Below are 288,358 nucleotides of genomic sequence, written 5' to 3'. Positions count from 1 at the left end.
AACCATGTGTATGTGACCAATAACATTTGATACGATTTGATTTGATTTGGTATGGAAGCTGTATAATGGTTTTCATGTACAGTATCTGCTGCATTGGCTGTCTAATGAATGTGTAACGTCAAGACTAAATGAGAGTGATTTGATGGAGTCTGGAAGGTCCAGCAGCTTTATAATCAGTGCGCCCGTATGAGATCTATAGTGTAGAGAGCATGTTCTGTGGTTGTACTGGGAAGATAAATGTTGGGGGGGACTTCCTGTGGTCCTTACCTTTTTAATTGAGACAGCTGGTTTAGATCATTCATGAGAAAGACAGACTTCTCCAGTTATGTGTATATTAGAATAGAGACCACCACCACCACCAAATACAGTTCCATTTCCATTATGAGAGAGAGGCCTGTGCTGTACTGTAAGTACGGTACTGGTTTACTTGAACTACATGGCAGCCACAGCATTTCTCCATTAGCTCCAAATGTATTCATGAGAGTGATTCAGGGAGCATCCAGTTCAGATGTTTGTGGTATGGACTACGTTAGCTCTGGGAGAGTGTCGTTCACTATTTATAGAATGAAAAAGCAAATTATCTTTAAAGTCCATGATGTAACCAATATAATGTACTGTAGTCTCTACTCAGTCAGCATTAGACAATGGCCGGGTCATGTCGTTCCCCTGTCCCCCCAGGTTTGGTCTGTTTTTATCCCTGCCATGTTAATGTGGCAATAAGGGGCCAGATTCATGTGAGTTGGCATGGTGGGCCCACAGCTGCTGAGAGGAGTGGCCACCGAGGAGCAATTACTGGGCAGAGAGCCTCAGAAGCAGTTTCCCATCAGGCCATGCAGCGCAGACATCAAACAGTTCCATTAGGGGGCTTGTGGAAGTGAAGATTCATGTGACGTTCAACTCAATGAGTAATTGGTCTGCTTCTTCCACTTTTTCCTTGTCATGTTTCTTTTTCTTCTCTATTTCCCAGGGAGAAACTCCAGAGAATATCCCTTGGACCTGTGCTCCAGAAAGAGCTGGTGATAGCCCTCTTTGAAAAATAAGCAGAGCACAGCAAAGTAAGTTCGAATGACTAATGAGCCAGACATGATGACAATGCAGGTGGTTTGGTTCACCTATTTCCAACCAACCATTTATTCCTTTCATTCAATTCACTCACTGTGCTCTCCATCCACCACCCCCGACATCTCTGTCCAGCATCTTTCCGACCAACATCCTTCCTTCTCCGATGCAGAGCTGACCGCACTGACCGTGCCAGTCATGCAAGAATGCCCTGTGCTTTGGTTATTGTCCCAGCTGGTATTTATTTCCTCTGTCTGGACTCTGCCAGCCTCACATCCCAAAAACCCATTGGCTCTTGGATGAGTGTCATATGGTCTTCAGTCTTTGGCAGTCTAATCCACTTCAGCCACCTACCCTTGTGACGGCAAAGGTCAAGGACAACCAGTATATTTTAATATTCTTTTTAATTCCACCACAGGTTCAGATGAGTTGCCTCAGGCTGGAATTGCAATAAATGAATTAAAGACACATTTAGAGATATTTAAACATGGCCACACAGCCAGGGGATTATATCAAAATATGGTACAACGTCTAGGCTTTATTTGACTGTCTAATGTTACTCCTCACGGGACAGGTTGTCTTTGCTCGTTGTTGTCTTAGCTCTCCTAATCAACACCTGTGATTGCTTTATGCCCCTCTCTAATGTCAATATGCCTTGTATACTGTTGTTTAGGGTAGCTCTCATTGTTTTATTTTACTGCGGAGCTCCTAATGCCTCAGATAGCTCCTTTGTCCCACCCCCCAAACATGCGGAGACCGCACCTAGTTTAACCTGTTAGGGCTAGGGGGCAGTATTTACACGGCCGGATAAAAAACGTACCCGATTTAATCTGGTTACTACTCCTGCCCAGTAACTAGAATATGCATATAATTATTGGCTTTGGATAGAAAACACCCTAAAGTTTCTAAAACTGTTTGAATGGTGTCTGTGAGTATAACAGAACTCATATGGCAGGCAAAAACCTGAGAAGATTTCATGCAGGAAGTGGCCTGTCTGACAAGGTGTTGTTGTTCTTGCCTCTGTTTATTGAAGACTCAGGATCTTAGCTGTAACGTGACACTTCCTACGGCTCCCATAGGCTCTCAGAGCCCGGGAAAAAGCTGAACGATGTCGAGGCAGCCTCTGGCTGAAACACATTATCGTCTTTGCCAAGTGGCCGATCAGAGGACAAAGGGCTTAGGCGCGTGCCCGAGTCGACCCCATGCTGTATTTTCTTTCGTCTGTTTACCTAATTGCAGATTCCCGGTCGGAATATTATCGCTTTTTTTTTTTTTTCTAATCGACCTGGCCCGGGTATCCTGGAAGGATATTGACCTCATCCCATCAGTAGAGGATGCCTGGTTATTCTTTAAAGGTGCTTTCCTCACCATCTTAAATAAGCATGCCCCTTTCAAAAAATGTTGAACTAAGAACAGATATAGCCCTTGGTTAACTCCAGACTTGACTACCCTTGACGAGCACAAAAACATCCTGTGGCGTACTGCACTAGCGTCGAATAGTCCCCGCGATATGCAACTTTTCAGGGAAGTCAGGAACCAATATACAGAGGCAGTTAGGAAAGCAAAGGCTAGCTTTTTCAAACAGAAATTTGCGTCCAGCAGCACTAAGTCCATGGAGAATAAGAGCACCTGCTCCCAGCTGCCCACTGCACCGATGCTAGGAAACACTGTCACCATAATGGATAATCGAGAATTACACGATAATCGAGAATTTCAATAAGCATTTATCTACGGCTGGCCATGCTTTCCACCTGGCTACCCCAACCCCGGCCAACAGCTCTGCACCCCCCACAGCAACTGGCCCAAGCCCACCCCTGTTTCTCCTTCAGCCAAATCCCAACAGCTGATGTTCTGAAAGAGCTGCAAAATTTGGATCCCTACAAATCAGCTGGGCTAGACAAACTGGACCCTCTCTTCCTAAAATGATCCGCCCCATTGTTGCAACCCCTATTACTAGTCTGTTCAACCTCTCTTTCGTATTGTCTGAGATCCCTAAAGATTGGAAAGCGGCTGAGGTCATCCCCCTCAAAGGGGGAGACACTCTAGACCCAAACTTTAACGGACCTATATCCATCCTGCCCTGCCTTTCTAAAGTCTTCAAAGCCAATTGAATAAACAGATCACCGACCATTTCAAATCCCACCGTACCTTCTCCGCTATGCAATCCGGTTTCCAAGCTGGTCATGGGTGCACTTCAGCCACGCTCAAGGTCCTAAACGATATCATATCATAACCGCCATCGATAAAAGACAGTACTGTGCAGCCATCTTCATCGACCTGGAAAAGGCTTTCCACTCTGTCAATCACCGTATTCTTATCGGCAGACTCAACAGCCTTGGTTTCCTAGCCTGGTTCACTAACTACTTCTCAGATAGAGTTCAGTGTGTCAAATCGGAGGGCCTGTTGTCTGGGCCTCTAGCAGTCTCTATGGGGGTGCCACAGGGTTCAATTCTCGGGCCGACTCTTTTCTCTGTGTATATCAATGATGTCGCTCTTGCCGCGGGTGATTCTTTGATCCACATCTACGCAGATGACACCATTCTGTATACATCTGGACCTTCTTTGGACACTGTGTTAACAAACCTCCAAACGAGCTTCAATGCCATACAACACTCCTTCCGTGGCATCCAACTGCCCTTAAAAGCAAGTAAAACGAAATGCATGCTCTTCAACCGGTTCTGACTTAGAATATGTGGACAACTACAAATACTTAGGTGTCTGGCTAGACTGTAAACTCTCCTTTCAAACTCATATTAAGCATCTCCAATCCAAAATTAAATCTAGAATCGGCTTCCTATTTTGCAACAAAGCGTCCTTCACTCATGCTGCCAAACATACCCTCGTAAACTGACTATCCTACCGATCCTCGACTTCGGTGATGTCATTTACAAAATAGCCGCCAACACTCTACTCAGCAAATTGGATGTAGTCTATCACAGTGCCATCCATTTTGTCACCAAAGCCCCATATACTACCCACCACTGTGACCTGTATGCTCTCGTTGGCTGGTCCTCACTACATATTCATCGCCAAACCCACTGGCTCCAGGTCATCTTTAAGTATTTGCTAGGTAAAGCTCCGCCTTATCTCAGCTCACTGGTCACCATAGCAACACCCACCCGTAGCACGCGCTCCAGCAGGTATATTTCACTGGTCATCCCCAAAGCCAACACCTCTTTGGCCGCCTTTCCTTCCAGTTCTCTGCTGCCAATGACTGGAACGAATTGCAAAAATCACTGAAGTTGGAGACTTATATCTCCCTCACTAACTTTCAGCATCAGCTGTCAGAGCAGTTTTCCAATCGCTGCAGCTGTACGCAGCCCATCTGTAAATAGCCCATCCAACCAACTACCTACCTCATCCCACATTTGATTTAGTTTTTTTCTGCTCTTTTGCACACCAGTATTTCTACTTGCACATCCTCAGCTGCACATATTTCAGTCCAGTGTTAATTGCTAAATTGTAATTACTTCGCCACTATGGCCTATTTATTGCCTTACCTCCTTACTTCATTTGCACACACTGTATACAGATTTTCTATTGTGTTATTGACTGTACGTTTGTTTATCCCATGTGTAACTCTGTGTTGTTGTTTTTGTCGCACTGCTTTGCTTTATCTTGGCCAGGTCGCAGTTGTAAATGAGAACTTGTTCTCAACTGGCCTACCTGGTTAAATAAAATAAAAAATAAAAATATATGATACACTAACCACAGAACCCGGGGTGTTGTGGGTGTTGAAAATCTCATGAATCATCTAACCGGTGGAGTCATTGTGTGTCGTACGACGGAGCCTGCGGTGAGGATGGCATTTGGGTGACAAGGAGCGGCCAAGAAGTCAACTGGTGACCCCATGAGAAGGAGAAGAGGGAAGAGAGGCAGAGACAGGTTTAACCCTTTGTGCCCTTGTGGATGTTTTACAGCCGTCGGCTCAGTGTGTATCTGCTGAAACCCAGAACCCAGGGCATGGCAGTATGGGAGAGTCTGCTGTGGGCGGCCATATGGAGACAGATGGTGATGATTCTGTTAACATCTGTGTCAGGCTACCCCTGCTGTAAAATAGATTTCCCTCCCAGCTCTGAGGGATGGCATTGTCTACAGAATCATTATGATGCAACACAATCACACTGTGCCTGGGAATGCCATTAGAAGCGCCTGAGGGAGACCTTTTATAAGGACATAAAGAGTGGAAAGCTGTACTGTACAGGTGTGTGTGGGGCCTTCAGCACTTTTTAGCCACCTCAGGTTTTTAACCTTATAGCAGTACTTTGTATTATCGGGAGCAACCACAGGGCACCCTCAGAGGGGCGACAGAAACCAGAACTTTGCGGTTTTCAGAGATACCGTATTTTCAACCTAGCTTACTTTTCCCCTGAAAACTAGATGTGGGGAGCCACTCAGGCTTTTCTTTTACGCCTGCTACTTTAGGTTAACCACAAGGTGCAAATTCTAAAAAGAGGACCCTAGCCCTTCCTTATGGATGCAGTCCAAAGAGACGACAATATGTATCTCTTTAAAGTAACCTCCACTGAAGTCTTAATCCAAAAAGTTACATACAGTTGAAGTCGGAAGTTTACATACACCTTAGCCAAATACATTTTAACTCAGTTTTTCACAATTCCTGACATTTAATCCTCTGAAAAATTCCCTGTCTTAGGTCAGTTAGGATCAACACTTTATTTTAAGAATGTGAAATGTCAGAATAATAGTAGAGAGAATTATTTATTTCAGCCTTTATTTCTTTCAACACATTCCCAGTGGGTCATAAGTTCACAAACACTCAATTAGTATTTGGTGCATTGCCTTCAAATTGTTTAACTTGGGTCAAATGTTTCAGGTAGCCTTCCACAAGCTTCCCACAATAAGTTGGGTGAATTTTGGCCCATTCCTCCTGACAGAGCTGGTGTAACTGAGTCAGGTTTTTAGGCCTCCTTGCTCGCACAAGCTTTTTCAGTTCTGCCCACACATTTTCTATAGGATTGAGGTTAGGGCTTTGTGATGGCCACTCCAATACCTTGACTCTGTTGTACTTAAGCCATTTTGCCACAACTTTGGAAGTATGCTTGGGGTCATTGTCCGTTTGGAAGACCCATTTGCGACCAAGCTTTAACTTCCTGACTGATGTCATGAGATGTTGCTTCAATATATCTACATAATTTTCCTCCCTCATGATGCCATCTGTTTTGTGAAGTGCACCAGTCCCTCCTGCAGCAAAGCACCCCCACAACATGATGCTGCCATCCCTGTGCTTCACGGTTGGGATGGTGTTCTTCGGCTTGCAAGCCTCCCCCTTTCTCCTCCAAACATAACAATGGTCATTATGACCAAACAGTTCTATTTTTGTTTCATCTGACCAGAGGACATTTCTCCAAAAAGTATGATCTTTGTCCCCATGTGCAGTTGCAAACCGTAGTCTGGATTTTTATGGCGGTTTTGGAGCAGTGGCTTCTTACTTGCTGAGTGGCCTTTCAGGTTATGTCGATATAGGAAAAGCAGGAAAAGCATGCAACACGTCACCCTCAGTTCAGACTTGTTCCTCAAACAACCTCAAACCTTCTCTCCTCATTTACTTGACCTTTACTTCCCTTCTTGCCTGAAATTAACAACAGAGAGGTGAGATGGTGTTTGCGCCCTGTCCTAATCGGATGGTGGAAAGGTATTTTTGCCAGCTGTCCTCTGACACGCCGCACACCACCCACACAGTCCTACTGTAAGCAAAGTGTTATGGGTAACCCAAAACCATATAGCTGCAAGTACATTACTCCTCACACACTTTACTGCCCTTTCTCATCCTTAACGTCCCATGAACATTTGTTGTGGGAGAGGATCTGAGGAATGGTGAGACCTGATTCTTGATTAAGAACCATTTCAGGTACTGCACTGTATGATAAACAAATGACAGCTGACTCACATACCCAGATTAAGCTCTAAAGATGAAGAGATAGACATTCTGTCTTCACAGACAGACCTTCTGTCTTCACAGACCAGTTATAACACACTTTTTGTGTCCACTGGTTTTATCTGATACAATACGTGTGTCACGTCCTGGCCAGTATAAGGTTAATTGTTTTTGTAGTTTGGTCAGGGCGTGGCAGAGGGTATTTGTTTTATGTGGTTCAGGGTGGTGTGTTTTTGTTAAAAGGGTGGTTGATTTAGTAATTCCGGGTTTTGGTTTATGTTTAAGTATTTCTATGTGGAGTCTAGTAAGTGTATGTCTATGTTTGGTTAATTGGGGTTGGGACTCAGTTGAAGGCAGGTGTTGTCTATCTGCCTTTGATTGAGAGTCCCATATAGTAGGGTGTGTTTGTGTTTGGTATTTGTGGGTGATTGTTCTGTGTTGAGCGTTAGGCTTTGCCAGACTGTTTTGTTGTTCGTGGTTTTGTTTGTTTGTTATTTTTTGTACGTTCATTTTTGGAAGTTAATAAATCTCAAAATGAGCATACACGTACCTGCTGCGTTTTGGTCCTCCTTCACCGACGACAACCGTGACAACGTGACTTTGAATAATTTACTTCTGAATTCAGTAGAGGAAGTGAAACCAGGATCTAACCTGAAACACTATCTTGTTGCCCATTTCCTTTATGAATATAGTTGATTTTTGTCATTGTAAAAACATTTTTTTTTAAATGAACAATTACATGTACTGTATTTCCTATGCAGTGTTCTATATTTGGTTTGCACTTCACATGGAAACAAATGTTGTTTGCATTAGGGTGTTTCCCCCTGACCACTTAGTTTATGGTTAATCCTCTGGTTAGTTCCTGAGCCTGATGACATGATGGCTGAAACCTCTGTTCTCCCTGGGACCCTGAGGAAAACCTCATCACAGGATCATAACACAGTAATCATCCTTTCTTTTTGGTTCAGTGTGGTTTAATGTGAAGCCAAAACAGACCCACCAGATTTCCCTACAATAGCCTGAGGATTTAATTGGAGTTGACCTCTGTCTCATCTGCCAATCAAAGAACCACAACTGGAAAAATAAGCGTTGTGTCAAAGGAATATTTTCTCCAAAAAGGACTCTGATCTGAAAGACTGTTAGTCTCTACCCCTGAAATACAAATGAAGTGGTCAATTTTAAGTTAAAAGATGTACCTGGGAAAAAAATATTATAACAGTATATTACCAAGGAAATAGAAACAAGTGTGACTATATTGTTCTATGTCTAAAAAGAGATATGGAATACAGTACATAGTGTATTCCACCAGTTAAAGTCTTGAACATGCAGTGAAGACAGGTTTTAATTATTACGGTCTATTACGGACTACAAAGGGAAACCCAGACGCGAGCTGCCCAGTGACGCGAGACTACCAGACAAGCTAAATGCCTTTTATGCTTGCTTCGAGGCATGAGAGCACCAGCTGTTCTGGATGACTGTGTGATAATGCTCTTGGTAGCCGATGTGAGCAAGAACTTTAAACAGGTCAACATTCACAAAGCCGCAGGGCCAGACGGATTACCAGGACGTGTACTCAAAGCATGCGCAGACCAACTGGCAAGTGTCTTCACTGACATTTTCAACCTCTCCCTGACCGAGTCTGTAATACCTACATGTTTCAAGCAGACCACCATAGTCCATGTGCCCAAGGAAGCGAAGGTAACCTGCCTAAATGATTACAGCCCCGTAGCACTCACGTCGGTAGCTATGAAGTGCTTTGAAAGGCTGGTCATGGCTCACATCAACAGCATCATTCCAGATACCCTAGAGCCACTCCAATTCCCATACCGCCCCAAAAGATCCACAGATGATGAAATCGCAATCGCACTCCACACTGCCCTTTCCCACCTGGACAAAAGGAACACCTAAGTGAGAATGCTGTTCATTGACTACAGCTCAGAGTTCAACACCATAGTGCCCACAATGCTCATCACTAAGCTAAGGGGACTAAACACCTCCCTCTGCAACTGGATCTAGGACTTCCTGATGGGTCGTTCCAAGGTGGTAAGGGTAGGCAACAACACGTCTGCCATGCTGATCCTCAACACTGGGGCTTCTCAGGGATGTGTACTTAGTCCCCTCCTGGCCTCCCAAACATGAATACAACACCATCTTTAAGTTTGCTGACGACACAACACTGACAACGATGAGACAGCCTATAGTGAGGATGTCAGAGAACTTGCAGTGTGGTGCCAGGGCAACAACCTCTCCCTCAATGTGAGCAAGACAAACGAGCTGATTGTGGACTACAGGAAAAGGCGCGCCGAACAGGCCCCCATTAACATCGACGGGGCTGTAGTGGAGTGGGTCGAGAGTTTCAAGTTCTTTGGTTGCCACATCAGCAATGAACTATCATGGTCCAAACACACCAAGACAGTCGTGAAGAGGGCACAACAAAACCTTTTCCCCCTCAGGAGACTGAAAAGATTTGGCATGGGTCCCCGATCCTCAAAAAGTTCTACAGCTGCACCATCAAGAGCATCCTGACTGGTTTCATCACTGCCTGGTATGGCAACTGCTCGGCATCTGACCGTAAGGCGCTACAGTAGGTAGTGCGTAAGGCCCAGTACATCACTGGTGCCAAGCTCCTGCCATCCATGACCTACAGTTGAAGTCGGAAGTTTACATACACATAGATTGGAGTCATTAAAACACGTTTTTCAACCACTCCACAAATGTGTTGTTAACTATAGTTTTGTCAAGTCGGTTAGAACTTCATTTTTCCGACAATTGTTTACAGACAGATTATTTCATTTGCATTTACGTCATTTTCACTTATAATTCACTGTATCACAATTCCAGTGGGTCAGAAGTTTGCATACACTTAGTTGACTGTGCCTTTAAACAGCTTGGAAAATTCCAGAAGATGAAGTCATTGCTTTAGAAGCTTCTGATAGGCTTATTGACATCATTTGAGTCAATTGGAGGATGTATTTGTGGATGTATTTCAAGCCCTACCTTCATACTCAGTGCCTCCTTGCTTGACATCATGGGAAAATCAAAAGAAATCAGCCAAGACCTCAGAAAAAAATTGTAGACCTCCACAAGTCTGGTTCATCCGTGGGAGCAATTTCCAAACGCCTGAAGGTACCACGTACATCTGTACAAACAATAGTACTGTCACGACTTCCGCCGAAGTCGGCTCCTCTCCTTGTTCGGGCGGTGTTCGGCGATCGACTTCACTGGCTTTCTAGCCATCGCCGCTCCATTTCTCACATGTCCATTTGTTTTGTCTTGTTCCATACACACCTGGTTTTCATTCCATAATCACACTGCATGTATTTAGTCCTCTGTTCCCCTACATGTCTTCGTGTGTAATTGTTTCGTGTTACGTGGTTATCGTTACGTGCCCGACTGGGTTTTCATGTTTCTGTGTTTTTTGCACACGGTGTGTTTATTATGTATTACAGTGTCTTGTATTGAACATTTATCGCGCCTTACACTTTTGCCTTGTGGGCTGGAGGTTTTCAAGAAGCTGCGTTCTTCTGTTATTTTCTCTACTGCCATAATAAATTGTGCGCTTGTTCAATACTCCCTGCTCTCCTGCACCTGACTTCTCCACCAGCAGCGCATAGCCCTGACAAATACGGAAGTATAAACACCATGGGACCACCAAGCCGCTCAAGAAGGAGACGCGTTCTGTCTCCTAGAGATTAACGTACTTTGGTGCGAAAAGTGCAAATAAGTCCCAGAACAACAGCAAAGAACCTTGTGAAGATGCTGGAGGAAACAGGTGCAAAAGAATCCATATCCACAGTAAAACGAGTCCTATATCGACATAACCTTAACCTCTATGGGCAAGCGTCCCACCTACTCAACAGCCAGTTGAATCCCGTGGCGCGTTATTCAAATACCTTAGAAATGCTATTACTTCAATTTCTCAAACATATGACTATTTTACAGCATTTTAAAGACAAGACTCTCGTTAATCTAACCACACTGTCCGATTTCAAAAAGGCTTTACAACGAAAGCAAAACATGAGATTATGTCAGCAGAGTACCCAGCCAGAAATAATCCGACACCCATTTTTCAAGCTAGCATATAATGTCACATAAACCCAAACCACAGCTAAATGCAGCACTAACATTTGATGATCTTCATCAGATGACAATCTTAGGACATTATGTTATACAATACATGCATGTTTTGTTCAATCAAGTTCATATTTATATCAAAAACCAGCTTTTTACATTAGCAGGTGACTAGCATGTGACTAGCATTCCCACCGAACACTTCCGGTGAATTTACTAAATTACTCACGATAAACGTTCACAAAAAACATAACAATGATTTTAAGAATTATAGATACAGAACTCCTCTATGCACTCGATATGTCCGATATTTTAAAATAGCTTTTCGGTGAAAGCACATTTTGCAATATTCTAAGTAGATAGCCCGGCATCACAGGGCTAGCTATTTAGACACCCAGCAAGTTTAGCACTCACCAAAGTCAGATTTACTATAAGAAAAATGTTATTACCTTTGCTGTTCTTCGTCAGAATGCACTCCCAGGACTTCTACTTCAATAACAAATGTTGGTTTGGTCCCAAATAATCCATTGTTATATCCAAATAGCGGTGTTTTGTTCGTGCGTTCAAGACACTATCCGAAAGGGTAAATAAGGGTGACGAGCACGACGCGTTTCGTGACAAAAAAATTCTAAATATTCCATTACCGTACTTCAAAGCATGTCAACCGCTGTTTAAAATCAATTTTTATGCCATTTTTCTCGTAAAAAAGCGATAATATTCCGACTGGGAAATCGTTTTTTAATACAAAGAGAGTGAAAGTAAAAGCATGGGATCCCCTCATGCACGAGCCTCAGTCTGATTGCCCTCTGATAGAGCACTTGCCAAACGCGCTAATGTGTTTCAGCCTGGGGATGGAATTACATCATTCAGCTTTTTCCCGCCTTCTGAGAGCCCATGGGAGCCGTAGGAAGTGTCACGTAACAGCAGAGATCCCCTGTTTTGGATAGAGATGATCAAGGAGGGCAAGAAATGGTCAGACAGGCCACTTCCTGTAAGGAATCTTCTCAGGTTTTTGCCTGCCATATGAGTTCTGTTATACTCACAGACACCATTCAAACAGTTTTAGAAACATTAGGGTGTTTTCTATCCAAAGCCAATAATTATGTGCATATTCTAGTTACTGGGCAGGAGTAGTAACCAGATTAAATCGGGTACGTTTTTTATCCGGCCGTGCAAATACTGCCCCCTATCCCCAACAGGTTAAAGGCCGCTCAGCAAGGAAGAAGCCACTGCTCCAAAACCGCCATAAAATATCCAGACTACGGTTTGCAACTGCACATGGGGACAAAGATCATACTTTTTGGAGAAATGTCCTCTGGTCAGATGAAACAAAATAGAACTGTTTGGCCATAATGACCATTGCTATGTTTGGAGGAGAAAGGGCGAGGCTTGCAAGCCGAAGAACACCATCCCAACCGTGAAGCACGGGGGTGGCAGCATCATGTTGTGGGGGTGCTTTGCTGCAGGAGGGACTGGTGCACTTCACAAAACAGATGGCATCATGAGGGAGGAAAATTATGTGGATATATTGAAGGAAAATCTCATGGCATCAGTCAGGAAGTTAAAGCTTGGTCGCAAATGGGTCTTCCAAACGGACAATGACCCCAAGCACATTTCTAAAGTTGTGGCAAAATGGCTTAAGGACAACAAAGTCAAGGTATTGGAGTGGCCATCACAAAGCCCTGACCTAAATCCTATAGAAAATGTGTGGGCAGAACTGAAAAAGCTTGTGCGAGCAAGGAGGCCTACAAACCTGACTCAGTTACACCAGCTCTGTCAGGAGGAATGGGCCAAAATTCACCCAACTTATTGTGGGAAGCTTGTGGAAGGCTACCCGAAACGTTTGACCCAAGTTAAACAATTTAAAGGAAATGCTACCAAATACTAATTGAGTGTGTGTAAACTTCTGACCCACTGGGAATGTGATGAAAGAAATAAAGGCTGAAATAAATAATTCTCTCTACTATTATTCTGACATTTCACATTCTTAAAATAAAGTGTTGATCCTAACTGACCTAAGACAGGGAATTTTTACAAGGATTAAACGTCAGGAATTGTGAAAAACTGAGTTAAAATGTACTTGGCTAAGGTGTATGTAAACCTCCGACTTCAACTGTATATAATAGGCGGTGTCAGAGGAAAGCCCATAAAATTGTCAGAGACTCCAGTCACACAAATCATAGATGATTTTCTCTACTACCGCATGGCAAGCGATACCGGGGCGCCAAGTGTAGGACCAAAAGGCTCCTTAACAGATTCTACCACCAAGCCATAAGACTGCAGAACAATTACTTAAATGGCTGCCGGCCTATTTACATTGACACCTGTACCCCCGCACACTGACTCGGTACTGGTACCCCCTGTATATAGCTTCGTTGTTGTCATTTTGCTACTATTTATTATTTTTAACTTTAGATTTTTTGGTAACTATTTTCTTAACTCTTCTTGATCTGCGTTGTTGGTTAAGAGCTTGTAAGTAAGCATTTCATGGTAAGGTCTACACTTATTGTATTTGGTGCATGTGACAAATACAGTTTGATTTGATTTGGTTTAATGACAAGGTTTCATGAGAAGAAGAATTCTAGTAGGAGAGTGTCCAGAGCCCTGTCTCTTCCCTCAACTGTAATTGCCATTTAATCAGAGGAACCTATGATTAGTAAACAAAGTGAAATCCTTCTTGACTACAGTTAAAATACAAATACTTGGTTGGAGCATTGTATACGTTGCATAATTTCAGTAGCAGGGAGATGTTGATGATTGTGCACCAGCTGGCGAATAAGGAATTGGACTGATTTGGACCACGCAGCCAGCGTTTCCAGCAAGCCCCAGGAGGGCAATATCTGTACACAGGAGATGATGTTTTAGGACTCACTTGTTTTTGCTTCCAAATATACTGCATATGTGTCACGCCCTGACCATAGAGAGCCCTCGGGGTTCTCTATGGTGTAATAGGTCAGAGCGTGACTAGGGGGGTTTTCTAGTTATTATAGTTCTATGTTGGTGTATGAGTATGGTTCCCAATTGGAGGCAGCTGAATATCGTTGCCTCTAATTGGGGATCATACTTAGTGTGTCCCTTTTCCCACCTGCATTGTGGGATATTGTTTGTGTGAGTGCTTATGTGTGCTACGTATTGCACATTCGTTAATTCTTTGTTGGTTTGAAGTTTCACTGTAATAAATATGTGGAACTCTATTCACGCTGCGCCTTGGTCAAATTATTTAAACGACGATCGTGACAATATGTTGAGGAGGGCATAACAATAACAACTTGTAGTGTTATCAAACAACTGGTTAACACTGCCTCAGTAAAAGGGCAATAACCAACTGAGAAAAGGGCATTCCAGCGTTTATTGCATTCTAACTTCATTTTTTTGTAACATTAAAGCTTAAAGAGTTCTGGAGGTCTTAGCTGTAACATTTTTGAATGAAAGTCGGTACGCACTAAATGTTCCTATTTTGTTTGTAGCTGAGAATCAACATGCTTTTTTGTGGTGTTTCTTATGATGCACTTCATGCTGTTGGGTAGATGTGCCGTAAAAACAATCTCCATTGAGTTTAGTTGGAGGTGACCGGTTTGGTGTCCTGTCTAGAGGAGGTACCATAGGACCATGCTGAGAGGAAATCCCTGCGTGAGGGAAATTAGCTCATGTTATGTCCAGGTTTTCCCACTCTAATGGATACAACAGGCAGGCTGTTCTTCGCACACCAAGTGTAGGAATGACTGTTAGCTTCTTGATTTAGTCGCTAGATAGGCCTACCTCATATTGGGCACATCCAAGGAACAAAAATGAAGAAACAACCACCATCAATGTCTAAGAGGAAAAATGTAATAAATTGAGAGCATTGAGAGAATTCAATTAATCAGAATTTGAGCACATAATATCCCTATCTACATGTTTAATGGCGTATTGTCAGGTCATTACATGCAACTAGTCTAATCATTGTATTATAATGGATTTAACTGTAACCTGTCTAATCGTACCAGTTCATTGCTTAATTTTACAATGTCCTCATCAGACTTTCTCATGAGCTGTTTCCTCTCCATGGTCTTAGATGTAAAGTCCATGATGGCCATAATCCATGCAGGATACAGATGGACATGTGTGTGTGAAGGTCTAGAGGCTTTTGTTGGTTTATTGCAAAATCAAACTAGTATAAAGAGTTTTTCCTGATGACTGACCACATGTACAGACCAGAACAACTCTGGGTCTGTAGTCTTAACCCAAGTAGAGCTCAGAGTTTTTCCTGATCAGGTCACATGATCTGGAAAATCTACTAGCACTAGGCCTACACATTTCTCCTAAAATGTTCTTTGAAGAAACAGCCAGTTCATTTTTAGGAGCTCACTGGGGTGTTATTCTCACATGTGGTAATGAGTGTGCGATCAACCAATGTCAGAGATATTAATTGAAAAATAATGAACCATGGTGAGGCTAACATAAATCAAGAGAGTATCCCTATAAAAGTATTCCATGTGTGGAAACTGAATCTAAGACATATAATATAATCTGGTGGAATTTGGATAAATCGTCTGTGTGCTGTTACATTTTCCACTCTGATGGATAATGCTCTAGAGATCAGTGCTGTACTGTTATTCTTTGAGGGTTCAGGGACACCTTGCAAGAGCTGAAGGCTAATTCAGAATATACAGTATTTGGGCCACTCAGTTAATTTGATAAAAATATAATCTACAGACAAATCATGGAATCTTTTGAAAACCACTGCTATTGCATTATATTCATTTGATCACCCTTTTGAATGTGAGCTTTCCTGCAATGCAAAACATGTAAAACTTGTAGTGTATTTGAGGTTTAAAAAGGTCTTCTAAAGTGTGCAATTTCCAATTAGAAATTTCAGACTTGAGTTTCCCCTTACAAAAAAATGTATCAACCCCAACATAAAATGTCCATAAACTACAATATAATCCACATAATAATTCATATTTCCTGTTGGTGCAGGATTATTTTCCTGTTGTACCAAACCAGCTCAATTTAAGATCTTACAGTAGGCCTACATCTGTATGTAGTTTCATAATTTTTTTTAGGCAAGATAAGCTTAGAGGAGCAGTATTCTATCTAACGTATCCTACATTGCTAAAGCATTCAATACAAAAGTGAAAAAAAGCATACGATGCTAACACAGGCAATGTGAGTGTTCCATTGGCACAGCACTTGGTTATTTAGTAAATCCAGAAGAAAATCCTTCTCCAACTCCTGCTTACATCACTGTCTCCAGGGCTGAGACTAGTGATGAGAAGAGGAGTCTCAGAGTCTTGGCTGGCTGGGAGTGCTGCTTTCTCTCTGTAGTCATCTGGCCAGTGATTGACAAGACTAAACATTGAGCCAGGCCTTTTATTGTCTCAGACAGAAGTCTCCGGAACCATCAGCAGAATTTCCCCCCAGTTCACAACCCTCACACATACAGGCGGGATTGTCTACTAGTAGTTAGTATTCATTTCTTCCACCGGCAGACTGTCACGCTCTGGGTAGCCATTGTAGGTCCTCTTTAGGGTTGTTCCTAGTACATGCCTTTAGATGCACAGCTCACTGCCATTGATTGTCAGAGAGGTGGACTGGGTTGTGGCAATGTGCCAGCCAGAGATGTATAATGAATGATATATGGCTTGTCAGTATCCAATGGTAATCTTTTACAGCAATGACATTTCCAGCTATATGTTTGTTCTCACAAAAATAATCAATTCCATGAGAGACATGTACAGTAGGTTGCACAGCACAGTACAGGATGTACAGTAAGTGTATTTGATCATGCTTTTCAAGACTCAAGTTTAAAATGTGTGATTATCGTTAGCTGTACCTGAGGACATTAAAGCAATATCATTACTCAAATATTTTTTCCCCTGGAACCCCTGTCTAAGATATAAATTAAAGTTTTAAACATTGGGAATAATGTAATTACAGAGGCACACAGGTGTAACGTTGCCAGTAACTACTGCTCCTATTTTAATTAAAACCAAACCACCCCAGAGTATTATACAGCTTTTACGTTTCAGACTTGAAATAGCAAAGCTGTATAGCGGGATGGGACTATTGCAACTGACCTGTCTGAAGTTTGGATCTCAGTTTCATCACATCAGTGTTGAATAAATATAAAAAGTCTTTGTTGTGCTGGATCCAAGCAATATTCATTGACAAACAGCATCTTTCGAAGAACAGGCTTGGAGAGGCCAGACATGATTCATTATTCATGTGTTGATACGTGTTAGACTGCATTTCATTTCTTAACTGGGCACATTAAAACATTATACTGGATATGTGTAGGGTCAAATCTGGTCTGCTGATATTCCTTTTTAACCTTTCAACAAAGGGCACTGACATTGGATCCTTCTCATGAATAGGGGATGAAGAATATCCTTGTAATCTATTACTGAACATCTCAAAACACATGCCAAAACACCCTGATAATAGTCGGTATGCTACTACAGAACAGAACAGGTTTAGATTTTCCTGATTTCACAAGCGTAACCATAGATAAATACAGACCTGCTGAGTCAATAGATTCTGTAGCTGGTGGTTTCAGGTGGTATTAAAAAATAGCCTGTTAGAATTGGCATGGAGCATGGTGAATTAAGAACAGAGCGTGACAGAGTGAATGAAGAAATACAAGCACTGCACGGTTCTGAATGGAAACCATGCATTGTGTTAGAGAAATAGTCAAGCCTCTATTAAAAGATAGTGGCAAAGCCAACAAAAATACATCCGTCTTCCTTGGTTTTACAGTGCGGCCACTGTTGTGGCAACTGTAGGAATGAGTATGCAAGCGCAATTAGGTCCTCCATTCATTAAATAGTTATTTGTCACCATGGATTAAAATTATGTTTATATTATGCCATTTTAGCAGTACTCCTGATTTATTGTAGCCTACTGCATAGTCAAGAAAATACAGTTTTGGTCTGCTCAATTTGAATACAAATTAATACCCAACTGAGTGTGTCCAAACTGGTCCAAACCACTGTAACATGACTGACAAGATAATGAAACTGCACAAATTGCCCAACGTCCTGCAAAGCAGCCAGTACAATGTAGTGTGAGAATACAAGGTCTTATGTGGCTCAGTTGTTAAGACTGTGGTGTTGACTACACAAAGGTTGTGGGTTCAAGTCCTGTAAGGATCACATGCTAAACATGAATGCACTCACTGAGCTGTAAGTTGCTTTGGATAGCAGTGTATGCTGTTTGACAGACTTATATTTAAAAAGGGACCTGAATGACATACATCAGCATGTACAGGTTTGTGTCAGCTCCACATGTGACATTCCTCAGATCTACAGCATAGTGTGCTCAAGATATCTTAGTAGTGGCCCATATGGAGTCTATTCTTTCAGCATTAGACTTACTGTAAGTAATTAAACACACAGGTTAGGGAAAGTTGACTGATGAAAATGTTAATTGTGTCGGTTCCCAGACAACTTGTTTTCTAAGAACTTTTGCTGCCCTGAGATTCTCCTCTGCTCCTCCAGCTTTGTATTATCCCCCTCAGGCCCAGATGCATGGATGAATGCTCGATCCGAGGTCAAATTGGCCATTCTTTCACTTGTACACATTCCTCAATGGGACTGATACTTTGGAGGAGTGGATGCAAGCAAACAGCCCAACAATATGATTAGCATAATTCCATCATTAATTGGGAATTCCTTTCACTTTGAAAAATAGCTGCTGGTATGGGATGCGGCCTCTCTTCATGAGAACGGCAGCCACCCATAGCACTTCAGAGCTGGCCAAAGACGTGCACCCAGTCTCATTAAGGGACTCCTACAGGCCTGCTGCTCTGAATGAGGAGATTGCTGTGTGAATGACTGGCTCTGCTTTTTACCAGAGTGGGGCCATTCAGGTGAAGATTCCCAAGACTCAGAGCTGCATAATACCGGTCTGGTGTTTTTGACACTTGGGTCGATTATATCTTCATGAGTAGCAACCAAACTTCAGTTCAAGAGCTGTCCACAACAACTGTAGTGTGTTCCCATATCAAAAGTGTTCTGACAAATTAACACGTGTATCAGATTTACACTTGTACCCAAAATATCATTTTTGTAAAAGTACAGAAAAAGAGAAACTGAGTGCTGATGCTCTCTTGTTTTGGACACTGTATGTGCATGTCTTATTCCCATAAAGTGGAATCCTGGTAAGATCATTGAGCATTCCAATTAATGGAGAATTCTGAAAATAAAATGACAGCGAGTGTGTCAAGTGAGATGAATGAGTGTGTAATCAGCGGAGTAGGACTGGTTCTGATTTAGCCCAGGAATGAGGGAGACCAGAGCGTCTCTGAGGATTTATATTTTGGACCAAAGAGTCCTATTGAGGATGAATGAGTCATCAAGGCCTGGGTTGACTGCTTCCACAAAAAACATAGGGTATCCTCATTTCATGAATGCCTGCTTAAGAAACTTCAGTTTTTACTTTAATTAAACGTAACATTTTACTGCTAAATAGTACTGTGCTCTCGATTCTTGTGGTCTTTTCATTTAATCTTTCAAGGTTTTCGTGAAGAGAATGATGCTCTTCTCTCTTGACATGTATTTGTGAAATTCTTTGTTATCTACATCAGTACAGGCACGTCTATATAGTTTAGAGAGAATATCTGTGAACAGTAATAATGGTTATGTGTATTGAGATAACGGTTATGTGTATTGAGCTGAAGGCAACAGCATTGTCAAATATATGAGTCATTCTCACCATGGCAAGTTCAAGTTTCTACTGTTGTGACATGGGGCAGTAGAAAAGCACTGAGACGAGGGGAAATCAAAGAGTGAGTGGCTAATTATCATCATCGTTTGGCTAGTCAACAGTCCAAAGCTAAAATGGATGATCACTCCCAGATGAAAACATGCCACCAGTATTCATTTGGCTGCATGTTAAATAGTAGTCTTTAACGAAGTTGTAACTAGTCATTTGTTTTTTCAGAGCTTGGCTTAAATTATGATTTTATGGAAATATAATATTGTAACATACGGTATAATTTTGTCGATGGAGCAACTCCCCCTCAAAGTGCATTCACCCAAATCAAGAAGGATACAATTCAAGACATTCAGCTCAGGAGCAGAATTGTATGAGCGCTGGAGGTGAAAAAAGTACAGTGATTCAAGGAAAATAAATAGCATTCTCAAGTGAATGTATTTTTATATTTCACCTTTATTTAACCAGGTAGGCCAGTTGAGAACGAGTTCTCATTTACAACTGTGACCTGGCCAAGATAAAGCAAAGCAGTGCGACAAAAACAACAACACAGAGTTACACATAAACAAATGTACAGTGAAATTGATGGTCTGGGTTGAAAACATTTGAGAATACTTTCAATAACCATGTTGCTTTTACATTCAGCTAGTGTTATTTGAGAGAAGGATGACAGCAAATAAAGTATGTCAAACAGTAACAACACATGTGCTCCAAGTTTGAGTGGCAAACATTGGAATCAACCACAAACCATACTATTAGAAGCCAAAGAAAATATTATCTTGTATTCCAACACTCATTTGTTAAATGACTCCGATTCAGAATGATTGAGGTTTATCTATTTATTTCTGGCATTCTGATTTATTATGTGGATTATAGTTCCTGTCCAGATTCTGCTATGCAATTTAGATTTTTTCAAAGACAAATATGTGACAACCATATTTTTTATTTTTTATTAACATTTCATGATTTATTATGAGAAAGCTAACATTTTGAGCCTCTTGTATTATATGGGATAGATATCAGTTACAGAAATATCCAAAATATTTAACGGAACCACATTCACTGACCAAAAATGACCCACTGACAAAAATGTTAGAATGCACTATAGGCCTACTGATAGTGCTGAAAGCTTAGTGTCCATAAGGTGGGGAACAGTTTCATAACAGGACATGCCCTCATACATGTATTGCAAGTATTGAATAACACAACTTAACTTGGTGGCACTCAATGGGTCAAATTTGAAAGCAGTTTAGCAGAGAAAAGCATAATTTAAAGTATTTCTATTGGAATACGACATGCCATCTTCATAAAGCTTATATTTAAAAATTTTGGGGCCGAGAGATAAATTCGATTCTCTTGCTAAAACATTTCACCCTGACTGCACAGCAACATTGACTTCTGAACAATCTCACACAACAGAACCAGAAAAGTATCTGCTTTAAGTGCACAACACTATTTATAATGAACTAAGTCACCAGGGAATATTCTTTTAAAAGTTACGGAAAACCAAAAACTAAAAGCTCTAGGTTGTGCTTATGTTGGACTGCAGACTCTCTGATGAATGACATGTGAATTATGATATGTAAACCACCCAGGTGTAGACTAACAAACGTGTCTCTAAATTCTCCTGTACTAAAATGATATGTTTTTGACCTTTGCTGAACTTTGAGATCTTATTGAGCAATCATTCATTTTTGTCATCATTGTGAGTGACGTCTTTGTTTTGATCCAAGTAGTCAGGTACAATATAGTGCTCTCAGAGGAAGAACATTGTTCATTGACTGTATTAACTTCCAAAACATCAGCTCCTTAGATGGAGTTATATTATTATAGTTGGATGGTCTTCCTGGTCTTTCTCTCATTTCGCTTGTTATCGCTAAATAAATTGTTGGACGTTGTGACAGTGTGGCTTGTTGTTTTTCTTTTGCGTGTTAAAACTATCTGCCAAGTCCCCTTTTCTAAAAATGAAAGTGATGATATGTCAGGGCCACTTGGGAAACGTTACTTTGTGCAGCGTCAATGACCTCACCACAGCAAACTGGGATAGCAGGGCCAATGGCCACATCTAGAAACGTTTATATTGGAGAGAATGTGGCCAACTACTTTGATAGTTTCGAGGATTCATTTTTTTTATTTTACAGTGATTTGTCATTTAACAGGGAGAAGGGTAATAATTAAAAAAAACAATAAAATAAACTACATTCAAAACTTCAGTAATAAGTAGGGTCAAGTACAAGTGTGACCTGAGCAGTACAATGTGTGTGACACTAGTTATGGCACAGTTATAACCTACTTTAACTCTTGTTGTCCAACAGAAAATGACTAGAAGTTAAATAACGGCCATCAGACTAGAACATTCCAGTCTAGTTCAGATGTACCCAACTTAATGTTAATGTCACTTTTTGACCATGGCTAAGGTCCAAGCTATTTACTGCAATGAATAAGTGGCAGACACATCTAAATGTTTGGATTGGCTGTGATTATGTGGGAGCCTGGGGACTGGGGTCTCCATTGTGGACTCTCCAGATAATTCTGACTACAGCCAGTCATTATTTGCAGTCACAGTCCTCTCTCCAGTCCATTCCATTCTAGCCAGCTCATATCCTCATCAGCTGCTTCTCTTCTAGAGGACAAGAGTTCAATATGGGATTATAAATCTTATCAATAGGGCAATGAGCTTTTCCTGCATGAGCTTGTGACCTGGCCAGGAAAAAAAGAAAAACTAGGGCTCGGGAGTTTTTGCTTGTCAGGTTGATCCAAGCCCTAATAATGAACACAACTTGTTCACCAATGTGCTTTTAGTTCTACCCTTGTGTGTAGTTCTACCCTTGTGTGTATTAAAGGGATGGTATACATTACCCATCCCAAATACAATTACATGTTGGTGTTTGTGTGGTCTTGATATGAGTTTGACTTGAACTAATGTTTCAGATTCGTTCAACATATATAATAAAAAATAACACATGCCTCAGAATGTATTTTTTCTTCAGGTGTACACTTCCAAACCAAAGTCTTGGCAAGTTTTTATTTAATTAATTTATTTCACCTTTATTTAACCAGGTAGGCAAGTTGAGAACAAGTTCTCATTTACAATTGCGACCTGACCAAGATAATGCAAGCAGTTTGACACATACAACAACACAGAGTTACACATGGAGTAAAACAAACATACAGTCAATAATATAGTAGAAAAATAAGTCTATATACAAAGTGAGCAAATGAGGTGAGATAAGAGAGGTAAAGGCAAAAAAGGCCATGGTGGCAAAGTAAATACAATATAGTAAGTAAAACACTGGAATGGTAGATTTGCAGTGGAAGAAAGTGCAAAGTAGAAATAGAAATAATGGGGTGCAAAGGAGCAAAAATAAATAAATAAATAAATACAGTAGGGGAAGTGGTAGTTGTTTGGGCTAAATTATAGATGGGCTATGTGCAGTAATCTATGAGCTGCTCTGACAGCTGGTGCTTAAAGCTAGTGAGGGAGATAAGTGTTTCCAGTTTTAGAGATTTTTGTAGTTCGTTCCAATCATTGGCAGCAGAGAACTGGAAGGAGAGGCGGCCGAAGGAGGAATTGGCTTTGGGGGTGACCAGTGAAATATACCTGCTGGAGCGTGTGCTACAGGTGTGTGCTGCTATGGTGACCAGCGAGCTGAGATGAGGGGGAACTTTACCTAGCAGGGTCTTGTAGATGACCTGGAGCCAGTGGGTTTGGCGACGAGTATGAAGCGAAGGCCAGCCAACGAGAGCATACAGGTGACAGTGGTGGGTAGTATATGGAGCTTTGGTGACAAAACGGATGGTACTGTGATAGACTGCATCCAATTTATTCAGTAGGGTATTGGAGGCTATTCTGTAAATGACATCGCCGAAGTCGAGGATCGGTAGGATGGTTAGTTTTACGAGGGTATGTTTGGCAGCATGAGTGAAAGATGCTTTGTTGCGAAATAGGAAGCCAATTCTAGATTTAACTTTGGATTGGAGATGTTTGATGTGAGTCTGGAAGGAGAGTTTACAGTCTAACCAGACACCTAGGTATTTGTAGTTGTCCACATATTCTAAGTCAGAACCGTCCAGAGTAGCGATGCTGGACGGGCGGGCAGGTGCAGGCAGCGATCGGTTGAAGAGCGTGCATTTAGTTTTACTTGTATTTGAGAGCAGTTGGAGGCCACGGAAGGAGAGTTGTATGGCATTGAAGCTCGTCTGGAGGGTAGTTAACACAGTGTCCAAAGACGGGCCAGAAGTATACAGAATGGTTTAGTCTGCGTAGAGGTGGATCAGAGACTCACCAGCAGCAAGAGCGACATCATTGATGTATACAGAGAAAAGAGTCAGCCCAAGAACTGAATCCTATGGCACCCCCATAGAGACTGACAGAGGCCCAGACAACAGGCCCTCCGATTTGACACGTTGAACTCGGAGAAGTAGTTGGTGAACCAGGCGAGGCAATCATTTGAGAAACCAAGGCTATTGAGTCTGCCGATGAGGATTTGGGGATTGACAGAGTCAAAAGCCTTGGCCAGGTCAATGAATACAGCAGCACAGTATTGTTTCTTATCGATGGCGGTTAAGATATCGTTTAGGACTTTGAGCATGGCTGAGGTGCACCCATGACCAGCTCTGAAACCAGATTGCATAGCGGAGAAGGTGCGGTGGGATTCGAAATGGTCGGTAATCTGTTTGTTGACTTGGCTTTCGAAGACTTTAGAAATCATGGAATAAAAAGATCCATCACATCCACTCAGATGGCCAGTGCTGTCTCACAGCAATACCATGGCTTGATGGATGTCTGTTCCTATGCCAGGAGACTCCTTTCAGTTATTTCTTGTTTATAAGAACTGGAGCTTCCATACCACTCAGGGCCTTTAAAGTGATAAGCTGCATTTATTTCCTGAACTCTGGGCTTGTTCTGGACATCTGTTAAACTTGATGGTTAAACCAGAACCTTTGTCTGTGTCTCCACTTCCCCCCCGCCTCCAGATTTTTTTTTCGAAAAAATGATGACTTGTGAAAGGAGTTATCTGGGGGGAGAAGATGGGAGAAGATGATGATAAAAACACAGATGCATCGTGTTCTCACTTGTTTTGAGATGATGTCAGTCCGATGAGGAACTAAAAGAAACCGCTTGGCCTCTGGCTGTGAGAACACGCATTATGTTTGATTAATGTATTATATAGCAAGCCAGGAAATAGATCCCACATTGGATATGTGACTGACTCTTAAGGCTATAATATTCTACTTATTTGTCAGAAAATGGATCACAAAATTTCCAAGGTGAAGTAACAGTTAATCTCACAAACATCCCAAACTAACACAAAACTGTAACGCCCTGGCCATAGAGAGGTTTTTTTTTGTTCTTTATTTTGGTTAGGCCAGGGTGTTACATTGGGTGGGCGTTCTGTTTTTTCTAGGTTTTTCTATTTCTTTGTTTTGGGCCGTGTGTGACTCCCAATCAGGCACAGCTGAAGTTCGTTGTTGTTGATTGGGAGTCACACATAAGGAGCATGTGTTTTCTTTGGGTTTTGTGGGGGATTATTTCTGTTTAGTGTTTTGCACCTGACAGGACTGTTTGGCTGTCGGTTTTCTGGTTTGTTTTGTATAGTGTTCTTACGTAATTAAAAATACAAAGATGAACACTAACTCCGCTGCGTATTGGTCCACTTTCTCGGACGATGACTTCTCTGTTTCGTCTGACGAAGAAGACAGCCGTTACAAAAACATTTGGTTCTTGGGAAAAGTGAGAAAAAACAGTCAAGATTTCATCGTGATGTGGAGTGATGTTTTTGAAAGCTCTGTTCCCTGTCTTTTAATATATGATTAGGCATTTGTCGAGGTAGGTAATGGCAGAACAAGATTTTTGAATTTGCTCTTATTTCTGTTTACTTGCCTTAGTGTTTGTGCTTGTATGGATTCAAAGGAAAGGCTTTTCAGAGGCCCTCTTCATATTTATAACATGGAACACATATAAACCCAACAGGGTGTACCTATTACATGAGGAGGAGAGGAGCAATCACATATAAACAGGGCTCTAGCCTTTTGGGGGAGCGAGATTTGGTTAGGGTCCCCCCACCTTGTGGAAAAATCTTTTAGAGGCTCCCCTCTTGACGGTGGAGAGAAACATTTAAGTTTAAGTTCCTTTCCTACAATTCTACACATTTTCCATGGGGTGTAGAGAACATTTTGCAGTTTTAAAGGCCCAGTGCAGTCAACGTGATTTTCCTGTGTTTTATATAGGTGCAGAGCGTTCGATTTGCCTGCTGGGAGGCAAAACCATTGATAACTGCATGCAGTTTTCAAGGGATTGTTAAATAAATGTTTTAACTATTTGGTTTCAATATCATCACCTCTTGAAGAGCATAGTCAGAACTACAAAATGTCAGATTATTCCACATTTAGCTCTATCATAGGAGTTATACAGCTAGTAACTGCATGATTTTCATGATCACTAAACATCAACTACTATGCTTACTTTTCTTTCTCTCAATAGTAAGTTAAGACCCCGACTGAGTTCCTGAGAGACTGCTTATGTCGCTTATGCCTAGAACCATCCCTGCATATAAACCCAACAGAGTGTACCCATCATATGAGGATGAGAAGAGCAGTCTTTAAACCACCCAGGCAATATTGACCTCCCTGATCTGGGCTCAGATCACTCCTCCATCTGGGTCAATGTTTAAAGTGCCTCTGCAACCCATAAACAAAACCCACGCTTGTGTTTCATTCTTATAAACATGCATTTCAGAATTCAACCCATAACCAAAATAATCTATGTAATTGACTGTAAGTATGATGTATATTTCAGTGTGATTAGATGAAATGATTACATTTTGAAAATCTATTATCACGTGCGCACACACACAAACACACACACAAAATCAATCTGCCCAGGCTTAGAGTCTGACATGAAACAAACCCGTGCTTGATCAGCCATCCAAAACAAAGCCTTCAGATGTTCCCGAGCAAAGTTTCCAAAACGTCCTTGTTAGATCATCTCATTTTGATTGGTTTATTTGTCGTCCAGACCTCAGCCACATCTGGTGGTGAGGCTGTGGTTGGTTGGTTGGGGCAGATGGATGCGATTCACATGCTCAGTGTATGTCCTTCGCCTCTCCTTTCCTTTCCTCTCCTCTCCCTGCCCCTCCTCTCCTCTAATCTCCTCCAGGACCTATATTTCACATATGCCAAGCAAGAAGGCAGCTATATCTCTGATTGTTAATGTTTACCCTGGTGATTTACAGTATCATTTATTCAGGATAATTTACAGTATAATTTATTCAGGATAATGTTTAGTATAAAGGAAGGCATTGGAATTGGATAGGGATCAGTACATACATGTACAAGGGCCAAATTAGCATAGGTCACTGTTCATTTCAATGTTTTGTCTCCACATATTCCAATGATTTTGAAAGTCAACACATATCCGAACCAGATTTAGGGATCCTACCTCAGCTCTTTCTATCTGCTATTCACATGGCTCCTTTCTTGTCAGTCATGAATAACATAGGTGCCTCCACATGTGTTCTCCAGCTCATGGGCCTAATAGGAAGTATATCCGCTATGGTACAGAGATGTTCATTCTAAGGGTAATTTGCTGTTGATGTTGTATTAGCTAACTCAAGTGTTTTAGCTAACTGACCCAACAATGATTTACGATCTTTGGGGACATGCAGGAAGTGCGGGGCGTACATAATTAGGAGGAGCATTTTTCCTCACTGATACTCACTGGACATTCTTTCTTAGGTCAGAGGTCAAGCAACTGGTATAGCACTTAAATCCTCACAAATTACTAATCCTCTGCTACAAGTTTGATCTACAATACCGGTGTGGACAAACACACCCTGTGAGTCAATTGAAATATGGGAATTATGGTGGAATGGCTAAAACTGTAGGGGATGTTCATGTTTAGAGTATGTGAGCATGTGGGGCATGACTGTGACTGGTGAATCGGTCTCTCACATGCATTGTTTAGGTAGAACCTGAGTAATTGGCTGTGGTTATGCACATGTGCACAGACAAAGGGGGAGAATGAAAGCCTTTGATCCAAACAGACCAGGCCAGTCTTGCTTCTGCTGCACCTCCATACTTTTATCTGTTTCTTTCATCCAGGTGTGGATGTAAAGGTCAAAGGCATGGTCTGTGTAAATGACACGTTCTACCTGGGTTCATTAAAAAACACTCTTTAATACGTTCAGTGCAATAACTAAGAACATGCTTTTTCACTTCCATAAATATCTAAATGTATCACCTTGTAAAATTCTCAGCAAATGTTTACAATGCCATTAGCTAAATTGCATTTTGATGGTTGTTGTTATTTGAAGGTTACTAAGAATGGTCAAATGAAAGACGACTATGTATCCTTGACTTTCTCAATTCGTTGTCTAAGTTAAATAATACAGTCTACAAACAGAGCCACATGCCCAGCACACCATCCCTGTGGCTGATATACTGATATACTATCCAGAAATCCTGTGGTAGTACTGTATGTTGACAGAAAACATGAAAAGAACCACCTCAGGAGCAGGCAGCCAATATTAAAACAGTGTGCCTCCTTTGTGATGTCCGGCGATTGCAGTGGGCAGAGTCAAATGGATCCTGCTGAGATGGCTAAACAAGAGTTATGTTTATCACCAACAGAGCTCACGGCTCGGGATGAATTTATTTGTGTTCTGATTCAATTTTCAACATAAAAGACTGTTTTTGTATGTATTCTCTAGAAGCAGCTGCTTGATGAGAATAGAACTGCTAGCCTATATCTGAAGGCCAAATGCAGCTGTTTCAAAAGGAGATGAAATGTAACTAACGAAATGAATCAACTGTTTTAGGTTTAAAAATGTACAATTCATATAAAGAATCTGCAGAAGAGAGAGGCTCTCCTAACATTATTATACTGTATTTCAGTCACAACTTACTATGACTCCTTATATTATCATTGATCAATTCAAAGATAACATTGCTATCGTCACGTGATCAGTTAAGTCAAGATGTGTTTGGCCTCTTGTGTGCTCTGTTCCCCTATGGAACATGCACTTTTTCTGTTTATTTTGCATATCTACAGGAAATCCCCTTCCATGTCTAACCGGTAATGATTTGGTGCACTACTCCCATGGGATCCCTGACACTGAACGCCTCAATCCCTTTATTTTAGATTTAATCACCTGACCGTTCATTTAACCTTACCAATTACCTGTTGTTTCACATTAAGTTAAGAATGTCCACATAATCTGTACTGTTTAGGATTTTATACTTATTCCAGAGTAGACATTTTATCATACATTGTGTTATAACAAATATTTTCATTAGGCATTAACAAGGGAAACATTTTCTTTAAAGTAACTTTGCTGTGATTTATACTGGATTGTCTCATTACCTATTTGAGTCCTAACCAAATATTTGGACCAGTTTAATCTCAGGCGGCTCTAGTGTCATTTCATTGCAGAACTCTGGCTCTACCGCCTTCCCCTACATGTCAATCATCATTATGTTCCTGAAAGGCATTTATAAGTAGTCCCACAGTATCACTCTGTTTAAGCTAGGTTGCCCTGGATATTAAAGGGCAACCACAATACTGAATTAAATACTTTGTTCAAGCTTATCCAAAAGTTAATGTGACCAATAGGACTGCATGGAATGCTTAGATTTGTTGATGTGGAGAAATAATTTATATCTGCTGTAATACATTCAGCACCTCAAGTATGAAAATAGCACCAGTGTAGCCTATTCCAGAGGCAGGGGAGAAGTGGAGGGATACTGTGCATTTCAATTTCAATCTCAATACTATTGGTAAAATGTCAAGCCTCGGGAAGTCGGAGTAAGCGTTTAGACAGAAGACCTGGAGCATCAGGTAAGCAAATTTCATAGAGTTACAGACAACCACATATCCACCCCAATTTGTTCGATTTTTTATAGGTGCTTGATGTGTGGGGTGTGCCCAGAAGTCTCTGGGGTGTGGAAAGAGTCAAAGGTTATTCCACTACCTATGGATAAAACAATCCGCCCTCACTGGTCCTAATAGTCGTCCTATAAGCTGTGTTAAGTAAATTATTGGAAAAAATTGTATCTGTACAAATCCAATATTATTTATTATGTAATTGTTTGATAACGGGTTTCCAGCATGCATACAGAGAAGGGCATTCCACAAGTAATGCAAATGACAGATGATTAGCTAAAGAGTATGAATGACAGGAAGTTAGTGGGTGCAGTGTTGTTAGACTTTAGTGCTGGTTTTGATGTAGTTTATCATGAACTGTTGCTAGGTAAACTCAAATGTTATGGTTTTATGTCTGCTATGTCTGTTATGGTTTTATGTCTATCCTGGATGGAAATCTATCTTTCCAGTAGAAGGCAAAAAGTTTCCTATAATGGTAGTTTTTTGGACAGTAAAGATCTACGGTGTGGTGTTCCTCAAGGCAGTTGCCTAGGTCCACTTCTCTACCTTTACTAATGCTTTACCCTCAGTAATGAACAAAGCAAGAGTGGTTATGTATGCTGATGACTCTGCAATGTATAGCGCTGCATCAGCATGTAATGATCTGTCACATTCGTCGTAGGAAGGAGACCAAAGTGCAGCGTGGGTATCGTTCCACATCTTTCATTTTAATGTGAAACTTTGCAAAACAAACAATAAACTACAAACAAAACACAAACCGTGACGAAAGAGGTGCAACATGCACTAACTCAAAATAATCTCCCACAAACACAGGTGGGAAAAACAACTACTTAAATATGATCCCCAATTAGAGACAACGATGACCAGCTGCATCTAATTGGGAATCATACAAAAACCCCAACATAGAAAAAATAAACTAGAGCACAACATAGAAAAAATAAACTAGATAAACCCCCCCAGTCACGCCCTGACCTACTCTACCATAGAAAATAAGAGCACTCAACGGTCAGGATGTGACATGATCTAACAGGTGTACTGAGCAGATAACTACGAATGGTGTCAGGGGTTAATATAAACACATTTGTGTTGAATATTTCTAAAACAAAATAGTCCAAGATACAGTATATGCTTGCCGGAGACCCCCAATTAAATTTGTTGATGAATGGGATGCCTGTAGAACAAGTTTAAAATACCAAACTTGGCATCACGTTGGACGCAGCTCTATCCTGGTCTGAACATATTGATAATAAAATGGGTTAGGGCATTGCTGTAACAAGAAAATGTCCTGAGTATTTAACATTCAGCACTCTGAATCAGGTGATTCAATCTCTGGTTTTTTCACAGCTAGGGTATTTTCCAGTCATATGGTCATCTGCAGCAAAAAAATACCAACTCACTTAAAGCAGAGCTGCCAGATTAGCTCTTCATTGCTTTATCCGAATGAATGTCAACCAAATGCCTGAGAATCTCTCATGAATTCCCTTTAAACACAAATTGCTATTCAGTCTTTACATTTTCCTAGCGGTTAAAGTGTTGGGCCAGTCACCGAAAAGTTGCTGGTTTGAATACCGGAGCCGTCAAGGGGAAAAACCTGTCGATGTGTCCTTGAGCAAGGCACTTAATCCTAATTTGCTCCAGGGGCGCTGTACTACTATGGCTGTAGTGGCGATTCCCTATAAAAAGCCACTAGCACAGGAGAGAGACGTCCGTAACTTGTCCACAAGAATCAGCTTTCCAAACGTTACTCTTTTGGAGTGAAGTTTCCATTTATTGCCCATATAAAATATAAATAGCTCCAATACACATAGTCCTATACAAAAGGTGTAGAGAGATGCATTTTATAAACTGTATCTGTGATATGCTAAGAACTGTATACCCTCTCCTCTCACCTGTGCTAACCTTTCCTGGTCACCTACGTACCTATATACAATACATGTGACCATTGACCCATGACCCCAAAATGTAGAGACCTCTAGTGTACAGAAAAAATTTATATAACCCTTGACAGACAACAAATACACAACATAGAAACAAGCCAAAACGACTCCTAAAATAGCTGACCCTGTAAAACAACACATTTCAGAACACCTATCCAGTGGGTTTTTTTTTCTTCATATATTTTTTATATATTTTTCAAGAAACCATAGTATTTCTCAGACCAATAAGATAACATCTAATGCAGTCATATTATGACGTTATGGCGTCAGCTAATGGGGATCCTAATAAAATGTAATTGAATTAAACAATTCAGATACAAACTGCATCACAACCTCAATGAACTCCATGTGTCCAGTTATTAAAAGGATAAAAAGTCTGGAACGAGTGCAGAGAAGGGGTCCTTAAACTAATTAAGAGTGTCACCCTTATGACGCAGTAACAGAGGAATGATTCACATCATGCAAAAAGCATTAAAAAGTCCATTAACCTCTCTAGTACATGTGGGACGAACTCGTCCCACCTACGTAACAGCCACTGAAATCCAGTGGCGCGATTTTTGAATCGTTAGAAATGCTATAACTTCAATTTCTCAAACATATGACTATTTCACAGCTATTTAAAGACAAGAATCTCGTTAATCTAACCCCACTGTCCGATTTCAAAAAGGCTTTACAACAAAAGCAAAACATTAGATTATGTCAGCAGAGTACCCAGCCAGAAATAATCACACAGCCATTTTTCAAGCTAGCATATCATGTCACATAAACCCAAACCACAGCTAAATGCAGCACTAACCTTTTATAATCTTCATCAGATGACACACCTAGGACATTGTGTTATACAATACATGCATGTCTGTTCAATCAAGTTCATATTTATATCAAAAACCAGCTTTTTACATTAGCATGTGACGTTCAGAAAAAGCATAACCACCGCAAACTTCCGGTGAATTTACTAACAGTTTGCTAAATTACTCACGATAAACGTTCACAAAAAGCATAACAATTATTTTAAGAATTATAGATACATTACCCCTCTATGCACTCGATATGTCCGATTTTAAAATAGCTTTTCGGATGAAGCACATTTTGCAATAATCTAAGTACATAGCCCGGCATTACAGGGCTAGCTATTTAGACACCCACCCAGGTCAGCCTCCACCAAAATCACATTTCCTATAAGAAAGATGTTCTTACCTTGCTTGTTCTTCATCAGAATACACTGCCAGGACTTCTACTTCAATAACAAATGTTGGTTTGGTCCCAAATAATCCATCGTTATGTTCCAACAGCGACGTTTTGTTCGTGAGTTCTAGAATGCTTTTTCGCGGTGTCGCGCATGGCGCATTGGCGTGTCAAAAATGTCTAAATATTCCATTACCGTACTTCGAAGCATGTCAACCGCTGTTTAAAACCAATTTTTATGCCATTTATGTCATAGAGAAGTGTTAATATTCCGACCGGGAGTATGCATTGAGCCTAAACAGCCGAATAAAATTTCTCCTCAGAAGCGACTCATGCACGCGCATCATTGAAAGGTCCTCCGAGCATCCACTTACAAAAGGCGATAATATATTTCAACCTGAGGTTCCCTCGTAAACCTTCAGTTATTTCGCGGGCTCTGAGAGCCTATTGGAGCCCTGGGAATTGTCACGTTACAGCTAAGATCCTTACTTTTCAATAAAAAGAGGTAAGACGCACGACTCCTTGTCAGACAGGGTACTTCCTGCTTGAAACCTTGTCAGGTTTTTGCCTGCCATAGGAGTTCTGTTATACTCACAGACACCATTCAAACAGTTTTAGAAAATTCAGAGTGTTTTCTATCCAAACCTGAACAATAATATGCATATTCTAGCTTCTGAGTTGGTGTAGGAGGCCGTTAAAAATGGGAACATATTTTTTCCAAAATTCTCAATACTGCCCCCTATACCAAACAGGTTAAGCATTCGCAACAAGAAGCTGGTGATGTTCACTTTTAGAAAAAATGGTTCCAAAAGGGTTCTTTGTGTGTCCCCATAGGAGAACCCTTTTTGGTTCCAGGTAGAACCGTTTTGGGATCCATGTAGAACCCTCTGTGGAAAGGGTTTTACATGGATCCAAAACGGGTTCTTCAATGGGTACTCCTATGCGGACAGCCGAAGAACCCTTTTAGTTTCTAGATCGCACCTTCTTTTCTAAGTGTATATAGAACACATTAAGGGAGGGCCTCCTGAGTGGCGCAGTGGTCTAAGGCTGTGTCACTAGAGATTCTGGGTTCAAGTCCAGGCTCTGTTGCAGCCGGCCGCAAAAGGGAGACCCGTGGGGTGGTGCACAATTGGCCCAGCATCTTCCGGGTTAGGGAGGGTTTGGCCGACAGGGATGTCCTTGTCCCATCAAGCACTAGCGACTCCTGTGGCGGGCCGGGCGCAGTACACGGTGTCACGTCCTGACCATAGAAAGATGTTATTTTCTATGGTAGAGTAGGTCAGGGCGTGACAGTTTTTTCTTCTAGTTTAGATTTTCTATGTTATGTTCTAGTTTTTGTATTTCTATGTTGGTTTTTGTTTGGGATGATCTCCAATTAGAGGCATACTTAAGTAGGTGTTTTTCCCACCTGGGTTTGTGGGAGATAGATTTTGAGTTAGTGTATGTTTCACCTCTGCGTCACGGTTTGTTGTTTTTGTTCTTTAGTTTATGTGTATGTATTGCATAGTTTCACAGTGAAAATAAAATGTGGAATGACACACACGCTGCACTTTGGTCTGCTCCTTCTTACAACAACCGTGACAGAATCTCCCACCACCAAAGGACCAAGCAGCGTGGTCAGGAGAGATGGACCTGGGAAGACATCCTGGACGGAAAGGGATCCTGGACGTGGGAGGAGATCTAGGCTGGATGGCATCGCCTCCCATGGGAACAGGTGGAAGCAGCGAGAGCAGAGCGGCAACGAGATGAGGAACTAGCACGGCAACGACGGAAGCCCGAGAGGCAGTCCCCAAACATTTTTGTTGGGGGGGCACATGGGGAGTTTGGCAGAGTCAGGTTGGAGACCTGAGCCAACTCCCCGTGCTTACCGTGGGGAGCGAGTGACGAAGCAAGCACCGTGTTATGCGGTGATGCGCATGGTGTCGCCAGTGTACATTCACAGCCCGGTGCGATCTGTACCCACGCCCCGCATTTGTCGAGCTAGGTTGAGCATCCAGCCAGGACGGGTTGTGCCAGCTCTACGTTTGAGACCTCCAGTGCGCCTCCACGGCCCAGTATATCCTGTGCCTGCCCCACGTACCCTGCCTCCAGTGAGTCTATCCAGCCTGGTATGCCCTGTGCCTGCTCCTCGCACTTGCCCTGAGGTGCGTATCACCAGTCTGGCACCACCTGTGCCAGCCCCACGCATCAGGCCTCCAGTGAGCATTCCCAGTCCAGAGCTTACGGCGACAGCTCCCAGTCCGGAGCTTCCGGCGACAGTTCCCAGTCCGGAGCTTCCGGCGACAGTTCCCAGTCCGGAGCTTCCGGCGACAGTTCCCAGTCCGGAGCTTCTGGCGACGATCTACAGCCCGGAACCTCCAGAGACGGCCCGCAGCCCGGAGCCTCCAGCGGCGGCCCGGAGCCTGTACTGCGGCCCGCAGTACAGAACCTCCGGCGACGATCCAGGGTCAGGTGACACAAAAGCAGAGGGATCAACAGGCGGAGCGGGGGTTACGCCCCGAACCGGAGCCGCCTCCTCTGCTGGAGGATCCGCGGGATGAGAAGGTTATGCGTACTGCACCAGAGCCGCCATAGACATTAGTTACCCACCCTACCCTCCCTTTTTTGGGGGGGGGGGGGTTTGTTTAGGTGCATTCGGAGTCTGCACCTTTGGGGGGGGTACTGTCATGTCTTGACCATAGAAAGATGTTATTTTCTATGGTAGAGTAGGTCAGGGCGTGACAGGTTTTTTTTTCTAGTTTAGATTTTCTATGTTATGTTCTAGTTTTTGTATTTCTGTTGGTTTTTGTTTGGGATGATCTCCAATTAGCTGGTCATTGTTGTCTCTAATTGGATATCATACTTAAGTAGGTGTTTTTCCCACCTGGGTTTGTGGGAGATAGATTTTGAGTTAGTGTATGTTTCACCTCTGCATCACGGTTTGTTGTTTTTGTTCTTTAGTTTATGTGTATATATTGCATAGTTTCATAGTGAAAATAAAATGTGGAACGACACACACGCTGCACTTTGGTCTGCTCCTTCTTACAACAACCGTGACACACGGTAAAACATTTTATTACAGCAACATTGGCAGGCAAACGACAGGTCAATGGCAGGCATGGGTCAATAATCCAGAGGAGTGGGGCAAATGTACAGGACGGCAGACAGGCTCAGGGTCAGGGTGGGCAGAAAAGGTCAAAACCAGGAAAAACAGGAACAATCCAAGAGACAGGAACAGAGGAGAAAACGCTGGTAGGCTTGACGAAACAAAACAAACTGGCAACAGACAAACAGAGAACACAGGTATAAATACACAGGGGATAATGGGGCATAGATGGGCGACACCTGGAGGGGGGTCACAAAGACAGGTGAAACAGATCAGGGTGTGACAGTGTGGCAGGCTTCTGGGTTTAGTGGGCATTGTGTCAAGAAGCAGTGCGGCTTGGTTGGGTTGTGTTTCGGAGGTCCGTACGGGAGTTGCAGCGATGAGACAAGACTGTAACTACCAATTGGATACCATGAAAAAGGGGTAAAAATACAATTTTTATTAAAATAACAAATAAGAACACATTAAGGGCTGGTCACTCATGTTGGTTAAAATGTATTTAAACCCTGTAAAGCACTCTGGGTTTCTCAAGCTAATCAAGAAATATGGCCGGTTTTACACTGACAGCTTAATGGCTGGGTTAGTAAGGAGTTAACCCACTGCCAGTCCACATTCAGCACCACAATGCCATTTTATACAGCGAGTACACTGAATATTATATTGGAAAATATATAAACATAATATGATTGCTTCCAGATCTGCTCTTTGCTCTTTCTCTAGAAAATGGAATGATACACTAAACCCATTTAAATGACTACTGATAAATGGAAAACTCTTAGGCTACCTCTGGGTTTACATAGAGTAGTACGTTACCTAGTGGCATGGCTGAGATATATGGCCATGCATTTTATTTATGGGACGAAATGCACTTAATGGGTGTCCATTAAAAGGCTGGTTACTTCCAATAATAAATTAAATCAACACCTAGTTTTGAGAACTCTAGTTTTAGAGATTTCAAGAGGTGAATATTAACATATTGTATAACATGACTGTTGATACCAGCTGTATCTTGTGTGTATTTCAGGAAAAACATTTGAATAAACCAATTATATGGTTCAGCCCTCTACATAAATTGAACATGACAAACCATGGCATGTTTTTGGTGGAAAGGTGGAAAGGCGTTTAAAGCCATGTCCACCTCGGTATACAATGTTGTCAATAAAACAGTTATTTTCCTTTTCAGTCTGCAGCGCTTTTCCCTCTAACTAGTAGCTTTTCCATCACACCAGTCTCGTTTTGCAGTAGTAGAGTTGTTACCGTACAGGCTTCTTGATAGAGAGCAGTATTAGTAGGCTATACGGAATGCATCCAAAATGGCACCCTTTTCCCACAGGCAATGGCACCCTTTTCCCACAGGCAATGGCACCCTTTTCCCACAGGGCTCTGGTCAGAAGTAGTGCACTGTATAATGTTTGGTACATTTAGCCATATTATGAGGAAGCTTCTCAACTCCTTTTTGTAGGAATGTGCTGCTGATATCAAAGCTTGAGATAATCATCTGCTCCAAAGGGATTGATTACAATCAGGAGTGTGTGGAAACTTTCAGGATTGTTTAAAATAGAAATTACTTGGAAACACTGCCTCAGTCCTTTAGCTGAAGAAAATGTTTTGAGGAAAGACACATTTGCATGATTTGTGCAAGGAATGCACAAGTTTGTTAATATTGCTGTTCGACTTTTATGTTTTTTCAACATTTAGAAAAAATTGCAATACTTGCCAGAAAATTAAACACAGCTCAATAATTAGCTTTAACAGTTCAGAATCTATTAATGCTACATCACTGTCACATAGCAAACCCCGTTTCAAGTTTTATTAGTGGTATGTACAAGATACACATGGTATACACCGCCCAACGAAGTGCTTACATGCAGATTCCTTCCCGACAATGCAACAACATCAATAAATGATAAAAGATAAGAATATGAACAAAAAGTAAATGGCTCAGTAGGAACCGGCAAGACCCTCAGCCTCCTCAGCAATCTTAATGTCTTGGCTTTAGTTTTGAAGACCAAATGGCTTGCATATGCTCCTATATCAATAGAAATGCAACCCCAAGCCTTTCAAATATGAGCTGTTGCTAACTGAAGCAAAGTTGAGATGATTATAGTAGTAGATAAAAGAGCATAGTTGATTCCACTTTCAGTGGGTCATTTCCCACAGAGTGAGTCACAGTAAAGGTTATGAAGCGTATCGTTTCTTGGAAAGTAAGTTAAGTCACGTCACACACACTCTTCATCACAATTATTTATATATATCAGCACAAGCAGATTCTCTGACATCCTAAATATGAGAAAAAACACACTGTTTATATCAATCCAGAACAGACACTGGTCCATTTCCAAACCACAACTCTAAGAGTTTTCCATTGGAATTCATATCAGAAGTGTCAAGGGCCTCCGAAACCCTGGTGCTCGACATTCTGAAGCCTATTTGCAAATTACCTCCTTCACCAGAGAGGAGGATAGAATAACAGTCTGCTCTCCATTCAAGGAGTACCTGGGACAGCTACTGCACAGGGCAGACGTGGGGAGAAGTGGGGAGCCAAGGAGTGTCAAAGCAGGGTAACAGAATCCTCACTGATATAAGGCCTGTTGCACCTCTTCCCACCCACCCAACCGCTGGTGTTCCATTTCTCTATTTGTGTTTTTCTATCCTGGTGTCCAGAGTTATTAGCAAAACTTTGGGCTCTCTCCTGACACACGGGTGTAATAAAGCAGACGTTAGTGGATTTGCGCACGGTGTCCATGTTACAGATTTATATGATGGATGAGAGCAGTGTCTGGCTGCGTCAGGTCGTCTGTTCTAATAGGTCTCTAAGGAGCACAATCAGCCATTCCCTCTGCGCTCCAGATAAATAACGAGTGGGAGGATTCTGCTCCGGGGGTCCAGCAGGGACCAGGAAGGAAACCAGCGGCACGGCACCCTGAGAAAATGTCAATAATAGCATTTTTCTTTCAGACGGATAATGATCCTAATGTGGAGTGAAGGCAGAGAGCAGGAGTTGCACACTACTAAAATATGTCCATATTTCCCAAATCATGGCCTATCTGTCCATTTGTGTGAATTCACAACGTTTCTAAATCCATGATGAAGGGTAGCATAAGGTGTGCTGGCTCCCGGTCGAACCGCATGCATGAGTCCTAGACAGTTTCTCTTGCTTTGTGAGCCGTGAGTTTAGCTCCACTGTAATGTTTATGTTCACTGGACGCTGTTTCCTTTTTGAAGTGTTAAGCATTACACTGACAAGACCTCTTAATAAAAATCTACTTAGGGCACGGAAATGTACTGTTTTGGAACAGATGGACAGTGCTGGCTGGGTCTGATTGTGATAGATACACATCCTTATGGTTTGAATAAATACACTACGAACATTTGGAACATAGAACTTTTTGGGGCTATTAAGTCAAAATGGCTACAGAGGTGTACTCTTAAATCTCTAACCGGTACAGCCAGAACAGGACTGGCCACCCCTTGGAGCCTGGTCTCACTCTAGGTTTCTTCCTAGGTTCCTGCTTTCTAGGGACTTTTTCCTAGCCACTATGTTTCTGCCTCTGCATTGCTTGCTCTTTGGAGGTCTTGAGAACTGCTGATGTAAAAAGAGCTTTATAAAATAAATTAGAGTTGATTTGATACAGCCTTAAATCTCAATTAAATACTAAGGAATTTCCCTTAACAGACGTTTGAAAACTAAAAGGCCAGTGCAGCCGACAATAATGCCAACTTCCACAGGTTATAATTCCTAAGAAGCTGCATTAATGAAATCAATCATTAAAATCAACAATATCTGGGATGAAGAACTGTAGATGGGAACTGAGCTGGTGAAACACAGAGAGCAGATAATTACCATATTGAAAAGTTAGGGCACTAATTCCACTAAGTAAACTGACAGAGAGAAAACAAAAATAGAATAAAATATCTATTAAATTGCGCTATATTAACTTGTCCCTCTATCTCACAGTAGCAACAGGAAATGTAAATTATTATGTGGATCAGAATGAATGGTCATTTTTGTAGGGGATAATACATTTCTCATTAGGGAAAATCCAGTTTGACATTTGAAAGGAGAAATTACAAACTTTAGAAGCTTTTTTAAACCTTGAATACACTACAATTTGCATTTCCTACTGTGCAGGGAAATTGTCTGCGACAACAGAGTGATCAAATTAAGATAGCATATCTGTCGGAATTGTAATAGGTACAGAGTGTTGCCAAGCTGCTTTCTAGTTCTGAAGTTTGAGCTTGGAGCAAGGGAGAAAAAACTATTCTAGGTTGCCAGGCAGTATCTAGTGTTACATTGGAATGTGAAAATGTAGCTCTATCCTGAACAAAATATGGTATTGTTTTTCTCTCAACAATCCTGAGGAAAAGAGAGGGCCATTGGATTTACCAACAGAAATGGTGCTGTGAATAACAGTGCTTTGTAGTGCTTTTTGTGAATCTGATGTGATGTATCACACTCAAACTGTATTTAGGAAGTCAGAAGATCAACAGGAGGCACATAGAACTGTGCAATTATGTCACATAAACAGTAAATCATTCTCTATTCTAACTTATATTGGGGGATATCATTTTGATTCTCTTAGCACATTTTGCCATACAATTTAGGCTAATTGCTATCTGTGACGGGTAGTTTTGAATTTGCTATGCACTCTTGGTGCTGATTTTGGCAAGAACAAATGTGGATTATGTATGCAATAAAGATCAACACCCACGTGCATCTCTATGGGTATAAAACATTACTCAGGGTGATGATGCGAACAAGACAGTAGAATGTTTTATTTTTGACAGTCATGCCGCTATGAAAATGTACATTAATGATCTGGCTATTGGGAAGACTAAAGATAGCTTGGACTACATTTTCTCTAATGCAGCTCTCCATATAATTTTCTATGTAGTGTTCATGCTCTATTTCTGTCATCACAGACATGCTCCATAGCCACAGATGTTCTTCCCTAATCCACCTGTAAGTAGGAGTGGATAGAAGCCCACAGACCACAGTCACCCCTGCCCTGAGAGAGGGACTGACACGTGGGAAACCTGCCCAGATGTAGCCCAGATGCTTAATAGCCCATTATTATTGTGTATGGAGCGTCTGTCTCCTGCTGGGCAAAAAACTATTGCTGTCCCATGGATAGCTCCCCACCTCCCATATTCCATGCTCCATATTCCCTCATCTTGAATGGAACTCCAGCTGTCTAGGAATCTGGAGGAGTGCCTCTCGTTTTGACATACCCTGCTGGATCCTTCACATCCATCTCCCTCCGTGGAACTAATCAATCCTGACCCCGCAATCTGGCCACACCTGCTGCACTCACAGTATACAGTAATGCATAGAATGCATAGACAGACTCAACACAGGCTGGGAACACTATGGGAATGGCTGCCCATGGCGCCAGATTGGTGAGGAGTGAGGACTGGCAGGAGACAAACTGTGTCCTGTCCTCCCCGAGAGAGAAAAAGGGTCATTTCCTGAGCGAAGGACTTGGTCACTCGGATGCTGCCAAATGATAGGGAGTTTACGAGGCCCATGGGTCTTGTCTGTAACAGTGCTCTGTAAATCCTCGAAAGCTGCTATTTTGACACGACACGGTTCTGGGTTCTATCACTGGCTCCTCATTTCACACGCACTGTTTGCCATGGCAGGCTGGGCCTGGGGCACTGGGAGAATAAAGCATTAGAGGTGATCTGAGGCCAGGCCAAGCTCCACAGAGGTTACCCTGAGGTTAACTGTAGTGGTAGAGTGTAACGTGTTTGTTGATTTATGTTAAAAACTCTCTCTCAGGGCCCTCCTGTGTGGCGCAGCAGTCTAAGGCACTGCATCGCAATATTGCAGCGTCACTACAGCCTGGGGTTCGATCCCAAGCTGTGTTATTATTGGGCGGCACACAACTAGCCCACTAGCCCAACGTTGTCCGGATTAGGGGAGGGTTGGGCTCGGAGGGGGGGCTTTACTTTGCTCTATCCACTCCTTGAGGTGGGCCAGGCGCCTGCAGGCTGACTTCGGATGTCAGTTGAACAGTGTTTCCTCCGACACATTGGTGCTTTCAGGTTAAGCGAGTGGGTGTTAAGAAGCGCGGTTTGGTGGGTCATGATTCGGAGGACTCATGACACGACCTTCGCCTCTCCTGAGCCCGTTAGGGAGTTGCAGCGATGAAACAAGATCATATTCATGAAACTGGGGCGAAAAATTACAATAAAAACTCTCTCTCAGTATGATCTCTTTTCTCAATCAGGATATCGACTGTGTAAGTTAAATGGATTCTGTTGATAATGACCTTCCTTTTTATTTACCAAATATATAGAAAATGGAAATAGAAAATGGAAATAGAACATGTTTGAATAGGTTTCACTGTTTTCAATGTAGCAGTGAGTGTTCCAAGGTAAGAATCCAACACACCAGGGTTGATACAAGAAGACAATGCCATGAGGAAATGCAGAGGAAACTTTTCACCAAGCATAATGGAGGACCACGCAATGTAATTACATTCCCTGGGCAGTATCAGTGACTGACACACACACACGCGCGCACACACACACACCTCATTACTTTTATCACACAGTCACATCAGTGGGGTATTATATTACACCGCCACTTGTCTACATGTTGAAACATAGATGAATTACTGAAAGCATAACCATGTGCCATGTTGATAAATGCATTGTCATTTGAGTGGGCTCTACCTCTCCTACATAAAGGAGTCATGTGTAGGGAGGGGGAGAAATGTGTTTACTCTTTATCGGGGTCTAAAGCAGTGTTTTGTTAAAGGAGTTATGAAGTGATAAAAGGATGCTGGCAGAGGAGATGAGTGAAATATTTTTCCATGATAACAGTGTCAGTTGTGTTTGCTTTATGTATTAGAAATGTAACATATCAGAAATAACATATCAGAAATTGATGGCTTTTATTGGAATGACGAAGCACATTTCCTCTGCAACAATGATTAATAACTAAGATTGCCTTGGTTTAACCGCAGGATCAAAAATCCCCAATCCCTATTTTACTACAGCTTAGTGTTGACATATCTCTCAACGTTTCACATGAATATATATTGCCTCCGAAAAGTATTCAGACCCCTTGACTTTTTCCACATTTTGTTATGTTACAGCCTTATTCTAAAATTGATTAAATTAATTGTGTTCCTCAGCAATGTAGACACAATACCCCATAATGACAAAGCGAAAAAAGTTGTTCAGAAATTTTTGCAAATGCATTAAAAAGGAAAAACAGAAAGTTAGGATTGCGTTTTGTAATGAGAAAACAAGTGACTACACTTTTTCCTTGTGTTATGATGAAATAAACATGTGTAGCACAACAATGTGAGCTATAGATGTGGAGTATTCATTTGAGCCAGTTTGCTACATCAGGAAAATGATCCTGCAGCAACAGGAGATGTGGATTATGTGGATTATAATTATTGGACATTTCTGTAGGGTTTGATGCATTCTATTAACCTATTAACTGCCCAGACTGGTATAATGAAGGTGTTCAATCTGATAATATCCCTGGTTATATCCCTGGTTCCTAAATTAGACAGGAAAAAACAAACATTCAATATTTCCTTAATAATCCTCCTTTATTCAGGAGTTTGGTCTGGTACAGTGACTATTGTTCAAATGTGTGACTAACCGGGATATACTTTCACATTTATTCATAGAAGACTAAGTTCAGAATGAAGGTCAGTCATATAACAAAGTCTGTTAATGCATCTCAGCAGGTGACAAAACAGCAGGAATACAATTATTTTGTTTGATTCACTGTCACTCACACATGTTGGGCCTCCTGTTGTGAACTAATGAGACAATGTTTGTTAACACGGTGCCACAAAGACAAGCAAGCTGTTTATCTATGCAGGATTCAGGTTCAGGTAAATGACTTAAATGTAAATGTAGATAACATGCACCCACATTCATAGTGACTCTGCACACACACTCACATACAATCTTCATATACACTGCTGCTACTCTGTTTATCATATAACCTGATGCCTAATCACTTTACCCCCATACATATCGACCCCTACTACTCGAGTATCCCTGCACATTGTAAAAATGGTATTGGCACTGACCCTGGAACTGACCCCGTATATAGCTTACTGACCCTGGAACTGACCCCGTATATAGCTTACTGACCCTGGAACTGACCCCGTATATAGCTTACTGACCCTGGAACTGACCCCGTATATAGCTTACTGACCCTAGAACTGACCCTGTATATAGCTTACTGACCCTGGAACTGACCCCGTATATAGCTTACTGACCCTGGAACTGACCCTGTATATAGCTTACTGACCCTGGAACTGACCCCGTATATAGCTTACTGACCCTGGAACTGACCCCGTATATAGCTTACTGACCCTGGAACTGACCCCGTATATAGCTTACTGACCCTGGAACTGATCCCGTATATAGCTTACTGACCCTAGAACTGACCCTGTATATAGCTTACTGACCCTGGAACTGACCCTGTATATAGCTACTGACCCTGGAACTGACCCCGTATATAGCTTACTGACCCTGGAACTGACCCCGTATATAGCTTACTGACCCTAGAACTGACCCTGTATATAGCTTACTGACCCTGGAACTGACCCTGTATATAGCTACTGACCCTGGAACTGACCCCGTATATAGCTTACTGACCCTGGAACTGACCCCGTATATAGCTTACTGACCCTAGAACTGACCCTGTATATAGCTACTGACCCTGGAACTGACCCCGTATATAGCTTACTGACCCTAGAACTGACCCCGTATATAGCTTACTGACCCTGGAACTGACCCCGTATATAGCTTACTGACCCTAGAACTGACCCCGTATATAGCTTACTGACCCTGGAACTGACCCCGTATATAGCTTACTTACTTTCTGGTGTGTTTTTGTTCTACTTTACTTTATTTTATAGTACTACTGATATTGATTACTGCACTGTTGAAAAAGCAAGAAAGCCATTTCACTATACTTGTGCACATGACAATAAAACTTGAAACTTAAATGCCTCAACTTGAGCATTGCACCGTTACCATCTTACTGCCTCATCCCGGAAACCTCCACCACTAAGAGTGCTACTTCACAATAGACAAGATACCTCTCTCATCGCTCTCATTGTTTTATCTGTAAAGACAAGATACCACTCTCATCTCTCTCATTGTTTTATCTGTAAAGGCAAGATACCACTCTCATCTCTCTCGCTGTTGTATCTGTAAAGACAAGATACCTCTCTCATCGCTCTCGTTGTTGTATCTGTAAAGACCTGTGGTGTCACTTTTAGTTTCTGATCGTTTCTATAGCAACGGGCCGCCCAAGTTCACTCCCGAGTAGTCTAAGGCACTACATCTCAGTCCTAGAGGTGTCACTACAGACCCAGGTTCGATTCCATGCTGTATCACAACCGGTCGTGATTGGGAGTCTCATAGGGCAGAGCACAATTGGCCCAGCGTCGTCTGGGGTAGGCAGTCATTGTAAATAAGAATTTGTTCTTAACTGACTTGCCTAGTTAAATAAAGGTTAAATAAAAAAATAAAAATCATACAATATAGCATGTCAGAGATGATTCTGCAGGCCCTACTACGGAAAGACTTAATCGTCCTCTACTCTCAGCTAAGATGCTTTATTTGACATAAGGGAAGTATTTAGGCAGATGGTGGCCTGTGAAATTCAAAAGTAGACTACATTTAGCTATAGGTACATTTGCCGCAGTGTTTGGTATTGATCCACAGATTCATGTGACTTCAGTAAAGACTGTCTTCACAAGCATTTAGGAAAATAACTACTATTTATGGAATGGATTAATCGTTCAAAACGCATGGTTTTCTCTGTTGGTTTCCCTGTACTGAGTTAGTTCTGAGTCAGTCTATGGTTGCAAAAACCAGGATTTCAGGAAAACCAGGAAATGTATTAAAAGTTCATGGTATTTTGTAACCCTAGCTCAGACACTGTCTACAAAGCAGAAGAGAGGGCCTACCATCATTCCAGCATCTTTGATCCCCAGGGCCTGAAAATGTTTTATCAACTGATAATGTACCTCTGCTACCTGTGGAACAGAGAGCATTGAGAGGAGTATTTCCACAGAAATGCAAAAAGAAATGCAATTTCCTGAAGCTAAAAAAAGACCCTTCAATAATATGAAGCAGTGTCTTGGAGAGGTAGATACCTTATTGTTGAGTCAAGCATTTCGTGCCTAATCCTCGTTCTAATGCTTCTTCTGTTAAGCAATAACAATGGCTATTGGGTCCAGAGGGAAAGACTTCCATGCGTCACGCACAGCGACCCGTTCTAAAGACGCCGCATGTTCGCTCCGAGCGGCTGGCCCATGCCGCTCAGATCAAAGCCCCGATAGGTCACCGGCGCATTCCGCAAAATATTTGCTTGATAACAGCTGGCAGATTTGCCATATAACAACATAATAAGAAAAAGACCCTCATAAGGAAATGGTAAGCCCCTCTCTTCCTCGGACTCCTCTGGATGCAAAAGGCAATATCGTAACGTGATGAAGTAGGTCATGAAAATGGAAGACAGATGTGATGTATTTCCTTGGGTGCTGGACACAGGGAATCCATGACTTAATGCTTAATGCCCTGATGAAAATGTGCATTTATTGATAGAGAAGCAGGATATCAGATCGCATGAGATGTGCTCCTCAGAGATGGAAAGTTTTTTAGTGAGTTCAGACCTTTTTCATTATAACGTTTAAAGCGTCGTCGTGGTCATTTTACATGGCTAGAATACAAGGTTCTCAATCTGCTCTGTCATGTAGGTGTTCATACAAAAGCTCCCATATGGCAACAGCGAACAATACATTTATTATGAAAAATGGCCAAGCGCATCACTGCTCTCCTAGTAAGTGACTATACTTACTATTATTGGCAATTATTGACCATAACATCTTTATGGCATTACTGGATGTAATCTGTCATCATCTGTCCTCAACTTGTAATGCCTTGCTAATAATGCCTGATGGAGTATTAGTGGTACATAAATACCTGTAATGCTGATAGGTATATAGCTAGGCAAATGAAGAAATATTATGATGTGGAGATATTGTGCGTGAACACCCTTTACATGTGTGTCTGTTTCTCTCATTTCAGAACTATTACCTCCCTTTTTGGCAGCGAGGAGACGGATTAACGTTTTAATTAATTTGGAGACGTGAGTGGAGCAAATGGAGAAAGCATTAGCCACAATAGAAAATAGTGACAAATAAAAATGTGTTTAAACTGGCATTGCGCAACATAGGCTTCCACTCTAATGGCAGTCACCACACATGTACAGAACGTATTTTAACTGCTTGTGCATTTATAGAATGGTGTCCAAGTCAACCATATCATATGGTTAGCATCTGAAAGGGATTGGAATGTCCACAGCCTTGCTTTCTGACATGTTTGATCACAATTTGTCATGATAAGAGCACACCTGCATTGGGAGAATAGAGTTCCAAAATGGAACAGACAATGACAATGGACTTTGCACATGACATTTTGAATGAATCAATAAGGAACCCTGGTCACCATGGGGTGTTCACATCATGCAGTGGCCATCAGGCTCACACACGAGAAACATCACAAGACTGATCCCATGTCTGGAGGGTTACTGGGTAGGACTTCTGCTTGTCAGCGGGGTCTGAGGTATGGGGTGGGGAAGGAGGGGGCGAGACAGGCAGGCCACATGTAGACACTGTGTTACCCACCCTTCCCCTCCATATGGGAATGTTTACTTCCCCTTTGTGTTGTACAAAGATGAAAGCAGGAGATCAGTTTGAGCTGATTGTATGACACATTTTAGCAAATTTGCAGGGAAACTTCAAATGCCTTGTAAAACCTTTTTCCATACCCTGCAAGACCACCCCATTATGTCTGATACCCTTTGTAAATAGGAGGTAAATATGCCTTATGCCTATGGACTGTATACGGTGCCTTCGGAAAGTATTCAGACCCCTTGACTTTTTCCACATTTTGTTACATTACAGCCTTATTCTAAAATGGATTAAACAAATAAAAATGCTCAGCAATCTACACACAATACCCCATAATGACAAAGTGAAAACAGTTTTTTTTAAATGTTTGCAAATTTATTACAAATAAAAACAGATACCTTATTTACATAAGCATTCAGACCCTTTGCTATGAGACTCGGAATTGAGGTGCATCCAGTTACCATTGATCATCCTTGAGATGTTTCGACAACTTGATTGAGATGTTTCTACAACTTGATTTACTAACCTGTGGTAAATTAAATTGATTGGACATGATTTGGTAAGGCACCCACCTGTCTATATAAGGTCCCACAGTTGACAGTGCAAAAACCAAGCCATGAGGTTGAAGGAATTGTCCGTAGAGCTCAGAGACAGGATTGTGTCAAGGCACAGATCTGGGGAAGGGTATCAAAAAATAGCTGCAGCATTGAAGGTCCCCAAGAACACAGTGGGCACCATCATTCTTAAATGGAAGAAGTTTGGAACCACCAAGACTCTTCCTAGAGCTGGCCACCCGGCCAAACTGAGCAATCGGGGGAGAAGGGCCTTGTTCAGGGAGGTGACCAAGAACCAGGCCTTTATGGTAGAGTGGCCAGATGAAAGCCACTCTTCAGTAAAAGGCACATGACAGCCCGCTTGGAGTTTGCCAAAAGGCACTTAAAGACTCCCAGACCATGAGAAACAAGATTCTCTGGTCTGATGAAACCAAGATTCAACTCTTTGGCCTGAATGCTAAGTGCCACATCTGGAGGAAACCTGGGACCATCTCTACGGTGAAGCATGGTGGTGGCAGCATCATGCTGTGGGGATGTTTTCAGCAGCAGGGACTGGGACACTTGTCAGGATCGAGGCAAAGATGAACGAAGCAAAGTACAAAGAGATCCTTGATGAAAACCTGCTCCAGAGCGCTCAGAACCTCAGAATGGGGTGAAGGTTCACCTTCCAACAGGACAACGACCCTGTTGCACACAGCCAAGACAACGCAGGAGTGCCTTCGGGACAAGTCTCAATGTGCTTGAGTGGCCCAGCCAAAGCCTGGACTTCAACCCGATCGAACATCTCTGGAGAGATCTGAAAATAGCTGTGCAGCGACGCTCCCCATCCAACCCGGCAGAGCTTGAGAGGATCTGCAGAGAAGAATGGGAGAAACTCCCCAAATCCAGGTCTGCCAAGCTTGTAGCGTCATCCCCAAGAAGACTTGACACTGTAATCACTGCCAAAGGTGCTTCAACAAAGTAGTGAGTAAAGGGTCTGAATACTTATGTAAATGTGATATTTTCAGGTTTTTATAATGAATACATTTGCAAACATTTGCAAAAACTTATTTTTGCTTTGTCATTATGGGGTATTGTGTCCAGATTGATGTGGGGAAAAAACAATTTAATCAATTTTATAATAAGGCTGTAACGTAACAAAACGTGGATTTTGTTTTTTCCGAATGCACTGTATATCAGTATATAGAAGGACGTCATGGGAATATTGTTTTTGAGGCTAAGTGTGACATGCTAAAGTACTGTAAATGTAAAATGAACTCTCCAAAACTGTCCCCCTAAAATACTCAGACAGACAATGAAAGCAGAACACCATTACTTTATTGTGGAAAAAAAGCAACATTGGGAAAGTTTATTGTGGCGCATCGTTTAAGGAAAGGCTACAAATCTTGATCATTTATACAAATACAACAACTTTCAAAAAATAAAACTTTAATTTAGTAAACTCTCCGAGTGCTCCGTGAGTATGATTCAGCAATACAACCCACCGCTTGAAATCCCTGAGCAGAGAGACAGAATGGAACACTTATTTCCATCTTCATCCATACTATACTTGGTTCATAAACAATTTATACACAAGAGAAATTAGCACAACTTGTGATGGGGGGTTGTGGGAGTGGGGTGGAAGGTGTGAAGGTAGAATAGTTAATTGTGATAACCTAGTTCAACATTTCACTATACCAGACAGATAGACATGGTGACCATAGCTATATACAACACAGTGTTGTACAGTGTTGTGCTGTATGGTCAAGACCATCACAATCGCCAGCACTGTAACAACCAGTAAGACCATCCAGCTCCAGCCAGACACATTGCCATGCTGTGACTCCAATACTGACAGACAGACATGAGAACAGAGGTTACGTACAGAGTGGAACAGGGCTCATACATTTTTTTTGTTCAAGAAAGAACAAGGCAACTATCAGACTACTAACTTCATAAAGCACTGGATATGACATCGGATGGATGGGGTGACTGCAGAGAAGTGGACAGCAAAGAAATGGCAATTTTTTTATATTTTTGACTTTTTGGTAGCCATTGAATTTATTGTCTATGATGAACTTATTTTTTTTAAATCAAAAGCAATATCTTAGCATAATCAAGACACACCTGTCAGAAAATGGGGTTAGGAATCAAATAGCTGTATAATACTTTTTTCAGTCATAATGCAAGGTAAAGTCTTCCAGACAAACGTGTACATGTATATCACATTTCTTGAAGGGAAATGGATCAATATTTATCTTACAAACTTCCTTCAACATACATCTAAAAAGATAACACAGTACCAGCTGGTTTATATGCCAAGATAACACAAAGAAATAACTTACAAATATTAAACCGCCCGGTGGCTGTGGGCTTCTTTACAATAAACATAAATGTCATAGCGGGGTCATCTCCAAAATACTTTTTCTTCCTTCCAAATGTAAGATACAGTTGATAAACGGTGGTAAATGTTTTAATGACAAGCACCAAGTAGATGTTAATTACACATCATTTATACAAAATGGACGTTTAAGACCGAGAAGAGTGAGAGAACATTATGTTTTGATACTATGGAAAATACTTCATATCTTACAGATACTGAACCTGCTGGGCACTGACCTTCCCTTGCAAGTCAGACTATTGTCTCCATTATAATGTATGTGGCTTTTTACTGTATATATTAAACTTCATGTATACATACAAATAAAATAACATTTACGTTTTCAAAGCAATATTACATAAAAAGATTCCCTCAGACAGACTATGGCTGTGCATTGTTATGTAAAGGAGTGCATCGATTAGACAGCTATTTTGGTTAGGAGATTTCAGTCATCAGTAATGGCATCCAACTGTCCTCTAATCATGTCTGAACACAGGTCATCAGCACACATCAGTAAGAATCACCAAGGAACGGGAAGTCCTCAGTTCTCTGGTAATGTCCAAACCTCCAACTAGCATGCTAACTTATAGGGGCTAATGTTAGTACCATGGGAAGTTAGTTGGCCATTTCCTTTCATAACACATTACTTTCCTCTAAGACAAATATCCAAGGACACATGAGTATCCTACACAGGAGCCATGTGATGTCTCTCTATGAAACAACAAGCTTAGTGAAGGCATGTGAAATTCTCTGCTACATTTACATGGAATAGTTTCACACCTTCAATTAGAAAGGTATAATAGAGTTTCCAAATAATGACAGACATTTCCTTCAATTCAAAGTCATTTCACCTTTCCCTCTGACAAATGTATTGGCATTTTATTTCACAACTACCACTGTGTTTTTTGGCAACAATATTCTATGGATCCATATCTTTAAGGGTGGAAATACTCTGAGCTCTCCATGACTGTAACATGAGGGCAGGTGTCCCATTTATAAGGTATCACATTGTTTTATCTTGTGGAAGTGTTTTTTATATCAGTGGGTTCCCTTTTTATCATTCAATGATGCTCAACAATATGCTACATATCGTTTGCAGGCATGGTGCTCTAGGTCTCAATATCCAACAACATGTCAAATCAGTGAAATCTCATAGGCAATCAGAATCAATAATGAATCAACCCTGACCTCCACTAGTTGCCTATTGGGCAAAAACTGGTTGAGTCAAGGTTGTTATCATGTCATTTCCACCCCCAAATTCTATGTGATGACGTTGAATCAACGTGGAAAACAGATTGGATTTGAAAATAGTTAACGTAAGGCAATTGTCTTATTTTCACTCAACTTTTTACCTAAATCCAATAACATGGTGATTTTGTTGTTGTTGATTTCACGTTGAATTCATCTTAGTTGACAACTCAACCAAATGTAAATCAATTTGAGAACAAACCATAACTGATAAAGCTGTAAACTCCAATACCATGCCACGAGTTTCACTGATATGCACAGAAGCCAATGAACTGACTTCAGACGAAAAACGTAATTAGACGGTGAGTAAAAGTAACTTCTACTCCACTGCTCCTGATTCAGAGGGCAGCGCCTTGGGAAGTTTTTTCCCCTGTCACTCACACACTTTTAATCTTGCACTGTCCCAGGACAAACGTTGTCCTAAAATACTTTTTAAGCATCTATAACTAATTCAAAACCTAATTAACCACAAAATATCAAGTTTGTACCTATGGCCCACTTCAAGTTAAGTGCTCTGGTCAAGAATCACAGATCCTGGGAGAGCACCCATTTTGGACAAAGTTCCAGAAAGTCATCATCCAAATGTAGCGCTCCTCACAACAGACAGTCACGAGGAGCGTTCTACTGTCCTCCCCCTTCCTCACCTTCCCAGTCTCTCCTCCCCCTCTCCTCTGAGGGTGCAGCAGGCCACTTCTTCCCCAGGCCTGCTGCACAGATGGCTGGCTGGAGAGCTAACTCACAGCCCCATGGTCCTGAGGCCCTGTTTCTCCATGATGTTCCACAGCTTGCGCAGGTTGGACTGGGTGATGGTGTCGTCTGGCTTCAGTTGCAGAGCTCGCAGGTAGTTGGTCTCCGCCTCCTGCAGCTTCCCGTTGAGATGGAGAATGGCCCCTAGGTTCATCAGGGCAGCTGGGTACTGGAACACAAGAGCAGGACAGTTCAGTTCAGTCATTCTCAGAATCACATCTCACAGAAGGCAACACTGCTTATCTTTGGGTCTTTGTAGCACCATTTCTTCTAGCAGTATAGAAAAATCTTTGTTCAAATGTCACTCTGAATGGTCTCTTCAGTAATAGCATACACTGTAACAGTCAGAGATGGATATGAAGGGGAGTGAGTATGTGGTTGGGAGTGGAGTAGAGTGCTGAGAGCACAGTCAGGCCTATTGAGGCAGTAACAGAATTGGCAGGAGAGTAACATTCTCCTACAGTACAGAACCCCCAGAGCTGTTAGCTTATTAAAACACTTTATTAACCTCCTACTAACAGCCTCTGTTTTGACTGTGGAATTAATTGCATAGATCATATAGAATGTTATAACACCCCAAGGCTGACAGCCATAAAAATATGTTTGGATATAAATAATGCAAGTTATGTCATATCTACTTAGTTTATGAATCTAGACTTTGTCGGATACATTATTTAATAAGGAAAGCACTTCTCGAAAGAGACGGCATGACAGTCCACTAACAAGTCCTGAGAAAATATTGATAGGACAACGATTAAAGTTGTCACGCCCTAACCATAGAGAGCCCTCTGGGTTCTCTATGGTGTATAGGTCAGAGCGTGACTAGGGGGGTTTCTAGCGTTTGTATTTCTATGTTGGTGGTTTGTATGGTTCCTAATTAGAGGCAGCTGGTAATCGTTGCCTCTAATTGGGGATCATATTTAGGTAGCCCTTTTTCCCACCTGTGTTTGTGGGATATTGTTTTGTGTGAGTGCATTCAGCACCACGTAGTTCAAGTTCGTTGTATGTTTATTGTTTAAGTTTTCACTGCAAATAAAGATGTGGAACTCAACACATGCTGCGCCTTGTTCCGTCCATTATCACGACGGTGACAAAAGTTTAAATAAAGTAGCAGAACAGTTTTAATCACATAGAAGTTGGTGGGGTTGTTTGACTAGAATGGAGCCATTTTATTGCCTGAAACCAAGCTCTACTTCAATACAGAATACTCAATCCTCTTTATCGTACAGGCCTACTCAACATGCTTTCAGTTGACCTATTACAATAATGTCTGATTGCCAAAACAGAGGACAAATGTCATGATACTGTAGGTTAATTCAGTCAGCCAATAGGATTAAGTAGTCATTTTTCAGACCGTAAACTAAATCTGTCTCAGTTAACAGGACCAATCTCCAAAGTTCCACAGCATACTGTGACAGTAGTGATATGCTGTTGGACCAGCCATCTAGACTGCCCAGGCCATAGTGCCCTCCTTAGGGGCTTGGTGTCAGGACTTCTCCATGTCCCTCTGTTTGGGGCTCCACATCTGAACCCAGTTCTTTGAAGTGGGACACATGGATTAATGTCTTTTAATGCATTTTCCTGCTGATGCCATGAGGTAAAATACCAGAGTCAGTTCAAGGGATGTGTCACCCGGGATCGTAGGAGAGTAGTGTTCAGATCCCAATCTAAATCAAAACAATCCAGAGCAAAACAATCCAGAGAGACGTGAGACCAAGGAAGTGTCTCACGTCTCATATTCATTTGGAACATAATTAATTGTACTTGTGTAGTTACGCTACTGTTACAGAGTAATAACACATGGCTTTATATTATGGTTGATTAATTACTGTTTTGAATGTAAAGTTCACTTGAGAGCATGTCATGAGAGAGATCAAACTAATTCTAACTAAATAATGACACATACTGGGTGAGTTGCTGAACTGCACATGCATTGATTCTTTTCTGATCGTTTTTTCTGATATGCTATTTGTCAAATGTAATCTGTCTCAATAAAAATACCAATAACCGTTTGTAAAGTCATAGAATATAATTCTGCTGTTTTTGTGACTTATAAGTAATTATCACACATAGGTATTTGCCTCATGAAACACCATGTGTTTATGTCATCATGGTTTGACATTTTCACAAATTTCACCAAAAATGTATAAAAGCCTTAATTTCTTCCCCTCAGACCATAAACCACTGTGGAGTAATGCTGCTGCCAGTACTGTAGCATGGCAGGGGAAAAGTGTCTATGAACGGACCCCACTGTGCACATTAGTATAAACAACAGCGTCTTGGTGATAAATTAAAAGTTGACATGAAGAACTTAAATCTCTGGACTCAATTCATGTCCTTAAAACAAAAATATTTTTCACCTTGCATGTTGTAATTGATGAAACAACATCAACTGTGTGGAACTAATAGAAACTGGACTAGTAATTCCAAATCATGTTGTGTGCTAGCTAATAATAGATACAGGTACTGTAACCGCCAAAATAAAGGAAACACCCAACAGAAAATGTCCTAATAGGGCGTTGGGCCACCACGAGACACCAGAACAGCTTCAATGCGCTTTGGTATAGATTCTACACGTGTCTGGAATGTGTCACCATTCTTCCACGAGAAATTCCATCATTTGGTGCTTTGTTGACGCTGTCTCAGGTGCTGCTCCAAAGTTTCCCAATTGGGTTGAGATCTGGTGACTGAGTCACACACACACACACACACACACACACACACACACACACTTTATTTTCATGACGTCGTCGCTGCTCACGTTGCTCCCTTTGTGCACTGAGTGCTAGTGTGCATGTGATGTTGGTCCGTATAAACCGGATTGCAACCTGGATATAGACCGTCCATGAATCAACGTATGCGAATGAGAGTTGATGTAAAGAATATTTACTGGTCTGTGGTGTGTAATGAGGAGCAACCAGACACTGCAGTTGACATATTTATGAAACTGACTGTAAAAGAAAATTACTGTAAAAACTATGAAATCTCCGTGGATTGATGAGAAATTGAAAAATGTTATGGTTGAGAAGGATGAGGCAAAAAGAATGGCAAATAACTGATTGGCAAACCTACTGCAAATTGAGAAATCATGAGACAAAACAGAACAAAAAGAAGAAGAAACTACACTATGAAACCAAGATAAATTATATAAAGAATGATAGTAAAATGCTTTGGAGCACCTTAAATGACATATTGGGAAAAAAGGCAAACTCAACTCCCTCATTCATTGAATCAGATGGCTCATTCATCACAACACTCACTGATATTGACAACTACTTTAATGATTTTTTTCATTGGCAAGATTAGCAAATTTAGGCATGACATGCCAGCAACAACCGCTGACACTACACATCCAAGCACTGTAATTTTGAATACCATAATCTCGAATTCACAGTGTGGAAGAGGTGAATAAAGTATTCTTGTCTATCAACAATGACAAGTCACCTGGGTCTGACAACTTAGATGGAAAATGACTGAGGATGATAGCAGATGATATTGCCACTCCTATTTGCCATCTCTTCAATCTAAGCTTGCAAAAAAGTGTGTGCCCTCAGGCCTGGAAGGAAGCAAAAGTCATTCCGCTACTCAAGAATAGTAAAGCACCTTTTACTGGCTGAAATAGCCAACCAATCAGCCTGTTACCAACCCTTAGTAAACTTCTGGAGAAAAAAATGTTTTGACCGGATACAATGTTATTTTACAGTAAATAAAAGCAAATTTTATAGGGAAGGGCATTCAACATGCATGGCACTCAGACAAATGACCGATGATTGGCTGAGAGAAATTGATAAAAAAAAGATTGTGGGAGCTGTTTTGTTAGACTCCAGTGCGGCTTTGACATTATCAACCATAGTACGCTGCTGGAAAAATGTATATGTTATGGCTTTACTGCTATATTGTGGATTGAGAGTTACCTTTCTAACAGAACACAGAGGGTTTCTTTAATGGTAGCCTCTCCAACATAATCCAGGCAGAATCAGGCATTCCCCAGGGCAGGATGGTGGCAAAATTGCTGTTATAACGTTTATCCAGTGTGTCTATGCATTTAACTAAAGCCACAATGTACTAATGTGACTTGCTCCCTCTGCTAGAACACTCCCCTTTGTCTAAGTGACTGACTCATGGTTCTGGACTTAAGGCAAAATTTAGCAGTAGACGAGTAAGCTGTGAGAGACGAGCAAGACAAATGGTTTTGGTTCCTTTTAGAAACAGTGTCGAGACAATGAGCATTTAGAAATGGCCTCAACATGACCTCACCACAGGCCAACCGTAGCTTCTCATAGTCCTTTGGCTGTACATTGGGGTCACCAACCAGTGCTTCCTCATGGCTATTGTTCTGTCTGGTTGTAACACCACCCAAAGGGGGTTGTACTTTTATAATAAAAGCTGAGACCCAACTCTATTTCATTGGGCTCTTAACTCTGCACCTTTTGAGAGATTGTCAACCGCTCCAGAATTGCAATTCTTTAAAAAAGGTTGTTGTTTGAAAAATCTACAGTCTCTCTTCTTTTCTGGTTAGAATTTCCACGACAGTAGCTGTCTAGGCCCCTTACTTTTTTCAATCTTTACTAATGACCTGCGTCACTCAACATTATACACATCAGCTACTACAGCGAGTGAAATCCCTGCAACACTTAACAAAGAGCTGCAGTCAGCTTCAAAACGAGTGGCAATAAATAAGTTAGTCTGAAATATTTAAAAAACTAAAAGAATTGTATTTGGGACAAATCATCCACTAAACCCTAAACCTCAACTAAATATTGTAATAAATAATGTGGAAATTGAGCGAGTTGGGGTGACAAAACTGCTTGGAGTAACCCTGGATTGTAAACTGTCATGGTCAAAACATATTGATACAACAGTAGCTAAGATGGGTAGAAGTCTGTCCATAATAAAGCACTACTCTACCTTCTTAACAACACTATCAACAAGGCAGGTTTTACAGGCCCTAGTTTTGCCACCCCTGGACTATTGTTCAGTCGTGTGGTCAGGTGCCACAAAAAGGGACTTAGGAAATTGCAATTTGCTCAGAACAGGGCAGCACGGCTGGCCCTTGGATATACACAGAGAGGTAATATTAATAATATGCATCTCAATCTCTCCTGGCTCAAAGTGGAAGAGTGATTGACTTCATCACTACTTGTGTTTATGAGAGGTATTGACATGTTGAGCTGTCTGTCTAAACTACTGGCACACAGCTCGGACACCCATGCATACCCCACAAGAGATGGCACAAGAGGTCTCTTCACAGTCCCCAAGTCCAGAACAGACTATGGGAGGCGCACAGTACTACATAGAGCCATGACTACATGGAACTCTATTCCACATCAAGTAACTGATGCAAGGAGTAAAATTAGCTAAAAAAACTGATAAAGATACACCTTATGGAACAGCGGGGACTGTGAAGCAACACAAACAGGCACAGAGACATGCATACACACGATAACATACGCACTATACACATGCATACACATGGACTTTGAACTGTACCTTTGTGGTAGTGGTGGAGTAAGGGCCTGAGGGCACACAGTGTGCTGTGAAATCTGTTATGAATGTATTGTAATGATTTTTAAATTAATAATAAATACAGAACACAAATAGAAAAACAGATAACCTTGAAAACAACGGTCAGACATCTTGGACGCAGTCTCCAGTTCTTATTTAACCTCAGTGTTTAAACCCCCTATGCTCCTTTGAGAGCCCTCTTTCAAAGTCACCGAGCGCACATCTTCTAACCATGGTAGCCAAAATAATAGGCAACTGGGCATTTGTTTTTATACATGGCCCTAAGCATGAAAAGAAGGCAGACGATTTACATGATATTTGCGTTGTTTTAAACTTTTTTTGAAACTTATTTTGTACATAATGTTGCCGCTACTGTCTCTTATGACCGAAAATAACTTCTGGACATCAGGACTGCGATTACTCACCACGGACTAGCACAATCCTTTTTTTCCTTTAACGAGTCTGACGATATACTGCTTTCTCGGGAAAAGGCCCAGATCCCCGTGATTTGCATGAAGAGGAGGAGGAGAAAAAGGGGCCGGAGGGTGGGCTGCCTTCTGAGAATTCGTAGGCGATCGAATAAACCCCCACTTCCTTCCATTCTGCTAGCAAACATGCAATCTTTGGACAATAAAATAGATGACCTACGCGGAAGATTAAACAAACCCCCACTTCCTTCCATTCTGCTAGCAAACATGCAATCTTTGGACAATAAAATAGATGACCTATGCGGAAGATTAAACAAACCCCCACTTCCTTCCATTCTGCTAGCAAACTTGCAATCTTTGGACAATAAAATAGATGACCTACGCAGAAGATTAAACTACCAACGGGACATTCAAAACTGTAATATCTTATGCTTCAAGGAGTCATGGCTGAACAACGACACTATCAACATACAGCTGGCTGGTTATACGCTGTACCGGCAGGATAGAACAGCGGCGTCTGGTAAGACAAGGGCCGGCGGACTATGTAGTTTTGTAAATAACAGCTGGTGCACGATATCTAAGGAAGTCTCAAGCTATTGCTCTCGCCTGAGGTAGAGTATCTCATGATAAACTGTAGACCACACTACCTACCTAGAGAGTTTTCATCAGTATTTTTCGTAGCTGTTTACATACCACCACACTAAGCACTAAAACAGCATTGAATGAGCTGTATTCTGCCATAAGCAAACAAGAAAACGCTCACCCAGAGGAGGCGCTCCAAGTAGCCGGGGACTTTAATGCAGGGAAAATTTAAATCCGTTTTACCAAATTTCTATCAGCATGTTAAATGAGCAACCTGGACCACCTTCACACCACACACAGAGATGCATAAAAAGCTCTCCCTCGCCCTTATATTGGTAAATCTGACCATAATTCTATCCTCCTGATTCCTGCTTACAAGCAAACATTAAAGCAGCAAGCACCAGTGGCTAGATCAATAAAAAAGTGGTCAGATGAAGCAGATGCTAAGCTACAAGACTGTTTTGCTAGCACAGACTGGAATATGTTCTGGGATTCCTCTGATGGCATTGAGGAGTACACCACATCCGACATTGGCTTCATCAATAAGTGCATCGATGAAGTCGTCCCCACAGTGACCATACGTACATACCCCAAACAGAAGCCATGGATTACAGGCAACATCCACACTGAGCTAAAGGCTAGAGCTGCCGCTTTCAAGGAGCGGGACACTGACCCCAGAAGCTTATAAGAAATCCTGCTATGCCCTCTGGCGAACCATCAAACAGGCAAAGCGTCAATACAAGACTAAGATCGAATTGTACAACACCAGCTCTGACGCTCTTCGGATGTGGCAAGGCTTGCAAACTATTACAGACTACAAAGGGAAGCACAGCCGAAAGCTGCCCAGTGACACGAGCCTACCAGACGAGCTAAACTACTTCTATGCTCGCTTCGAGGCAAATAACACCAAAACATGCATGAGAGCACCAGCTGTTCTGGAAGACTGTGTGATCACGCTCTCCTCAGGCGATGTGAGTAAGTCCTTTAAACAGGTCAACATTCAGAAGGCCGCAGGGCCAGATGGATTACCAGGACGTGTACTGCGAGCATGCGCTGAACAACTGGCAAGTGTCTTCATTGACATTTCCAACCTCTCCCTGTCTGAGTCTGTAATACCAACATTTTAAGCAGACCACCATAGTGCCTGTGCCCAAGAACACTAAGGTAACCTGCCTAAACGACTACCGACAAGTAGCACTCACATCTGTAGCCATGAAGTGCTTCGAAAGGCTGGTCATGGCTCACATCAACACCATTATCCCAGAAACCCTAGACCTACTCCAATTTGCATATCGCCCCAAAAGATCCACAGATGATGCAATCTCTATTGCACCTCCCTCTGCAACTGGATCCTGGACTTCCTGACCGGCCGCCCCTAGGTGGTAAGGGTAGGTAACAACACATCCGCCATGCTGATCCTCAACACAGGGGCCCCTCAGGGGTGCGTGCTCAGTCCCCTCCTGTACTCCCTGTTCACTCATGGCTCCACGGCCAGGCACGACTCCGACACTATCATTAAGTTCACCGATGACACAACAGTAGGCCTGATCACCGACAACGACGAGAGCCTATGGGGAGGAGGTCAGAGACCTGGCCATGTGGTGCCAGGACAACAACCTCTCCCTCAACATGATCAAGTCACAACTGTCACAACTTCCACCGAAGGTGACTCCTCTCCCTGTTTGGGCGGTGCTCAACGGTCGTCGTCACCGGCCTACTAGCTGCCACCGATCCCATTTTCCTTTTTCGTTTAGTACTGTCTGGTTTTACACACCTGTGTCTTGTTGTACTGATTTCGGTTGGTTTATATTTCCCCACTGCAGGTTAGGCTGTGTGCGGGATTGCTACTGATTTGTACTGTAAAGGGGTGCGTGCCTGCACCACGGGTTTTGTTTTGTGCGGTATGTGTTTACCGTGAGACATTTTTGCTCGATTAGTTAACGGAGTCGAGGTTTCTCCTCTGTGTGTACTCAGTCCATTCCCTGTGGGTGGATACTACATTTTGTGCAGTTTCCCTTTGTGGTTGTGCTGTTCCTTTGGGACCGCCTGTAATAAACATTTGTTTTCCTGGAACCCGTCTGCTCTCCTGCTCCTGATTCCACACCCCCCCCTCCGGCTAGAGGCACTGTTACAGAAAGAGTATTTTCCAGTAAGCAACAATTTGTTTGCCTTCATTAGACAACTTTGTTCCAATATTTCTGTATTTCAGTGATATTTATTCCCATAGTAATTTGTTATGGATCCATAACTAAATCAGCATCTGCATTTTGAAGGAGTATTTTTATCATTATTTTATTAACGAAAGCATAAAGATGCTGATGAAGAAATACAGTACTGTACAGCACAAGCTTTTACATTTGGATAATAAAGCATTTAAAGTATTTTGAAGATATAAGCTACCTGCATTTGTTTATTAGGCTACTGTGCAGTCTGACAAGTAAACATAGCCGACAATGCATACTGTAGTAAACATGGGAAGGTGCCTAATTCCTTACATAAGGTAGAGCAGGCCATGTCCTGACTTTCTCGGTGACCTCAAGTACCTTCAAACATGGCTGTACTAGAGAATGCGGGCACACGGGAGAGCCGTGGTTCAATTCCCAGTCGGGGAGGAAGGAGTAAGCTGTCCTTGTAAATAAGAATTTGTTCTTAACTGACTTGCCTAGTTAAATAAAGTTTACACTAAGAGCATAACATTTCTACACACTAATTTTCTAATTCTAGTCTAACCAATACCCAAACGGAGATTCAGTGAAAATAAAATCCCATTGATTTATCAAGACCAGTCCCCATGCTTGTCTCAGAGCAGCGCGAAACGGTGCTAAAATAGTTGTAGGCTATTGCTTCTAACTTCAATATGCTCTTTAAATAAATATGAGCTACACCACTTTTAACAGCACATTACTCAACACTAGTGAGACTCATGTCGTCTACGGTAGGCCTACAGTATATCGAAAATATGACATGACTCTCCGCCAATAATTACAGATTGAGCATTGGAGGATATTTCTGTAATTAAGTGATATTTATTCCCATAGTAATTCGTTATGGATCCATAACTAAATAAATATCGGCATTTTGAAAGAGTATTGTTATCCTTATTTTATTAATGAAAGCATAAAGATGCCATTATTAGTTACATTATTTTAGTTTGAACGTGCTGACTGGCACTAAGAACAGAACATCGGGAACGTTTCCCTAGTCAGCTCCATTATTAGTTACATTATTTTAGTTTGAACGTGCAGACTGGCACTAAGAACAGAACATCGGGAACGTTTCCCTAGTCAGCTCCATTATTAGTTACATTATTTTAGTTTGAACGTGCAGACTGGCACTAAGAACAGAACATCGGGAACGTTTCCCTAGTCAGCTCCATTATTAGTTACATTATTTTAGTTTGAACATGCAGACTGGCACTAAGAACAGAACATCGGGAACGTTTCCCTAGTCAGCTCCATTATTAGTTACATTATTTTAGTTTGAACGTGCAGACTGGCACTAAGAACAGAACATCGGGAATGTTTCCCTAGTCAGCTCCATTATTAGTGCAATGTTCCTTAAATATTTTGGAGATTTTCAAATAATGTAAAATAAGCGAGAAAAAGGCCATTCTTGAACATGGGGTGAGATATTGTTACAAATTTGTAAATAAAGCCAGTTTGTTATTTATAATTATTTATTTCTGTTTTTAGAGGGAGAAAACCCCAAAACGTAGTCATCTCATGAGTTTCCTCGTGAAGGCCAGCAAAGGTATTGAACCAGCATCTGTAGCAACACAGCTTGCACAGCTATGCAGTGCCACTCAGGCGCTGTACAATGTGACCAGTCGGGATTGGCCTACAGTACTACAGTAAGAGCAAAATAATCCTAAATACCTTAGTGTAACAACAGTTTTAGTAAGTAATTGTAATAAGGGTCGTCTAAAGGAGACCAAAATGTGGCGTGTGAAGTGCTCATATTTCTTTTAATGAAAACATTTAGCAAAATAACAAAACGACCAACAACAGTCCCGTCAGGTACAAACAACGAAATGGAAAACAACCACCAACAAAAACCCATGAAAAACAGGCTGCCTAAGTATGGCTTCCAATCAGAGACAACGAAAAACACCTGCCTCTGATTGGAAACCATACCCGGCACCAACATAGAACGACAATCTAGACAACCCACATAGAAAACAGAAAACCCAAAATACATAGACAAAAACACCCCCCTGTCACGCCCTGACCAATCTACTATGGAAAAATGACCTCATACTAAGGTCAGAACGTGACAGTAATACTGAAGTCGTGCACAATTATCAGTTTCTATTTAGGTTTATGTCGCCCATTCTTTGTCAGTTAGAGACACAGTAGGACCCAAAAGCATAATCAGTGCTCTAACTCCCCCTTGCGCTGGCCTGGAGCAATGAAGAGGTGACACAGGCTACCGTACAAAACCACAAATGACCTCTAAGTCCCGTGGCGTAAGCTCGCAACTATTAAAGGAGGAACCACTGTACATGTACATATTACCTCAACTAACCGGTGCACCCGCACATTGACACTGCACCGGTACCCCCCTGTAAATAGTCTCGATATTGTTATTTTACTGCTGCTCTTTAATTACTTGTTACTTTTATTTCTTATTCTTATCCATATTTTTTAAAACTGCATTGTTGGTTAGGGGCTTGTAAGTAAGCATTTCACTGTTGTATTCGGCCCATGTGACTAATACAATTTGATTTGATGGGATAATTAATGCTTAATTAACTCAGGAACCACACCTGTGTGGAAGCACCTGCTTTGAATACTTAGTATCCCTCATTTACTCAAGTGTTTCCTTTATTTTGGCAGTTACCTGTATGTCTGACCACTTAACCCTTGGCCAGAGAAGCGTTACTCTGAAGGTATACAACCTAAAATACTGCTTATGTCATGGTGACAGTGAACTACACTTAAGGCATTTTTGGTCATCTAGTCATGAATGAGGTCCTGGAGTTGTGGACATAAAACCACAGACCCTCTCCCATTGTCTGGCCATTTGTCTTGCTTTGTCCACAGTAATCTGAGCTGTGTTACCTGCAGTAGAAGTCATGTTCAGCTGTGCTTTGCTCTGCTCTGGGCTGTTCTGCTCCGGTCTCAGACACTCATCATCTCTGTTTTTCCAGTGTCAAGGTTAGATGAGTGATGCTCCATGCATGAGCATTTCGATGGGAACAATATGTCCAATATCGCCTCTTCTCTCATAGGGGGAATTAAATTGATAAATAAATCAAACTTGCCTGTGGAATAATCTCATTGTCCCTTAGAGAGCCCCGCATATCCCTTAACAGATGTAAGAAAACACATTGGCTACAGTGGCCGGGGCCAAAGTAAAGGCTGGCCTGACCAGGAATTCCCACTCCCGCTTTCTCCAATGTGTTAAAGCATTTAATTACCAGAAAAAATAATCATTTGTGATTTCATCTCAGAAGTGCTTCGGTAACCACAGACTGCGGGACTGGTACTTTTCTAGCTAAAGCAATATCCTCTAGCAGAAGAAGTAAAAACATTTCTATACGTTTAAATCACATGAGAAGCCAGATTTCATGGTTAATCGGTCATGGTACTTTTTTTACTGGCTTAAGTAATAAATTACCCTGTATTTGACCCTGCAATTGATGGGTCAAAGCGCAGGATAAGATTTTAGGAACCAATTTGCAGGATGGAGCTATTTAAACTAGAACCCAGAAAATGATAACCATAACTGACCACAGCGAAATGTAACTCCTTTAAAAAGAAAGCACATAGATGGGCTCCTGAGTGGCGCAGCGGCCTAAGGCACTGCATCTGTTGCAATCTACTGCAGAGTTCTGTCCTACTATCCAGGTCTGTACCCAAACAATTTGAACTTCTACTTTTAAAAATCCATCTCTCTAAAAACAAGTCTCTCACCGTTGCCGCCTGCTATAGACCACCCTCGGCCCCCAGCTGTGCTCTGGACACCATATGTGAACTGATTGCCCCCCATCTATCTTCAGAGCTCGTGCTACTTCGTGACCTAACTGGGACATGCTTAACACCCCAGCCATCCTACAATCCAAGCTTGACGCCCTCAATCTCACACAAATTATTAATGAACCCACCAGGTACCACCCCAAAGCTGTAAACACTGGCACCCTCATAGATATCATCTTAACCAATTTGCCCTCTAAATACACCTCTGCTGTTTTCAACCATGATCTCAGCGATCACTGCCTCATTGCCTGCATCCGTAATGGGCCTACGGTCAAACGACCTCCACTCATCACTGTCAAACGCTCCCTGAAACATTTCAGCGAGCAAGCCTTTCTAATCGACCTGGCCCTGGTATCATGGAAGGATATTGACCTCATCCCGTCAGTAGAGGATGCCTGGTTATTTTTTTTAAATGCCTTCCTCACCATCTTAAATAAGCACGCCCCATTCAAGAAATTTAGAACCAGGAACAGATATAGCCCTTGGTTCTCCCCAGACCTGACTGCCCTTAACCAACACAAAAACATCCTATGGCGTTCTGCATTAGCATCAAACAGCCCCCGTGATATTCAACTTTTCAGGGAAGTTAGAAACCAATATACACAGGCAGTTAGAAAAGCTAAGGCTAGCTTTTTCAAGCAGAAATTTGCTTCCTGCAACACAAATTCAAAAAAGTTCTGGGACATTGTAAAGTCCATGGAGAACAAGAACACCTCCTCCCAACTGCCCACTGCACTGAGAATAGGAAACTCTGTCACCACCGATAAACCCACTATAATTGAGAATTTCAATAAGCATTTCTCTACGGCTGGCCATGCTTTCCACCTGGCTACCCCTACTGCAGTCAACAGCACTGCACCCCCCACAGCTACTCGCCCAAACTTTCCCCATTTCTCCTTCTCCCAAATCCATTCAGCTGATGTTCTGAAAGAGCTGCAAAATCTGGACCCCTACAAATCAGCCGGGCTAGACAATCTGGACCCTTTCTTTCTAAAATTATCTGCCGAAATTATTGCAACCCCTATTACTAGCCTGTTCAACCTCTCTTTTGTGTCATCTGAGATTCCCATAGATTGGAAAGCAGCTGCTGTCATCCCCCTCTTCAAAGGAGGGGACACTCTTGACCCAAATTGCTATAGACCTTTATCCATCCTACCCTGCCTTTCAAAGGTCTTCGAATGCCAAGTCAACAAACAGATTACCGACCATTTCGAATCCCACCGCACCTTCTCCGCTATGCAATCGGGTTTCAGAGCTGGTCATGGGTGCACCTCAAGCCACGCTCAAGGTCCTAAACAATATCGTAACCGATATCGATAAGAAACAATACTGTTCTGCCGTTTTCATTGACCTGGCCAAAGCTTTCGACTCTGTCAATCACCACATCCTCATCGGCAGACTCAATAGCCTTGGTTTCTCTAATGATTGCATCGCCTGGTTCACCAACTACTTCTCTGATAGAGTTCAGTGTGTCAAATCGGAGGGCCTGTTGTCCGGACCTCTGGCAGTCTCTATGGGGGTGCCACAGGGTTCAATTCTTGGGCCAACTCTTTTCTCTGTATACATCAATGATGTCGCTCTTGCTGCTGGTGAGTCTCTGATCCACCTCTATGCAGACGACACCATTCTGTATACTTCTGGCCCGTCTTTGGACACTGTGTTAACAACCCTCCAGACGAGCTTCAATGCCATACAACTCTCCTTCTGTGGCCTCCAACTGCTCCTAAATGCAAGTAAAACTAAATGCATGCTCTTCAACCGATCGCTGCCTGCACCTGCCCGCCTGTCCTGCATCACTACTCTGGACGGTTCTGACTTAGAATATGTGGACAACTACAAATACCTAGGTGTCTGGTTAGACTGTAAACTCTCATTACAGACTCACATCAAACATCTCCAATCCAAAGTTAAATCAAGAATTGGCTTCCTATTTCGCAACAAAGCATCCTTCACTCATGCTGCCAAACATACCCTCGTAAATCCTACCGATCCCCGACTTTGGCGATGTCATTTACAAAATAGCCTCCAATACCCTACTCAACAAACTGGATGCAGTCTATCACAGTGCCATTTGTCACCAAAGCCCCATATACTACCCACCACTGCGACCTGTACGCTCTAGTTGGCTGGCCTTTGCTTCATTATCGTCGCCAAACCCACTGGCTCCAGGTCATCTACAAGACCCTGCTAGGTAAAGTCCCCCCTTATCTCCACTCACTGGTCACCATATCAGCACCCACCTGTAGCACGCGCTCCAGCAGGTATATCTCTCTGGTCACCCCCAAAGCCAATTCCTCCTTTGGCCATCTCTCTTTCCAGTTCTCTGCTGCCAATGACTGTAACGAACTACAAAAATCTCTGAGACTGGAAACACTTACTGCACCTGTACATAGCCCATCTATAATTTAGCCCAAACAACTACCTCTTCTCCTACTGTATTTATTTATTTTATTTAGCTCCTTTGCACCCCATTATCTCTATTTCTACTTTGCACTTCTACTACAAATCTACCATTCCAGTGTTTTACTTGCTATATTGTATTTACTTTGCCACCATGGACTTTTTTGCCTTTACATCCCTTATCTCACCTCATTTGCTCACATTGTACATAGACTTATTATTCTACTGTATTATTGACTGTATATTTGTTTTACTCCATGTGTAACTCTGTGTTGTTGTATGTTGTCGAACTGCTTTGCTTTATCTTGGCCAGGTCGCAATTGTAAATGAGAACTTGTTCTCAACTTGCCTACCTGGTTAAATAAAGGTGAAATCAAATAAAAAATAAAAATAAAAAATAAATCTAGGTGCAAGAGGTGTCACTAGAGTCCCTGGTTTGAATCCAGGTTGTATCACATCTGGCTGTGATTGGGAGTCCCTTAAGGCAGCGAACATTTGGCCCAGCGTCGTCAATTCCATCAATACTGTCAAAACTATTTATAAAAAAATATATATACATTTGAATATTTGTAGCTACTTTTTAAGTTAATACCTGCAGTCAACTTGTGCAATACTTTAGGAGATTAAACGTATCATAGCTCCCCAGAACAGTTGAGCCAGTGACGTGTTTGTTTGTAAATAGCACAACGGGAGAATGCGGGAGCTGCTGAGTCCATAGCGTTCTATATCTATCGACAAGTCTCATAAGGTGATGAAGTTACACTTGTATGCAATTCACTATTCAATGTTTTCCATCAGATATATTATAATGGCTTTCTGCCAGAAGTCAAAGAGCTCTGGATGAGTTATCTGTACAGTTGCCATTTTTTCCCCTGTGCTTCCGACTAGCATTTTTTTCTCCTCTGTTCTTCTCCCTTCTACTCCATGTACATATGCTGCTCTTCTTTCAGAAAAGCATGCATCACAACTTTGTCCATTTGCACAATTTCTCTCGTTCACTTTCGCTTGTAAATGTCTACACTCATTGAAAATGACATTCGGTAGCTACTAGCTATGCTTGTATATGTATAACTTTATGAGCTGGATTTGCCTGTCTTTGCAATGAGTTTTGTTCTTTTTTGCTCATTAACATTTAGCTAACAGCGTCTATGTGATTTCGCTATTAGTTTGTTCAAATTTGGTTAGCATTCTGGTAATAGAGGCCTGATGGGCTTTTCTTGTGTTTTTAGCGACCCCTTGTGTGATATGCCGGTAATACCGTGAATCCTGGGATGAGTGACGGCCGGTATGACGATATGAAAATCTGGATAACGCCAAAGCCTAGTTGGTTGTCTGATTTGCAACTCTGTACTTCACCATAATATTTGGGTGTGTGGTGCATGTGTGTGTGACAGAGAGAGAGAATGAAAGAGTGAGAGCAAGAACGAGAGAGTGCGAGAGGGAGAGAGAAGGGGGTGCGACAGTGTGTAAACGTGTTTTAGGGATTGATTTAATCAAACTGTCTTGAGGAAGACTAATTGAAACCAGCTGTCTGGGAAGAAAGAATCAGGGGAAGTAAAAGCTGAGACCCCTGGAGGAGAACACCTCTGGCTTTTTGGACTGAACACAATGAAATACCATCACAGGCTAGGCCTTTATATCCTCAGCCACTTACACATGAGAGATAATGGTGTGCAAGGACTCCTGGGTAGGGATTCTACTGCTCTTCGTTTTCTTCCTGCTTTTCCTTTTAGTCCTTCTCCAGTCGAGCTTCAAAAGATCCCCGCCCCAGCAACCCTCCACCCCCCTACACGAAACCTTTCCTCTGGCATGTAGTTGTAATGGAAGCATCACCAGATGTGGAGTATATTAGCCGTACCTCAGAAGAAACAGCTGCTTAAAGCCATGGGAGTATGATGAGGAGGGAGCAATGACTGGCCATAAACCTACTTTATGCCACTGTAAATAGAAAGCATAGGGACCATATCGAATTGGCCTGGCAAACATAAAGACTACAGATGCTCTAATTCTATGGTGACCAAAGCAGGCCTCTGATAGGTTGGTCCCTGGACAGAAGGAGAAGGGGAGGGTTGAGGCACCAAAGCCCTTGAGTTAAGCCAATCGTCCAGTCCTAAGTAAAGTGAACGGACAAGTGGACTTAATATAATATGAAAATGCCAGTGCTTGAAAGTCAAGCTAAGTCAAGCAATCACAAATGAAGATAGACAGGAACATTGTCCGAGAGAACAAAGGGTAATACTGGGGAAGATGGATGAACATCCTCAATCATTACCTAGCCTCCACTGTAAGCAAGCCAAATGGCAAGGGAGGCATCCCAACAATGTGACCGCATTGGGCTGAAACAGCCTCTGTTTTTGGACTTGGATGCCTCAAATGCATGTTTACATATTTGTGGATGCCAAGAGACTAAAATGTAAATATTATAATGATGATCTGTTGCTGAAATAGACAAGTACATAGGAAAGCCAATCATCTTGCTGCTCCGAGGGCAAATGTATAGACAGAGCCATGTATAGCTCATTATCAATAAAATGTCACAATACGGGTGCAGAGCGTTCAATTTGGCTGCTGGGGGGCAAGGAAACCGAATCAACATGTGTCATTTAGCTTGCTTCATTAGAGATTAGGCTTTTAGAAAGAGCTTGACATCGGCAAGTCCTCGTCCTGGTAAAGTTGTCAGTCGGACTAATGTCATTTACATGACACTACAACATTCTATGGCAGCCATGTTAGCTCCCCATTAACATTACATGGGGAATATTTAAACAATGCTATGTAACTGAATGTATAGAATCAGAACAATATTCTAAAATGTGGCCTAACTCTCTAAATATATTGCTCTGATTTCAGCCAATGTTCTGACCTTATTGTGGTTCTCACACTTCAAGCATCACAAAGAAGAAGTATTGTAACTTTAGATAGTATTTTTACCAGTAAGGTTGGATAGCTTGCATCACTTCAACACCAACTACATTATGCTCTTTCCTTTTTCCAGTTTGCTGTGGTAGGACATCATTGTGAAGATGAATTAGTTCTTCATTGACATGCCTGGTTAAATAAAGGTTAAAATACATTTAAAATAAATCGAATAACTGTGTTCCATACAACAATCACAGTGTCTTCACAGCGGGGACTGTCTGGGGGTCTATACTATTAGTAGCACTGAGTTATTGAAATGAGTTTCACACTTTACCTTCCCCTCTTTGGTGTACGGTCTCTATCAATGCATTTAGTTGAACTATGACAATAATAAGGATTGTGCTGCTCTAAGAGGGTGGGATTTTGAGACTCATAAATACAAGATAGTCCATTGAAGCCAGACAGATATTTGAATGCATTCAAACAAATAATCAAAGTTTTTACTCACTACCATTACATAAACATAGTGGGTAAACCGTGTAAATTGTGTATTTTGTACGTTTGTATCTACAGGAAACATTTCCGTTGGCTGAATCAAACATCAATGTCGGTTGACACTATCCAGACACACTTTGATTGTTCCTTGACAAGTGAATTCTTTCAATCAGGAACTAACATTAAGACCACAGAAGCCAAACATTCTTTCTCCCACTGCAGTTCAAACAAGTCAAATCTGTGTTGTCAAACAATAGCCTACTCAACTATTTGGGTCTATTAATTATCCAGTCACCAAAGCCCTGTGACTAAGTGTTATTATCATTATTCCTTTCAATCTGACCACCCTAAAATGGCCCCGGCCCCGCCTTTGAAGTCCCTGATTGATGCTGCACACACAAACCTTACAGCTCAGGACAACTTAACCCATGTCTTTCTCGAAACTCCGATGACTCTTTTGACAATAAAGGCCATTATGAGGAAACAGGGAAGACAGTGATTGGCCAGAGTGCCACCCAGCCAGTGATTGTCCAGAGAGCCACATAGCCAGTGATTGCCCAGAGAGCCACATAGCCAGTGATTGTCCAGAGAGCCACATAGCCAGTGATTGCCCAGAGAGCCACATAGCCAGTGATTGCCCAGAGAGTCATTTAGCCAGTGATTGTCCAGAGAGCCACCCAGCCAGTGATTGGCCAAAGAGCCACCGGCCAGAGAGCCACCCAGCCAGTGATTGGCCAGAGAGCCACCCAGCCAGTGATTGCCCAGAGAGTCATTTAGCCAGTGATTGTCCAGAGAGCCACCCAGCCAGTGATTGGCCAAAGTTCCACCGGCCAGAGAGCCACCCAGCCAGTGATTGGCCAGAGAGCCACCCAGCCAGTGATTCAGACAGTGTCCATCATGTTGAGTAATAAAGGGTGATATACTCACGTTGGGTCTTATGCTGGCTGCCCGTCCGTAATACTTCTCAGCTGCATCATTGAGACTGGCTTGTCTGCAAAGGAAAGCAAAAAAAAGACAATCATCACTTATTTCTTCGAACTTCAGAGGGTTCAGAGGAGACCCTGACCTCTGTCTGTTTACTGCTGCTCCGGGGTCAGTGAGGACAGGCTGAGGAGAGAATGTCGTGTTGAAATTAGAGGAGTCAATGAAACAGGCAGTTTGTTTCCAGGCCTTTCAGCAGACAGCCCCCCATGCTGAGTGGTTGTTTTCATTATATACAGGGTTGTGACCTTTGTGTCATGAGCTTTGACCTGTGTGTCATTAAAATAGGCATCTCATCATCCACTGCCTTAGTAAGAACAAACATAACTTCAAAGGCTAGTCCCCTGTCTTCTGTGTAAAAATATCTGTTGTTTTTGGTACTGAAGGTCAGTGGGGTTGGGAGGATGTGAGGTCTAGGAAGAAGATCGTCACAAAATTCCATGTCAAATAATTTGCACGTTTAAAGTATTTCTTACAACAAAATTGGCCACATACGATTATCATATCTAATGAAATTGTGAAGGACGCCACAAATACAACAAATCATACAATGAAAGACAGTGAAAAACACATTTTAAGGTAAAGGCACCTCTAGACAGATGGTCCTCCTGCGAATCCCAGAAGACTACAAATATTTAAAGTCTGTAGACGCTCCAATGAAAACTCCAGTCAAAACAAGAATGTCTTCCATATGCTCATCTCCGTGTACAATACACCATGCCAGTACGCTTAGATTACCATCGTACCTGACTGTGTGACTCTTTCCCTTTGGCCAAGAGCTTTTCCGTTTATTCATATTCCTATAAACCAGGAATCATTTTTACAACCTGCAGCTGCATTTCACTGATGGTAGCAATTGTCTCATTGCAAACAGTTTAACTTTGACACAGTCAAGGACGGAGTCAAGGACGGCTGGCTCCGGAGCCCTGAGTCGTAATGATGAAAGCGAGACCATCTGAACTGAACTGGGCTTCCATTAAGCCTGTCTGATCTTATTAAGGTATCCTCCTCCATATGGCAGCGATATACAGACATTTTCATATTCCACAACTAGCATGACAACACCATACCTGAGTAATCTCTAAACCCAGAACAAAATCTCATAGGATGTCAATAGAGCTAATACCTGAGCTACATGTCATACCGTAGAGCATAAGTGCTGTCCTATTCCTGTTGAACTGTCATCACAATATGACATGATTGAGGCAAGAGAAGCAGTTTTGGTAAATGTGCTATCTTAATCTTATGTCAGTCTGCATTATTAGCATACAGATTGTGATTCTAATAATAGCAAAAACAGTTCTACCCGACAATGACATTTAAATCACCCCAATTGCAGCTGTAGGGCTTTCCCCTCATGAAATGTTCATTCTGCCAAATCAGTCAATCGCATTTCAGATGCTAAAACGGTTTGTACGTCATAAGGTAAGAGAACGGGTCATTGTGTATTCTTAGGACGGTTAAACTAAACTAAATATACATACAAAAACAAATGACTCCAAGAAACGACACTTGATACCCTTGTGGCTCGTTTCAAAACAAACAGACCATTAAGCTCCATATGTGACCAACATTGCCGTTAAGCCACAGTGGTAATGGCTGGTCACAGACATGGGGAGTGGATGCTTTCCCTGTGAGCTAACACCAGTGGTGGGGTGAATGAGTCTCTATGGTGTGAACTGATATGATATATGTTTTGGACGGACACGACATGATCAAACTCAAGAAGAATGACTGATGTATAGGATCACAGTTTTGTCTTCTGCATCTGTCATACTGTATCTGCAGCACTAATGAGGGTGGAGAATCACTGAGACTCATTGAGAATCATTCCTCAGTGCAGAGGTGTGGGAACTGGTGTGTGTCCTCACAATGAAACCTCAAACACCCTGTCTTTATTCAACTCCAGGAAGCAGAGCCCAAACTAAAACCTCTATTAAGCAGCAAGAATTATCATTTGTAAAGTTGAATAAACAAATGCCTCACACTAAATGACCATTATACAAGCAGTATTACTTCTTTGCTCAACAATAACTATTTGCATAACTTCAATGAACTGTTTAATCAATAGCCTTTAAAAAGTAACTTAAATAGTGCCCCATACCAAAAATCCAGAAAATATTCAGTTACAAAAAATGTACAATAATGACAAAGATGGGTTTGTTGTCTAACTGTGACCGTAACCATGTGTTGCGATAACGGCAATCATATTCAGAATAGAATATTGCCTCAAGAATAAATCTAATTCTATTTCATTTTCAGGTCTATAAACACATCATTATCAGACTGGAGAACTGCCACACCATTGTCACCAGACAAACAAGATCTTTAATGTGAGTGGCAAAGGATTGCCTGTGGATAGTGGGTTGTGAAAGCACAACAAGCACAATGGAAGAAAACAACCTAAACTTCTGCCTTCGGTTAGACCCGTCCTCTGAGATACAGCTGTTGGGAAGAGAGGTGAGAGAGGAGAAATAGAAGAGCCCGGAGAGGATGAGACGGAGGGAATATAGGGATAGTGAGTGAACGAAACTAAATAACTCCCTGGATGAAACAATGTTGGACCATATTTTACATCAGCAACACGACCGCTGAGCCTTCTGCCCTTGAGCCTTGATAGTCGGTCATCTAAATGTGCTTTATTAACCCGGTGCAGACGCACAGACACACAAATCACACGGCGGACACCACACATTACTTCATTTCAAAAATACAGATGACTTAATTAACTAATTGTTTCAGCAACAACCGCCAGTGTACGATCTGTGTACTAACAACATCTAGCCCATCTGTCTCGTGCAACAAGACACACTTGTTACACAAACGTTACTCAATTGTTCCTTGTTCCTTCTGTCAAACAGGTCTGGGTTTCCAGAACAGTGATGTGACACCACATAGCCTGGCTTGCAGAGGGATTTGAGCACTTAAAGGGCAGCATTAGCACGTTCCCCTGGGAGTTAGCACTCAGCCAACCTTCCTCTCCCTTTCCTTTGCCTCGCCTCGCCTCGTCTGCTGGCTGCTGCCACTGATCTGTAGACCCGGACGAAGGTTTGGAATAACGTGCTGATTGTTTAAAGAAGGCCGGGGGAAATGGATAGCGAGGAAGTAAACTTGTCAAAGACCAAGAGCCCCAGAGAGCAATAAGAGAAGTTTGCACATCTTAAAGTCGACTCCTCCCCACCCTCTCCCTCCCCTGTTCAGATTCACTAGTATCCCCCACCAACCGAGGGCCTTCCACATCTTGGTTCCAAGACAAACACATAAAGAACATGAGTTCCTGAGGAGAGAGACCCCATGCCAGTGCGGCGGTGGGGAGCCCTCAATGAGTCCAGCCTGAGACCCTCTTTAACAGCCAGGGGTCCTGACCCTGGAAGAGGCTCTGTAAAGCATGGACGGCTGGGATGCTGCTGGTGCACATCCCCCTGGATCATAGTGCTGTGCAGTGGGACACCTTGTGAAAACCAGCTGGATAAAGACATTATACACAGCTGCATGACATGGCCTCTTTCTGTCTTTGGTCAAGAAAGTGAACCCGAAGCACAATGATTCAAGACATCGCATTAACTGTTTTAGTAGTCGAAATTTCCCACAGCCAGCAGTAGTAATCCTCACACAGAAAACCCCTGATTAACCATGGTAAGTCTTAACAAGGGAAATCTCCAAACTAGGAAATATAATATTGTTGGCTCTAGTAATCCTCTCTCAATCTGTGTGGCATATTCTAAATTGGCATGTTCCTCTATTTACAAATTTGCACTTGTGCCTTGAAACACAGCACCTTGCAGCTTCCAGGAGAGCTGTGAGACAGACGCCACACTGCTGAACTTTGCTCTGGTTGAAACTGGCTCCGCATGAATAAGACAGAAACAGCAGAGGGAGCGCAGAGGCAGGCACGTAGCCGCGCGCCGCACTAAGACAAGACGGCAGCTCCCTGGCTACCGCTCGCTGCAGTAGAGAAGGGGATTACAGCAGCTGGCCAAGTAAATCACACTGGCAGAGGAAAGCTGTAAGCCCTGGAATAAAGCATATAGACAGTAGATGCTCTCCCTCCTTCCCCCAGCCCTTGTCCCCTCCCCTCCCTCTCAGTGTGTCTGTCCCATACAACACTCACCTGAGCATGTGGGCTGCGCTGAAGACCACATCAAACTCCCCGCTGTCCAGACGAGCTGCCTTCTCCGCCATCTCAGCCGCTTCCAGCAGACGAGACTCCTCCAACAAAAACTGACCTGGGAGCAGCCAGAGGGGGAAAGGAAAGGGAAGGAGAGAGAACAGGAACACCATGTTAAAACGCGGTGTGTAGATGTACTCCTAGAGAGGGATGAATAGTGGCTGGGAATATTGCCTTTGGCCAGGGGAGATAGGCAAGCCTCTGTCAGCCCTAAGAGTGATTTGCTGAAACACAAGATACGAGTGGAGCGTACCATCACTCTTTGGCCATCACTCAGGCCCATTTGTCCAATTAGTAGGGTTGTGATAGGAATGTTTCTCTTACATGTGCGTTAGGCCTGGCTGGAGATCTGAGTTCTGTACGTCTGAGGTGCAGCTGAAATATAGAGCAGGGCCTTTGTAGACCTCCCTAATGACGCTAGAGTGTGGACCCCTGAAGGAGTCACGAACTGGGAGGAATTAATAGTCTGTTGATTTTGGTGGACTCCACTACTGTACCATGCTTCCAAACCACTGGGTGAAACCAAGTATATTTTCCTAAATAGCTGTGAATGTAGACCTTGCTACAGGCCTTATGTGAAGGAAAGACTGATTCGCCCCTGACTGATTACCAATGTATTGCAGAGCACCTACAGCTTAGAAACACTGCAATGGCAGGGGATAGATTTCAATATGTCAACTCTTATTTTATTGGAGTGGTTAAGAATATGTAAGAGCAATTCCTTCAAATATCAAGATATGAAAAAAATGATTTCATTTTACGAATGATCGATCATAATGTATGTAACCACAAATTCTTCTACTGGCACTCCCTCTCAAACGCACATTTCAAAGAGGAAACTTGAAGTGACTTAGTATCAAATAAAATGTGATTTGTCACATGCTTGATTAAGGTAGAAATGTACATATAGGTAGGGATAAAGTGACTAACCAACGGGATAGATGATAAACAGTAGCAACAGCATATGTGATATTTTAATTTTAAATTTTACCTTTATTTAACTTGGCAAGTCAGTTAAGAACAAATTCATATTTTCAAAGACGGCCTAGGAACCGTGGGTTAACTGCCTTGTTCAGGGGCAGAGCGACAGATTTGTACCTTGTCAGCTCGGGGATTCGAACTTGCAACCTTTCGGTTACTAGCCCAACGTCAATGCAGAAATTCCAGTTAGCTATTGGTTAACTATTTATCTAACTATTTAGCAGTCTTAGAAGCTGTTCAGGGTCCTGTTGGTTCCAGACTTGGTGCATCGGTACTACTTGCTGTGCAGTAGCAGAGAGAACAGTCTATGACTTGGGTGGCTGGAGTCTGACAATTTTTAAGGCCTTCCTCTGACACCGCCTGGTATAGAGGTCCTGGTTGACAGGGGGTTTGGCCCCAGTAATGTACTGGGCCGTGTGCACTACCCTCTGTAGCGCCTTGTGGTCGGATGCCAAGCAGCTGCCATGCCCAGTGGTGATGCAGCCAGTCAAGATGCTCTCAAGGCTGCAGCTGTAGAACTTTTTGAGGATCTGAGGGCCCACGCCAAATCTTTTCAGCCTCCTGAGGGGGAAGAGGCATTGTCGTGCCCTTTTCACGACTGTGTTGATGTGTGTTGACCATGATAATTCCTTAATTCATAACCTTAATATAATGTTGGTGAATCAAAAGAAACTGACCCAGAATGGCAGTACATACCGTAATGCATATAGCAATTTCCTTTAGTGGGGTCTAGTTGGATGGCCTTCAGAAAGAACCTCTCTGCTTCAGTCTTCTGACCCTACGAAGGGAGAGGAATTAAATAAATTGTCAGTATTTGTTGCCATTGAGATGCTTTTCATTTTATTATAATACATAATGATTTTGCTAAGCCACAAACTTAATGTAACATTAAATCTTAATATTACACCTTGTGTCATCCTAAAAAAGATTTACCCTCAAAGTACACAATGTCATGCTTGGCACAGCTGACTGCCTGGTCTGAGCATTTAATAATAACACACTTATATCTGTACAAATATATCTGTACACAGAGGCTGTGACTAATCCACTGCAGCTGAACGAGAGAGAGAGAGAGAGAGAGAGACAAACAGACACACAAAGAGAGAGAGAGCGACAAGAGAGAGACTAACAGACACACAAAGAGAGAGAGACAAGAGAGAGAGACAAACAGACACACAAAGAGAGAGAGAGAAACAAGAGGGAGAGAGAGAAATGTGTGCACACACAGAGATGGAGAGAGGGTGCGTAGAGTCGTTCTGGGTTACGTCACACAAGGAGTGACAGACAGGGTGACTGAAGCCTGATGAGGGGCAGCAGCAGCAGTGACAGATTGGGGCCCAGTGGAGCCCAGAGGAGCCAGTGCCCCGGGGGCCTCAGAGAGCAGGATCAGATTACAACTAACGCACAAAGGCTCCAGCCAACACAGCCAACACTGCCTCTCTCTGTCTCACACACACACACAACGCTGGTCTTATCTGTGTATCAGCTGCACTCTGATGGAGATGAAGATCACAATAGAGGTTCAACTAATCAATTAAAGCCTATAGAAACCTAAATATGAAATGCCACAGCATTTCACATTATGAACAAAAAGAGGCAAGAGCTCCCTTAATATTACATAAGCCAGTAACCAGAATAAATTATGTTTACGAAATACATTATATAGAATGAACACAAATCATTCATTTTAATTGCAAAGGCTTTGAACAAAAAGCCTTTATCCAAACACTGAAATCAGATTTGGAGGATTGCGTGCCTCATACATTTTTCACCGGGTTTACCTTCAATAACTCAAAAAGTACTCAACATTTCCAAGTGTAAATATTTGAGTGTATTCTCCATTGATGAGATGGAAAATTGAATTATATGTTTAATGCAGCTCAAGGTGCTCAAATTCACAAATAGTACAAAGCGCTCAGCTGAGGAGCAGCTGGAATAGTCAAAATCAAATCAAATCAAATTTATTTATATAGCCCTTCGTATATCAGCTGAAATCTCAAAGTGCTGTACAGAAACCCAGCCTAAAACCCCAAACAGCAAGCAATGCATGTGAAAGAAGCACGGTGGCTAGGAAAAACTCCCTAGGAAAAACTCCCTAGAAAGGCCAAAAACCTAGGAAGAAACCTAGAGAGGAACCAGGCTATGAGGGGTGGCCAGTCCTCTTCTGGCTGTGCCGGGTGGATATAGTCATAACATCAGCATATTTCTATTTATTGAAGTTCAAACAAAAAGCCTGTCAGGAAACCGTTATGACAATGTAATGCACTGGCTCTCATTGTTTGTGTGGATTTGAATCATGTAGTACATACAGGTAACTGCCAAAATAAAGGAAATAACAACATAATGTGTCTTAATAGGGCGTTGGGCCACAAGTCAGAACAGCTTCAATGCACCTTGGCATAGATTCTACAAGTGTCTGGAAATCTATTGAAGGGATGTGACACCATTCTACCACAAGAAATTCCATAATTCTGTGTTTTGTTTGGTGGTGAAAAAAACGCTCTCAGACACTGCTCCAGAATCTCCCATAAGTAGTCAATTGGGTTTAGATCTGGTGACTGAGAGGACTATATACACTGCTCAAAAAAATAAAGGGAACACTTAAACAACACATCCTAGATCTGAATGAAAGAAATAATCTTATTAAATACTTTTTTCTTTACATAGTTGAATGTGCTGACAACAAAATCACACAAAAATAATCAATGGAAATCCAATTTATCAACCCATGGAGGTCTGGCTTTGGAGTCACACTCAAAATTAAAGTGGGAAACCACACTACAGGCTGATCCAACTTTGATGTAATGTCCTTAAAACAAGTCAAAATGAGGCTCAGTAGTGTGTGTGGCCTCCACGTGCCTGTATGACCTCCCTACAACGCCTGGGCATGCTCCTGATGAGGTGGCGGATGGTCTCCTGAGGGATCTCCTCCCAGACCTGGACTAAAGCATCCGCCAACTCCTGGACAGTCTGTGGTGCAACGTGGCGTTGGTGGATGGAGCGAGACATGATGTCCCAGATGTGCTCAATTGGATTCAGGTCTGGGGAACGGGCGGGCCAGTCCATAGCATCAATGCCTTCCTCTTGCAGGAACTGCTGACACACTCCAGCCACATGAGGTCTAGCATTGTCTTGCATTAGGAGGAACCCAGGGCTAACCGCACCAGCATATGGTCTCACAAGGGGTCTGAGGATCTCATCTCGGTACCTAATGGCAGTCACGCTACCTCTGGTGAGCACATGGAGGGCTGTGCGGCCCCCCAAAGAAATGCCACCCCACACCATGACTGACCCACCGCCAAACCGGTCATGCTGGAGGATGTTGCAGGCAGCAGAACGTTCTCCACGGCGTCTCCAGACTCTGTCACGTCTGTCACGTGCTCAGTGTGAACCTGCTTTCATCTGTGAAGAGCACAGGGCGCCAGTGGCGAATATGCCAATCTTGGTGTTCTTTGGCAAATGCCAAACGTCCTGCACGGTGTTGGGCTGTAAGCACAACCCCCACCTGTGGACGTCGGGCCCTCATACCACCCTCATGGAGTCTGTTTCTGACCGTTTGAGCAGACACATGCACATTTGTGGCCTGCTGGAGGTCATTTTGCAGGGCTCTGGCAGTGCTCCTCCTGCTCCTCCTTGCACAAAGGCGGAGGTAGCGGTCCTGCTGCTGGGTTGTTGCCCTCCTACGGCCTCCACCACGTCTCCTGATGTACTGGCCTGTCTCCTGGTAGCGCCTCCATGCTCTGGACACTACGCTAACAGACACAGCAAACCTTCTTGCCACAGCTCGCATTGATGTGCCATCCTGGATGAGCTGCACTACCTGAGCCACTTGTGTGGGTTGTAGACTCCGTCTCATGCTACCACTAGAGTGATAGCACCGCCAGCATTCAAAACTGACCAAAACATCAGCCAGGAAGCATAGGAACTGAGAAGTTGTCTGTGGTCTCCACCTGCAGAACCACTCCTTTATTGGGGGTGTCTTGCTTATTGCCTATAATTTCCACCTGTTGTCTATTCCATTTGCACAACAGCATGTGAAATTTATTGTCAATCAGTGTTGCTTCCTAAGTGGACAGTTTGATTTCCCAGAAGTGTGATTGACTTGGAGTTACATTGTGTTGTTTAAGTGTTCCCTTTATTTTTTTGAGCAGTATAGTTTTCATGCTCATCAAACCATTCAGTGACCTCTTGTGTTCTGTGGATTGGTAACCAAAATAATGGCCTGCCCAGGATTTTCGTACATAACCCTAAGCATAATGGAATGTTAATTGCTTAATTACCTCAGGTACCACACCTGTGTGGAAGCACCTGTTTCAATACACTTTGTTTCCCTTATTTACTCAGGTGTTTCCATTATTTTGGCAGTTACCTGTACTTTGCAGATTTGACTGAGAAGTGAGGGAACTCTCTTTACCGGAGAAAAGTTGTCAAGAAATCTTTGCAGAATGTGAAAATAATATTTCCCATGAGCCCCTGTTGATGTTCTCATCTTTTGAATCCAATTTTGGCATTATCAGGCTTAGAGGAGTTCTATTCCTGAGTGGCTTGTTCAATGATATCCAGTTTCATGTCTAGACTGCTAACGAACATCACCATTTCAACATTAGAGCTCATTAGCTTTCCCCCTCACAACTGTCAGGTATCCAGATCAAAACATTATTTAGTGTGTGGGGGGAAAGTGGCGGGTTGTATCCATCCTAGTAGGTTCTTAAACTGGCTGTGCAGCACATCGGCCCACAGCAACAGCAGCAGAGAGAGATTCTTATTAACTATGTGTGATCGATGCTGATAGATGGCCCGACAGCCTGCAGTGTTTGAATGGACTGGAATCGATGGAAAAAACAGGTCTGTCTGTCTGTCTGTCTGTCTCCCACCACCCATATCCACTTCCTATTCAATATCAACTCATTATGGAGGTGAAATCTCCGGTTTTCACACATACTGCGCTTATTGTTAGTGTTGACCCCCTAATCTCCCGTGACATCAGACGTGGAACAGATGTGTACTTCCACTCTGGTAGCCATCAAGGTGATTATGAATGGAGCCTGCATCTGATTTGGCCCGGAAATGACTTGTGAATGACTGAGTTCAATAACACCCACCACCATGGTACACATCTCCACCCTCAGCTACACCCCTCCCTGCATGGGTTTCCGGATGTGGTGCACAGAGGTCAGCCCAGCAGGAGAACGACACCAATCTCCACTGCCTAACCCTGTCCCCCAATGCGCGCAACCCCTCCCCCAACCGACAATCCCCTGCCAGGATCTGAACTTAGGACCCTTGACAGGAAGGCTGTTTCCTCACAGTGGGGGTAAAGGGTATGGGAGTAGAGGAGGGGGTCACTTCCCTGGTGTGGTATTTGATCAAGACTAAACTCAGTCGTCATGAAGAGACAGTAGAGGTAGTGGTATGGTGGAAGGCCGGAGGTCACGATGGGGCTGATGGAGGTAGAAGGTGAAGTGAACATCTTCAAGGTAGCTCTTACAAACTTACACACCTGGGCCCTCATAGATACAAATGTGTGCTAGAACTCGTTGAGCCACTGCATTTCACACTACGCTCTGTTCTTTGAAAACCATCTCAAGACTATTGAGTCTGTAAGTCTGACAGCTCTCTCCTCTCCTCATCCCTGAGGTTGCATCATTTACACCCAGAGGAGAAAGAAGGCCCGGGTAAACCATTGTTGATCTCTGCCTGAGATTTGTATTGGTATTTATTATGGATCCCCGTAAGCTGCTGTCAAGGCAGCAGCTCCTCTTCCTGGGGTCCAGCAAAATTAAGGCAGTTTATACAATTTTAAAATCATTACAATACATTCACAGATTTCACAACACACTGTGTGCCCTCAGGCCCCTACTCCACCACTACCACATATCTACAATACAACATCCATGTGTATGTGTGTGTATAGTGCATATGTTATCGTGTGTGTGTATGCATGTGTCTGTGCCTATGTTTGTGTTGCTTCACAGTTCCCGCTGTTCCATAAGGTGTATTTTTATCTATTTTTGAAATCTAATTTTACTGCTTGCATCAGTTTCTAGATGTGGAATAGAGTTCCATGTAGTCATGGCTCTATGTAGTACTGTGCGCCTCCCATAGTCTGTTCTGGACTTGGGGACTGTGAAGAGACCTCTTGTGACATGTCTCGTGGGGTATGCATGGGTGACCGAGCTGTGCGACAGTAGTTCAAACAGACAGCTTGGTGCATTCAACATGTCAATACCTCTCATAAATACAAGTGGTGATGAAGTCAATCTCTCCTCCACTTTGAGCCAGGAAAGATTGACATGCATATTATTAATGTTAGCTCTCTGTGTATATCCAAGGCAGCACTTCTGAGCCAATTGCAATTCTCCTAAGTCCCTTTTTGTGGCACCTGACCACACGACTGAACAGTAGTCCAGGTCCGACAAAACAAGGGCCTGTAAAACCTGCCTTGTTGATAGTGCTGTTAAGAAGGTAGAGTAGTGCTTTATTATGGACAGACTTCTCCCCATCTTAGCTACTGTTGTATCAATATGTTTTGACCATGACAGTTTACAATCCAGGGTTACTCCAAGCAGTTTAGTCACCTGAACTTTCTCAATTTCCACATAATTTATTACAAGATTTAGTTGAGGTTTAGGGTTTAGTGAACGACTTGTCCCAAATACAATGCTTTTCGTTTTAGAAATATTTAGGACTAACTTATTCCTTGCCATCCACTCTGAAACGAACTCTTTGTTAAGTGTTGCAGTCATTTCAGTCACTGTAGTAGCTGACATGTAGAATGTTGAGTCATCCGCATACATAGACAGCCTGGCATGTTGTTAGTAAATGTCACGGTTGTCGTAGGGTAGAATGGACCAAAACGCAGCAGGAATATGTGCACAAAACAAACACGTACACAAAAAAACACAACAACTAATGACAGGCCGGTAAGGCACAAAGCTATACACAGCACAATCTCCCACAAAAACCCCATGAAAACAAACTCCTAATTATAGGACCTTCAATCAGAAGCAACGATAACCAGCTGCTTCCAATTGAAGGTCCAACCCCAATAAACTAAACATAGAAATACACTAACATAGAACAGTGCCCAAAAACCCTGGAATACATAAATCAAACACCCCTCTACATAGACACATACCCCGAACCACATAAACCAAATACCCCCTGCCACGACAAATAACCCCTATACTGGTCAGGACGTGACAGTAAAGATTGAAAAAAGTAAGGGGCCTCGACAGCTGCCCTGGGGAATTCCTGATTCTACCTGGATTATGTTGGAGAGGCTTCCATTAAAGAACACCCTCTGTGTTCTGTTAGACAGGTAACTCTTTATATATAGCAGGGGGTGTAAAGCCATAACATATACATTTTTCCAGCAGCAGACTGATCGATAATGTCAAAACCCGCACTGAAGTCTAACAAAACAGCCCCCACAATCATTTTTATCATCAATTCCTCATTTGTGTGCTATGCTTGTTGAATGTGCTTCCCTACAAGTGTGCTGAAAGTCTGTTGTCAAATTGTTTACTATAAAATAGCATTGTTTCTGGTGAAACACAATTTTTTCCAAAAGTTTACTAAGGTTTGGTAACAGACTGATTGGTCAGCTATTTGAGCCAGTAAAGGGGGCTTTACTATTCTTAGGTAGCGGAATTACTTTTGCTTCCCTCCTGGCCTGGGGACACACACTTTCAAGTTGGTTTAAATTGAAAATATGGCAAATAGGAGTGGCAATATCGTCCGCTATTATCCTCAGTAATTTTCCGTCCAAGTTGTCAGACCCCGGTGGCTTGTCATTGTTGATAGACAAAAAAAAAATCACCTCCTCTACACTTACTTTACGGAATTAAAAATGACAATGCTTGTCTTTCATAAATTGGTCAGATATACTTGGATGTGTAGTGTTAGCGGTTGTTGCTGGCATGTCATGCCTAAGTTTGCTAATCTTGCCTATGAAAAAATCATTAAAGTAGTTGTCAAAATCAGATTCAATGAATGATGGAGCTGAGTTTGCCTTTTTTCCCAAAATTAAGGTGTTCCAAAGCTTTTTTACTATCATTCTTTTTGTCATTTACCTTTGTTTCATAGTGTAGTTTCTTCTTTTTATTAAATTTCGTCACATGATTTCTCAATTTGCAATACGTTTGCCAATCGGTTGTGCAGGCAGACTTATTTGCCATTCCTTTACCTCATCCCTCTCAACCATACAATTTTTCAATTCCTCATCAATCCACAGGGATTTAATAGTTTTTACAGTCACTTTCTTAATGGCTGCATGCTTATTAGTAACTGGAATAGGCAATTTCATAAATGTGTCAAGTGCAGCGTCTGTTTGCTCAACATTACACACCACGGACCAACAAATATTCTTTACATCAACATAGGAATCGCTACAAAATGTATTGTATGACCTCATACACTATATTAGGCCCAGCCTTTGGAACTTTGGTTTTCCTAGATATGGCTACTATATTGTGATCACTACATCCGATGGATCTGGATACTGCTTTCAAGCACATTTCTGCAGCATTAGTAAAGATGTGATCAATACATGATGATGATTTCACTCATGTGCTGTTTGTAACTACCCTGGTAGGTTGACTGATAACCTGATCTAGGTTTCAGGCACTGGTTACAGTTTGAAGCTTTTTCTTGAGAGGGCAGCTTGACAAAAGCCAGTCAATATTTAAATCACCCAGAAAATACACCTCTCTGTTGATATCACATACATTATCAATCATTTCAGAAATGTTATCCAGATACTGACTGTTAGCACTTGGTGGTCTATAGCAGCTTCCCACAAGGGCTTTAGGTGAAGCAGATGAACCTGTAGCCATATTACTTCAACAGTATTTAACCTCTCTAGTACATGTGGGACGAACTCGTCCCACCTACGTAACAGCCACTGAAATCCAGTGGCGCGATTTTTGAATCGTTAGAAATGCTATAACTTCAATTTCTCAAACATATGACTATTTCACAGCTATTTAAAGACAAGAATCTCGTTAATCTAACCCCACTGTCCGATTTCAAAAAGGCTTTACAACGAAAGCAAAACATTAGATTATGTCAGCAGAGTACCCAGCCAGAAAAAATCAGACACCCATTTTTCAAGCTAGCATATCATGTCACATAAACCCAAACCACAGCTAAATGCAGCACTAACCTTTTATAATCTTCATCAGATGACACACCTAGGACATTGTGTTATACAATACATGCATGTCTGTTCAATCAAGTTCATATTTATATCAAAAACCAGCTTTTTACATTAGCATGTGACGTTCAGAAAAAGCATAACCACCGCAAACTTCCGGTGAATTTACTAACAGTTTGCTAAATTACTCACGATAAACGTTCACAAAAAGCATAACAATTATTTTAAGAATTATAGATACATTACCCCTCTATGCACTCGATATGTCCGATTTTAAAATAGCTTTTCGGATGAAGCACATTTTGCAATAATCTAAGTACATAGCCCGGCATTACAGGGCTAGCTATTTAGATACCCACCCAGGTCAGCATCCACCAAAATCACATTTCCTATAAGAAAGATGTTCTTACCTTGCTTGTTCTTCATCAGAATACACTGCCAGGACTTCTACTTCAATAACAAATGTTGGTTTGGTCCCAAATAATCCATCGTTATATCCAAACAGCGACGTTTTGTTCGTGAGTTCTAGAATGCTTCTTCGCGGTGTCGCGCATGGCGCATTGGCGTGTCAAAAATGTCTAAATATTCCATTACCGTACTTCGAAGCATGTCAACCGCTGTTTAAAACCAATTTTTATGCCATTTATGTCATAGAGAAGTGTTAATATTCCGACCGGGAGTATGCATTGAGCCTAAACAGCCGAATAAAATTTCTCCTCAGAAGCGACTCATGCACGCGCATCATTGAAAGGTCCTCCGAGCATCCACTTACAAAAGGCGATAATATATTTCAACCTGAGGTTCCCTCGTAAACCTTCAGTTATTTCGCGGGCTCTGAGAGCCTATTGGAGCCCTGGGAATTGTCACGTTACAGCTAAGATCCTTACTTTTCAATAAAAAGAGGTAAGACGCACGACTCCTTGTCAGACAGGGTACTTCCTGCTTGAAACCTTGTCAGGTTTTTGCCTGCCATAGGAGTTCTGTTATACTCACAGACACCATTCAAACAGTTTTAGAAAATTCAGAGTGTTTTCTATCCAAACCTGAACAATAATATGCATATTCTAGCTTCTGAGTTGGTGTAGGAGGCAGTTAAAAATGGGAACATATTTTTTCCAAAATTCTCAATACTGCCCCCTATACCAAACAGGTTAACATGAGATCCTCTCTAAGCTTTACAGAAATGTGGTTCTGAATATAAAATAGCAGCAACACCACCATTGGAATTTTTGTATTTTCTATACATTTTATAACCTTGTATTGCTACCAACCACTGTATCATCAAAGGTATTAGCTAAGTGATTTATAGAGACTGTCAGAATATGAATGTCATCTGTTCTTAGCACATTATTGATTTCATGAACCTACATATGTTAACGTGGGCTATTTTGAGAACTTTTCTTCTGGGATGCTTAATTGTTTTCATTGTTTTACTGGGAAGCTTAGCAGAAGTAGATATTCACATCTTATTTATGTGTGTGCAGGGTGAGCTGCACACAGTGGACTTCCTACTAGGGCACACCGCCTCAGTGCTAACAGTATAAATCCGGTTCATAGGCACATGATTACTGCATACAATAGCTGTAGGATGAGCAGAGGTTAGTTAGAGGAACATAAATTAGGTTACTTACATTGTGTCTACCAACGCCCCTGGTATAATGTACATTTGCTGAAGCATTATGACAACTCAGCGTCACAATGGTAGAGATTAACTGAGCTGGGCTTGGGTCATTGATAAGTCATTGTCTCAATGGAGCTTTATAATGCTGTGAAAGGATCCAGGAACCCAAATGATTTGGATGGATCTCATCCTCCTTATAAAATGTGTTTTGTTTCCAAAAGGTGTTGAAATTGTCAATGAAAGTTACACCCATTGAGCTGCAATAATCACTGTCTTTGGCTATGCCGGATTAAGTGATATTTCATGCTAACCTATAAAATGATTTCTCTGTAATTAATATTACCTGATTAAGCTAATCATGTAAATGTAATTAACTAGAAAGTCGGGGCACCACGGAAGAACGTTTATAGAGCCGTTATCTTCCGAATAAACTCTTAAAATACTTTGTAATATTTTACATCGATAGCAGTCAATATTAACCCTTGTCTTATTTTCAGTCTCATAATGAAAGTTGTAAATTCTTGGTTATCTTCACGAACCCTGGCTAACAAGTTGAATCAGCAATACAAAATTGGGTTTAATTATTTATTTACTAAATACCTAAACTAATCACACAGAATTACAAATACACCGAATACAAATGATGTCATACATGATGGCTGGTTACACAAAGGAAAGGGGGTTGGGCTTGAATGAAAGAGCGGGAAGACTTAGGAACAAACAAACAGCAGCTATGCTATCGTAAATACATTATCTTATGCATTCTAAATTACCGCCCATTTGGAAAAGGAAAATGCAATAAATATTTACTCTGAGCTGCGCTTCGGTAGATTGGTCGTAGATGCTGGCCGGGTTGGCCAACAGATCTTCCTGTACTCGGAAGAATGTCTCTGGTGGTAAATTGGATACGTGGTGGTATCTTCGTCCGTCTGTTAGACTGGATCCGTCGTCCGTCCTTTCCTAGCCCACGTCTACAGCGGCCGCTGCTAACTCAACGGCTAGGAAGTATCACTTCTGTAGTGAATTAGCTCAAAGTTCATACCATTCGCCACCAAAGCTCACGCCGAGGTTGGCTTAGTTCTGTACTTGACGTGTGTCCTTCTAACGTAGAGGCTGCAGACCTCACGTACTGGAACAACCTGGTTATCTTTTCGTCAAAGGCTTATATAGTGAAGAGGGGGGCAGGATGTGTTTCATCGTTTATAACCCCTCCTCTTCACAGGGGTGGGCCACTGATCAAGCAGGGCACTTTCCTTATGAAAACCCAAATCTCTCATTTGGAAGCTAAAATTACATTTAATCTCCTAACAAACAATTTCAATATCAAACATTTCAATTGCATAACAATTCCATGTGACTCTGATAACTAGAGGGTGGATACTTTCCCAGGTACAGTTTATGTCGTCCTGTCATCAGTCATAATGTCTCAGATGACAACTGAACTGACATCCATACTCATTACGTTCCAAAGCATATTTCCAACTGGTTTTATTACCAAAATATGGTTCCTTTCCCCATTTGTTTGATGTTCCCAGACTCTCTATATTTAACAGGACAGCAGTCCTTCAGTAGGGTCAGTAAGAGAGGGGAAGGGAGAAAGGTATTTATGGGGGGGGGGGGTCATAAACCTTACCCACAGGCCAACGTCATGACAAGGGTAAGAATCCTGCTAAAGCGTTCAATGCCACGATTCAGAGAGGGCACAGGGCCAGATATGATGGGTCTTTTATTAGTGTCTAGCAGGGAGTCAATCAGCTCTTTAAAATCCAGTTTCAACTGCCCTTCATAATGTAATTAAAACCCACATGGACTACGATAGAATCCATTTCCATGTCCTGACGTAGTACATTCGGGAGCAGCTTAGTAATGTAATTTACTCCAGCTCCGGGATAGGACATTGTTTTTGCACCAGGAACAGTCATATTTCTAACCATGGAGCTGCCCAAAATCATGGCTGGCGAGAAGGATGAGGAAATCCGTCCACTCCCATGCTTCATTCACAGGATTTGGAGAACCCTTTCTGGACGGGCGAGAGGCAGGATAACTTGAGCCGTTGCTCCAGGGCCTGGTGCAGGCCTCCGACAAATGGAGAAGCCCCGCTCGATCCAGAGCAGGGATGGAAGGTTTGCTGATGTCGACTTCGAAATCGTAGTAGTAGGCACTCCGGCCGCAGACACAGGTACCCCCAGCGACGAAAGCGCAGGAAGATCAGACTCCAGGACGGCAAAACTACTCGTTGTTTGTATCTGTATCTACAGCGCTGAAATCGTTCATTTATTTCCAATTGCAAAACTCATCTGGGACTAACTTCATTAGCTTGATGGCTAGCAGCTTAGCGGCTCTGTTAAGCAGGCTGTCTGTTAAGCGGGATTCCGGGACAAGAAATAGCGGTCCCAGCTGTTAAAAGCTAACCGCGTCATGGAATACATGCAAAAACAAGTTTGGTATTTATATTTAATGAATATTGGTTATGTTTTAGTCAAAAATAACAAAACGAGTGTTTCCTGCATAGTGTTGAGCCGCGCACTCTGATGACGTCACTTGTGTTCCAGGGATGATCGAGAAGAGAGGAATACAGGCATGAGCTCGGAATTCCCTGCTTTCCTCTAAATCAATATCCCTTTCTTTACTAAAACAACTCTACTTCACTCTCCAGTGTGTTTTCCCTTGCCTGCTCACTCAAGGGAAGTTTTTCTTCTTCTATTGTATATTGTTGTTCCCCTGGTGTATGATGAGACAAATCTACGTTTCAGAGATTGTATCTAATGGCTCTTGTTAAGAGACCAGTTCATGTCAGCTTTTCCCTTAAATGCCTGCTAAGCTGTTTGTTAAACTGACCACCACTCACTGACTACAGACAGGGAAATACATCTGGCAAGGTGGTCAATATGGAGAAAGATCATGTTCATCTACAGCCATTATTCCCTACAAAGGTAAATGAGTGATTGACAAAGATAAATGTGCTCTTTGTCTGGGACCCTGTGGAGTGAATTACCCCTAGCACACAAACCAGCCTTTCTCCTCTTAGTCCAACCCAGGTCAACTACGTGACCTTGGTGAATAGCATCTGAGTAGTCGGAAGACCCTGGAGGCCCAGAAGGCAGTAGAGTCCGGAGTTAGAGGAGGATCCACATCAGATCAGTCCCTCAGGGCTAATGTGTTGCAGGGGCTGGTTAGTTAGCTTTTGCAACCTGTGTTAGTGAAACTGATTAGGGTTCAATATGGAGTGCCGGTTTAGGCAGTTGTAAAGAATCAGTCCCGGGATTTTGTAACAGACTTTAAAAACACACAGGGCAGCCGTGACATCAGTTTCAATCAGGAAGCTATCCCCACAGGACGATGGGGCACCTTGAGAAACTCAATGTGACCCCCCCCCCCCCACACACACACACACAGGCCATTGATTATCTGCATGCACACTCTCAGGCTCCATGCAGAGCTGAATAAGAAAGCCAGGAAGAGAAGGAGGAGCAGGAAGATGATGATGATGATGACGAAGAATTTACCGTGAGGGCCAGGAGTTTGCCATAGGTCAAGTGTGCTGGGATGTGGTCTGGCTTGGCTCTCAGGGACTCTCTGTACCAGTGCTCGGCCTCGGTCAGCTTGTTCAGTCTCATGTAGGCCTCTCCTGTGAGGGGAAGTGAGGCGTCAGGTCAAGGTTCAGAGGTTAAGGAACCACACGTCTTCCCATTGTCTTACTAAGGAATCCAATGACAGCTAGGGTAGTCATGCAGAAAGGCCTGCCATCACTTCAGTGCACTTTGAAACCCGATACCAAACTCGTGTTTTATTAGCTAAAGGACCTTTTACTAGGACTAGGATCATAACAAAATCGCAAAGTGAAGGACGGCTTTTGAATTTGTCTGCATCAGTTGAATAGTGTCCCACTAAAAGCCTAGATAGGATCACAATATGTTTTATTAATATCCTATAACAAACTCATAATACCTGCTCAGCAACAATCCTATAAAAATAGTAATCGAACTAAGGTGGATTTTCAGATCCCCATGTGTTAGTTGGATGGAGTTCTATGGGATGTCTAAAGTATTTCAGAGTAGGAGAACAGGCATGGGCCTGACTCAGTCCTTTGCTATGACTGGCCTGAGCTGATTGTCTGATATGTTGCTGATGACATGTGTAGAAACACCCTTCCTGATTCTTCAGACAGTATCTGATATCTCGTCCAGCCTTGAAGACTCTACCCCCACCTGAACAAACAGTCCCTCTTTCTTTCTCTCTCCTGCCCCTGACACATTTTATAACTGCATTTCACGACATAGTCGGGTAATTGGGGAAAACACAAGCAAAAACAATACTTTAAATGTAATGATCAGAGGAATAATACTGGGATAGGGGACGTGACTGCGATAAGTTTCACATGAACTTGTAACAGGGGTCTTATTATTTTTTTTCGTTTTTGAGAGGAGTGCTAATTGAAGCTAGATAATAAATTGGGGATTATGGCGAATCATTTCCACTGATAAGAAACAGGAGAGAAACAACAGGTGGCTGGTGATGAATGTTGACCTGCTGACCTCTGAGACGATCAACAGACGTCCTTCATTAGCAATGGCCTGTAATCGACCTTTTAATATACCTCTAAATACAGGGTACTCAAGCATGTAGTGGTATCAAATATAAGACCCCACTTCCATTTTTGCTCATGATAAGGATCAGAGTTAATGCAGTCTTTTGTAAGCAAGTATATAAAGTATCCAAGGAAAGCCAGCTTTATGTTGGAGTAGATATCTTTCAAATTGTTCTGCATAAGCAGAAACATTTACTGTATGTCCTAGTTGGGTTACAGAATACCTAGACTTCATTTATTTCCTTTCCAGCAGCTAATATAATACTGTACATTGAATGTTATGATAAGGGCAACATGAGTCGCTTTATCTACATATTTGTCAGACATGGTGTAACGCAGAGCTAGTAACAGCAGAAGACTGTGTGTGGTCAAACGGGCTTTGTGCCTCTCTATTCTACCATCAGATTCAGATGGAGGTCTATGAGGAAGCATAGACATGGACATAAAATACTTAGTGACACATTTTCCAAGGAGTTGAAAATCACATCTAGTGGAACATTCCATTGCCCATTTGAGCGGAGGGGGGTTTTGGCAGATAAAGACCCAACTTTGACCCAGACTGCCATGTACACTGACGAAAGTTCCCCCTCTTGAGAATGACAAACAAAATGGCAGCACCCAAGTGAATTGGACTGTAAATAGATAGGAGTAGGTGCGCCAAACATTTAAATGAGCTCCTCAGAGTAATGTAAAAATCAGCTGCAAGAAATATGGGAAAATGCCACAACATCCACCCTGCTAATGCCCTTACAGCTTTCAAACTGTGGGAGGCGATTTGCTAACGATTTCTCAGCACCTCTGTCAAGCTGAATTTGACTCCACTGGTGAATGTGCTGTACTAAGGGGGGTTGCTGGAATTCAACAAGATGAAGAGTGAGCGCAAGAGAGGGAGGGAGGCAAAGAGAGACTGAGAAGAAGAAAAAAGAGAGAGGGAGAGAGAAGACAGAGAATGACAGAAAGAGAGAAAGAGTGAGTAAAAGAGTGAAAGAGAGAGAGAGGAACAACATGGGGGAGCCACAGAGAAGGAAAAAGGCAGAGCGGGACATGTCAGCAGGCCCATTGAGTGACAAGAGTGCTAGTGGAATTGAAAATTATTGCATTTTGAAATCAAAAGTCACAATTTAGTCTGCAGCAATTTAGTCTGCAGCTGCTTTCACATGACTGTAACACGAGGAGCGCAGTTATTATCGTTAACGCGCTGTGGAAACCTCAACATCGGGGCCTCAATGGGAGCGTTGAGTTGGAGCCACACACCCGACTTTGATGCTGGTTTACACGTCCAATCCTGGCTTGAGATTTATAAGACATTATGAAAACAGAGCACCTCTAAAACCAACGGCCTTCAGCAGTCTACACTCTGCTACACGAAAACGGGCTAATGTGTAATGCTTACTGTAAGCATAGCTCAGCTGACGAGCTCAAGACCCTGGCCCCAATCAATGCAACTCAATCCTGTGACCCCCTTCAGGTGGAATAAAGTTCAACAAACTCAGCCAGAAGTGCATGGACCCAAGCTGACAACCAAGAGCTGATACAATGATTACAAATGTACCCCCCACACCTCCAATCTACCAATCTTCTATTCCATTCTTTTTTCTCCTCACAAAAAAATCTAAGCTTGTGTGTTTAGTTTGAGAGAAAGATAATTGCCACTTACCCATCATGTTATAGAGGCTCTGAGGTGCAAATTGTCTTGGCATTTTCTGTATTGCTTCTTTATACACGGAGAGGGCCTCCTATGAATGAATAAAACAAAAGGAACCATCCGTTAGGCACGAGGAGCCAACCATGTCAGGGCCACAAGTCCTTTGTCTACTGCAGCCTGGGCCCTCACAAGCTGAATGGAAGCATGGAATCAGAGGTCACTAAGAGGTGGTTAAGACTTGGTGGAGGAGAAAAGATCTATCCTCTCCATGACATGGCCAGTCAGAGAGCTAGTGCAGTGTCACAGCCTCTCTCTCGCTAAATCCCAAGGCAGTGATTCCCTTTAGGCTCTATGAGTGGGTAGGCTTAGCGGAGTTGCCAACAACCAGATGCATCTGGTTTTCAAGGATACAGCTAATTCAACCTAGCTTCCTCATCTGCTGAAAACCAGATTCGGGAACTCCACTCAGGCGTTTTCCTTTATGCCTGCTACGCTAGGTTAATTAGTAGGTATACTAGTGTAGAAGGTCAGTGGGTAGTGAAGCTTTTCTCCTGACAATTTCCACAATCTCAGAACGGGTACACTGTTTGACCTGTTTGTGTATGATTAGTGTGTGTGTTCCTGTGAGTACGCTTGGTGTGTGTCTCCCTGTGTATGTGTGTGTGTGTGTTCCTGTGAGTACGTTTGGTGTGTGTCTCCCTGTGTATGTGTGTGTGTGTGTGCACCCCTGTCTGCTCCCCTATCCTACCTCCTGGTACCCCTGCTCATGGAGCAGCTTTCCCAGGTTGTACAGGCAGCTGGTGACGGAGCTCTTGTGGGTGTGGGGGTCCTTCAGGTTCTCGTCAGGGATGTCGGCGCAGGTTAGGAAGGTCCTCTTGGCTTCGTCTAGTCGCCCCTGGTTCATCAGGACGATCCCCGTGTTCAAGTAGGCGGCTACAGGGGGGAACGAGAGACATATACGTGCTCCATTACGTGATCAACATGCAGCCAGAGAGTAATTAGGCTCTATGGGGCTGAAACTAGTCATTATCAAACTTCTTTCTGAATAAATTGGCCAGCCACTGTGGATCAATTGGCTGCCGCATCCATGGGGTGCCAATACATATTCAACACTCATGGGGGATGGAATGTGGAAGGGAGTGTATGGGGTGGTCGTGGCTCCACCAATACTGTATGTGTACATCGGCATTTCAAGATGAACTGTACGCTAGACTAAAGTTCTACCTAGCCCCTATCCTCAGTTCTCTCTGTCCTTCATCCATCCAAAGAGAACTGGTCTAATCAACAATCCTTTTGTAGGAATAAATTGCATATATCCCCCTGGCTAGAGTGTTGCTGAAGACAGTGTCCATAAAGGATGTGTGTCTGAAAGAGAATGGACATGAGAACAGTGGGAATGGAACTGGATATCATTAGAGTATCATCATGAAGCTGCCACGTTGGAATTGTTAATGAACAGATTCTACATTGCACCAGCTGCCAGCTAAACACACTGAATTATGGTACAACCTGGACAAATGACTTTTATTATCTGATTGACTCTCATACCTTCACTTCCATTACCCCCCACCACCGCTTTAGTAATAGATAGGATCATTGCATAATGAACGAGAACTACAAAGTGTGATCATCATCTTGATTACATTCATAATTATTAATTACACTTTGGGAGACAAAGGAAAGGACTCCACCGCTTGTTGATGATCGGTTAATATAGAAAACTATAGGGGAATAATTTAGCACATGACCAGTGGAGGGTGAGAGTGACTTCTGCTAGCCAGGCAGTGTGACAGCTGAACCTTACTGATACAGTAATGAGCTAGCAGGAAGCATGCTTGAAAGAGTTTCCTCAAGGTAAGACTTAAGGAAAACTACCACCATTAGGGGTTAAAGAGAGAGGGAGAGAGGGAGAACGAAGGAGAAAGGGGGAGAGGGAGAAAGGTGAGAGGGAGAGAGGGAGAAAGGGGGATAGGGAGAAAGGGGGAGATGGAGAAAGGGGGAGAGAGGGAGAAATGGGAGAGGGAGAAAAGGGGGAGAGGGAGAGAGAGATAGAGAGATAGAGAGAGAGGCTCTGACTTTGAACTGGATTCATAATAAATACAATTGTGTAATAATTGAATCTGTTGACATGAGTGGTCCTTGAACACCAATCTACAGGCTGTGTTCAATCATTCATCCAGTAATGGAGCAAGCTTGTCTGTGTCCTCCCTCCCTCCCCCATTGGCAGATGCCTGGACACCTGCGCTGTGCAAACACAAGAGTTTGAAATTGTCAATAAAAAGAGGAGCGGTACTTACAAGCCAGAGTTGGCCTGCTCCCAATGGCCAGCTTATAGTAGTGGAGTGCCTCAGAGAACTTGTTGTTTTCTTGTAGCAGCAAACCACTGTAACAGAGAAAGTTAGGGACTCTCATTGCTACAAATCTCAACAGAAGTGTGTGTCTGTTAAGAATGAAAAACATAACATAAGACAACTAAATGTAATATAGTTTCCTAGAAAATACATTACTGTAAAATGAAGTGCTACCAAATCTTTAGTTCAGTTCTAAACAATCTAATTCTGTAAATAATCTAAGGATCTGTTGAGTAACATCTAAAGCCCTTGATGCTAGTGTTGAGTATTGACTGTGTGCTTCCTGTTGTCCACCCCTCAGGCTGACACAGCATGATTAATAACCTACTGTCACAGAAACAGCACCCAGGGGAATACAAAGCACCATTACCTCTCTGTGAAGACCACTGATCATTAGACAGTCGTGTGTGCCGGGACAGACTGGGACCAGAAATCGGCCCCGTATTTCTAACACATCGGCCCTTTTTTCCCCCTCAAGGCAAAAAACGGACCAGCCCATCTGGTATTTTGGGCAAATGCCAGATGGCCAGTCCGCCCCTGCGTGTGTGTGTGTGTGTGTGTGTGTGTGTGTGTGTGTGTGTGTGTGTGTGTGTGTGTGTGTGTGTGTGTGTGTGTGTGTGTGTGTGTAAGGAGAGACAGTCCTGCTCATGTATGCATACAGAGTCTATAGACACTCACAGGTTATACAGCATGTCTGCCATGTTCCTGCGGTAGTAGAGGGCATTCCTGTATGCCTGCTCCGCCTCCGCCATCTTGCCCTGGTTCTTCAGGACATTCCCAAGGTTGCCCCATGCTGATAGAGGGAGGAATAAAGTAATTAAGGTTAACAGGGTCAACCAACATGGCTGCCCGCCCCTTTTGGACACACTATCACTTTCTGGGTTTACAGTTTGTTATCTAGCCTGGTCCAAGATCTATTTGTACTGTCTAGCCTCGTCATGTCAAATGTCAAGTCAAATAATAAACATAGGAGTTGGTAAGACAGTACAAACTGATCTGGGACCAGGCTAGTTTTGACCCTCAGAGGACATTGTGCAGGCTAAAACAGAGGGCATATCTGCTGCTACTGAACTACTGGGCTTAGAGACTGAGGACAGAAAGAGTTGATGGCGCACCTGGGAGTTAGTGTGTCAAAGAGCCCAATTATTCCCTAACAGAAAAGGAAGAAAACAATGGCTCCCCCTGACACTCTATAGTAGATTCATGGCATTACTGGAAAATGGATTGCAGATTAATTGACAGGTAAATTGGGTCTTGAAATGCCATAATAGTGAAAATTATAGGAATGAATCTCGTAGGCAATTTTCAGTTGTCAAGTGGTAATTGTATATTCTATTTTCCTGTGGAAAATACATCTATATCGATTACTGCTTTACCTCACATATAGAGGAAAATGCACATAGCCTGACAACCAAATTGACTGAATAGTGTTTCCCTTCAATATTTTAGCTTGAAAACTAAATCCATACTGCTTAGTATGGGCAGTTGGAATCCATCCTGTATATATATGTGCTTATGTTCTTATACACTATTTAACTGTGTCTATATACAGTACAGCTGAAGCCAGGGCACACTGGGGCAACAGTAAGAGCACTGTGAACAGGCCTGACAGAGAAAAATCATCCCCTTAGACACGGTTTCTTCTTGTTCTCCTGATGGCTGTAAAGGAGGGGAAAGTAAAATAGAGCTTATAGTAGTTACCGGGTTACCCGTGTAGCATCTCATTCAAATGTATCAAGCGCTCACTTATACCAAAGGCTCCTTTGAGCTGTGCATTATTTATTAGTTAAGGCGTCTGAGTGAGATATCCCAAAAGTCACAAATTCAATATTAGCAAAGCCAAGCAGAGAAAAAAAAAGACAAGAACTTTATTGTAAACACAATATTAAACATTTTAAAATAAATATGCTAGAACAGAAAATGTTCTAAGTGGTGTTACCATCCACTGTGAATTTGTTAGGTCTCTTTTACTGTGTTTTCTCACAGAACTCATTCTCAATGCTTAACGAGCGTATCACTATTTCAGAAATGGTATGAGGACAGTGAGCCAGGGAAGGAACGTAGCTGCCGCTCTGCTCTGCGGTGGCAGGATAAACAGCTGTCATGTCTCAGCTCTGCCGCAACATGTCCTGCCGTTAACTCTGTCCATAGCCCAGGAATGTAGCTGCCGCTCTGCTCTGCGTTGGCAGGATAAACAGCTGTCATGTCTCAGTCCTGCCGTTAACTCTGTCCCTAGCCCAGGAATGTAGCTGCCGCTCTGCTCTGCGTTGGCAGGATAAACAGCTGTCATGTCTCAGTCCTGCTGTTAACTCTGTCCCTAGCCCAGGATCACTATCTCAAGAATAACACTAGTACACTACTAGTTATTCAGTATTATCTTTGGATGACCCTGAATTTGAATGTTTGAATATTCAAGTATTCTAGTTTCCCCTCATTGCCAGTCAAGCAGGGATGTCAATGAAGATGCCCTCCAAAAGTAAAAAGGAGATAAACTGTAGTCTGCCTATAGTGAGGGATTTAGTAGGCTTACAATGGAGGCCTTGTGTTGAAAGGTCCTTCAGCCATGATATACTGCCTGGAGAGGATAAACTGTCTGGAAGTAGACATACTGTAAACAATTTAAAAGGTAGCGCTTAACACTCATGATTCCTCATGAGCTCCCGAGTGGTGCAGCGGTCTAAGGCACTGCATCTCAGTGCATGAGGTGTCACTACAGACCCTGCTTCGATTCCAGGCTGTATCACAACTGGCCATGATTGGGAATTCCATAGGGCGGCGCACAATTGGCCCAGCACTGTCCGGGGTAGGCCGTCATTGTAAATAAGAATTTGTTCTTAACTGACTTACATATTTTTTTTTAATTACATCTCAGGGTACATCTTGAAAATAACACTTTCGTTCAATCCCAGGAAGTAGCTATCACTTAACTTGAAGCTACTCTAGGTCATACATTCAACCTGTAAATATATTATGTGAGAATGTTGACCTTTTTCAGGCAGCTCTAAGCTACATTATTCAGTGCAGAAGTTATGAAAGCTCATCTGACATGACACACACTAGCCTGTTGAACACCTTTTAAAAGCACACTCAGGCTATGCAAACGTCACAGTCTGAGATGTTGTGTGAGAGTGTGTCTGTGTGTGTCGATCTGTCTGTGTATTACCTTTAGCAGGGTTAAAGTATATCCCTGACTTGTAGAGCATCTCCTCGTTCTGCCAGTCTTGGTTCCTCAGCACTGTTTTAACCCCAAACAGTAGGACCAGGGCAACGCTACAGTACACCACCACAGTCCTGGAGGAGCTCCACCTCAGCCGTACGTACAGGGCCCTCAGCCCCACCGCCAGCAGCAGACAGAAGCCCATACTGGGGATGTACAGTACCCTCTCTGCTATCACAAAGCCCACGTAGAAAAACAGGTTGGTGGCAGGGAGGAAAGGGACGGCCAATAGACCCAAGGAGAACACCACTACGTTTTCAGTGGTGGGCAGTGGAGTCCTGGTGACGTAGTGCTTTTTGGTACCGTTCTGTGCACTAGCAGTGCGAGGCTCTGTTTCAGAGTTTGTGTGGTTGGGAACATCGGGGTGGTGGCAGCTGTGTCCATTGGTGTGGGACCTCCCGTTCCCGTTGGTTACATGATGGGCTTTTCCGTTGGTCTCCTTGCCCTTGACCTGGCGGGTGCGAAGCCCAAACCAAGCCAGAAGGAGCAGTCCCACATAGAAGGCCACAGTATGAAGGTTCCTCCAATCGGTGATGCTTCTGATCAGAGGCAGGGCGTCCATGGACCAATCGAAGCTCAGGGTGTTTGGGCACAAGAGAAGCCACATGTTGACGGCGGGCAGATAGAGGAAGGTTAGAGTCCGAGTGAGGAGGGATGGGGAGTCCCCCGCTGGGTTGTCTGAGTTGGAGAAGTTGGGCGGTTTGTTACCCATCCAGTAGAGGCGGTAGGCCAGCAGAACAGCCCCCCAGACAGCCAACAGCAACACACTCAACAGCAGCTGGACGTTCCTCCTCTAGAAGAGAGAAAACAACAACAGAGCTGAAACTAGGAGGAACGGCAATCGACTGGAAAGCTACCAGCAAAGGCAAGAACAAATATTATGAGACGCTAGGGCCAAAGTAGTTTTCTGGTTGGTTGGTGATTTTTCTGACTCTTGGCATTTGATTTTGATCCAGGCCATGTTGGTAAATCGAGCATAAGATTGAATGTAATTTAGAAGGAAAAAAACACAAGAGTCTGTTATGTAACGTTATGTGGAACAAAAGCTGTGTTCGTGCACTATTTGTCCAGCCAAGTGTTAGACTGCAGATTTAGAATGCATTGCAAGGAAAGTCAACTACAATTGATTTTATTGTTATGTTTTGGCTGTAATGTGGGGTTTTGAATACCCATGAACAGGAAGATATCAGTTAAACGTGAACGGCTTTGTTGCTGGGGCTTATAAACCAAACAAATCAAAAAAGAAAGGGGAAAAATGCCCTGTGACTTTGTCTTTGATTCAAGCCAAAATAATCACGGCTATACTGGATTCATTGACTGTTGCTGAGCAAATGTGGTCTTACATCACAGCATTCCCTTATTCTGTGTGTTATCTTTCTCCTCACACACCTGGCCTTAGACATGACTAAATAAACACCAGAATACAGGCCAATAGACATTCCTATTCATCATAATGCAGGCTTGATATTAAACACTTTCTGAAACTCCTGCATGGAAATGATTATGAAGTATTGAGTGTTTGAAACTTGTGCACGTTGGTGGGAGTGCAGAAAAAAACCTGGCCTATATTGTTCCCAATAGAACTGTTCCTGCTGTAGGATCAACTAGTCTTTCATACTGGGTTTATTTTGGAAGTCACACTCCTGCTAAGAAATCTTTATGGCTTCCCTTCCAAAATATGGTCTGCTAATACATGCAGGGCAACATCCATTTGTGCCCTGCAGTGGTGCTCTGTATTCAAGGGAGGATGATCTCATACTGGTACAGTACACAACAATGAGTCTAGCATACAGTACATGCATTTCATGTCCCAGCAATGCAGTAATTGACTGATTTCCCTATAGAGATTCAATGTAGAGGATAGGGACATTACAAAGCAAATCAAATCAAATGTTATTGGTCACATGCGCCAAATACAACGGGTGTAGACTTTGCAGTGAAATGCTTACTTATGAACCCATTCCCAACAGTGCAGAGTTAAAAATATGGACAAATATTTGCAAAATAAAAAAAGGAAATAGTTGTAAAAAAATTAACAGGATACATACAAGAAGTACCAGTACCAAGTCAATGTGCAGGGGTACGAGGTAGTTGAGGTAATTGAGGTAGTACAGTATGTACATGTACATGTACATGTAGGTAGCGGTAAAAGTGACTAGGCAATCAGGATTAATAATAAACAGAGTAGCAGCAGTGTTTTTGGTGTGTGACAGTGTTTCTATGTGTGAGTTTGGGTGTGTGTGGCATCAACATGCATGTGTGTGTGTGTGTGTGTTTTGTGTGTGTGAGAGAGTACAGTATGCAGTGTGTGTGTGTTGGAGTGTCAGTGTAGTATGTGTGAGTGTACGGGTAGTCTAGTGAGAGTGCATAGAGTCAGTGCAAAACAATTACGATAAAATAAATTATAAAGGGGGTCAATGTACCTTTTACGCGTAGCCATTTGATTAACTGTCCAGCAAAAAGCCCTGCAGCGTTTTTATTTATTTAACCTTTATTTAACTAGACAACTCAGTTTAGAACAAATTCTTATTTACAATGACGGCCTACCAAAAGGCAAAAGCGTTGCAATTGTCTTTAATTCTTATCATTCCTTACAGATCTCAAGATTTCAGGTTTACACATAATAGAGTATTTGTTTTTATTCCCCATGTGCTGTACAGTATTCCTTTGGTAATATACACACAACCCTTCTTTACCATTACATGGAAAGCCATGGCTAGTGTACAGCTGAAAATCATGTTAAGTCCATTTGATGTCCCCTCTTCCATCTCTCCATGCCAAATAGATCACAGTGGCTAATAAGAGTATCCTCAGTCAGACTGTGAACATGGGGTCCTAGCTCTGCCGGTTGCAGTGCAGGGGGCTTCAGGGCTTCTATGAGAAACGGGCAAGGCACAAGGCCAAGTGCATCATAGAGGACCCCATGCACATGCTTGCTGCCCCCCCGGAAGGAGATTAAGGGTCCCACTGTTCAGTAAGAATAGGAATAAGGTAAGTTTCATTCCATCAGCCACCAGACTGCTGAACAGTGGGACATAGGACAGATACAGGCCAAACACACAGTCAGACAGTAGGCCGCAGAGACTTTGAATATGTGAAAATGTAAATGTGTGACTTGTGTACTAACTTTCCAGTTTTTCGTATTGAATGTAATATGTTGTGTTGTGTTTGTGTATTTGAATGCTGACATTACAAAATGAATTTCCATGTAAATGGACAATAAAGTATATCGTATCATATCATCTATGATCATATACGGCATGTTTCAGCTGCACTGGGGGTCTATTGATTTTTCCCTCTGTCTTTTGTCATCGCAGAGTGATTCAGTGAGGAGAGGCGTGTATCCTCAGGAGAAATGGGACTAAAGGGGCAGACTCTCCTGTCATCTGCCACTGATCATTAGCAATTATGTACAGTACAGAGTCAACAGACAGGCCTTCAGCTAGGCTTCTATCACAATACAATAGACAGACTTGTACTGTTAATGAATTGTTCACACAAAACCACAAGTTATGCTACTCACCTGAAGAGATACAAAAGAGAGCAATTCATTCATCCCTAAATAACAATCATAAAGATACTACTTGAGGAAACCATAACCTGATTGGTAGCTGTCACGACTTCCGCCGAAGTCAGTCCCTCTCCTTGTTTGGGTGGCGTTCGGCGGTTGACGTCACTGGCCTTCTAGACATCGCTGATCCACTTTTCATTTTCCATTTGTTTTGTCTTTGCCTTACACACCTGGTTTCAATTCCCCAATTACTTGTTCATTATTTAACACTCTGTTCCCCCATGTTTGTTTGTGAGTAATTGTTTGTATGTAAGACGGTCCGTTATGTGGGCTCGCTTTATTGTATTATATTTGTCTATTTTGAGTAAATTACGTTTATTACTCATATCTGCTGTCCTGCGCCTGACTCCTCTACACAAGCTACACACAGACCACATTACAGTAGCTTTATAAAATAACATCACTTCATTCCAAATGTGTAGTTAGTATAGCAACTTTATTTATTAACTGTATCTAGTAAATTACAGAAATAAATGTTGCAAATCTACATGTTGAAGACGTCATAATTCTGTTTAAGTTCATTGATCCAAGTTTTTCTTCGAATAAACATTGAGTGGAGAGATTGTGCTATGCTGTTCCATCCATTACAATACCAACTATAAACTGGTGTGGTGTCAGAGTAGCTATGAGATGATCATCGGATCATTAGATGTAGGACTATTGACAGTGATCAAATCTTGATGGATTCCAGCATTTAGTCTCTTTCCTTTTCCCCTGGTATGGTTTTGTGGGTCGGCTAGGCCCCATGGAGTAGGCCTCAGGTTAAAAGGTGGTAGTTTAACTGTGTACCCAGCGGCAGGCTACAGAAGCTGAGAGGAAAATAATGACTGAAGAGAAAGACAGAGCCAGCCTGAGACTCTTCCTATCTTAGGCGTTTCAGCATTTCTTCAGTGAAGGCACAAATTGTTCAGCAACAATGCTTTCCTAGTCATTGCCTTGAAATAGGCCTTTGGCATGTTGGAGCTAAATTTATTCACAATGCTTCTTGGAAAATGCTGTTGATTATGCCAATTCGCATATGCTGGGGGAAAATAGAGACAGTTCCTGAGATTTAAAAGACATGTATTAAACATGTATTCAGCCATGTGGTACTAATTTTGCGAGTAAGGCTGCTGACGTAGGCTATGCTACCATACAGCTCCATAGCAAGATTCCTTTACCTTAGACTCCCTCGATCAGCGGAGATCACCCCTATTAAAACAATGTGTAAGGGCAACACTATCAAAACCACAACAAATCTTTTGACAAATCAGGACATGGTTTCCAAAGGAAGACAATCCACCACCGTTCTAGAGGTTAATATGTTGCTTGGCAACAGAAAGGTCACCAGTTCAATCCATATCCCACGTTTCTTGCTAATTCAACAACAACTGTCAAGTCTTAGGTGGGGGGCAATCAATATGTGAATTGATTGCCCCCCATCTATCGTCAGAGTTCATACTGCTAGGTGACCTAAACTGGGATATGCTTAACACCCCGGCCGTCCTACAATCTAAGCTAGATGCCCTAAATCTCACACAAATTATCATGGAACCTACCAGATACAACCCCAAATCCGTAAACATGGGCACCCTCATAGATATTATCCTGACCAACTTGCCATTTAAATACACCTCTGCTGTTTTCAACCAGGATCTCAGTGATCACTGCCCCATTGCCTACGTCCGTTATGGGTCCGCAGTCAAATGACCACCCCTCATCACTGTCAAACCCTCCCTAAAACACTTCTGCGAGCAGGCCTTTCTAATCGACCTGGCCCGGGTATCCTGGAAGGATATTGGCCTCATCTCGTCAGTAGAGGATGCCTGGTTGTTTTTTTAAATTGTTTTCCTCACCATCTTAAATAAGTATGCCACTTTCAAAAAATGTAGAACTAAGAACAGATATAGCCCTTGGTTCACTCCAGACTTGACTGCCCTTGACCAGCAAAAAAAAAATATTTTGGCGTACTACACTAGCATCGATTTGTCCCCGTGATATGCAACACCAAACTCGGCCAACAGCTCTGCACCCCCGCAGCAAGTGGCCGAAGCCCCCCCTCCCGCTTCTCCTTCACCCAAATCCAGACAGCTGATGTTCTGAAAGAGCGGCAAAATCTGGATCCCTACAAATCAGCTGGGCTAGACAATCTGGACCTGCTCTTCCTAAAATTATCCGCCGCCGTTGTTGCAACCCCTATTACTAGTCTGTTCAACCTCTCTTTCATATCGTCTGAGATTCCTAAAGATTGTAAAGTGGCTCTTCAAAGGGGGAGACACTCTGACCCAAACAGTTAGAGACCTATATCCATCCTGCCCTGCCTTTCTAAAGTCTTTGAAAGCCAAGTTAACAAACAGATCACCGACCATTTCGAATCCCACCGCACCTTCTCCGCTATGCAATCTGGTTTCTGAGCTGGTCATGGGTGCACTTCAGCCACGCACGTTTTGCACACCAGTATTTCTACTTGTACATCCTCATCTGCACATTCTATCACTCCAGTGTTAATTGCTAAATTGTAATTACTTCGCCAATATGGCCTATTTATTGCCTTACCTCCTTACTTCTTTTGCACACACTGTATACAGATGTTTCTATTGTTATTGACTGTACGTTTGTTTATCCTATGTGTAACTGTTGTTTTTGTCGCACTGCTTTGCTTTATCTTGGCCAGGTCGCAGTTGTAAATGAGAACTTGTTCTCAACTAGCATACCTGGTTAAATAAATTAAATGTAAATAAAACAAGGCCAGGTCCCTGTGGAAACGGTTGAAGACGGACAGTTTCACACGTTAACAGACACCTCAGCATTACTTCAGGTAAACAGCATACAATGGCTATTCTTCCCGAAATAAAGCATTAAGAAATCATTGGTTTTCATGTTATAAAATTCCTACTAAACTTGTTCCATGGAGGTTTGAAGCACCAGGCCATGATACATCTTTCAGAAAGGTAACCTAACCCACCGTGATCTTAGTGGTTCTGCTCCAAGGAAACAAATGGACAACTACAGCATTGCTGACTACAGCATTACATCTCTTAATAAACACCACACCAATACCACTGTGTTATTTGCTGTGGCGAATTGAAGGCATCTGTGTCAGGAGTCTGTGAAAGGACAGACTCTAAGACAGAGGGGCTGGTGTGTAAGCAGAAGCATAGAGAGATGGAAAGTAGGTTAGCAGCCTTATAGGACAGGAATAAATAAGGGCCCACTTCCTCTGGAACCGAGGTTAATAGCACAGCTATGTATCGTAGGACTATAAAGGAAGAGTGAGTGACAGATGAATGTGGCATGTACTGTATGTTTTAGCTGACCACAGGATTAGCCATTGGGTCGGTTCAAAGGACTCGCCATGCTTATGACTAAAATAAACAGATGAACAAAGGTGATTATGGTCAATGTCATCACCCCTTTACATTGGGGCTTGTATTCAGCAAATAATATATCTTACTGTACAGCTTTCACTTTAAAGATGATCTGACCTTTGGATAGCCTGGTCCCAGATGACCACAGGAGTTGGCAAGACAGCATAAACAGATCTGGGAGCAGGATAACATTGGGGCACTCTTATGACAGCAAATGTATCAGTGTGAGGAGCTGAATTTAGGCAATGGATAGAACAAACAGGATTATTATAACGAGTCTACTGCACATCTAATGGCGATAGTGACGTAGCCGAATTCAATTCTTAATTCATAATCTTTCAAAAGAAAGAATTTGAGAAGTAAACAGCTGTAGGAGTCCCTGCTATGTTTGAGGGAAGTTAAAAGCCTAAAATATGTTAATGTGGTTTAGTTTGGGGATGAAGTAACAGAGAAGAAGCACAGCTTTGGGTTGAAATATGACATGCATAAAAGAAGGATAGACATTTAATGCTTTCAACAGATCTAAATCAGCAGTATTGTTGGTGGCAACCCTACATCCCAGATCACCCTGCCGTTAGGTCCCACAGTTTTGTCTTATGAACTTTTCGGGAATCTGTCGGCTGTACGCTTGAAAAACTACATAAATCTCACTATGGGCTTTACACACACTAAATCCAACTCAAAAAAAGTTTACAGTGCAAAGTAGCTCCGCCACTTCTCAAATTGAAACAAGCGGGAGAAACTGTAAATAAGATGATGTGGATGTAGACGGAGACCACGGCCTGAAGCTGCTGTAGGATGCTGGCAGGGAGCCAGGGTAAGAGGTACTGTAGCCACGTAACCACCCCACTCTGCAGGGCTGAGCTTGCTGAGCACGGCTGCCTCTGGTTCTGCCAGGCAGATGTATCCCTTTTGTGATGGGACCACCCTCCAGAAGGGCAGGGAGTCTTTGCTGCTGCCTGTGTGCTGCTGATGGCTCTCTGGCCCAGGGCCAACACATATGAACTACCTGGCTCAGGCACAAAAGTATGTCATGCTAACTCTCTCTAACTCACTCCCCAGCCTTGGTGCACACTGTCAAACACCACCATGCTAACCACATCCATATGTTTGTTGGAGTTTTCTTTATTCACGTATGTATATGTTCTGATGTTTCTCTGTTAAGTATAGGCTAATACCTTAGGGCAGTACAGCAAACATGAAAAAAAGCCTTTAATGATATTGCCACAACATTTGTATCCTCTGAAATCTTTTGTATATGGACTAACCTCACTGCCTGCAAAACAGGATATCAGTTGAACATCCTGGAAATGCATTAGGGCCTGCTAATAAAACTCTCAAGGGTTTACTTTTCGGCGGTGGATAACTAGAGGACCATCACTATTATCTCACAAGTAAACAAACATGTGCGTCTCCCTAATATGCCTCCAGTTAAAATGTCCGCCTTTTCAAAAGCATAAGTTCAAATAGGGGCCCGGCGAGGGGTACCCGATTGCCACAACCCCATTATGATGCGAGCCAAGGAATTCCAGCTTTGTCTCGTTTGTCTATAATCCAGTTTAGCTTGAAATAAGTGGTTTAGCACAACCCAGTAGGAAGCGTGGGGCTTTTCTTTTGTATTTCAGGCTCAATCAGTTCAGAACTGAAACAATTTTGCCTTTATGAGGCAGGCATGTGAAGAAAATATCCTTGGAGATGAAGTGCAAAATAGACCAATTTACAGAAAGTATTTTCTGGTGCTTTGAATGCCTTTCTTCTCAACACTTGGGGTGGAAACTAGCGGTAAGAAAATTAAATCCAGAAAGGATTCTTGAGTGCTGCCACTGAATTGTCGGATAGGTGCTGTGCCATTGAATATGCTTGGTGACCGGAATGGGCAGCGTTTAATCATTTTTTTGTTGTGGCAATCCGGTTTTCAAAACCCACACACATTTACTTTTGAAAATGTCATTTAGAACTTACCATCCTTCAACATTACTTTGAGTACCATCTACTACATGTTACACCTAACAAATTCATCTAAAGCCAGTCTCCCAGCTGGTTTGTAGTTGGGGGCACTGCCAGATCCAGTCAGCCTGACAGATCAACCCACCCCATAGAACCAATCCTTTGAAATGAGAAGTGGCGTGCCTGACCTCTCTCTCATCTTCATCGTTACCCAGATCGATCATCCAACGGGGGACTTTCATCATGGATTTCCTTCACACAAATAGATTGGAGACAACTCCAACCATATTAACCAACCGCTTTAAACCACAGAATGACCTCCAAAACCTTTAGCATGCAGCACATGCAAAAGCCCTTTTTGGCATGTCATGTACTATTGGATAATCTGTGTTCTCTCTTCTTATCTGACAGATTTGTTCTGGTCTTTGGCTTTCAGTAAGCATGGAACCCTGGTGAGTAAAACACTGATTGTTTGCAGCATGACAAGATAAGAGGCTGGCTATTTTACTTCCATAAAATGTGTTGTGGACTACCAACAGCCGGCCAAGGTTTCCTCGATGGTTTCGCATGTTAGGCAGTAGCGTTATCAGGATACTAGTATCGTAAAACTAGGAATTAAGGAAGCAAAGGAAACAAAACATGAAGCGGACTCCATTTCTTTAGGAAAACAGTCCCAATGTTGTCAAAAACAGTCTTATATTATCACCCAGAGGCACATTTGTTTATTTTGCAAGCTGTAGCACACATTATTTTACATACAGTAGGTTTTAAAAGGACCTTAGAGTTGAGTCTGCTTTGCGTTTTATTTTTTGCCAAGGTAAATCTGGATACAACGCTGGGGGCAGTCATGTTGTGACCACAGGCCATAGGGTCCGAGGGGTTACAGGGTCAAACTTTCAAACCTTCAGTGGGTCAGCCACAGCAGTGGCCTGGATCAAAGCATTTATCATGGCTGAACCTCCTTACAGCTCAGACACAACCCACAGAGTCAGCTGGTCCTGGTATGGAAGTTATGGAACCCCCTTCGTCACCATATACTTAGGAGCAAATGGATTCTGCCAAGAGACAGCCATGGAGAAACCCACAGGAGACTCTGGGAAAGGACCAGAGATGAGGCAGGAATCTGGTTGAGATAAAATCTGACATTTATTGACTGTGAAACATTGAAGATAAAAACATGGGGGCTTCCAGCAGAGCGGCAAAGGCCAGGAAGAGGGGAAGATGAGAGAGGATGGCAGGGCATCACTTCACATGACAGGACATTACCTATCAGAGTACAACTCTGCATGAGACTTACAACATTCATCATCCATGGTTATCTGGGTAAAATATTCAATGACATGAAGTACTCACTGCTGAACTTTAAAAGCACTTTATTTCCTTTCTATACTAATATTGATTGGATTAGGCATTCTGTTTCAGCCTACAGTGGCTTGCGAAAGTATTCACCCTTGGCATTTTTCCTATTTTGTTGCCTTTCAACCTGGAATTAAAATAATTTTTGGGGGGGTTTGTATCATTTGATTTACACAACATGTCTACCACTTTGAAGATGCAAAATATTTTTTATTGTGAAACAAACAAGAAATAAGACAAAAAATACTGAACTTGAGTGTGCATAACTATTCACCCCTCGAAAGTTAATACTTTGTAGAGCCACCTTCTGCAGCAATTACAGCTGCAAGTCTCTTGGGGTATGTCTCTATAAGCTTGACACATCTAGCCACTGGGATTTTTGCCCATTCTTCAAGGCAAAACTGCTCCAGCTCCTTAAAGTTGGATGGGTTCCGCTGGTGTACAGCAATCTTTAAGTCATACCACAGATTCTCAATTGGACTGAGGTCTGAGCTTTGACTAGGCCATTCCAAGACATTTAAAAGTTTCCCCTTAAACCACTCGAGTGTTGCTTCAGCAGTATGCTTAGGGTCATTGTCCTGCTGGAAGGTGAACCTATGTCCAGTCTCAAATGTCTGGAAGACTGAAACAGGTTTCCCTCAAGAATTTCCCTGTATTTAGGTGATGAGAGGGTTCAGGGTTATTTTTGGTCTCTTTGTTGCCTCTCTGATTAATGCCCTCCTTGCCTGGTCCGTGAGTTTTGGTGGGCTACCCTCTCTTGACAGGTTTGTTGGGGGAGCCATATTCTTTCCATTTTTTAATAATGGATTTAATGGTGCTCCGTGGGATGTTTAAAGTTTCTGATATTTTTTTTATAACCCAACCCTGATCTGTACTTCTCCACAACTTTGTCCCTGACCTGTTTGAAGAGCTCCTTGGTCTTCATGGTGCCGCTTACTTGGCGGTGCCCCTTGCTTAGTGGTGTTGCAGACTCTGGGGCCTTTCAGAACAGGTGTATATATACTGAGATCATGTGACAGATCATGTGACACTTAGATTGCACACAGGTGGACTTTATTTAACTAATTATGTGACTTCTGAAGGTAATTGGTTGCACCATATCTTATTTAGGGGCTTCATAGTAAAGCAGGTGAATACATATGCACACACCCCTTTCCTGGTTTTTTTCTCCAGAATTGTTTGAAACAAGTTATTTTTTTTAATTTCACTTCAACAATTTGAACTATTTTGTGTATGTCCATTATATGAAATCCAAATAAAAATCCATTTAAATTACAGCTTGTAATCCAACAAAATAGGGAAAATGGCAAGGGGGATGAATATTTTTGCAAGGCACTGTATATACAAAACCAAGGAGGAATTTCACCCTAGATGATGAGCGCAAATAGAGCCTGGAAACTGTTCAAACTGAAATGCCTTGAGTTATGCCAGCTCATGTTCTGTTGGTCAGCCTTTATTAACCATAATCACAAAATCAACAGAGGACCCCTTACAGAATGCTACATTCCAACACCTCTCTTCCTCTCTCTCCATCTTCCCCGCTCTCAAACTCCACCTCTTTAGCACACTCTCATTTGATGTTCCAATAATCCTCTCGGCTCCTTCTGAGGAAACCACAATCACACACACTCCTGTGGAAATGGTTCCTTTTCGTGCCAAAGACAGGTGACCCTGGTTTGAGGGTCAGTGAGGTTCCCCTTTCCCATGTGGTCCCCTTGTGCCTTAATTAGAGCCCATTAATGCCCCTCGTCAGTAGCAATAATTTATGGCAACCTGAAGAGCTTAATTCAAAGTGTAAAAACGCCATGTTTCCCTCACCCAAACTGGAGAGAGGCTCTTGAGTGGATGAAATGTGAACTTCTAGTGTTGGGTAAGCGGTAAATAGAACAATGCTGGGTAGGGAATGTGCTGCGTTAGCTGGGGCGCTACAGTTTCTCTCCCTGAAGTATGACGGAGGTGGTCTAACTCCAACCCGAAAGCCTTAGGAAACATAAACAGTCAATCAATGGGAGATCCTTACATTGTTAAGTTTGAGTGAATATCGTAGCTCGAGTTGATAGTGCGTTTGAAAGTTTGCCATGAAGATGGCAATCATAGGCCAGTACAACTCTTGATTGAGAGGGTCCAACAGGTCAAAGAAAGGGTCATGCTCACTTGAAAATGTGCTGACTTTATAGAGTTGTTACCTCACATTAGCTCCTCATCCATCAACAGTGGAATCAGAATGAAATCAATATCAATTCATTGAAGTGCCTTATTACCAGGCCAACGGATATACGTTTGAATATGTGTCTTCATTAGTAACCAATATTAGCCAAAACCGTTCGCAGAAGAGGAGAAAGGGTAATGGAGACCAAATGAAAACACTGTAATGACAACAGAAAACACAAGTCAAAACATTTAATTGGAAATATTTATTGAGTGAAACCACAAGTAAGGGCCTGAAATCTAACCCGTGACAGCTCCTATATTCTAGTTCCAGTTTCCCTGTCTATTTATCTTGTTCGCTTGGCTGTGTGAGTCTTCCCTGGCTATGTGAGAAATACATGTCTAATCTGCTGAGACAAGATGCTGATTCAAGTTTGCTTGCAGGGGGGAGGAAAGACAGAGGACAGAGGTCCTGGAGTTTGATGATAATTCCGCACGATCCCCAAAAACTGCATGGATTTGGGATTTCTATAGAGCCACATGCTGTATATTCCCAGTCGCCTGTTGGGTGACAACACTTGTTGAATATTTGAAAAAGCTTTTCCCTCTGCCTGGGATTCCCACTCATTACCATGCCGTTTGGCAGATCAGACCACTGTAAGCCTCTTCACAGAACATGCTTGGAGGCAGACAAGAGCTCTGATTATCTAAGCCAAGAAGATCTGCTGTCATAGGGCTGTCAGAAGCAAATCGCTTTCACTTCTCTCAGAGAGGGGTCATTTCATAGAGTGGTTTTCACTGGACATCGTTGTGTTGTTTTGTCTTGTTAAGCTTCACCGCATCTCTGTGACAACGTAACATTAGCGCTGCTTCTATTGGCCACACTTCAATGAAGACAAAGTGATGTCTTGTGGTGTGACAATGAATTGCTGACGCAGGTTTATATGGAGCATTTAGTGGGTAATATTGGTTTTAAGGCCTCCCGAGTGGCGCAGTGGTCTAAGGCACTGTATCGCAGTGCTAGAGGTATCACTATAGACCCTGGATTGATCCCAGGCTGTGTCGCTGCCGGCCGCGGGTCCAGGAGACCCATGAGGCGGCGCCCAATTGGTCCAGTTTTGTCTGGGTTAGGGGAGGGTTTGGCCAGCCGGGATGTCCTTGTTCCATTGCGCTCTAGCGACTCCTTGTGATGGGCCGGGCGCATGCACGCTGACTACGGTCGCCAGCTGTACGGTTGGTGTGGCTGGTTTCCGGGTTAAGAGAGCGTTGTGCCAAGAAGCAGAGCGGTTTAGCGGGGTCTTGTTTCGGAGGACGCATGGCTCTCGACCTTTGCCTCTCCCCAGTCCATACGGGAGTTGCAGCGATGGGACAAGACTAACTACCAATTGGATATCACAACATTCGGGACTAAAAAGAACACAAAAATTATTATAAAAAAATGTATATTGGTTTTAAGATCAAATCCCACCCGATAACAAGCAATTTGACATTCACCCCGGATCTAGTCATAATCGCTATTTCAGTTATAAATATGAGTGAATTAAATTGTCTATACACAAAAGGAAAACATGAACAGATAAATATATGACAACCCCTCCCACACACACAATCACACCGCAAGGTAAAGGGAATGATAAAAACCTTGCAGGTTTCACGAATGAATGACTAAACAGATAATAATTAGCTTGTCAGAGACAGTGTGTGTGTGTGTGTGTGTGTGTGTGTGTGTGTGTGTGTGTGTGTGTGTGTGTGTGTGTGTGTGTGTGAGTGAGAGTGTGTGTGGTAGAATATCGGAGCCATTTTCTCTGACTCATTACAGAGCACTCAATAGAAACCCCCTTCAAATAAGGTCACAGAAATATTGACAAAAAATATGGAAAAATTGATTATACTGGTGACAAAGACCATTAATAATCAAGAATAAACATTATTTTGCTCCATTATTTTTTACACTTAATCAGAAAATATCCAGAAGACATTTAGGAATAACTATTGTTTTTTATAACTATTTAAAAAGCCCTGACCAAAAAAAGAAGTGCATCGAACTGGCTTACATTTGCTGAACACAAAAACGTCTGAGTGAAGGACGTCAGATGGAACATTGCCCTTTGAGAATGTTCCATCCAGAGCCTCCATCTTTATCTTCATTTTTCTCTCCCTATTTCTTTCTCCATCATCTCTCTCTGTATATCTTTCTCTCTCTTGCTCTCTCTCTGCCTATCACTCTCCCTCTCTCTCTTTACCTCATTCCTCTCTCGCTCCCCACTCTTCCTTCTTCCTTTCTTCCCTTTCTCCCTCTCCTCTCTTTCCCTCCTTCTCATCTCCAGAAGCCTTGGCAGCAGGGAGATGTAGGTGGGCAGTGTTCTACTGGCCTTGGCTGCTGTGCTCAGAGAGCGATCACAGCCCTGACACATAACCATAGCAGACAGCTAGCCAATCACCAGACAGCTAGCCAATCACCAGACAGCTAGCCAATCACCAGACAGCTAGCCAATCAACGCAGGTAAAAATGAGACCACAACTCCGCTCTGGGTGAGCTCAGAATGTTATAGGACAACATGCAGGAGAGCTCTCACAAATATACATTCCTATTTTCTGTGCCTTTCTTGGGTTCAGATGTAAATGCAAAAAAAGCAAGCGATAGGCCTTTATTAGAGTATATTACTGACCACCCCACAAGACACAATGTAATGAAAGTGGATAAAAAAGATTTGATTGAAGAGGATAACAGAAACATTGTGGTTAATATAGCAGTATTTTCAGGCTGTATTGGGCACATCACAGCAACTACAGTACCATCCTCACTTATGCTCCCAAATTAGCTGGTTCTGACTGAATGACTTGACATGTCTCTTTTTTTGGCGAGCCACAAAGGAGGCAGATACAACAGAGATAGTGGTTTAGTAATTGAATCAAGGCTGAAATAGTTTTTCACGAGTAAAAGATTAATTGCTTTGAGTTCCAAAAGAGTGGTTTGTGACAATACAATCACAGTTAGAAAAATATAAATTCAACTTAAGGCGTTTTCTGTTTTGACCCTATGATCACTTGACTACACAGCTGATGCCCCCTGGACTTTTTCAATAACACGGAGCCACATTTTGTTTACCTGTCGGCCCCAGACTCGAACTCAGGTCCTGTATGTACCTAACTGACCCGCTCTGCCCATTCATTGCCATTTACCCGTTGTTGTCTTAGCTCTCCTGATCAACACCTGTGATTGCTTTATGCCTCTCTCTAATGTCAATATACCTTGTCTACTGCTGTCTTGGCTAGTTTTTACTGTTTTATTTCCCCGTAGTGCCTTCAGTCCCGCTCAAAATGCCTGGAAGAATATTGACCCCTTTCGTCAAACCAAACACACATGGAGACCTCACCTGGCTTAACGTGTCCCTCCAGAGACTAAACCTCTCTCATCGTCACTCAACGCCTATGTTTACCACCACTGTACTCACATCCTACCATACCCTTGTCTGTACATTATGCCCTGAATCTATTCTACCACGCCCAGAAATCTGCTCATTTTATTCTGTCCCCAACACACTAGACGGCCAGTTCATATAGCCTTTAGCCTCCTTTGTTCCTCTGGTGATGTAGAAGTGAACCCAGGCCCTGTAGCCCCCAGTTCCACTCCTATCCAACAGGCACAATCATTTGTTGACTTCTGTAACCGTAAAAGCCTTGGATTCATGAATGTCAACATCAGAAGCCTCCAGAAGGCCACCAAAAATTCTGTAATTTCCATCCCCAACTACAACATTTTCCGCCAAGATAGAACTTCCAAAGGGGGTGGAGTTGCAATCTACTGCAGAGATAGCCTGCAGAGTTCTGTCATACTATCCAGGTCTGTGCCCAAACAGTTCAAGCTTATACTTTTAAAAATCCACCTTTCCAGGAATAAGTCCCGCACCGTTGCTGCTTGTTATAGACCACACTCAGCCCCCTGCTGTGCCCTGGACACCATATGTGAATTAATTGCCCCCCATCTATCTTCAGAGTTCGTATTGTTAGGTGACCTAAACTGGGATAGGCTTAACACCCCGGCCGTCCTACAATCTAAGCTAGATGCCCTCAATCTCACACAAATTATCATGGAACCTACCAGGGACAACCCTAAATCAGTAAACATGGGCACCCTCATAGCTATCATCCTGACCAACCTGCCCTCTAAATACACCTCTGCTGTCCACAACAAGGATCTCAGCGATCACTGCCTCACTGCCTGCATCCGTAATGGGTCCGCGGTCAAACGACCACCCCTCATCACTGTCAAACGCTCCCTAAAACACTTCAGCGAGGAGGCCTTTCTAATCGACCTGGCCCGGGTATCCTGGAAGGATATTGACCTCATTCCGTCAGTAGAGGATGCCTGGTTATTCTTTAAAAGTGCTTTCCTCACCATCTTAAATAAGCATGCCCCCATTCAAAAAATGTAGAACTAAGAACAGATATAGCCCTTGGTTCACTCCAGACCTGACTGCCCTTGACCAGCACAAAAACATCCTGTGGCATACTGCATTAGCATCGAATAGCCCCCGCAAAATGCAACTTTTCAGGGAAGTTAGGAACCAATATACACAGTCAGTTAGGAAAGCAAAGGCTAGCTTTTTCAAACAGAAATTTGCATCCTGTAGCACAAACTCCAAAAAGTTACGGGACACTGCAAAGTCCATGGAGAATAAGACCACCTCTTCCCAGCTGCCCACTGCACTGAGGCTAGGAAACACTGTCACCACCGATAAATCTACGATAATCGAGAATTTCAATAAGCATTTTTCTACGGCTGGCCATGCTTTCCACCTGGCTACACCTACCCTGTTCAACAGCTCTGCACCCCCCACAGCAACTGGCCCAAGCCTCCCCCTTTCTCCTTCACCCGAATCATGATAGCTGATGTTCTGAAAGAGCGGCAAAATCTGGACCCATACAAATCAACTGGGATAGACAATCTGGACCCTCTCTTTCTAAAATTATCCACCGCAATCGTTGCAACCCCTATTACTAGCCTGTTCAACCTCACTTTCTTATTGTCTGAGATCCCTAAAGATTGGAAAGCTGCCACGGTCAACCCCCTTTTCAAACAGGGTGACACTCTAGACACAAACTGTTACAGACCTATATCTATCCTACATTGCCTTTCTAAAGTCTTCAAACGCCAAGTTAACAAACAGATCACCGATCATTTCGAATTTCCGAGCTGGTCATAGGTGCACCGCAGCCACGCTCAAGGTCCTAAACGATATCATAACCGCCATCAATAAAAGATAATACTGTGCAGCCGTCTTCATCGACCTGGCCAAGGCTTTCGACTCTGTCAATCACCGCATTCTTATCGGTAGACTCAACAGCCTTGGTTTCTCTAATGACTGCCTCGCCTGGTTCACCAACTACTTCTCAGATAGAGTTCAGTGTGTCAAATTGGAGGGCCTGTTGTCCGGACCTCTGGCAGTCTCCACAGGGTTCAATTCTCAGGCCAACTCTTTTTTCTGTAAACATCAATGATGTCGCTCCTGCTGCTGGTGATTCTCTGATCCACCTCTACGCAGACGACACCATTCTGTATACATCTGACCCTTCTTTGGAAACTGTGTTAACCTGTTATTGATAGGGGGCAGTATTTTCACGGCCGGATAATAAACATACCCGATTTAATCTGATTATTTACTCCTGCCCAGAAACTAGAATATGCATATAATTATTAGCCTTGGATAGACAACACTCCAAAGTTTCTAAAACTGTTTGAATGGTGTCTGTGAGTATAACAGAACTCATTTGGCAGGCCAAAACCTGAGAAGATTCCTTACAGGAAATGCCCTCTCTGACCATTTCTTGGCCTTCTACACTCTTTTTACTGAAACTGAGGATCTCTGCTGTAACGTGACACTTCCTATGGCTCCCATAGGCTCTCAGAAGGCGCCAGAACGTTGAATGATGACTTTGCAGCCCATGGCTGAAAAACAGTAGCGCATTTGGATAGTGGTCGATCTGAGAACAATGAGACTAAGGCGCGTGCACGAGGCGACACCATGTTTTTATTTTTTCGTCTTTGAACGAAAACAGGGTTTCCCGGTCGGAATGTTATCGCTTTTTTACGAGAAAAATCGCATAAAAATTGATTTTAAACAGCGGTTGACATGCTTCGAAGTACGGTGATGGAATATTTAGAATTTTTTTGTCACGAAACGCGTCGGCCGCGTAACCCTTCGTCACCCTTCGGATAGTGTCTTGAACGCACAACAAAACGCCGCTATTTGGATATAACTATGGATTATTTGGAACCAAACCAAACATTTGTTATTGAAGTAGAAGTCCCGGGAGTGCATTCTGACGAAGAACAGCAAAGGTAATCCAATTTTTCTTATAGTAAATCTGACTTTGGTGAGGGCTAAACTTGGTGGGTGTCTAAATAGCTAGCCCATGATGCGAGCTATCTACTCAGAATATTGCAAAATGTGCTTTCACCAAAAACCTATTTTAAAATCGGACATAGCGATTGCATAAAGGAGTTCTGTATCTATAATTCTTAAAATAATTTATGTTTTTTGTGAACGTTTATCGTGAGTAATTTAGTAAATTCACCGGAAGTTTCGGTGGGTTTGCTAGTTCTGAACGTCACATGCTAATGTAAAAAGCTGTTTTTTTATATAAATATGAACTTGATTGAACAAAACATGCATGTATTGTATAACATAATGTCCTAGGAGTGTCATCTGATGAAGATCATCAAAGGTTAGTGCTGCATTTAGCTGTGGTTTTGTTTTTTGTGACATTATATGCTAGCTTGAAAAATGGGTGTCTGATTATTTCTGGCTGGGTACTCTGCTGACATAATCTAATGTTTTGCTTTCGCTGTAAAGCCTTTTTGAAATCGGACAGTGTGGTTAGATAAAGGAGAGTCCTGTCTTTAAAATGGTGTAAAATAGTCATATGTTTGAAAAATTGAAGTTTTCGGATTTTCGAGGACTTTGTATTTCGCACCACGCCCATCATTGGATATTGGAGCAGGTGTTCCGCTAGCAGAACGTCTAGATGTAAGAGGTTAACAAACCTCCAGACGAGCTTCAATGCCATACAATACTCCTTCCATGGCCTCCAACTGCTCTTAAATGCAAGCAAAACTAAATGCATGCTCTTCAACCGATCGCTGCCCGCACCCACCTGCCCGTCTAGCATCACCACTCTGGACGGCTCTGACTTAGAATATGTGGACAATTACAAATACCTAGGTGTCTGGTTAGACTGTAAACTCTCCTTCCAGACTCACATTAAGCATTTCCAATCCAAAATTAAATCTAGAATCGGCTTCCTATTTCGCATCAAAGCCTCCTTCACTCATGCTGCCAAACATACCCTCGTAAAACTGACTATCCTACCAATCCTCAACTTCGGCGATGTCATTTACAAAATAGCCTCCAACACTCTACTCAGCAAATTGGATGTAGTCTATCACAGTGCCATCCATTTTGTCACCAAAGCCCCATATACTACCCACCACTGCAACCTGTATGCTCTCGTTGGCTGGCCCTCGCTTCATATTTGTCGCCAAACCCACTGGCTCCAGGTCATCGATACGTCTTTTCTAGGTAAAGCCCCACCTTATCTCAGCTCACTGGTCACCATAGCAGCACCCACCCGTAGCACGCGTTCCAGCAGCTATATTTCACTGGTCACCCCCAAAGCCAACTCCTCCTTTGGTCGCCTTTCCTTCCAGTTCTCTGCTGCCAATGACTGGAACGAATTGCAAAAATCACTGTAGCTGGAGAGTTATATCTCCCTCACTAACTTTAAGCATTAACTGTCAGAGCAGCTTACCGATCATTGCACCTATACATAGACCATCTGTAAATAGCCCACCCAACTACCTCATCCCCATATTATTCTTTTTTGCTCCTTTGAACCCCAGTATATCTACTTGCACATTCATCTTCTGCACATCTATCACTCCGGTGTTTAATTGCTAAATTGTAATTATTTCGCCACTATGGCCTATTTATTGCCTTACCTCCCTAATCTTACTACATTTGCACACACTGTATATAGACTTTTCCATTGTGTTATTGATTGTAGGTTTGTTTTTCCCATTTCCCACTCTGTGTTGTTTTTGTCGCACTGCTTTGCTTTATCTTGGCCAGGTCACAGTTGTCAATGAGAACTTGTTCTCAACTGGCCTACCTGGTTAAATAAAGGTAAAATAAATACAACTAAATAATAAAATACAAAAATGCATCAGCAGTTAAAACAAATCAAGAGTGATTTCAATAAAAACACTAAATAAAATGGGTAAAAAGTTAAAGTAAAAAAAAATAAAAAAATGTACAACATCTAAATAAATTGAATTAGCTCTTCATGAAAATAGGCATTCCAAGACACTGCACTGACAAAGACATGAGCTTCATATTATTTCTCAACTGTATCTGTGACCAGGGTTATTTCCAGCCCAGCGTATAAATCAAACATGCTCAGTGAAAGGCTCAATGATCATGGAACAGACAGACTCACCAACCACAGAATCTATATTTAACCTAAAGCGGGTGCTGCATGACACTTCTCACTCTTTCTGTAGCGTGCAGCTCTGGGGGAAAATGAACAGAGAATCAATGGAAGAAGTTCTGACACTGCTTGCCAATGCTGAAGTGGGGAACAGACTGGTGATAAATAAAGAAGAGCGAGAATAAGAGACAGAGAGAGGGAGAGAGAAAGTGGTTGTAAGCTATTTAGAGCAGCTAGCGAACGGATTGGTCTTTGTTATCGAAGAGATGTAATGTTCCTTTCTGCTTAGTGGGTGTAGTCTGTTTCTCTCTCTCTCTCTGTTTCTCTCTCTCTCTGTTTCACGCTCTCTTTTTCTCTTTCTCTCTGTTTCTCTCTCACTCTCACACTCTCTTGGTTTCTCTCTCTCGCCACAGGGAGAACCAGGGTCAGAGCTTTGGCTGTCTCCGACACGATGTGTGTCAGCTCCTCTTATCCCTGATGAGTGGTAGGCCAGAGAGAGAGAGATCAAGAGCTTCCTAATCCAGTCACTTTCTATCAGCACAGGCCCACTACTGTAGCCACATTTTCTGGAGCTGTGGAGGACATTACGGGAGAAACTCTGGAGGCACCGAAAGACCTGTTCCTTCAGCATCAGATGGAATTTCTACACATTATTATACTGTTACTTGATATTAGCATCTGTAGAATGAGAAAAACCACTGAGAACAAAGCCTTATTGTTGACCATGTGACCAACCTAAATAGAATAAACTTTGTCTACTCTTATGTGGAAAATATCTGCTTAATTTTTAAATACCTAGAACAGTAGCTCTCTCCAAAGACAGATGCATTTTACCTGAACTGTCTGCCTATAGGTCTGCTCAGTCATGTGAGGTCCACTAGAGTGTAGCCATCCCCAGGTGGGAGCCAGGTGGGTGAGGGCAGGGGATACCGGCTACCTCCACCATGCTCACTCCATCATACGGTGACAGCAGCCATTAGAGCATGCATAAGCCATCTGTGGAGCCCAAGATATAAGACCCTGAACGGTCTTACAGTAGAAAATTAAATGCCAAGGACACGTCAAGTCTACATGCAGTGACAACAACTCACCTGCCCTCACACACACCTGGCCGCCTCTGGTTCTCACCGCCTCCGGAGAGGCTACACACTAGGGTTGGGTGGTATCCAGAAAATAAACTAATTGCAAAGACAGGCAATCCAGCTCATAAAGCTATACATACAGTACCAGTCAAAAACTTGGACACACCAACTCATTCAAGGATTTTTCTTCATTTTTACGATTTTCTACATTGTAGAATAATAGCGAAGACATCAAAACTATGAAATAACACATATGGAATCATGTAGTAACCAAAAAAGTGTTAACAAATCCAAATACATTTTTATATTTGAGATTCTTCAAAGTAGCTACCCTTTGCCTTGATGACAGCTTTGCACACTTGGCATTCTCTCAACCAGCTTCATGAGGTAGTCACCTAGAATACATTCCAATTAACAGGTGTGCCTTGATTAAAGTACATTTGTAGAATTTCTTTTGTTCTTAATACATTTGAAACAATCAGTTATGTTGTGACAAGGTAGGAGGGTATACAGAAGATGGTCTTTTACCAAATAGGGCTAAGTCCATATTATGGCAAGCAGAGCTCAAATAAGAAAAAAAAAAACAGTCCATCATTTCTATAAGAAATGAAGGTCTGTCAATACGGAAAATGTTAAGAACTTTGAAAGTTTCTTCAAGTGCAGTCGCAAAAGCCATCAAGCACTAGGATGAAACTGGCTCTCATGAGGACCACCACAGGAAAGGAAGACCCAGAGTTACCTCTGCTGCAGAGGATAAGTTCATTAGAGTTACCAGACTCACAAATTGCAGGCCAAATAAATGCTTCACAGAGTTCAAGTAACAGACACATCTCAACTTAGACAGCCTGGAGGTGTGTTGGGTCATTGTCCTGTTGAAAAACAAATGATAGTCCCACTAAGCACAAACCAGATGGGATGGTGTATCACTGCAGAATACTGTGGCAGCCATGCTGGTTAAGTGTGCCTTGAATTCTAAATAAATCACTGACAGTGTCACCAGCAAAGCACCCCCAAACCATCCCACCTCCTCCTCCATGCTTCATGGTGGGAACCACACATGCGGAGATCATCCGTTCACCTACTCTGCATCTCACAAAGACACGGTGGTTGGAACCAAAAATCGGACTCATCAGACCAAAGGACAGATTTCCACTGGTCTAATGTCCATTGCTAATGTTTCTTGCCCATGCCAGTCTCTTCTTCTTATTGGTGTCAGCAATTTGACCATGAAGGCCTGACTCATGCAGTCTCCTCTGAACAGTTGATGTTGAGATGTGTCTGTTACTTGAACTCTGTGAAGCATTTATTTGGGCTGCAATTTCTGAGGCTGATGCCATAATATGGACTTTGTCTTTTACCAAATAGGGCTATCTTCTGTATACCACACCTACCTTGTCACAACACAAATGATTGGCACAAATGCATTAAGAAAGAAAGAAATTCCACAAATTAACTTTTAACAAGGCACACCTGCTAATTGGAATGTATTCCAGGTGACTACCTCATGAAGCTGGTTGAGAGAATGCCAAGAGTGTGCAAAGCTGTCATCAAGGCAGCTTTGCACACTTGGAAGAATCTTAAATCTCAAATATATTTTGATTTGTTTAACACTTTTCTGGTTACTACATGAGGAAGGAGCTACCGAATGTCATTTCTGGTGAGTTTCGACAATGACAAGTGAATGTGAACGAGAGACGTGCAAATGAACAAAGTTTTGATGCATGCAGTACTGGCTCTCCAGCAGCATGTCTACAAGCTGTGTCTGTGTGGAGTTTGGAGTCACTAGGGTAACGGGCCTGCCTGCACTGCTCAGAGAAGAGGGGGGAGGAGAAGACTTCCGAGAACAGAGAGGAGAAAAAATGCAAGGAAATCAAGATAGCAGTGACAGCTGTACAGATGACTCATTCAAAGGGCTTTGCCTTCTCAAACAAGGCATAAAGCTAACACCATATGATGCACCGTCACCTTATTAATTCAGCTACTTACTTAGATAGCAAGTTAAACTATGGGTTGTGTTAAGGTATAATTCTGCGTTTTCAAGCAAGATAAAATCTATCAGCAGACAGCGCTCTGACTGATGTGAAGCTACTTTTCTCTGGTAGTCTACTTTTCTCAGTGTAGTCAGTCTATTTTTCTCCAGTAAAATGCAAGATTAACTTTAAGCAAAACATTAGCAAATGTAGCTGGCTACATTATTTCTATGATAGGCCTAAACATTAGAAATATGATGGCCATGCATCATTTTTGCTTTTTCATTGTAAGCGCATTTACTTGTGTGGCTACCAGCAAAATAGTGTTGTACTTCTTTTGTCATCTGATGAAAATAAAGATATTTTATGCCAAATGTGTTGCACTAATGTATTTTCTGTGAAGGAAAATTATAGTTGCACGTCCTTGATCATTATATTGAAGCAAAAATACACTGTTGGCTTTCAATATACTGTAGAACTCCAGTCAATGCACAGCTGAACTCTTGTGCTATTTAAAAAACACAAACGTAACTGGCTCAACTGTGCTGAGGAACTAAGTAACCTTCATAATGTAAAATAATGTGACAGGTGAGATAAGAACGAGACCTGCTTTATCTCCTAACGCGTTGCACAAGTTGACTGCAAGTATTTACTTAAAAAATACCTACAAATATTAAAATGTATTGAAAAACTTCAAATAAATAGTTTCAATTGTATTGAAAAACCATCCCATGGCTAATTTCAAATATCCCGGTAAACGGTATGTACGGTATACTGCCCAAGCCTAACACACACCCAGATAGTGCCCTCTTCTCAGACAGAGAGGCCAAGCCCTCGGCAGTTCCACAACACCTGAGCCAGGCTGGTTCCACTGGGCATGCTCAGTCCTAAACAAAGAAACAACGTCCTTAATAGCAGCAGTCTGAGGAGAGTACATCCTTCAACAATATATCAGAGTTCTATATCTATGGGTGCATCAAATGTCATGTGAGGTGGGGATAATGTGAGTTGGTGTGAGATGTAAAGAATATGTTAGCTTGACACTCAATCTAATCTTGTTTAGGGAAATAGGTGTGTAATGGCTGATCTATAAATGTTGACGAGGGATAAATGACCTCTGCAGATTGCTCTCAGGTTTCTCTGCAGCCATATGAACTTGAACAGGAGTGAGACTGTTTGGGTAGGGGAGAGGGTAGGACTAGTTTGGGGGTGACGGTGAGGATGACCTAACCTTAATGTTAGTCACATGAGGTGTCATGATATCACACCAGGAGAAGTCCTCTTTATCCAGCTGATAGTTGTGATGTATGGTGTTTCAGCATTGTGTATTCACAGAGTATGGGAGACATGGTAAAGACTGACTGACAACCCCTTAGGGACATACGACCATATGAGTTAAAGCAACATCACTGACCACCACTGTCTTTTTCCCAACATAAAAAGTACACATGACGCAAGAGGTCCTCTGTTTTTCCCCTTGTTTGAGATATTATGGCAGAATGTACTATTATGTGGGCACAACTGTCCACAGTCACAAACAGAGGAACAAATGGGCATTCACTCCCAGTCCCTTTAAACAACATTTTAACCACACATCAAAAGGGAACTATTTTAATTACAGTCATTATAAAATGTTTACCCAAAAGCATGGGGTAAACATTTATATATCCTCTCTTTTCTCATTTTTAATGCTCCCGAGTAGACAAAACTCTTTGTCACACAGTTGTCCAAACATTTACTTTAATAGCCAACCAACAAAGCAATTTGCGTGGTGGAAAAACATTGCAAACGCCAAGTCCTCAGGAAAGACATTTTACTGCATATTGCTAATGAAGAAATATTCTGAGCTCATACTGAAAAGCAATGCTAACGTTGGCCAAGCTAGGTGTACTAATTGTATCTTACTTCAGTATCTGTTATTGAAAATGAGCCTATTAACCAGTTCCACACACAAAATTAGCTCATAAAAAACATTTTTCCACATAAAGATAAATCGGTTAGACCACAAACGTAAGCGCTGCCAGCCATGTTATATTTGGATGCTAATAAAGTATTTGATAGGCGTAATACAGGCTAGCATGCTATCCTTCCATAAATGCTACAACACTTACAAAGGCTACATTATGAATATCCACGTAGAGAAGGGGGACTTGAATAAACAAACTGACAGTGTAGAAAATGACTCCCATCCCTATCGACTACATGTCTTGGCTGTAGTCTAGTATTGAAAAAGAGTCTAATCCTGACCTGTTGGAAATAGTGCAGAATGTGATATCCCTACTGTAAACACTGGGCCCAACTCCCATACAGTGTAGCTATAGCTAGCTAGAAGAAACGTGATAGTAGTAATGTTTGCAGTAGGATATACCATGGTTTGTTTGTTAGTCATAAAGACATTAATATCACACCATCAGCATACCAGATGTACAAAAAGTCTGCATGGTAATTAAAAACAGCTCTTTGAGCTTAGTGATGGGTGACTGTGATTGGCTGGAGGAGTACAGTGTGTTTTGGATTTTTTTAGAAAGTGAACAGCAACAGAAAGCAACCAAGAGTTCTACCAGGTCTCTCAATAAAACTCACCCCAGAGAAGAAGAGGAGAGGCTGCCAGGAACTCACTAGACTCAGCCTCCAGCCGCTCTCTCTCCCTCTTTCTCTCTGTTAACCCAACATGTGTTCATTCACTTACTCTCATCCTCTCTTTCGTTCTTGGACGCACACACACGCCTAATCACCTCTCACACATGCACACCTCTTCTTTGCTTGACTATGTAAGGAACGGGAAATACTGAACATCAGCATATTTGACGCTGATTATACTTCATGCTGATGAGATTAAATCTACCATTCCAACAAGCACATACAGTGGTACCTCCTTTAAAAGTTGCGTCATACTGCAGCACACCTTGCGGGCTGCTGCAGCATTCTATGGCATGTTATTTAATTGTTAGCCATTTTTTTTTACGCTTGTTTAAACACAAGAGGGCATCTTTGAGAAGCATTTGATAGTCTCCCATATTGGCATTACTAGAGAATTAAAACATTTTTTGAAATAACGTAGTACATGGGATTGATTTTAAGAAATTTGGCTTAATTATTTTGATTAATATTATGATGTTTCTATTCTGAGAAAAACGAAACCCTCAGGGTTTCTGTTAGGATGGAATAGAAAATATTGCGCTGTACAACGTGACGGTCGGGAGAAGGCTACAGCATAAGAGGATTGGAGCATTCTAAATTAATATCTAAGGGGCATAACATTTCAACACCCTAATTGTAGTGTAACCAAGACTCATTTCGCCTATGGTATGCCTACAGTATATCTACAAATATTTTTTTTAATGACGTGAGTCTCTGTCAATAATTACATTTAGAGGATTGGAGGATTCTACATTAATATCTAAGGGGCATTTTCTGTTAGGATCTGCGAGAATATCTGAGAATATCTAAGGGGATTTTATATAATTCTAAATGAATTAATAAAAAATAATAATCGCTTTGTTTAAAAAGTAATGATATTTTGGAGATTTTGTTAATTTAACCTAGAGTGAGTGAGGAAAAAGGCAATTCTTGAACATGGTGTGAGACATTCACACTAATTTGTAAATAAAGCCAGTTTGTTATTTAGAATAATTTATTTCTAGAGAAACCTAACTTGATTATTAAGAACTTGCTTATATTCAGTCAACACATATCTCTTGAACGGTGCTGAAATAGACATCCACAGCGGGAAGGCTATATATAATGATATTTTGGAGATTATTTCATTTAAAAAAATGACAGTGAGCGATTGTAATCTGAATAAAGGCCAAAATAATATTTATAAAGGCCAAAATATAGCCCTGCTAATAGCCATAATGACGCTGTACAACGTGACCATGTGTGTTTGAAAGAGTATTTTAGAGTAAGCAACAATTTTTTTTGCCTTCATTAGACAACTTTGTTCCAATATTTCTGTATTTCAGTGATATTTATTCCCATAGTAATTCGTTATGGATCCATTACTAAATCAACATCTGCATTTTGAAAGAGTAATTTTATCATTATTTTATTAACGAAAGCATAAAGATGCTGATGAAGAAATACAGTACTGTACAGTATATGCTTTTACATTTGGATAATAAAGCATTTAAAGTATTTTGAAGCTATAAGCCACCTGCATTTGTTTATTAGGCTACTGTGCAGTCTGACAAGTAAACATAGCCTACAATACATACTGTAGTAAACATGGGAAGGTGCCTAATTCCTTACATAAGGTAGAGCAGGCCATGTCCTGACTTTCTTGGTGACCTCAAGTACCTTCAATAATGGCTGTACTAGAGAATACGGGCACACGGGAGACCGGGGTTCAATTCCCAGTCGGGGAGGAAGGAGTAGGCTCTCTTTGTAAATAAGAATTTGTTCTTAACTGATTCCATATGTGTTATTTCATAGTTGTGATGTCTTCACTATTATCCTACAATGTAGAAAATAGTAAAAATAAAGAAAAATCCTGGAATGACTAGGTGTGTCCAAACTTTTGTCAGCGCGAAACGGCGCTAAAATAGTTGTAGGCTTTTTCTTCAAATCCTATTCAATCAATCAATCAATCAATCAATCAATCAATCAATCAATCAATCAATCAATCAATCAATCAAATGTATTTATAAAGCCCTTTTTACATCAGCTAATGTCACAAAGTGCTGTACAGAAACCCAGCCTAAACCCCAAACAGCAAGCAATGCAGATGTAGAAGCACGGTGGCTAGGAAAAACTCCCTAGAAAGGCAGGAACCTAGGAAGAAACCTAGAGAGGAACCAGGCTCTGAGGGGTGGCTGTGCCGGGTGGAGATTATAACAGTATAACACTATTGCTTATAACTTCAATATGCTCTTTAAATAAATAAGACCTACACCACTTTTAACAGCACTTTACTCAACACTAGTGAGACTCATGTCGTCTACGGTAGGCCTATATTATATCGAAAAATATGACGCGACACTCCGCCAATAATTACATATAGAGGATTGGAGGATTAAAACCAAAACCACCTCATAGGTCTCCCGGTGGCACGGGTATCGAACCTGCATCAGCCGGTTAAGTTATGAACCTGCATCATCAGCCAGTCAAGTTATTTTATATAGGTCTAGGCTCTGAAGAAATAGACTCCAATTAAACCCTCTTGTTGTTTGTAAAGTCAAATTAAAATAAAGATTATTGTTGAAATGAATTGCTCGACTGGTGTAGGTTTTCTCCATCTGTTGGTGTGCAACACTTGCATAACAAGTTAGCTATATTTTCAGCACCAGCCACTGTTCACCTCCTATTAATTGCGCTGCGGTTGCCGCCAGTTCTTTTTTAAATGTAACCTTTATTTAACTTGGCAAGTCAGGTAAGAACAAATTCTTATTTACAATGACGGCCTACCCCAGACAAACCCGGATGACTCTGGGCCAATTGTGCGCCACCTTATGGCACTCAGGATCACAGTCGGATGTGATACAGCCTGTATTCGAACCAGGGACTGTAGTAATGCCTCTTGCACTGAGATGCAGTGACTTAGAAAGTTCGAAACAAATTATTTGTTGTGAGTTGGGGAGAGGGGTTTTTCACACCTAGCTCAGCTATTAGACAATTCTTTAGTAAAGGTTGAATAGTCTATTGTTCATGTAATGATGGGCGGTGAGTCGGAAGTAGGTGCAGGTGAAACGTTTTAATAAAACAATAAAACCAAGAACACGACACTAACAAAAGGCAGTACGCCGATACACAAGAACAATACTAACTGGTGAGTGAACCTGGGAGAGTGACATAAAAAGGGGAGGAAATTATGAAGGTAATGGAGTCCAGGTGTGAATCATAATCATAATGATTCACAGGTGTGCGTAATGATGAGTGGCAGGTGTGCGTAATGATGAATCCCAGGACCTGTGGTTAGTCCTCTGGCGACATCGTACGCCGGAGGGGAGGAGCAGACGTGACAGTTCAGCTAAAAGCCCATCCTAGAAACATTGTTTGCAGAATTCACAGCCTGTTACAGTACGCTTGTGAAAAACAAAATGCCTCCAGCTGTCGAAACAGAATATCTAAGGGGCTTTTATATAATTAATTTGCGGGGTTTATAATAATAATAATAATTTTCCCCTTTCCACTTGTTAAATAGCCTGGATTGTAACTCCCATCTTGTTCCTCGCCCTCTTCCACATGTCATTCTCCGCCTGAGTGGCTCGCTTGTGGGCGTGCAGGCAGGATATGGCAGCACCTTCGGTTGTGCGTCTAGAATTCAGCATAGCAAGTTTGTATGAAGGTCTGATTATTCACAGGCAAATAGTAATATGCTCTAAACCGCTCTGGTGACATACAAACTTTGCTGCCCTGATTTCAATTGTCCAGATGGCTGGGAGAACCTAGGTAGCTAGCTAACAGCCATGGAGGAGGGTGAAAGGATAGCAGGCCCAGCTGTCAAAGTGAGAGAGTAGGCTATTCTGGATAGAGCAGGTACTTTGTGTAGTTCCAGTCTTTAGAAGTGAGGACAGAGAACATCATATTCAGTGCTGTTTAATTTGAGTATAATGAAGTCTATTTATTGTGAGGTTTTCTGTCCTCAGATACAGAGAGCTGTGAAAGCCTGTCTGCAGATTAAGAGGTCCCAATGAAGAGCAGCGGTTCTCAGTTGTGGTCCTGGGGACTCAAAGGGGTCCACATTTTTGTTTTGCCTTAGCACTACACAGCTGATTCAAAGGATCAAGTCATCGTCAAGCTTCAAGTGGTATTTATGTATTCCTTTGTGACGGTATCCTTGATATGATCCTGCTATTGTCACATGCTACACATGCACATGTATCTATCTATCCAATGTTATCATGATTTGTTATAAGGGATATTATACTTTAGTAACTCACAATGATCTGGTAATGTAAAAGTCTAATAATGACATTATCTTCTATTGTTTGTCTTCATGTGTCTGTTTTTCAGCATAAAGTACTCTGTAGCCACTTAGTGTGGACACCAGGTGAGCCTACACATACACAGATTCCTGTTGAACAGTCTCTTTAACAACCTTATTTTCTCAATAACAGTCTCTCTTTCACATCATCCCTCTCCCCCTTCTCCCTAAATCCTCTAGGTTGTATCAGCTGTGTTGGTGAACCCCTCCAGCATTTCAACTGGCTGACACAGAGGGCACAGCATGATCATATGTGAGAGGTCACTTGGTCAGATCAACAGGAAGTGTTATTAAAGAGATGCTTTACATTGAAATACACATAGAGATGTAGTAGTCCCAGAGTTAATGATCCAAGGTCAGTTTTGCATTTCACCTCCTGATGATTATGATGACTGACCGTGTTAGAATAAAAAAACAAGGCTTAATCATGCTCTCTTTCTATCCATCTGTCTCTCGTCTGCTGGTATGTTTTGATGTGAGAGAGGAAGCTAGTCCCGTTATCGCCACCACACCCTCTCTTAAGACAACCTTCGGGCCAACTGGGGGCGCAAGGCTGGTTAGGAGACACCATGTAATTGTGATGAAGTGAGAGAATATTAGGGTAGCACTGTAATTCATTAATTATATGCTGTCTTTCCTTTTCTGTCTTCTACACCTCTCTACCCACCTCGTCTTTCTTCCTCTTTTTTTATAATGCACACCATATGTGCATTGCAGTACAGATTGAACTTGTATTTATAATATAATATTACAATTATAATATTTATAATGCATGTATTATGCATTTATAACACCTGGATAATGAACTTTCAATAGTGTTTCACATTCTCCACTGGTTGAAATGAAGTATCTAATTGAAATACTACACCTATCCTGTGTCCTCAGATTAATGCAGATGAAGGGAGTTAGACATGAATACGAAGTGTAATGTACTGTTTTTGTTGTTGCTATATATGAATTACAAATCAGCCTTCACTTAAATCATGTTTCTAGTCTATTGCATAGTTACAATGTGTAATCATTGATGTCCAGGAGCAGGAGTGGTAAACACTGTTGTTGTGTTTACCACTTATTACTGTTTTTGTGTGTATTACAAGTGTATAATTTTAATACATACATGCAGACACAGCATCATTCAAATAGAACCACACCTTTATTTGCCAAGGAAGAGTACATGATCAGTGAATATATTCAATGTACAGGCTACAATGTGGGAATCTCATGCGTGGTAATAACTACATGTATATAGGACTTGCATCCTTAGCACAATAAAGTTATTATATTCTACTTAATCCATGACATTTGAAATTTAACCAACTGGGCAAACACTGGTTGGATAAATGTTGTTTCAACATAATTTCAACAAAATTATATTGAACCAACCATGGAACAGACGTTGAATTGACGTCTGTGCCCAGTGGAAAGTAACTTTCTTTCAGCATGCCTAAACACAAAATCCAAAAGGCGGCTGTTTCAGGTTGACAGCAGAGACACACTTGATGTGACCCTCCTCCAAAGAGGGTAATATAAATTCTACCCTTCTTTTGAGACAAGGCATAGAAAAATATAATTATATTCATTTATTCTCAGTGCTATCAATAGATTGCATACAAAAATGGTCTGAAAATAATCATGTAATTTCCCAGGAAATTGCACATGCTAAATTGGGGTGATTGACCTCTCTGTCTTTAGTTCAACAACATGCTTTTCTCCCCTGCATGTGTGTGATAGGACTTCATAACTGACCAATCAGTTGCGAGCCTTCCGATGTATGAAAAGACATGGACAGCAGCCATCCGATGCTGGCAGAGACAAAGCACATTAGCATGTAAATAGAAGCTCTAATAAATTAGGCCCAGATAAAGCAGCGCTTCGAAGGGGCCAAGACTCATACATATGGAATGGGAGGGGTGAAACAACAACAACACTCCAATAAAACGTGATTAAATATGCAGGGATTTTCACATTGTCGAGTGATTAATGTGTGGACGTGTGTTTGGTACAGCATACGCCAGTGGTTCGTGTTCTTGGAGAGTGGGCCAGCTAAAACTGGGATACACAGAGAGAGCGAGCCATGCACATTCTCTCTTTATAAGTCTCTTCCCTTCTTTCCTATGCGAGCACGGTGCGGGAATGTGAACAGGGCGGGACCAAAGTTGGGGAAAATGTGAACTTATGCAAAAACTCTGCTGTATCACAATGCTATTGACCAATCAAAGCTTACATTACATCCAGCCCCTACTGGATTGGCTGTTGATACCTAGCACTAACTAGCCTGCTTGCTAGCTTGCTAACACCCACATGAGGGCAAAGGTAGAGTGGCTATCCAAAATAACATGTTGTGTGGAAATCCACTGAAGAACTTGGACTGAATAATATACTATTGCACTGATTTCACAGAATGACTCTGCTTTCACAGAATGACTCTCTGCTTTCACAGAATAACTCTCTGCTTTCACAGAATAACTCTCAAACCCCTAGCTCTTAACTGTCAAGATTTTTGAAACCGCAAAACGAACCCATAATGACACAATGGAAGATTTGCAGTGGATATAAAATGATAAAGTAATAGACTGAACACCACAATCACATAAGGAACCCAATTCACTATCCTAGAACACAGTTCTGGAAATGTCAACCTACTTCCGCTGAGAGTATACAGAAAGACGTACGGGTCCGCGGTCAAACTATCACCCCTCATCACTGTCAAACGCTCCCTAAAACACTTCTGCGAGCAGGCCTTTCTAATCGACCTGGCACGGGTATCCTGGAAGGATATTGACCTCATCCCGTCAGTAGAGGATGCCTGGTTGTTCTTTAAAAGTGCTTTCCTCACCATCTTAAATAAGCATGCCCCTTTCAAAAAATGTATAGCTAAGAACAGATATAGCCCTTGGTTCACTCCAGACTTGACTGCCCTTGACCAGCACAAAAACACATTGTGGAGTTGTGCACTAGCATCAAATAGTCCCCGCAATATGCAACTTTTCAGGGAAGTCAGGAACCAATACACACAGTCAGTTAAGAAAGCAAAGAGAAATTTGCCTCCTGCAGCACTAATTCCAAAAAGTGTTTAGACACTGTAAAGTCCATAGAGAATAAGAGTACCTCCTCCCAGCTGCCCACTGCACTGAGGCTAGGAAACACTGTCACCACCGATAAATCCACAATAATCGAGAATTTCAAAAAGCATTTCTCTACGGCTGGCCATGCTTTCCACTTGGTTACCCCAACAGCTCTGCACCCCCCACATCAATTGGCCCAAGCCCCCCCCTCTTCTCCTTCACCGAAATCCAGACAGCTGATGTTCTGAAAGCAAAATCTGGACCCTAAAAATCAGCTTGGCTAGAAAATCTGGACCCTCTCTTCCTAAAATTATCCGCCGCCATTGTTGCAACCCCTATTACTAGTCTGTTCAACCTTTCGTATCGTCTGAGATTCCCAAAGATTGGAAAGCGGCCGCGGTCATCCCCCTCTTCAAAGGGGGAGACACTCTAGACCCAAACTGTTACAGACCTATATCTATCCTACCCTGCCTTTCTAAAGTCTTCGAAAGCCAAGTGAACAAACAGACCACTGACCATTTTGAATCCCACTGTACCTTCTCCGCTATGCAATCTGGTTTCCGAGCTGTTCACGTGTGCACCTCAGCCACGCTCAAGGTCCTAAACAACATCATAACCGCCATCAATAAAAGACAGTACCGTGCAGCCGTCTTCATCGACCTGGCCAAGGCTTTCGACTCTGTCAATCACCGTATTCTTATCGGCAGACTCAACAGACTTGGTTTCTCTAATGACTGCCTCGCCTGGTTCACCAACTACTTCTCAGATAGAGTTCAGTGTGTCAAATCGGAGGGCCTGTTGTCCGGACCTCTGGCAGTCTCTATGGGGGTGCCACAGGGTTCAATTCTCGGGCCAACTCTTTTCTCTGTATATATCAATGATGTTGCTCTTGCTGTGGGTGATTCTTTGATCCACCTCCATGCAGACGACACCATTCTGTATACATCTGGCCCTTCTTTGGACACTGTGTTAACAAACCTCCAAATGAGCTTCAACACCACACAACACTCCTTCCGTGGCCTCTAACTGCTCTTAAATGCTAGAAAAACTAAATGCATGCTGTTCAACCGATCACTGCCCGCACCCGCCCGCCCGACTGGCATCACTACTCTGGACGATTCTGACTTAGAATATGTGGACAAGTATAAATACCTCGGTGTCTGGCTAGACTGTAAACTCTCCTTCCAGACTCACATTAAGCATCTCCAATCCAAAGGTAAATCTAGAATCGGCTTCCTTTTTTGCAACAAAGCCTCCTTCACACATGCTTCCAAACTTACCCTCGTAAAACTGACTATCCTACCGATCCTTGACTTTGGCGATGCCATTTACAAATTAGCCTCCAACACTCTACTCAGCAAATTGGATGCAGTATATCACAGTGCCATCCGTTTTGTAACCAAAGCCCCATATACTACCCACCACTGCGACCTGTCTGCTCTCGTTGGCTGGTCCTCGCTACATATTTGTCGCCAAACTCATTGGCTCCAGGTCATCTATAAGTCTTTGCTAGATATAGCTCCGCCTTATCTCAGCTCACTGGTCACCATAGCAACACCCACCCGTAGCACGTGCTCCAGCAGGTATATCTCACTGGTTATCCCCAAAGCCAGCACATCTTTGGCCTCCTTTCCTTCCAGTTCTCTGCTGCCAATGACTGAAATTAATTGCAAAAATCACTGAAGTTGGAGACTTATATCTCCCTCACTAACTTTAAGCATCAGCTGTCAGAGCAGCTTACCGATCGCTGCAGCTGTACACAGCCCATCTGTAAATAGCCCATCCAACCAACTACCTACCTCATCCCCATATTTGTTTTTGTTTTTCTGCTCTTTTGCACACCAGTATTTCTACTTGCACATCCTCATCTGCACATATATCACTCCAGTGTAAATTGCTACATTTTTATTACTTTGCCACTATTGGCCTATTTATTGCCTTACCTCCTTATTTCATTTGCACACACTGTATACAGATTTTTCTATTGTGTTATTGTATGTTTGTTTATCCCATGTGTAACTCTGTGTTGTTGTTTTTGTCGCACCTCTTTGCTTTATCTTGGCCAGGTCGCAGTTGTAAATGAGAACTTGTTCTCAACTGGCCTACCTGGTTAAATAAAGGTGAAATAAAAATGTTTTAAAAAGTACACTACTACCATGTTAACATGTCCTCTGTAAGTCGGCCCAGCCCACGAAGTGACTATTTACACTCTTTACACAGCATTCTCTGTGTTATCTTGCCATCTCCCATAGTAACACCTCTGAGAAGCAGAGGTTCTGTTGTCTTTACAGGTCTGTAGGTCTGATATCTGATTGGAGGTTAACTTTACAGTAATACTATTTGTCAACAACTCAGATTTTGAATTCAAGCAACTCAGATGTTATAAAAGGTCTTTATTGTCGCTCTCTCTTTCTTTGTTCCTGACCTGTGAGATACCTACTGTATACACTTTCTTTCTCTACGGGCCATGGCTAAAGCCATGGTTTCTATGTCTCTTTCCCTCTCGGATCAGGCTTACAATAATGCCTTGTAATGCTTGTTAATGCTTTGCAACTTAAGCTTTATGCCTTGTATGTGAATCCAGTCATTTTACAAAGTAATTAAATACAATTGTATTTAGAATTCCATTCTCAGACATTTCTTGATAGCCTATTACTGTAACTCAACTATAGTGTCTTGCATAATGCTATTTATGCTATGAAGTCAGATGAGTAATTTAATGGGATAATTGCTTAGTCTTAGTCCCATGTGAGGTGTATATCAAATATTACCACACTACAATCTAGAAGAAAGCTTCTTTGAGTAGTTTGATGTATTTCACTGTGAAACAACACTGACATGGTAACACATCCTCTCATCTATAGGAGCTTGGCTCTTTAGTCTGTCTCAGAGAGAATGACTGCTTAACAGTGTCCATATTAGGACAGCCTCAGTCTCATACTTCTGAGGCAGAGGCTTTCCTAATATGGACACCGTAATGGTTAGACGTTAAACAGTGAAACGCGGTGACAGACTGATTTTTAACACCTTAAAGGTAGACTCAGCGATATGACATAGATGCAGAATGCAAACAGCATAGTGGGTCAATTTCTGCAACAACAAAGAGCATTGAAGTGCAAGGCTCAACTTCTCCACTGTTTTGGTCCCCATGGAACCACGCTGAAACAGCGTGAAACGAACCCGTGCACATGCGCAGACACTGTGACTGAGAGTCTTGCATCTCGCTCATCTCAATATCTGCGGTGCTGCTCGTGGCAATGTCATTTCGATGAGTCTAACTTTAATGCCTTGTTTCTCTCCAATCACACAACACGAAGCCTCCCTTCTTAAACGTTGTATCCCTCCACCGACGGCCTGTTCACAAACTTAACAATGGGAAGTTCTACACGACAAAAGCTTAACGGCGCCACTTACATCACCTGATATATCTCAGGGCCAGACTGTGGAATAGTGTATTTATTTCTGTATATCTTTACATATACACAGGCTGATAGGTTCGTACGGCAGTGCTAACCTCTCTCATACTTGCCCTTAGGACACCCTTTGATCATCATCAGTCAAAGTGACTGCCTCAGTCCTCGCAGGGACAGAGAAAGAGAGAGTGAGAGAGTGATTCTGTCAGACCTGGGCCCTGACAGTAAATCTCAGTAAGACAAAAATAATGGTGTTCCTAAAAAGGTCCAGTTGCCAGGACCACAAATACAATTCCATCTAGACACTGTTGCCCTAGAGCAGTGGTTCCCAAACTTTTTATAGGCCCGTACCCCTTCAAACACTTCCAGGTGTGTACTCCCTCTAGCACCAGGGTCAGCACACTCTCATCCGTTTTTTTGCCATCATTGTAAGCCTACCACACACACACTATACAATACATTTATTAAACATAAGAATGAGTGTGAGTTTTTGTCACAACCTGGCTCGTGGGAAGTGACAAAGAGCTCTTATAGGACCAGGGCACAAATAATAATATAATAGTAATCAATAAGTTAGCTCTTTATTTAACCATCTTATATATAAAACCTTATTGCAAATGGCATCAGTGTCTTAACAGCACAATTTGCCAAGGCAGGATACTCTGAGGGCAGCCCAATCAAGAAATCTGGCTGTGGCTTCTGATTAAAGTCAATTTTCACAGAACCGCTTGTTGCAATTTCGATGAGGCTCTCTTGTTCAGATATCGGTAAGTGGACTGAAGGCAGGGCATGAAAAGGATAACAAATCCAGTTGTTTGTGCCATCCGTTTCGGGAAAGTACCTGCGTAATTGCGCACCCAACTCGCTCAGGTGCTTCGCTATATCACATTTGACATTGTCCGTAAGCTTGAGTTCATTGGCACACAAAAAATCATACAATGATGGAAATACCTGTGAGTTGTCCTTGTTAATGCAGACAGAGAAGAGCTCCAACTTCTTAATCATAGCCTCAATTTTGTCCCGCATATTGAATAGAGTTGTGGAGAGTCCCTGTAATCCTAGATTCAGATCCTTCAGGCGAGAAAAAACGTCACCCAGATAGGCCAGTCGTGTGAGAAACTCGTCATCATGCAAGTGGTCAGACAAGTGAAAATTATGGTCAGTAAAGAAAACTCTAAACTCGTCTCTCAATTCAAAAAAATTTGTCAATACTTTGCCCCTTGATAACCAGCGCACTTCTGTATGTTGTAAAAGCATTACATGGTCGCTGCCCATATCATTGCATAGTGCAGAAAATACACGAGAGTTCAGAGGCCTTGCTTTAACAAAGTGAACCATTTTCACTGTAATGTCCAAAAAGTATTTCACGCTGTCAGGCATTCCCTTGGCAGCAAGAGCCTCTCGGTGGATGCTGCAGTGTACCCAAGTGGTGTCGGGAGCAACTGCTTTCATGTGCGTTACTACTCCACTATGTCTCCCTGTCATGACTTTTGAGCCATCAATACAGATACCAACATGAGCAGCAGCTACGTTTGGCTACATACGGACCGTTAGTGGAATTCCCGTGAGAGAGTAACGGTTAAAGTGATTTGATGTTAATTATTTGACTAGGCTACTTGTATTTGACATTGTTATTTCACTGAACACTAGATGGTTTAATTTTATTTTTGGCAGTGAAACAAGGCTACTCAGGCGAGAAAATGTATAGCCTCGTTGGAAATGTATAGCCCTGTTGGAAAATAGAAATGGACTGTTAGAAAATGTGAAGAAAAAAAAAATCTGTATTTTTTTTAATGTGAATCACATTTTTATTTGGCGTACCTCCGACGGCATTGCGCGTACCCCTGGGGAATACTTGAATACCCCAGTTTGGGAATACCTGCCCTGGAGCACACAAAAAAGATACATACCCTCAGACTAAACATCAGCGCCACAGGTAAGTTCCACAAAGCTGTGAATGATCTAAGAGACAAGGCAAGAAGGGCCAACTATGCCATCAAAAGGAACATAAAATTCGACATACCAATTAGAATCTGGCCAAAAATACTTGAATCAGTTATAGAACCCCTTACCCTTTATAGTTGTGAGGTATGAGATCCGCTAACCAACCAAGAATTCACAAAAGGAGACAAACACCAAATTGAGACTCTGCATGCAGAATTCTGCAAAAATATCCTCCTTGTACAACGTAAAACACCAAATAATGCATGCAGAGCAGAATTAGGCAAATACCAGATAAATTATCAAAATCCAGAAAAGAGCCATTAATTTACATCTACACGTTCCGCTAGCGGAACGATTGCTCCAATTTCCAATGATGGGCGGGGCGCGAAATTCAAACTCCTCTAAATCCGAAAACTTACACTTTTCAAACATATGACTATTTTACAGCTATTTAAAGACAAGACTCTCCTTTATCTAACCAAACTGTCCGATTTCAAAAAGGCTTTACAGCGAAAGCAAAACATTAGATTATGTCAGCAGAGTACCCAGCCAGAAATAATCACACAGCCATTTTTCAAGCTAGCATATCATGTCACATAAACCCAAACCATATCTAAATGCAGCACTAACCTTTGATGATCTTCATCAGATGACACACCTAGGACATTGTGTTATACAATACATGCATGTCTGTTCAATCAAGTTCATATTTATATCAAAAAACAGCTTTTTACATTAGCATGTGACGTTCAGAACTAGCATTCCCACCGAACACTTCCGGTGATTTTACTAAATTACTCACGATAAACGTTCACAAAAAGCATAACAATTATTTTAAGAATTATAGATACAGAACTCCTCTATGCACTCGATATGTCCGATTTTAAAATAGCTTTTCGGATGAAGCACATTTTGCAATAATGTAAGTACATAGCCCGGCGTTACAGGGCTAGCTATTTAGACACCCTGCAAGTTTAGCCTTCACCAAAATCACATTTCCTATAAGAAAAATGTTCTTACCTTGCTTGTTCTTCATCAGAATACACTGCCAGGACTTCTACTTCAATAACAAATGTAGGTTTGGTCCCAAATAATCCATCGTTATATCCAAACAGCGACGTTTTGTTCGTGCGTTCTAGACACTATCCCAACGCTAAATCTCGGCCACGAGCATGACGCAAAATATGACAAAAAATTTCTAAATATTCCATTACCGTACTTCGAAGCATGTCAACCGCTGTTTAAAACCAATATTTATGCAATTTATCTCGTAGAGAAGCGATAATATTCCGACCGGGAATCTGCCTGTCTGTAAACTGAGGAAAAAACCGAAAGCCGGGGGCGGGGCGTGTCACGCGCCTAAGGCTTAGACCATTGAGTGACCACTTAGCTTTTGCCTTCCTGTGCTTCAGCCAGGGCTTTGAATTACGTCATTCCTGTTTTTCCCGGGCTATGAGACCTCATTGGAGACGTGTGAATTGTCAAGTAAGAGCAGAGATCCTTTGTAAACGATAGAGATAATAAAGAAGGGCAAGAAATGTTCAGACAGGGTACTTCCTGAACAGAAGCATCTCAGGTTTTTGCCTGCCATAGGAGTTCTGTTATACTCACAGACACCATTCAAACAGTTTCAGAAACTTTGGAGTGTTTTCTCTCCAAAGCTAATAATTATATGCATATTCCAGTTTCTGGGCAGGACTAATAATCAGATTAAATCGGGTACGTTTTTTATCCAGCCGTGAAAATACTGCCCCCTAGCCATAACAGGTTAAAGGAAGGGATTTCCAAACCTTCCATAACAAAGCCATCACCTACAGAGAGATGAACCTGGAGAAGAGTCCCTTAAGCAAGCTGGTCCTGGGACTCTGTTCACAAACACAAACAGACCCCACAGAGCCCCAGGACAGCAACACAATTAGACCCAACCAAATCATGAGAAAACAAAAAGATAATTACTTGACACATTGGAAAGAATTTATAAAAATACAGAGCAAACTAGAATAATATTTGGCCCTAAACAGAGAGTACACAGAGGCAGAATACCTGACCACTGTGACTGACCCAAAATTAAGGAAAGCTTTGACTATGTACAGACTCAGTGAGCATAGCATTGCAATTGAGAAAGGCCTCCGTAGGCAGACCTAGCTCTCAAGAGAAGACAGGCTATGTGCACACTGCCCACAAAATGAGGTGGAAACAGCTGCACTTCCTAACTTCCTGCCAAATGTATGACAATATTAGAGACACATTTCCCTGAGATTACACAGACCGACAAAGAATTCGAAAACAAATCCAATCTTGATAAACTCCCATATCTGCTGGGTGCAATCACAGCAGCAAGATATGTGACCTGTTGGCGGCCAGTGAAGAACAAACACAATTGTAAATACAACCCATATTTATGTTTATTTATTTTCCCTTTTGTACTTTAACTATTTGCACATTGTTGCAACACTGTATATAGACATTTGAAATGTATTTTTTCTTTTGGAACTTTTGTGGGTGTAATGTTTAATGTTTATTTCACTAAGTGTTTATTATCTATTTCACTTGCTTTGACAATGTAAACATATGTTTCTCATGCCAATAAAGCCCTTACATTTAAATTGAATTGAGAGAGAGACAGAGAGAGAGAGATCATTACAACACTGTATATAGACATAATATGACATTTGAAACGTCTTTAATCCTTTGGAACTTTCGTAAGTGTAATGTTTACTGTTCATTTTTATTGTTTATTTCACTAAGTGTTTTTTATCTATTTCACTTGCTTTGGCAATGTAAACATATGTTTCTCATGCCAATAAAGCCCTTACATTTAAATTGAAATTGAATTGAGAGAGACAGAGAGAGAGAGAGGGAGAGAGATTGAGAGAGAGAGAGAGAACGCTGGTCCCAATCATAATAACAAAGTACAATTCATTCAGGTGACTTGGCGTCGTGATCACAGAAAGAGACATACTGTAACCTTATAATTAACAAGGAATGCATGAGACCTGCCAGCCTTAACCACACTCAACGTTCCCTGCTTGTTTCTTCTGTGCTGTGGTTCAAAGATAAGCAGTGAGTCTGTGAAACGGACAACTGCCACCTCAAAGCTGCACACTAGAAATGAGTATGCATAGCATATGGCCCACGGGTGTCTGCCAAGACCATTCATCAACACCATGGCAAAGCATGACAGAAATCCATAGGCTCGGGTCCATCCATGCAAACATTGTGTAAGTAGATCTGTGACTCTCGTCTCAGGGAAGGGTTGGCGGGGGAGATGTGTTGGTACGGTGGATTTCCAATCAAATGTTGAGAAGCTGTCAGATATGAGATATCCTTTCCTTCAGTCCTCCTAGCACTGCATTCTCCAAGCCAGCCCTGACACACTATTAGCAGGCCTGTATGCCTCTGTCAATGAATGGGCAGTACTTAAGAGGACACCAAACCTCAGATAAGGCTTAAATCAAGAGAGAGAGGCTAGCATGGAGACAAAGACAGTAAAGGTCCTCACTCACTTTTTCACACTGTGATGAGCACTAAAACGGAGAAGCTTCTTCCCGTCTCTCGCTCTTTTCTCTCTGTTCATTCACTCTCCCCCGCCCCCCTCCACCAACTGTCCTGCTCCCAGAAACACCCTTCGTCCTTCGCATGTATGCGTCAGCATCCTAGAGTGCCATCGACTCTTCTTGGATCCCTTTTGTCACATTTGTGCACGTCATTTTCAACTTGGCCTGATGCACAAAGACTGGTGGAAGTCACATTGACTAGACAGCAGATAGTAAGCACTTGACAAGGCACAGTTAACACACACACACACACACACACACACACACACACACACACACACACACACACACACACACACACACACACACACACACACACACACACACACACACACACACTGAAGGTTAATGTCAATGTTATGTATTTCATGTAAACAAAATAGCTCCTCATCATCATTATGTTACATTACAGTATCATTCATCTCAATAACATGCACTAGATTATGGTGACGGACGAGTAATTAGCAAATCATTAACAAACTGAGTTTGGTTCAATGGTTTACTTGTTATTAAAGCGTTTTCTAATTGGGGTTTGGTAACAAATCATGTTGCAAGGGAAGGCAACGATGCATAATGACAATGTCACTGTTTAAGGAAAATGTAATGATGTAGGCACGATGGGAATTCAAATTCAACTGACAAAACCCCCTAGCAGCCTCCCATGACCCCATTTCCATAATAATATGCTTCCCTAACTCATGTCACTGCATAACCCATTCACAGACGCCAACTGCTTTAGTGTCTATTGACGATAGTATCTTCTGGCTGGGGGCGTTTTGTTAAGATCCCCAAAGCTCATTCTGAACGTAAAAACGCATCGCTTACATTATGGTTTTGGAAACAAACGTATTTTTCGTTTCAGCAAGAAATAATTTTCCAAAAAACAAAAGGTTCAATTACTACACACCTTTATAGGGTAAGGGTTAGTATCCCACACGGCCATGTTACATCGCTTGTTATGGAAGACACACGGAAGATAGGCAGCCACCTGTGCTAATTAGCTATCTAGCGTGCTCCGAACACCTGTGTGTAAGCGTAACATGGGAGGAAGTGTAGTTCGTCAGCTGGAGGCACACAGCTTGTGGATCTGTGCCAAACTGCTACAGTAAGTGTATCTTTTTATTTGAGCGATTCTATCAGACTGATATGAAAGATAAGTGGAATATCAGCATACCGTTTCGCAAGCGATGATTATTGACGTTTCTAAACGTTTGAACACAGCATCGGAATTGTAGTTCACGCACAGCTAACCGTGGGTGAAGCTAACCACTGAAAACCCTAGGGATAATAAGAAGGGTTTGGAATGCTAGTCACTGCTCTGACATTCATGTATGGATGTGTGTTTCTGTGTGTTTGTAGGGTATATACAAACAGTCTACGCTCAATTTCCATGAAGAAACAGGATAAATAGTTTCCCCTTTGTTTTCTTTCCCCACATGTATATTTTCCTTGCATTCAGATGACAAAACAACAGCTCATTCCAGATCACACAGCTGTACATACATGGATTTTTTGAAATTTAAATGACATCCTAATGAAAACAAATAACACACATGAATACTTCCACATAGCAAGACCCATGTGAACAGATCAGCTTTCCACTTTGCGGTTTGCCAGGCTTTTGCCAAGGGGGGAGAGAGAGGAGGAAATGAGATACATGGGAAAAAACAACACCGCAGGGCAAGGACAAACTGTTTACCTTGTAGACCAGCGTGATGACCTGACGCAGTTTGAGCCGGTGGAAAACACAGACGTCGTAGAGGGCCGACACGGCCAGCACCGTCACCCCCTGCTCCTTCCACAGCATGCTGCAGGCGGCGCAGCCCAGGCTGCCCAGAAGCCAGGCCCCCAGCCTGCAGGGCCCCGCAGAGCCCCCTCGCAGGGTGCAGTGACGTACGTAGCACAGCAGCGACAGCAGGAAGAACAGAGCAGCGCCCACGTCTGCCCGGCCAACCACGCCCGCCACTGCCTCTGTGTGAATGGGGTGCGAGGCAAACAATAACCCAGCTAGGAGGCTCCACAGGCCCCCTCCAAGCAGCAGGCGGGCCAACCAGGTGAAGAGGGCTGTGACTGCCCCATGGAGGCCCACATTGACTAGGTGGTAGCCCCAGGGCTCCAAGCCACCCAGGGCATGGTTGAGGCGGAAGGAGAGGGTACACAGGGGCCGGTAAGACTTGTGGCTGCCGCTGTGGGTGAGCAGGGTGCCCCAGAAGTCATCGTAGAAGATGTTGATCCACGGGGTCTCTGGGAGCAGGTCCTGATTGGTTTTGATCGCACGGCTGTGGGGAGAAGGACAACACAGGGGTTAGAAGGTGTATGTGTAATGATCCTCATGCTTGTGGATAACCTGATCAAGAGCAACGCCACCATGGTACTTGGGTATTTTCAGTCAATTCAATCAATTCAGTCGTCACTGTACTATGACATTCAGTAGAACTGCAAGGACTGAAAGACATGTCTAGATTTCTATTAAACTCAGAAGTGGTCATTTATCATGCCCCAAAGAAAAGAGCTTTAGAAAGAAATCAATTCACCTTGAAACCTGCTCATGCTCGACAGAGACACAACCAATCACAGTGAGAGATGAGGTACATGTAGGGATGTGTGATCAAACCTCTGAGTGGCCATCTCAGCTTCTTCAATTTGACCACCTGGGGCCTCAATCCATTTATACCAACAAGACCAAATGCCACAGGCAGTGTGTGTCCTTTCTCCTGATAAACTATGGATGTATTGTCTCCTTTAAACAGCAGTAGTAAGCTACGCATTGTAGTATACAAGTACTGTAGCTTTAAACTTGGGTAAAACTCCTTTGAGAGTGTGGTCATGTTGCCTCCACCAACAGGAGTGCTCTTACTGTGTGGACTCAGGGGCCAGGGAGGAGCATGCACCACACCCTTGACCAAAAACAAATAAAGCAAACGAGAGATAGAGGGGGAATGCCATGTTGGCGTAATGGAGCGTGGGGAGCCAGGGACCTGTCAATCACAGCTAGCCTTGTGTTTACCAACCGCTGACTACCGGGTATCTCACACACAGACACACCACACTGGGTGAGGGGGAGAGAGAACAAAGCAGGAGGGACTAGAGAGCAAACTAGAAAGCAGTGTTAAGGCCATGGATAATCAGTGTTGAGGGGCAATGGAACGCCCATGGAGAGACCTTGCTGTCTGTGCATTTCTGTACATGTAGTTACCCCACCACAGGGCAGCCCTGGCCTGGGTACTGTACTGTCCCCTCTCCCCATGGCTGGGGTCGAGCCTGAGTGTTTGACCCTGGTGGTCATACATCAGCCCCAAGCTGTGTGAGGGGTGGAAGGGTGTGCTATTTGCCCCCTACCGGAGAAGAGAGTGTCTGGGTATTTGTCACCCAGCTCTGAGGCCTTGACCCTGTGTGTATGGAAGGCAGGGGGAGCAGGAAGGGAGGTGATGGCAATGTAATGAGTCTCTTTAGAGAGGAGGAGATGCATTATAACATAGAATGCATAATTAACAAAAAGTAATGAATGGGATATGACATGTGTGATAACACACAGAGGGCTCCAGGTTGTAATCAGGCCCCGTGGCAGGCCCAATTAGCACACGCAATTAGGTGTGGAGCAAGGAGAGGGAGAAGACAGGCACGCACTGCACAGCACACCAACAGACTGAGACAAACAAGAAATTCTAAGAAAGAGGCCAAGGTGGCAGATGAATCAAGCTGAAATTGATCTATGGGTCCATTGTTTTTGTTGAAAACATAAAAATGATTTATTTGTCTTAGTACCGCAGCATTTGTGTTGCTCTGAAACCTAGAACTTTTACCTGACATTGTCCTATTAAATAGTGTAGCCGCCAGTAGCAACCATCTTGCACTGACCCTTAATATGGCTTTACCAGAAAGCAGATGGGTTTGTTGGAAAGGGAAAGGGTGTGGAGATAGCAACCCACAACAAATGACCAAATAAACGACTTCTGACAGGGCGAGGAGAAATAGACCGCCTTATGATAGATCTGGGGGGAAATTAATACAACTAACCTGGCCTATGTGGAAGTGGAGAGGCAAAGATAATCAGCCGGAGATATTTCTATATAATAGAAATGCCTGACATGTCAGTGAGCAGATCATTAGGTTTCAGACCTGGGTTCAAAACTATTTTAAATCATTTCATATACTTAAGCTGGGCTTGATTGAGCTTGCCTGGTGCAATGGAACCAATAGAATGGTTGCAAAAGTGCCAACCCTGCCCATCTGGACCTCCAAACAGGCTAAAGCAAATGCTGAAAGTATTTGATAGATTTCGAATAATATTTAAATGTAGATCTGATGGGTTTTTCTGGGGCTCCAGGCAGCGCATCACTGGCAGGGTTAGGCTTCTCTCTTTGGTTCATGACTATATGCCAGTTTATTTTCTCTGGCCCACTTGTCAAGTGAGATCTTCACTCCACCACAAAAGGCTCACATCAGCGGTATTATGGTTCAATTACATCTTTAAACCATTTGGATGACAAGTGTGCCTTTTTTCCATTGCACATTGCCGTGGAGACAGAAAGGACAGATACAATATATATTGCTTCAAAACCCACTCCAGCTCTGGCACCAAAATAGAAGGCCAGAAACCAATGCCAGTCCATCAAGTCTCTCTGAAGCAGTCATGGATGCCTGAATCACAACGCAAATGTTCAGCTCTCAGATTGCCTTCTTCTTGAATGTTAGAGAGGCAGGCGAGCACCTACACCACTGGGGTTGACAGGCACTCTAGGGGGAGAGGATATGTGGAAAGAGAGAGAGGGGGAAAAGAGAAGGGGTCGTCTAACCCATGTCTCCTTACCCACCACTGTTCCAAGTGGATGTCAACAAATTTGCATGATGATGTCTCCAATGCAATCCAAGGCCATTCATTCATTAATCCTGCATGGCTGCGTGGGTCCTGATCACCACAGCGCATCCAGCCCCATTCATCTCTGGCTAAAGGGCCTGCTGGGCCTGCCTGCCTGGCAGAGTGGAAGATTGGGTTTCTGTGGCTGGGCCCCATCTTTCTGGGAAGCTGGCGGTAGCAGGACCTCTCTGTGCACTGCAAACCTTTTCCAGCCGGGAACGTATTCCTTCTGCCAACACCATGCTTTATCTGCCTGCCTGCGTGGCGACTCCCAGAGGGCCGGCGGTATCATGTGACCTCTAACAAGCTAAACCCGAAAAGCACTACCTCCCACTTCCTCACCCATCACCATCGAAGACTTCAGCTCGATCCTAGCCAAGTCATGTCTGCACCCAATCTCTAGGAAGAGTATCATGTGACTCAATCGGTCAGATATTTCTTTCCTTATCACTCTGCCTGTCAAAGTGTTTGCAGAGTCTGGTGCATTTTTTATGTCCTAAATATTTGTAGTGAAACTTCCGTTTCAAAAGGAGGGTTCGTCTAAAGCTCAAGCGATACAGACAGGGCAGGCAAGTCAGATAAACATCAACTCTAAAGGATGTAAGCTCAAAGGGGAAACATTCTAAACTTTATGCAGGCCTAGTATGTAGATAACTTAATCCTCCAGACAAGATGGTACTCATAGTGATTACTATGGTGGATCTAGACAAAACCCAAACGCAGCAGTGTTGATAGCAGCTCGCCACCCCAGTGTTTTGACCAGAGTAGTGCATTGAAATAAAGGCAAGTGATTCACCCAGAAAGAAAAACAAACCCAGTAAAGTGTATGGTGCTTATATCAAAGCCGTGATTAACCCTCCTCACAACCTCCAAATTCTCTCAATGAGGAAGATCCCTTTCCCTTCAAACAGGCTCAACATTAAAGAGACAGCAACAGAAAACATGGCTACCACAGCTTTATACACTGACTATACTAAACATTAGGAAAACCTTCCTAATATTCAGTTGCACCCACTTTTTTTTTTAAAATGTACCCTCTGAATGGCACACATACATAATCCATGTTTCAATTGTCTCAAGGCTTAAAAATCCTTCTTTAACCTGTCTCCTCCCCTTCATCTACACTGATTCAAGTGGATTTAACAAGTGACACCAATCAGGGATCAAAGCTTTCACCTGGTCAGTCTATGTCATGGAAAGAGCAGGAGTTCTTAATGTTTTGTACACTCAATGTATTTTGTAACTGTATTTTTGCAAAGAAGTCTACAAAATGGTTGCTTTTACTCTGTCAGTAATCAAATATTGTGATATTAAATATCATCTCTAGTTGTTGACAGATACTGATGCAGCTAAGCTTTGCTGTAGGAAGTTGTCTACAGTACCTTCAGTGTCCTCATCCAGAGGAAATGGTCACTGTGGTAACTAGCATTCAGTATCATTCAGTATCATTCAGTATCCCTAGAAGAGCTTGACATGTGAATAAATCAGTCGGGGTTAAATAAATAGGCCTTACACCATTCCCATGGCAACAGAAACCCACATTAAAAGACCATCTGAAACTGAGAATTGATTGACTTTTCCATCTCCTCTCTGGGAGGAAGAGGGGCAGAAAAGGCCCAGGAGCGGTCAGAGACAGAGATGAGATAATAGAGATGTGATTGAATATAAATCCACATCTTCCTTTAACAGTACCATTAGCCATTTGGGATGGAATGGTGAATCAGATCATTCTGAGAGCAGAAGCCAGACATGAGGACAGATAGTCTTCCAAAGACTGAAGAAACTTGCAGATTAATGACTATGCTAATTTTTCCAGTGTGTTTCCTTCCTTCCTCTAATACATGACAGTTGAGAAGCATGAATGGAGGTTTTCACATCAAAACAACTACACATCGTCTTTGACAGGAAATGTTAAGATTAAAAGAATGGAAAGATGACTAACTACTAGGTAAAACACTTAAATAGCATACATAAATGTAACTTTAACCATGCAGCATGCTATCAGAGAGACAATTGTAGAGAGGGAGAGCAAGGACTGAAGAAAGTGACATTTCTCAGAACAATACAACATATTTTTCTATTTATGCCAGCATGTGAAATAAAGGAAAACAGCTCTGGCAGTTGGGAAAAGTGATGTCGTCTATGCCAAGTACGTGTCATCACCCTGCTTCAATATCTGAAAGGAGCACAGCCATATTTTGCGAATGCCTACTGAGGCTTCAGGGTTGTCCACTCAGCTTTTCTGCCAGCTCCTTTGTCTAATGTTTCTTCCCATGGGCATGCTAGCAGGTCAATAATAGAATAGTAGAATACCCTCATGGTGCCAATTTGAGTGATTTCTCAAGGTTGGCAATCTTACTCTCTTTTGATAACAACACAAATGTAATTCATTTTGTACTATTGAGTGCTTTTGAAAACGGTTTCTGTTTGAAAAATCCTGACAATACATACAATATCTGTTAAGGAAGTGTAACATGAAAATTATGTTATTATATAAGAACATCAGAGAACATAGGTGCTACTGTGAAAGTCATCTATCTGATTGAAGATGTTAAAATGTTGAAGTCTCTTTCACTCAGGGAAAAATAAAAAGCTCAAAGTCAGTCACAGGGGTAATTTGCCTAGAGAAAGATTTGCCTAGAGAGAGAAAAACCTACTCCTTTGTGTCATTGTTACAAATCACTTCTTATAGAAACACACTATTAATGGGACATGTCTGGATAAGAATATGCCAAATGTTCAAAATCATGTCTCAGTGCTATTAAATACTCATACAGAGGTATAACTTCTCTGAGAAACAGCTGGTTTGCGTCCCATTCATATTCAGACAACAATCATAACAGATCTCTTTGTCAACAGACACCTTGATCAACAAGAATATCTCCTGGGTTATCACTACCATTCATTTCTGCCCCACCCAGCTAAACCCCAATTATTATTTAAAAAAAATGTATATGGCCCGCTGGCAGCCGACTAGAATAAATGTCAGCCATTTTTATAATTGAGTTTAGTAGGCCTATAAGTAGCCTGGTCTCAGATATGTGCCATCATGTGCAGTTTAACTGGTTAAGATGGCCTCGCCTTGAGCTCTGTTAAAACATTGCAGGTTTTCTAGTGTTTTTCTCAAATGTTCTTAATCAGTTTGTTTCGTGCATTACTACGTACACCCAGGTAGAACTATTGGAATACGAATCGCTGGTTACTCACTGTCCACCCGACCTCCACAAATTCCCTGAGAAGTCGGAACAATGGACTAGCATCTTCGGTAAGACGCCCAGCTGCTTGGGAGTCCTGCTGGAGAGTAGGAAGCGAAGACGCCAAAGGATAGGTAGACGTGGCGGGGTCTTAGTGAGTTTAAGACACCGGGCGACCCGTCCTCAATTACCGAGCATACTACTCGCCAATGTTCAATCATTAATGAACAAACTTGACAAACTCAGAAGGACATCAGATCCCGCAACATACTGTTTTTCTGAGATTTGGCTTTCCTCCAACATCCAATTGGATTACACACAACCAGCGGGTTTTACAGTTTTTGGAACAGATAGGAGGTGGTCTCTCTGGCAAGAGCAAAGGTGGTAAGCTCTGCTTTATGACCAACAACACATGGTGGGACGGAGGAAACGTACAGGAACTTGTGAGGTTCTGCTCCCCCGACTTGGAATACTTGGTCATCAAATGTCACGCTTTTTACCTTCTGAGAGGGTTCTCAAGGATTATCGCCATGGCTGTGTACATTCATCTCCAAGCAGACACCAAAAAGCCTTTCAAAGATCTTCATTGGACACTGAACAAAATGGATACCGCATTCCCGGAGGCAGCGTTCATTGTTGCAGTGAACTTTAACAAAAGTAACTTGAGAACAGTGCTCCCAAATTATTACCAACACATCGACTGTCTAACTTGCGGAAATTCTAGTTTCAACCCCTGCTACACGCCTTTTCGACACGGGTGTAAGGCCCTCTCCTGTCCTCCTATCGGCAAATCCAACCATGACTCCATCTTGCTTCACCCTGCCTACAAGCAAAAATTCAAGAGGGAAGTTCCAGTGGTCAGGTCTGTACAGTGTTGGTCGACCAATCAGAATTCACGCTGAACTCTGAACTCCTCTCTATGCAACTGGGTCCTGGACTTCCTGTCATGCCGCCCCCAGGTGGTGAAAGTAGGCAACATTACCTCCTCGACACTGATTCTCAACACGGGGGCCCCACAAGGGTGCGTCCTCAGTCCCCTCCTGTATTCCCTGTATACCCACGACTGCGTGGTCTACCACAGTAGTTCCAACTCCATCATCAAGTTCGCTGACGACACGACAGTAGTAGGCCTGATTACCAACAACGATGAGACTGCCTAGAGGGAGAAGGTAGGCACTCTGACGGTGTGGCGTCAGGTAAACAACCTCTCCCTCAACGTCAGCAAAACAAAGGAGCTGATTGTGGACTTCAGAAGGAACAAGGCTGAACACGCTCCCATCTTCATCAATGGGGCCACCATGGAGACGGTCAATAACTACAAATTCCTCGACATACACATCTCAGGGAAGCTGAAACGGCAAAACCACATGGACACTGTGGTGAAGAAGGCATGACAGCGAAGAAATTTGGGCCTGTCCCAGAGGGCCCTCAGAGTGTTCTACAGGAACACCATCGAGAGCATACTGTCGGGCTGCATCACAGCTTGGTATGGCAACTCCACCGTTGAGGACCGCAAGGCACTTCAGAGGGTGATACGTACAGCCGAACGCAACATTGGGTGACTGGCCAATAGTTTCCCCCATGGACATTTTCCCCCCACACCACCTCAACAGTTACTTACCTTACCAGCTGCTCCTCTTATGGACATTTCCACCCCCACAACTGACTTTTACTCTGCCCCCACCCAAACAACATTCATCGTTGTTGCACCCCCCCCCCAATATGTATATTATAGATTGTTTTATTATAATTTGTACTGTTTTTATTTCACTCACTGCTGCTCCCCCTATGGCCATTCCACCCCACCCCCTCAACACACTGCCTCCACCACAATTGGCATGTATTTACTTATCCCTGCTACAGTTGTTATGATGTATATAGTGCTATTTCTATTGTTGTTTTTTTAATACAATTTGAATTATTTTATTTCACTTAGTCCTGCATGTTGGATATCGGAGCCTAATATTTTGCATCCTGCAATCACACCTGCATACGTGACTAGTAAACACTCTGAATCGCTGAATCTGAATCTTGACAATGCATAGGAGTTGGCAAGACAGCAAAACATATATCTGGGACCACCAGGCTATACAGTCAGTAGAGTAGAGTCACCCCGCCAGTCAGCCAGGACCACCAGGCTATACAGCCAGTGGAGTAGAGTAGAGTCACCCCGCCAGTCAGCCAGGACCACCAGGCTATACAGTCAGTGGAGTAGAGTAGAGTCACCCCGCCAGTCAGCCAGGACCACCAGGCTATACAGTCAGTGGAGTAGAGTAGAGTCACCCCGCCAGTCAGTCAGTCAGCCAGGACCACCAGGCTATACAGTCAGTGGAGTAGAGTAGAGTCACCCCGCCAGTCAGCCAGTCAGCCAGGACCACCAGGCTATACAGTCAGTGGAGTGGAGTAGAGTAGAGTCACCCCGCCAGTCAGCCAGGACCACCAGGCTATACAGTCAGTGGAGTAGAGTAGAGTCACCCCGCCAGTCAGCCAGTCAGCCAGGACCACCAGGCTATACAGTCAGTGGAGTAGAGTAGAGTCACCACGCCAGTCAGCCAGGACCACCAGGCTATACAGTCAGTGGAGTAGAGTAGAGTCACCACGCCAGTCAGCCAGGACCACCAGGCTATACAGTCAGTGGAGTAGAGTAGAGTCACCCCGCCAGTCAGCCAGGACCACCAGGCTATACAGTCAGTGGCGTAGAGTAGAGTCACCCCGCCAGTCAGCCAGGACCACCAGGCTATACAGTCAGTGGAGTAGAGTAGAGTCACCCCGCCAGTCAGCCAGGACCACCAGGCTATACAGTCAGTGGAGTAGAGTAGAGTCACCTCGCCAGTCAGCCAGTCAGCCAGGACCACCAGGCTATACAGCCAGTGGAGTAGAGTAGAGTCACCCCGCCAGTCAGCCAGTCAGCCAGGACCACCAGGCTATACAGCCAGTGGAGTAGAGTAGAGTCACCCCGCCAGTCAGCCAGTCAGCCAGGACCACCAGGCTATACAGCCAGTGGAGTAGAGTAGAGTCACCCCGCCAGTCAGCCAGGACCACCAGGCTATACAGCCAGTGGAGTAGAGTAGAGTCACCCCGCCAGTCAGCCAGGACAAACAGAGAAGGTTATTGTGGTGTAGCTCATTGTAGCCAGCACACAACCACTGTGGCCACCGTTAAATCCCCATTGTCAAGGATGAATAGTTCCTCCACTCTTTGACACATATGATTAGTGAGATTATAATAGAAGCCTCAGACAAAACCAGCCTTGAGAAGCGTGAGTGTTATACAAATCAGGATCCCTTTCAATGCATCCATTGTTTGATAAGTCAGAGGGAAAAAACATATTTACATGAATTACACACAGCTAAATTCCTAAAATACAAGTTAAAGAAGACCCACAATTTGATGTGATATCTTCTACATACCACGATGTAGAGAGAACCACCAGCTACACAAATGAAGTGCTGGATGTTACACTTCTCTCCTCGGACAAGGGTAAATGACTCCTGTGCAATCCTACATCAAAGTCATTCATGGAGGAGAGGACACCTATAGACCACAGGGCCAAAGTCAACAAGAGCAATGGTCAACCTCTACGAATTTCCTTCTTCTCCCATTTAGGCTATACACTCATATTCACCTCATTCCATATCCTTAGGTCAGAAACTCAATGCTGTGGCATAAACCTCCAAGAAAACTGAAAAATATACTGTAGGTTGATTATTTTTTTATAAGCATCCTCTCTTTTCTAGAAACCCCAAATACTATTTTGACTGTGTACCTAATAACTGTAGCATGCTCTAACACAGTAGAAGGTGTCTATCCCTGCGAGGGGTTATTTGCAACGCTCCGTCAGTACAAACACAGACTCACTCCATTTCATGCAACAGTAGATAAGCAAACAGAGGGATACCGGAACAGACTCAAGCAGGCAGCATTGCCGTGCTGTTTTAGTTCAATGGACAACACTGCCTGCTCCTTAGCATCCCGATCAATCCTTTGTACTAGACTGGGATGGTCCCATTGGGGTGTGCTCTGCATCCTGATCAGTCCTTTGTACTAGACTGGGATGGTCCCATTGGGGTGTGCTCTGCATCCTGATCAGTCCTTTGTATTAGACTGGGATGGTCCCATTGGGGTGTACTCTGCATCCTGATCAGTCCTTTGTACTAGACTGGGATGGTCCCATTGGGGTGTGCTCTGCATCCTGATCAGTCCTTTGTACTAGACTGGGATGGTCCAATTGGGGTGTGCCCTGCATCCTGATCAGTCCTTTGTACTAGACTGGGATGGTCCCATTGGGGTGTGCTCTGCATCCTGACCAGTCCTTTGTACTAGACTGGGATGGTCCCATTGGGGTGTGCTCTGCATCCTGATCAGTCCTTTGTACTAGACTGGGATGGTCCCATTGGGGTGTGCTCTGCATCCTGACCAGTCCTTTGTACTAGACTGGGATGGTCCCATTGGGGTGTGCTCTGCATCCTGATCAGTCCTTTGTACTAGACTGGGATGGTCCCATTGGGGTGTGCCCTGCATCCTGATCAGTCCTTTGTACTAGACTGGGATGGTCCCATTGGGGCGTGCTCTGCATCCTGATCAGTCCTTTGTACTAGACTGGGATGGTCCCATTGGGGTGTGCTCTTCATCCTGATCAATCCTTTGTACTAGACTGGGATGGTCCCATTGGGGCGTGCTCTGCATCCTGATCAGTCCTTTGTACTAGACTGGGATGGTCCCATTGGGGCGTGCTCTGCATCCTGATCAGTCCTTTGTACTAGACTGGGACGGTCCCATTGGGGCGTGCTCTGCATCCTGATCGGTCCTTTGTACTAGACTGGGATGGTCCCATTGGGGTGTGCTCTGCATCCTGATCAGTCCTTTGTATTAGACTGGGACGGTCCCATTGGGGTGTGCTCTGCATCCTGATCAGTCCTTTGTACTAGACTGGGATGGTCCCATTGGGGTGCTCTGCATCCTGACCAGTCCTTTGTACTAGACTGGGATGGTCCCATTGGGGTGTGCTCTGCATCCTGATCAGTCCTTTGTATTAGACTGGGATTGTCCCATTGGGGTGTGCTCTGCATCCTGATCAGTCCTTTGTACTAGACTGGGATGGTCCCATTGGGGCGTGCTCTGCATCCTGATCAGTCCTTTGTACTAGACTGGGATGGTCCCATTGGGGTGTGCTCTGCATCCTGATCAGTCCTTTGTATAGACTGGGATGGTCCCATTGGGGTGTGCTCTGCATCCTGATCAGTCCTTTGTATTAGACTGGGATGGTCCCATCGGGGTGTGCTCTGCATTCTGATCACCATGGAGAAACCAGGGCAGCCCTGGTTAGGCAGCTATGCATGGCGGAATGGTGGTTGCTGGGGGTGAGGTGTTTGTTGCATCATTGGCGGTACTGTAACAGACTCATCGAGAGCAGACCCACAGCAGGGCTGTGATTGATAGGGCTGTTGGAGTGCCCCTAGCCCTATGACAGAACACTGTCTGGCTTCACTGTCCAGGGTTGGACGGAGTAATGAAGGAAATGTTCAGCACTCAGCTCAGCTCTGTTTAGTCAAACAGGAGCTACGGATGGCGATACAGGTTCTGCAAGCAGTTTAACTTTTCACACATGGAAATCTTGCATTTTGTAACTGCATCACGTAGTTGAGCTTCTACTGAAAGCTATAAAGACCCTTTTAGTGTACTGTAGCAGTTCCTCTGTAAAGTGATAGCTATAGCTAAAACACTTTTGCTTCCATTGAGCCAAGTTAGGGTGTTCTTCAGTACAACAATCCTTTTTTTGTAGTGCCTCTTCCAAGGTTAACTTTCAAGTTGTATGTAGGTTATAGCCTTGCCTAGCCAATCCCAGCCGGGTGTGAGAGCCAATTACAAACCTGCCAGTGCAGAGCAGGCTGGGTGATATACACCCAGATTATTAAATCCCATAAATCTGTCAACGAGCTCTTGACTCCGGCATAGAAAACAGGAGGCTGTTGGGACAACATAACGTCATGCACTCTCTATCCATCCCTCTCTCTCTATCTTTCTTTCCCCTCTACATATAGCCCCCATCCCCATCCCACCTCTCTCCTCTGTCTTTGGTGAAGTATTGTGGGTAGACAAAAGTCAGTGGTTTCCACTGTTGTGTTTCAGGTGGTTTCCTTCAGGGGTTAATCCACTTCCTGAGGGTTTAATTCAACATGCAGGCCCTCCTGTGAGGACTTCCGCTCACAGACCCAAACACCTGTCAGCTAAACAGCTCCCTGTTGACATATGATGAGATAGGCTTCAAAACGGTGGTGTAGGGAGACATGTCATGTACACAGGTCTAAAGTATGGTCATACAAGACAGGGAAACTCGGCCTGTCTTGGGGTCATACATGTGCTGCTGGCTTGAACATCTGTACGGATCGTGAAGTCAGAGGAATACACATTTAAAAACAGTTTTGAGGAATACACATTTAAAAACAGTTTTAAGCCTATTAAGCCAAACAATCTTTCAATTGGATCATTGTTAGTGTTTACTGACCTGCCTAGTTAAATAAATAAAAAATGCATTTAACTTTTTAGCTCTTAAGAATCTTACTGACAGGCAGCTCTGACAGACAAATAAGCATTTATCCAATGCTCCGGAGTAAGCTTGGGGGGCTCCTCCACAGCCCTCCTCACAACAGGAGAGATGTTGTCAAACATTGACCTTTTCGGACAGGGTTTAATCAATTTCTTCAACTTTGTTCCCCTTGTGTTTTGGAGAGGCCTCATCTCTCATGGACAGGAACATCAATATGGGGGCCCATTCACTCATCTGCTCATGCTATTTTTGCATGTGAGTCCCATCCTGCTAACCATGGGTTTGTTTAATCATTTTGGCTGGAGGTTGTTGACCTGGAGGAGGGCAAAGGGAGGGGATTGGGGATATTAAGGGAGGGCTGACACCAGATGAATGAGAGCGCGCCTGTGGAATGCCGAGCTCTAGACTCCCATGCAGGCTGCACATGTAGCAGGGAAGAGGGGTGGGTGGTGGGCCTGTGCCCCCCAGCACTGAAGGATTTTATGAGGCACGCCGACACTCAGGATGGGCTAGGTCGTGGCACGCCACCACTGACCCTCCCTCTTCCTCTGTCCACTGAAGTTTACAGAAGGAGCGTAAGTAGCAGGAAGAGCCACTGACAAAGAATGCCAGTGGACCAAGAAGGAGTGGACGGTTTTAGTGATCTGACCTCTGCAAGCACGAGTCTTATTTCAGTCTGTGACATTCGAAACAGCTGTAGGAGTAACATTAAATTCTATTCATCTTACTACTACCGCCGATTGTCCTTCTGCTGGTGCGTTAGTACATAATGAGGCCATGGCTTATCACTCTACTGATCACTCAGGCAGCAATTGTGATTACCTAGCGTTTTCTGAGAGCTCAGTGCAATCTATCAACATAAGAGCCATGATAGCAAATCAATTAGAATAGGCCAAGGAGCCACGAGAGAGAGAGAGAGAGAGAGAGAGAGAGAGAGAGAGAGAGAACTAGGGTTTTACATGATTGTATTCCCAATTTCCTCTTTATGTAGATGAGCAAGAGGTGAAAAACCCAGCTATCCTTTTAAACTTCAGGGCTGGCACATTGTGATGATCAGTGTAATGTGGATGCCATAACCAAACTAAAATCAAAACTCTGTTTAAATTATGTAAAGAAAAACAAAATCCTATGACACACTAACTAACACATTTGCTAATTTGAAACAAGTGTACTCTCTGAAACAGGATACTGCATGTATCCACCCTTGTTTTTCACGAGGCATCAACACCACAGACTGGTTGCATATGTGGCGTATCCACATGTGCACACATTCATTATGCAAATGAGGGAGGTCTGGAGCAGGATGCGGCCCTGTGTGATCTCATTAGATAGTATCACAACAGGCCTATGTTCACATATGCCTCCCACCCAACTGTACAGCTTATTACTTCCCCATTAGGGTTCCGGGCTTAAATGAAGGCACATGTGCATGGAGCCCCCATTGGAGGAGACCATATTGAGCGAAGGCTCCCAGTGCTACAGTGGAGGGCCCGACTAGCTTAACATTGAGTAGTTCCCCATTGTGTAGTTGGTAGCTCTCCAATGGTCTTCAATGTGGCCTAACTGCTCCATCTGATAATGCAGCCTTTAACTCAGTGTTTGTTCTTAGATAGCCAAGGCCAATGACAGGCTGTGATCTGGAAAACAAACACGATACGCTAGGAGAAATGTAATCTGGTCAAGGTCTAGTAATCGGGTATCAAACATAATGGGGCATTTACTGGTGAGCCAGAGTAGACTATGTAGTAGTTCAGGTTTATAAACACAAATATCGGAAAATAGAATTGAAAAAAATCTGAAATGTGTGGTTGAAAAGAAAAGTTAGATCAAAATAAATAAATCTATCTAGCCTTCATTAATGCAAAGCAAACGAGGATACCGCTCACGCGTGAGACTGCAGTCTAGTAATCCTATAAACACGGCTAAGAGGAACCCAAATTGCCACTTACGTGTTTTTAAATGCTTTTGTCTTCCACATGGTGTCAATTTGCATTTTTGTGAAGGAGCTCATTTACGTATTTCAACTTTTATGGCCACCAAATAATGAAAACCGCACAGACTTCCTGGTAAGCAGTTGTACTTTTACTGCCTTTAGATTTTACCATTTACTTTTTCATTTATATAACGCTGAATTCATCAATGTAGAAATTAACACAAATAAACAACATGTTCAGACAGTTGATGGCATGGTGGGTTATTTAAGTCTGCCATAGGCTTAGTTAAAAAGACTGCTGGCCAATAAAAACAAGCTGTTTAAAGAGAATAGTGGAAAACTTTTGGTGAGAACCTACAACAAAGCACGCTTAATCGTCACACAGTCTAACAGTGTCAGATTATGGGTCACATACCATGCAAAACCACTGATCAAACAGACCAATCGATATCTGGGGAAAACAACACTTTTAGCAGGATTGCCACTTGCAAACAGGCTAAAGAAGTCATATGGTTTCAATGCAACCACACAGACAGTGATGTTAACCAAGCCAACCTCTCGGGCCAGTTTCCTGGTCCCTTCACATAGTCTGCATTATTATATCACTGTGGTATTAAGATATACTTTCTTTAATCCACTTCCATGAGTTAATACAAAAAATAACATTTTTCCTCAGTCCCTTCAGCTGGCTCAATCGAATCACAGACCTAGATGTACTACAACAGTCAGCACATTCCATTCAGTAAACCAATTCCACAGTACAGAGGCAATCATCGACTCATTTCTCTCTGTGTGGTTCTTGTGCCATAAAAAAGACATTCCATAAGCAGTTGTTTGCCTTGTGAGAGCCAACATCCCATTTGAGGGGTTTTATATGGGAAGAGCTACATGCCAATTAGCATTGAAATAGCTTGGGAAAAACTAAGCAGAATCGATAGTCTATGATCAATGTGCTTTGCCTGATGTATTCTCCATGCTGTGATGAAAGATAATTTAATTATGGGGAAAACAACACTGTTCTGAGGGTAGACCTGTCAGCTGCTTTTTTTGTTTTTCTCTTTATTTAACTAGGCAAGTCAGTTAAGAACAAAATCTTATTTTCAATGACAGCCTAGGTACAGTAGGTTAACAGCCTTGTTCAGGGGCAGAAGGACAGATTTGTACCTTGTCAGCTCAGGGATTTGATCTTGCAACCTTTCGGTTACAAGTCCAACACTCTAACCACTAGGCTACCGGCTCCTCTTGATTAGGTAGCCAAAACAGTGTTGTGGGATTTAAGCTGGGAGCTTTTCTGCATCTCAATCTTTCCCCGAATGTACACGTTTGATCTAAATAACATTTACTGTGTGTTTCTCTTCAATACTGAAATTAGCTCAATTCAGGAAGCAAAAGCCACTGGTCTGGTCTGAAGGGAAACCTATCAGAAATACAAATACCTTTTGTAAGAGTAGCACATACAGTGCCTTCAGAAAGTATTCACACTAGAGGTCAATCGATTATGATTTTTCAACGCCAGTACCGATACCGATTTATTGGAGGATCAAAAAAAGCCAATACGGAATAATCGGACAATTTTATATATATTTGTAATAATGACAATTAAAACAATACTGAATGAACAATGAATCATTTTATTTTAACTTAATATAATACATCAATAAAATCTATTTAGTCTCAAATAAATAATGAAACATGTTCAACTTGGTTTAAATAATGCAAAAACACAGTGTTGGAGAAGAAAGTAAAAGTGCAATATGTGCCATGTAAAAAAGCTAACATTTAAGTTCCTTGCTCAGAACATGAGAACATATGAAAGCTGGTGGTTCAATAATCCCAGTTCTTCAATATTCCCAGTTAAGAAGTTTTAGGTCGTAGTTATTATAGGAATTATGCCGTGTCGACTAATTCTCTCTATACCATTTGTATTTCATATACCTTTGACTATTGGATGTTCTTATAGGCACTTTAGTATTGCCAGCCTAATCTCGGGTGTTGATAGGCTTGAAGTCATAAACAGCGCTGTGCATCAAGCAATGTTAAGAGCTGCTTGCAAACGCAGTAAAGTGCTGTTTGAATGAATACCTACGAGCGTGCTGCTGCCTACAACCGCTCAGTCAGACTGCTATATCAAATATCAAATCATAAACTTAATTATAATAAACACACAGAAATGCGAAGCCTTTGGTCATTAATATGGTCAAATCTGGAAACTATCATTTAGAAAACAAAATGTTTATTCTTTCAGTGAAATACGGAGCCATTCTGTATTTTGCCGAACGGGTGGCAACCTTCAATGTTATGTCATAATTAATGAAAATTCTAGAAAATTAATTACGGTCTTTGTTAGGAAGAAACACATTTCGCAACGAGCCAGGTGGCCCAAACTGTTGCATATACCCTGATTCTGCTTGCACTGAACGCAAGAGAAGTGACACAATTTCCCTAGTTAATATTGCCTGCAAACATGCATTTATGTGTATTGATTTTAAGAAGGCATTGATATTTATGGTTAGGTACATTTGTGCAACAAATGTGCTTTTTTCATGAATGTGCTTTTGTTAAATCATCACCTGTTTGGCGAAGTTGAATTAGGCTGTGATTTGATGAGAAATTAACAGGCACCGGATTGATTATATACAGTGCAGGACAAGCTAGCTGACCTAGTAATATCATCAACCATGTGTAGTTAACTAGTGATTATGTTAAGATTGATTGTTTTTTATAAGATATGTTTAATGCTCGCTAGCAACTTACCTTGGCTCATTGCAGCCACAAGGTCCTTTTGACGCTGTACTCGCGTAACAGGTGGTCAGCTTGCCATGCAGTTTCCTCATGGATCGCAATGTAATCGGCGTCCAAAAAGGCCGACTACCGATTGTTATGAAAATTAGAAATCGGCCCTAATTAATCGGCCATGCCTCCAATTCACACCCCTTGACTTTTTCCACATGTTGTTGTGTTTTTAAAAAAAATCTTTATTTAACTAGGCAAGTCAGTTAAGAACAAATTTTTATTTACAATGACGGCCTAGAAACAGTGGGTTAACTGCCTTGTTCAGGGGCTGAATGACAGATTTGTACCTTGTCAGATCCCACCACAACAGGACCAAGCAGCGTGTCTAGGAGGAGAAGACATCCTGGGCTTGGGAGGAAATCTTTGCAGGAGACGAAAGCCTTCCTTGGCGGCAGATGCAAGGAGAGAAGGGAAGACAGCAACGACGCCGGGGTTCGCGGGCACATAGAAAACCCAAAAGACAGCCCGAATTGTTTTTTTTGGGGGGGGGGGGGGGGGCACACGGGGAGTGGTCGGCGGAGCCGGGGAGTGAGCCAGTGACAACCTGGGAGGAGATAGAGAGGTGGTCGGTCGACTCAAGGAGAGTACCAGAGAACGCCTGGGAGTCGATGGAACAGTGCGAGGAGGATGATATTAATGAGGGTGCCCATGGTTACGGATTTAGGGTTGTACCTGGTAGGTTCCTTGATAACTTGTGTGAGATTGAGGGTGTCTAGCTTATATTGTAGGACGGTCGGGGTGTTAAGCCTATCCCAGTTTAGGTCACCTAACAGTACAAACTCTGAAAATAGATGCGGGGCTATCAATTCACATATGGTGTCCAGAGCACAGCTGGGAGCTGAGGGGGGTCTATAACAAGCAGCAATGGTGAGAGACGTATTTCTGTAAGTATGGGTTTTTAAAAGTAGAAGCTCGAATTGTTTGGGCACAGACCTGAATAGTATGACAGAACTCTGCAGGCTAACTTCGCCCCCTTTGGCAGTTCTATCTTGTCGGAAGATGTTGTAGCTGGAGATGGAAATTTCAGAATTTTTGGTGGCCTTCCTTAACCAGGATTCATACACGGCTAGGACATCATGGTTGGCGTAGTGTGCTAAAGCAGTGAAACAAACTTAGGGAGGAGGCTTCTGATGTTAACATGCATGAAACCAAGGCTTTTACGGTACAGAAGTCAACAAATGAGAGTGCCTGGGGCCTGGGAATAGGTGTGGTGCTGGGGGCTACAGGGCTTGGGTTAACCTCTACATCACCAGAGGAACAGAAAAGAAGTAAGATAAGGCTAAAGGTTACAAGAACTGGTCGTCTAGTGCGTTGGGAACAGAGAATAAAAGGAGCAGATTTCTGAGCGTGGTGGAATAGATTCTGGGCATAATGTACAGACAAGGGTATATCGGTGCATCACTATTGTAGAATAATAGTGAAGACATCAGAACTATTAAATAACACATATGGAATCATGTAGTAACTGATATTTTATATTTGAGATTCTTCAAAGTAGCCACCCTTTACCTTGATGACAGCTTTGCACACTGTTACGGATACAGATATCCTGTGTGTGTATTTGTTTTCTTTCCTTCTGCCCTAGTCACAGGTGTAACTCATCAGTCGCCAATCAGTCGCCAATCAGAAGACACACCTGTTCCTTTTCCCTTACCCAATAATATCCCCTTTCCCTTGGTTTAAAAGAATCCCAAACAGTTGTCTCTGCAGTTATCTCTCTTTTGTTTTTGCACCTACATGTCACATTTGTCCGTTATTATGTGAGTATGTATTGTTATGGTGTATGACTGTTTTTTTGTTTTTTTGGGGCATACATTACCTGTAGGAAAACATTGTCTAAGAACCCTATTTAGAACTGGGCGGACCACCCAATGTATTTTATTGGTTAGTTAGCTAGCGGTTATTGAAGCAAGTAAGACCAGCTTAGGGGTTTTTGGATATTTATTATTTATTTCCTTTAGTCCAGCTCAGGCTGTAACACATCAAAATGTGGTATAAGACAAGGAGTGTGAATACTTTCTGAAGGTGCTGTAACTATGCACGATTGGTCTGGAGGAATTTCCTGGTTTACCTACTCATATTTTCTTGATGGGTTATAAAAGTTTACCAGAAGTAAGATCTGATGCAGCAGAGAAGAAAAAACATTCATAAAAAGGCAAAATAAGGTTGGAATAAAGTAGCAGCAATTTCACATGGGTCAGGTTACCTAGTCAAGAATCAAATCCGTTCCTTTCATAATAATAGGACGTTTTCTGCCCAATGATAGCTCAAAGAATCCACTCTGAATGTATTAAACTATGCCATTGCCAGCACAGATCCCTGAGCTAGCCTAGCAAAAAAACTAACATTTAAGTGTTTTTTCAAGGAAAGAAGCCCTGCAAAGCTAGCCCCAGGTTCAAAGTATTTTTCCTGATTAGCACCAGAACAACAGGGGACAGTAGATACTGTTAGCATGGATAAACCCAAGCCACAGAGGGAATACGTCAGTCTGTTTATTTCTATAGCTGGTTTCAGCCGGCAAGGCAGTCTTGATAAATCATGGGATTTGCTGAAAAATCCATCGCCACATCGAACTGACTCTTCCCTGTCTTTCTGGCCATGACAGTTATATCGACGAGAGTGAACAAGATATAAAACATTTCACAAGGGATTTGGAAGTGCCCCCTCCTTTTCATCACTACAGCGTGTTTACTATGAATTGTAGTTAATCAAGTCTGGGGTTATCATTAAGGTGACATCATATTTCTACTAAACGTGGCTCGTGAATTTATCAGAGTGGGTAGGGCACCAACGGGGGGCTCGAAATAAGTTTTTGAAATGAACAAGCTCTCCCGCGTCATGAAAAAGGAGAAAGAAAATCCTCCAACATATGGGTGACACATCAAACAGCACCCCTTCTGAAAGAAAGGCCCCATAATCAACCTTTCACATGTAGGGGGATTTATGGGTCCAATGTCAGCCATGTTAGGAGACGGAGGGCATATGTTATCCTGCAGATGTTTTTGTTTACGATATCGAGATTTTGAGGATAATTTATTTCAGCAGAGCCACAGTATAATGTCTCCGGATCTGAGCTTGATCAAAACCCAAGCACCCATTTCTTGCCACACTCAATAAAATGTTTAGTGGTCAGTAATGTAGGGGATTCAACAACACAATAGCAGTGGCGTGGGTGTGATGTCTGTTCAGTATTGCTGAAGTACCATATATGGGGTTTCAATCCAAAGCATTCGGAATATTTTGCAACACGTTGCCTTTAACTCAAATAGACTTAACAAAATTACACAATTACATGTGAAGTCCTTTATGCAGCAAAATACCCTGCAGAAATACCAATTTAGAAGAGCAAGACCCCCTGTAAAGGACCCTCTTTAGCTTTTATAAGATAGGAAAGGAATTCTGGAATTTAGTTTATCCTTATACCCGAATACATTCACGGACCGACCTACTCAACACTTCACTTAAGCATATTCAAATTCACAAAGGGACTGGCAATCATTGCATTTCTGGAATACTTTCTGGTGGCATATTGTAGATAGAGTGAATAAAGCAGAGGGAGGGGACAGGAGACACAGTGGTACAAGCCCCCAGCGAGGAGGACAAAGAGACAGGCAGAGCTCTGCCTAGAAGCTGGCTCTGTGAATGAGCCAGACAAAGAGCTGAGTGGATCTGTCCATCGATCGGGGATGGAGAAGGAGAGCCGGTCCTTTGCCCACGCACTGAGGCCTTAGAGAGCCACTGGAGCAGGACCATGTGTGGTCCATTAGCACACCCAGCCATTGAATGCGAGAGAGAACCAGGGCCATTGATTAGGGGCCGCCGTAAGAGCATGACTGCGTGGGCTTCCTCTCCTTCAGGGGGGAGACAATGGCACTGACAGGCACTGGACGAGGACAGAGAGAGAAGGCAGTGTGGAGGTGGCTGGTTAGCAAACAGAACAAGCAAACTCCTACGAAACAACTGTCTCTCTGATGAGAGCACCGCAGGAATTGATGTCTCGCATTTTGTGTAACTTGTTAAGAAAGGACAAACAATGGAACACTACCAGGTAAACACAACCACATTAAAACGTTTTTATTGTCTACAGATACATCTGAGAACGAAGGGTGTTTATTCAGTCATGTTCCATCTGGAATCATAAAACACCACCTTTATCTCTACTCAGCATAATCTGAACCAATGTTCAACGATCACACTAAAGCACTCAAGTGTCACCATGAATATTAGACCTCATCCCTTCCACATTCATCTGTCCTCATCCTGTCTTCTCCAAATGCTGAGAACATAACAGCACAGCAGGAAACAGATGGAACCATGTCCTTCTCACATCAAAGGATGGAAGCGGCCATAACAGACCAGGTCCATGCCTCTCCAAACATACAGATGTATCTGCATTAGCTCTCTTCTCACTGTTTCCAGATCAGCCTGCCAAGACATATAACAGCCTAACAGTGCTCTTTTCAGGAAACCTTTCTTTAAGAAAATAGGGTCTGCCGTGTTCTTCCAGTGCACAGGATAAGAGGTCAAGGGAACACAGGAAAGAACAGGAGGACACTGACGTCACTCCCCTGCCTTGACCAGTCAGCCAGGCCTTACACAACAGGCTATGTGCCATCTTATCTGCTGCTTAGAGAGGATGAGGGTGGGTTAGCGAAGTGGACCCCCCTCTGACACACGACCCAGGCATGATACACAACCCCGGCCTGCGGTATGTTGCTGCATGCTGTATCTTAAAGGGTCAGAGAGGATCCTGCAACGCTGACCACATAAACACACATACTTTGAACAGCCGCTTGTTACAGCCGGTGATGGATGCCTGAGTGACAACATGACGTTTGAATTCGCATGGAGTACGTGTGGAGGGCTTACAGTATTTCCTGGTCCATGGAACATGGGATTGTTCAGGAAAGTTTCAGATAAGGTTAAGGAAGCAACTCAACACTGTACCAGAAGAAGAGAAAAATCTCACATGTCCCAAGATGAAGCAGTAAATGCAAGATCATTGGGAACAAAATCAAATCAAATCAAATCATACACATATTTAGCAGATGTTATTGCAGGTATAGCAAAATGCTTCTGTCCTAGCTCCAACAGTATAGTAATATCTAACAATTTACACAGTAAAATGTTTTAATACCGAATCAAAATCAAGACCCTGCTCTCACTGGACCCTTTAACCAGATATAAAATCAACAAGTCTAAGAATAGGGGTGGTGAGTTGACCATGAGAACATCTGGAAATATCCCCATTAGGATCCGTCCCCCACGACGTAAAGTGTGCGGCATGTGTACTGAGCTGGTGAGGTAAACCAGTAAAAGTGCCTGTAATAAAACGGTCCTACTGTGTATACACTTTGATCCCTTGTAAGAGGATAAGTTAAAAAAAGGGCCATAAAACAGCATAGTTCAACATTATGGGTGGATGACCACCCAGGTATAAAGCATCTAGGGGCGATGTGGAAAAAATGACGACAAACAATACGTCACAGAGTAACACGACCCACATGTTCTCCCACCGTGCAAAGTCAAACACGTCCCATGTGAGACAGAGAAGCATCAGGCATCAAAGCAACACAATCTGACCAATTAGGATATATGTGTGATAGCCTGTGTGATAAACTGATAAAGGATTGTGTGATGAATTAATCCGATATTAATGAGGACCATTAAATTCTCATGGTCAATTAAAACAGTAATGTAATTATCACTATCATGAATTATGAACATGCTATGAAACTACCCTCTGTGAAACATAGCTACATCTCTTGTCTCGTTTTTCCTCTCATAAAACGTATGTGCCTGGGATATGCCTTATCAAAACGTAAAAGACAAAAGACTTTCAACAAGACAACTAGAGCTTGCCACGATGGAACACAGCCCTATTCCATATGTGTGACCTAAGAAAACACAGGATGATTACTACAGCCTTATTAAACCTCTCCCCCTCATGATCATTTACAGAATAGCTAGTAAAGTTTTTCAATGGAATCTATCCATGGGCAACAGGAATGTCTGACTTTTTCCAACAGTCTGACTGTGAACATCTGAACAAAAACCGAAATAAGGGAGACATAGATATGATTAAAAAACAACTGTTGTTGCAATATGAAACAAAATGGGTGGAGGAGATTAATCATAAACCCAAATTGAGAACCTTCTGTTTGATTAAGGATGAATTTGTGTGTGAGAGATATATTGTGGTGAAATGGAAGAGGAAAGCCTATGTAACTATTGTGACCTCGAAGAAATAGAGAATGAAACTCATTTTATCCTCTATTGCCCTTTCCACCATGATATATACTTGCTATAATTCTAGAAAGCCCACCAGATATACCCTGGCATTATGTGGTTGAGTGATGAGGAGAAATTGAAATGTTTTTTTGTCCATTGTGTATTTCCATTTGCAGAATATTTAGATAAAGCTTGGAATAAAAGAAAAAGGACTACCTATAATTAATGTGTACAAAAATATTTAGTTTACATGTGGTTAACGACATGTGTGTGTATATAGATTGTGTATAGGCTTGTCTCCCATATGAATCTTTTCTTTGCACTCCAATACCTTGACTTTGTTGTCCTTAAGTCATTTTGCCACAAATTTGGAAATATGCTTGGGGTCATTGTCCATCTGGAAGACCCATTTGCGACCAAGCTTTTACTTCCTGACTGATGTCTTGAGATGTTGCTTCAATATATCCACGTAATTTTCCTGCCTCATGGTGCCATTTATTTTGTGAAGTGCACCAGTCCCTCCTGCAGCAAAGCACCCCCACAACATGATGCTGCCACCCCCGTGCTTCACGGTTGGGATGGTGGTGTTCTTCAGCTTGCAAGCCTCCCCCTTTTCCTCCAAACATAACGATGGTGATTATGGCCAAACAGTTCTATTTTTGTTTCATCAGACCAGAGGACATTTCTCCAAAAAGTACAATCTTTGTCCCCATGTGCAGTTGCAAACTGTAGTCTGGCTTTTTTATGGCAGTTTTGGAGCAGTGGCATCTTCCTTGCTGAGCAGCCTTTCAGGTTATGTCGATATAGGACTCGTTTTACTGTGGGTATAGATACTTCTGTGACTGTTTCCTCCAGCATCTTCACAAGGTCCTTTGCTGTTGTTCTGGGATTGATTTGCACTTTTCGCACCAAAGTACGTTCATCTCTAGGCGTCTCCTTCCTGAGCGGTATGACGGCTGCGTGGTCCTATGGTGTTTATACTTGCGTACTACTGTTTGTACAGATGAACGTGGTACGTTCAGGCGTTTGGAAATTGCTCCCAAGGATGAACCACCCTTGTGGAGTTCTTGGCTGATTTCTTTTGATTTTCCCATGATGTCAAGCAAAGAGGCACTGAGTTTGAAGGTAGGCCTTGAAATACATCCACAGGTACATGGTCCCGTGTGGCTCAGTTGGTATAGCATGGTGTTTGCAACGCCAGGGTTGTGGGTTCGATTCCCATGGGGGACCAGTACGGCGAAAAAATTTATGAAATGTATGCATTCACTACTGTAAGTCTCTCTGGATAAGAGTGTCTGCTAAATGACTAAAAAGTACACCTCAAATGATGTCAATTAGCCTGCCAGAAACTTCTAAAGCCATGACATAATTTCCTGGAATTTTCCAAGCTGTTTAAAGGCACAGTCAACATAGTGTATGTAAACTTCTGACCCACTGGAATTGTGATAGAGTGAAATAATCTGCTTGGAAAAATGACTTCTGTCATGCACACAGTAGATGTCATATTTTTTTATATATGTTTTTAAATGTATTTTATTTCACCTTTATTTAACCAGGTAGGCTAGTTGAGAACAAGTTCTCATTTGCAACTGCGACCTGGCCAAGATAAAGCAAAGCAGTTCGACACATACAACAACAATCCTAACCGACTTGCCAAAACTATAGTTTGTTAACAAGAAATTTGTGGAGTGGTATAAAAACGAGTTTTAATGACTCCAACCTAAGTGTATGTAAACTTCCGACCTTAATTGTATGTATGTATAACAGTATAGCTTCCGTCCCTCGCCCCTACCTGGGCTCGAACCAGGGACCTTCTGCACACATCTACAACTGCCTCCCACTAATTATCGTTACCCATCACTCCCCTTGCTCTGCAAGGGGAACAACTACTTCAAGGTCTCAGAGTGAGTGACATCACCGATTGAAACGCTATTAGCGCGCACCCCACTAACTATTTCACATCGGTTACACTCACCCCCCTTTTGACCTCCTCCTTTTCCGCAGCAACCAGTGATCTGGGTCAACTGCAACAATGTAACAGTATTGCTTCCGTCCCTCTCCTCACCCCTACCTGGGCTCAAACCAGGGACCCTCTGCACACATCAACAACAGCCACCCTCGAAGCATCGTTACCCATCGCTCCACAAATGCCACGGCCCTTGCAGAGCAAGGGGAACAACTACTTCAACGTCTCAGAGCGAGTGACGTGACCGATTGAAACGCTATTAGCGTGCACCACCGCTAACTAGCTAGCCATTTCACATCGGTTACATATGTATGTATGTATATTATTTTACTGCTCTAGGGATGTAATTGACTTTTATGTATTGATTTTTACCTTACTTCTTTTTCACTCTTTATGCAATGCGCAATGCAGAGAACACCGGAAGAAGAATTATCATTTAATTACCATAGTGAATTAATGTAATGTTTGTTTATGTGTCAATTAATCCCATAAGGGATGGGTTGCAAATTGACTATTTGACACGAAAATACAGTTTAATTCATTCATTCATTCATTCAGAGATAGATAAGAATGACACCAATAATGTAAACAAAGTGGAGATCAGAGTTGTTTTAGTTTGGCTGGCTCCATTTTATGATAGAGACATGAGAACATCTGTCTAGGAATTTGTCCAATTAGTGAACTGCAATATCAGGTATGTGAAAAGATATTTGTCTGTGCACCCTATTCATAAAAAAGAAGTGCATTGATAGAGAGCAATACTGCATGCAACACCATGAGTAATATTTCAAGTGCAACCTATATACTACTAAATAATCTAAATTAAATCAAATGCATGCACGTTGCAACTCTTGTTTTGCTCTCTAATCACTTATGGGAAAATAATTTGTTATTTTCAGATGACTCTATTGAACATCACTCCTCCTTTAAAGTACCTCTACTAAAGAATACAAAACGTTTAGTATATAAATGATATAATGTTTTTTCTTTGTTCGACTAAAGTTACCACAGAGGCAGCTTTTCATGATGCATGCATTTTCAGATTAGGAATTCATCAGTTGCATGTGTTAAAAACGCTTTGAATAAGTATATTCATGGAAGTAGATGAATTATATCTGGATTTGAATCCCTTTGTTGCTGTGAAGAGGGTAATTCTGGGTCAAGCAGGCTGGGGGATATTTTCCAGTCCACCTACAGCAGTGCAGCGCAAGACGTGCTGAAATTCTTTGACAACACAAACGAACAAACCATCACCGGCTTCTCCTTCTCCCCCGCAGCCGTCACCCCTCCCCCACGCCATTCCTCCTAAGACAGACCAGGGACAAACGATGGCACAGTGACCTAAAAACCACACCCCCATGAAGGAATTATTCACCAACCTTCAAATCCGATTTCTATTCAAAGTCAGCTGCAGCCAGAAGAGATCCTGTGGAGTAACATTGTAGTGCAGAGGAATGCCCTGAGCAGCCATCATCAACTAATGAGCTATACTTCTGAGACAAAGTCATGCGCTCGCCAGACAGGCCTGCTTTGTTTCATCACTCTGGTTAGCCGGCCCAGCACTGACCAAGAATCCCCAACCCAGACGTGTAAGAGAAAATGGAAGCCATGGGGGCCAGAATGAAAAAGCAACACAGCTTGATCTAATTCATCATAATCTTTTCTGAACTATGTCCATGACAGCTCTATTTTCAAAAAAAATTCCCCGGATATTGTTGAAGATTGGTGCTTTTATGTGGAATCACCACTTGGCAGTCGGCATAGGCCTAAGCAACCAGCTTTCCAAAAGTCTAGGCTGCCAAGGAAACAACTGCCCAGGCACATGGCCGGCACTGGTTCTCTGATTATTCATCTTCTGAAAAGTTTACAATGGATTAGTGCACCATTTATAAGTCCTTTGTTCCAAAATACTACAAAACCATTCATTTCTTCTGACAATGAGACTGCGTAAGTATGAATTATCAATATAAAAAAGAGTTATCGCACTGGGCACACGCTGGTTGAATCCATGTTGTTTCCATATAATTTCAATGAATTTTGAATTGACGTCTGTGCCCAGTGGGATGTTTCAGATGAAGCATGTATCAATCCACATGTGTTCCTTTGAAACTGACATTAAAGTGTATATCAAATAAGACTTCAGTAATGTTTTGTCTTGTGTGACTCGTTTGGTTTCTGTAGAGGACAGCTGGGGAGCACAGTGCACGTTGTTAGTCTGTGAGAAAGTTTGTTTGTTGCAAGTGTCAAACTTTTTTTCTGTAATCAAATGAAAACCAAGTTACTGCCAGTAACTAAAGATGAAAGTTGGTTTATTTTATTCTCTAGGACTGCACCCCCACAGTTTGTACATTAAATAATAGACGTTGGATGGGGCTGCAGACTAGATGTTCTAATGTCAGTGACAACTACAAGTAACACAGCACTCCTTTTCATATGGACAGCGTTCAGATTCGGATTAAGATTCAGAATGTTTAATAGTCACATATACCGAGTTGCAGGTGTGATTGCAGGGTGCGGTGAAAATCTTAGGCTTCGAGCTCCAACATGCAGTACTAGCGAAATAAAATAATTAAATTGGTAATAAAAAAACAATAGAAATAGCACTTTATACACCATAACAACTGAGGCAGTGATGAATAAATAAATGTTCATTGGGGTGGAGGCAGAGTAAAGAGAGGGTGGGGTGGAGGATGTCCATTGGGGGGAGTAGCATGGGAGAGGGGGGAGTAGGTGGCTAAACCACAGTGACAAGTGGGGCAGAGATGAAAGTGAAAAGAACACAGGAGTGCTCCTGTTACGCATTGTGTTATGTTCCCCAGCAAGAAAACCAAAAATGTTGCTCAAACAGAAGGGGGAACTAACGAAGTGTCACTGACAACAACCAAAACGAAACAGGTGGGGTTTTAGGAGGGGTTCTAAAAGACACTCATGGGTGTCCACTGAAAGTTGCAAAGCAACAACAACTGGGACCTAAAAGACACCCACAATGAGTGCCCACTAAATGTACCCACTAAGAGGCAAACTAAAGAAAAACCCACAACAAACTTAAAGACAGGAAGCAAACCAAAAAGGTGGCGCAAAACTCAACCAGGGAAATCGGATAAAGGATTGCTTGTCTAGAAATCAAAATAGGGCGAGCCAGGTGAAACACCTGCCCACTAACGAGATGTCAACCAGCACCGGTGTAACACATACTGACTAACGAGGTGACACCAATCGGTGCACCCTACATATTAACGAGCAATACGTGCTGAAGTCCAACCTTAAAATATAAATGGAAAAACCATAGCCTGTCGCAATTGGCATAGCTAAAGTAACAGTACTTTCCTCATTTGAAAAAATGGCAAAGTATTACAGAGAATTCGGATCTTGTAAAAAATGTGAATGGAAGAGTATGTATTTAAATTCCGAGTCAAATATGAAGTTGTATTTAATTTAAACAAATAAACTTGACTCAGCCCTCAGCATATATAAAACACAAACATAGTTATGGGGGCAACGTTTTCAGATGAAAGGCCCAGTGCATAAAAAAATATATTCCTGTGTTTTATATATACAGTTTGACACTATGAGGTTGGAAAAATATTGTGAAATTGTGAAAATTATGATAATGCCCTTTTAGTGTATGAGCTGTTTGAAAAGAATGCCTGAAATGTTAGCCTGTTTTGGTGGTGGGATGGATTTTTGGCCTTGCTCTTTGCTAAGAAGCTATTTTTGTTAATTTTTGATCATTTTAATTGAAAATGGTAAGTAACTTAATTGTTACCCAGAAATGATTTGATACTGAGATAAAATCCACTGTATTGGACCTTTAAGAAAAAAGTTTGCTTGTGGCTCACCATACAAGCCATATAGAATGTTTGGGGGGGAAACGCATGTAGGCCTATGTATGAGCTATATTTATGTTGGGTTTTCAAGAGTGAAAATAACAGAAGGGGAATTAATATATGAAGCATGAAAACTGTTGCTAAATTGTCTGGGCAGAAGGAGTGTCTGGATAAAGGCCTTTATATATACAGTTCCACAAAAGATGTAAGACTCCTTGCTGTGAACCAGCAAAATGCTGGACAGGCAACTACTGGAAACAATAACTTGTTTTATGGCTGTTTTCATTCCAGCTGTGCTGTAACATGGAGCCGCCTTTATATTGGGATTCCAATACAGCTCACTCACTGTGGAATGCAGCATGTGTAGGAAACGTCAGCAGCCTCATGTTAAGAGGTATTACAGTATTACTACATGTCATAGTAAACCAACGTACTTCAATTCAGGATGATTACTTATTCACTTTAAGATCTTGTATTCTCTTTAGGCATTGGACATACAGTATATTGTGATTCCAACATTATGGATCACCATTTGCTGCATAGAAGACGACTGTGGAATATGAGAGTATAGCCTATAATATTCAGTAAGGCAAATAAATACTACACATGCAAACATCCTTCCTCACATGCCTTTCCAGAGCAGAGGGACCACCGGTTAGGAGCAATTCTCATTAAAGAAGCCAGAGACTGGGAGGTCTGTTGGTCAGTAGGGAAGTGAAACAGTCGGACTCATCCTAGAGGAATCTAGTAGTGAAACTCTCTATGGGATATTACTGATACGAGCTCGTAAAAACTGGGCTCAGTGAGTAACTAAGCGTAAACTGCTTTTGGAGGAACATGGAGGCAATCATCATCAATTCACTGGAATTTATCACTCTTGGTCGCTGGACTGGGATTTGGTTTTTGTTTGGTTGGCTGGCTGGCTGGCTGGTGGCTTCAGCATATCAGTCAAGGCTTCCAGGGTCGATAGATAATCTTTCTGTTTGAGGTGTAAAACGATAACTTTCTCATCATGTGGACAGGGCCGATTTGTAAACATTCCTTGAAGCCAAGACCTTTGGAAACACTCAGACATCAGGGTTTATTGGTTAACAGTGATGAAATTACAGCTGCTTAGACTTGAACTCACTCCTGGTTTCATCTGTAAGCACACACCAAGCCCATCCTCTGAAGGGGGAGAGGAGCTGAGTTCAGGGCCCGTATTGACAAAAGAGTTCTGATATAAGATAATTTTTTCTTTGATATCATAATGAATAAGGTTATTTGGAAAGGGAGGACCTGATCCTAGACTCTGAGATGCTTTTTGAACAAAAGCCCAGAGTATCAATAAATCAAAACGTCGGTAAGCGTCTCTCTCACTGATCATACAGACTGGTTCAGATTACTGGGGAGAAAGCCTCGAGAGCTGATCACATCATCGTCTAAATCCCCTTGTCTCCCTCAATGACCCACAATGCTTCTCATTAGCCCGAAGAGAGGTGATGTTTTCAGACACTGAGCTTCTGCTGTTGTGCTATGCTTTCCTGATCTCCTTTGGAGCCAAAAACTACATCTATTCCAGCTCATGCAGGGTATGACACCTACTGCTTCCCTTGACACATGTTGAAAGGTGTTTAGAATCCTTAGAGAATGGGCTGCAGTATTTCTCTAACATGGAAGGTTTTCCAAGGGTGATGATCATCTCCTATGGACTAGAACAGTACAGCACAGAAGGGAGACAAAACAACAATAGCTATTAAAGTTGATTAAATTAGTTGATATTCACTGTGTCAACTAAACTTTCATCAGGAAACTATAAATGATATAGCCTCAAACACAACATATTGATAGACCGTACCGTTAACGAGTTGAGACTTTAGTCTAACAGGTTTATGCCAAGAAATGATACATTTTTTTTTACATTTTAGTCATTTAGCAGACGCTCTTATCCAGAGCGACTTACAGTAGTGAGTGCATACATTTTCATACATTTTTAATATTTTTTCCATACTGGTCCCCCTTGGGAATCGAACCCACAACCCTGGTGTTGCAAACACCATGCTCTACCAACTGAGCCACACGGGACCAAAATATACGTGCTATCTTCTATTTGCATGCATAGAGCTCTTTTATTTCACAGGACCCAACCTGCAGATTAAATTGAACTAAAACCGATATTCATAATGTGGTTTAAATCCAAAATCTCTGACATCAGAAAAGCCGACACAGCATAGCGCCAAACAAATAAACAAACTCAAAGCCTGATTGAATTGACTACAAGTCTTATCTGAAATGGTATAAAGGATTTGAAATGCACAGAGCATATACTGTCTACAGGTCTCCTGGGCCATATACAGCGTTCCTCACTGAGTTCCCTGAATTCCCATCAGATCTTGTAGTCATGCAGTTAATATTCAATTAATTGGGGACTTCAATATTCACATGGAGAAGTCCATAGACCCACTACAAAAGGCTATTGAAGTCATCATCGACTCAGTGGGTTTTGTCCAACATGTCTTGGGACCTACGCATTGCCACAATCATGCCCTGGATCTAGTTTTGTCCAGTAGAATAGATATTGTGGATCTAAATGCTTTTGCTCATAATCATGGACTATCAGACCACCATCTTATTATGTTTGCAATCGCAAAAAAATTATTTGGTTAGACCCCAACCAAGGATTATCAAAAGCCGTGCTATAAATTCTTGGACAACCCAAAGATGCCCTTCCAGACTCCCTCCACCTACCCAAGGACGTTGGAGTACGAAATCAGTTAACCACCTAACCGAGGATCTAAACTTAATCTTGCGTAATAACCTAGATGCTAAAAACAAAAACAATTTGTCACAAGAAAGTAGCTCCTTGGTATACAGAAACCTTCCAGTAAGCGTCCAGAAAATTGGAACGGAAATGGCGCTCCACCGAATTGGAAGGTTTCCAACTAGCTTGGCAAGACAGTACAGTGCAATATCGAAAATCCCACATTGCTGCTCGATCAGCCTACTCTTTCAACCTGATTGAGGAGAATAAAAACAATCCAAAATGATTTATGATACTGTCGCAAAGCTAACTAAAAAGCAGCATTTCCCACTGAGGATGGCCTTCACTTCTTCAACGATCATTAATATACAAATTACGGACTCTGCGCATTTCTCCAAAACTCAGTTGTCCTGCATGTACAGAACTGCCAGGACTTCGGATCGATGGCGACACTCAAGTTTTTGACACATTCACAAGAATAGTAATGGCCTCTAAACCTTCCAGCTGTCTACTGGACCCTATTCCAACTAAACTACTGAAAGAGCTACTTCCTGTGCTCACTAAAAGTGGCAGTAATAAAGCCTATCCGGAAAAAGCCAAACCTTGACCCAGATTTGTTTTTTAACTAATCGGCCTATATCGAATCTCCCATACCTCTCGATTTATTTTTAAAAAGCTGTTGCTTAGAACTCACTGCCTTCCTGAAGACAAATAATGTATACAAAACACTCCAGTCTGGTTTTAGACCCCATAATAGTACTGAGACCGCACTCAGTGGTAAATTACCTTTTAATGGCGACAGACCAAGGCTGTCCTCGTGCTCCTAGACGTTAGTACCGCTTTTGATCACCACATTCTTTTGGCCAGATTGGAAACCGTACTTGATGTACACAGACAAGTTATTGTGTGGTTTAGATCTTATTTGTCGTAAAGATATCAGTTTGTCCCTATGGATGGTTTATCCTCTGACAAATCAATGGTTACGTTTCGGTGTTCTAGCACCACTATTGTTTTCACTATATACAGTGCCTTCACACCCATTGAATTTTGTTGTGTTACAGCCTGAATTTAACATTGATTCAATTTAGTTTTTTTGTCACTGGCCTACACAGAATACCCCATAATGTCAAAGTGGAATGATGTTTTTAGAAATGTTCACAAATTTATAAAAAATGAAAAGCTGAAATGTCTTGAGTCAATAAGTATTCAACCCCTTTGTTATGGCAAGCCTAAATAAGTTCAGGAGTAAAGATTTGCTCAACAAGTCATATAATAGGTTGTGTGGACTCACTGCATGCAATAATAGTGTTTAACATGATTTTTGAATGACTGCCTCATCTCTATACCCCACACATACAATTATCTGTAAGGTCCCTCAGTCGAGCAGTGAATTTGCTTCCAGCAACACAAACTCAAAAAAGTTCTGGGACACTGTAAAGTCCATGGAGAAAAAGAACACCTCCTCCCAGCTGCCCACTGCACTGAGGATAGGAAACTCTGTCACCATCGATAAATCCACTATAATTGAGAATTTCAATAAACATTTTTCTACGGTTGGCCATGCTTTCCACCTGGCTACCCCTACCGCTGCCAACAGCACTGCACCCCCACAGCTACTCGCCCAAGCCTTCCCCATTTCTCCTTCTCCCAAATCCAGTCAGCTGATGTTCTGAAAGAGCGGCAAAATCTGGACCCCTACAAATCAGCCGGGCTAGACAATCTGGGCCCTTTCTTCCTAAAATTATCTGCCGAAATTGTTGCAACCCCTATTACTAGCCTGTTCAACCTCTCTTTCGTGACGTCTGAGATTCCCAAAGTTTGGAAAGCAGCTGCGGTCATCCCCCTCTTCAAAGGGAGGGACACTCTTGACCCAAACTGCTACAGACCTATATCTATCCTACCCTGTCTTTCTAAGGTCTTCGAAAAGCCAAGTCAACACACAGATTACCGACCATTTCGAATCCCACCGCACCTTCTCCGCTATGCAATCTGGTTTCAGAGCTGGTCATGGGTGCACCTCAGCCACGCTCAAGGTCCTAAACAATATTGTAACCGCCATCGATAAGAAACAATACTGTGCTGCCGTATTCATTGACCTGGCCAAGGCTTTCAACTCTGTCAATCGCCACATCCTCATCGGCAGACTCAATAGCCTTGGTTTCTCAAATGACAGCCTCGCCTGGATCACCAACTACTTCTCTGATAGAGTTCAATGTGTCAAATCGGATGGCCTGTTGTCCGGGCCTCTGGCAGTCTCTATGGGGGTGCCACAGGGTTCAATTCTTGGGCCAACTCTTTTCTCTGTATACATCAATGATGTCGCTCTTGCTGCTGGTGAGTCTCTGATCCACCTCTACGAAGACGATACCATTCTGTATACTTCTGGCCCTTCTTTGGACACTGTGTTAACAACCCTCCAGATGAGCTTCAATGCCATACAACTCTCCTTCTGTGGCCTCCAACTGCTCTTAAATACAAGTAAAACTAAATGCATGCTCTTCAACCAATCGCTGCCCGCACCTGCCCGCCCATCCAGCATCACTACTCTGGACGGTTCTGACTTAGAATATGTGGACAACTACAAATACCTACGTGTCTGGTTAGACTGTAAACTCTCCTTCCAGACTCACATCAAACATCTCCAATCCAAAGTTAAATCTAGAATTGGCTTCCTATTTTGCAACAAAGCATCCTTCACTCATGCTGCCAAACATACCCTCGTAAAACTGACCATCCTACCGATCCTTGACTTCGGCGATGTCATTTACAAAATAGCCTCCAATACCCTACTCAATACACTGGATGCAGTCTATCACAGTGCCATCCGTTTTGTCACCAAAGCCCGATATACTACCCACCACAGCGACCTGTACGCTCTCGTTGGCTGGCCCTAGCTTCATACTCGTCGCCAAACCCACTGGCTCCAGGTCATCTACAAGACCCTGCTAGGTAAAGTCCCCCCCTATCTCAGCTCACTGGTCACCATAGCAGCACCCACCTGTAGCACCTGCTCCAGCAGGTATATCTCTCTGGTCACCCCCAAAGGCAATTCCTCCTTTGGCCGTCTCTCCTTCCAGTTCTCTGCTGCCAATGACTGGAGCGCACTACAAAAATTTCTGAAACTGGAAACACTTATCTCCCTCACTAGCTTGAAGCACCAGCCGTCAGAGCAGCTCACAGATCACTGCACCTGTATATAGCCCATCTATAATTTAGCATAAACAACTACCTCTTCCCCTACTGTATTAATTTATTTATTTTGCACCCCATTATTTCTATTTCTACTTTGGACCTTCTTCCACTACAAATGTACCATTCCAGTGTTTTACTTGCTATATTGTATTTACTTTGCCACCATGGCCTTTTTTGCCTTTACCTCCCTTATCTCACCTCATTTGCTCACATTGTATATAGACTTATTTTTCCTACTTTATTATTGACTGTATGTTTGTTTTACTCCATGTGTAACTCTGTGTTGTTGTATGTGTCGAACTGCTTTGCTTTATCTTGGCCAGGTCGCAATTGTAAATGAGAACTTGTTCTCAACTTGCCTACCTGGTTAAATAAAGGTGAAATAAAATAAATACAAATACATAAATAACATTTCAAACACAGAGTCACAAAGACCAGGGAGGATTTCCATTGCCTTGCAAAGAAGGGCACCTATAGGTAGATGGGTAAAAAACAACTCACATTTAATATTCCTTTTGGCATGGTGAAGTCATTCATTACTTTTTGGATGGTGTATCAATACACCCAGCCACTACAAAGAAACAGTCATCCTTCCTAACTCAGTTGCCTTGAGAGGAAGGAAACTGCTCAGGGATTTCACCATGAGGCCAATGGTGACTTTAAAACAGACACACGTCTAATGGCTGCGATTGAAGAAAACTGAGGATGGAACACACATCCTTGACTTTTTCCACATTTTGTTGTGCTACAGTCTGAATGGATTAACAACATTGTACTTACTCCACAATACTAACCCAATTGCCAGAGTGAAAAGAAAGATGCCTGTAAAGAATACAAATATTACAAAACATGCATCCTGTTAGCACAAGGCACTAAAGTAATACTGCAAAAAATGTATAAATGTATAAAAGCAATAAAAAAAATCCTGAATACAAAGTGTTATGTCTGGGGCAAATCCAACACATCACTGAGTACCACTCTCCATATTTTCAAGCATAGTGGTGGCTGGATTATGTCATGGGCACGCTTGTAATCATTAAGGACTGGGGAGTTTTTCAGGATAAAAAAGAAACAGAATGGAGCTAAGCACAGGAAAAATCCTAAAGGAAAACCTGATTCAGTCTGCTTTCCACCACACAATGGGAGATGAATTCACCTTTCAGCAGGACAATAACCTAAAACCGTGCCAAATGCACACTGGAGTTGCTTACCAAGAACACAGTGAATGTTCCTGAGTGTGTCACGCCCTGATCCGTTTCACCTGTCCTTGTGTTTGTCTCCACCCCCCTCCAGGTGTCACCCATCTTCCCCATTATCCCCTGGGCACTTGTACCTGCGTTCTCTGTTTGTCTGTTGCCAGTTCGTCTTGTTTGTTCAAGTCAACCAGCGTTTTGTCTCAGCTCCTGCTTTTCCCCAGTCTCTCTTTTTCTCGTCTTCCTGGTTTTGGCCCTTGCCTGTCCTGACTCTGAGCCTGCCTGCCGTCCTGTACCTTGTCCCCACTACTCTGGATTATCAACCTCTGCCTGCTTTGACCTATTGATTGTTTGTCCCTGTTGTTGCATTAAATTTGATACTTCAACACCATCTGCACTTGGGTCATACCCGAAACCTGATAGTACGAACTGGCCCTGACTGACCCAGCAGACTTGGACCAGCTCCGCAACGCCATCTCCTCCCAAGGAGCCCTCATTGGTAGACACGAGGAGTTGCTTCATGGTCTGATAGAAGGGTTCCAGGACGTGGCCGAACATCACGACCTAGCATTGTACGCATTGCGGGATGTAATTCAGTGGGTTGCCTACTAGGCAGTCTACAATGACCGTACCTCCCAGCCCCTCAGTAACTAGGCTGGTAGCAGCGCTGTCACGCCGGTTTCCCGGGAACCCCGCTTACCTCCCCCGGAGAGCTACGATGGAGATTCCAGAACCTGCCGGGTCTTTCTCTCCCAGTGCTACCTCGTTTTCTCGCTGCAGCCTTTTTCATTCCCATCGGACCGCTCGAAGATAGCATACATTATTACGCTGATGTCCGGGAGGGCACTCGCCTGGGCCACGGTGGTGTGGGAGCAACAATCCACCATCTGCCTCAGTCTGGAGGTATTCGTGGCGGAGGTGAGAAAAGTTTGAGGCTCTGGTGTCTGGGAGAGAGGCTGCCCGGAAGTTTCTCCAGCTTCGGCAGGACTCCCTCAGTGTGGCAGACTATGCGGTTGATTTCAGCATGCTAGCGGCGGAGGGTGACTGGAACCCGGAAGCGCAGTTCAACAAGTTCCTGCACGGATTATCGGAGGAAGTAAAGGACAAGCTTGCAGCCCGGAAACTATCGACGGATCTCGACTCACTTATCGCTTTGACCAGCCGGATCGATGGTCAGCTACGGGAATGTAGGAGGGAGAAGAGGTCTGATTGCAGTCCCGATTGCTCACTCAAGGATCCCACCTTGTATCTGATCAATTCCAGAAGTCCCCGGCGTCCCGGAAGTCCCGAGAGAATCGGTGCTTACCCGAGTTCCTCCAAGAGCCTCCGAAAACTGCCGATTTGCCCCTTCCCGAGCCGATGCAGCTCAGCAGGGCTAGGCTGTCTCCAGTCGAACGCGTACACAGACTTAACACCCCGAGTTGTCTGTACTGCGGTACTGCCGGTCATTTTATTTCTACCTGTCCCTTCATGAGACCTAGCTCATTGGTAGGAATGAGTACTCCGGTGGGTCTTAAGAATAATGTTGCTTCTCCCCCTACTTGCCCCCCTCTCCATGCCCCCCTGCTGTGGGGTGACCAGTCCAAGTCTCTCCAGATACTCATCGACTCGGGGGCCGTTACCCTGGCGCCCGAGCTGGGCATCCCCAACTCAACCCCTCTCCATTCCCATGGATGTTAGAGCGCTGGACGGGCGCTCTATACGCCGAGTCAACCATCATACCACCCCCATCAACCTACGAGTGTCCGGGAACAACAGCGAGACGATCCAATTCCTGCCAATTGAGTCTCCACAGGTTCCTGTGGTATTGGAATTCTCTTGGCTCCAGCGACACAATTCCTCGATTGACTGGTCTACTGGTGGCATCGAGGGCTGGAGCCCATTCTGCAATTCCCATTGCCTGAAATCAGCTCTGCTTGCCCTGGGACGTCTTCTTGGGTGCTTGGAAATTGCCTCAAACCTCTCCTCCACTCCCGCGGAGTATCAAATCAAATTTATTTGTCACATACACATGGTTAGCAGGTGTTAATGCAAGTGTAGCAAAATGCTTGTGCTTCTAGTTCCGACCATGCAGTAATATCTAACAAGTAATCTACCAATTCCACAACAACTACCTTCTACACAAAAGCGTAAAGGAATGAATACGAATATGTACATAAAAATATATAAATGAGTGATGGCCGAACGGCATAGGCAAGATGTAATAGATGGTATGGAGTACAGTATATACATATGAGATGAGTATTGTAGGGTATGAAAACATAAAGCAGCATTGTTTAAGGTGGCTAGTGATACATTACATCAGGATGGCAAGATGCAGTAGATGGTATAGAGTACAGTATATACATATGAGATGAGTAATGTAGGTTATGAAAACATTATATAAAGTGGCATTGTTTAAAGTGGCAAGTGATAAATTGATTACATCAATTTTCCCATTATTAAAGTGGCTTGAGTTGAGTCAGTATGTTGGCAGCAGCCACTCAATGTTAGTGATGGCTGTTTAACAGTCTGATGGCCTTAAGATAGAAGCTGTTTTTCAGTCTCTCGGTTCCAGCTTTGATGCACCTGTACTGACCTCGCCTTCTGGATGTTAGCGGGGTGAACAGGCAGTGGATCGGGTGGTTGCTGTCCTTGATAAACTTTTTGGCCTTCCTGTGACATCAGGGTGGTGTAGGTGTCCTGGAGGGCAGGTAGTTTGCACCCGGTGATGCGTTGTGTAGACCTCACTACCCTCTGGAGAGCCTTCCGGTTATGGACGGAGCAGTTGCCGTACCAGGCGGTGATACAGCCCAACAGGATGCTCTCGATTGTGCATCTGTAAAAGTTTGTGAGTGTTTTTGGTGACAAGCCAAATTTCTTCAGTGCTTGAAGAGGCACTGCTGCGCCTTCTTCACCACGCTGTCTGTGTGGGTGGACCATTTCAGTTTGTCCGTGATGTGTACGCCGAGGAACTTAAAACTCTCCACTACTGTCCCGTCAATGTAGATAGGGGGCTGCTCCCTCTGCTGTTTCCTGAAGTCCATGATCATCTCTTTTGTTTTGTTGACATTGAGTGCGAGGTTATTTTCCTGACACCACACTCTGAGGGCCCTCACCTCCTCCCTGTAGGCTGTCTCGTTGTTGTTGGTAATCAAGCCTACCTTTGTAGTGTCATCTGCAAACTTGATGATTGAGTTGGATGCGTGCATGGCCACGCAGTCGTGGGTGAACAGGGAGTACAGGAGAGGGCTGAGAACGCACCCTTGTGGGGACCCAGTGTTGAGGATCAGCGGGGTGGAGATGTTGTTACCTACCCTCACCACCTGGGGGCGGCCTGTCAGGATGTCCATGACACAGTTGCACAGGGCGGGGTCAAGACCCAGGGTCTCGAGCTTAATGGCGAGTTTGGAGGGTACTATGGTGTTAAATGCTGAGCTGTAATCGATGAACAGCATTCTTACATAGGTATTCCTCTTGTCCAGATGGGTTAGGGCAGTGTGCAGTGTGATGGCGATTGTGTCGTCTGTGGACCTATTGGGTCGGTAAGCAAATTGGAGTGGGTCTAGGGTGTCAGGTAGGGTGGAGGTGATATGGTCCTTGACTAGGCTCTCAAAGCACTTCATGATGACGGAAGTGAGTGCTACAGGGCGGTAGTCATTTAGCTCAGTTACCTTAGCTTTCTTGGGAACAGGAACAATGGTGGCCCTCTTGAAGCATGTGGGGACAGCAGACTGGAATAAGGATTGATTGAATATGTCTGTAAACACACCAGCCAGCTGGTCTGCGCATGCTCTGATGACGCGGCCGGGGATGCCGTCTGGGCCGGCAGCCTTGCAAGGGTTAACACGTTTAAATCTTTTACTCACGTTGGCTGCAGTGAAGGAGAGCCCGCAGGTTTTGGTAGCGGGCCGTGTCAGTGGCACTGTATTGTCCTCAAAGCGAGCAAAAAACTTGTTTAGTCTGTCTGGGAGCATGGCATCGTGATCCGCGACGGGGCTGATTTTTCTTTTGTAGTCCGTGATTGACTGTAGACCCTGCCACATACCTCTCGTGTCTGAGCCGTTGAATTGCGACTCCACTTTGTCTCTGTACTGACGCTTAGCTTGTTTGGTCGCCTTGTGGAGGGAATAGCTACACTGTTTATATTCGGTCACGTTTCCGGTCACTTTGAACTGATTAAAAGCAGTGGTTCGCGCGTTCAGTTTTGCGCGAATGCTGCCATCAATCCACGGTTTCTGGTTGGGGAATGTTTTAATAGACCCTGTTGGTACGACATCACCGATGCACTTGTTAATGAACTCGCACACCGAGTCAGCGTATTCGTCAATGTTGTTGTTCGATGCAATGCGGAACATACCCCAGTCCACGTGATCGAAGCAATCTTGAAGCGTGGAATCCGATTGGTCGGACCAGCGTTGAACAGACCTGAGGGCGGGAGATTCCTGTTTTGGCTTCTGTCTACAGGCTGGGAGAAACAAAATGGAGTCGTGGTCAACTTTTCCAAAGGGAGGGCGGGGGAGGGCCTTATATGCGTCACGGAAGTTAGAATAACAATGATCCAGGGTTTTGCCCGCCCTGGTAGCACAACCGATATGCTGATAGAATTTGGGGAGCCTTGTTTTCAGATTAGCCTTGTTAAAATCCCCTGCTACAATAAATGCAGCCTCAGGATATGTGGTTTCCAGTTTACATAGAGTCCAATGAAGTTCTTTCAGCGCCGTCGATGTGTCTGCTTGGGGGGGGGGGGGATATACAAGGCTGTGATTATAATCGAAGAGAATTCTCTTAGTAGATAATGCGGTCGGCATTTGATAGTGAGGAATTCTAAATCAGGTGAACAAAATGACTTGAGTTCCTGTATGTTGTTATGATCACACCACGTCTCTTTAATCATAAGGCATACACCCCCAACCTTCTTCTTCCCAAAGAGATGCTTGTTTCTGTCGGCGCAATGCGTGAAGAAACCAGGTGGATGTACCGACTCAGATAGCGTGTCTCGAGTGAGCCATGTTTCCGTGAAACAAAGAGCATTACAGTCTCGGATGTCTCTCTGGAATGCTACCCTTGCTCGGATTTCGTCTACCTTGTTGTCAAGAGACTAGACATTGGCGAGTAGTATGCTCGGGAGCGGTGCGCGATGTGCCCATCTACGGAGCCTGACCAGAAGACCGCTCCGTCTGCCCCTTCTTCTGCGGCGCCGTTGTTTTGGCTCGCCAGCTGGGATCCGATCCATTGTCCTGGGTGGTGGGCCAAACAGAGGATCCGCTTCGGGAAAGTCATATTTCTGGTCATAATGTTGGTGAGTTGACGTTGCTCTTATATCCAATAGTTCCTCCCGACTGTATGTAGTAAAACCTAAGATTACCTGGGGTAACAATGTAAGAAATAACACATAAAAAAGAAAAATACTGCATAGTTTCCTAGGAACGCGAAGCGAGGCGGCCATCTTTGTCGGCGCCGGAAGTAGACCAGGACCTCCGGGAGGGCTTCAGTAAGGCCCAGGCCACTTTGCTTTCAAAACACCGACCGGTACTCAAGGAGGCTAAGCCGGATGTGCTGGCACACCGGTATAGCCCCGCGGCTACACCCCCGGAAGCCGAGACCTTTCCCCCCTGCTCCAAAATAAATAGCCCTCTGCTGTTCGTCGTCTGCCCCGTACCCTCCGTATACCTTCTACTTTTCATGTGTCTAGATCTAAACCCATGTCTCACAGCCCTTTGTCTTCTGTCTCCTGTTGCACCTACTCTGGATTACCGACCTCTGCCTGACCTGACCCTGAGCCTGCCTGCCGTCTTGTACCTTGGCCCCACTACTCTGGATTATTGACCCCTGCCTGCTTTGACCTGTCGTTTGCCTGCCCCTGTTGTTGCAATAAACATTGTTACTTCAACACAGTCCTCACTTGGGTCTTACCTGAAACCTGATAGAGTGGCCGAGTTTTGACTTCCGATAGGAATTCAGGGAACTCAGTGAGGAACGCTTTTCCAAGACTGTGCAAAGCTGTCATCAAGGCAAAGGGTGGCTACTTTGAAGAATCTCAAATATAACATATATTTTGATTTGTTTAACACTTTTTTAGTTACTACATGATTCCATATGTTTTATTTCAAAGCTTTCTACAATGTAGAAAATAGTACAAATAAAGAAAAACCCTGGAATGAGTAGGCGTGTCCAAAATTTTGACTGGTACTGTATGCTATGGTTACAAGACGCAGGCCTTGGTTCCAACCTTTAAGTCTTTACTGAAGATTCATCTCTTCAATGGGTCCTATGATTGAGTGTAGCCCAGGGCTGTGAAGGTGAACGGCTAGACATTGGAGTGATGAACCACTCTTGCTGTCTCTGCCTGGCACTCTCTTCACTAGGATTCTCTGCTTCTGACCCTATTACAGGGGCTGGCTTGCACACGCTCTCCTATGCCATCCCTAGGAGGGGTGCATCACGTCGTACCAGGCTTTTTTAATGGGATCTTCCTTCCTGTCTTCGGGCTTGTGCGTTGGGGGAGATCTTCGTGGGCTATACACGGCCTTGTCTCAGAGTAGTAAGTTAGTGGTCTGTTGATATACCTTTGGTGGTGTGGGGGTTGTGCTTGGCAAAGTGGGTGGGGTTATATCCTGCCTGGTTGACAATCCTCCCCCGTCTCAGTCTCCAGTATCTATGCTGCAATAGTCTATGTGCTGATCCAGTTTCTGCTGTTCTGTCTGCGGCTATGAACCCTGACCTGTTCACCGGTCGTGCTACCTTGTCCCGGACCTGCTGTTTCGACTCTCCCCCTCTCTCCCCCTCTCTCTCTACTGCACCTGCTGTCTCGACTTCTGAATCCTCGGCTATGAAAAGCCAACTGACATTTACTGCTGAGGTGCTGACGTGGCTGACGTTTTACATTATCCCAACCAATTGTGCTATTTTGTTATTTTTTTTGCTTTTTGTGTAACTTATTTTTTTACTTATTGTGTACATAATGTTGCTGCTACCGTCTCTTATGACCGAAAATAACTTCTGGACATCAGAACAGCAATTACTCACAGAGGACTGGAAGATACTTTTTCCTTTCACTGGAACAGGCCCAGATCCCCGCCTTTTGCGTGAAGAAAAGACGCAGGAAAAATGGCCGCAGATCGGGCAGCCTTCTGAGCATCCGTAGGCGAGTGAGTAAACTCCCACTGCCATCCGTTCTTCTTGCTAAAGTTCAATCATTGGAAAATAAAATTGATGACCTACGATTAAGATTATCCTACCAACGGGACATTAAAAACTGTTACATCTTATGTTTCACAGAGACGTGGCTGAACGACGACACGTACAATATAGAGCTAGCGGGATTTTCCATGCTCCGGCAGAACAGAGACGCTACCTCTGGTAAGACGAGGGATGGGGGTGTGTGTCTTTTTGTCAATAACAGCTGGTGCACCATGTCTAATATTAAAGAGGTCTCGAGGCATTGCTCGCCTGAGGTAGAGTACCTTATGATAAGCTGTTGACCACACTATCTACCAAGAGAGTTCTCATCTATATTATTCGTAGCCGTCCATTTACCACCACAGAACGAAGCTGGCACTAAGACCGCTCTCAACCAACTCTATAAGGCCATAAGCAAAGAAGAAAATGCTCACCCAGAAGCGGCACTCCTAGTGGCCGGGGACTTTAATGCAGGCAAACTTAAATCAGTTTTACCAACTTTTTACCAGCATGTCACATGTGCAACCAGAGAAAAAAAATCCGAGACCACCTTTACTACACACACAGAGATGCATACAAAGCTCTCCACCACCCTCCATTTGGCAAATGACCATAATTCTATCCTCCTGATTCCTGCTTACAAGCAAAAACTAAAGCAGGAAGTACCAGTGACTCGCTCAATACGGAAGTGGTCAGATGACGTGGATGCTACACTACAGGACAGTTTTGCTAACACAGACTGGAATACGTTCCGGGATTCATCCAGGAGTACACCCCCTCAGTCATCGGCTTCATCAATAAGTGCATCTACGACGTTATCCCCACAGTGACTGTACGTACATACCCCAACCAGAAGTTATGGATTACAGGCAACATCCGCATCGAGCTAAAGGCAGGAGCTGCCGCTTTCAAGGAGCAGGAGACTAATCCAGATGCTTATAAGAATGCCCTCAGACGAACCATCAATCAAGCAAAGTGTCAATACAGGATTAAGATTGAATCGTACTACGCCGGTTCTGACGCTCGTCGGATGTGGCAGGGCTTGAAAACTATTATGGACTACAAAGAGAAACCCAGACGCGAGCTGCCCAGTGACATGAGCCTACCAGATGAGCTGAAGGCCTTTTATGCTCACTTCGAGGCAAGCAACACTGAAGCATGCATGAGAGCACCAGCTGTTCTGGATGACTGTGTGATAATGCTCTCAGTAGCCGATGTGAACAAAACCTTTAAACAGGTCAACATTCACAAAGCCGCTGGGCCAGACGGATTACCAGGATGTGTACTCAAAGCATGCGCGGACCAGCTGTTAAGTGTCTTCACTGACATTTTCAACCTCTCCCTGACCGAGTCTGTAATACCTACATGTTTCAAGCAGACCAACATAGTCCCTGTGCCCAAGGAAGCGAATGTACCCTGCCTAAATGATTACCGCCCCATGGCACTCACGTCGGTAGCCATGAAGTGCTTTGAAAGACTGGTCATGGCTCACATCAACAGCATCCTCCTGGACACCCTAGACCCAATCCAATTCGCATACTACCCCAACAGATCCACATAGGACTCAATCTCAATCGCACTCCACATTGCCCTTTCTCACCTGGACAAAAGGAACACCTATGTGAGAATGCTGTTCATCGACTAGAGCTCAGTGTTCAACACCATAGTACCCACGAAGCTCATCACTAAGCTAAGGACTCTGGGACTAAACACCTCCCTCTGCAACTGGATCCTGGACTATCTGATGGGACGCCCCCAGGTGGTAAGAGTAGGCAACAACACATCTGCCACGCTGATCCTTAACTGGGGCCCCTCAGGGGTGTGTACTTAGTCCACTCCTGTATTCCCTGATCACCCACGACTGAGTGGCCAAACCCGACTCCAACACCATCATTAAGTTTGCTGATGACACAACAGTGGTAGGCCTGATCACCGACAACGATGAGATGGCCTATAGGGAGGAGGTCAGAGAACTAGCAGTGTGGTGCCAGGACAACAACCTCTCCCTCAATGTGAGCAAGACTAAGGAGCTGATCGTGGACTACAGGAAAAGGCGGGCCGAACAGGCCACCATTAACATCAATGGGGCTGTAGTGGAGCGGGTCGAGAGTGTCAAGGTCCTTGATGTCCACATCACCAACGAACTAACATGGTCCAAACACACCAAGACAGTTGTGAAGAGGGCACAACAAAACATTTTCTCCCTCAGGAGACTGAAAAGATTTGGTATGGGTCCCCAGATCCTCAAAAGGTTCTACAGCTGCACCATCGAGAGCTTCCTGACCGGTTGCATCACCGCCTGGTATGGCAACTGCTCGGAATCTGACAGTAAGACGCTACAGAGGGTAGTGTGTACGGCCCAGTACATCACTGGGGCCAAGCTTCCTGCCATCCAGGACTTATATAATAGGCGATGTCAGAGGAAAGCCCATCAAATTGTCAGAGACTCCAGTCACTATAGACCGTTTTCTCTGCTACCGGAGCGCCAAGTCTAGGACCAAAAGGCTCCTCAACAGCTTCTACCCCCAAGCCATAAGACTGCTGAACAATTAATAAAATCGGCACCGGACAATTTACTGCTGTTTATTATCTATGCATAGTCACTTCACTCCCACCTACATGTACAAATTACCTCAACTAACCTGCACACTGACTTGGTACCGGTGCCCTCTGTATATGGCCTTGTTATTGTTATTCTTATTGTTTTACTTTTTATTATTACTTTTTATTTTAGTCTACATGGTAAATGTTTTCTTAACTCTTCTTGAACTGCACTGTTGGTTAAGGGCTTGTAAGTAAACATTTCACGGTAAAGTCTACACTTGTTGTATTCGGGGCATGTGACAAATAAAGTTGGATTTGATTTGATAACCACAGATTATTATTTGATCCTGCTGGTGAACATTTTAACATCTTGAAGAACGATCTGGCCTTAATGGCCATGAACTCTTATAATCTCCACCCGGCACAGCCAGGAGAGGACTGGCCACCCCTCAGAGCCTGGTTCCTCTCTGGGTTTGTTCTTAGGTTCCAGCTTTTCTAAGGAGTTGTTCCTAGCCACCGTGCTTCTACATCTGCATTGCTTGCTCTCTGGGGTTTTAGGCTGGGTTTCTGTATAACCATTTTGTGCTTTAGAAATAAATTTGATAGAAATTTGATCACATTGCCTATATTTAAACATATTTTCTAAAGCATAATGGTATTCAGGTAACATCCTTTTTATGCGGTATGTAATGGCACTTTCTAAAAATACATATCTAATATGTCTATGAATAATCTCTTCCACTATGCTGAGCAAAGGTGCTCTGCAAATCCTACTACACCATCAATTCCATCAGGCTTAGAGTGCTCTGTGTGTGTGTGTGTGTGTGTGTGTGTGTGGGTGTGTGTGTGTGTGTGTGTGTGTGTGTGTGTGTGTGTGTGTGTGTGTGTGTGTGTGTGTGTGTGTGTGTGTGTGTGTGTGTGGCCTTTAATACACTATGTACTTAATTAAGAGCAAACAGTATGCTTAATAAATGAGGAATGCTGAGACTGAAAAAGAGAGAGAGAGAGAGAGGGAGAGAGAGAGAGCAAAAGCGACAGAGATAGTAGATAGAAAGCCCCCATTAAAGCCTTGAGTTGAATTATACTCATGGTTGGGTTTAACCTGCCAGTAAGAGATCTTCTCCCTGATAACAGAGTTCAGAAGAGGTCACTAATTTTCATTGTGAGGCTTAGGCCTCATTGTCTGGGATAAGTCAGTGAAGGAACAGATTAATTCAAACTTTCTAGCACGTCACATACTGAACAGTCTTAGTTGTAGTTCAAATGATATTCCAACCTAGTCTGATAATTAGACACATTTCAAATTAACTCTTTGTGCAGAAAGAAATATGGAAAAATTACCACAGAAATGCCCCAGTATTTCTTAATGGTGTTTAGCTATTTAGAGTTAGTGGAACATCATCCACTGACATGACAGCCACATTCATCTGGACCAGAGTGGCATACTATAATGAACGACTTCAGAGAAGAGCGGGGGAAGCCATTTACTTGCTTAGTTTTGCCACCCCCAGACAATCAATTAGACTATAATTGTCCTTTTATCTTGATCTTTCTGGTCTAATAAATGATAGCAGCTCCAAAATACCTCCTGTCCTGGAAGTCTGATATAGGCTACACATCACAATCATTGTGTAGTAATGAGCAGAGCAGTGGTTTGATAAGCTCTGGTGATACCTCTGGAATGATATTATCAATCATTCCTCAATCACAGTGGAAGGTCTATAACCACATTCCATGGATAATGACCCAGTGTGTTATTACAAGCATACCCTCCCATTCTCCCCCTCTCCTAGCTTTAAATTAACTACATGGGAATCAGAATTGTATACTACATCTTCCAGATATGGAAATGTTACTACTTTCAAACCAACAACACATTTTTTTTTTTTTTTTTACCTTTATTTAACTAGGCAAGTCAGTTAAGATCAAATTCTTATTTTCAATGACAGCCTAGGAACACTAGGTTAACTGCCTTGTTCAGGGGCAGAATGACAGATTTTTACCTGGTCAGCTCAGGGATTCAATCTTGCAACCTTTCGGTTACTAGTCCAATGCTCTAACCACTAGGCTACCTGCCATCCCACTCATTCACATTCAAGATGGCTTGCTACTTAAAGGATACTGCCTTTTTCATCGAGATTTGTGGCAAAACTCCATTTTGAGCTTGGGAGAGCACTAATTAGTGGGTGTTTGTGAACTGTTGCAGAATAATTGAATCACTTGGGGAGGGTAGTTCTCCCCCATCCAACAACTTCAGTGCAACAGAATGCATTCCTGGATTTTAACAGATATAAAAAATGTACATCATGTAAACGGGATTAAAACACATTCGATTTAGCTCAGTGGCCAAAAGCTCTGCCCAGACGCTTGTATTTGCAACAAAAAGGGGGATAATCATTTTACTTCTCGGCAGTGTCAACCGGCAGCCGCGGTGGGCTAGAGGGGCCAGCAGGGTCAAAGTGGAAGCCAGTCACAGGCTCCTCCTGCATCCTATCAACTTCCACTCTAAACTGTCAAACATAGGGAGAGAAGCAGAGACAGAGAAGCACTCTCAACTGTCAGACATTTCCAGGACTTTAAATATGAGGACAGTTAGTGCCCTCACACACCCTCCCTCACCACTTCAAATTACTCTTCTCTGGGACACCCCCATGGAGGGGTGCAACTGAGGCCCCTCCAGAGGGGGTGAGAAAGCACTCTGCTGCAACAATAGGGGTGCACTCAGGTTTTTATGAGGTGCAAAGTGGGGTATTATTCTCTTCCCCTCTCCTCCTCACAGTATGGAATTGAGAACCTAAAGAAAAATATGTACAATATATGGAATTTTACAATTTGAGAAGTGTCAGTGCAATTGACCAAGCCAGTCTGTTGGCTAGAAAGGCTGTGCTGGAAGGCAAAGCTGGCAGGTACTGTACTGTGAGGTAAGGTTCAGTTGCATGAAAACATATGAATTAAACTATGGGTACAGCTGGTTTTGGAGTTTAGGAGTACTAAAATGAATAATTTGTCATTAAATGTTTTCCTATGAAATGCATAATGTACTCACAAACTTCCAAACCCCAACGACAGCTTTTGTTAAGTTATTAGGCAGAGAACTATTCCCTTCAAAGCGTTGAAGCAATTCCACTGGAATCTACTGCAATCTCAACGTTGCACATCGGCTGTTGTACTATTTATCACCACATTTCTAATAGAAAGGAATTGTGGTTATTGCCCTTACTTATGGCTTGTAGGGGATATTAAACCACACTTGAGTTCAGTAGAAGGGTGAATAAGGTGTACATCCCTTCATAGCAGGACGTCTATGTCATGCCGTATTAACAGCCCTTGGTTGAGATTCATATTGCATTTTATGACCTTGATATCTCTTAAAATGAAAAAAGAAATATTTTTGGCCTGTGGTACGATGGAAAACCACAGGGTCCAATATACGGCCATAAAAACAAATGGGCTGTGCAGAAATATGGTCCTTTGTAATCTCACAACTGAGAGGGGCAGTTGGTAACAAAGGCCTTGCAGCATGCACAGCCCACAATCTGCAGCATTGAACACCCTCAGGCTCTCCCATCTCCCATTGTCCCCTCTGGACTTGTCACCTCAGCAGGTAGTTCCATCAAATAAATTACCGGTAACACTGCTGTGGGAAGCAGTGGCATAGGCAGAAATCCGTTGTTGGCAGGGCCAGCAAAAATGTAGGTTGGACAACATTTCGGCACTCAAATCATCATTAAATGATCATAAAATAAAAACCTACCCTATGCCCTACTGTAATCAATCACACACAACAAACCATCTAACATTACAGACCAAATAGTCTTCTCGGCCTACGTAAAGCCATGACTCTAGAATTTAACATCCCGCTTACATAACCTACACATAATAAACCATAGGTATATCATTAATAGGCTATGAGATTAGAACATAATGCCTTGATATAACAGTAATAATCACAATAGTCACCAACCTTTTCTTAGTCGAGATCACTTTATGAGTCAAAATGCAAGCAGAGTGCAATTCTCTGCTGGGCGCGGGAGATGAAGTACGCCGACAATGTATTGTTTGATATCAATTAAAATGATCAATTGTGATAGGCTATTTACATTGACTGGAAATAAATATTATTTCATGCATTCGCCGGAAGCTCCGGGCTGCAGGCCGTCACCTTATTATAAATAACGTAGAGTCCCTTATATTTCAAAAGTCGAGTCTCAAGCTAGACTATATGATAACACTGGTAATAGGTCAGTTGTTATAGCTAGACTATATGATAACATTGGTAATAGGTCAGTTGTTATAGCTAGACTATATGATAACACTGGTAATAGGTCAGTTGTTATAGCTAGACTATATGATAACACTGGTAATAGGTCAGTTGTTATAGCTAGGCTATATGATAACACTGGTAATAGGTCAGTTGTTATAGCTAGACTATATGATAACACTGGTAATAGGTCAGTTGTTGTAGCTAGACTATATGATAACACTGGTAATAGGTCAGTTGTTATAGCTAGACTATATGATAACACTGGTAATAGGTCAGTTGTTATAGCTAGGCTATATGATAACACTTGTAATAGGTCAGTTGTTGTAGCTAGACTATATGATAACATTGGTAATAGGTCAGTTGTTGTAGCTAGACTATATGATAACATTGGTAATAGGTCAGTTGTTGTAGCTAGACTATATGATAACACTGGTAATAGGTCAGTTGTTGTAGCTAGACTATATGATAACACTGGTAATAGGTCAGTTGTTATAGCTAGGCTATATGATAACACTGGTAATATGTCAGTTGTTGTAGCTAGGCTATATGATAACACTGGTAATAGGTCAGTTGTTGTAGCTAGACTATATGATAACATTGGTAATAGGTCAGTTGTTATAGCTAGACTATATGATAACACTGGTAATAGGTCAGTTGTTATAGCTAGACTATATGATAACACTGGTAATAGGTCAGTTGTTATAGCTAGGCTATATGATAACACTGGTAATAGGTCAGTTGTTGTAGCTAGACTATATGATAACATTGGTAATAGGTCAGTTGTTGTAGCTAGACTATATGATAACATTGGTAATAGGTCAGTTGTTGTAGCTAGACTATATGATAACACTGGTAATAGGTCAGTTGTTGTAGCTAGACTATATGATAACACTGGTAATAGGTCAGTTGTTATAGCTAGGCTATATGATATCACTGGTAATAGGTCAGTTGTTGTAGCTAGGCTATATGATAACACTGGTAATAGGTCAGTTGTTGTAGCTAGACTATATGATAACACTGGTAATAGGTCAGTTGTTATAGCTAGACTATATGATAACATTGGTAATAGGTCAGTTGTTGTAGCTAGACTATATGATAACATTGGTAATAGGTCAGTTGTTATAGCTAGACTATATGATAACACTGGTAATAGGTCAGTTGTTGTAGCTAGACTATATGATAACACTGGTAATAGGTCAGTTGTAGCCTATTACTTGTGAGGCACATCAGAGCGTAAATTTAAATAACCCGTTTTTTTATTTCACTGGACTGAAGGTCAGGTCTCAGCGGAGGGAGAGAGTGTGAGTCTAAAAGTGTTAATAAAAACACTGTTGTAGTACTGATCATTGTCTCTGAATGTACTGAAACTGTCTTTAAGGCCTTCCATTAGATCAATGCAATCAGTGATTGGTATAACGGGGGACTGGAGGCCGTCATGGCAAAATCACTGATATCAAATAACTTGGCAAATGCTCCAACATCCTCTTCTATACACGGTCTCCTGATTTTTTTTTACAGTGTGCTTTGATTGGCCATTTTACTTGTTTTTGTTAGCCAAGTTGGCTAGTGAGTCTTAGCTAGCCAGCTAACGGTGAGCAGCCTACACAGCAATACCTACTGTTTACTGCACATGGTATCAGTGTGAAGTGACACGTGCCAGAAACCACCCATTATTTTGAAATTGATAAGCTGACCTTTCATTTAAAAAAATTATTGATCAAGCATAATTCAAATTCATTACATAAGCCTAAATGAAATAGATTTTATGTACAGCACTAGATTTTCTGTAAGATGTCCTGAAAGGCATCTGCCAAATGAAATATATTATTATTATTATTGTCAATATATACCCCTTTCATTTCCAACCCCTTGCCCAATGAATTCCATCTGATGGTGTACAGTGCCCTAGGAAAGTATTCAGACCCCATTACTTTTCCACAGCCTTATTCTAAAATGGATTAAAAAAGTAAAAATTCTTAGCAATCTACACACAATACCCCATAATGGCAAAGCGAAAACAGGTTAAAAAACGTATTTACATAAGTATTCAGACCCTTTGCTATGAGACTCGAAATTGAGCTCAAGTGTATCCTGTTTCCATTGATCAACCATGAGATGTCACTACAACTTGATTGAATTGCATCTGTGGTAATTCAATTGATTGGAAAAGCACACACTTTTTTTGAAAAAGCACACTATTTGAAGAATTTGGAAAAGCACACACCTGTCTATATAAGGTCCCACAATTGACAGTGCATGTCAGAGCAAAGACCATGCCATGAGGTCGAAGGAATTGTCCATAGAGCTCCAAGATAGGATTGTGTCGGGGCATCGATCTCGGGAAGGGTACCAAAAAATGTCTACAGCATTGAAGGTCCCCAAGAACACAGTGGCCTCCATCATTCTTAATAAATCAATGAAGTTTGAAACCACCAAGACTCTTCCTAGAGCTGGCCGCCCGGCCAAACTGAGCCATCGGGGGAGAAAGGCCTTGCTCAGGAAGGTGACCAAGAACCCGATGGTCACTCTGACAGAGCTCTAGAGTTCCTCTGTGTAGATGGGAGAACCTTCCAGAAGGACAAACATCTCTGTAGCACTCTACCAATCAGGCCTTTATGGTAGAGTGGACAGACGGAAGCAACTCCGGAAGACACTCCTCAGTAAAAGGTGCATGACAGCCCGCTTATAGTTTGCCAAAAGGCACCTAAAGACTTTCAGACCATGAGAAACAAGATTCTCTGGTCTGATGAAACCAAGACTCTTTGGCCTGAATGCCAAGAGTCACGTCTGGAGGAAACCTGGCACCATCCAGAATCATGCTGTGGGGATGCATTTCAGCGGCAGGGACTGGGATACTAGTCAGGATTGAGGCAAAAATGAACGGAGCAAAGTACAGAGAGATCCTTAACTTCTCTAGGGTAGGGGGCAGTATTTTGACATCCGGATGAAAGGCGTGCTCATAGTAAACTGCCTGCTACTCAGGCTCAGAAGGTAGGATATGCATATTATTAGTAGATTTGGATAGAAAACACTGAAGTTTCTAAAACTGTTTGAATGATGTCTGTGAGTATAACAGAACTCATATGGCAGGCAAAAACATGAGAAAAATCCAACCAGGAAGTGTGGAAATCTGAGGTTTGTAGTTTTTCAAGTGATTGCCTATACAGTATACAGTGACTTAGGGTTTATTTTGCACTTCCTAAGGCTTCCACTAGATGTCAACAGTCTTTAGAACGTTGTTTCATGCTTCTATTGTGACTGGGGAGAGAATAAGAGGTCCTGGAGTCAGATGACTGAGAGAATGACATGAGTTCAGTGGCGCACGCTCCCGTGAGAGTTAGCTGTGTTCCTTTTCATTTTTGAAGACATTGGAATTGTCCGGTTGGAATATTACTGAAGATTTATGATAAAAACATCCTAAAGATTGATGCTATACTTCATTTGACATGTTTCTACGAACATAAATATAACGTTTTTTAACTTTTCGCCGTGACATTTCGTGCGCGCTTCCTGCATTTGGAGTAGTGGACTAAACACGCGAACAAAAAGGAGGTATTTGGACATAAATTATGGACTTTATCGAACAAAACAAACATTTATTGTGGAACTGGGATTCCTGGGAGTGCATTCTGATGAAGATCATCAAAGGTAAGTGACTATTTATAATGTAATTTTTGTCATTTCTGTTGACTCCAAAATGGCGGGTATCTGTATGGCTTGTTTTGATATCTGAGCACTGTACTCAGATTATTGCAAAATTTGCTTTCGCTGTAAAGCTTTTTTGAAATCTGCATTAAGGAGAAGTGTATCTATAATTCTTTGAATAACTGTTGAATATTTTATCAACGTTTATGATGAGTATTTCTTTAAATTGATGTGCTCATTCACCGGAAGTTTTGGGAGGCAAAACATTTCTGAACATTACACGCCAATGTAAAATGGGGTTTTTGGATATAAATATGAACTTTATCGAGCAAAACATACATGTATTGTGTAACATGAAGTCCTATGAGTGTCATCTGATGAAGATCATCAAAGGTTAGTGATTAATTTTAGCTGTATTTCTGGTTTTTGTGACGCCTCTCCTTGCTTGGAAAATGGCTGTGTGGATTTTCTTGTCTCGGCGCTGTCCTAACATAATCTAATGTTATGCTTTCGCCGTAAAGCCTTTTTGAAATCGGACAATGTGGTTGGATTAATGAGAAGTGTATCTTTAAAATGGATATAATAGTTGTATGTTTGAGAAATCTGAATTATGAGATTTTTGTTGTTTTGAATTTGCCGCCCTGCTATTTCACTGGCTGTTGAATAGTGTGTCCTAGCGTCCCACATACCCCAGAGAGGTTAAAGAAAACCTGCTCGGGAGCGCATAGGACCTCAGACTGGGGCGAAGGTTCACCTTCCAACAGGACAATGACCCTAAGCACACAGCCAAGACAACGCAGGAGTGGCTTCGGGACAAGTCTCTGAATGTCCTTGAGTGACCAAGCCAGAACCCGGACTTGAACCCGATCAAACATCTCTGGAGAGACCTGAAAATAACTGTGCAGCAACGCTCCCCATCCAACTTGACACAGATTAAGAGGATCTGCAGAGAATGGGAGAAACTCCCCAAATACAGGTGTGCCAAGCTTGTAGCATCATACCCAAGAAGACTCGAGGCTGTAGTCGCTGCCAAAGGTGCTTCAACAAAGCACTGAGTAAAGGGTCTGAATACTGATGTAAATGTGATATTTCAGTTTTTTATTTATAATAAATGAGCAAACATTTCTAAAAACCTGTTATTGCTTTGTCATTATTGGGTATTGTGTGTAGATTGATGAGGGGGGGACAATTTAACCAATTTTCGAGTATAGCTGTAACCTAACAAAATGTGGAAAAAGTCAAGGGGTCTGTCACGTCCTAACCCTTGTAAGATGTAATTTTCTATAGTAAAGTAGGTCAGGGCGTGACAGGGGGTGTTTTGGGTGGTTTTCTATTTCTATGTTTGAGTTCTAGTTTTTCTATTTCTATGTAGTTTTTTTGGGGTTGATCTCCAATTGGAGGCAGCTGGTTCTTGTTGCCTCTAATTGGAGATCATATTTAAGTTGGGGTTTTTTCTATTGTGTTTGTGGGTAGTTGTTTTCCGTTTTGTTGTCTGCTGCCTGACGGAACTGTTTGCTGCCGTTTTGTTTCTTTGTAAAAGTGTTTAGTTTTCATTAAAAGAATAATCATGAGCACTCAACACGCCGTGCCTTGGTCCCCTTTATACGACGCACGTTACAGGGTCTGAATACTTCCGGAAGGCACTGTATGTATGTTTAGGCCAGTGCTTGACTTGGACTGAAATAGGTGCCTGTACTCATTTTGGGTGCCGGTACCATTTATATTTAGGTGGAGGAACTCCTTAATTCTTTTGAGCTAATATTCTATAGGAGGTGCAGGAACTCAAGCAGAAGAACATGTGAGGTGCCGGTACTCAGTTCCGGTGAGCTCCTGCCCAAATCAAGTACTGTCTTACGTAAAAAGACAAATAATGTCCTGTTTGGAACACTGACAAGTAAAGCAAATAACATAATCTTATTGGGTGCCTATGCCTCTGATGGGGAGCCCTCCTGGCTTTAGTCTGTCTAGTTAGTTCAGATGCTGCTCTCTCCACTTGATAGGGATGAACTGGACTGATCTATTGCTGCCTACTCTGAATGCCTATTTTCCTTCAAATCACTGAGAAAAACTGGAATCCTTTTGTTTGAAATGTGAAAGTATTGAGAAGAGAGAGCAGTTTGGGTCTGATCTAGAATAGGTGGAATATCCACTTAAAGACACCATTGATGTTAACAACAAAGCAGAGCACAGCATTGCATACAGAAATCAACATGATTGCATTACCTTTGATAAGGAGCCAGCAGCACAGAGTTAGGGAGAGGTTGAGGACCATAGAGGAGAAAAAAAATAAGGACACAATTCATACATGATTAAACGACAAAAAAAATACCTAAAATACCTAGGCTTGAATACTGTATGTTTGAATGCACACATTATCACAAGCATTTCTGTTGGGTTCTGTCATGCTTCAACATGAGACTAATTTGATCTTCCACAGCAGTAATCCTTGAGTTATCACCATTTTGTCATGTTACTGTGTTGCCAAGGCACACAAAGAAGGTTATACAGTAGTATCCCTCGTCTGAATGCGCTGTTGTCTTTTTTGGACCATTTGTGGTGAACATTTTCCAAGCCATGGGCAGCCTTAGGCAGCCCACTCAATTCTCAAAGTGTGTTAGAACACAGACAGTGTTTAAATGATTTAGTCCTAGTGGACTGCCTGTGGTACTCCTTATGTCTCTTACAATCAGAGGGAAACACAGTGGATCGAAAAGGGTTCATTCTGCCAATTCTACGCCAGGTGCTATTGATTCAATGCTGCCAAATAGAAAACGGTAGACGACGGGAAAAAACTCAGTGTGTTGAGGTTAGGGGCAGAGACAACCTGCTTTCATCAATGTAAATGCTACAGCAGACCTTCCAAAACTACACATAAAGGGTTCCAAAAAGGGCTCTTCGGCTGTCCCCATAGGAGAACCCTTTGAAGAACCCTTTTTGGTTCAATGTCGAACCCTTTTTGGTTCCAGGTAGAACTCTTTTGGGTTCCATGCAGAACCCTTTCCTCACCTGTTGGGCTTTTACTCAACTCATGAATATCTGCATTATCTAACTACTCTGTATTATCTAACTACTACTACTACTAATACACACTGAGCTTAGGCTCTGATCCTAATCAAATATGCCTTAAATCCCTCAAAAATTAACACAGGCATATAAACACATCCACCACTGATCTAATAACTCAGCTGATGTTGAAATGGAAATACACACTGAAGTAAACTCAAACCAAATACACACCGTCAAACTTCCTTGACATGTTTGAGAAAACAACTATTTAAACTTGGCAATTTTCACTTTAAAGCCGCAATATGTCACTTTTTGGGCGACCTGACCAAATTCATATAGAAATGTATATTATAGATCTATCATTCTCATTGAAAGCAAGTCTAAGAAGCGGTAGATCTTTACTATGTGGGCTACTTCTATGCTTCCCGTTCTTAAGTTTCATTTTTACGTCGTTTACTTTCCAGTTTTGTACACCAGCTTCAAACAGCTGAAAATACAATATTTGTGGTGATGGAAAATATATTTCACAGCGGTTTAGATGGCACAATGACTCTCTACACTATACTTCATTATTTTGTCACGTAAACTGAAATTAAGCGAACTATTACAATTTTAGCAACCAGGAAATGGCAGAGAGATTTCTGCATAGTGCATCTTTAAATAAAGATATCTCAGGACATAAACAACAACACTGTTATGTGCAGTTGTCCAGTGTATCCTGCTTCGAAGTGATCAATGTTTGAGTCGAGTGGCTGAATAAAGCATGTTTTATCGATTCTAGTATCTCGTTCTTTAAAGGTATTATTCATAGTGCAGGAACAATTCCTGGCTGCTGCTGCCTCAGTCCTGCATGTCACAAAAGAAAGGAACAATGCAACACAGGGACATGACTGGGACGTAAAAGGGCATTTAATATCCAAAGGGCTCTCCTTCAGAAGTAAATAATGACTTTACCGTCCACTCAGTAGCCTTGTATAGGTTGCTGAAAAGTAGCACTGAAAGTGAATCAGTAAAACAGTGAAATATGCATTGGAATAACATTTTAAATCTCAGCTTTGTCTTTTTTCAGTTTCTGCTCTAATAAATTTGTGTGTACAGTCGTGGCCAAAAGTTTAGAGAATGACACAAATATTAATTTCTACAAAGTTTGCTGCTTCAGTGTCTTTAGAAATGTTTGTCAGATGTTACTATGGAATACTGAAGTATAATTACAAGCATTTCATAAGTGTCAAAGGATTTTATTGACAATTACATGATGTTGATGCAAAGAGTCAATATTTGCAGTGTTGACCCTTCTTTTTCAAGACATTTGCAATCCACCCTGGCATGCTGTCAATTAACTTCTGGGCCACATCCTGACTGATGGCAGCCCATTCTTGCATAATCAATGCTTGGACTTTGTCAGAATTTGTGGGTTTTTGTTTGTCTACCCGCCTCTTGAGGATTGACCACAAGTTCTCAATGGGATTAAGGTCTGGGGAGTTTCCTTGCCATGGACCCAAAATATCGCTGTTTTGTTCCTTGAGCCACTTAGTTATCACTTGTGCCTTATGGCAAGGTGCTCCATCATGCTGGAAAAGGCATTGTTCATCACTAAACTGTTCCTGGATGGTTGGGAGAAGTTGCTCTCGGAGGATGTGTTGGTACCATTCTTTATTCATGGCTGTGTTCTTAGGTAAAATTGTGAGTGAGTCCACTCCCTTGGCTGAGAAGCAACCCCACACATGAATGGTCTCAGGATGCTTTACTGTTGGCATGACACAGGACTGATGGTAGCGCTCACCTTGTCCTCTCCGGACAAGCTTTTTTCCGGATGCCCCAAACAATCGGAAAGGGGATTCATCAGAGAAAATGACTTTACCCCAGTCCTCAGCAGTCCAATCCCTGTACCTTTTGCAGAATATCAGTCTGTCCCTGATGTTTTTCCTGGAGAGAAGTGGCTTCTTTGCTGCCCTTCTTGACACCAGGCCATCATCCAAAAGTCTTCACCTCACTGTGCGTGCAGATGCACTCACACCTGCCTGCTGCCATTCCTGAGCAAGCTCTGTACTGGTGGTGCCCCGATCCCGCAGCTGAATCAACTTTAGGAGACGGTCCTGGCGCTTGCTGGACTATCTTGGGCGCCCTGAAGCCTTCTTCACAACAATTGAACCGCTCTCCTTGAAGTTCTTGATAATCCGATAAATTGTTGATTTAGGTGCAATCTCACTGGCAGCAATATCCTTGCCTGTGAAGCCCTTTTTGTGCAAAGCAATGATGACGGCACGTGTTTCCTTGCAGGTAACCATGGTTGGCAGAGGAAGAACGATGATTCCAAGCACCACCCTCCTTTTGAAGCTTCCAGTCTGTTATTCTAACTCAATCAGCATGACAGAGTGATCTCCAGCCTTGTCCTCGTCAACACTCACACCTGTGTTAACGAGAGAATCACTGACATGATGTCAGCTGGTCCTTTTGTGGCAGGGCTGAAATGCAGTGGAAATGTTTTTGGGGGGATTCAGTTCATTTACATGGCAAAGAGGGACTTTGCAATTAATTGCAATTCATCTGATCACTCTTCATAACATTCTGGAGTATATGCAAATTGCCATCATACAAATTGAGGCAGCAGACTTTGTGAAAATATATATTTGTTTCATTCTCAAAACATTTGGCCACGACTGTACATGCTTGTGCTAATAAAGATTGGTTAGACCTCAGAAACACCCTTAAAGAGGTCGTTTGTCCGATTTGTTTTGTGTAGAAAAAAATACTGAGGAGACTGGCTGAATGTATCAATGTTTATAAAACCGCATCTAGCTGTGTAAGCCCATGCCTGTTACTGTTGCCAGCAGTTACTTCCGTAATAGTAGATGTGGAAGCTGACCGCATAGCTAAGGGCAGAGAGGAAGCTGGCTGCTACACAGGGCTGGCTGGGCCTGCGACAACCAGCGAGACAGCCAAGGGCTACCCCTCACCCCACAACACGCACAACATCATCACTGGTTCATTAGATCGACAGCACAGGAGCTCTAGGAGGTGCCTATATTTCTTATTTTTGCAGTGAGTTTGACAATCCTGGCATCTAGGCATACCATTTATAGAGCTGTTCACTTTTTTGCAGCCTGACAGCAGCTGCAATCTCCTGAAAATTATTATTTATTGGACACCTGCCCTGATATATGGTCCTGCTTGCAAGTCCTCAGCAAAGATGTGTACAGCCAGACTTGCTTTCGTGTGATCTCAATAAATCCAATGACCATTTTTCAAACAGCCATGGATGAACCTGTCAAGGCTGCCCTTTCCTGCCGCTGTCAGAGCTTTGTACATCTCCCAGTGCTAGGTCAACCTTCAAAGGGCTTATTAAATGCACCTGGGTGTCCAAACAGAACGCTGTTAGAAAGTGTAGCAACATTTTGCCTCTGGTACCAGTGATCTGAGGTTTGATTCTTTGACCCATTATGGCTCATCCTCAGTTTTGAGCCATGGCAGCAGAACAGGCTTCTGTCATTCATATGGGCATGTTCCTGCAGATAGAATTGGATTCTAACCCTGAGTTGAATGATAATGAGGATTTGTGATGTTCCTGTTTCATAGAAATGCAATTACTGTACCTTGTTCTCCAATGTATTGTAGAGGCCTTTGTAGAGAATAGAAGCACACCACAGGAGAGTTATAAAGAGCTTCTCAACCCCTGCCTCTAGAATGTTTTAACCCCTTATCTGGTTTAGTGGGGGTCTAGTCCTGTAACAACTGCCTCATCCCCTGTGAATCTCCTAACAGTTACCCACAAAGCCTCCTAAGTCAGACAAATCTGCAAATAATTAAAGCTTCGGTGGGTTTTATTGTTTAATATCTCCAGAACTTGCACACAATAAATGCCTTAATGAGAAAAACATTTCAGAATGCCAAATCGTCTGTGTGTCATGCTCTTCACTTTGAGAGAAGAAAAGCTCAACACAAAAAGGAACATGAAAACTTTTCATGTGAGGTGACATCCACCACAAGTCATCAGCCTTATCAGCAGGGTTTTGGAGAGGACTTGCATAACACACAAAATCTGCTTTTGATTACGGGCGGCTGCATCATTGCTGAGACACACACTGTAGTGAGTGCAGTGGACCTACGGCTAATCTCAAACCAAGCTCAGATTTTCCAGTGCAGATGCAGCCTGCCTTGCCCTTACTGCCTTGTCCCACACAAGAGATGATCCTGCCCAAGATGATGATTAAAGGGAATGTAATGGGGCTGAACTAGTTGATATTAAACATCGACAACCATTCCACATGGGGGGAAATGTTATACTGTGAAAAACCATGAGCTCTGATGGCTTCCGAGGATATATATTCCAAGAGAAATTGTTATTTTAAACAGCTCTTTCCACTATTAATCATAGGAAAATAGGAAAAGCAGCACAGTACTCCTGAAGCAAGGCAGAATCCCTCTTCACTGACACGAGAACCTTCACGATGATTATAGCAGAGCTGTAGATGCTCTCCATCAGTGCATGAGCTCTGACACTACAGTGGTATCATCCACAGTGGAACCATAAGGTCAAGAACTACAGCAGCACTGTGGTATTTGCACAGAAGGTTTTTGATCGAGTGAATTGTTTTAGGCTAATGGAACAGCTGGCCTTGACTAGTGTTGAGTGTGTCATGGAGAGCAAGAACAGCTAATCACGGCACACAACTGAGGGATTGTAATTGTGCAGGGTGAGGGCCAAGATCTTAAGTTGTGTAAATGCAAACCTGCATGGAACCAACCGCCAACTGTCCTAGAATAAACCTAAGGTACAACAACTATGGCCAAAAAGAAAGGGGTGGATAATTAATGTAAACTAATGTTTCATGTCTAACAGCTCTTTCCCAGATGTGGCTAAATCAAGCGACCATTGGCAGCTTCCAACCGTAATGTTCGTCTTCCGTGCATTATTGAGCCTCGTATTTCACATCAGGACAGATTCTGCATACAGAGACCAAAACAGTAATTAGTCACATTTTTCACTCAAACACAGGCTGCCAAAGACAGACCCAGTTGCTGCAGGACTCCTGGTCAAACACCAAGAAAAATGTTGGGCTCGACAATAGTTGACATAAGTGTATCGCAATCAAGCTGCAGATGTGACATTTGCATGAATAGCATCACACAAAATGGTGGGCTAAAATATAACCCAGCCTTGTTTGAAAGATTTTGATCAATCAGAAATGTTGTGCAGAGTAACAGAAATTCATTGTAATCATGGTTTCTTTTGTTAGATTTTGAAGGGGACGTGCCCAATGTTCCAGCAAGCAAGGATGACTGTTATTTCGCCTTGTGTAATTTAGGTATTTTCAGACGAGATGTCTACTAGTGTTCACTTTCTGTTCGCTTTTGAAAAGAGCAAGCACTTCGGAAGCACAGCTTGCTATCACTTCTGGAAGCAAGACATCAAAATGAAAGTGGTGGGGCACTGCTGCGATAAAAGACAAATACAACCTGAAACAAACAAACAAACGTCACCGGATTGTCTTTTTGAAAGCTTTCATTTCATTGGGTCTCACCCATGTCCAACAAACACATCTTTCAACTCTTTTCTCCCCACAAGATTATTCTATCAGACACAACAGACAGGTGTTACAACAGCGCACCCTGAGAAACGGAAACAGAACCTGGTAACATTCTTTCCTACGGCTTCTGATTACCAGAGACCCCCATCTTTGTTCATTGAGTCATTACCGCACAATTAAAAGCTCGTTGAGCAGACAAACACAGAGCATGGGTCCTGCCAGTTCATCTGTTCTTCATGACACCCAGTATCCATCACTCCCATGGTTTACTCCCAGACGCCTCTCCCAATACAGCACCCAGCGGGTGAGATACACCACATCTCCAAACACACCTCAGATCTCTGTGTGTCAGCAGGCCCCACATGCTATGAATCACACGTTAAGAAGATATAGGAGAGTCCTTTTATTGCACTTTCATTTCCTTGTGCTAGTCAAAAAAGTGGCTTCTCGGCTCCATTCATCAATAAATAAGTGCACACGCCATTTTGAGACAGTATCCAGACCCAGGGTGTATATATAATACATAAAGTATGGCTCTGTGACATTGCAGGCAAGAGATGCTAAAACCCTTTATTTTCCATTATGGATACCCTTTATTGTCAAACTGGGGATGAATTAATAAAATGTCAAAAATCTCCCAAAGAGGACTAGCCATCGGTGTCTCACTGCCAAACTGTGACCCACAATTTTACTCATCAACTGAAATCAATAACCCCACAATGTCAGCCTGTAGGGCCTCTATGATTGTCAGGCAATTGACAATAGCTGAGCTGCATGGGAGCATTCCTGAGGGAGCTGACAGATAATGGTGTCAATCTATTCTGTTCGAACAAAGAGCCTGGGTCCTGGGAGCACACATGGCACCAACCTGAGAAGGCCGGGCTGCGCTAGTTAGCTGCCATCCAGTACTCAGTCACATCAATCAGAGAGAGTGACAGGCGCCCTACATTACCAATCCTGGAATGTTGGTCCAAATGAGCCCTGATGAGGTAGAGAGAGGGGGCCCTTGAAGTTTTTGAGCGACAATTTCTTTCAAGAGTTCTAGCTCAGATGTGAACGACTTGAAGAGGAGCCCCGGCTTTTACACCAGTCACTCAAAGTAAAGAAAAACAGAACTTAAAACACCAATCAGTACTAGGATGAATTGACTTAAACTTCTCATAATTAGACAGGCTGATGATTTTAACTTGTGGCTGAGCTGACTGTGCTAAATATGGAGGTGGTGCCGACACCATCAGGTAAAAGTCCTTTAAGTCAAGTCCTTATAGGCTGCAGGAGTTCATGGTCAGAACACATAGCCCAAGGCCTTCTTAGCAGCATGAACCAACAGACAGAGATCAGCCTTTTTCATAATGTCTCTCCCCCTCCAGATTGAATCCTTTATTTTTCTTGAGATTACATTTAGGAAGTCTCATTAGTCTGTCAGATGAGCAGACAGCACTCCACTTCAGCTACTCAAACCTCAGGGCCCATGAAGTAAAAACAGTTTGCACACTCTGTCAGAACCCCAAACTTCCTCACTGACCAAAAATAACCTCTGTCACTCACCACGTGCTCCCTCCTTGAGTCGGAGAGGAAGACCTCACTTGGCTTGATCGGCAGAGGGGGGAAATCATATATGCCAAGTTCAAGGATTATAATAAATGCTACGGTTTGTGATCCTGAGGGTCAATGCGCAGCCAAAATAAACAACGGGAAGCAAATGTGTTAATGTTTTAAACAGTGGGTGGACTGACACTGTCTATCGCTGACTCACTGTTGAAGTCTTAATGAAATACTTTCTGTTTAAACAGAAAGAAGTTTGATGGTGAGAGACAGAGAGCGAGAGAGAGAGTTGGATGAAAATGTGAAATACAATACAACATGAGTCTTTCTCCATCTGGAGAAATGTCAGACTTGTCTTCCTCTCAGAGCCAGGAAAACTGGAATTAGAATAAAATCCATTACACACTAAATTTCATTACCATAGTTGTTACTTGTTGTGCAAATAATGCCATATGCAATCGTCCAACATAGACAAAAAAAAACACAGTTATTGCCAAAACAGAAGTAGGGTTGATGAAACCCTCACTGCTCAGCAGAAGTTAAAATAAAGCCAGCTTGAGTCAGACTGAGCAAAGAATGAAAAGTAGGAGGATGTTAGTTAACTCCAGCTTCAATAGCCATGACTTAACCCTGCAACATCTCAGGTTTCATTCACAACCACTTGGTGAAAAGCCCCAGAGGGCTGAGATTACAGTGCTGGAGTAGATTCAACTTCCCCTTTCTCAATGTAGCAATTTGATGAAAGGTTGGGGGTCACACTTCCAAGCTGTTCTTTCACCCACTTGAGACAAACGATATACTGTACAGTAAAGACCGTACCGTCTGGATGTTAATATGTGCCACTGTCCTAAAGGGTCCCAAAGGTTGCCAGACGATGCAGAGTGACATGAATTCAAAGCACTACGTTGGGAGGTCTCTGCCTTTACAGTAACAATTAGAGATGAACTGTGACAACCTGAGATGGGTACTCCATCACACAAACCTGGATGACATAAAGTACAGTACAGCGCAGGCCCACTACTGGGACTAGTATTCTAGTTCTCAGGCTGTGTGGGAGGTGCCTGCACTATCTACCCACAAATCACCATCAAATTACTTTAGTATTCACAACACACCTTGGCCTGATCTTTCTCATCTGCTGTAACAAACCATGCATGTCTGTAGCCTAGTGGTTAGAGTGTTGGGCCAGTAACTGAAAGGTTGCAAGGTCTAATCCCCGAGCTGACAAGGTAAAAATCTGTCATTCTTCCCCTGAACAAGGCAGTTAACCCACTGTTCCCTGGTAGGCTGTCATTGTAAGTAAGAATTTGTTCTTAAAACCTGTTGGGGATAGGGGGCAGTATTGAGAATTTTGAAAAAAATATGTGCCCATTTTTAACTGCCTCCTACACCAACTCAGAAGCTAGAATATGCATATTATTGTTCAGGTTTGGATAGAAAACACTCTGAATTTTCTAAAACTGTTTGAATGGTGTCTGTAAGTATAACAGAACTCATATGGCAGTCAAAACCCTGAGACAAATTCTGACAGGAAGTGGATACCTGATGTGTTGAATTACCTTTAAGCCTATGCCATTGAAACACACAGGGGCTTATTCATCGTTGAGCACTTCCTATGGCTTCCACTAGATGTCACCAGTCTTTACAAAGTTGTTTGAGTCTTCTACTGTGAGAACTGAACGAACAAGAGCCTTGGAACGGTGGTGGCCGACAAGACTCTGGCGCCCGAGTTCATGTTGGGTACTCTCGTTCCAATACGTTTTAAAAGAGAATGCAATCGTCCGCTTTGAATATTATTCATGTTCTGGTTGAAAAAGGCACTAATGATTTATGCTATACAACGTTTGACATGTTTGAACGAACGTAAATATTTTTTCTCCGCTCTTTCATGAAGAGAAGTCCGGCGGGCTTAGATCATGTGCTAACAACACGGAGCTTTTTGGACATAAATTATGAGCTTTTTCGAACAAAACTACATTCGTTATGGACCTGGGATTCCTGGAAGTGACATCTGATGAAGAGAATCAAAGGTAATGGATTATTTACATAGTATTTTAGATTTTAGATCTCTCCAACATGGCGGTTAGTCTGTATCGCAAAGCGTATTTTTCTGGGCGCAGTGCTCAGATTATTGCAAAGTGTGATTTCCCAGTAAGGTTATTTTTAAATCTGGCAATCCGGTTGCGTTCAAGAGATGTAAATCTATAATTCTTTGAATGACAATATAATATTTTACCAATGTTTTCGAATAGTAATTATTTAATTTGTTGTGCTGATTTGACTGGCGGTATTGGAGGGAAAAGATTTCCTCAACATCAACGCCATTGTAAAACGCTGTTTTTGGATATAAATATGAGCTTGATAGAACTAAAAATGCATGTATTGTCTAACATAATGTCCTAGGAGTGTCATCTGATGGAGATTGTCAAAGGTTAGTGCATAATTTTAGCTGGTTTTCTACTTTTGGTGACGCGTGTCTTTGCATTGACAAAACATTACACACAGCTATTTTCAATGTACTCTCCTAACATAATCTAACTTTATGCTTTCGCCGTAAAGCCTTTTTGAAATCGGACAACGTGGTTAGATTAAGGAGATGTTTATCTTTCAAAGGGTGTAAGATAGTTGTATGTTTGAGAAATCTGAATTATGACATTTAATTGTTTTCAAATTTGCCGCTCTTGATATTTCACCTGTTGTTGATAGGGTGTACCAGGGGTGGGACGCTTGCGTCCCACATAGCCCATAGAGGTTAAGTGACTTGACTAGTTAAATAAAGGTAAATTGAAACAAACCTGATGTGACCTCAGCAGTGAGACAGAAAGGATCTGAGGAGAGAGCCTGGTTGCCAACACAACAGTAACTAAATAGAAGTAACCACAGTTTCTCCTGTCTGACACTCTCCACATTTAGGAAAAATCCAGATACAGTAATCATATTGTAAAACGGCCAAAATAATAACAGAACCTCAAAGAAATCCAACACCTGTATTTTGCAGCACTGGCTAAAGCTGAGTGCTTCTTCAACAGAGAGCATTCACTGACTGAGAAAAGTTGATTTGTAAAATAGATACAATACTACAATTTTATCACAGGTGACTTTATTTCTCAACTCTTCAGACACCCATCCATCCCACAGCCATGCCACCCACTGTTGAGCGGACACAGCAGAACAACTTCAGTTGGCCATCGCAACACTGAACTCTCCCTCCCATTAAGTAGGCTACATTAACCTAGGCACGTACACCCCACCCACCCACCCACAAAGAGCTGACCCGATTGGTTGTGACAAGTTGTTCTGCCCCAACAACGAGGTCTTATTTCACTGTCCATCCAAAACAACGGCCGACACAACCAGGGCCTTAATTTGGCCATCTGTGACAAATGAGGACCTTCATTCAGTCCAGGGAGAATAGTGAGACCCACACAGTCCCTTTTCAATGCACAAAGGCACAGGTCTGGGCCAGGATGTGTCACAGTCTTATCACAATGTGCCAATGTCCCGTGTTACGGGGAAACAAGGCCACCGAGATGGCGGAACTGAAAAAAGTGGCTCCTTTATTGAAACGCCAAACTACAGCATCCTTGTTCGATATAGGCAACAAGGGAGGTTTTTGTTTCTAATGGATTGGGTTCTTTACTCGCCCCCTCATCGACAGCCAGTTAATCCCATTAATATGAAGAGAGCTCGGCAACCCGGGCTGAAACATGGCATTAGACCCATTAGCCAACCCCGGACCTCTGAATCCAAGGCCTTGTCTAGACCCATTACTGACACACCCACATGAAATAAAATGATGTGAGACCCATGTCTATTGATGGGGGGGACATTACACCAGGGTTCCCCAACTGGCGGCCCGCGGTTGATTTTATTTGTCCCCCGAAGTTGTCTAAGCTATACACACACATATATATATATATTTATAATATATATATATATATATATATATATATATATATACACACACACACACACACACACACACACACACACACACACACACACACACACACACACACACACACACACACACACACATTCAGTGGCAAGAAAAAGTATGTGAACCCTTTGGAATTACCTGGATTTCTGCATAAATTGGTTCTCAAATTTGATCTGATCTTCATCTGTCACAATTATAGACAAACATAGTGTGCTTAAATGACTAACACAGAAATTACTGTATTTTTCTTGTCTATATTGAATACAGCATTTAAACATTCACAGTGTAGGTTGTAAAAAGTATGTGAACCCCTAGGCCAATGACTTCTCCAAAAGCTAATTGCAGTCAGGAGTCAGCTAACCTGGAGTCCAATCAATGAGACGAGATTGGAGATGTTGGTTAGAGCTGCCCTGCCCTATAAAAAACACACACAACATTTGAGTTTGCTATTCACCTCGAACAAAAGAGATCACACAAGACCTAAGATTTAGAATTGTTGACTTGCATAAAGCTGGAAAGGGTTATAAAAGTATCTCTAAAAGCCTTGCTGTTCATCAAATTGTCTATAAATGGAGAAAGTTCAGCACTGTTGCTACTCTCCCTAGGAGTGGCTGTCCTGCAAAGATGACTGCAAGAGCACAGTGCAGAATTCTCAATGAGGTTAATAATAATCATAGAGTGTCAGCTAAAGACTTACAGAAATCTCTGGAACACGCTAACATCTCTGTTGACGAGTCTACGACACGTAAAACACTAAACAAGAATGGTGTTCATGGGAGGACACCATGGAAGAAGCCACTGCTGTCTGAAAAAAACATTGCTGCACTTCTGAAGTTTGTAAAAGTGCACCTGGATGTTCCTACTGGCAAAATATTCTGTGGACAGATGAAACTACAGTTGAGTTATTTGGAAGGAACACACAACACTATGTGTGGAGAAAAAAAGGCACAGCACACCAACATCAAAACCTCATCCCAACTGTAAAGTATGGTGGAGGGAGCATCATGGTTTGGGGCTGCTTTGCTGCCTCAGGGCCTGGACAGCTTGCTATTACCAACAGAAAAATGAATTCCATGTTTATCAAGACATTTTGCAGGAGAATGTTAGGCTGTCTGTTTGCCAAATGATGCTCAACAGAAATTGGGTAATGCAACAGGACAACGACCCAAAACACAGAAGTAAATCAACAACAGAATGGCTTCAACAGAAGAAAACACACCTTCTGGAGTGACCCAGTCAGAGTCCTAACCTCAAATCGAATGAGATGCTGTGGCATGACCTTAAGAGAGCAGTTCACACCACACATCCTAAGAATATTGCTGAACTGAAACAGTTTTGTAAAGAGGACTGGTCCAAAATTCCTCCTGACCGTTGTGCAGGTCTGATCAACAACTACAGAAAATGTTTGGTTGAGGTTATTGCTGCCAAAGGAGAGTCAACCAGTTATTGAATTCAAGGGTTCACATACTTTTTACACCCTGCACTGTGAATGTTTACATGGCGTGTTCAATAAAGACATGAAAATGTATAATTGTTTGTGTGTTATTATTTTAAGAAGACTGTGTTTGTCCATTGTTGTGACCTAGATGAAGGAAGATCAGATAAAATTTTATGACCAACTGATGCAGAAGTCCAGCTATTTCCAAAGGGTTCACATACTTTTCTTGCCACTGTATAGTACCAGTACAAACTCAAGGGTTTCTTTATTTTGAGTATTTCTACATTATAGAATAACAGTGAATACATCAAAACTATGAAATAACATATGGAATCATGTAGTAACCAAAGAAGTGTTAATCCAATCAAAACATATTTAAGATTCTTCAAAGTAGCCACCCTTTGCCTTGATGACAGCTTTACACACTCTTGGAATTCTCTCAACCAGCTTCACCTGAAATGCTTTTCCAACAGTCTTCAAGGAGTTCCCACATATGCTGAGCACTTTTTGGCTGCTTTTCCTTCACTCTGCTGTCCAACTCATCCAAAACCATCTCAACTGGGTTGAGGTAAAGGAAAGGGAAAGGGGATACCTAGTCAGTTGTACAACTGAATGCATTCAACTGAAATGTGTATTCCGCATTTAACCCAACCCCTCTGAATCAGAGAGGTGCGGGGGGCTGCCTTAATCAGTCGAGTGATTGTGGAGGCCATGTCATTAGATGCGGCACTCCATCACTCTCCTTCTTGGACAAAAGCCCTTACACAGCATGGAGGTGTGTTGGGTCATTGTTCTGTTGACACTAAGAGCAAACCAGATGGGATGGTGTATCGCTGCATAATGTTGTGGTAGCCATGCTGGTTAAGTGTGCCTTGAATTCTAAATAAATCACTGACAGTGTCACCAGCAAAGCAGCCCCACAACATCACACTTCCTCCTCCATGCTTCATGGTTGGAACCACACATGCAGAGATCATCCATTCACCTACTCTGCGTCTCACAAAGACAGGGCAGTTGGAACCAAAACTCTCAAATTTGGACTTATCAGACCAAAGGAAAGAGTTCCACCGGTCTAATGTCCATTGTTCGTGTTTCTTGGTCCAAACAAGTCTCTTCTTTTTATTGGTGTCCTTTAGTAGTGGTTTCTTTGCAGCAATTTGACCACAAAGGCCTGATTCACATAGTCTCCTCTGAAAAGTTGATGTTGAGATGTGTCTGTTACTTGAACTCTGTGAAGTGTTTATTTGGGCTGCAATCTGAGGTGCAGTTAACTCTAATGAGCTTATCCAATGCAGCAGAGGTAACTCTGGGTCTTCATTTCCTGTGGTGGGCCTCATGAAAGCCAGTTTCATCAATGCGCTTGATGGTTTTTGCGACTGCAAAAATGTTCCGTATTGACTGACCTTCATGTCATAAAGTAATGATGGATTGTCGTTTCTCTTTGCTTATTTCAACTGTTCTTTCCATAATATGGACCAATTAGGGTTATCTTCTGCATACCACCCCTACCTTGTCACAACACAACTGATTGGCTAAAGAAAGAAAGAAATTCAACAAATTAATTTTTATCAAGGCACACCTGTTAATTGAAATGCATTCCAGGTGACTACCTTATGGAGCTGGTTGAGAGAATGCCAAGATTGTGCAAAGCTGTCATCAAGGCAATGGGTGGCTACTTTGAAGAATCTCAAATATTTGTTTAACACTTTTTTGGTTACTACATGATTCCATATGTGTTATTTCATAGTTTTGATGACTTCACTATTATTCTACAATGTAGAAAATAGTAACAATAAAGAAAAACCCTGGAATGAGTAGGTGTATCCAAACCTTTGACTGGTACAGTATATGTATATGAGAGATATTTTTTTTTTGGGGGGGGGGACATAAAAGACTGTAAAAACACCAGCAACTCCAAGTGATTTTAATTATGGAAATCTGCTCCAAAGTATTCCTATGCGTAATAGAGAGATCAAGTTGAAGTTGGAAGTTTACATACACCTTAGATAAAAACACGTTTAACCAGCTTTTCACAATTCCTGACATTTAATCCTAGTAAAAATTCCCTGTCTTAGGTCAGTTAGGATCAACACTTTATTTTAAGAATGTGAAATGTCAGAATAATAGTAGAGTCACGTCCTGACCAGTAAAAGGGGTTATTTGTTATTGTAAGTTTGGTCAGGACGTGCAGGGGGTGTTTGTGTTTCGTTTTTTTATGTTCTATGCTAGTCTATTTCTATGTCTGTGTCTAGGTATTCTATTTCTATGTTTAGTTATTTGGGTTGACCTTCAATTGGAGGCAGCTGTTCCCCGTTGCCTCTAATTGAAGGTCCTATTTAGTAGGGGTGTTTTTTCATGGGTTTTTGTGGGTAGTTGTTCCATGTGTAGCTGTATGTCTCACAGGACTGTTTTTTCGTTGTTGTTTTGATTAAGTGTTTTGTTTTGTTTTCTTCTCAATAATAAAGAAGATGAGCATACACATTCCCGCTGCGCCTTGGTCCCATCTTTACGACGGACGTGACAGAGAGAATTATTTATTTCAGCTTTTATTTCTTTCATCACATTCCCAGTGGGTCAGAAGTTTACAAACACTTAATTAGTATTTGGTAGCATTGCTTTTAAATTGTTTGACTTGGGTCAAACGTTTCGGGTAGCCTTCCACAAGCTTCCCACAATAAGTTGGGTGAATTTTGGCCCATTCCTCCTGACAGAGCTGGTGTAATTGAGTCAGGTTTGGAGGCCTCCTTGCTCCCACACGCTTTTTCAGTTCTGCCCACACATTTTCTATAGGATTGAGGTCAGGGCTTTGTGATGGCCACTCCAATACCTTGACTTTGTTGTCCTTAAGCCATAAGGCCACAACTTTGGAAGTATGCTTGGGGTCATTGTCCATTTGGAAGACCCATTTGCGACCAAGCTTTAACTTCCTGACTGATGTCTTAAGATGTTGCTTCAATATATCCACATCATTTTCCTGCTTCATGATGCCATCTATTTTGTGAAGTGCACCAGTCCCTCCTGCAGCAAAGCACACCCACACATGATGCTGCCACCCCCGTGCTTCACAGTTGGGATGGTGTTCTTTGGCTTGCAAGCCTCCACCTATTTCCTCCAAACATAATGATGGTCATTATGGCCAAACAGTTCTATATTTGTTTCATCAGACCAGAGGACATTTCTCCAAAAAGTACGATCTCTGTCCCCATGTGCAGATAAAAACCGTAGCAGTGGCTTCTTCCTTGCTGAGCGGCCTTTCAGGTTATGTCGATATCGGACTTGTTTTACTGTGGATATAGATACATTTGTACCTGTTTCCTCCAGCATCTTCACAAGGTCCTTTGCTGTTGTTCTGGGATTGATTTGCACTTTTCGCACCAAAGTACATTCATCTCTAGGAGACAGAACGCGTCTCCTTCCTGAGCGGTATTACGGCTGCGTGGTTCCATGGTGTTTATACTTGCGTACTATTGTTTGTACAGATGAACGTGGTATTTTCAGGCGTTTGGAAATTGCTCCCAAGGATGAACCAGACTTGTGGAGAACTACAATTCTTTTTCTGAGGTCTTGGCTGATTTATTTTGATTTTCCCATGATGTCAAGCAAAGAGGCACTGAGTTTGAAGGTAGGCCTTGAAATACATCCACAGGTACACCTCCAATTGACTCAAATGATGTCAATTAGCCTATCAGAAGCTTCTAAAGCCATGACATCATTTTCTGGAATTTTCCAAGCTGTTTAAAGGCACAGTCAACTTAGTGTATGTAAACTTCTGACCCACTGGAATAGTAATACAGTGAATTATAAGTGAAATAATCTGTCTGTAAACAATTGTTGGAAAACATTACTTTTGTCATGCACAAAGTAGATGTCCTAACCGACCAAAACTATAGTTTGTTATCAAGAAATTTGTGGAGTGTTTGAAAAACGAGTTTTAATGACTCCAACCTAAGTGTATGTAAACTTCCCACTACAACTGAATATGTGATTCTGTACAAATGTAAGCAAGTGTCATGCCCTGACCAGTAAAAGTGGTTATTTGTTATTGTAGTTTGGTCAGGACGTGGCAGGGTGTATTTGTTTTATGTGGTTCGGGCTGGTTGTGTTAGTAGTTAGGTGTTTGATTTATTATTCCGGGTTTTGGGCACTGTTCTATGTTAATGTATTTCTATGTTTAGTCTAGTCATTTGTATTTCTATGTTTAGGTAATTGGGGGTTGGACTCTCAATTGGAGGCAGGTGTTTTCTAGTTGCCTCTGATTGAGGGTCCTATAAATAGGTATGTGTTTGTGTTAGTATTTTGTGGAAGATTGTCCTTGTTAGCTATGTGTGCTTGACAAGACTGTCGTTTTGTGTTTTTTTGTAAACGTTTTTGGTGTTTTTTCCTTCTTCACTTTAATAAAAGAAGATGAGTGTACATTTTCCCGCTGCTTCTTGGTCTCAACCCTACGACAACCGTGAGAGCAAGGTTTAAAATGATTATGTTTTAGTCAAATGTTATATCTGTTTGGGGTTCTTGTGGTCAATTTGCAGTCTACAAGTAATTTCAAATTATGTTCCGGCCCCCTTACCATCCGCTCAAGAAAGAAATCAGCCCGCGACTGAATCTAGTTGATGATCCCTACACTACACCAAACCTTCACTGAGGGGGGCCTCCCTTCAGACATTGGTGAGAGTGTGCTGCAAGGGTTCTACTCTTTGACCAAGCAGCTTTTCCAAAAACATGATTTCTACCCAGACAAGCATCAAGTGTTCTTTTGACAGCTTAATTATTATGTCCCATTACTGTGTCGCACTCTTGCATTTTTTGCAATGCACTGCTGCCCATGTGCAGGATTTTCGTGCTGGTTGATCAAATCTTCTGTTCAATCTTAAGTGTCTAAGATGATTGTGTTTGTGTGTGTGTGTGTGTGTGTGTGTGTGTGTGTGTGTGTGTGTGTGTGTGTGTGTGTGTGTGTGTGTGTGTGTCAAGGGGCTGTTGAGGGCACCACATGATACATTTGGAGAGATAATCTGTTGGCTATAATTAAATAGCCAGCAAAGAAATTGGAAAAAAGCAAAGAGTGCGCCGATTAAACTCTTGTGTAGCATGGTTCAAGTTCATCTTTAATGCTGTCCACCACAGAGGAGTAAACCCGACAACTACATACAGCCCATTTCTCATCTCTGTGGGTGCCTGTAGGACGATTACAAAGCATCCTGCTTAATTTAGGAGCACTGACTGTGAGGCTGTCGGTCTGTGCACAGGGTCTTTCATGAACCGGTGGGCAGTGACTGATCAGGCTCCCAGGCTGACCCTGGAACCACACTCACCCTATTCCTACTGCAACTCACACATGACAATCATCTGCCAAGGCAATCACAGAGGCAGCAGAATGGGCCAAGTCTATCCAATTTCTCCCATGGCCGATACCAGTCAGCTCCAGCAATCACAGCCGTGGGGAGTTTGATCTTGCTCCATGCTGATGCAGCTCATCTCAAATAGCTGGAGAGAGAGGGAGGGTAAGACCTCTATCTTAAGACCTAAGTCTAGACACCATCTGGACCATGGTGGTTATGGCTATCTGCTGGCATCTCTGGAACACCTTTAATATGTTAAATGCCTTCAATAATTAATTAAAAGTCCAAAGATAATTTACTTGCAATTGATAAGCACTTGACATTTTGCACTACTGTTTTTAATTAACCTACAGAGATACATTTTTTATTTTTCTATTTTATTTCACCTTTATTTAACCAGGTAGGCCAGTTGAGAACAAGTTCTCATTTACAACTGTGACCTGGCCAAGATAAAGCAAAGCAATGCGACAAAAACAACACATAGTTACACATGGAATTAACAAATGTACAATCAATAACACAATAGAAAAAATCTATATACAATGTGTGCAAATGTAGTAAGATTAGGGAGGTAAAACAATAAATAGGCCGTAGTGGCGAAGTAATTACAATTTTAGCAATTAAACACTGGAGTGATGTGCAGAAGATGAATGTGCAAGTAGAGATACTGGGATATGTAAGGTTACAGAGGATATGTAAGGATATGTAACTTTGGAATTATGTAAAAATATATCATTTGTTATTACACAGCAGATACCTACCCAAAAGGTAATTACTCTCCACAACGCCCTTGATTTTTCTAACCAAATCCCGTTTTGATAACCTGAAGCAGTGCTTAGAGAGTGAGAGCTCAGAGGGATTATGACTGAGAAAGTTCAGCTCAGCGCGGCAGGGTCACACCAGATCACCCAGTGGGAGCTGCCATCACATGTAATAATGTTGACAGTCACTGAGAGAGGCAGTGACCCAGAAAAGAAGGGCAGTAAAAAAATACCCCTGAGTTAGTTAACAGTGTTGCGGTGTGACGTGCAACCCCAATCCCTCCCTCCTTTCCTGTTATTCCACGTTGAGCCTGATTATGTGCTGTAAAGTGCATCGACACAACACATTCTCATGTTCAAACTTGGAATATTGAGCAAATGTTTCCACATTTTATGCGATTCGAATGTTCATTTCAATGGAAACTCATTGCAGGTATTTGAGCTATTCTTGCTACCGCAGCTCAGGAAATGTGGACTGAGGGCCAGTGCTTTTAAATTAAGTCAGTTTGTCAAGTGAAATACCAAGGTCTCCTCAAATCGCATTCAGAGGTTATTGGCAGTTAGAAAAATGTGCATCGTATCTAGTCAACTGTTTCCCATGACCTAAAAGTGAACTGATCGTATCCAAGGCTAAAATGTTTCAAGTAATTATGTGGTTTTGTGGGAAACTGATGCAATGCACACCATACTGAAACCTCTTATTAATAGTATTTTTAGCAACAAATACTGAAAGCTTTTTAGACTCGCATTTGTGGCGAGAGTGAAAATAACATCTTCATGTCTGCTGGAAAATACAGTTCTGAAGTGAAGTCAACCCATGTATCTTTGATCAGAACTGTGCTGATCTTTTTAGACTGTAGATGAGAAATCGTATGTCTGATCACAATTGAAACCAACTTCTAAGCATTTGCATTAAGGGAACAATAACTGCATAACTCAATAACTGAAAGTCGCAAGAGATAGGCCTAATAATAGAATTGAAGGACATTGTATTGTATGGTAAACCATTGAAATAAGAGAACCTGTCAAAACTCTTCAAAGTCTCAATGGCGTTCAAAGAAATCTCAAAGCACATGGAAAAATAACAGGTGTCAATGTGTGAACAATACAAAGGACCCCTCTCACATGGACCTCTTAGATGGCTTCATCGCTCAGACTATCTGTCATCTGGCAAACACTAACATCTCCATCCTGGTTGCACTGAACATGTTCCTCTTGACTCCACCTCAAACCCAAGGGCACAGGGGAGAAAAACCCTCAACGCTTCGCAAATGTGACCATCTGGCGGCAGCCGACGGAAGATTAGAGCGGGAGGTCTTGCACGCCTTGTCTGCTGTCCGTGTATCCACCCCACTCTGGAGGCTTCCACTAATTACAGGGCACTGGGAGAGACTGAGGGAGATATGCTCAGACTGTTAGGTTGACGCCCTTGGGTTCTTGGGCTCGTTACATTACCACAGCGCTGGGGCTGGGGCGGGCTGGGGTTGGGCTGGGGCGGGCTGACCCGGGGCGGGGTTGGGCTGGGGCGGACTGGTCCATTCTATCCCACTGGATGGACACTACAGACAGGGCTGGAGCAAAGCAGAGCAGAGCCCAGACAGCAGTACCACAGTAACCCAACCAGGGCCAGCCAAGGCTATTTACAGGGCTCAGGCAGCCTTACACGGACAGACAACCCAGGAGGGGGAGAGTAGATAGGTCATACTCACACACACACACAGACTAACAATATTTCTTCAAAAACTATCTGCATTGACACTTCTATTTTAGTTTTTTTTCTACACTGACTTTATGCACACTACACACACTCACATTCCAACACACACACACCCTTCATTTTCACACACACACATAACACGCACACATATTCATACTGAATCTACTCTGTTTATCATATATCCTGATGCGTAGTCACTTTACCCCCATACATATCTACCCCTACCACTCCAGTATCCCTGCACATTGTAAATATTGTATTGGCACTGATCCTCGAACTGACCCTGTATATAGCTACTGACCCTGGAACTGACCCGATATATACACCTTACTGACCCTGGAACTGACCCGATATATACACCTTACTGACCCTGGAACTGACCCTGTATATAGCTACTGACCCTGAACTGACCCTGTATATAGCTTACTGACCCTAGAACTGACCCTGTATATAGCTACTGACCCTGGAACTGACCCTGTATATAGCTACTGACCCTGGAACTGACCCTGTATATAGCTTACTGACCCTAGAACTGACCCTGTATATAGCTACTGACCCTAGAACTGACCCTGTATATAGCTTACTGACCCTAGAACTGACCCTGTATATAGCTTACTGACCCTAGAACTGACCCTGTATATAGCTTACTGACCCTGGAACTGAACCTGTATATAGCTACTGACCCTGGAACTGACCCTGTATATAGCTACTGACCCTGAACTGACCCTGTATATAGCTTACTGACCCTAGAACTGACCCTGTATATAGCTTACTGACCCTGGAACTGAACCTGTATATAGCTACTGACCCTGGAACTGACCCTGTATATAGCTACTGACCCTGAACTGACCCTGTATATAGCTTACTGACCCTAGAACTGACCCTGTATATAGCTTACTGACCCTGGAACTGAACCTGTATATAGCTACTGACCCTGGAACTGACCCTGTATATAGCTACTGACCCTGAACTGACCCTGTATATAGCTTACTGACCCTAGAACTGACCCTGTATATAGCTACTGACCCTGGAACTGACCCTGTATATAGCTTACTGACCCTAGAACTGACCCTGTATATAGCTACTGACCCTGAACTGACCCTGTATATAGCTTACTGACCCTAGAACTGACCCTGTATATAGCTACTGACCCTGGAACTGACCCTGTATATAGCTTACTGACCCTGGAACTGACCCTGTATATAGCTACTGACCCTGGAACTGACCCTGTATATAGGTACTGACCCTGAAACTGACCCTGTATATAGCTACTGACCCTGGAACTGACCCTGTATATAGCTTACTGACCCTGGAACTGACCCTGTATATAGCTTACTGACCCTAGAACTGACCCTGTATATAGCTTACTGACCCTGGAACTGACCCTGTATATAGCTTACTGACCCTGGAACTGACCCTGTATATAGCTACTGACCCTGTATATAGCTACTGACCCTGTATATAGCTACTGACCCTGGAACTGACCCCGTATATAGCTTACTGACCCTAGAACTGACCCTGTATATAGCTACTGACCCTGGAACTGACCCTGTATATAGCTACTGACCCTGGAACTGACCCTGTATATAGCTACTGACCCTGGAACTGACCCTGTATATAGCTACTGACCCTGAACTGACCCTGTATATAGCTACTGACCCTAGAACTGACCCTGTATATAGCTACTGACCCTGGAACTGACCCTGTATATAGCTTACTGACCCTGGAACTGACCCTGTATATAGCTACTGACCCTGGAACTGACCCTGTATATAGGTACTGACCCTGAAACTGACCCTGTATATAGCTACTGACCCTGGAACTGACCCTGTATATAGCTTACTGACCCTGGAACTGACCCTGTATATAGCTTACTGACCCTAGAACTGACCCCGTATATAGCTACTGACCCTGGAACTGACCCCGTATATAGCTTACTGACCCTAGAACTGACCCCGTATATAGCTTACTGACCCTGGAACTGAACCTGTATATAGCTACTGACCCTGGAACTGACCCTGTATATAGCTTACTGACCCTAGAACTGACCCCGTATATAGCTTACTGACCCTGGAACTGACCCTGTATATAGCTTACTGACCCTGGAACTGACCCTGTATATAGCTTACTGACCCTGGAACTGACCCTGTATATAGCTTACTGACCCTGGAACTGACCCTGTATATAGCTACAGACCCTGGAACTGACCCTGTATATAGCTTACTTACTTTCTCGTGTTCTTATTTCTGGTGTGTTCTTGTTCTACTTTACCTTTTTTATAGTACTACTGATATTGATTACTGCATTGCTGGGAAAGAGCAAGCAGGGAAGGCATTTCACTGTACTTGTGCACGTGACAATAAAACTTTAAACACACACACACACACAGCACTCTGACTACACTGTAAGTGGCAGAGGTTGTTAATTGACAGAAAGCTACTTAAAGACGTGTCATCAAACAAAGTGATTCATTATAGTTTGAGCCACTCAACCACTCCTTAATGCGATACGTGGAAGACTGGGAACATGCAGTACATGTCAAGGTTTATTTATAACAGATTACTGGGCAGGCAGGCAGGAACTATGGACCATGAATCCATTCTGAACATTAAGTAACAACATGTTGGGGGAAAAAATTATTCATCCTACCTCTAAGCACTGCATTATATCTGTAAAAAATATTATTGTAATTATATTCCACATATCCTTACTTTATCATTAAAAAAAAATCTGAGTCAGACACAAACAGGTAAATTCCCAAATGCGGAGTCTAGGAATTTCGGTATTCCACTGCCTCTCCCCAACCGAAGAAGCCTTGTGTGTCAATGACCTGAAACATTTGCCATCAAGTCCCAGACCACATTATCTGACTGCAGTGCTACATGCTTTGACTGCATCCCCTCCCCTCTCTGTCAGGCCACAGCAACGCTCAGGAAGGCTCTGTCCTCAATAACAAACTACGTATGTCATTCACACATTTTTAAATCACCATCCTGACAAGATCACATTTTAGCTGAGAAAGAGTTGTGTGCCATGCAGCATTGTTGAAGAAGAGCAAGGCATTTCATACTAGTCATGACAAGAGATACAATGCATTCGGAAAGTATTCAGACCCCTTGACTTTTTCTACATTTTATTACGTTAAAGCCTTATTATTAAATTGATTAAAAAAAAAAATCCCCTCATCAATCTGCACACAATACCCCATAATGACAAAGCAAAAACAGGAAAAACAGAAATATCACATTTACATAAGTATTCAGACCCTTTACTCAGTACTTTGTTGGGCCAGCATCCCGCCTCTTCAATGTTGATGTTGAGACTGGTGTTTTGTGGGTACTATTTAATGAAGCTGCCAGTTGAGGACTTGTGAGGCATCTGTTTCTCAAACTAGACACTCTAATGTACTTGTCCTCTTGCTCAGTTGTGCACCGGGGCCTCCCACTCCTCTTTCTGTTCTGGTTAGAGCCAGTTTGCGCTGTTCTGAGATGGGAGTAGTACACAGCTTTGTACAAGATCTTCAGTTTTTTGGCAATTTCTCGCATGGAATAGTCTTAATATCTCAGAACAAGAATAGACTGACGAGTTCCAGAAGAAAATTCTTTGTTTCTGGCCATTTTGAGCATGTAATCGAACCCACAAATGTTGAGGCTTCAGATACTCACCTAGTCTAAAGAAGGCCAGTTTTATTGCTTCTTTAATCAGAACAACAGTTTTCAGCTCTGCTAACATAATTGCAAAAGGGTTTTCTAATGATCAATTAGCCTTTTAAAATGATACACTTGGATTAGCTAACACAACGTGCCATTGGAACACAGGACTGATGGTTGCTGTTAATGGGCCTCTGTACGCCTATGTAGATATTCCATTTAAAAAATCAGCCGTTTCCAGCTACAATAGTCATTTACAACATTAACAATGTCTCCACTGTATTTCTGATCAATTTCATGTTATTTTAATGGACAAAACAATTGCTTTTCTTTCAAAACCATGGACATTCTAAGTGACCCCAAACTTTTGAACAGTAGTGTATGAAAATAAAGCATTTCTGCAAAAATGTCTAAACACCTGTTTTATCTTTGTCATTATAGACTATTGTGTGTAGATTGAGGATTTTTTAAATTTGATCCATTTTAGAATAAAGCTGTAACGTTCAAAAAATGTGGAAAAAGTCATGGGGTCAAGTCACGGGGTCTGAATACTTTCCCGAAAGGCAATGTAACTCAAACAATATGGTGATACTGTAGCTCTTATGTACCATAAGGGTATAGTACTTTCAGATCAACGCTCTCATTTCATCATTAAATTGTCAACAATATTTCAGAAAAGAGCGTTTAGGTGTAGGCCTAGTCCTGAAAAATAGAAATCTCTATATCTGTTTTCTAAGAAGACATTAAGTTGATCAACTCCCTCAGGGCTGACGCAGGACAACAGCTTTACTACTCCTGTCCTCCACATTTCCCTTTGATTCAGTTCAGTACCAACCAAACAAAATCACGGATGTTTTTGCAACATAAATCCAAATCACCAACAATAATGCTGATGATCCAGCTAATGCCTTAGCCATGTTCACAAAACCTGCAGAGTGCAGACCCTTTATTTTTCTGCAGTGTCATACATCAAACGCATCTGGACAGGTTCATAGCAATTCAGAGAATGAAATTGGGCAATATTTTTCTCCTGACACAAACCTATTCACTCCTATCGGTGGTAAAGGTCTCAGGATTATAGCAATAGACAGAGATATGAACAACACGTATGACATATGATTCACTATGTTGTCATCCAGGTGTAAAGGCTCTGTGTGATAATGATGACCGTGCCCAGATGGAGAACTCCCACAAGTCATTCTGACATCACATAAAGGAGTAATTGTCCACCCCTCAAGGCTGGGCTGTTTGTGCAGGGAGTTGGTTGTGGTGGTGGTGGTGAAAGCATTGACAGAAGAAAGCCTTGTGAGGCCCCTCCATTCCTCCATTGAAAAGTTATCTTTGGTGCTCGGCTAGCAAACACATTGCACAAAACGTGTAGTTACAGTGTTGTTAACTTAGACCATGACGAGTTACTATTAATAACAACTGGTATGTGGCAGGTGACTTAAATTAGCCAGTAAAACCAGTGACCTTTCATCAGGTTTGTCCTATAGAGATCTGACTCAGCAAACCCTACAGTCATTAAAGCAGGCAGAGCACTTGTAGGCTCTATTTTCTGAAGAATACAACTGAAAGTAACAAGAGCAGTGTAATGATGTATTCCTGAGCAACAAGACTAAGAGCAGATCGATAGGAAATCCTCATGTGGCATACTGTCAGCCACCCTCGGTGCTCCTGGCTATGCTCAATGCACAACTGCCACATTGGATTTCAACTTTTAATCATTAAATCATTTAAGTCAAAGCAGTTTCTCAACTAGTGTACAAAATTGCTTTCTGAATTTCGAGAGGAGGATGTATTACACATTGAGACAAAATATCCATATTTGATTCCTTGCAATTTATAATTTAAGAAATTCCGTTGTTTAGTGCACAACTACATGTAGCCTAAAGGTATAGATAACAGATTGTCATGTTAGAAGGTGCAAACCGATTTGCATTGAAATTACCTCAAATATTATTCTAAAGAGTGGTATCCAATCCGATAAGATCCTTATTAGACAGGTTTTAGGTTTATGGTTTAAATTCAGTTCTCCCCAAAAAGTGAGCTCACGGTTTGATAAGGATGAAGCTTCTTATCCACACATATGATATCAGCCATCATTAAGCCCTTTTCCCCATCATTATACCACATCTGCTTCTTCTCCAGGCAAATCACATGTTACCAACTCAGGATACCACCTCACTAATGACTACTAATTACATACTGTACAAGTCTGAACAAAACGCCAGCGCTAAAAACAGATAGGATAGTTAGTATGTGATATCTCAGAAACAAATAGCAGTTGAGATGGTTTGGGCTTCAGCACAGTAAAAGAGTGGGTTTGTCAGAAGTTAGACTGTTATTACAATGGCCATTAGTTTAAAATTGAGGATATTATATTCACATGGGGGTGCGTGCTACACACACACACATGCAAGCACACACACACTACAACCTGGAGGCTGAAACGTAGAATGTGTACACTGACACATCCCAGTGATCTTGCAGCAGTCAGTGGTAGCCTTAACCTCTCCACATTGTAGCCACTCCCAGGCAGATTTATGAAAACAGAACACAACTGCTGTCACATGAGTGATGGTGTGTCCTGAGCACAAAGTACAAAGGCGTATACTCCTGTATAATTTTATGACTCCATCACAAAAATGTAGGCTATAAGATTACAATGAAACTTTGGCCGCTGGTTCAAATACCCGAGCCGACAAGGTAAAAAATCTGCCGATGTGCCCTTGAGCAAGGTACTTAACCCTAATTCGCTCCAGTGGCGCCGTACTACTATGGCTGACCCTGTAAAAAAACACATTTCAGTGTGCCTATCCGGTGTATGTGGGGAAAAAAACATTTAAAAAAAACCATCAACACACCACTTGGCATGAGTGCAGTAGATTTACGCTCACTGAACAGCATTCCCGGGTTACATTTTAATGGTCTCAATGCATCCATAGAAACAGTAGCACTTATACTAATAACTTAATTTCCTGTAGGGCATAGCTGTCCAAATACATAACAATGATGGCTCTAATTCTGCATGTATCAAACCTTTTATAAGCAGTTAGGCTATTGACCAAATGATTGAAGTGTAATACATTGGCATCCACACTACAGTATAAGCCTCCTATGTAGTACACTAAATTACTTACTTATCATAGACCACCAGGTTAGTTTAAAAAACCTAGTGTACATTTAGACATCAGGCATTACAAGTTAAAACATTGTATTTAAATTATTAATGAATCAATTAATAAATCAACCAAGCTATTAAACTGAGGCCATAGCGGGTTAAACGCCCAGCAGTAGGTCTACAGCAGTAAGTAGTCGGTAAAAGAAAAGTGCTAAGGTTTTGTGTTAAGATCTTCATTCCTTACAGGTACTTAAATCTGTTTGGCACAATACATTCTCAGGCCAGGGAGAAATATTCTTTCCCTGGAGGCAAATACATTTTCACGGTGCAGCCCAGACGGCAACAGACTGAACTGAACGCATCTCCACTTTTAAAACCGTTACTTTTCAATGGAGCATGACCACTTGAGAATTGATCAATGTTTTTATCTGCCTAATAAAGACATGACATATTGCCTATTTAAAACAGGGTTGGCTTATTTCATTTGTTTAGGATCATCAATCATTATTCTCTGTTAGAATAATGATATTCGTAAAATATGATTCACCTGTTTCACGGGACGGAACAGCACCTAACAAATACGACTGGTTCACACGTAATTTGAACAGACTTGGTCATGATAACGGTTTTGTTTTAGTGCTGTGCCATAGACATGGTGATTATGGGATACAATGTATCAAATTACTCCCATAATCATTTTGTAGCGTTAGGTTAATTTCGCCTTCAATAACGTATCATCGTCTCAGGATTCAAACTTTATGCAGTGACACTGAACTGGCAAACTATGCCTGCTGTTTACTAAGACCTTGCCGCCAACACAGAGCTGACAGAAGTCACCGTCCCTCCGCCCGCCATTCCTTACGCTACCGCGAAATGCTGTATAGAAATGTGAACACGTTTCTTACTATGCCAAGCAATAAGCTACCATTATGCAAAACCATTGTGTTGTATGACAATATGGGCAGAACAGCAATACCCTCGGACGCGGGCGTCATCTGTCATTTATTCATGTACCTGTCATCGTAGCAGAAATCAGCGCCCAGAGTGTTGACATAGAGGACCAAAGCCACAGCGCTGCACACGAATTCTGCAATCATTTCTCAAAAACGAAAACAAGAAAAGAAAACGAAGAACAGTGGAGAACAGTGGAACTCAAATCCGATCTCTATTCTCTCTCTCCGTCTTTGTCAAGATGTCTCTACGAAAACAGAAATTCCAATTCCCCATCCTCGCAAAGTGTTGAAAGTGGATAATCCAGGCATCCTCCTTCTAACCCATTTTGAGCTAGAGGAGGGCAGTTTTGATCCGACACGAAATAGAGCAAAACGGCCAGCATTTACGGTTTCTGTGACTGCATTTGCACGCCTTTCCTAGAAGACTGCTCCTATGATGCATAGTGAGTGGTCCGCTAGATAAACGTCGTGATTGAGCCGCGTGTGGTTCAAAGGATCTTCTGCGCATGTGCGATGCCCCTCCTCCCAACAGTGAACAGAAGAAAGGATGCTAATGATTTGAGGATTAGGTTAGACTGCATGGTGATGGCACACCTCTTGATTGCGAACCGCTGGTATCCCCATAGCCTTTCTATGTGTATTCTAGCCGTGATTATATAGTCCATTATGAGTGTGAATATGCCATTCTTGGTTTAAAGGAACAGAGACACACACCGGTCGCGCGTGTTTTTTCCACCCTCTGGGGAGCTCTTTGTATACACAGCATAGTCGCATAATCTGGTTTTAAACCGAGCAGTAGGCTATAAACAGTACTCGGTTAGGGCCACACTGCGCCAGGCATACAAACACTAGGTTTGATCTACCCTCTGCTGAAACCATTTTTTTCTATATAAATATAATTTAAACTAATTGAATAGAACTACTGACCCACAAGGATACAACATATTAGTTATTCAGGCTTCAAATGTCTGTTGATTATTGGATTATAAAATCTGAAATGGCATAATGGTTGTTGTTCATTACTCTTAAATAACCAATCAACAGACATTTGATTAGAGCCTAAGGATTGTATGTCAGAAATGAGAATGTGAAATGACAGGTGTCTTCTCTAAAGTGGTACAACACGTTAACCCTGTAGTAAATATTCCATTGAGGCTTGCCTTCAGAGGCAAAACACTCCACTTAAATTGCAATAAACCTGAGGCAGAAAAGATAGTCCAATAAAAAAAAGAACAAACAATATTCTAAGCAGACTAAACTCCACTCCATGTTGAAGGAAGTTTCTGATTAGAATACTCCACCAACGGAGTGGAGCAGAGACCAGGCTTTGTGGAATCTAGCTCCAACTATATCGATTTGCCCAAGATCAATACTTAAAAAAATGTCAATGATGAAACGCCAACCTTGTACCTGTGTTCGTCCTCAGTATTTGCATGCCTTTCTTTATTCCCATACTTTTTCAATAAACATGAATCAAATACAACCACCAACATCAGAAACCTCCTTCACCATGGAGTGGAGTTTATTCTGCTACCTCAGGTGATCATTTGAAGGTAAATTGTGTTAAAGAAATCTACGGCAGAGAAATAATATGACCGCCTGGGGGGAAGAAAAAAAATTCCAGGGGAAGTAGGTGTAATATCTGAATGACCTATTACTATCCATAATGTACAACATGGTTATAACACACTTATAACAGATCCATTCCTTTAGTATGAATCAAGGCAGGCGGGGTGTCTTTACAGCAATCATTAACTTTTTTCTTGATGTGTGGCCATTGCAGGCTACTACGACGAGAGCTTCCACTGGTCTTCGAAAACATCCAGTAGAGGGCTCACACAGCAAGAAGAGCAACACTGACTGTTCTCAGCAACAGGGAGTCAAACTTTGAAGCAATGCAGCACAGTCATTCTTCCAACTGTATCAAGTGTTTTACACTAAAGCAAGTGTTTTCAATATTCACTATTGGAATAATATAACCATTTGAGTGTTTGGATATGGAGAGAGTGAGATGAAGTAGGGGGAACAGATGAGAAAAACTAAAAACAGAATCAATCTCTGTGCTCCATAGTGTGGTCCATAGACAAAGAGGCCAGTATGGTACATTGCACTTAGGCGCTTGAGCAATGGAGCAAACAGAGCATCTGCATCTCCACTTTCAAAATAGAGGTGCAAATGTATGTTTTTGCACCCCCACTTTCTTACAAAAAAGTATCATGATCCATCGGGTAATTTGCCATTTTCAATGATTAGTAATGTTTTGAGCTAGTCTGCATTAAAATTGATATGTTCATTTTATATATGATATAATAATTAACAGATTGCATTTTGCATCCCCCATCGCCTCAAGATGAATGCTTTTGCCCACAGGAAAGTTTTGCTTCCCTCCCACACACCACTGTTTTGGTTTAGTGCAGTTAGAAAGCACTAGTTGTACCATTGGTGTTGAAAAGGAAAAGAACCCTGGAAAAGAAAATTGTTCATCTATTTTGTTGTACCGTTACATTTGTATCGTTGTTCTATGTCCAATGCACTCAAGGTGTTCCTACATATCATTTAAGATTTTGTCATTTCACTTTGCCTGTAAGAACCATGATGAGCACAGGCATGTCTGATTAGGCTTCGCTGTGTCGCAGCCTCTGGGAGAATCTCAATTGCTTGCGTCCTCTCTCCTTGCCTCAGAGGGGAGGGACCTCTGGCTTTCTCATTCAATGGGTTTTGAGAAGGAGAGAGGATGCGAGGAGTATGCATTTGAGATTCTGCCACTGACTTCCATCAGCCTACCAAAGATTGAACCTTTGGAGAAAACTGAATGTCCGGTAGCTCACGGGCTGTCAATGAGTAGCTCGCAAGAATATACTAAAGACAGTACAGTATGAAGCACAGAAGGCTGGTGGCACCTTAATTGGGGAGGACGAGCTTGTGGTAATGGCTGGAGCGGAATGGGTGGAATGGTATCAAATGCATCAATCATATGGTTTCCATGTGTTTGATGCCATTCCATAGGCTCTGTTCCAGCCATTATTATGAGCCATCCTCCCCTCAGGAGCCTCCACTTGTATGAAGATAGGTTAAAACTGCTTCTCCAATAGAAATCTCTGATCACACTTGAAGGCGATGTCATGTTGTCATTAGTTAGCTAAGCGCATGCGTAGAACTAAGCTATATAGAATTGTTTTAAGAAGGTCATACCAAGGAATATTTTGCTATTTGATTTTGGAATTTTAAGATCCCTTGAAGTATCAAAAAATATATATAATAGTTTTTTGATGAAACATGTTATTTGGCCTTACTGCTATTAGCCCATACAAATGCATTGAATAACAGATGCACTACATGGAACAACAGATAGTCACCAAAACATTATCTGAAGGAAGTTTGTTCTGAAGTGTCTGTCCTATATCTTAAGGAAGATAAGGAATTATTATTATTATTATTATTATAGGTAATTATATATTTTGTTACATGTATTTAACCCCTTATTTTTGGCACTGAACAGTCTCCTTATATACTTCCAATAACTTTTTCAAATGGTAACGGGGACATTCAGACGGGTCTTGTGAGGCCTGTGGGCATCCTACAGAGTCTCACCTTTGCACAGAAGGGTCATATTAGTGTGAAGTTGGAAGACAGAAGTTGAAAGATGGGCTGTACTGAGTTCAGATGAGTCCCAAGATGCTTGTGAGGGTCGTAGAGCAAAACGGAGAACACCATCGTGTTCGTAAGAGTCAAATATCCATCGAGGGGTCGTAATAGTTTCTAGGCCAAACCGTTTGAACGCTACATATGACTTTGTGTGAAAAACTATTTTTGGGATGTCTCATGGTCTGACAAACACTGCTCTAGCTCTGACACCTTTCACCGTAGATGCGAAAGTGTGACATAGGTGAATGTGGTTGATTTAGACGCATCCAATGCAAAAAACCTGGATATCTCTAGCTTAAACTGATGGATTTTGATGCGGTATTTTTTATTATGATAATTTGATTTCCGCGGGGACATGGACATCAACTGTAGGGGGTGTTTTATTTTTTGAAAGTATAATTTTTATATATATATACATATACATATTATATATATATTTTTTCCCCTTTTTCTCCCCAGTTTCATGGTGTCCAATTGGTAGTTACAGTCTTGTACCATTGCTGCAACTCCCGTACGGACTCAGGAGAGGCAAAGGTCGAGAGCCATGTGTCCTCCAAAACACGACCCCGCCAAGCCACACTGCTTCTTGACACAATTCCCACTTAACCTGGAAGCCAGCGACACCAATGTGTCGGAGGAAACACCGTACACCTGGCGACTGTGTCAGCGTGCATGCGCCCGGCCCACCACAGGAGTCGCTAGAGCGCGATGGGACAAGGACATCCAGGCCGTCCAAACCCTCCCCTAACCCGGACGATGCTGGGCCAATTGTGCGCCGCCTCATGGGTCTCCTGTTCACGGCCGGCTGCGACACAGCCTGGAATCGAACCAGGATCTGTAGTGACACAGCTAGCACTGCGATGCAGTGCCTTAGACCGACTGTGGGGGGTGTTAACCAGAAATCATTTTTTTCTTTAAACACTGTAAAACTATTTGGTGGAATGTGCTTTGACTTTTTTAAATGTTTTGTCTTGAAGACAACATTAATTAGCTTTGTCTCTAGTGTACCATTTGCCTACATGTGCATTTGTTGACAGGCATTTGCGGGGCACAACAAAAAATAAACCAAACCAAGCATCACGCAGTTCTTCACTCTAAATTCCCTTTCCCCTTCATGTCTCACTCACTCAACTGCATTCTGACCGATCCCTCTACACACATTTCTTGAGTGAACACACATATGTTCCAACAATGAGCTGCAGTTTTGGAAAAATTGCGTTCCTGTGTACAGTGCCATCAGAAAATAGTCATAGCCCTGGACTTATTCCACATTTTGTTGTGTTACAGAATAAATTCAAAATGGATTAAATGGATTATTGTTATAACCCATCTATACACAATACCCCATAACAACAAAGTGAAAACATGTTCTTAGAAATGTTAGCTAATTTAGTGAAAATTAAATACAATAATTTACATAAGTATTCACTCGCCTGAGTCAATATTTGCCAATTCATATTTTCAAAATTCTTCAAGCTCTGTCAAATTAGTTGTTGATCATTGCTAGACAATCATTTTCAAGTCTTGCCATAGATTTTCAAACAGATTTTAGTCAAAACTGCAACTCAACCACTCAGGAACATTTACTGTCTTCTTGGTAAGCAATGAAGATTTGGCCTTATGTTTAAGGTTATTGTCCTGCTGAAAGGTGCGTTTATCTCCCAGTGTCTGGTGGAAAGCAGACTGAACCTGGTTTTCCTATAGGATTTGGCCTGTGCTTAGCTCTATTCCGTTTCATTTTTATCCTGAAAAACTCCCCAGTCCTTAACGATTACAAGCATACCCATAACATGATGCAGCCACCAATATGCTTGAAAATATGGAGAGTGGTACTCAGTAATGTGTTGTATTAGATTTGCCCCAAACATAACACTTTGTATTCAGGACAAAAAATTAGTTACTTTGCAGTGCATTTTTTTGCAGTATTACTTTAGTGCCTTGTTGCAAACAGGATGCATCTTTTGGAATATTTTTTATTCTGTGTAAACTTGCTTCTTTTCACTCTGTCAATTAGGTTAGTATTGTGGAGTAACTGCAATGTTGTTGATCCATCCTCAGTTTTCTCCTATCACAGCCATTAAACTCTGTAACTGTTTTAAAGTCACCATTGGCCTCATGGTGAAATCCTTGAGCGGTTTCCTCCCCCCAGCAATTGAGTTAGGAAGGACTCCTTTGTCTTTGTAGTGGCTAGGTGTATTGATACACCTTCCAAAGTTCAATTAATAACTTCACCATGCTCAAAGGGATATTAAATGTAATGTCTGCTTTTTTACCCATCTACCGAAAGTGACCGTATGTACATATCGCAACCAGAAGCCATCGATTGTAGGCAAAATCCGCACTGAACTATAGGCTAGAGCTGCCGCTTTCAAGGAGCGGGACACTAATCTGGACTCTTATAAGAAATCGTGCTATGCTCTCTGATGAACCATCAAACAGGCAAAGCATCAATACAGGAATAAGATGAAATTCTACTATGCTGGCTTGTCGGATGTGGAAGTGCGAGCTGCGAGCTGCCCAGTGACGCGAGTTTACCAGTCGAGCTAAATGCCTTCTATGCTTGCTTCGAGGCAAGCAACACTGAACCATGCATGAGAGCACCAGCTGTTCCAGACAACTCTGTGATCACGCTCTCTGTTGCCGATGTGAGAAAGACCTTTAAACAAGTTAACATTCGCAAGGCCAGATGGATTACCAGGATGCATACTCAGAGCATGTGCTGACCAGCTGGCATGTGTCTTCATTGACATTCTCAACCTCTCCCTGACCCAGTCTGTAATGCCTACATGTTTCAAGCAGACCACCATAATCCCTGTGCCCAAGAACGCCAAGATAACCTGCCGAAACGTAGCACTCAGTTCTGTAGCCATGGCTCACATCAACACCATCATCCCAGAAACCCTGGACCTACTCCAATTCGCATATCGCCCAACAGATCCACAGATGACCCAATTTCTATTGCACTCCACAGTGCCCTTTCCCACCTGAAGAAAAGGAACACATATGTAAGAATGCTGTTCATTGACTACAGCTCATCATTCTACACCATAGTGCCCTCCAAGCTCATCTCTAAGCTAAGTAACCTGGGACTGAACACCTCATGGTGAGGGTAGGCAACAACACATCCGCCACGCTGACCATCAACTCGGGGGCCCCTCAGGGGTGTGAGTGCTTAGTCCCATCCTGTACTCTCTGTTCACCCACAACTGCGTGGCCACGCACAACTCCAACACCACGATTAAGCTTGCCGACGACATGACGTTGGTAGGCCTCATCACCGACAATGATGAGACAGTCTATAGGGAGGAGGTCAAAGACCTGGCAGTGTGGTGCAAGGACAACAAACTCTCCCTCAAATGTGAGCAAGACAAAGAAGCTGATCGTGAACTACAGGAAAAGGAGGTTCGAGCATAACCCCATTCACATCGATGGGGCTGTAGTGGAGCGGGTTGAGAGCTTCAAGTTCCTTGGTGTCCACATCACTAAGGACCTATCATGGTCCAAGCACACCAACACAGTCATGAAGAGGGCCCGACAACACCTATTCCCGCCTCAGGAGGCTGAAAAGATTTGGAATGGGAACTCAGATCCTCAAAAAGTTATACAGCTGCACCATTGAGAGCATCCTGACTGGTTGCATCACCGTTTGGTATGGCAACTACTCGGCATCTGACCGCACGGAGCTACAGAGGGTAGTGTGTACGGCCCTGCCATCCAGGACCTCTATAGCAGGCTGTGTCAGAGGAAGGCAAAAAAATTGTCAAACATTCCAGCCTCCCAAGTCATAGACTGTTCTCTCTGCTACCGCACGGCAAGCAGTACCAGAGAGCCAAGTCTGGGACCAAAAGGCTCTTTAACAGCTTTTACCCCCAAGCCACAAGACTGCTGAACAGTTAATCAAATGGCTACCAGGACTATTTACATTGACCCCCCTTATTTTATTCTTATCTATAATCATTTTTTGCACTGGCTCTCTTGCACAGGCTTGATATACACTCACTGAACTCTAACCACATACTCACACATATTGTACTACACTGACACTGACACTGACACTCCAACACAAACACACACAAAACACACACAAGCATTTCACGGTAAGGTCTACACCTGTTGTATTCGGCGCATGTGACAAATAAAATGCTTGTTGAATCTGTTTGAAGTTCACTGCTCGCCTTAAGGACCTTACAGATAACTGTATGTGTGGGGTACAGAGATTATTCAAAAATCATGTTAAACATTACTATTGCACACAGAGTGAGCCCATGCAAGTTATCAAATCAAAGTTTATTCGTCACGTGCACTGAATACAACAGCTGTAGACCTTACAGTGAAATGCTTACCTACCAATAGCGCAAAAAAGGTATTAGGTGAACAATAGGTAGGTAAAGAAATTAAACAACAGTAAAAAGACAGGCTATATACAGTAGCGAGGCTATAGAAGTAGTGAGGCTACATACAGACACCGGTTAGTCAGGCTGATTGAGGTGGTATGTACAATGTATGTAGGAAACATTATGTATAAAATAAGTTACAAATAACGCGAAAAAAACCCACATAATAGCACATAATAGCAAGTTACTATGTGACTTGTTAAGAACATTTTTACACCTTAACTGATTTAGGCTTGCCATGACAAAGAGGTTGAATACTTATTGACTCAAGACATTTCATTTGTAAAAATGTCGAAATACATAATTCCACCTTGACATTATAGGGTGTTGTTTGTAGGCCAGTGACAAACCATCTCAATTTAATCCATTTAAAATTCAGGCAGTAACACAACAAAAATGCATGTTGAAAAAGCAAAGGGGTGTGAATATTTTATGAATGCACTGTATTTTCTGCTTAAGCTACTTTGCAAACTGTCAGTAGCGTTTAAGAATTGGTTAGCCTAGGGTTAGGATATCACCCACCTAAACATAGACAGATTCCACACTGAAAATATGCAAAACATTTGTTTGATAAAGACAAACACCATATTTTCATCCAAATAATTAAGCCTTACTCACCAAACAGATGTTGTGGCCATAATTCATTACCATGTATCAAAGAGAAGACAGATTTTGGTTTGTAACCATTTCGCCAAATTGAGCCCCATTTCAAATGATCACTCATTGAAAATAACTATTCTAGACGCAAGATGCGCATCACTTTGCAATTGCAACTTTTTTTACTTGGAAAAATATTTTTTTTTCCATTTTATTATGTTACATTACATAATATTTTTTACTATAAAATAGGAGTGTCTTGACTGTGATAAGGGCTCGGGAAATAAGAGGGTCTTCTATGCTACATTAATGAAACAAGGCTTTGCCATTGCACAGCCATAGGCTTCTACAAGCAAGCGCCACTGCTGAGGTTGTTGTCTTTTTGAAGATTGTGTTCCACGATATAATATAACCAGTTAATAGTACGGTTTCAATAAATCAATCATAAATGTCACTTGTTTTTTTATTGACTGAATATATATGGGGCAATTTAGCTATTATGATTTGTTATCTGTAATGGTTATGATACATTAGACATTGTTGAGCACTGTTGGCATATCAATAAAAGAGAGAAAAAAAGAAGAAAAAAAACATCTGGGCTTGAGTTTTAAAAAAAACTTATATTTTTTAATTGGAGTACTCAAGTTTAATATAATTTATTGTGGCAGAACTAGAAAAATAGTTCTGTTCTGTTCATAAATATGATTCCCTCTGTGAAGAAACAGTCTAAAAATATATATTTGCATCCCACTTTCAGACAAAGTCAAGCACCCAAGGCAATTGATGAAATGCTTTTTGAATAGAGAGTCCCCCATCTAGCGAGGAAGGTATCAATGTGGCCATTCACTGAACAGCAAGATACGATGATGTAATACATTTCAATAATTAATTAAACTTTATGTGCCTGTAACCCATCTGCCAGTGAATATCTGTGATCAGGCAATGTATTCTGCATTGACAGTGAAAGCAGTATAGTTTAAACAAGGACATTTAAATATGTAGTATTTGTAGTAATTATGTTAGATAGATACTTTCAAACCTAAGGCTTTTTTCGGCAGGGACCAAAGTATCCAATTCTACTTGCTATTTCTTAAATTTTTTCATTTTACCTTTATTTAACTAGGCAAGTCAGTTAAGAACAAATTCTCATTTTCAATGATGGCCTAGGAACAGTGGGTTCAGGGGAAGAATGACAGATTTTTACCTTGTCACCTCGGGGATTCGAGCTAGTCCAATGCTGTAACCACTAGGTTACCTGCAACACCCTATTAACTCAATACGGAGCACATTTTGGTCATTTATCAGACACTCTTATCCAGAGCGACGTACAGTAGTGATTGCATACATTTTCATACTTTTTTTCATAATTGTCCACCGTGGGAATCGAACCCACTAACTGGAGTTGCAAGCGCCATGCTCTACCAACTGTATTACACAGGAGAGTAGAGAGCAACAAGGGAATGACTTAAACCCCTTAATGTCATTGAGGTTCAATGATTTATTGACAAAGCAGAAATTACGCCTTGCTAGTGTACAACACAATGTAAGCAAAAGCAGCAAACATACTGTATGAACATGAAACATCATTTTATACAGTCACTTTAATCTATGACTAAAACTTTCCAGTGATACTGTATATTGACAGCGGCAATTGAATGATGTACATTGTGTGAAATGTGTACACAATTTGTGTGTGTACAGTACAAGTCAAACGTTTGGACACACCTACTCATTCAAGGGTTTTTGTTTATTTGTACTATTTTCTACATTTTGAATAATAGTGAAGACATCAAAACTATGAAATAACACATATGGAATCATGTAGTAACCAAAAAGTGTTAAACAAATCTAAATATATTTTATATTTGAGATTCTTCAAAGTAGCCACCATTTGCCTTGATGACAGCTTTGTACACTCTTGGTATTCTCTCAACCAGCTTCATGAGGTACATTTACATTTACATTTACATCATTTAGCAGACGCTCTTATCCAGAGCGACTTACAAATTGGTGCATTCACCATATGATATCCAGTGGAACAACCACTTTACAATAGTACATCTATAACTTTTTTGGGTGGGAGGGTAGGGGGGAAGGGTTAGAAGGATTACTTAATCCTATCCCAGGTATTCCTTAAAGAGGTGGGGTTTCAGGTGTCTCCGGAAGGTGGTGATTGACTCCGCTGTCCTGGCGTCGTGAGGGAGCTTTTTCCACCATTGGGGTGCCAGAGCAGCGAACAGTTTTGACTGGGCTGAGCGGGAACTGTGCTTCCGCAGAGGTAGGGAGGTGCCGTTACCCTCACAGCTCCGTAGACAAGCACCATGGTCTTGTAGCAGATGCGAGCTTCAACTGGAAGCCAGTGGAGTGTGCGGAGGAGCGGGGTGACGTGAGAGAACTTGGGAAGGTTGAACACCAGACAGGCTGCGGCATTCTGGATGAGTTGTAGGGGTTTGATGGCACAGGCAGGGAGCCCCGCCAACAGCGAGTTGCAGTAATCCAGACGGGAGATGACAAGTGCCTGGATTAGGACCTGCGCCGCTTCCTGTGTGAGGCAGGGTCGTACTCTGCGAATGTTGTAGAGCATGTACCTACAGGATCGGGTCACCGCCTTGATGTTAGCGGAGAGCAACAGCGTGTTGTCCAGGGTCACGCCAAGGCTCTTAGCACTCTGGGAGGAGGACACAATGGAGTTGTCAACTGTGATGGCGAGATCATGGAACGGGCAGTCCTTCCCCGGGAGGAAGAGCAGCTCCGTCTTGCCGAGGTTCAGCTTGAGGTGGTGATCCATCATCCACACTGATATGTCTGCCAGACATGCAGAGATGCGATTCGCCACCTGGTTATCAGAAGGGGGAAAGGAGAAGATTAATTGTGTGTCGTCTGCGTAGCAATGATAGGAGAGACCATGTGAGGATATGACAGAGCCAAGTGACTTGGTGTATAGCGAGAATAGGAGAGGGCCTAGAACTGAGCCCTGGGGGACACCAGTGGTGAGAGCACGTGGTGCGGAGATGGATTCTCGCCATGCCACCGGTAGGAGCGACCTGTCAGGTAGGACGCAATCCAAGAGTGAGCCGCGCCGGAGATGCCCAACTCGGAGAGGGTGGAGAGGAGGATCTGATGGTTCACAGTATCAAAGGCAGCAGATAGGTCTAGAAGGATGAGAGCAGAGGAGAAAGAGTTAGCTTTAGCAGTGCGGAGAGCCTCCGTGACACCGAGAAGAGCAGTCTCAGTTGAATGACCAGTCTTGAAACCTGACTGATTTGGATCAAGAAGATCATTCTGAGAGAGATAGCAAGAGAGCTGGCCAAGGACGGCACGCTCAAGAGTTTTGGAGAGAAAAGAAAGAAGGGATACTGGTCTGTAGTTGTTGACATCGGAGGGATCGAGTGTAGGTTTTTTGAGAAGGGGTGCAACTCTCGCTCTCTTGAAGATGGAACGGACGTAGCCAGCGGTCAAGGATGAGTTGATGAGCGAGGTGAGGTAAGGGAGAAGGTCTCCGGAAATGGTCTGGAGAAGAGAGGAGGGGATAGGGTCAAGCGGGCAGGTTGTTGGGCGGCCGGCCGTCACAAGTCGCAAGATTTCATCTGGAGAGAGAGGGGAGAAAGAGGTCAAAGCATAGGGTAGGGTAATGTGAGCAGGACCAGCAGTGTCGTTTGACTTAACAAACGAGGATCGGATGTCGGCAACCTTCTTTTCAAAATGGTTGACAAAGTCATCCGCAGAGTGGGAGGAGGGGGGGAGGGGAGGAGGATTCAGGAGGGAGGAGAAGGTGGCAAAGAGCTTCCTAGGGTTAGAGGAAGATAGAATGATTTAAAATGGTAGAAAGTGGCTTTAGCAGCAGAAATAGAGGAAGAAAATGTGGAGAGGACGGAGTGAAAAGATGCCAGGTCCGTAGGGAGGCTAGTTTTCCTCCATTTCCGCTCGGCTGCCCGGAGCCCTGTTCTGTGAGCTCGCAATGAGTCGTCAAGCCACGGAGCAGGAGGGGAGGACCGAGCCGGCCGGGAGGATAGGGGACATAGAGAGTCAAAGGATGCAGAAAGGGAGGAGAGGAGGGTTGAGGAGGCAGAATTAGGAGATTGGTTGGAGAAGGATTGAGCAGGGGGAAGAGATGATAGGATGGAAGAGGAGAGAGTAGCAGGAGAGAGAGAGAGCGAAGGTTGCGACGGCGCAATACAATCTGAGTAGGGGCAGAGTGAGTAGTGTTGGAGGAGAGCGAGAGGGAATAGGATACAAGGTAGTGGTCGGAGACTTGGAGGGGAGTTGCAGTGAGATTAGTAGAAGAACAGCATCTAGTAAAGATGAGGTCAAGCGTATTGCCTGCCTTGTGAGTAGGGGGGGACGGTGAGAGGGTGAGGTCAAAAGAGGAGAGGAGTGGAAAGAAGGAGGCAGAGAGAAATGAGTCAAAGGTAGACGTAGGGAGGTTAAAGTCACCCGGAATTGGGAGTCACCTAGAATGCAGGTGTGCTTTGTTAAAAGTTAATTTGTGGAATTTATTTTCTTCGTAATGAACTTTGAACATTTCTTCAAGTGCAGTCGCAAAAATCATCAAGCGCTATGATGAAACTGGCTCTCATGAGGACCGCCACAGGAAACGAAGACCCAGAGTTACCTCTGTTGCAGAGGATAAGTTCATTAGAGTTACCACCCTCAGAAATTGTATCCCAAATAACTGCTTCAGACTTCAACATCAACTGTTCAGAGACTCGTGAATCAGGCCTTCATGGTCGAATTACTAGGGAGGTTAAAGAAACCACTACTAAAGGACACCTATAATAAGAAGAGACTTGCTTGAGCCAAGAAACACAAGCAGTGGACATTAGACCAGTGGAAATCAAATCAAATTTATTTATATAGCCGTTCTTACATCAGCTGATATCTCAAAGTGCTGTACAGAAACCCAGCCTAAAACCCCAAACAGCAAGCAATTCTCGTGTAGAAGCACGGTGGCTAGGAAAAACTCCCTAGAAAGGACAAAACCTAGGAAGAAACCTAGAGAGGAACCAGGCTATGAGGGGTGGCCAGTCCTCTTCTGGCTATGCCGGGTGGAGATTATAACAGAACATGGCCAAGATGTTCAAATGTTCATAAATGACCAGCATGGTCAAATAATAATGTGACCGTAGCGTACGTGTAGGTATGTATGGCAGGACCAAATCGGAAAGATAGGTAGGAGCAAGCCCATGTAATGCTTTGTAAGTTAGCAGTAAAACCTTGAAATCAGCCCTTGCTGTCCAACCTAGAAGTAACAAAAGCATGGATAAATTTTTCTGCATCATTTTTGGACAGAAAGTTTCTGATTTTTGCAATGTTACGTAGATGGAAAAAGCTGTCGTTGAAACAGTCTTGATATGTTCTTCAAAAGAGAGATCAGGGTCCAGAGTAATGCTGAGGTCCTTCACAGTTTTATTTGAGACAACTGTACAACCATCAAGATTAATTGTCAGATTCAACAGAAGATATCTTTGTTTCTTGGGACCTAGAACATGCATCTCTGTTTTGTCAGAGTTTAAAAGTAGAACGTTTGCAGCCATCCACTTCCTTATGTCTGAAACACAGGCTTCTAGCGAGGGCAATTTTGGAGCTTCACCATGTTTCATTGAAATGTACAGCTGTGTGTCATCCGCATAGCAGTGAAATTTAACATTATGTTTTCGAATGACATCCCCAAGAGGTAAAATATATAGTGAAAACAATAGTGGTCCTAAAACAGAACCTTGAGGAACACCGAAATTTACAGTTGATTTGTCAGAGGACAAACCATTCACAGAGACAAACTGATATCTTTCCGACAGATAAGATCTAAACCAGGCCAGAACTTGTCCGTGTAGACCAATTTGGGTTTCCAATCTCTCCAAAAGAATGTGGTGATCGATGGTATCAAAAGCAGCACTAAGATCAGGGAGCACGAGGACAGATGCAGAGCCTCGGTCTGACACCATTAAAAGGTAATTTACCACCTTCACAAGTGCAGTCTCAGTGCTACCAAACCAGACTGAAGTGTTTCGTATACATTGTTTGTCTTCAGGAAGGCAGTGAGTTGCTGCGCAACAGCTTTTTAAATTTTTTTTGAGAGGAATGGAAGATTCGATATAGGCCTATAGTTTTTTATATTTTCTGGGTCAAGATTTGGCTTTTTCAAGAGAGGCTTTATTACTGCCACTTTTAGTGAGTTTGGTAAACATCCGTTGGATAGAGAGCTGTTTATTATGTTCAACATAGAAGGGCCAAGCACAGGAAGCAGCTCTTTCAGTAGTTTAGTTGGAATAGGGTCCAGTACGCAACTTGAAGGTTTAGAGACCATGATTTATTTCATCATTGTGTCAAGAGATATAGTATTAAAACACTTTAGTGTCTCCATTGATCCTAGGTCCTGGCAGAGTTGTGCAGACTCAGGACAACGGAGCTTTGGAGGAATACACAGATTTAAAGAGGAGTCCGTAATTTGCTTTCTAATGATCATGATCTTTTCCTCAAAGAAGTTCATGAATTTATTACTGCTAAAGTGAAAGCCATCCTCTCTTGGGGAATGCTGCTTTTTAGTTAGCTTTTCAACAGTATCAAAAATAAATTTTGGATTGTTCTTATTTTCCTCAGTTAAGTTGGAAAAATAGGATGATCGAGCAGCAGTGAGGGCTCTTCGATACTGCACGGTACTGTCTTTCCAAGCTAGTCGGAAGACTTCCAGTTTGGTGTGGCGCCATCTCCGTTCCAATTTTCTGGAAGCTTGCTTCAGAGCTCGTGTATTTTTTGTATACCAGGGAGCTAGTTTCTTATGACAAATGTTTTTAGTTTTTAGTGGTGCAACTGCATCTAGGGTATTGCACAAAGTTAAATTGAGTTCCTCAGTTAGGTGGTTAATTGATTTTTGTCCTCTGATGTCCTTGGGTAGGCAGAGGGAGTCTGGAAGGGCATCAAGGAATCTTTGGGTTGTCTGAGAATTTATAGCATGACTTTTGATGCTCCTTTGTTGGGGTCTGAGGAGATTATTTGTTGCGATTGCAAACGTAATAAAATGATGGTCCGATAGTCCAGGATTATGAGGAAAAACATTAAGATCCACAACATTTATTCCATGGGACAAAACTAGGTCCAGAGTATGACTGTGGCAGTGAGTAGGTCCAGAGACATGTTGGACAAAACCCACTGAGTCGATGATGGCTCCGAAAGCCTTTTGGAGTGGGTCTGTGGACTTTTCCATGTGAATATTAAAGTCACCAAAAATTAGAATATTATCTTCTGTGACTACAATGTCCGATAGGAATTCAGGGAACTCAGTGAGAAACGATGTATATGGCCCGGGAGGCCTGTAAACAGTAGCTATAAAAAGTGTTTGAGTATGCTGCTAGATTTCATGACTAGAAGCTCAAAAGACGAAAACGTCGTTGTTGTTTTTTTGTAAATTGAAATATGCTATCGTAAATGTTAGCAACACCTCCGCCTTTGCGGGATGCACGGGGGATATGGTCACTAGTGTAACCAGGAGGTGAGGCCTCATTTAACACAGTAAATTCATCAGGCTTAAGCCATGTTTCAGTCAGGCCAATCACATCAAGATTATGATCAGTGATTAGTTCATTGACTATAACTGCCTTTGAAGTGAGGGATCTAACATTAAGTAGCCCTATTTTGAGATGTGAGGAATCACGATCTCTTTCAATAATGGCAGGAATGGAGGTCTTTATTCTAGTGAGATTGCTAAAGCGACACTGCCATGTTTAGTTTTGCCCAACCTAGGTCGAGGCACAGACACGGTCTCAATGGGGATAGCTGAGCTGACTACACTGACTGTGCTAGTGGCAGACTCCACTAAGCTGGCAGGCTGGCTAACAGCCTGCTGCCTGGCCTGCACCCTATTTCATTGTGGAGCTAGGGGAGTTAGAGCCCTGTCTATGTTCGTAGATAAGATGAGAGCACTCCTCCAGCTAGGATGGAGTCCGTCACTCCTCAACAGGCCAGGCTTGGTCCTGCTTGTGGGTGAGTCCCAGAAAGAGGGCCAATTATCTACAAACTCTATCTTTTGGGAGCGGCAGAAAACAGTTTTCAACCAGCGATTGATTTGTGAGACTCTGCTGTAGAGCTCATCACTCCCTCTAACTGGGAGGGGGCCAGAGACAATTACTCGATACCGACACATCTTTCTAGCTGATTTACACGCTGAAGCTATGTTGCGCTTGGTGACCTCTGACTGTTTCATCCTAACATCGTTGGTGCCGACGTGGATAACAATATCTCTATACTCTCTACACTCGCCAGTTTTAGCTTTAGCCAGCACCATCTTCAGATTAGCCTTAACGCCGGTAGCCCTGCCCCCTGGTAAACAGTGTATGATCGCTGGATGATTCGTTTTAAGTCTAATACTGCTGGTAATGGAGTCGCCAATGACTAGGGTTTTCAATTTGTCAGAGCTAACGGTGGGAAGCTTCGGCGTCTCAGACCCCGTAATGGGAGGAGAAGAGACCAGAGAAGGCTCGGCCTCTGACTCCAACTCGCTGCTTAATGGGAAGAACCGGTTGAAAGTTTCTGTCGGCTGAATGAGCGACACCGGTTGAGCATTCCTACAGCATTTCCCTCCAGAAGCCAAGAGAAAGTTGTCCAGCTGCGGGGACCGTGCGAGGGGATTTATACTAACGTTACTATCTGTACTTACTGGTGGCACAGACGCTGTTTCATCTTTTCCTACACTGAAATTACCCTTGCCTAACGATTGCGTCTGAAGCTGGGCTTGCAGCACAGCTATCCTCGCCGTAAGGCGATCGTTCTCCTGTATATTATGAGTACAGCGACTGCAATTAGAAGGCATCACGTTAATGTTACTACTTAGCTTCAGCTGTTGGAAGTCCTGACGAACCATGTCCAGATAAAATGTCCGGTGTGAAAAAGTTGAATGAAAAAAAGTTGAGTGAGGGAAAAACTAAAAATATAAATGGTAATTAAAAAGTAAAAAACGTAAAGTTGTCAGGTAGCAAAGTAAGGTTGGCAACAAAACGCACAGCAGCACGTAAACAAGTTTCAGACAGAAATCTGTCCTTTGGTCTGATGAGTCCAAATTGTAGATTTTTGGTTCCAATCTCGTGTCTTTGTGAGACGCAGAGAAGGTGAATGGATGATCTGTGCATGTGTGGTTCCCACCGTGAAGCATGGGGGAGGAGGTGTGATGGTGTGGTGGTGCTTTGCTGGTTATACTGTCAGTGATTTATTTAGAATTCAAGGCACACTTAACCAGCATGGCTTCCACAGCACTCTGCAGCGATACACCATCCCATCTGGTTTGCGCTTAGTGGGACTATCATTTGTTTTTCAACAGAACAATGACCCAACACACCTCCAGGCTGTGTAAGGGATATTTTATGAAGGAGAGTGATGGACTGCTACATCAGATGACCTGGCCTCCACAATTACCCGACCTCAATCCAGTTGAGATGGTTTGGGATGAGTTGGACCGGAAGGAAAAGTAGGCAACAAGTGCTCAGCATATGTGGGAAATCCTTCAAGACTGTCGGAAAAGCATTCCTCATGAAGCTGGTTGAGGGAATGCCAAGAGTGTACAAAGCTGCCATCAAGGCAAAGGGTGGCTACTTTCGTGTCTTTGGGGTACCATTAAACTGAAGACATGTTTATCAATTAACTCCCTGTAATTATTATCACGCGATTAAACTGATTAATCGTTTAATTGTAATTAACTAGGAGATCGGGGCACCAAGGAAAATATTCAGATTACAAAGTTATAATTTTCCTAATATAACTTTCCTATATTATTACATTATATATTATATTATATTATAGTATAGGCCGATTATCTTCTGGTTTAAATGGTCTATTTTACCTCGCGTCCAGTCTCATTCCAAACGTCGTAAATTGTTGTATCTGCACGAACCCAGCCTTTACTAAAGTCATCCATACATCAATTGTCTTAAAATCATTTATTTACTAAACTAAGTAATTCACAGAAAGCATACAAACAGTAATTATCGTCACAAAGAATTGGTAGAGTAATGTGCCCTAGTGGGCTAAACAGGCATGGCGGCCTGTTAAACAAGGGGTCATAAAGGGCAACTGAGGAGGCACACAGAGTTGATAAATATTAACAATTGATATGCTAATCCTTTGTACATGAATGCTCACTCATTCGGGAACAATTGTAATCAATATATATTTACGCTCAGTGTGTCGTCGGGATCCTTGTTGGAGAGTCGTTCTGTTGGAGAGTTCTCTCTCTCTCTCTCTCTCTCTCTCTCTCTCTCTCTCTCGGTTAGAATGGATCTTTCAAAGCGACATTCATTAATGTCGTTATAGAATGGATGTTTCGTTGGTCTTCGCGTTCAATGATATAATTTACTTAGCTGCAGACTAATAATTAATATCGAAGACTTGTTCTTATTCTGTCGGTCTCGATAGTCTAAAAGTTTAACCACGTGGTATAGGTAACTTTCAGTAGAGGAATTGGGTGGTCAAACCTATTGGCCAACTCGTCATGGAGTGGAGGCCTGGTCTGAAGAAATTAAATCAGGGTGGGGTTTTATAGTGAACATAGAACAGGCTTGTCACATGACGCCTTGTCATGTCTGTGTCCTCGGGGGCGTGCCAATGACTGAGTTAAGTTTGGTACAGAAATACAACTCCATCACATTAACATCAGTACATAGCATCTCAAAGTATTCCAAATAGCTTTATCCTTATTAATACATTTTATACCACCATTTGGATGCAAGTCCCATAGCTGAGGCTATTATATAAACAGTTTTATGGTAATATGGCTATATTGTCTCTTCTGAGTATCACAAAATTGTACCAAGCGGACCAGTTCGTAGCTGGATTCTTCACCAATCTTTTATACCTTCTCCAGAACATAAATGTCATTCGGTTCCCCAATTCTGTGAGTTGGAAGAATTTCCTGTGTCTCTCTATGGGCCATGTGGCAAGAGATTCTCCTCTAGAATTTTACAACTCCTTCACACAGGGCCTGGGTGTGGGGAGGTAGGTTGGGGGATGGTGCAAGGGGGAGGGGGTCAACTGTCCTCCCTGTACTCAAAGAGGGCAACGTCATGACATACCCCCCCTGGTGGTTTGGATCTTGTTTATCCTGCAAGTTACAAATCAACATAAAATCATGACCACGTGATGTCCCGTTGGTCGATCATCGTTGCAGTCCCCTCTGGTGGTTGAACTTGGTAGGCTCTCTGGAAGCGGAGCAGTCCACCACAAGGATGGGCAGTTGATGTCCGGTTGGTGATCGCCGTTGTGGTCTCCTCTAGTGGTGTACCTTGGTAGGTTCCCTGGAAGCTGCAAAGTACCCCAGGAAGGGCCAGGGGATGTCCTGGTTGGTGATTGCCGTTGCGGTCCCCCCCTCTGGTGGTTTACCTTGGTAGGCTCTCTGACAGCGGGCATGCCGCCACAAGGATAGGCCGTGGGTGTCCGGATTTGGGGTCGCCGTTCCGGACCCGTCGTCCAGACTGGAAAATCTGGGCAGTAACTTAGGCAGATGTTAACAACACACACACACTCATGAAATATATATAATTACATTCATTCCCCAATGAGCGGCGTTGTGGCACTAAGTGATGGTTGTATGGGGACTTTGTTTATGGCTCTATCACTTCCTAAGTGTCAAAGGAACTGAACCGAAAAGGAATGAAAGCATAAACAAAACAATGTTCTGGCAAAATGATTATCATGGCATTGTCTCTAATGCCATATCTAGGGGTTTTCCTACTTGGTGTGTTGCTTAGGCGCTATCCTAAGTTGATAACTATATGATAAGTCTACAGCTGTAGTGCACTAGTTTTGGGCAGTCTACAGTGATGACATATGGACTTCTGGGAAGAAAACTGGTGAGTGCTGTAGAGTCAAAGGCCTAGAAGTAAATGTTCAACTTTACTAAGGCTGGTATATTGCTTGGGCCCTTAAGTGGTCCTAGCATAAATCCTAATTGGATGTTCCGTTGTGCATGTGCGCTTATGCTTACACAAGTGCGCATGTCAAGGGAAGAAAACCAAGTATCCGGGCAGATTACAACTTGTTCAGAATGAGTCTGACGTAGTCAGGTAATTTTCAGGTCAATGCATGGAGGTCAGTCAGAATCGGTGTCAAGGGAGTCTGTAGTGGTTTTACTACTAGTCACTGTCTTCCACTATTGTAGTGGCGATAGGTATGAAGTCTATTTCATAGCTATGTTATCCACGGAGGAGCTAACCTCACGACGGAAGTACTCTTTAAGTATTGGACCAGTCATACGTGGTGTGATCATGGTTCATGACTCCTAATAATTTTCCTCCTGAATGGAGGGTCCTATTTATTAGTGACATGTGTGTTAACCATTGGAAGAGTGCACTGGAGATTCCCCTCCACGTGTTGCACTCTGAGTGACTCCTATGTCGCTGTTGTCAATGGTAATTTGATTGGTTAGGTCTCTAACATTCTTACTGATTGTAGCTGGACTGACTGTTGCTAGTATTGGTACTGGTACTCAAGGGGACCAGTTATCCTACCGATTTATTCTGAAATATTATCTACCGGAACACATGATTGGAGCATTTTACTAGTTGCATTGTAGTTGAACCTACATATGGCAAAGAATGATTATTGTTGCCATTTGTTTTGGAGCGGGACAAGTCCACTGGACTTCCTTTACGACCAGTGTGGTAAACCTCAGTACTATCTTAGATGTCTTCTAAGATAATCCCCATCTAGGGGCCTGTCTGCTCCTCACTGTTCTCATAGGGGAGTTTACAACTAGATTTGATTTATGCTCTGGCGGCCTCGTACGGTGTTGTTCGTAGTCTTGACCCCCCCACTGGCCTCGATGAGGCTCATCATGGGTCTGGGCTACTATTCCCCCCCTTTGTGTCTCGGGACCCCCCCCCACCAGTGGGTGGTGTTGGTGTCCGATGCGCAAATGAAAAGGTCGAACCCTATGTACGAGTTGTCAGCGGCCGCGTTGTTATGAGAATGGCTGTAACCTTTCAACCAAATCTCCTGGTGTTTGTGCTTCAAAATGCTCAGTGGCTGTCGAGGCATGTCAGTCACCACCGCGTCCGCGTGTGGCAACCTCTTCAGTACCTGCGAACTGAGACGAGGATATCGGTCTGTGATATCGCAAAGTGTTTCACCAGTGGGAGTCATCGGGTCAGTTGCTGGACTGACGCCATTAGTGTCATTGTAAGGGGTGACAGTCCCCAACAAAGCGGAAGGTGTATCATCGGAAACAGAGTATACTCTGCACATCAATGTTTTTCTTGTTGAGACGGCCGCAGTGCTTGCGGAAGTGTCTGATGGGCAAGAGAAGTTCATCTCAACTATCGTATTGCACGACTGCAAGGAGGAGGGGAGTTGCTTATTCACAGAGACAGCTCGCTCGAAATCATGAAAAGAATGGTCAATCAGGTTGGCTGATGGAATGAGTCGAGATATCGTATCTCCGTGGATCGGATTCTGTACCAAGAGGTTTCTAAACGTCATTTTCCCAAGGGGTGCTTTCGACAGATACCCCTCGTGAAGGACTGCGTTGCAGCTAGCGTTAGGGGAAGACAGTGTGGTCAGTGGAGAAGGCACTGTGGTCTGTGACCATACCTGGTTGGTTTTCCAATCCATCAATGGGAGTAACCGATCCATCAAGTCTGCTCCAAGTAGCAGGGGTACAGTTTCGAGGCTGGTAACATACACCGGGTGAATGAGCGATACGTCCTGGAAGTGTAGTTTCAGCATGACTCTCAATGTGAGAGGCGAGGTAGTCTGAGTGACCCCTCGAAGTTTAGTGTCGCATCATTCCACTTTTAACCAACGTTTAGTTGGCTTCAAAGCCCTTTTGAGATCAACAAACAATGTTTGAGAGATGAGTGATATTGTTGCACCCGAATCAATTAGCGCATGACAAGCTAAGCAGTCCTCCAGGACTGTTTCCAGGTATGGCCGTTTAGATTCGTGGTTAGTGGACATATTCCCCACAAAGTGGAGTGGTCGTTCGCAACGACGTGATGTGCCATTTCTGTTCAAGATGGAAGCAGATTGACTTTTCCGATTTGGAGTGGGCTTGGCTTTAACAAAGCGTTTGACCTTTATCTTCGCAACTTTTGCATCAGAGTCTATAGACAAAGCCTGGGGGCTTGTTTCTTGATGAAGCGGGCCCTGGATAGGGTCTTGAATGAGAGCGTGAGAAATTTGAACTTTAACGTCCATGCTATGGGTGTTAATTCCTGCAGACCTGGTGTCCGGTAATTCCCCGTCTAGTCCTTGTGACTTATCTTTTACCCTTTTCTCAAATTGTTCTCGCTTAAGTTCTTCCCGTAGTGGGACTTCTGGAGAACATTGGTCTACGTTTTGATCGTCCTTCAACCCTTTGTTTTCCTTGTGCTCTGACACTTTTTGTGGGTTGGGTGCAGGAACGTAGCGAACAGGTCGATTGTAGCGGTAGTCATGTTGATGGCGACATACTTTACAGTTCTTTCGACCGCGGAGGTTATTGGAACCATGGTTTCGTGGTAGAAACTGTCGTTGTGCGTCATCTCTCGACGCTCCAATACCTGATAATGCACCCTCTAACTGGAGTGAGTGCTCCTGGTCAAACTTCAAAACCGAGTGGTCAGGGCTCTTAGTGTTGTGAACTTTTGATGCCTCAAAAGCTGTGCTTGCAAGCTCTCTGAGTTGTAAGATAGGCATGCCAACGTGGGCGGCAGGGCCCAAGTAGCTAATGAAGGTGGGATACATGTTCGACAGAAACATTTGTTTGAATGGTAACAGTTCTTCCATTCCTGTTTCTGTGAGTAGGCCAAAGTAAGCTGAACGAAGCCTATGATAGTAAGCTTGTGGGTGTTCGTTCCGAGCTTGTTTGACGGTGTTAGCCAGTGAGCTATCGTGTTTGTGAATCGCAGAACCACTGAATTCTAATTTCAAAGCTGTGGCAAGTTTAGCGTAGTCATGTAGCACGTGTTGCTGTTGTAGACGAATGAACCTCGTCACGTGTCTATTCGACATTCACTTCAACAGGTAAACCCTGTAAGAACCCGTAGCGTTCAGGTAGCCATCCAACGCGTCCTCTATGTCAGCTAGGAACGTCTCAGTATCGTTTGGCTGACCTGGAACGGGGTTAAAGTGGGGGAAATTCTTGACGAGTTTGTCAAGGTATTCCGCACCAAGCTGTCGGAGAGGGTTTGCTTCATCCTGTGGAGAGATTGGGGCCGAAAGGCCAAGAGAAGGAGCCAAGCCTTGCTGTTGTTGGCCAAGAGGCGCCATATTACTCAGTGCCGAAGGGCCAAGAGGAGAAGACTGAGGGACACATGATGGAGGCAAGGTCTGAACCCTATTATCTTCACTCCTGTGAGTACAGGGCTCCGGTTGCTTGGATGGGTAGTCGCGCTGTAGAGCGTGACCATTCTGGATTTCCTCCAGATGGTACCTAAGGGTGGAATTCTGCTGCATTGCAGAGTCCACTTGAGCGCTTAGAGTACCGATTTTGGACACGTGTGTGTCACACCTGCTCCTTTCGGTCTCAAACTTATCTGTCCTGGTTTGCAGATAGAGGTCTTCAGTACGGAGCGAGAGATTCAGTGATGAGATTTCCTCTGCTTGCTTAGAAATCAATATTTCCATCCTCATCACCTGAGTTCTCTCATCATTCATTTGGTCAGCGACTTCAATAAGTTCTGCTGATTTATCATCCAACTTTGTCATTGTGTTCATTACTTACATCTAGACGTTCCGCTAGCGGAACACCTGCTCCAATATCCAATGATAGGCGTGGCGCGAATTACAAATTCCTCAAAAATCCCAAAACTTCCATTTCTCAAACATATGACTATTTTACACCATTTTAATGACAAGACTCTCCTTTATCTAACCACACTGTCCGATTTCAAAAAGGCTTTACAGCGAAAGCAAAACATTAGATTATGTCAGCAGAGTACCCAGCCAGAAATAATCAGACACCCATTTTTCAAGCTAGCATATAATGTCACAAAAAACAAAACCACAGCTAAATGCAGCACTAACCTTTGATGATCTTCATCAGATGACACGCCTAGGACATTATGTTATACAATACATGCATGTTTTGTTCAATCAAGTTCATATTTATATCAAAAACCAGCTTTTTACATTAGCATGTGACGTTCAGAACTAGCATTCCCACCGAACACTTCCTGTGAATTTACTAAATTACTCACGATAAACGTTCACAAAAAACATAACAATTATTTTAAGAACTATAGATACAGAACTCCTCTATGCACTCGCTATGTCCGATTTTAAAATAGCTTTTTGGTGAAAGCACATTTTGCAATATTCTAAGTAGATAGCCCGGCATCACAGGGCTAGCCATTTAGACACCCACCAAGTTTAGCCCTCACCAAAGTCAGATTTACTATAAGAAAAATGTTATTACCTTTGCTGTTCTTCGTCAGAATGCACTCCCAGGACTTCTACTTCAATAACAAATGTTGGTTTGGTTCAAAATAATCCATAGTTATATCCAAATAGCGGCATTTGTTCGTGCGTTCAAGACACTATCCAAGGGTGACGAAGGGTTACGCGCCCGATGCGTTTCGTGACAAAGAAAGGCCAAATATTCCATTACCGTACTTCGAAGCATGTCAACCGCTGTTTAAAATCAATTTTTATGCCATTTTTCTCGTAAAAAAGCGATAATATTCCGACCGGGAATCTGTGTTTTAGTTCAAAGAGAGAGAAAGTAAAACATGAGGTCGCCCCGTGCACGCGCCTCAGTCTGATGGTCCCCTGATAGACCACTTACCAAAGGCGCTAATGTTTTTCAGCCAGCGGCTGGAATTACATCATTCAGCTTTTTCCCGGGTTCTGAGAGCCTATGGGAGCCGTAGGAAATGTCACGTTACAGCAAAGATCCTAAGTTTTCAATAAACAGAGCCAAGAAGCCCAAGGAATGGTCAGAGAGGGTACTTCCTGTACAGAATCTTCTCAGGTTTTTGCCTGCCATATGAGTTCTGTTATACTCACAGACACCATTCAAACAGTTTTAGAAACTTTAGGGTGTTTTCTATCCAAAGCCAATAATTATATGCATATTCTAGTTTCTGGGCAGGAGTAATAATCAGATTAAATCGGGTACGTTTTTTATCCGGCCGTGAAAATACTGCCCCCTAGTCATAACAGGTTAACTGATCGTCTTTGGTCTGCAGCGCTTTGAGGAGAACCGTGTTATTTTGAGTAACATTCAACAAAACAGCATGCATGTTGTCAAGTTGAGCTCTCCTGTTTGTACATAACTCTTCAGATTTATCTAGTTTGGCGTGGACATCATCGTATTTAGTTTTGGCTAAATCGAGTTGTTCCTGTAGCATATGATTTTGTTCCTGTAGAAAACGATTTTGTTGAAGAGCTTGTGCTTGTTCATCGTCATACGTTTTTGCAATTACATTTAATTGTTCAGTTTTCGAACGCAGTTCCATAGCTAGCAGAATTTTTCCCTTTTCTGCATTTGTCATTGGTTTCCCGGTTCTCTCCACCTGTCCCTTTATGTCTACTGTTACCTGCTCGTGCTTCAGCTGTGCACTGCGATATTGGACAGATGCCAATCTCAGATGGCAAGACATCAGAGCTAGACTGGAGAGAACCTTTACGAGGCCTGCGCCCGATGGTTGATTTTGGAAAGCATTGTTGTCTGTTTTTCCACTAATGGCATAATTAGGGGTGTTTTCGCTGCTGAGGTCAGAGATCAATCCATTTACGGGTGGAAGTTCACTAATTAGCGGGCGAGTGGGGAACACCCCCTCTGATAACTTGCACATTATTAGAACATTTGAAAGAAAAAATGTTTTTCCTAATTTTCCAAAATTTGGTTTTGGAATGTGGGGAGCTGCAAAGACAATTTTAATCTATTTATAGACGTTAATGAACCATCAGTACTGTACAGTACTGTGGAAGTTGGACGTGAATGAATTTGCAAAAGGAAATTGAATTAATCAATGCCAATGATTAGTCCTACCTGGGTAGGCTATCTGGGTATTAAACTTGAATTACCTGAGAGGTTGCTTCATCCAGGTTAATATGCAAAGTTTAAGTTGTCTCATTTAATTGGAAGAACCTAGAAAGGTATGTTGGACAATTTAACTTATTAAATTGAATGAGACGATAATCCATCCAATTTCCATTGATTGGATATCATAAGTGTAAACCGTAGGTCAAATGTTGGGACCCTTCACCACTAGGGTACGCTCCTCCCTGGGGCTGAAGCCCCATGGGATTCACTCCCGTCAGTAATGGGTTTTACTGAGTGTGCTTTGCTAAAGCAGATTTTACTGATTCATCTATTTATGATAAATCAAACCTGTATAGGCTATCTGGGAATTAACTTTGAATTACCTGAGAGGTTGCTTCATCAAGGTTAATATGCAAAGTTTAAGTTGTCTCATTTAGTTGGAAGAACCTAGAAAGGTATGTTCGACAATTTAACTTATTAAATTGAATGAGGCAATGATACCCAAGCAATTCAGATTGCGGAGTTATCATAACAGTAATGTAGTTTAAATGTTTAGGGTACATTCACCACTATACTTTCCCTTAAGGCCGAAGCCACATGGGATTCACTCCCGTCAGTAATAGGTTTTACTGAATGTGCTTTGCTAAAGCAGATTTTACTGATTAATCTATTTACGATAAATCAAAGATGTAAAGGCTATCTGGGAAGTAACTTTCAATTAACCTGAGAGCTTTGCTTCATCTACGTTAAGTTTGGAAAAAGTTAATCATGTCTCATTGTAGAAGCCCAATCAATTTTGGATATTATTTAAAAGATCCACTTGAAAAGGTAAATCTGGCAATTTCACTTGTTAGTTAAATTGAATGAGACGTCATATCCAGTCAATTGTGGTTGTCTGGATATCTTACCGTGATCCACATTTTGATTTCCCCTAGAGATGTACTGGCAATTCTTCACCACCAGGGTATAAAATGCTGAAATTAAACAGAAGTACAAAGGTTGGGACTTCCGACGCGCTAGCGTAGGAATTTTAAACGTGGTACGGGGAGGGTAAAATGTTCCCTCTCTGTTAGCTTGCCCGTAATGCTAAGCTATTGCTACTTGGTTCAGGAGTGTCACTTCCAAGCACCAAAATAGGGTCCTCTCACAATGGAAAGGGTTGGGGTATCTAGTGACGTCTCACCTTAACCCCATTCAGCATATTCTGCTAGCGTTTATGTTGACCGGAGCGACACGGTACTTAAATACAGATACGCATGTGGTCTGTCCACTGTCTTAGTGCGGTAGGCGGATAGTTTGGCTCGGTCACCGAACAATTATCTTCTAATTTCTAACCTTACTCTAGAAGTTAATAATGACCGACAGAAATAGTACCGTTTGGCCTAACGGACTAAATCTGGAATTTATCCCTCACTGCTATCGACGTACGACTGGAGCCACTCTAAATAGCTTCTCCCAATGGAAAAACACACAATCACTTTGTTTAGATAGCCTGTTTGTACAATTCTGTTCGCACAATTGATATATAGAATTTCACAGCAAAGTCCAATTCTATCTTTGATTCCTCGCACGGGGGCTCCATATATGTCATGTCTTTGGGGTACCATTAAACTGAAGACATGTTTATCAATTAACTCCCTGTAATTATTATCACGCGATTAAACTGATTAATCGTTTAATTGTAATTAACTAGGAGATCGGGGCACCAAGGAAAATATTCAGATTACAAAGTTATAATTTTCCTAATATAACTTTCCTATATTATAACATTATATATTATATTATAGAATAGGCCGATTATCTTCTGGTTTAAATGGTGTATTTTACCTCGCGTCCAGTCTCATTCCAAACGTCGTAAATTGTTGTATCTGCATGAACCTAGCCTTTACTAAAGTCATCCATACATCAATTGTCTTAAAATCATTTATTTACTAAACTAAGTAATTCACAGAAAGAATACAAACAGTAATTATCGTCACAAAGAATTGGTAGAGTAATGTGCCCTAGTGGGCTAAACAGGCATGGCGGCCTGTTAAACAAGGGGTCATAAAGGGCAACTGAGGAGGCATACAGAGTTGATAAATATTAACAATTGATATGCTAATCCTTTGTACATGGACGCTCACTCATTCGGGAACAATTGCAATCAATATATATTTACGCTCAGTGTGTCGTCGGGATCCTTGTTGGAGAGTCGTTCTGTTGGAGAGTTCTCTCTCTCTCTCTCTCTCTCTCTCTCTCTCTCTCTCTCGGTTAGAATGGATCTTTCAAAGCGACATTCATTAATGTCGTTATAGAATGGATGTTTCGTTGGTCTACTCGTTCAATGATATAATTTACTTAGCTGCAGACTAATAATTAATATCAAAGACTTGTTCTTATTCTGTCGGTCTCGATAGTCTAAAAGTTTAACCACGTGGTATAGGTAACTTTCAGTAGAGGAATTGGGTGGTCAAACCTATTGGCCAACTCGTCATGGAGTGGAGGCCTGGTCTGAAGAAATTAAATCAGGGTGGGGTTTTATAGTGAACATAGAACAGGCTTGTCACATGACGCCTGGTCCTGTCTGTGTCCTCGGGGGCGTGCCGATGACTGAGTTAAGTTTGGTACAAAAATACAACTCCATCACATTAACATCAGTACATAGCATCTCAAAGTATTCCAAATAGCTTTATCCTTATTAATACATTTTATACCACCATTTGGATGCAAGTCCCATAGCTGAGGCTATTATATAAACAGTTTTATGGTAATATGGCTATATTGTCTCTTCTGAGTATCACAAAATTGTACCAAGCGGACCAGTTCGTAGCTGGATTCTTCACCAATCTTTTATACCTTCTCCAGAACATAAATGTCATTCGGTTCCCCAATTCTGTGAGTTGGAAGAATTTCCTGTGTCTCTCTATGGGCCATGTGGCAAGAGATTCTCCTCTAGAATTTTACAACTCCTTCACACAGGGCCTGGGTGGGGGGAGGTAGGTTGGGGGATGGTGCAAGGGGGAGGGGGTCAACTGTCCTCCCTGTACTCAAAGAGGGCAACGTCATGACACTACTTTGAAGAATCTCAAAGATAAGATATATTTTGATTTGTTTAGCACTTTTCTGGTTACTATATGATTCCATATGTGTTATTTCATCGTTTTGATGTCTTCACTATTACTCTACAATGTAGAAAATAGTAAAAATAAAGAAAAAGCCTTGAATGAGTTGGTGTGTCCAAACTTTTGACTGGTACTGTACATGCGTGTGTGTTTGTCAGAGTGTGGCATTCTCCCACAGCTAGTACCATTCCACCAAATAACATCTGTCTTCAGACATAAGACTAAAAGGAGTAACATAGGACATAGAGAGGTCCTTTAATGACAGTGCAGAGAGAGTATCTATGATAATCCTATTTCTCACAGACACAGTATTGTTCAACGGAACACCCATCGTCATTCCAATCCCCTGGGTTTGTTGAACGTTGTACAAACTCCCCACAGTCCTGCTCTGTTTCTTTCCAGCTGTTAGGCTGTCCATCCCCCCAATACCTGAAGTAGAAACAACACATAGAATCAAACTGTCAACTCTATCAGAGCCTACTACTCCAGTCAGTGATTTCTAATAGACACAGCACTCTTCAAATGTCTTACGTGGTAGTCAGTGGTGTACCGTCCACCCATTTCCAGGTTCCCTCAGCAAATGTGTCAGTCAGACCAATCCAGATTTGTTTATTTGTTCCGTTTAACCCATTGATAAATATCTGCGGCACAGAAAAAAAACATTGCTTATACATATCCTCTATCTCCCACCTGTCTCTCTGTCTTTATCTCTCTCACCTGTTCCTCTCTGTTGTTTATGATCACAAGGTGTGCTTCTCTCCTTAGACAGTCCATTCTGCTCTCCTCCCAGGTTTTATTCACAGTTGAGAGGAAGTAACAGCTGGTTTCGAACTTCATCCATCCTTCGTGACAAGGTCTCCCCAGAAGTTTTCCTTACTTTATTTACAAACATTGATTGATACCACTCTCATTGAATGAAGTAGCAAGAAAAAAACATGACACAGAAAGGACTTCTAATGAAGTCAAATGTCATTTTACTCACCTTTGAGCTTCTTGTTCAGTCTGATTGTCTCCCTCTGTAGCTGTTCTCTATCTTTAGTCAGGGTGCTATAACTGGTCTGTAGCTGGTCTCTCTCTTTAGTCAGGATGCTATAATTGCTGTAGCTGGTCTCTCTCTTTAGTCATGTTGTTGTAGCTGGTCTGTAGCTGGTCTCTCTCTTTAGTCAGGGTGCTATAACTGGTCTGTAGCTGGTCTCTCTGTTTAGTCAGGGTGCTATAATTGATCTGTAGCTGGTCTTTCTCTTTAGTCATGTTGTTGTAGCTAGTCTGTAGCTGGTCTCTCTCTGGAGAATAATGCTGACCAGTGACTAGGGGAACAGTGAAACATTGAAAACATTTATCAATAATTATGTCACTGAAGATGATCAATGTTTTAGTGAAAACATACTAAACTTACAGTGTACACACAGGCCTATGATCCCAGCCAGTAGGAGAACACACAGCAGCCCCAGACACAATGCAGCAACTTTGTATGGTCTCTTCCACCACTGAAAATGTACTACATCACAAGATATTATCATACAATCTTTGCAATTACATACATTGTTCATTTTATTTTTAGATCATGGAATTCATGGTTGAATAAAGAGAAAACAATACCTTAAAAACATCCATAAATGTATACATTTTTTGTGCAATTTATGTCTATACATTTAGTTTTCCCCCAATTATTTTAGACTGTCTGGCATTAATGTGCAAGCCTAACCTTTATGGCCTAACTGTACTCACGCCAAATTGCCTACATGCCTATCACCAAATGCTTTTGGGAACGGGCAGAAAAAGTTAAAGCTGCAATATGTAACTTTTTGGGCAACCCAACCAAATTCGCATTGAAATGTGAGTTACAGACCTGTCAATCTCGTTGAAAGCAAGGGAGGAGAGAGGTTAAAGAAGGATTTTAAGCCTTGAGACAATTGAGACATGGATTGTGTGTGTGTGCCATTCAGAGGGCGAATGCGCAAGACAAAATATTTCAGTGCCTTTGAACGGGGTATGGTAGTAGGTGCCAGGCGCATCGGTTTGTGTCAAGAACTGCAACCTGTTGGCTTTTTCGCACTCAACAGTTTTCTGTGTGTATCAAGAATGGTCCACCACCCAAAGGACATCCAAGCAACTTGACACAACTGTGGGAAGCATTGGAGTTAAGCATCCCTGTGGAACGCTTTCGACACCTTGTAGAGTGCATGCCTCAACGAATTGAGACTGTTCTGATGGCAAAAGGAAGGTGTTCCTAATGTTTGGTATACTCCATGTGTAACTGCGCGTTTGCATTCTCTCAAGATGCTGACAGAAATACGTTATATTTCTCCACTCCTCTTCCGGAGTCAAAATGTAGCCTACATCATAACTTGTCTTTCTCCCCTTCATCTACACTGATTGAAGTGGATTTAACAAGTGACATCAATAAGAGATCATAGCTTTCACCTAGATTCACCTGGTCAATCAATGTTATGGAAATAATGTTTTATATACACAGTGTATACTAATGACTGGAGCGGAATCAGTGGAATGGTATCAAATACATCAAACACATAGTTTCCAGGTGTTTGATGTCATTCCATTTGCTTCGTTCCGGCCATTATTATGAGCCGTCCTCCCTTCAGCAGCCTCCAATGCTGTAGAGGTGCTATCATTATTGCCATAGTATTTCAATTACATAAAATATGCATCCAAGCCAAACTGAAATCTTATTAGAAACATATTGGGTCATTTTCACAGTTTTTTATTTCCTTACAAACAGTCAAACTGATGCCATTTGGAACTTTTGCACAGAAAATCTTTCACTTCTTTTTGATTATTGCATTTTCTCCCCGGTCCCTAAACGTTTGACAGAGAGAACTTGACCAATCTCAACAAGATTGAAGCATTAATTCTATAGATGTATGACATTACTCTGGTGAGCAAGGGTTTATTTAGTCTTCTAGAACAGGATTTCTCAAACTCAGTCCTGGGGCCCCCCTGGGTGCACCTTTTGGTGTTTGCCCTAGCACTATACAGCTGATTGAAATAACCAACTCACCATCAAGCTTTGATTATTTGAATCAGCTGTGTAGTGCTAGGGCAAAAACCAAAACGTGCACCCAACGGGGCCACAGGACCAAGTTTGGGAAGCCCTGTTCTAGGGCAACACAGTATAATGACAGAAGAGAAGCTGCATGCATCTAATTATAGACAAGTTGACTAACAATTAGCCTACCAAAATGTCTGGAAATTAAAAGCAGAAACATATCTAAATCATGTAAAAAAATCTTTCTGCTGTCTCTGACTATAGCCTATGATGCATTTTTTATATTAGTGGGTTAGGGTCGGGTGCGGTCCTCCAGATTTTCACTTTATCACATATAGTCAGGTGGTTGCAGATGGATTATTAACAAATGCTGACCCGCACCACTAGTGTGTGTGTGTTGGTACCTGAATATTTAACGCCATCTCTTGTTCTGGTCATGCTATACGTGTCGTCATCAATATCCAATATCTTCATTGTGCTGGAATCATTGTCTTCTACCTGTGTTTGTAAAGATTTCCTCAGGTATCTGTACACATATGCTCAGATACTGTGTCTGTACCTTGCAGTACTTTAGGTCTACATTCAGAAAATCTGATGGCCTTACATGTACAGTATCTATTGGCAAAGTTTGTCTATCAAAAACACTTTAACCAAAAACACTGAAGCTAAAAAAGTCAAATATACTAGCATGCCAAATAAGCACACAGAAACAGACAGATTCTCAGACCCTCAGTGACACATTAGCCCACAAAATAATCAGACAATGAATACAAAATAACAAATGCAATGGAAATAATTCTTACCATGGTCTTGACATTTGAAAATTGATAAATCCAAATATATTGCACTTGTGTGGATTTAAGTAATATGATGAACCTACTGTACTGAAATGTATTGATCGAGCACCAAATGCAAGATCCTGGTCACCAAACGTGTTTTACATCATCATAACGTTATTTGGTCAAACAATTCTGAAGTAATAATATACCATTGGATGGTGGGTTGAGATTTAAGTAACTTGTGTTTGATTTGGGCGTACCCATCAAATGTGATGAGTAGTAAGAAACGATCCATCTGTCTGAAGCCTTGTGGTTAGCTAGAAGTCAAGATAATGTGATTTCCCAGGAAAGGTGCTGCATAGGATTTAAGAGAGGTCATAGTTCTTTAGAAGCCAAGGGGCAGTTCATGGTCGAACGAAAATTTTACAGAACAACATCCTTTAGCTGATATATTTTCTACTGTACTGGCGCTGTACTGGTCAATGGCACTTCTCCTCCTCTCTCACTCATACTTTACTATTTAATTGTTTCACTTCCCTCTCTCTTTCTTGTTCTTTCTCTCTTCGTTCTGCATTATTATGCAGACGCAGATATTGTGAAATCAAAAGGAAATGCTCCATAAGCAGACTCAAGTCACTCTCCTGAAATCCCTCTCAGAATTGTTCCTTGCTATAAGTTATTTTCATCTTTAATTTATTTTAATAAAGATTTGATACTTGAGGTTAATATAACCTGGTGTTTAGAGGGATAAGAAACATCTCTGGTTTAACATTTTACTGCAGTGGGCCGAATCAGGGTCAATCAGAGGGATTCTTGGTAGTCTTAAACAAATCTACTTTGAAACAAAAGTGTACATCTCACACACATGGTTATAGGCTTAAAACAATAAGACACCTGCACCATGTCAGATATAGAGTTGAAATGTATTCAGTTTGTAGTTTGCATCTCAATATTACACTTTATCTACATCACAGAAGATTGAAATATAACAAAACTGTTTGACATAGAAACACCAGCTACAGACAAATTATAGCACCCCGACTAAAGAGAGAGACCAGCTACAGACCAATTCTAAAGACAGAGACCAGCTACAGACCAATTATAGCACCCAGACTAAAGACAGAGACCAGTTCAATACTAATTATAGGACCCTGACTAAAGAGAGAGACCAGCTACAGACCAGTCATAACACTCTGACCAAAGACCAGCTACAGACAAATTATAGCACTCCGACTAAAGAGAGAGACCAGCTACAAACCAGTTATAAAACCCAGACTAAAGACAGAGACCAGCTACAAAGAGAAACAGAAAGGCTGAAAATGAAGAGCAATGAAGTCAAATGACTAACTACTTCATTAGAAGTGCTATATCTGCGTCATGTTTTTTCTAGAAGAAGTTTTAATCCAGCTGTTACTTCCTGAACTCTATTGCGGCTTAAACCTGGGAGAAGTGCAGACAGGACTGTCTAGGGAGAGAAGCACACCTTGTGATCATAAACAACAGAAGGAGAGAGCAAGCGAGAGAGAGAGAGTATTTTCCTAGTCAAGTCTCCCAAGTACCAGTTGGGTCAGAAATACAGCCAAAATAACATATTTATTAAAGTGTTATACTTTATATATAGAGTAAACAAACCAATAATTTGGACTGGTCTCTGACTGACTCAGTTGATGAGGGAACCTGGAAATGGGTGTTTGGCACACCACTGACCACCAAGTAAGACATTTGAAGAGTTCTGTGTCTATTAGAAATCACTGACTGGAGTAGTAGGCTCTGATAGAGTTGACAGTTTGATTCTATGTGTTGTTTCTACTTCAGGTATTGGGGGGATGGACAGCCTAACAGCTGGAAAGAAACAGAGCAGGACTGTGGGGAGTTTGTACAACGTTCAACAGACCCAGGGGATTGGAATGACGAAAGATGCTCCCTTGAAAAAATATACACTGAACTAGATGTGGAAGAATGGCGCACGCACACACACACACACACACACACACACACACACACACACACACACACACACACACACACACACACACACACACACACACACACACACACACAAAGTGTGTACACATTTTACACAATGTATATCTTCAATAGCAGCGATCAATAAATCACTGTTGAGTTTTAATTATACATTCATTTAAGTGACTGTATAAAATAATGTTTTATGTTTATACGGTATGTCTGCTCCTTTTGCTTACTGTACATCATGAAGAATTTGTACTTTCTGGAACAAAGAAGGGAAGTGCTGCCTCGTACACAATAATTGATCTTGGTAGATAAAAGGTTCTCTTTGGTAAAGGAGTAAATTGGTCATCAGATCTCCCCTTTCCTTCAGACTAGCCTTTCGTTTTCAACAGCAGGGATTTGTAATAACCTTGCTGTCTGTCTCTCCGACATTTCCAACATTGTTTCAATATTGAAATTCGATCTATAGCTGTCCTATGATAGTGAACGTGTCGGAGTCGGGACGAGAGACAGGTTGGCAGCTTTTCTCAGCCAGTTGAAGTCATGAATCAGCATAATTTTTATGGATATATACAAAGAAATGTCAGTAGAAAAACACAAAATGCAGCTAGTTTGCTGTCATTCCAGCTTCAGTTTGAAGTGATTGTGTTAGCTATCTATTCTGAACAGTGGCCTGGTGAGAGAGTAAATGTTCTATGCCAGGTGAAATTGCACATCATTAGCTCATTGTTCTGGATGTATCCCCAAAAAATCACTAGAAAACTGCTTAAACAAACGCAAATGCAGCTACTTTGCTGTTATTATGGCTGTACTGTTTGACGTGACTGTGTTAGCCAAAGTTGGCTAGCTAGCGAGCAAGGGATAAGAACATTGCCCACCATCATGGCAATGGAACATTTAGAACGAACAACTGGGTCGCGTCCATAGATTTAGAACAAAACAAATGGGTCACGTCTCTGGCAACTGAACCAATAGAACGAATGACTAGCAGGTTTGGGTAGCAACGCTACCTCTGTGTCAGAACTATAAGGATGAAATAGTATGAATACGTTCATCAAAATAACGTTGTTAATGAAAATATGTCAATCATTAGTTGAATATGTTGGTAACCCGTTGCATAAAAGTGATAATGCCCACGAAGCCTAACAACACCCGTGCCAATAAATCCTCCAAACAACGGTTTCTCTGGCATTATCACTTAAATAACCACCACCTTCACTAAATGTCTTAGTATGCAATGCACTAGACTTGTCTCTCAATGTGCTTCTGATAGGAATGAACAAATTGGGAAGTTGTTACAGTATTCATTGGCTGATCCAGGTTGTTATTATGCACATTAATGTTACTCCTTCTTCTGATTTTCTTGTATGTTGTAGCCCTTTCCTGCAGTCAATGACCAAAAGCGCCCTCTTTGGCCTCATGGGTAGAATGTTATTTATATTTTTCATCATTTCATAATTAATAAAGATTATTTGTTTAATCCTGACAGAAATCCGATGTTTCTATGTCAAACAGTTTTGTTATATTGCAATTTTTTGTGATGTATGTAAAATGAAATATTAGAGTGCAAACTCCAAAATGTAATACATTTCAACTCAATATCTGACATGGTACAGGTGTCTTCTTTTTTTAAGCCCATAACCATGTGTGTGAGGTGTATACTTTTGTTTCAAAGTAGATTTGTTTAAGACTACCAAGAATCACTCTGGTTGACCCTGATTTAGCCCACTGCAATAAATTAAGTGTTTTAATGGTAATGTCATTTTATGTCTAAAATTGGATTTAATCAATTCATCCAACCATTGACATTTTCTTTGTCATTGTACTCTCTCTGTGCTCCAGATGTGCTACTAAAGACTGGTGGACAGTAAGGTTTCTCATTTCCCTCCATTCTAAGAAAAACACTTGTGCTAGTGGGTTTGGTTGAGCTCAAGTTATTGCATCATCTCCTGCTGCTCCCCTTTCAGAGCACTCTCATACTGTGGTACTGTTGATGAATCCTGTTCTGTTGTTGATTCCATAAAGCCTCAGCCCCGACACATGTGAGGTGTCCGTCTTGCTTTGTCTAACTATCCTCAGATCTTACATATTCAAGGAAGTACAGGGACGTTGCTCTGGGATTGTGGGGTAATAACAGGTTTTAAGGACTACTTCTGGGGGTTAAACAAGTACTGTCTGGAAAGATATTTAAAAGTGGAAGAAACGTGAGTGTGGTAAAAAAAAGTGGAACTTACAGCAACTGAAGTTGCCTGTGGAGAGTAACATTGTTTAAACTCCAAAGGTAGCATCTACTGTACAGGCCCTTTTTGAAGGGATACACATGTAATACGCTTTGACTGGCACATAAAATATAATGAGGGTGATGGACAGACATACATGGCTAACCAACCAGATCAGTGGAGGCTGCTGAGGGGAGGACGGCTCATAATAATGTCTGGAAGGGAGCAAATGGAATGACATCAAACACCTGGAAACCATGTCTTTGATGTACTGGATACCATTCCACTCATTCCTCTCCAGCCATTACCACGAGCCCGTTCTCCCCAATTACACTACAGCAACCCAATGAAGCCCACCTGAATATGTATATTCATTCATCCATACCAATGGAAAGGGAGAAAGACAAACAACAGCTGGAAACAGAAGACAGATCATCATTCTGTAGGTGATGCATGAGGTAACGTGGGATTATCGCATATGAATGCATTATCTCTGGCAAAAGGAACATTGTTGTTGCACCATCAGCAGTTCTTTGTTCTGTAATGTTATTCCCTCTCTGTACTTCATTTCCTCTACCTTGTATTGTTGATCATATTCTGCTTCCCTGTTGTGACATCAAACCTCCCTTCTGCTGTCCAATCTGTGCAGCGGTCTAGTTCCCTATTGGGCAGCCTCACAGCCATAAGGGAAAACATGAGATCATTAGCTTTATATCATTGCTCAAAATACTCCTCCTGTCACACGGCTTGCACTGCAGCAAAATAGATGTCTTTAAAATAAATCATGTTGTCACTTCAGGCTTGATAGGGGGACAGGCTGCTGATGGCTAGATGGAGATGGATATTGACGATGTACTCATTATAGGTCTAGAATCAGTGCCATGGTTATTCATATCATTTGTTTCCCTCCCCGTTAGTCTGAAGAGAGTTTTACTACAGCAGCAGCAGTCTTGTTAATAATGAGGTGGTTGGGAGGGTGGATGTCTCCCACACTGACATGGGTGGTACTGTTTCAGAACATGTACAGGCTTCAACATTGCTGAAGGGTAGTAGCGTCTTGGGACTCTTGAGCTGTCTGGTTATATAAAATTAAGGGAACCATCATTGATGATGACTTCGGCTCTCGCCAAGCGTAATGATCCAATGAGAGAGAGACAATACAATTTTAAAAAGCAATTAAATGCTGAGTGGGAAAGTAAGTGGAAAGCTTCCTGTATAATCAGGGAATTCCAATGTTATCTTAAGACTGAACTTGACTAAGTCAGAGGTTCGTTAAACAGAGGGGCATGGACTCCCATTATGTTAACACACTTCCTGTTCTACAGTGAGATGACCAGTAGTCTAACCTCACTCTTCTTAGTCCATCATGTGCTGTGTGTCAATGCCCTCAGTGCCTTCGCCTTTTAACTGTGACAGACTACAAGACACTGGATACATTGTGTATTTTTCACGTGTCTAAGGGGAGCAGGCCTGTCTTGAACTCTGGCTATGAGGGTAACAGGTCTCCTTTTTTTTTTACAAGCATAAGGGTTGTTCTGAGATTAATTCTCAATATTCCCGGGATAGAATTTGTGGAAGCCGGATTGAATGAGTCATGGATAAATAACTTTAATATTTCCGCTCCTGCACCCACGCTGCAGCATCTGCCTCCGCTATCTCTTTGGGGAACTAAGGTTTTTTAGCTTGTCTCAGTTCTCGTGGCCATTCAGGTATGTGCACTTGTGATGTAAAGTGGGAACGAATTCTCAGTTTGGCAATATCCACTAGTCACTTCCTATTATGGGACCGGGGCCAATGTTTTTAATGCCCATGAAGCTCAAAGCATCAGTCTTTTCCGCTCTGGTAGCTGTACACATTTGCAACTCAACAGAAGAGGTCAAGGTTACTTCAGGACAAGATGGAGCACTTGGTTTATTCACACAGCACAGAGAGGGACTAGAAAAGACAAGGAACAATGCAAATAACTGCCAGAAAGGACAAGCAAGTATTTATTTAGAAACTATTTATATAAATGCATTACCAACTAGGCATTTATATTATGAATTAATAATTATCAGCATGTACTGCTGACAATGAATATCATCTGACTGAATGGATCCTTAGTAGAATTAGCTTGCAAAAGCTACTGCTTTTTAGAAGTAAAACAAGAAATCCTATGGTTATATCTGTCTGGACTGATGCAGCCAATACCGCACATCTATTCTATACAGACATAGACGTTCCGGGAGGAATGTTGCAGATTTCTCAAAATGCCTTTTTCTCTTTCTCAAGCAAGGAAAGGGAATCACTGCAAGTCATCGAGTGTCAGGTTGGTGTGCGCTTTGTGCAAACGTACAGATAATTCTGCCAGTCCCCACGCGTCCTGCCAGACACACACCCCTGTCCCTTTCAGCATACACTCAAGCACAGGAGCACTCCAGTCCCCACGCGTCCTGCCGGACACACGCCCCTGTCCCTTTCAGCATACACTCAAGCACAGGAGCACTCCAGTCCCCACGCGTCCTGCCAGACACACGCCCCTGTCCCTTTCAGCATACACTCAAGCACAGGAGCACTCCAGTCCCCACGCGTCCTGCCAGACACACGCCCCTGTCCCTTTCAGCATACACTCAAGCACAGGAGCACTCCAGTCCCCACGCGTCCTGCCAGACACACGCCCCTGTCCCTTTCAGCATACACTCAAGCACAGGAGCACTCCAGTCCCCACGCGTCCTGCCAGACACACACCCCTGTCCCTTTCAGCATACACTCAAGCACAGGAGCACTCCAGTCCCCACGCGTCCTGCCGGACACACGCCCCTGTCCCTTTCAGCATACACTCAAGCACAGGAGCACTCCAGTCCCCACGCGTCCTGCCGGACACACGCCCCTGTCCCTTTCAGCATACACTCAAGCACAGGAGCACTCCAGTCCCCACGCGTCCTGCCGGACACACGCCCCTGTCCCTTTCAGCATACACTCAAGCACAGGAGCACTCCAGTCCCCACGCGTCCTGCCAGACACACGCCCCTGTCCCTTTCAGCATACACTCAAGCACAGGAGCACTCCAGTCCCCACGCGTCCTGCCAGACACACGCCCCTGTCCCTTTCAGCATACACTCAAGCACAGGAGCACTCCAGTCCCCACGCGTCCTGCCAGACACACGCCCCTGTCCCTTTCAGCATACACTCAAGCACAGGAGCACTCCTACTAATTTACATAACGAAATTACACCAGAGCAGAGTTTCTCCACGGTTGAATCAACGTCTCGTAGTGTTTCCTCTAGGATTCTTTTCAGAAGAGGTGGCAACGGTAGTGGTGGGGGTCCTTTTTGAGAAGAATTTCTACTCCAAAATGTATGAAAATGAACTTTGGTTGACACCATATGAAATATAAATGATGCACGCCACTGCACTGTAGGGAGATGATGAAGAGCAAGCAGTGGCTCATTCACTCCACTGTTCACTCTGTTTGCTACAAATAGTTGTAACTTGTCACTCGGATCTTAAAGGGATAGTGCGATATTTTGGCAATTAATGCCTTCGCCTACGTACCCAGAGTGAGATGAACTTTTATTTTTAGTATTTTTATTTAACCTTTATTTAACTAGGCAAGTCAGTTAAGAACAAATTCTTATTTACAATGACAGCCTACTGAGGAACAGTAGGTTAACTGCCTTGTTCAGGGGCAGAACGACAGATTTTTACTTTGTCAGCTTATGGATACATTTTTTATGTCTCTGTGTGCAGTTTGAAGGAAGTTGAAGGTAGTTTCGCAAGCCATTGCTAACTAGCATTAGCACAATGCCTGGAAGCCTGGAATGATTTCCAGTCATTGCGCTAATGCTATTGTGCTAACAATAGTTTGCAACTTCCTTCAAACTACACGCTAAGTCATAAGAATGGTATTCATGAGTTCATCTGACTCTGGGTAAGAAGAAAAAACGCTAAATTAACTAAATCTCACACTATCCTCATATCCTCCTGTAACTGCTCATATCCTCCTGAAACTCCCTCTGTAGCCACCTCAGGGGAAGTTCTTCTTAGGTAAGTATAGTGGACGTCAGCCTGCTTGCTTAGCCATACCTCTTCCTCCTGCTCTAGCTCACACAGAGACTAGAACTCGGGAACTCGCAAACACACGTGACCGCCTTCCTAAAACGTTCTTATTAACCAGTCGCACCACACTAAAGCTAGCTATTCTGCCACAATAGTGGAGACATTTCAGGTTGTTACACAATAAGTGTTTTACTGGTTCACTATAGCCCACCATATCCTGCCTCACCCCATACGGCATAGCGCCATTAGCCCCAATTGGCATTGTTTATGCTGGCGAATGCACTCTGGTGATTGGCTGTGGCTGAGCTTGGCACCTCCTCAGAAGTACAAACTCTGGCAGTGACTCTCAGCACAGGACCAAATCCAACATGGCCGCCACAACATGCCTCCACAACCAGCTCACATGGCTGAGATTGGTTTTTAATGGACACTGAGAAGAGGGGAATGAGAAGGAGGAATAATGAAGAGGGTAAAGCAGAATGAAAGTGTAGGGAGGAAGATAGAGCTTGAGAGACAGAGAGAACATTTGGATGCACACAGGATATAGGTGGTTAGAGGAAGGTTGATAACCTCCGTAAAATAAAACCCCCACACCCCAAACCCATGCAAATAGGGGAATGTCTGAGCACCTGCATTGTTTCAACACCCTTGAAGTGGTTTAACGATCTAATTAAAAATCAACTCGAATGTCTTTCTCAGGTAGAATATTTCCACGCCATGGAAATGGGAGTCCTGTGTGATAGGAGTGGGGATTACAGTAATGAAATTACACTATCCAGCTCCAACCTGGCAGTCTGTGCAGACGATGAATCCCAATGCGGTGTGTGTGTGTTAATGCCTGAGCAGCACTGGGCCTGATGTGTAGCATGTGGTAATAATCCTAAACTCTTCTGATGAGAATCCCAGCTGATCTGTGCTATTGCATCCGGCAGAGGAGCCACGAGGAGAGCCGAGTCATCCTCCTCATCCTCTTCACCCACTGCTCTTCCCTCTCCTACCCCTGTTACCCTCATCCTCCCTTTATTTGATAGAGGGAAGGTAGAGAATGTGGACAGACCAGGGTCCGAGGCTTCTTCCCAGGAATGTTGTTTTGTGGTGATGTCATTATATCAGAGTGACTTGAGGGTTCAGCTATGCTAACAGCGAAGAGGTGTTATGTGAGGCCTACTGGAGTCAGGCATTCCAGGACAAAAGGCAACATGTTTACAAATTATTGACGGATGATTTGAGTGAGTTAACATGTACAAAGGTAGCCTAAGTCTGAAAGGGTAGGAGTGATGAATTGTTATGAATTGTATTCATATTCAATCATCATCATTAAGAAACAGTAATACAAGAGAGCATTCTGTTTACTGTAGGTATCTGTGCACACCTTGTCTACAATACATGTGGAGACTACATGTATTTCAGCAATATTCTCTGGCATATAAATGCAATAAGCATCATATATTATGGATGCATAGAGTAACTAGCTCTCACAGTCTCACGTCAGAAATAGACATTCATCCGTGTTCCACAAACGTCAAATTTCTATGTTCTTCCAAACGTCACTTTTTTAAGGTTATAGTTCAGTTCAGGCATTAGCTCCAACACACACACACACACACACACACACACACACACACACACACACACACACACACTGAGAGGTGTGGGTTGTGGTTTAGAGTTTGGTTAATGTAGCCTATTGGGGAACTGGTCTTTCCCATCAAGACTCCAGTGCTTCCCTCCCTCTGTCTTCTCATTGCACGTTGAAAGCCACATCTCAGGTAGGAGGCTCACTGTTGGGGGATAGACTGAAGCTATGTGTTGGTTGTGATATCAGACTGAATTAACATGGATAGGACATAAGACCCATGAGCCCATAATACCGTAGCGTTTAACTCTGTACCACAGGGATCGGAAGTTCCTAGAAGCTGCTACACAATGAACTGTAAAGAATATGGGGGAGAGGGACTTAGTGATTCCAGCAGTAAAGTCTATAGAAACCGCATGGCCATGAAAGACAGCAGAGGATTCCAGCAGGCAGTTACTTTGGAGTGAGGACACATTTTTTACATTTAACCTTTATATATCTAGGCAAGTAAGTTAAGAACAAATTCTTATTTACAATGACGGACAAGGAACAGTGGGTTAACTGCCTTGTTCAGGGGCAGAATGACAGATTTTTACCTTGTCAGCTCGGGGATTTGATCGAGCAGCTTTTCGGTTACTGGCCCAACGCTCTAACCGCTAGGCTACCTGCCGCCCCAAGGAGTGGAGGGGAGCGGAGTGAACTCACCACATTGCTGTCAGTAGAACTGCACTATGAGGTGACACACTGATCAAAGGGCATTGACTGTTATTGGGTCTCTGAGTCAGTTCTTTTATTTACACAAGGTCATGATGACGTACAGTATTGCTGGGAAATATGGTGCATTGGGCCATTGCACATAATGGGAGTGGGGAGGAGGGGCTGTTGCCCTGAAATAACTGGACTCCACCATTGGATGAGATGGTCAGGAGTCAGGACAGGGGATAACTGGACTCAGGAGTCAGGACAGGGGATAACTGGACTCAGGAGTCAGGACAGGGGAGTGTTAACATCCTGACAACCTATCAGGTTCAGTGCTTATGTTGGGATGTTTCTTTATGACATAACCCAAACATACAGCAGCCACTGTAGAATACATACACAGCAAATTACAGTGTGGATCGATGTCTCCTCTTTTTGATGGAAATGCTAGAGAATGCCTTTGAGGTCATTCTGACTTTACTCAGATGCAAACTGACACATGAAATTGACTTTCTGCATCTATTTAACCTTTTGCATGAACATTTGGCTTTTTAGAAAGTCCTTCAATGCAAAAGGACCAAATTGGATCTGTCAAATGTGAGTTAATCGTGCATTATCTAAAACAAGCTGAAGACAAGACCACTTCAGTCCTGAAAAGGCAGCGAGGAGTTTTATCATCACGAAAAGCAAGAAACAAAGCAAAGACTGGAAGTTGAAAATAAATACCACAACCTCTCCATATTCTCCTTCACATGTAATGTTATTGTATTTAATGTTTTCTGTATGCACCACTTCAGTTTTATTACACTAGGTCCATAACAGACTGATTGGCTTTCAGCTGATTTAATGTGATGGGTATCGATGGCCTGTTGTTCAGAGAAGACTCCCCAAGTCCTATTTACGAACTTTGGCATTGTTGTGATCAATTATGGTAACATACTGAAATGCCACTCAAATTCCCAGTGAATGCCTGGCTTCTCACAGTCAGATGGACAGTTTAATAGACATACCCCCCCATGACTGTTGAACTTTTCATCCAAGGAGACAAAGTCGATATCCTCTCAATTATCATTGAGGGAGGGTAGTATTCAACATCATGAGAGGTTTCTGTGTGCTGTTTCTGTGTGCTGCTGAGACAGTACACGTGGTCACATCCACCCACTTCTCCAACACACATGGCCAACGGCCTTACTCTATACCACTGCTCTACCACTAAGCTTTCATGTCCTCTTGAAATATAAGGCACTATAAACACTTGCAGGGGTAGCCATGTCATTAAAAGACACAGAGGAGGATCCAAAGAGTCCATTTAATGTTTATTATCAGCAACATTATAAAGGAGTCTGCTTATCTGCGACCCAGCTTCCTTCCCTTACAGAGACTACAGTATGGCAGCAAGTCAAGTAGATAAAAGGGCAGAAAGTGCTCAGTTCAAAACCCGGCATGAAATTACAGGAAATCCTCAGATAGCTCAGCACTGTATCAAAAAAGAATGGCCTCCGTGAGCTAAACACGTCCTAACATACAGGAATGTTTTTTGTCCTCTGTGCTCTGTGCTGTGTAATATCTCAAACTGTTTATAACACGGTCTAGGGTTACATACTGTAGGCTCTGTGGTTTCCAGACAGTCCTGGTGATCAGAGATATCCCTCTGGTTATAATAGGCCTTCATCTCGACAGCACTTCAAAACTGGTGGCACAGCGGACAAAGGGTGGAGAGAGAAATGGAGGATTCAGGGTAAATATTTGGATTGGTATTTTAACCATCGTCCACATCATGATCTCTCTTGTTTTTTTTATTTTTTATTTTTATTTCACCTTTATTTAACCAGGTAGGCCAGTTGAGAACAAGTTCTCATTTACAACTGCGACCTGGCCAAGATAAAGCAAAGCAGTGCGACAAAAACAACACGGAGTTACACATGGAATAAACAAACATACAGTCAATAACACAATAGAAAAATCTATATACAGTGTGTGCAAATGTAGTGAGACTAGGGAGGTAAGGCAATAAATAGGCCATAGTGGTGAAATAATTACAATTTAGCAATTAAACACTCGAGTGATAGATGTGCAGAAGATGAATGTGCAAGTAGAGACACTGAGGTACAAAGGAGCAAAAAATAAATAACAATATGGGGATGAGGTAGTTGGGTGGGCTATTTACAGATGGGCTGTGTACAGGTGCAATGATCGGTAAGCTGCTCTGACAGCTGATGCTTAAAGTAAGTGAGGGAGATATAAGACTCCAGCTTCAGTGATTTTTGCAATTCGTTCCAGTCATTGGCAGCAGTTTTGCCATGAGTTTATTCAGCCCTGGAGCTCCTGAAAACAAAAGGACATAACACATTATAACACATTATATGAACATAAACAGAGAGTGAAAATTAATAAATTAATTTAAAGGTGAGTTACATCTACCAAATGTGTTCACAAGCCGTTTCCCTGCATGGCCGTTTCCCAGCATGAATCACTGCAACTTTTATCCTGATGGGAAATCAAGGTAGACCTACTGTAACATAATGTAAAGCCATTGGCACAACTGATGTGTCCCTGGGGCAGAGATTCAATTAAACTCCTGAAGGCAAAAACATGAATCAACTGTTATTCTTGTCTCCTTTTGAAGCCATTCCAAACACTCATGGCTGAATGATTCAATCCGTCCACTGACCACTGGCAATGAAAACATGCCATCCACAGTATTTTCAGATGGAAGTAATCAGATGACATTGAAAGGGTGTCCGTTGTCTTGCTAAGCCAGTGGCAGGGACTCTAAATGGCTTTTTCCACTGCTACAGCATCCTGTTTGGCCTCCGATGTGGCCATGCTCAATGTAAAGATAAAGGGTGAATACGGATATGAATGATTATTAATGATAAGGAATATGAATTCAGAGAGCAGAAATTATTAAAATTAAAGCATTAGACCTCTCACTAAAGGCTTCAGTCATTCAAAAGTTATACTTCAATCCAAACTGGTTCTCTAGCAGATTCGTAAGAATGTCTCACCCCATGTTCAAGAATGGCCTTTTCCCCTTTATTCAGATTACAACCTCTCACTTTCGATTATCTGAAAATTAAATCATCTCTAAAATATTGCTATTTTTAAAACAAGCCATAGAAAGTTGGTTGCAATTTCAGTTTAATACACCAGAAAAGACAGAACAAATATTACAACAAATATTATGGTTAAATTCAAATATACTAATTGCTAAAATAAAAAATACAAATAAAGAATAAAGAAAGGGGAACATTTTGTCAATTATTTCCTAATTGGGACTGGTGGAGTTATGTCACACATGAAGCTAACAAAATATGGAAATGGAAATGTCTAATCTACTTAAAATTATAACCAGCTAATTGTAGCAAAAATGGAAGAGGCAAGTGGAAAGGGGAAAAATTAAGAAACTTGTCTGTCGGCCGTGCATTAAAGACCAGAATTGGTTAAAGAAAATTGTGATTAATAAAAAAGTATTAGAAAATAAAGGAAAGCCGCACACTCTAAGAGCTCAGATGCAACAATTTAATAACCAACGTTTCGACAGCGAAGCTGTCTTCATCAGGGTATCATCACAAACACTGCGCGATGAGTCATTTATATAGTGTCAAGAGACACACAGGTGTTTGTAATCATGGCCAAGTATGGCCTAATATCATTGGTTAACTCAACTGATTGGATGAAATACATTAAGAAGGAAAGAAATTCCACAAATACAATTTTAACAAGGCACACTGTTAATTGAAATGCATGACTAACCTATGAAGCTGGTTGAGAGAATGCCGAGAGTGTGCAAAGCTGTAATCAAGGCAAATCAAATCAAATCAAATCAAATTTATTTATATAGCCCTTCGTACATCAACTGAAATCTCAAAGTGCTGTACAGAAACCCAGCCTAAAACCCCAAACAGCAAGCAATGCATGTGAAAGAAGCACGGTGGCTGGGAAAAACTCCCTAGGAAAAACTCCTGAGAAAGGCCAAAAACCTAGGAAGAAACCTAGAGAGGAACCAGGCTATGAGGGGTGGCCAGTCCTCTTCTGGCTGTGCCGGGTGGATATTATAACAGAACATGGTCAAGATGTTAAAATGTTCGTAAATGACCAGCATGGTCAAATAATAATAATCATAGTAATTGTCGAGGGTGCAACAAGCACGTCCGGTGAACAGGTCAGGGTTCCGTAGCCGCAGGCAGAACAGTTGAAACTGGAGCAGCAGCATGGCCAGGTGGACTGGGGACAGCAAGGAGTCATCATGCCAGGTAGTCCTAGGGCTCAGGTCCTCCGAGAGAAAGAAAGAAAGAGAGAATTAGAGAGAGCATATTTACATTCACACAGGACACTGGATAAGACAAGAGAATACTCCAGATGTAACAGACTGACCCTAGCCCCCCGACACATAAACTACTGCAGCATAAATACTGGAGGCTGAGACAGGAGGGATCAGAAGACACTGTGGCCCCATCCGATGATACCCCCGGACAGGGCCAAACAGGCAGGATATAACCCCACCCACTTTGCCAAAGCACAGCCCCCACACCACTAGAGGGATATCTACAACCACCAACTTACCGTCCGAAGACAAGGCCGAGTATAGCCCACAAAGATGTCCGCCACGGCACAACCCAAGGGGGGGGCGCCAACCCAGACAGGAAGACCACGTCAGTGGCTCAACCTACTCAAGTGACGCACCCCTCCCATGGACGGCATGGAAGAACACCAGTAAGTCAGTGACTCAGCCCCTGTAAAAGGGTTAGAGGCAGAGAATCCCAGTGGGAAGAGGGGAACCGACAAGGCAGAGACAGCAAGGGCGGTTCGTTGCTCCAGCCTTTCCGTTCACCTTCACACTCCTGGGCCAGACTATACTTAATCATAGGACCTACTGAAGAGATAAGTCTTCAGTAAAGACTTAAAGGTTGAGACTGAGTCTGCGTCTCTCACATGGGTAGGCAGACCATTCCATAAAAATGGAGCTCTATAGGAGAAAGCCCTACCTCCAGCCGTTTGCTTAGAAATTCTAGGGACAATTAGGAGGCCTGCGTCTTGTGACCGTAGCGTACGTGTAGGTATGTACGGCAGGACCAAATCGGAAAGATAGGTAGGAGCAAGCCCATGTAATGCTTTGTAGGTTAGCAGTAAAACCTTGAAATCAGCCCTTGCCTTAACAGGAAGCCAGTGTAGGGAAGCTAGCACTGGAGTAATATGATCAAATTTTTTGGTTCTAGTCAGGATTCTAGCAGCCGTATTTAGCACTAACTGAAGTTTGTTTAGTGCTTTATCCGGGTAGCCGGAAAGTAGAGCATTGCAGTAGTCGAGCCTAGAAGTAACAAAAGCATGGATTAATTTTTCTGCGTCATTTTTGGACAGAAAGTTTCTGATTTTTGCAATGTTACGTAGATGGAAAAAAGCTGTCCTTGAAGCAGTCTTGATATGTTCTTCAAAAGAGAGATCAGGGTCCAGAGTAACGCCGAGGTCCTTCACAGTTTTATTTGAGACGACTGTACAACCATCCAGATTAATTGTCAGATTCAACAGAAGATCTCTTTGTTTCTTGGGACCTAGGACAAGCATCTCTGTTTTGTCCGAGTTTAAAAGTAGAAAATTTGCAGCCATCCACTTCCTTATGTCTGAAACACAGGCTTCTAGCGAGGGCAATTTTGGGGCTTCACCATGTTTCATTGAAATGTACAGCTGTGTGTCATCCGCATAGCAGTGAAATTTAACATTATGTTTTCGAATGACATCCCCAAGAGGTAAAATATATAGTGAAAACAATAGTGGTCCTAGAACGGAACCTTGAGGAACACCGAAATTTACAATTGATTTGTCAGAGGACGAACCATTCACAGAGACAAACTGATATTTTTCCGACAGATAAGATCTAAACCAGGCCAGAACTTGTCCATGTAGACCAATTTGGGTTTCCAATCTCTCCAAAAGAATGTGGTGATCGATGGTATCAAAAGCGGCACTAAGATCTAGGAGCACGAGGACAGATGCAGAGCCTCGGTCTGACGTCATTAAAAGGTCATTTACCACCTTCACAAGTGCAGTCTCAGTGCTATGATGGGGTCTAAAACCAGACTGAAGCGTTTCGTATACATTGTTTGTCTTCAGGAAGGCAGTGAGTTGCTGCGCAACAACTTTTTCTAAAATTTTTGAGAGGAATGGAAGATTCGATATAGGCCGATAGTTTTTTATAATTTCTGGGTCAAGATTCGGCTTTTTCAAGAGAGGCTTTATTACTGCCACTTTTAGTGAGCTTGGTACACATCCGGTGGATAGAGAGCCGTTTATTATGTTCAACATAGGAGGGCCAAGCACAGGAAGCAGCTCTTTCAGTAGTTTAGTTGGAATAGGGTCCAGTATGCAGCTTGAGGGTTTGGAGGCCATGATTATTTTCATCATTGTGTCAAGAGATATAGTACTAAAACACTTTAGTATCTCCCTTGAGCCAAGGTCCTGGCAGAGTTGTGCAGACTCTGGACAATGAAGCCCTGGAGGAATACCCAGATTTAAAGAGGAGTCCGTAATTTGCTTTCTAATGATCAGGATCTTTTCCTCAAAAAAGTTCATAAATTTATTACTGCTGAAGTGAAAGCCATCCTCCATTTGCGAATGCTGCTTTTTAGTTAGCTTTGCGACAGTGTCAAAAAGAAATTTCGGATTGTTCTTATTTTCCTCAATTAAGTTGGAAAAATAGGATGATCGTGCAGCAGTGAGGGCTCTTCGATACTGCACGGTACTGTCTTTCCAAGCTAGTCGGAAGACTTCCAGTTTAGTGTGGCGCCATTTCCGTTCCAATTTTCTGGAAGCTTGCTTCAGAGCTCGTGTATTTTCTGTATACCAGGGAGCTAGTTTCTTATGACAGATGTTTTTAATTTTTAGGGGTGCAGCTGCATCTAGGGTATTGCGCAAGGTTGAATTGAGTTCCTCGGTTAGGTGGTTAACTGATTCTTGTCCTCTGACGTCCTTGGGTAGGCAGAGGGAGTCTGGAAGGGCATCAAGGAATCTTTGGGTTGTCTGAGAATTTATAGCACGACTTTTAATCTTCCTTGGTTGGGGTCTGAGCAGATTATTTGTTGCAATTGTAAACGCAATAAAATGGTGGTCCGATAATCCAGGATTATGAGGAAAAACATTAAGATCCACAACATTTATTCCATGGGACAAAACTAGGTCCAGAGTATGACTGTGGCAGTGAGTAGGTCCAGAGACATGTTGGACAAAACCCACTGAGTCGATGATGGCTCCGAAAGCCTTTTGGAGTGGGTCTGTGGACTTTTCCATGTGAATGTTAAAGTCACCAAAAATTTGAATATTATCTGCTATGACTACAAGATCCGATAGGAATTCAGGGAACTCAGTAAGGAACACTGCATATGGCCCAGGAGGCCTGTAAACAGTAGCTATAAAAAGTGATTGAGTAGGCTGCATAGATTTCATGACTAGAAGCTCAAAAGACGAAAACGTCATTGTTTTTTTTTTTGTAAATTGAAATTTGCTATCGTAAATGTTAGCAACACCTCCGCCTTTGCCGGATGCACGGGGGGTTTGGTCACTAGTGTAACCAGGGGGTGAGGCCTCATTTAACACAGTAAATTCATCAGGCTTAAGCCATGTTTCAGTCAGGCCAATCACATCAAGATTATGATCAGTGATTAGTTCATTGACTATAACTGCCTTGGAAGTGAGGGATCTAACATTAAGTAGCCCAATTTTGAGATGTGAAGTATCACAATCTCTTTCAATAATGGCAGGAATGGAGGAGGTCTTTATACTAGTAAGATTAGTGAAGTGAACACCGCCATTTTTAATTTTGCCCAACCAAGATCGAGGCACAGACACGGTCTCAATGGGGAAAGCTGAGCTGACTACGCTAACTGTGCTAGTGGCAGACTCCACTAAGCTGGCAGGCTGGCTAACAGCCTGTTGCCTGGCCTGCACCCTATTTCATTGTGGAGCTAGAGGAGTTAGAGCCCTGTCTATGTTCGTAGATAAGATGAGAGCCCCCCTTCCAGCTAGGATGGAGTCCGTCACTCCTCAGCAGGCCAGGCTTGGTCCTGTTTGTGGGTGAATCCCAGAAAGAGGGCCAGTTATCTACAAATTCTATCTTTTGGGAGGGGCAGAAAACAGTTTTCATCCAGCGATTGAGTTGTGAGACTCTGCTGTAGAGCTCATCACTCCCCCTAACTGGGAGGGGGCCAGAGACAATTACTCGATGCCGACACATCTTTCTAGCTGATTTACACGCTGAAGCTATATTGCGCTTGGTGACCTCTGACTGTTTCATCCTAACATCGTTGGTGCCGACCTGGATAACAATATCTCTATACTCTCTACACTCGCCAGTTTTAGCTTTAGCCAGCACCGTCTTTAGATTAGCCTTAACGTCGGTAGCCCTGCCCCCTGGTAAACAGTGTATGATCGCTGGATGATTAGTTTTAAGTCTAATACTGCGGGTAATGGAGTCGCCAATGACTAGGGTTTTCAATTTGTCAGAGCTAATGGTGGGAGCCGTCGGCGTCTCAGACCCCACAACGGGAGGAGCAGAGACCAGAGAAGTCTCGGCCTCCGACTCCGACTCGCTTAACGGGGAGAACCGGTTGAAAGTTTCTGTCGGCTGAATAAGCGACACCGGTTGAGCATTCCTACAGCGTTTCCCTCCAGAAGCCATGAGAAAGATGTCCGGCTGCGGGGACCGTGCGAGGGGGTTTATACTAACGTTACTATCTGTACTTGCTGGTGGCACAGACGCTGTTTCATCCTTTCCTACACTGAAATGACCCTTGCCTAACGATTGCGTCTGAAGCTGGGCTTGCAGCACAGCTATCCTTGCCGTAAGGCGATCGTTCTCCTGTATATTATGAGTACAACGACTGCAATTAGAAGGCATCATGTTAATGTTACTTAGCTTCGGCTGTTTGAAGTCCTGACGAACCATGTCCAGATAAAACCTCCGGGGTAGGAGAGTTGAATGAAAAAAAAGTTGAGTGAGGGAAAAAGTAAAAATATACGGTAATAAAAAAGTAAAAACCGTCAGGTAGCAAAGTAAAAACGGCAACAAAAACGCACAACAGCGTAAACAAGTCTGCAAGTTGTGACCGGAAACAAAGGGTGGCTACTTTGAAGAATCTCAAATATAAAATACATTTTGATTTGTTTAACAGTTTTTTGGTTACTACATAATTCCATGTGTGTTATTTCATAGTTTTGATGTCTTCACTATTATTCGACATTGTAGAAAATAGTAAAAATAAAGCAAAACTCTGGAATGAGTAGGTGTGTCCAAACTTTTGACTGGTGCTGTATGCATATTTGCATATATTTTCCTTTATTATTTTCCCCTAACCGAACCACCCCTCCCCTAATTGGAGTAAACTAATGGACAACAACTTGTAGGCTTCTACTTCCAGCTTATACATACTATATACATTTTTACGGACACAGTTTAGTTAACTCTTGTAATCTTTTGTTTGTTTTTGCCGCATCCTTCTGCTCCACTCAACCCCTCCCATCTACAGAATCTCTGAACACCATCCAGTTTAGATTTCTCTTTGCCATATATTTTTCAACTGTGCTGTGATGTTTCACAAAAGTTCTGAAATGTTCTATTCTCATAGATTCTAGATATTGTAAATTAAATTTTTTTTTTTTTGCCAAGAGTGTTATTATATTATTAATCGATTGACTATGATTTTTTTTAAATCACCCAGCAGTGCTATTTGCAGAGTTAGCTCCAGGTAATTGTTACAATTCTTAAGCCATTCCTGAACCTGCGACCAAAAACATGCTACATATGGACAGTACCAAAACAAATTATCTAATGATTCTGTCTCTTCGCAGCAAAATCTGCAGTACTGGGATGGTTGTATCCCCCATATATATACAATTTTATTGGTTGCAAGAATTTTGTATAATAATTTAAATAGAAAAAGTCAAAGTTTTGAATCCAGCATTGTTTTGTGTATCAGTTCATAAACCATGTGCTATGGAATCGGTACATCGAAAAACTCTTCCCAACTATTTTGCAATCTATATGGCACAGTCGTATATTTTTTGGTCCTTTAAATGAAACTGGTATACTTTTTTATTAATCACAATTTTCTTTAACCAATTCTGGTCTTTAATGCACGGCCGACAGACAAGATTCTTACTTTCTTCCCCTTCCACTTGCCTCTTCCATTTTTGCTGCAATTAGCTGGTTGTAATTTTGAGTAGAGCAGACATTTCCATTTCCATATTTTGTTAGCTGCATGTGTGACATAACTCCACCAGTCCCAATTAGGAAATAATTGACAAAATGTTCCCCTTTCTTTATTCTTTATTTGTATTTTTTATTTTAGCAATTAGTATATTTGAATTTAACCATAATATTTGTTGTAATATTTGTTCTGTCTTTTCTGGTGTATTAAACTGAAATTGCAACCAACTTGTTTTAAAAATAGCAATATTTTAGAGATGATTTAATTTTCAGATAATCGAAAGTGAGAGGTTGTAATCTGAATAAAGGGGAAAAGGCCATTCTTGAACATGGGGTGAGACATTCTTACTAATCTGCAAGAGAACCAGTTTGGATTGAAGTATAACTTTTGAATGACTGAAGACTTTAGTGAGAGGTCTAATGCTTTAATTTTTAATAATTTCTGCCCTCTGAATTCATATTCCTTATAATTAATAATCATTCATATCCGTATTCACCCTTTATCTTTACATTGAGCATGGCCACATCGGAGGCCAAACAGGATGCTGTAGCAGTGGAAAAAGCCATTTAGAGTCCCTGCCACTGGCTTAGCAAGACAACGGACACCCTTTCAATGTTATCTGATTACTTCCATCTGAAAATACTGTGGATGGCATGTTTTCATTGCCAGTGGTCAGTGGACGGACATCGATGACGTCGTCCCCACAGTGACTGTACGTACAGAAGCCATTGGTTATAGGCAACATCCGCATCAAGCTAAAGGCTAGAGCTGCCGCTATCAAGGAGCGGGAGACTAATCCGAACGCTTGGAAGAAATCCCGCTATGCCATCAGACGAACCATCAAACAAGCAAAGCGTCAATACACGATTAAGATACACGGGCTCTGACGCTCGTAGGATGTGGCAGGGCTTGAAAACTATTACGGACTACAAAGGGAAACCCAGATGCGAGGTGCCCAGTGACGCGAGTCTACCAGAAGAGCTGAAGGCCCTTTATGCTCGCTTCGAGGCAAGCAACACTGAAGCATGTACAAGAGCACCAGCTGTTCTGGATGACTGTGTGATAACGCCCTCGGTAGCCGATGTGAACAAAACCTTTAAACAGGTAAACATTCACAAAGCCGCTGGGCCAGATGGATTACCAGGACGTATACTCAAAGCATGCGCGGACCAACTGTCAAGTTTCTTCACTGACATTTTCAACCTGTCCCTGACCGAGTCTGTAACACCAACATGTTTCAAGCAGACCACCATAGTCCCTGTGCTTAAGGAAGCAACGGTAACCTGCCTAAATGATTACCACACTGTGGCACTCAAGTCAGTAGCCATGAAGTGCTTTGAAAGGCTGGTCATGGCTCACATAAACAGCATCCTCCCGGACACCCTAGACCCACTCCAATTCGCATACCGGCCCCCCAACAGATCCACAGATGACGTAATCTCAATCGCACTCCACACTGCCCTTTCCCACCTGGAGAAAAGGAACACCTATGTGAGAATGCTGTTCATCGACTACAGCTCAGCGTTCAACACCATAGTGCACACGAAGCTCATCACTAAGCTAAGGACTCTGGGACTAAACACCTCACTCTGCAACTGGATCCTGGACTTCCTGACAAGCTGCCCCCAGGTGGTAAGACTAGGCAACAACACGTCTGCCATGCTGATCCTTTAACACTGGGACCCCTCAGGTGTGTGTTTTTAAATTTGATTTATTTCACCTTTATTTAACCAGGTAGGCCAGTTGAGAACAAGTTCTCATTTACAACTGCGACCTGGCCAAGATAAAGCAAAGCTGTGCAACAAAAACAACAACACAGAGTTACACATAAACAAACATATAGTCAAAAACACAATAGAAAAATCTATATACAGTGTGTGCAAATGTAGAAGAGTAGGGAGGTAAGGCAATAAATTGGCCATAGAGGCGAAATAATTACAATATAGCATTAACACTGGAGTGATACATGTGCAGATGATGATGTGCAAGTAGAGATACGGGGGTGCAAAAGAGCAAGAGGATTAGTAACAATATGGGGATGAGGTAGTTGGGTGGGCTATTTACAGATGAGCTGTGTACAGGTGCAGTGATCGGTAAGCTGCTCAGATAGCTGATGCTTAAAGTTAGAGAGAGAGATATAAGACTCCAGCTTCAGTGATTTTTGCAATTCGTACCAGTCATTGGCAGCAGATAACTGGAAGGAAAGGCGGCCAAAGGAAGTGTTGGCTTTGGGGATGACCAGTGAAATATACCTGCTGGAGCGCGTGCTACAGGTGGGTGTTGCTATGGTGACCAGTGAGCTGAGATAAGGCGGGGCTTTACCTAGCAAAGACTTATAGATGGTTCCTCTCTAGGTTTCTTTCTAGGTTTTTGGCCTTTCTAGGGAGTTTTTCCTTGGGAGTTTTTCCTAGCCACTGTGCTTCTTTCACATGCATTGCTTGCTGTTTGGGGTTTTAGGCTGGGTTTCTGTTGAGCACTTTGAGATTTCAGCTGATATACGAAGGGCTATATAAATAAATTTGATTTGATTTGATTTATACATGACCTGGAACAACAAATATGTAGTGAGGGCCAGCCAACGAGAGCATACAGGTTGCAGTGGTGGGTAGTATATAGGGCTTTGGTGACAAAACGGATGGCACTGTGATAGACTACATCCAGTTTGCTGAGGAGAGTGTTGGAGGCTATTTTGTAAATGACATAGCCAAAGTCAAGGATCTGTAGGATAGTCACTTTTACAAGGGTATGTTTGGCAGCATGAGTGAAGGATGCTTTGTTGCGAAATGGGAAGCCAAATTCTAGATTTATTTTGTATTGGAGATGCTTAATGTGAGTCTGGAAGGAGAGTTTACAGTCTAACCAGACACCTAGGTATTTGTAGTTGTCCACATATTCTAAGTCAGAACGGTCCAGAGTTGTGATGCTAGTCGAGCAGGAGGGTGCGTGCAGCAATCGGTTGAAGAGCATGCACTTAGTTTTACTTGCATTTAAAAGCAGTTTGAGGCCACGGAAGGAGTGTTGTATGACATTGAAGCCAGTTTGGAGGTTTGTTAACACAGTGTCCAAAGAAGGGCCATATGTATACAGAGTGGTGTTGTCTGCATAAAGGTGGATCAGAGAATCACCAGCAGCAAGAGCGACATCATTGATATACACAGAGAAAAGAGTCGGCCCTAGAATTGAACCCTGTGGCACCCCCATTTTAGAAAGGCAGGGCAGGATGGATATAGGTCTATAACAGTTTGGGTGTAGAGTGTCTCCCCCTTACTTAACCCATTTACATTACATTTAAGTCATTTAGCAGACGCTCTTATCCAGAGCGACTTACAAATTGGTGCATTCACCTATAACATCCAGTAGAACAACCACTTTACAATAGTGCATCTAAATCTTTTAAGGGGGGGGGGGGGTTAGAAGGATTACTTTATCCTATCCCAGGTATTCCTTAAAGAGGTGGGGTTTCAGGTGTCTCCGGAAGGTGGTGATTGACTCCGCTGTCCTGGCATTGTGAGGGAGCTTGTTCCACCATTGGGGTGCCAGAGCGGCGAACAGTTTTGACTGGGCTGAGCGGGAACTGTGCTTCCTCAGAGGTAGGGAGGCGAGCAGGCCAGAGGTGGATGAACGCAGTGCCCTTGTTTGGGTGTAGGGCCTGATCAGAGCCTGAAGGTACGGAGGTGCCGTTCCCCTCGCAGCTCCGTAGGCAAGCACCATGGTCTTGTAGCGGATGCGAGCTTCAACTGGAAGCCAGTGGAGAGAGCGGAGGAGCGGGGTGACGTGAGAGAACTTGGGAAGGTTGAACACCAGACGGGCTGCGGCGTTCTGGATGAGTTGTAGGGGTTTGATGGCACAGGCAGGGAGCCCAGCCAACAGCGAGTTGCAGTAATCCAGACGGGAGATGACAAGTGCCTGGATTAGGACCTGCGCCGCTTCCTGTGTGAGGCAGGGTCGTACTCTGCGAATGTTGTAGAGCATGAACCTACAGGATCGGGTCACCGCCTTGATGTTAGTGGAGAACGACAGGGTGTTGTCCAGGATCACGCCAAGGTTCTTAGCACTCTGGGAGGAGGACACAAGGGAGTTGTCAACCGTGATGGCGAGATCATGGAACGGGCAGTCCTTCCCCGGGAGGAAGAGCAGCTCCGTCTTGCCGAGGTTCAGCTTGAGGTGGTGATCCGTCATCCACACTGATATGTCTGCCAGACATGCAGAGATGCGATTCGCCACCTGGTTGTCAGAAGGGGGAAAGGAGAAGATTAATTGTGTGTCGTCTGCATAGCAATGATAGGAGAGACCGTGTGAGGATATGACAGAGCCAAGTGACTTGGTGTATAGCGAGAATAGGAGAGGGCCTAGAACAGAGCCCTGGGGGACACCAGTGGTGAGAGCACGTGGTGCGGAGACAGATTCTCGCCACGCCACCTGGTAGGAGCGACCTGTCAGGTAGGACGCAATCCAAGCGTGGGCCGCGCCGGAGATGCCCAGCTCGGAGAGGGTGGAGAGGAGGATCTGATGGTTCACAGTATCAAAGGCAGCAGATAGGTCTAGAAGGATGAGAGCAGAGGAGAGAGAGTTAGCTTTAGCAGTGCGGAGAGCCTCCGTGACACAGAGAAGAGCAGTCTCAGTTGAATGCCCAGTCTTGAAACCTGACTGATTAGGATCAAGAAGGTTGTTCTGAGAGAGATAGCAGGAGAGCTGGCCAAGGACGGCACGTTCAAGAGTTTTGGAGAGAAAAGAAAGAAGGGATACTGGTCTGTAGTTGTTGACATCGGAGGGATCGAGTGTAGGTTTTTTCAGAAGGGGTGCAACTCTCGCTCTCTTGAAGACGGAAGGGACGTAGCCAGCGGTCAAGGATGAGTTGATGAGCGAGGTGAGGTAGGGGAGAAGGTCTCCGGAAATGGTCTGGAGAAGAGAGGAGGGG

The 288,358-nt window shown here is 42.6% G+C and overlaps 1 protein-coding gene and 1 pseudogene across 1 annotated transcript; both read right to left on the bottom strand.

The window, feature by feature from the left end:
* Positions 1-49,353: 49,353 nt before the first annotated feature.
* LOC115197416 (protein O-mannosyl-transferase TMTC2) lies at positions 49,354-229,727 on the bottom strand. The gene is made up of 12 exons (XM_029758920.1): positions 229,327-229,727; positions 143,879-144,458; positions 99,311-100,157; positions 96,826-96,940; positions 96,094-96,179; positions 94,545-94,729; positions 93,809-93,887; positions 91,070-91,191; positions 77,482-77,563; positions 75,748-75,862; positions 71,583-71,646; positions 49,354-52,577 (listed from the first exon to the last, which is right to left on the bottom strand). Exons 1-12 carry the CDS (start codon positions 229,407-229,409, stop codon positions 52,398-52,400), a joined length of 2,538 nt encoding a protein of 845 aa, XP_029614780.1. The 5' UTR covers positions 229,410-229,727; the 3' UTR covers positions 49,354-52,397.
* Positions 229,728-259,183: 29,456 nt separating this feature from the next.
* LOC115197414 (CD209 antigen-like) lies at positions 259,184-273,175 on the bottom strand (annotated as a pseudogene).
* Between the last annotated feature and the right edge of the window lie 15,183 nt (positions 273,176-288,358).

Source organism: Salmo trutta, chromosome 7, assembly GCF_901001165.1.
Source record: "Salmo trutta chromosome 7, fSalTru1.1, whole genome shotgun sequence".
NCBI lineage: Eukaryota > Metazoa > Chordata > Actinopteri > Salmoniformes > Salmonidae > Salmo > Salmo trutta.
The sequence above is the reverse complement of the archived record's forward strand: the minus strand, read 5'-3'. Positions and strand labels throughout refer to the sequence as shown.

Excerpts from the sequence above, each read along its gene's own strand:
- LOC115197416 (XM_029758920.1), bottom strand. The coding sequence starts at position 229,409 with ATGATTGCAGAATTCGTGTGCAGCGCTGTGGCTTTGGTCCTCTATGTC. Across the intron at positions 75,863-77,481 it reads AAATTGCTATATGCATTACG|GTCAGTTTTTGTTGGAGGAG; the intron begins GTATGTACTGCC and ends GGCTGCTCCCAG. Across the intron at positions 71,647-75,747 it reads AGCGCAGCCCACATGCTCAG|ACAAGCCAGTCTCAATGATG; the intron begins GTGAGTGTTGTA and ends TTTCCTTTGCAG.